At 37.8% G+C, this 288,358-nt stretch overlaps 1 protein-coding gene, 3 non-coding genes and 1 pseudogene across 6 annotated transcripts; 1 reads left to right on the plus strand and 4 right to left on the minus strand.

Moving 5' to 3' along the window:
- Positions 1–10,681: 10,681 nt before the first annotated feature.
- On the minus strand, positions 10,682–217,619 carry PTCHD4 (patched domain containing 4). Of its 3 annotated transcripts, XM_055136099.1 has the most exons (4): positions 217,483–217,619; positions 216,581–217,166; positions 152,506–152,986; positions 10,682–12,894 (listed from the first exon to the last, which is right to left on the minus strand). In XM_055136099.1, exons 2-4 carry the CDS (start codon positions 217,127–217,129, stop codon positions 11,261–11,263), a joined length of 2,664 nt encoding a protein of 887 aa, XP_054992074.1. In that variant the 5' UTR covers positions 217,130–217,166; positions 217,483–217,619; the 3' UTR covers positions 10,682–11,260. The 3 variants fall into 3 exon arrangements, with proteins under 3 accessions (XP_054992074.1, XP_004605902.1, XP_054992073.1); XM_004605845.2 differs by lacking the exon at positions 217,483–217,619 and having other exon boundaries at positions 216,755–217,183; XM_055136098.1 differs by lacking the exon at positions 217,483–217,619 and having other exon boundaries at positions 216,581–217,183.
- On the plus strand, positions 44,812–44,918 carry LOC129404517 (U6 spliceosomal RNA). Its single transcript, XR_008629915.1, has one exon. It is a non-coding gene; the product is annotated as a U6 spliceosomal RNA (small nuclear RNA).
- Positions 77,410–77,548, minus strand: LOC129404681 (small nucleolar RNA SNORA7). The gene has a single exon (XR_008630050.1). It is a non-coding gene; the product is annotated as a small nucleolar RNA SNORA7 (small nucleolar RNA).
- An 11,090-nt stretch (positions 217,620–228,709) lies between the features above and the next one.
- On the minus strand, positions 228,710–229,100 carry LOC129404335 (ATP synthase F(0) complex subunit C2, mitochondrial-like; annotated as a pseudogene).
- Positions 229,101–270,793: 41,693 nt separating this feature from the next.
- LOC129404735 (small nucleolar RNA U13) lies at positions 270,794–270,893 on the minus strand. The gene has a single exon (XR_008630092.1). It is a non-coding gene; the product is annotated as a small nucleolar RNA U13 (small nucleolar RNA).
- Between the last annotated feature and the right edge of the window lie 17,465 nt (positions 270,894–288,358).

Below are 288,358 nucleotides of genomic sequence, written 5' to 3' on the forward strand. Positions count from 1 at the left end.
CTGACTCTGTAATTCTTCACCTGTAGCAATTTTCCTTTGGGTTCCAGTGGTCTCATTTGTACCAACCCTCATCTTGGACAACCTTTTAGTCTGCCTGGATTTCACTGCTATTCCATAATGTTGAGTATTCTAGCCTCCACACCCCACCCCATCTCTTTTATATAGTATCCAAGCTTCAGTGTGAATCAATTCACGATAATTACTTTTCCTTGTTTAAGCATCCCAACCAGAGATTTCATCAGTAGCTCATACTCACATCAAAGGAAAGGGCTATGAATATCCATATCTTTCTCTGCATTTTGTATAGGACCATTATGAGTGCTCTAAACATTTGCTAATTTAATTGATGCAACCCCAAGCAATTTACAGGTATATAGAGATCCACAGCAAATATCTTTTTTTTTGTGTGTGTGCAGAGGGGAAGAGACTTTAGCTGTGCTCAGGGGAACTGGGGACTACTCTACTTGATACCCCACTTGGCAGTGTGGACCGAGAGAGCTACCTTAACAGTGTTCCAAAGGCCACTCAGTGCCAGACATCAAACCTGGGATCTCTGCCCACCAGACATCTGCTTTAGATTTTGAAGCTGTCTGTCTCCCTACCTCTCTATAGTAAATTTTGACCCTCTTCTCTATAGTAACTTTGACCCTACTAGGCAACAAAGTATTAGAGATATAGCCATGTAAACGTTTTTTTCACTCCTTCAATTATGTTTATTCCAACAGAAACTACATGACTATCATACAAAGATACTAAACAAAAAAATCGGTTCAGCGATTTTCTTCTTCAGAGTTTTGATTTTTTTCATTTTTCTAACCCATTTTGTTTATTGCCTCTGTCCTTTGATATTTTTCTTTATGCCAAATTACATTCCTTTTCATTTCATTATAAGATTATTCTAGGCTCTTGAACTTAATCTCATTATGAAAGACAGTTTCAATAAATCTAAAGTTCTTCCTTTGTGAGGGGATTTCTTCCTCTGTAATTGGCTGAAAAGGACAATTCCAGAAAATAAAACTAACAAAAATATTCACTTATGCCCTTCACAGATTAAGATAATTAATTCACTTCATTATGCCAAGTGCCAACAAGTTGAAATCATCTACCTAGTTGAAATCATCTAAGCAGATGATTTAACTTATTTCTTCCTTGAATAGTTAACTAGTAAGTATCTGCTAAGCTAAAAGATATTGTGTCAGGTGAGTGACTATTGTTAAAATCAGTGTGGAATTTCAGCTTGATATACATATAAGTAGCACTGAATAGTTAATATTTCTTCCAAATTTTAGGGTTTGCTGGTACAATCATCTGCATATTCATTTACAAATTTTACTATTTGCTATTTACTACAGATAAATTTTACTATTTCTTATTTTATCCTTTTATAGTAATGCTCATTCTTTCCTAAAGTAAATATATTTTAATTTCTCTAAGAAAAATTATTTTGTAATAAAATTGAACATATTTAAACAAAAAAGCAAACTAAAGTAATAAACATGAAAAGAGCAATGCCTTCGAATAAACTGAACCATTTCCATACAAATTTTGGATATCTTTGCATAAGAAAACGTGAAAAACTACCTAAGATTAAATATTATTAGGATACTCGATTAGTCTATTCAAAGAAATGAGAAACGCTTCTATAGTGTATTGTCAATTATTAAATAGTTCTAACATAATTTTGACATTGGGTATATTCAAATCCTGGTCACTTACATATTCCATATAAAGTCATCACATTACTCATCAGATAGTGATGGGCTTGGATAGTCAGAGATTTAACATCTTTGGTTTAAAGACATAGAAATGGTGCTAATAGTTCTTGAATAACACTGTCCAGAAATAGTACTACCATATGCAGCCTGAAGGATGTGCTATGTGAGGAAGTATCCTGCACAAAAGCCACCAATTCAGTTTTCACCTGATAAGAAAATCTTGATTCAAGTACTTTTGTGCCCAGGGACCACCCCCTTCAGTCTGGGAAACATTCAGTGCTGGATTTGCCCCATGAATACTGCTTAAATTAAACCCTGTACTATCTCTCCAGCCCTAACTAAAGTATTTTTGCAGTTTTTTTTCCTGTATTAAACAGTGTAATACAGTGAAGAATTTTGAGCAGATTCTTTTTGAATTGATGAAAATTATCTTAGATTTGAAATTAACATGATTAATGGTGATCTTAAAGAACAATCTCAATATTTCAATAATTGTAGAGATATTTGTGATTTTATGAAACATTAAGATTTTTAAGAAACATTAAGAATTTTAGTATTTGCTTCAGAATGCCTTATCCTAACCATGCAACAATAATTGATATATGTATATATGTAATATGGCATTATTTTATAATAATATAATAATTTGTGAATTACTGAAAAGATTTAAGGCTAACCATAATTTTGGGAACTGTGATTCACTAAATAATGAATAAGTATAAATTTACATTGTTATTTCACAAAATGATTATTTAGGTGATTTGTTTTTTAGCATAGAGAAAAACCTTTTCCTACCAGATTGGAAGACAAAGATCCTATTAAAATGAGAAGAGGAAGTCAGGCATTATGACTTTCTGTGGGTATTTAATATTAGCAATAGAAACTGAAAAAATTGTAGTGAATCTAAGAATTTCTTAGCTTGCAGAATTTGAGATTATAACCATGAAATAACTGGGGAAATCAATTGACCCTAGGGGCTAAAGAACAAATATCTATTTATTGTCTCTCTATTTTAGCATGATAGCTGTATGTCACAATGATTAAGAAACTAGAGTTTTGTTATTGTTAAAATAAAAAAGTCAATATAATCATAAACACTACTAGTAACTTTTACAGAAATCTTGAATTACTTAGGTATTGTAGTAAATATAGCTGAGATTGCATTTTTTCAAGTAATTAAGAATTTATCATTATCTAAAATAATTTTTATCTTTCAACTTTAGACAATAGTTTTTATTAAAAATTGAGGTAACATTTTTTATGAGTGTAAATATTGGTATGAAAAGGGGTACAATGTTACAACAGTATACCTGTCATCAAAGTGCTAATTCTTAGAGTAGTTATGAGAAATTACCTAAAATTATATCTTTATAGTCAAAGTATGAAAATATTAATAATACAAACATAGTTATAACACAATTTTGAATTTAAATTATTAAGTACATGTGTACATACCTATGATAAATTTATTATTAAGTTATTTTTATTATGGCTATAAAACCTGCTTTATAAAATTTTTTCACTTGTGGATAAATTCAGTCAATTAAGAGCCTTGTAAAGTACTCATGTGAGGGCACTTATTTTCTAGCAAGACCTAAACTAAGAACTCAGCAGTTTGTTACATCAAGGCTATTTTGAGATAGAACTATTACCTAAGTGATATTTTGTGATTTGGCATTTTGTTTAAATTTCTTTTTTAAGGATTCCTCAAATGGTATCTTTAGTTTTAGAGTCTAAGGTATAGAATTACAGAACAGAGAGCTTTTCAGAGCTTCCTGATATATTTCTACTGTTTTAGGAGTAATAAATGATGCTGCTTCCATGAATGAACTATACTAATAAGCCCAATGCTATAGAACATTAAAAACAAATGTTCTTTCATAATTTTGGACATAAAGAAACATAGTAAGGGGATAACAAATGCCCAAAGGTAACAGTCACTGAGAACTGGTCTTTAGTAGCAAGTTGGGTACTGGGAGGGAACAGTAAAGAGATATAGAGTTAGGAGAGCAAGGAACAATGCTGGAAAGAGCAAATACTGGTGAAAGGGGTGTTTCTGAAACGTTTTATCAAATCCTATAATTAATAGTATTATAATTTATGGTGCCTCAAATAAAATATAAAAATATTAATTCAGAGTAGGAAAAGCTGCTCCAAAAATTGGGGCACATGCCTTGTGTGCAACCATAAGACCCCAAGTTCAAACTCACATGACCTCTTGATTATCACTAGGAGTAATTCTAGGCCCTAATACGATTAGCAAGATCTCCCCCAAATTAAAAAATATTAATGCAATACCAAATTAAATTTTGATAATGTTAATAATAATGATACAAAAAGAATGTCCTCATAGGGTTGGCCATCTGCAAATAGCAGTTTCCTATGAAAAATGTATTGATAAGATAATGGAAGCTGATAGTTGAACATTTTATCATTTGTTGAAGTATCCTTTTGCTTAGCTAAGATTAAGAGCATTGAGGCTTTTGTTTTGGGGAAGAAAAGAAAATTTTCATGGTAGAGGGAAATAGAGAAGGACTTGGTGTTGGAATATCGGAATCTCGTATGCATAGAAATTTACCATTGACAGTACTATAAAATCATAAAGCATTAAAGCTCAGGGATTACTCCTGACTCTGTGCTCAAGCGTCTCTCCTGGCAGGGCTCAGGAAACCATACTGGGTGTTGACTCACTGTCACTGTCACTGTCATCCCGTTGCTCATTGATTTGCTCAAGCGGGCAGCAGTAATGTCTCCATTGCGAGACTTGTTACTGTTTTTGGCATATAGAAAACACCACGGGGAGCTTACCAGGCTCTGCCATGTGAGCGAGATACTCTCGGTAGCTTGCCAGGCTCTCCGAGAGGGGCGGAGGAATCGGACCTGGGTCCGCCGTGTGCAAGATGAGCGCCCTACCCGCTGTGCTATCGTTCCTGCCCAAAGCATTAAAGCGAAAATAATTTTTTTTAAAAGGTAAGTACTCAACTTTTACTTGCATGTCAACAATATACTTATGTGTGGGCTGAAGAATATTTCTTTCTAGTGACTTTCTTCACATTGATTCTAATGTTTCCAAATGGTCTTGTTTCAAAACCTGATTAAAAGCAAACAATCTAGTTTAAAAGAAAATTGAAGTGTTTAATACTAGTAACTTTAGTAAGTAGTAAGTAAAGTGTTCCTTTAATATGTAACATAGTCTAAATTCACAAAGTGAAAGGGCATCAAGGGGAGGTGATAAATAATATTGCTTTGTGGCTTTTTGATATATTGCCATTTGATCAAAGGTTGCATGACATTTTGAATTTTAATACTTTATGAGGTAGCTTGGAAAGATCTCTGCCTTTGACAAGCTGTGACAGATTTCTTATTTAAGAGCAAAAAGTCTGTTGTTGAAAAATATGCACAATTAACAGGAAAATACAATAAAATTGTTGCTCAGACTCTACTAAACCTTGGAATATTTGCATTAGTTGTTTTTAAGGTTAATTATCAGTACCTAGCACTTTCACTTTTGTGAAGAACAGATAGTGGTGTTTCTTTATTTTGTTTCAAATAGATAATTATTTTACTGTACCTGAAAATGCGTGGAAATAATAGTTGGCTCATTTGTCAACCCTCTTAATGTGAGTACTGATAATCAGTGAATTTACCAAATAGAATGACGGTGGATAAGTTCTGTTGACCACCTAACATTAGATAACTTAGATACTTCCCTCAATATTCTTCAGGCTGCCTTTGAAAAAAATCCAAGTTAATAAATTTATACAGGGTTGTAAAATAACTGTATGCCATTAATTCCACTTGCATTTCGTTCAGAACAGTCTGTCATCGTAGCCCTCAGAAAATTCTTCAATGTACTCTCCAAAAAGTCCTCTTTCTTCATTGGCTTGACAGAGCCTCAGGGGTAATATTGTTATTCTAATAACTATGATAATAGACAGGAATTAACCATACTATTCTACCTGGCCACACCTTTAGTTGTGTGGAAAACTCAATGCAGTTAACAACTGATTTCCCAAAACTCAATCTCGGATCAGCAAAGATATGTTACAGAGTGAGAATCAAAAACAACTGTAGGTTTTTTTCCCTTCAAACTTCTGTTTCTGAAGTTTCCTTCTGATTTTGAATACTTCATAATTAGCATGCTTTATGAGGACTTTCTTAGGAAAAACTTAAAAAAATAGTAGGAACTGATTTTCTATGATTTATGAAAGTGCAAAATTGGAAATGATTTTATATATACATAACTATATTAAAATATAAATCTTGTAGAGGTTTTAACTTTAGTCTATAACTATTGAATTTTGACAACATCATCGGAGGTGCAGAGAGATGTTATGTTACCCAGTCTAGCCATTTGTAGTATTCTGGCATATGATTTTTGAGCTTATCTATTTTTTCTCTTTGAATTGTTTTATATTTCATAAGAAAATCAAGTCATTTCCTACCAGCAACACAAAGATTTCCTTCGGTCAGAGAAGGGATGTCAAAAAAGTATTACTTAATACATCTCAAAGACATGTAAAATCTTAGCAATGCCAATAGCCTTCCTTAGGAATGAATAATTTACATCTGGGCATTTAATTGACTTACTTGAGTTTCTTGTCAAGGAGTCTTCCTACCTTACTCTTCTATGAACAAAATCATCTATGGCTCTGGTTCATATTTGGAAATTCAGGAATGAGATCCCTGTGAAGGCTAGGTCATGAATTTGACAAACAAGAAGACAATAATCAAGTAGGCTATATTTGCACATGGAGAATTTTACTAGGAATTAAGAATCTATAGTTCTCAAATACTATGCAGTGTCCTAAACTGTGTATGATGGTCGAATTTTTTTAACTGTCCTATCACCTACAAACTATGACTTATTTCTCAATATCCTTCAAAATCTTTCCCAAATCTTATCCAATCTAACTCGACAACATTTAGAGCACAGAATACTATATCAGCTCTTGTCCTTCTAGTATATGATGGTGGATCAAACCATGATGATTTAGATTAGAAAACAGAAACATTTTACTGTTTTTATTTTTCATATAGGCCCACCCATGCTTTGTTTCTTTAATTTATGATTTTAATACTTTCTTTTTGGGTCATTACATTTTCAATTATGATTCTGAAAATAAATCAGTGAATACAAAATCTAGCTCAATTTTCCCCTACACAATATATTGGGAGAACATTGCTTAGAGTGATGTGAATGCTTGCACCATAATGATTAAGCTGAAATTTATATTTACATTTAAGATGGGGAGTTTTCAAAGCATAAAAATTTAGCTATCGATATGGTTAGAATAAATGCCAAAATTTGTCACAAAATTTTTTTGTGACACAAAAAGAGCAAGGAGGTTTTCTGATTTTGATTTTATAGGGAATAAAAGTGTTCCAAATCTCTTTTTGAATAAATGCAGGTTTTCAGGTTTATATTTGAAAAGCACTATCAAAGCCATTTGTAAACATAAAAAAAGTCTGAATAGAGAAAGATTCCTGTGATGGGGGGTTAAAATAACGAGTCCTCCTATGTCCAGGAGACAATAGCTAAGTTTCAACTCATGCCATCAAATGTCTGACTCACCATAAGATTCTAAATACCGAATTAAGTACACGATAACGAAGAATCTGTTTTATCCTTAATTTGGAAGGCAGATCTGCATCTAAAATTGTCCAGAGGATGTCGTAGATGTTGCTGCCATTGGCATTAAGGAAAATAATTTTAAAATAGTTTCCCCTGGGATGGAACTTTCTGTGTATGTTAGGTTCCGGTGACCAAAAACCTACAAGGCATTTATGGGTAGGTGATTGAGAATTTAATAAAAGGTGCAATAGCCATGAAAATAGCATTTTTAAAAATCTATGTATTATAATAACAGTGCATGCATAGTGCTGGGCATTCATAACTATTTGGTCATAAAAATACGTGACTGTAATTATAATATTTACAGTCAACTTATAAAAATACATGTAATTCTGAATGGTAATAGTTAATCCTTAGCTCTAACCACAAGCCCAGAAGGATTAGCATATAATGGGAAAGTGCAATGGGTAATTACAAAATGGGCAAAGCTCTCAACCCTCCTGAATTCAATATTCAAAAAATGGCTATTATAGCAATATTGGCGCTTCACTTGTCATATGTCTTCCAACCTCACAAGTTAAAACCCAAATGCTGTTGAAATAAATAGGAGTCCAATGCAAAAGGAACACTCACACAAAACACCTGTGGTGGAGAGTGATTCTTTTGTAGAATATTTATGCACAGTCTTCAAAGAAATCATAAGATGGCATTTAAACACACTTTTAGTTAAAAATGTTAGGAATATTTAAGTTAGGATATGATTACCTTTTACCAAGAGAAGTGAAGAAATAACTTTCAGCTAAATCTCTTTCTGAAATTTATGTAACTTTTTGAAGCTTTATTAACCATCATAGAGAGTGGAGTTTTTATGTACTTTTAAATTCAAATGGGAAGAAACAAATCCATATTCCACTTTGAATTCATAAAAGATGATACTTTTGGCAAATTTGAGATCTCTCTTTCCAAGAAAACTGCAACTCAAATAGATACAAAATTTTGTGTATTTGAGTTGTTTTCCACAAGTTTCTTCACCTTTAGAAGTTGGTTCTTCATCTTCTAGCAATAGATGAGTTGCCAATTCAAACACCATCAGCATTTCACAAATGGACCAAATGATGGGAGTAACTTTGAAAAGCAATGAAGAATTGCACAGAAGATACCAAAAAGGCAGAGGTTGGGCGTTACCTGCAAATCATGATGTCATACTGTAGAATATATCCTGGCATTCAGTATATGAAATTCTTGAAAATGTCTGTTTCACAGTGAGGTTGGGAGGTCAGATGGTGTTCAGATTCTTCTTAGATTTAAATTACATCCCAGGATTGAGTTAGGGCATTTTGGGGTGGCTTTTTAACTATTCCAGAACAAAGAAAAGAATTCCAGTTCAATGAATTATTGCTACAGTTCACTAAAGAGTTACATGGTGTCCTGGAAAATATAATGTCCCTTCCAAAATCCTACCCCTCCAGTCACTTAAGAAGTAAAAAAATAACATTTATCTTAGTTTCTTTACTCCTGAAAGATATAACCTAAGAATATTTTCTCCATCCAAATAGAAATGGTGTATATGGAAGCATGACATTCAAACACTATCCTTATATGTATTTGGCAATTGATGGCATGCTTGTTTCTTCTTTATAAATCAGCCTGCCAATCTTTGCATGCAGAATTGTCCATGATAACTCTCTTATCAAGAAAAAAACCCCATATAGACAAGCCATTTCAAAATTGGTAAATGAATGGAGTATGGCACATCATGGAAGAATGGAATGACAATAAAATCTCATCTCTTTTCTTCTCATCTTTGCAAGAGAAATATAAAAATATTCACAAATAATCAGTAAAACATAAAAGAAATATCCCCCTCCTCTACAAAAATCAGATCCTCAATATATTTAGATATGAGATCATGGTCTGGAGGTTTGCTAGTGCCAAACACCAATTCAACCAAAAAGAGCCATCCAGGAGGCAAAATGCTAGGACAAAAATATAAAAGGAGTAACTATGATTATAGCAATAACTTTCCACACTCCATTGGTATTATGGACACAATCAAGGGGTTATTTCTACTAAACTCAAGAACCTCAAGGTAGGACAAAATCAATTTCACTCAATAAAATACAATTTGATTGCATGTTTTTCATTTAAAGATAATTATTTTTTCTTATTATTCTTGTAAATTCTATTTGAAAAAGTATACTTGTTTTGTTATTTCTAATAAACTTAATTTCAAGCACTGTAACCAAAATGAATATCTTTTCTGGATTTCAATGATTGTAGTTGCTTTTAGATGTTAATATTTTAATTTGATTAAAATATACTACCAAATTTGCTGGGAAACCATAGCTCTCTTCTAGGTATAGAGATTGCTAGTAGACTTTATAGAACATTGGACATTTGTTGAGCCCTGCCTGATAATTAACTTCTTTTACTGCTTGGTACAGGAAAGAAATTTTCTAGGAGTTTTCAGTGCGGGAAGCAACACAGCATTAATCCAAATAAGTATACACAAAGTTAAGTCTGTTTGTTGGGGAGAAATGTTTAACTCAATGAAAACAATTATTTCAGTACATTTCATTCAAGGGTATTTCAACAGTTAATATACCACCTGTAGAGAGCAGTGAGCACTTTCTAGGTAATAATGTAAAAACAATGGTATTAGCAAGAAGCTACAAAATGATATTGCATTAGTAATAGTGACCATTACTAACTATAGTGGTTGTGGCCTGGATTTATGTTCCAGATATTAATGCAAGGAACATTCTTGATTTTATAGGAATAGAATATTTTTCTTACACTAGGACTCAGTTGATTACACATGATTTCTGGAGATAGCTCATTTGATTCTATTTCACTCTACAACTTTCTAGTTTTGTCTCCTTTCTCCTATATCTACAGTCCATGGCAGTATGTTTTTATCACCTAAGATGACAATACTGTGATTATTGAATATCTCAATACACATACACACACAAACACACTAGCATTGCATACTAGTGTAACCCAGTACACGTATGTATGAGTGATATGTGCAAAGGACTTATTCGTGGTGGGTAAACTCTCTGAAAGCAGTAAAATCAGCCTTCCAAAAGATAGAAGACTATTAAAAGCCAATTAAAAGCCGTATCAACTATTTAGCTTTAATGTGAGATTTATAAACTTGTACATATGGTTATTAATTCAAAAGCTATGGTGATTTTTGGTAAGCTATTCAAAGCAAGAATCTCATAGATATACAACATAATATATAGAACTGAATGGGCTCACAGCTAAATTCTGCTTTTTAGGTAATTGACTAATGTTCCTGCTACTGAAACAAATGAATTTTGAATGGGTTTTAATATATCTATATTTGACTAAGGCTGATTTGACTTTCTGGGAAAAAAACTTCCTTCACACAAATGCCAATGTACACTAAAGACAATTCTAGGTATATGTATATATTGATATATACATATATGTATGCATCAAGTGGATTGGGAAGTCCTTTGGTTTGGACAGAAATAAATACATACTTCCCAAGTGCATAGCTTTTCCTTGACCAGCCCGTTCAAAAGCAAATATGAAAAGTGCCACAGCAGTTTTGACATTTCTTATGTCTTTATTTTTTTCTTATTTGGAGGTCCCCTTTCCTATCTTCTCCATCTCTCTCGAGCATTTTCTTTCTAAATGCAGTTGCTCCTTTTTGACTTCCAGCATTCTATTGATTGACCCGTCCCATAGAACAGCTCTAAGGTTTTATCCCAAAACTTATCTTTAGTGGAGAACACGGTTACAAATAACTTTCCCCCTTCTTTGATTCCTTCTTTCCCCACTGGAAGTGGATACCTTGTGTGTGATGGATAATTCACTCTTGATCTGGCTTGCCTTATTATCCCTGGCCAGCCCAAGCCTCTGAGGTCTGAGCTTTACTTGCCCTGCATCATTGTGCAATACTGGTAAAGAAAAATAATTCATTAGTCTACACCCTTCAGACTGTGGTGACGTGATCAGGATTCTCTTGAATTTCTATGCATTCAATTTCCTCTCTCTCCTTTCGTTTGGCGCGTTTCTTTTTCTTGTGGTGCTTTTTGGAAGGGGGGAAGAAAGTTAGGAACACAGGTAAAATAACAAAACAGTGCAGAAGTGTGCAGCCCCCAGTGAGCAGCAAGCATTTGAACAGTGTGAAGGTCAAGTTCGAAGGCACAAATAGGAGGGGGACCAACCCAATAAGAAAAGAAGTAACATTTTGCAAAATGGCTGTCCCATGCTCTTGCAGGGAACTTTTTATACATTGTGTTCGGGTGTGCTCAGTTGCTAATACAAATGTGTAAAGCAGTGGTGCACAGTGGTCAATGGCAAAATTTAAAGTGTAGATAAGGCACAAAATAGATATGCAGTCCATGTCGACGTTCCATAATGTCATTAAACCCAGAACACCCAGCTCAATTGAGGTGACGCTAAGAATTAGCCAGAAGTTTCCCAGAGGGTGAATCACAAGGAAAAATGTCAGGATTAACACCAGGAGGACACCAAAGCCTGCAATCAGCACAGGCACGGTGACAGACAAACCATAATGGTCCATGAACACGAAGGAAGGGTTGAACACGATGAATCGAATGCTCTTGGAGAGGGACAGGGGTCTCAATTTTTCCAACACTTCAATGACTTCCTTCTGTTTATCTTTGTTAGTCCTAGCCACCAGGTACAAACGAGATGCTATGATGTTGCTCTCATCCCCTGCCTTTGAGAAGATGATATCATTTCGAAAATGTTGAAATTCCGGCTTTTTCAAAAAGGAACTCTGTAAAACACTGATAAAGTCGCTCTTGTTGCTGGCACTGATATTGCTAACTTTCAGGAACTGGTAATACTGCTCCACCCAGGAGACTGCTGTGAACCCACTGCAGAGTCTTCGGAGGTCTTCCTGAACACTGCTGTTCCAATACTCAAGGGGCTCATAGATGTAGAATCCTATCACAGGACTATAGTTGCTAAAATATTTCTGCTGAACGGAGGCATAGGAAACACTTGGGGAATCACTGGCTAGCAGATTGATGATATTCGCTCTGTCGCTGATCTGCAAGCACCCCATGAAGGAGAAGGAAGCGTAAATGAGATAGAGAATGACCACAAACGGCTTCACATAGATATTGGTAATCCATTCATTGTAGTGCTCACGGAGGAAGTGCTGGATAAAATGGTGCTGGTAAGGATTCGTCTCGTGATGGGATGTCTGCTGATGCCCGTCACTCATCACTGTCTGGAACCACACAGGTTTGCGGTCCAGGTATTCAGCAGAAGGGATCTTACAGCAAAATATACTGTGGTAGCGGTTCTGCTCTAGTTGGCCAGCGAAAACTAGGCAGGAGCCAAAGAAGGAGAAAATGTAGAAGTAGTTCAATAGGATGGAGACACACATGTTCTGACAGAAAATCTTCACAGCTTCGATGTTTGTAAATGGGCTGGCTCCCATGCCGAAGGTAATGAAGTACAGGGAGCTGGTCATGGTGTAGGTGACCATCACATCAGAATAGGCATCAGCCACCCTGTCTTTGAAGGGTAAATTCTCTCTAGTTCTCCGCCATCCAGATAGCAGCTCAAATACTCCTTTAGTTCCATGACCTATTTTTTAAAAAGAAGAAAAAAAATAATCATCTTTATTTCTTGTTATGTTCAAGCGAGTTCCTTTTATATTGTCTCTACCTAAGAGTGGTCCATATCTTGACTTTATCAAAACCAAAATGAACTGGTATTCTGGGCAAAGCAAATTTTATTAATTTAATAATTTAAATATGTTAATTATGTGATTCCCTCCTCCCAATATAGTGTCTCCCCAAATGGTTCATTAGTTGGCAAAGGGTTGGGATTATTATTATTCATGCATCTTTGAGTGTCCCTGAACATCATTTCAGTTCTTGACCGGTTGACTGATAATTCACAACTTCCTCTTCAAACAGCCTTGCATGCAGATTAGGAAACTCTAAGATGACTTTAAATACTTAAACATTTTTTCAAGTAGATCTTACAATGGCAGTAATTTGCTTATTGTACAAATGACTTAGAAACCAATTCTATAGATATGATAAAGAAGCATCAAATATGAGTCAAAAATCAGATGGGGACAAGTTCTTCAGAATGAAAGATCTAAGCAAGCATTTTCTCTCATAAGCAAGCTTCTACAGACAAGATGGTGGTTAAATACTGCTTTCTAAACTCTATGGAGATTGCTCCTTTTTTTTTCTTTTTGGGTCACACCTGGAGATGCACAGGGGTTACTTCTGGCTCATACACTCAGGAATTACTCCTGGCGGTGCTTGGGGGACAATATGGAATGATGGAAATCAAACCTGGGTCACCGTGTATAAGGCAAATGCCCTACCCATTGAACTATAGCTCCAGCCCCAGATTATTCCTTCTTAACCAACTTTGGCATACACTTTGATAAGAGTAAATAGGTAAAAAGTTTATTCAACAAGTATTTTTTTTTAACACAGTGATTACCAGATACCATCAGACATGAAGCTGCTTTTACATGCTCTGCCCCCAAACAGAAATGTTATTAAGATGCTACGACTTGATCTTTTGCTGAAAGCAGAAACCAGAAAGCAACTGGAAAAGTAGAAGTATTATACCATATCTGACATTTTTCCTTTTTTAAATTAGCTGTCAGTTACCATATTATACAAAGATAAATTAGTGTCTTTCTGTAATAGAAAAGCATAGATCACTTTTGGCCTTGTAAAAAATGTAATACTACACACAGACTTTTTTTTAAATAAATGAATAAAAGGTATACTTGAATTTTTCTCCAATTAGTCCATTAGATAAAAAGAAAGTGTGAAATGATCATCTCCAAGAAAATCTGAAAAATTTACTTTATGGGGAAACTAAATACCGAGGTAATATGTTATAGATGTGTTATCTGATTCACACCTAATTCTTAGTCCTTTAACAAACATTTAATACTCTAGGGTCTTACTATCAACACTACCTATTATTGATAAAATTAAAAATGCCTGCATAATAATTCCCTTTCTCCTACTTTTATTCATATGTATAAATAAATAATTCAGAACTTTATTTCTTAGCCTACCTAAGGAGGGTTAGTTCACGTGATAATTTTTTTTCATAGTGCAGTAAAGGACTGGAGTGATAGCACAGCAGGTAGGGCATTTGCCTTGCATGCAGCTGACCCAAGTGACTTGGGTTCGATTCCTCCATCCCTCTCTGAGAGCCTGACAAGCTACAGAGAGTATCCCGCCCACACGGCAGAGCCTGGCAAGCTACCCATGGCATATTCGATATGCCAAAACAGTATCAAGTCTCACAATGGAGACGTTACTGGTGCCCACTTGAGCAAATAGATGAACAACAGGACGACAGTGCTACAGTGATACTGAGCAGTATATCTGGATGCCTTTAAGGGTATCTTTTAGGAAGCCAGAAAAAACTTTCCTAAATGACTTCATGGAGTCACTAATAACAACCCTGGTTTACAGTATTCTTAAAATCTCTTACAAAAAAACAAATCACTTTAGCTATGCCACTGTAGATAAGATCATATCTATTCCCAGCTAACAAAGTTTTGTATGTGAGTTGCAATTTATCAAAATATATTTTATGGAGATTTAAGAGTTACTGCCTTATAATTAATTTGACTATACTATTTATAGCTTTATATATATAACACTAATATATTATTGTGAAGAAACAATGATCTCTCCATTTTGTGCATTTTATTAATTATTGTTATTGCTTTATTGTTCTTATGCCAGATATAAATCCTATCTATACTCTGAATTTCTCCTTTCTAGGACTTTAGACAGGTAAGTTCAGATTATCCTAACAAATACACAGGGATATAAACATTGATTTTAGATATAAAGTTTTTCTTTATTGAGGCAAGGTCTTTCATTTCTTCTTGCATTTAATTACTAGTTCAACATATAAATATATAGAATATATATACATATAGACAGATGAGGAGAGAGAGAGAAAGTGAAAAAGAGAGAGGATATTTTGCCTCGTGAGTCTTAACATCATTTGTTCATTTCTATCGTTCGCAAAATTCCTTGACCAAACAGAATGCTTGCATTATCTTATTCCCTTGGCAAAAACATAATATTAGGACATTAGTTAAGGTAATTAAAATAATTCTTTAACTAGAGCACCTCTCTACTGAAATGAGGGCTCTTGCTATCTTTGTAATCACAAGAGGGGGGAAAACCTGCGGCTAAATTTGGCTTGACTTTGCTAATGGTCACTTTTATGTAATGGTAGATATACTATGTAGGTCAGATTGCCACTGTATACAGAATAAAGATATGTACATATGAAAAGATGATATTAAATAACAATAGATTAAGTAGTCAGTTCAAGTGTGCTAAATACTGAACAGAAATATGAGGTGTTTTTTTTTCCTTTACAAACATAAGGTGGCTTTTTTTTTTTTTTTTGCTTGTTTATTTGGGTTTGGTGGCCATACTCAGCACAGTTCAGGGCTTACTACTGGCTGCTCAGGGATTTATTCCTGGTGGTGCTAGAGGGGACCATATGGTGTATTAGAGCTCAAACCAGGTTTGGTTACGTGCAAGGCAACCACTTTAACTTCTGTACTGTCTCACCTACCCACAAAGCGCGTGGATGGTATAATTTATCTCATTTACATTATTTTCAGGGTATTCCTATGGATACACTTTATTCTCACCATATTTGACTGATTTTTTTTTTTTTTTACTTTTTTGTGTCACACCCAGCAATGCATAGGGGTCACTCCTGGCTCTGCACTCAGGAATTACCCCTGGCAGTGCTCAGGGGACCATATGGGATGCTTGGAATCGAACCCGGGTCGGCCGAGTGCAAGGCAAACGCCCTACCGCTGTGCTATCGCTCCAGCCCCATTTGACTGATTCTTAGTAGTTGAAATCAACTACTTGTTTTATCCAGATTATTTTTTCTATCTTCCTCCATAAACTGCCTAGGATCAGTCTTATCTTATTTTATTTTTTCCATGGTGCCTTTCTGTCTTTCATTACTTTTACTTTCATTGCTGGTCATATAGAAATTCTATTTGTTCTGTTAATTATTAGGCCAATTATCGTCTTCTACAATACCATCTCTGTAATGCCAGACAGAATAAACTTTGCTTTTCTTTAGTTTCTAAGTGTATGAATACTTATTTTGGCATTTATCCATCCAAATGCTATTTTTGCTTAAAAATCAAAAAGTTTTTTTCAGTGTATATTCAATGACTTTGGTTTAACTGGAAACTCTTCAAGGTGATGGGATGCATTTCACAGTACTTTTTATACTATGCAGAACATCTGGCAAAATGATAGTCGCCCAGAAGATTCCACTAAACTCTGTTTTTTTTTTTTACATTTTTTAAAAAAAATTTTGGGTCACATCCAGCAATGCACAGGGGTTACTCCTGGCTCTGCACTCAGGAATTACTCCTGGCGGTGTGCTTAGGGGACTATATGGGATGCTGGGAATTGAATCTGGGTCGGCTGCGTGCAAGGCAAATGCCCTACCCCTGTGCTATCACTCCAGCCCCAGATTCCACTAAACTCTGACTGAATTAATTCAGCTGCAATTCTTGATCTAAGATGGTTCCATAAGATGTATCTTTTAATTAGTTACTAAAAATTGTATTGTTCCCCCCACTTTTTTTTTTTTTTTTTTTGCTTTTTGGATCACACCTGACGATGTACAGCAGTTACTCCTGGCTCTGCACTCAGAAATTACTCCTGGTGGTGCTCAAGGGACCATATGGGTTACTAGGGATCGAACCGGGGTCAGTTGCATTCAAGGTTAATGCCCTCCCCACTATATTATTGTTCCAGCCCCTTATTGTCATCTTTACAATTGTATTAGTTGTGTTCAGGGAACTATAGACTTCAAATTCAATCACTGTATCACTGTCATTCCGTTCTTCGTTGATTTATTTGAGTAGGCACCAGTAACATCTCTATTACACTAAGCCCTGAGATTTTAGCAGCCTCTCCTTACTCATCTTTTCCAACAATTGGAGTGTCTTTCAGGGTCAGGGGAATGAGACCTATTGTTACTGTTTTTGGCATATTGGAAATATTGCAGGTAGCTTGCCAGGCTCTGCTTCATCTGATTCTAGTCTCATCTTTTATAATAAACTAATAATATAGTAAATAAAACACTTCTCTGAGTTCTAAGAGCTACTATAGCAAATTAATTGAACCCAAAGAGGAAGTGGCTGTAACCTTTGATTTATAGCCAGTAGGTCAGAAGGACAGATGGCAGTTGGACTCACCACTGGTACAGGGAGTGGTGGTGCATGTTTTGGGGGGAGTCTTTTAGAACTGAACTCTCAGCTTCTGAGAGTCAATGATACTCTGGGCAAGTAGTGGCAGGACTGAGTGGAATTATAGGGCACTGATCTGGTTGTGTGAGAATGTCCGGCGATAGAGTAACTTCACCCAAGCCCCCAACCCCCAGTCACTCATAATGGAATTTGGATCAGAACTCGTTTTTGCAACACTTTTTTTCCCCTGTGTGAGTTTTCAGTACTATTCTATATCTTATTCATATCCTGATTCTGTGTTTTTTACAAAGCATACAGGGGTCAGAGAGATAGTTCAATAGGCTGAATGCATGCTTTCATTCAGGAGGCCTTGGTTTGATATCTGGCATTGTACATGGCCCCCTGAGTACCACTGGGAGCAACCTCTAGAACAGAACTGAGAGTAGCTCCTGTGTACCATTGAGTATGGCCCCTAATAAACAGCAATAACAAAATAAACAGAAAACCCAAAACCATACAGACTTATCCCAAGGTTTGTACTGTCATTTTAAGGACTTTATAGCTATATATATATAAAATTTTTAAAAAATCATTTATATACATACACATGATATATACCCATATTTATGCATAAATGCACATATTACAGATATGCATATAAGAGAGGTGAGAGAGACAGCAGTAGAGAAAGGAGAAGGGGTGGTTTAAACCTCTATGCTTACTGTTACAGTCAAGGTGATGCACAGTGACCAAAACTAAATAATTTTGCTCATGTTTAAGTTTCAGATCTCCTACCTCCTCACACTATGATTATGCTCAGGGTTTTTAGAAGTTTTATTTCAACTTGTCATTCACTTTTTTTGTAATGTGGTTTCTTCTCTGTAAAATCCCACGGCTCGGAACCACCTTTCTGGATGCTTAGGAGGTTTTGGTGTGTTCACAGGCTCTTGCTGCACTGCAAGTCCCATACTGCGGGCAACTGCATGGTTTATCACGGAGAATGTTTGAAATGATTTGAATTGTGATGCCAGTTTTGAAATCTTTTTTGGGGGAGGTGGGCTAGGGAGCACATCCGGTGCTGCTTGGAGCTTATTCCTGGCTCTGCGCTCAAGGATCACTCCTGGTGTGCTCGGGGGACCAGATGAGGTGCAGCGGATGGACATGCAAGGCAAATACCCTATCCGCGGTATTGTTGCTTTGGCCCTAGCGTTGCTGACTTTTTTGATACTGGGGGTGGAGGCGGGGGTGGGGTGAGGGAACCCCAGTGCTTTGTTTTCAGCTTCTGTAGCTGCAGAACCTTGATGCTGCCAAGAACTAAAGCACCACAGGGGTCCGCACATCTCCATGACCTGTGGTCCCCTTTTCTCCCTCTCCTTGCCATTCCCAGTCAGAAGATCAAAGACTGCCATAAAGCTTCAAGTTTTTCTTCAGTGCTTTCTCTGTCTTTTAAGTTATATGAAATAAAATTTCTATGAAACAGTACATTGCTCTCTCTTTCTCTCTCCGAGCTGCCCTCTCAAAGCGGTGCTCAGGAGGCCCCAGGGGCCCCACCAGTCATCTCAGCCAGCCAGAAGAGCGAGCTGCCTGCAGTGTTTTGCATCCCTGAGCTCTCCCAGGGGTGCGGGCTCTCCAGGGCCACTCCCTATAGTGCTTGGAGGCCTCTAGGGCTGTACTCAGCAATGTTCAGGAGATTGTGAGGTGTTGGAGACGGAATGGGTAAAATACATGCAAAACTTTACTGCTATACCCTCCACCTAAATGATACATTTCTTTCTGAGAAAAAAAAATGTCTGGATGTTGTCACATAGATTTGGATGTTGCCAGAGGCTGGTCTGACACCCAGAGTGGTTTGGAACTATGATAAGAGTCCAGGAGAATAGCATCAAGCAAGATCTCTATGAAATGCATCCAACAGGATGGATTGAAACAAAATAAGCTCTCCACTATCACAAATAAGCCCCAAAGAAAAATATGAACAAAAATAGAAATAGAACAACATCCTCAATCCAAGACTCGTGTTAGGAATGGTTGATTCTTTTCCTGCCAATTTAGCAAGGTTTTGGTTTTTCTCACCTAATTAAAACAATTATTGAGAGAGTTTAATCAATCTTTCCTCCTGACATGAACCACCCGTGTCTTTCTGAATATTCTTCCAATTCATCTGATATTGCAAAAATCCCAATGAATAAGTGAATTCAATAAACTCATCCTTAAGTGCTCCATGGTGTTTATTGGTATGCATCTCTATTAGTGAGCTATCACTCACTGCAAGTTCATTCAATTATAATAGTAAAACCTTCATTTTTTAAAGACATTGGCATTCTATAATGAGCATTTTTGGAAATTAAAATAAATATATATATTTCTGCTGTTATTGCTTTGGTAGAGAGCTATAAAGTACAGGAGAAATGATGTACCTCATGTTGGGATGATACTCTGATGACTCCAGAGTACTGGCTTCTTTCCTTCCTTCCTTCCTTCCTTCCTTCCTTCCTTCCTTCCTTCCTTCCTTCCTTCCTTCCTTCCTTCCTTCCTTCCTTCCTTCCTTCCTTCCTTCCTTCCTTCCTTCCTTCCTTCTTTCCTTCCTTCCTTCCTTCCCTTCTTTCTCTTTCTTTCTTTCCATCTGCATGTTTCGGCCATGCCTGGAGGTGCTCAGGGCTTATTCCTGGCTCTGTGCTCAGGAATCACCTTGGCAGTGATCAGGGGACCATATGCAAAGCCAGGGATTGAATTCAGTCAGTCACATGCAGGGCAAGAGCTTTACCTTCTGTGATATATCTTTGACTCCTAAAAGATAGTGCTCCAGTTAGGAAAGAACAAAGATATACGAATGGGTGGTGAAAAGCTTATGATTTTTACAATTGTAGAAACTGAAAATCTTACAATTGGCAAGAGAATTTGATTGGATTGGATTTAGGGGGCACGATGGGTTGCGTTTAGGGCTTACTGCAGGTTTTACGCTTAGAGATCACTCTTGGGTGTGCTAGAGAGACCATCAATGGAGTGGGTCAAATGAGGATTAGCTATATGCAAGGCAAGCATCTGATTAATTGCTCTCTCTCTCTCTCCCTGGGTTTTTAAATATTTTAAAAGGATTTTATCTTTGAAATAGAACAAAACACCTAAAAAGGATGATACAAAAGAATGAAAAATGAAATACAGACACTTTGAAGAAAAGACTATTAAGATAATATTTTTGAATCCAAGCTATTTAGTGAAAAAAATTTTTTTAAATTAATTGACTTGAAAAATATTTTCAAGTACTTCTTTCTAGGAAGATATGGTAAAATATCACCACTTTGAAGTCTAATAACTTCCATTTACACCACTTAAGAATCACATTGTATTCATATGTATATATTTAACGGTTCAGTAATTATAAGCTTTGGGATTCTTCTATAAAAGTAAAGTGTAGACTTAGGATTCTGTGCCTCCAAGAATTAGAGAATGCTCTTAAATTGTCTATCTCCATCATTAGAAAACATTTCAAAAGGAAGGAATCTTACTTAGAAAATGTAAAATAGGTGTTATTTTAATTTTAATAAATATAATTTAAGGAACTATCTTCATGTTCTGGGACAGATACTAGATAAAAACATAATGCCTCAAAGGCAAGTTTTCAGAAATCTCTTTGATTGTTTTGTTGCCTTTCTCGCTAATGAGGATGGATTAAAAACATTTCATGGCCTGAATGGAGTTCTCTCTAGAGAGAAACAGAGAGAACACAGAGAAATCTCAAGAAAAAGGATCATCTGATTGTTTGAATAGTCATCAAATTAATCAGCCAGAACTTCCTTTTTGATTACAATTTTATTGGTTGATTAACTTTATTGTATGTAGAAGGTCTTTCTGAAATGCTTTAGACCTATTTCTCTTTTATATACAGTCCTTAGAAAAGACAAGGAGAAAAAGGCAATGTGCAGAGCAATTAAATGGATGTGCTCCGGAGAACACATTCTGGTCTCAGTTCTGACTCCATCACTATGTGGTATGATGATGGGAAAATCTGTTAATTTTTTATGTGCATCATGCTTCCACCTGGAAACTGGGGATAAAACCAAAGTCTATTATAAACAGTTAATAATGGAGATGAATAAGATAGCAGTTGCCATGTGCTCAGAGAATTACTTGATACACAATGAAATAATTTTTGAATATGAATTATTCCATATTATTTATGGAATCATATACTTAACACTGCACTGTAGCACTGTTATCCCATTGTTCATCGATTTGCTCGAGCAGGCACCAGTAACGTCTCCATTGTGAAACTTGTTGTTACTGTTTTCGGCACATCAAATACACCACGTGTAGCTTGCTAGGCTTTGCCGTGCAGGAGGGATACACTTGGTAGATTGCCAAGCTCTCGGAGAGGGACAGAGGAAAGAACCCAGGTCTGCCGCCTACAAGGCAAATGCCCTACCCGCTGTGCTATCAAGCCAGTCCTCATTTTATCCTGAGTCAGTGTCTAAGGAAGCTTTGAGGTGGAGAGGTGGGCACTGATCTCTTTGAACACTAGAAAGACTTTTTTAAAATAGTTTTTATTGAAACTTATTTAGAAAGATTTGGAGGGAAAGAGAGAGAAGTACAAGGTCCAAAAGAACACAGGCTTCTCCAGAGTGGCAGCAGGCAAACAAAGCAACACAGAGTCAAGCAAGTGAACTGTATGTTCAAGGGACAACATGGACTGGAAGAGCAAGCCCAGTTTTTGACATATTGGAAAAACCAAGTTCTTCGGGCTTAAGCTTCCTGATGACCATCTAGTCAATATGCAACTTTGAACTAACAACTCTATGACTGCATATGGCAATCTGTAAAATGGAGAAAATAATAACAACAACCTCAAAGATTTCTTGCATTAGAAGAAGCACAGTCACGAGCTGCTAAGAACAAATATTTGACACACAATTTAGCACTCTTATAAATATAGTGTATAGTTTTAGAAATATGGAGGTTTGGGTTAAAGATGACCCAGATCTAGAGCAAAAGTTGAAAGTTAAAACTTGCCTATTCTGATTATTATTTTAAAAAGGTGTTTTTCTGTAGAATTTTATTGTGGAAAAAAAAATGCTACTATTGCAGAGTTTTAGCTAACTGGATTCAACTAATTGAGATATTCCTCATAAGTGTCATTCCTATTCTGAATAAGCTACTAGAACTGCCTAAATTAAGCTGGAAAGAAGCTGAAAGAAAGCTTTTCTGTCACTAATTTATTCAACAATTCATGAAACAAGCCAGTTATTTTCAGGGGCAGACATAGCAGAGTTGCTGGCTGAGTTTCTTTAACCCTGAGGAGACTCGCAAGCAGATCTTTTCTTATAGGGTCAGTCTCAAGCAATTGAACTATTTTATTAGAATGCTCCCTAACGAATACTTCCTTTCCAGTCAAAAAGAGCATCTTTTGGTATCACCTTTTACCCTTCCGCAGCCCATAAATTAGTTTGATCTTCCAATATTAATTGATAAACGGGCACTATGTCAGAAGAGATAACTGAAAGCCGGGGCTAGTAGACAATGGGTGTGGCAGAGGGGGGGCTCTTGTATCCACTTATTCATGTTCTTATATTCAGACTCTTGTATTCACATTCAGGTTCAAACCCCAGTCCGTGAGTTTCTAACTGAATAACTTCAACATGAAACCTCCTAGAATCACATTCCTCACATGTGGCACAAAAAATGCAAGCAACCATAGGGCTGAGAATATTCGAGATAATCCGCAGGAAGTGTTTTCTGTAACAATAAATGCTCAATATGTTAGCTTTTTCTTTTTAATTTGTGAGTGAACTTTCATTCGGGAGGTTGGCTATTGGCACAAAATACACTATGGCCAAATCTGTGTTTTGTACTTGAAGTTATGAAGAGAAATGACAGACAATCATGATATTGATAGGGTCCAAAGGGAAGCAGCCAGGGGGAGATTAGGAACATGGTCCTAAGGAAAGGAAGCATTGGCATTGACTGTCACAAGGGTGGGCTTAGGGGTTATTTAATAACATGGATAACCTGAGCTCTGCCTAAATACCTAGCTTGCCAAATAATCTGGATAACAGGACACTGTGATAATCATCTTACCATCCTCACTCTTATTTTGCCAGCCCATTTCCTTTAAAGCGGGCACCAGTAACGTCTCTCATTGAGAGACTTATTGTTACTGTTTTTGGCATATCCAATATGCACGGGTAGCTTGCCAGGCTCTGCCGCGAGGGCTCAATTCTCTCGGTAGCTTGCCGGGCTCTCTGAGAGGGGCAGAGGAATCGAATTCCGGTCAGCCGTGTGAAAGGCGAACGCCTACCGCTGTGCTATTGCTCCAGCCCTTCCTTTAAACTAGATAAAGAAATACTCACTCAGCCCTCTTTGTAGAAAAAGGTATAAAAAGAGAAAGCGTTCTTCATATTTTTTTTTTAATTCTTCTCAGGAGAATTCTCTCATAATCTGGGAATTTCTTGGGTTCCTTTCCCTTTTCTTTTTCTTTTCTTAAATAAAGACTTTTCTAAATTTGGCCATATACTCTCAAGTCCTTTGCTTTCTGTTCTTGACTGCTTGACTGTCAAGAACCCAAGCCCATCTGGCCATTATAACAATATTACACTAGAGCAGTGTTTCCCGACATGCATGATATTGAACCTCTGCTGGAACAACTGAGGGAAGTGGTAGTAACCTCAGGTGCAGTGAGAGGGCAGTTTCTGTTCATTTAAAAAGGTAGATTCCACAGAGACACCAAATGATTTTTTTTTCCCCTGGAATTGTGGGAGTAGGCCAAACAAGCTTTGGGATCCTCAGTGTTACAGCATGAAATGTAGCTTCAATGAATGGAAATTGTCAGAAATTCTGATCGTCCTTTTAGGATAAATATTATTCTGTCAGATTTCTTCCAAGGATTTCCATGTGATAAACCTCGTGGTCTTTGTCTTGCCCATTTCTATCATACAATAATTAATCAAGAAACAAAGGTCAGTTATCATTAGAGAATTCCAAATAAAACTTGCTATGTATATTACTTCTCACTTGGAATGACTATTGTCATAGAAATGTAAAATATTCATTGGTGAGTATGAGGAGAAACGGGAATTCTTGTGAACTATTGGTGGGAACATACACTGGTGTGGCAATAGCAGAAAATGAAAGGAAGTTCATCATAAAACTTAAACTAGAATTACCATCTGATTCAGAAGTGTCACTTTTAGGATATTTTTCCAAAGAAAACAAATAGACTAATTAAAAAGGATACCCAAACTCTGGATTTTTGTGTCATTTACAGTAGTTCATAACACAGAGACAACTTGCTTCTCCTTAATGAATAAATTAATGTTTAAAAAACCATGAAATGTCTTTGTACATATATGCACACACAGTGAAATTATTTTCAGTCATAAAAGATAAGAAAATGCTGCCATTTACAAGAATAAGGTTATTACCTTGAGAGAATAAGAAAAATAAGTAAAATAACTCAGAAAGTTTGTATAGTGGGGTAGAGTACTTGCCTGGGTTTAAACAATTGGTCTGGGTTTAATCCCCAGAATCCCATCTGATACCTGAGCACCACTAGGAGTAATTTCTGAGCACAGAACTGAGAGTATCCACTGGCTATTACTGGTTGTGGTCCCCAAACAAACAAAAAGATCTTTAAATACCATATGATAGTGCTGATATGTAAAATGTAAAATCAAACCAAACCAAACCTTGAATTTAAAAGCTGAGCTCATAGATAAATAGATTCACTGGTTGCAGAGATGGATGGGGGCCAGGCAAAAAGAATGACTAAAGGAGGTCAAAAGGCACAAATTGCCAGTGAGGAAATGTTATGGGATAAAACATACAGAATTGGACTACTATTAATAACAGTATTGTATATTTGAAAGCTCTGAAAAAAGATTTAAAAAATTTTCATAATTAGAAAAATAGTATTTATGTGTCGTAATAGATAAGTAGACTTGTAATCATTTCACAGTACACATGTATCTTGAATTATCATGTGTATATCTGAAATTAATAGAATGCTGTCAATTATATTTCAAAGATTTTAAAGAAATAATTAAGACAAAATATTTTATATAAAAATCTAAATTATAGATGAAAATTTCTACCTCACTCACTCCCCAATCTCATCCTTCACATCCCTGGAGCTATGACTATTAAAAAAAAAGTTGACTGAAGAAGGAAAAGTTTTGGTTACATAACTACTAATATTTCAGGTAAATAGCTGAAAAGTTACTAACCCTTAAATATATAAAAATTCTGAGTCTATTTCAGCAATCACAAAAAACCAAAAACAGCTAATGTAGATCTATATTTTTTTAGGACATTTTTTTACCTTTAATTAGTTGAGAATAATCTGGGCCCATAATAGTTCAGTAAAGAGCTGTAAAGGGCTAGAAAGACAATACAGCATCTAGGGCATTTGTATTGCACATTGCATGGAAAAAAACAAGGTTTGATCCCCAGCACCCCATACGGTTCCCCAAGCCTTCCGGGAGTGATGTCTGAGCACAGAGCCAGGAGTGAGCACTGAGCACCACTGGATGTGTCCTGGGGGGGGTGAGGGAGAGAGAGAGAGAGAGAGAGAGAGAGAGAGAGAGAGAGAGAGAGAGAGAGAGAGAGAGAGAGAGAGAGAGAGAGAGAGAGAGAGAGAGAGAGAGAGAGAGGATAAAAATTCTCTTGGCAGTTTATAACATTTATTATCTCTTTGGCACCTTCTGATAATTCTCAAAGGGTACATTAACACTGGCATGAAAATATTCAGTACAATATCATGCATTTCAAATAAATTATTCCCAGTTATCAGGTCCTGTGATCATTTCTTAATTACAGTTAGGTATCTAGCAAATATATTAATATTTACATGTTAAGAACTATACCTATACTCCTCCCTGTTGTATACCACTCTTCTAACTTGATGGCTGGGAATGGATAACTAGATGTAGTCAAATCAGTAATTTGTACTCTTTCCTCATCAACAGTGGAAGCCCTAAAAGACAGATTTATTTCTCATGAGGAGAGTCTCCTAGGACTATTTCTTGGGGTGGTTCATACAGTCTGTGAATGAACATGTAAAAATAAAAGCTGTAAAGACTTTTTCATCCTGATTCCCCATGCAGCAAAGCTGCCCTGATTCGTCAACGGTGTTGCCTGCCACTTTAGAATAACACTAGGAAAATGTCATTCCATGCGATCTACAATGATCTCAGTTAGTATCTAACTTAGGAAATGAAGGTAGAAAATAGAAATAGTCTGGTGAAGAGCCAGTGTATGAGACCAGTTTTTCATTCACTGGATGAGTGAGTTTTTTGTATCCTTTCGTAAATGGTCATCTGTTGGGGACAAATTAGACCCAATTTAGACGTTGACAAATTAGACCCAAATTAGACGTTGACCGGCATGGGCATGAAATATGCTTATAAATGGATAGACATGGAGAGTATCATGCTAAGTGAAATGAGTCAGAAAGAGAGAAACAGACATAGAAGTGAACTCATTTGTGGAGTATAGAAGAACATCACATGAGGCTGACACCCAAGGACAGTAGATACAAGGGCCAGGGGGATTGCCCCATAAATGGAAGACTGCTTCATGAGTGGAGGGGAGAAGGCAGATGGAATAGAGATGGGATCACTAAGAAAATGATGGCTGGAGGAACCAGTTGGGATGGGAGATGTGTGCCGAAAGTAGATAATGGACCAAACATGATGACCTCTCAGTGTCTGTGTTGCAAGCCATAATGCCCAAAAGTAAAGAGAGAGAGTATGGGGAATATTGTCTGCCATGGAGGCAGGGGGAGGGTGGGAAAGGGGAGTTATACCTGGGATATTGGTGATGGGGAATGTGCACTGGTGGAGGCATGGGTGTTTGATCATTGTGTGATTGTAACCTAAACATGAAAGCTTGTAACTATCTCACAGTGATTCAATAAAATTTTTAAAAAATTGACTAAAAATTCATAGTATCTGAATCCCATGAACTCTTATGAAGTAGAACTTTGCACCCTCTCCACACACTTCATTAGGTGGACATTGCAGGGATAGGAAGAGTTCAGAGTTATAAAGGACCAAATCTCCTGGGTCTAACCAGGGTGCTTGACTCCACTCTCATGTAAAAGAGTGCTAAAGAACATACTTGCATGCTTTCCTTTTCCTTTGTATGCACTGTTAGAATACTGGGGAAAGATAACTCACGGTAACAGTTTAAGACCTATGACATACTATCATTGAGTTTGTTATTATTCCTCTAAAATAATAAAAAAAAACCTGGACCCTATTTCTAGCTCCCACACTGCTTACATAATGGATGAATAAGAAGGGTCAGTGCTTGCCCTCCACTTTCTCCTTCCCAGCGGGAAGCACTTTGAGCTCAGTTCCCTAAAAGGAGGCAAGTCTCTTAATACTGGTCACAGGTATTTTCTCTCCTTACAGCAACTGGATATTTTAGGAAAACCATTTTTCCATGTGGTTGGCGGCCAAGGACACTTTAAGGGGTTTTCTTTGGAGATAACTTTCCCCAGAGGTGAAAGCAGGAGGCAAATGATCTGTCTGAGGATTTGCTAGGTAGAGATCCCCCACAATTGATTTGAATTTGGCTCTCTTTAGCTTCTCAAATATATTTTTTCTCAGGCATAGAACACAGAAAGGCTAAGTTTCTATTGATTGCAATGACTGATTTCCACACTTTCTCTGAGCTTGTAATTAAAAGAATACATATCTGATTTTATAGCTAAATATATAGATAGCATGTTATAAGGGCATCATTAAAATTATGTTTTTTTTCTGCCTATTTGTTATTACTTTACCCTTCCAAAATAACATGTTTAATTGCACATAGCCATTATACCCCTGTATCTATTTAGGTATCTTTCAGGATCTTTTTGATGACTGTTAATATTAAATATCTTAATAAATAAAATTTTCATTACCATACCTGACTTAATGCAATAATTAGACAAAGCACAAAAAAACCTACAAAGCATATATCTGTGCAATTCTTTTTCAGTTATTGGTCAAAAATAGAAGTGTAGGGTCATCTGGAGAACTGCTTGTGTGGAATACCACTGTTGAAGATCTGGGGTCAGTTAGTGCATACATATGCTACCACTTACGTTTCTTTTCAAGCATTTGCAAATATAGTAATCATCAAATATCCAAACTCAGCAGTGATAGATCTATCAGTTTGTTTGTGGTGAAACAAGATGTGAGTGAGGAGAGAGTCTTCACCCTTTCAAGCTGCTGTGTTTTAAAGGCAAAGTCACTTCAGAGAGACGTGAGTCCCTTGCAAAGGGGAGCAGGGTTGTGCTTGTGTAGGAAAATACAGATGAGTGAGAACAGGGAGAAAAGCAACGAAGAAAGAGGAAGAAGACATGTCTTGTTTGCTTTTGTTGGGTCTCTGCTGCTCTTGAGGGCACTCAATATCATCTTTATCCACAGTGGTCACTCATCTTGGAGGAGAATACAGTGAGGAGAGGCATGAACAAATAGTCACAAGTGTCTACTTTCCTTCAGGAAGAAGACTAGAACTATCTATAAGTGGAATATTACATACTCCTGCAAGAGAAAAAAGGGCCTGGGAAATGGCGCAATGGGTTATTTGCTTAAAACAAATAAAATAAATAGCAAATAAAATACATTTTCTCCCGCTCTCAAATGGTGCAAAGCCCATTCTGTGTATGCCAGAACTTTAAGTTTATCCCCAGCACTAGAGTGCTTTGGGGACCCTCAGAGCACAAAGGGGCAGCTCTTCAGTATCCCTGCGTATGTCCCCATGTTTCCCCCCCCCCCAAAGTAAAGTATTAAAACAGAATATCTAAAACATAGATCTCTAGGAGAAACTCTTCCCCTTTTCCTGGGGCTATAAAATACTATATATGCCATGAAAATCCAGGTTTTTCCATAAGAATTCCTTCCACACATTAACTTTAAAAAATATGCCTCTCTTGATCTTATCATTTCACATATTTTGCCAACTTGTAAATGCTTTTTTTTTAAATCAGAGTAAGTTTCCTTCTATCCCTATGATGTAGGCAGGTAGATAGGGAAAGACCCTTGGCAATGAAAATTTAGATTTAACAGAGTCTCTGGGAAGGAGACTCTTAAGACTTGCAGATTCAAGAAAACAAAAGACCCGGAGGGAGGAAACCATCAGCAGACCTGAGGATAATGGACCCCTTCCCAGGAGGTTTCCCAAAGAAGGCCATTACCACTCCCAACCTCCCTGGTAACCTTAGCAATGAACTTTTACCTGGAAAGAAACCCCAGGTGGGGGCAGCTTGAAGAAACCCTATAAAAGTCACCTTGAACAAAGGAAGGCGCACATATGCTGCCTGAGCCCATGTGCTGCTTGTGCCCACGTGGCCGAGAAGATGTGTCGCCCGCATCTCTCCTCTTGAGATGTGTACTTTCATGCTTTCATACTTTTGTGTCTAAAGCTCGGTTATGTGTAGGGGCTTCCTCCAACCTTGGAGAAGCCCATGTTCTCTCTTGAGCGTGTTATTCTTACTATTCTCTCTCCCACTTATCTCCTCCTCCTTCCCTCAGAAACCTCTGAATAAAATCTATTTACTTCACTGCTTGTCTACTCTTGAAATTCTTTTCCTCGAGCAAGACAAGAACCCAGTAACTCTGGGTCCCAGGTGGTAGAGGCAGTTGGGGAGAAAGTGACTGTCTTTCTCCTCCCTGCTTCACGCAAGTCACCCATGGTACCCACGACATCACCTAGTTTGATTAGAGCTTTTATCATATTATGAAATAGGAGTTTGTCAAGTGCCCTTTTGAGACTATTGAGAGGATCATGTAGTTTTTGACTTTTATTCTACTGATATAACAATTATATTAATTTTATTTTTAGATATTAAACTCCCCTTGTGCTTAGTGGGTAAATTCTACTTCATCTTGTTATATGTTCCTGAGTTTGCTTTAGCAATATTCTGTTGAGAATTTTTGCATTTCTTTTCATGAGATACTGCAGTTTTGTTTCCATGTTATACTTTTGATTGGGCTAGGAATTAGTATAAGTGGGCCTTATAGATAATTTTGGGGAATGTTTTATTCTCTTTCCTTTGTATCTCTTGTGGTCCTATTGCTCATCGATTTGCTCCAATGGGCGGCAGTAACGTCTCCATTCATCCTTGTCACGTGCTAGTGTAGCCCGATGGTGTCAGCTCACTTCATTTCATTTCTCTTTCCTTTAGATTTTAAAATTTAATTTAAGGGGGCCTGGCTCCCAAGCAACCTTAAAAAGGTCCAGCGACCACTCCAGTCTATACTTGGTTAACAGAGTCAGGTGGTTCAATATTTGGGTCTGACAAAGCAGTATTACTGAGGCTCAGCCGTACTTGAAGCCACCAGAGCCATCCCAGCAAAGCCAAGGTGGTGTGCATGTGATGTCTGAGACTGAATTTGGGGCATGTGCCTAGCAAGGCATGCCCTCCAGTGCTTTGAGCCATCTGCAGTCTCTCTTTTAGACTTTTTAATACAACATTTTATCCTAGCTCTCAGAATTTGTGAGGTAACCTTCATTCTGTTTATAAATTACAGTGAATCTAAACTTCTTCATCAGCTGGTACTTAGAAAAGTACCTAGGTGATTTGCACCAATTTATTCTCATCACAAACAGTATTTATAATGTTCCCACATGATTTAAGTCAATTTAGCTTTCCACTGAGAGAAGTCAGGTGGGCGACAGAGTGGTGTGTTTTGCAGATGCACAGTCCTTAAGCCCCAAAAGGAAATGCCAGAAGCCACCTCCCCTCCCAGGAGCAGAGAGAGGGCTGTGTTCCAAGATTTGGATAAAATACCAGCATTTCAGTGATCACTTTGCTCTTTAATTAATTTGCCCCTATCTTTGATAGTTATGTTTGCCCCTATCTCTGAGAGTCTAGATAAAGAATCATGTTCAGTGTTTCAAATCTTGCTTCCTTGATTCCTTTCTCAACAGAGCCTGCATCTGTCCCTCCCTCCCTCCCTCTCTCCTTTCCTCCCTCCCTCCCTCTCTTCCTTCCTTCCTTCCTTCCTTCCTTCCTTCCTTCCTTCCTTCCTTCCTTCCTTCCTTCCTTCCTTCCTTCCTTCCTTCCTTCCTTCCTCCTTCCCCCTTCCTTTCTTCCTTCCCACTTCCCTTCTTCCTTCCCCCTTCCTTCCTTCCTTCCTTCCTTCCTTCCTTCCTTCCTTCCTTCCTTCCTTCCTTCCTTCCTTCCTTCCTTCCTTCCTTCCTTCCTTCCTTCCCTCCTTCCCTCCTTCCTTCCTTCCCCCTTCCTTCCTTCCTTACTTCCCCCTTCCTTCCTTCCTTCCTTCCTTCCTTCCTTCCTTCCTTCCTTCCTTCCTTCCTTCCTTCCTTCCTTCCTTCCTTCCTTCCTTCCTTCCTTCCTTCCTTCCTTCCTTTTCTCTCTTCTTTCCTTCCTTCCTTCCTTCCTTCCTTCTCTCCCCCCCCTTTTTGTCTTAAAAAGAGTTAAATTTGCAGACCAGAGAAACAATATGAAGGTTAAGAAGCTTGCTTAGTATGCTACAGCTAAGACATTGGTTCAAATCCTAGCACTGCATATTATACCCCAAGCACAGCCAGACGTGGCCCCTGAGAAGAGAGATATGTGTGGTCCCCAAACAAAGTAAGAATTAGGTTTGTTACTAACTTGAAAGAAACTGAGCAGAGACCACTCCTCAGTATCTTAAAGATAATTTGAACAAGCCTGTAACAAAAGTTAGAGTACTTTTTCCCAGTCATTGTGAAAATTCTTGGCAATTAGATATTTTAAAAACAATAATGGCAATAGCACATTAACCTGTCCAATATTAGGAGAATGAATGTCTTCTGGCTTCTCTTACAACACTTGGCTTTATTGAATATTTTATTTGAAAAATTGGATAACTGTTCACTTTAATTTCTAATTGTGTTCTGTACATTAATGTTTCTTTCTCCCTTCCCGTACTCTTTTTGCTTGTTTGTGTCTGCAATGACTGAATAACCAAGAGTTGCACAGACTTGGTTTTGGTGACCAATAGGCATGCGGACTTTTGGTGAAGAGGTTCACTGGGGGTTATGCCCCTGCTTGTGAAACACCAGATGGAACACTGCAGTGGAATAGGGAGAGGGGACTTCAGTCAGTGCAGGGGGTAACTTGAGGCCACACAGGCTCCACCCTTTGAAGGAAGGTGTCCTTGGACTTCAAGGTTTCTTTGTTTTTGTTTTTTATTCCTTTTAATTTTTCTTTTCTTATTTTTTTAAATGCAAGTTTGTTTTCCAGTGTTCCTGAGAGGAAGGGGACATAAGAATCTTTTAATGCTGAGAGGTCTCCAGTCTTATGGGGGAAAGGCATACATTGAAATAAAAATTAAGCATTCAAAGAACTTCAATCTAGAAAATGGGCAAATGTTTACCTACTGTGTCCAAGGAACTGCATGTATAGTCAATAGGGGAAACTATCACTGATCAGGAGAACAAAGAAATGGGAAAGCTGAAAAGAAGAAAATTATTCTCTAAATCAGACAGACGGTGAGGCTAGAAATCACAGAGATGGGAGACATGTGACTTCAGCCTGAAGATTAATTAGCAGTTTCTTTATCTTTTGTTTAAAACAAAGGAGCCACATTAAAAAAAAAAACAAAAAATGAAGTCAGCTTATTTTCTTGTTTTGGTTTTCTTTTAAGCAGACACAAATTCAAACTCTTATCTTTTCACAATTATTGTCTTACCTTGAAACAGTTTCAGATGCTTCTTTTTAATCTAAAGAGCAAACTTCATGTTTTTCTTTGTTTCAATGTATAAAGAAAAACATTCCCATATAGTGTTTTCCATTTAAAGTTGTGAAAATGAATTGCTGTTCTTGGAACTCTCTAAAAAGAGCTTTTCTAGTCTTATTGGGACTTAGGAACTAAAGGTCCAGTCAGAACACCCATAAACACTACAGAACATAAGCAAAATTCTCAGTAGCCAATTTCTGTGCATTCATTTAATCAAGTCACAAGGTTTAGTTTGTTTGAATTTTGCAACATGCTTTCTCTCTCTCTAGTTAGATTCTGACAGCAGAGAGATAGAAGTGCTAAGGATATGCTATTAAACATTCTCAATTTGAGCACACAGTGAACACATTGTGCATAAACTTTTCTATTAGAATTTTTACTAGTTTACTTGAATGAGGAAAAATTAATTGTGAGTATGTCTTGGTTCAGGTACAAAAGTACCTAAAAAGAATTCATTCATTCTTTTCGTTCCATATAGACAGTCTCTACTATGTACTAAATGTACTAAATATGAACATTTGGGATCTGATAGGGGAAGTCCCTATTCTCACAGGGTCTATCTCCTGGTGAAAAAGATAAATAGTAAGACAAATAAGCACTATATAAAAACAATGCACCGGCCATCTTGCCACAATCAACAGAGAAGCGGCAGGCATTCTGGTGAGCAACGCGGCCTGGAAAATGCTCCGGACCCGAATTGGGGCCAACAACACTAGGGAGCTGGAAGGAGGAGGTGCAGCTAGCACACCTTCTCCAGATGGAGCCCTGGCGACACTGAGCAGCAACTAACACGGCTCCGGGATTCGGGACTGGGACACATCCGAGCCGCGCGGCCTTTTCTAAAACCTGAAAACATACAATATTTTAATGGAAAACTAATTATCAAATGCTTCCTTAATAGGGTTATCTTGTTTGGGGGTATAACTCCCACAACAATAGTGAGTTTTGTGTTGAAATATGGAACATAATCAAGGTGAAGAGAAAATGAAGTGAAATTCATCAGTTATACAGTTGGGGTGGGGGGCGGAGGGTATACCAGGGATTTTGGTGGTGGAATATGGGCACTGGTGAAGGGATGGTGTTTGAATACGGTATAACTGAGACATAAACCTGAGAACTCTGTAACTTTCCACACGGTGATAAAATTTAAAAAAAATTAAAAAAAATAAAAAATAAATAAAATCTACAATATCAGTGTAATACATAAAAAAAATGATGCACCTTGCATGGGTGAATTGAAAAATACTAATAAAAATGGATTATGAAAGTTTGAGGTAAGAGTGGGAAATTTGAGAGAAAAGTCATTAAGGAAATTTTACAATAGATAAACTTTTAATATGTCCAGAAAGAAGTGAAGATGGTGGTTGTGATGTCTTTTTTTTTCTTTTGGTTTTGTAAGATGGCTCCCTACAACAGCCAGTGTTCCACAGGGGATACTCCTGGCTCATGCACTCAGGAATTACTCCTGGCAGTGCTTGGGGGACCATATGGGATGCTGGGAATCAAACCCAGGTAGGCTGCGTGCAAGGCAAATGCCCTAACCAACTGTGTTATAGCTCCAGCCCTGAAATGTATTGTGATTGAGATTTTTTTTTTCTTTTTGGGTCACAGCCGGCGATGCTCAGGTGCTACTCCTGGCTCTGCACTCAGGAATTAGTCCTAGTGGTGCTCAGGGGACCATATGGGATGCTGGAAATCAAATCTGGGTGGGCCGCATGCAAGGCAGCCACCCTACCCACTTTACTATCGCTTCAACCCCCCGGGGTTGTGATGTCTTGGGCAGAGCAATTAGGTAGTGGAAACATTGAGAGAAATGGCATTGTAGTAAGTTTGAAAACTGACACATTCAAGGAGCACTCAAGGCCAGAGTGAGTGCCTGTGTGTGGATTGAAGGAAAAGAAGGAGAGGAGATGACTCATGTTGAGGGACAGACAAGAGCTTTCCACATCACAGAGGGACTTTCATGCTCAGATCACTTTGACGTTCATGTTCCATTAGGTGGAGGCCACCAGACAGGAATGCTTTTATTTATTTATTATTATTATTTTTTTGTTAGGAGAATGGAAGCAAGGTGCAAATGAAAAAAAGATGAGTGCTAGTCAGGAGATTTTGTAATACCTCAGGTAATGTCAGTGTATTACATAAAACCCTGTCTCTGGTCACTTAGAATAGAGGTTGGCAAACTGCTGTCCTCGAGCCCAAATGAACATTCTCTCTGTTTTGGAAATAATATTGTTCAGCACATGTTCAATCACATACTATCTTCTTTCATTTACATCTTGCCAATGATCTGTTCTTCCTCTGCAATGGTAAAGTTGAGTGGTTTTGACAGAGACCATATGTCTAGCAAGGAAAAAAAAGACAGTATAGAAGCAGTTTGTTTCTAACTTGCACAGAGTATTGTAGAAGTGAAATTGTGTCTTGGATATACACAGCAGCATAGGCACAAATCATTGTTTCTCTTATTTATAGTACTGTTTTGTGTGTGCACTTTGAAGAAGGTAGAATTATTTCTGTTCTAGTGAATGAGATTATAGGGAAATAATTTTAGTCTCCCAGTAAAAAATAATGAAAACATTCATCCATTCACTGAAGAGATACTCTTTGAGAACTACATTTATGAATTACAAATTTAAGGTGTTAGAGACCCATCAAATAAATAAAGTTATGCAAGTAGATGCTTAATCACAAAACATTGATGCTATAAAGAAGGATACAGATTTCATCAGAAAGAAAACCAAAAAGTATAGTAGGATTGAACAAAAATGCCATTTGAATTGAAACCTGAAGGATAAGAGGAAGAAAGAGGAAGAATTTGACATGGAAGTAGAGGATACACAAAGGTGGTGCAGTTTGCAGAGAATTAACAGAAGTAGGAAGAAAACAAAGACACAGAGACACAGGTATACTGACACCTCAAAGACACACATAGACACATGACTGGTTAAATTTTTGACAGTCACAAGGAAAGAATCATGCAATGTATTAGAGAAAAAAAGGATGGAAAATACTGAAATTAACAGATTATGTAAAAGGCCTATAACTTCATTCAAAGTCTAATAGGGTAATATTGAATTGAATAACATAAAGGACAAAACCATGAAAAGTGTTCCTTTTTAAAAATTTAATATTCTTCCTCCTCAGGGGGCCAAGAATTAAAGTGTATGAACCAATCAGGAGCTAATTTCCTGGTTCAAGAAATGATGAGAATGGCTTTGACTAAGATGGTGTTTATATCTTAATTAAACAAATTGTCTATATATTTTAATTGAACAAATGCTTCTTTTGATTTTATTATGACTAATAGTTGGTTCTCTGTTGAGTTCTCTGTTGAGAGAATAAAGATAAAAATGAGAGCCTTTGCCTTCAATATAACTCTGAAGACTAAGATAAGAATACAAACATTTGTTATAAAGTGATAGATTCTCAATTATATATGATAACACAAAGTAGTACTTTTGGATTTCAAGGGGAGAAAAACTTCCATTGACTTGGTTAGTGAAATCTTAGCCATCAACACTGTATTGCCAGCACTAATAATATTATCCAAGACCTCTCAACTAACGGAGACCTGAAAACTCTTGAAATGTTTCCCAGATTGAATTTTGTTTCTGAACTCATGCTATTGTTTCCTAACACATCAAGTTATTCTTATTGACTTATTATTGATTTACAATATTATGAAATCTCAAAGGTTTGGCTTTGCGCTTCTACATGTGTATAATACTCACCACAGCCCATCACTGAAGCAACAGTGCATCCCACCCCATCCCTGTCCCTCTGGTGACGAACATCGCTTTCAACAAGGTTAGGGGTTTGCTTTGCAGGGTGCTATTTTGCCAGCTTGTTTGCTTTGGTTGTTCATATGTCACACATAAGCAAAACCATCTGGTAATTTTCTTTTACTTATTTCATTTAGCAGAATCCCTTCAAGGATCCATTTAGTCACCAAAGAAACACTTTCAGTTTTTTAATGACAAAGTAGTATCCTATTAAGCACACATGCCATATCTTTTTTATCAAGTCACTTATTAACACTAATTTCTGTAATTGTGTCTTAATATCCTCTTCTTTCTACATTGCTCTCTTTCTACCAGTCAGTTGATTCTTTTTCAGTCCTTCCTTATGCCATGATCAGACAATTAGACACACACAAAGAAATCTGTGTGTATCCCTCTAAGCAGTTATCTTGCGTTTTCTCTGCGGATAACCAGGTAGTGCTCTCAGAGAAGAAGAAGGGAACCAAGGAAAAAGAGATTTTGGGCAGAAAGATAACATAGCCAGAAAGGAGCTTGTCTTGCTTACAACCAACCTCATTAGATCCCATGATCCCCCAAGTACTGCAGGAGTAGTCTCTGAGCACAGAGCCAGGAGTAAGCCCTAAGTATAGCCAGGTGTGGTCCAAAGTCGATAAGAAAAAAGAAAAGAATGAATTTGTGAAATAAAATTAGTTTGTAAGAGTCCAGGATCTAACCAGTCTATCTTATATTGTGGCAGTTCTCTATGAAAATTTTAAGATCTTACCCTTTTTAGAGTGCCCTGCCATAATGGATGTTTAATGAACATTAACTAAATACAACAAAAATTAAGTGGTGATGAAATTTCAGAAATGTTGTTTTACAGAACAATCATACTACACAGTGTAAAAGATTCCAGAAGATTTTCCAGCTGGTAGTAAAAGAGTCTTCCAAGACTTAGTCTTGCCCTTGGTTTTCTTTCTTTTTTTAAAAAAAAATGATCTTTTAATTTTTATTTATTGAGAAATTAATTGAATATCCATGAATAGACCACTACAAAGCTTCTCATGATTGGGTTTCAGTCATACAATAATCAAACACCCATCCCTTCACCAGTGTATATTTCCCATCAACAATATCCACTGCCTCCCTTCCACCATGCCACAACCCCCAGCCTGTCTCTATGGCAGGCACTTTTCATCTTTCTTTCCTTTTGTATGTTACGTTGCAATACTAAGGTACTAAGAAGTCATTGTGTTTGCTCAGGGTGTTCAGTATTTTAATTGGGAAGGTAAGAATGGAGTAGCTGTTTTAACTGGATCACAGCTTTGGGGTGTGTACATGACTGCCAAAGCTTCTGGAAGTACAGGGAGGTGAGGGGAAGTAGTCTGTTCCGACCCCTGAGAAAGCCTGGATAATATGTTCGCATATCTGAATTTTCAGCAGATTATATCCGGGTGAGGTCTGTCCTGAGATAGTGGGGTCTGTCTGAGGGCATGGTGGAGATTTTGGATTGTGGAAGCAAGTGGTTGCCAGGTTATCCTTGACTTTCAAGGTGGAATTACTTCTACTTTAAAACTCAAATTCATCCATCATGAGCCAATTCAGGCAGAAATTCTACCACAAGTCTTAAGGGCATCAAGAAGGAGAACCTGGTGTCTGGAATAACAGACTATAGTTTGGGGTAAATAGGATATAGTAGTGATTAAAATCAAGTTTTGGAGACCACATTCTCTCTCTCTTTCTATCTATCTATCTATCTATCTATCTATCTATCTATCTATCTATCTATCTATCTATCTCCTCTTCATACCATATTCCAGCTATGTGACGTTGGGCAAATTCCTTTTCTTTCTTTTTTTTGAATATTAATTTATTTTTATTTTTATTTTTGGCTTACAATATTGAGCAGAACTAGGTCCAAACCTCCTGGCAATCCTTATTTGTGCTTAGAGGCCACCAAAGATTACTTGGGTGCGTGGGCGGGGGAGGGGGCGGGCAATGCAGTACCAGGAATAGAACACAGCACTTTGCACATGCTAGATATGCATTCTACCACTTGAACAATCTCTCTACCCCTGGATAAATTTGTTGAGTTCTCTGAATGTAAATTTCTTTACTGATAAGTGAGAAATAATGACATTGTCCACACAGGCTAATGCTTTAAATGTTAATCTTGATATGAGGTCGTGTTGGATAAATGATAGCCGTGGTGTTGTTCCTGTGGTGATATGGCTCAGTTTCCAACTTTTCTAAGGAGATGGCAGTTTCCCACAGTGGCTCATTCACCTCATCCTTTATTAACTCTACAATGGGATGATCTTGACTTTTTGACTCCATGTAAAGAATTACCGTGTTCACTGTATTTGTTTCTTTTGAGCTATGATATCTTTCTTATAAAATCCTGATATTGAACACAAGCTGGTTTCAGACCAGAAAGATAGCTCAAAGGATGTGGTGCATACTTAGCATGCAGAAACCCTGGCTTCCATCCCTGGGACCACATGATGTTCTGAGAACTGTCCATTGTGGTCCAAGAAAAAAGAGAAAAACAGAACACAACAAAAAACTAGTCTGGGAGAGATGGATTATACAGTCCTTAAATGTTCCTCATCTTTTCCAAAACAGAAACATTTTGAATAGCATGGAACAAAATAATGTCCGCCACCCCCCTGCCACACACACTCACTCACTCACTCACTCACTCACTCACTCACTCACTCACTCACTCACTCACTCACTCACTCACGTACAGAACATTCTTCAAAACAAAGATGCCTTCACAGTTTGGAATTGTCCTGAGGAATGCAGAAAACTTTTCTCAGTAGAAGACTACCTCCCCATGGCAGCAATAAAATCTCCTAAGATCATCCAGCTAAATGAGCTTGGTTTTTATTTTACTTATGTTTATGTTCTCAGGAACAAAGCCAGGGGTAAGAATGTGTTAGTTCTTATTTATAAGTAGGCAATGTCATTCATTAGTGGTGTTGACATGAGTTTTCTTGATTTGGATAGGATGGGGGAAGATACCTTTCTTGCTCTGTTTTGAACTGTGTGTGATTATAAAATTTGTGGCCATAAAACAATGAATGGACATAAGTAAATGATAAAAGGTAGAATTAAGAGTGTCTAATCAGGAACCTTGGAATCTTAACAAGTCACTCCTGGTGGGCTCCAGGGACAATACGGGATGCCAGGCATTGAACCTGGGTGGGTCTGCCACCTGCAAGGCAAGTGCCTTGTCTGCTGTGCTCTTTCCAGTCCCACACACAATACTATTTTTAAGAATCCAAAATGCATTCTAATAGATTTTCTTTAAAGATATCAATCACGCACTTAAAACTTATTGACACGAAATAAAACTTTGAAACTTTTTTCCTCAAGGGGCCACACCTGACAGAGTTTACTCTTACTCTTGGCTCTGTACTCCAATATCAGCCCTAGAGAGGCTTCGGGGGACTATACTTAGTGCAAGGGATCAAACCTGGGTTGCTGACAAGCAAGGCAATTGTCCTACCTACTCTACTATCACTCCCTACCTTTGAAACCCTTTCATATTTACTAGTTTAAAAATAAGGTGCTCTTTATAATGGAGTCAGGATTTTTAAAACCAAGGAAAATGTTAATAAAAGCTGAAAGACAACTATTTTTGTTACCCTCCATTTTCTTTCTTTTTCTTTTTATTTTAATTATTATTATTATTTTTTTTTTGCCTTTTGGGTCACACCTGGCGATGCACAGGGGTTGCTCCTGGCTCTGCACTCAGGAATCACTCCTGGTGGTGCTCAGGGGACCATATGGGATGCTGGGAATCGAACCCGGGTTGACCACGTGCAAGGCAAACACCCTACCCGCTGTGCTATTGCTCCAGCCCTAACCCTCCATTTTCTAATGGTGATTTATTAGATCATTGTGCAAACCCAATTACGATGCCATTTTTACTCTTCATGATTTCATCTCTAGAATCCTTTGAAGTGAGTCAGTATTATCATTCTCCCTTGTTACAGATGAATAAACAAGCACTAACAATTAACAAACTGGGTCAAGAGGTTAACACTGGAGGTGGTGATGAGTAATTGGGCTCTGAAAATCATACCCGTCCTAGGCCTGCAGCTTTAAAACTGGCAGGCCTTGCACCTTGGTCACATCAAAACAAAAAATAGAAACTGCTCCTCAGAATCTAAGGAGTGAGCTATCTCGCCCCAGGGGAGCCATGGATACTGCCGAGAGGGAGGACCTGGTTCGACATCACACTTGGTTAGCAGAAATTCCTTGGGTCTTTCTGGCCAACTGAGACTTGAAATATTCACTTAGCTTCTTGGACCTTCAGTTTTTGCATCTAGATTTTTGCCCTGGGTGGTTCGCAGATTGCCTCTGATCTAGCACCGAAGGAAAATAGTTTTTTGTTTGGATGGTCTCTTTTTTATTGGTTCATAATTGTTTATATATTCTGAACCAATAATCTTTATGAACCAACCTCTTCTGTTGTTGTTGCTTAAAATTTGTAGGGATCCAGAGAAATTGTACAGTGTGTAAAGCCCTTGGACCTAGCCAACCTATTTTAACCCTTGGCACCCTGTACGATCCTCCAAGCCCTCCAGGAGTGATCTCTGAGCTCAGGCAGAGCCAGGAGCAAGCCGTGAGCACTGCCAGGAATAGTCCCCAAACTCAATATTTTTAAAAAATGTATTTAAGTCACAATGGTTTAAAATGTAATACAAATTTCAGGTGTATAACATCTTAATTTGACATCTATCAATACTATACCTACAACCTGATTGCCATTGAAATTCTAGTTTTTATCCATCATCATGCAATCCAGTCTCCTTATCAAATTTACCAACTCTTTCTCTTTTTGACTCTCATAACTGCCATTTAGTTATGGCAATGTAAAGAGTTATAATAATAAAAAGGTTTTTCAGTATGAGTTTGTTTTGTTTTTTTTTCACTTTGTACATATGAATGAAACCCTATGGTATTTGTTTTTCTCCACCTGAACTATCAGAAAGTATCTGATACTTTCTGCAATCCAGTTTAGATTTCTATCTCTTCCATTTTTTTATTGCTGTTGATTTTGAAAAATGATTTTCGTATTTTTATGGCAAAGTTTGTCCTTTCTTTTTAGCTTCCTCTTTCTCTTCAGTTGTTCGATCTCTTCTAATTCATGACATGAGGACATTATCTTTTATGATACCTAATTTCATGTATTGACTTGACTGGGTTAAATGATGTCCAGAGAGCTGGTAAAATAATATTTCCATCAAGTCCGTGAAGGTGCCTCTGAAAGAAATTAGCATTTGAAGTTGGAGATTTCAATTCACCAGCACAGGTGAGCATCAGCAAATCTGCTAAGGACTTAAAGAGAGCAAAAAGGCAGAGGAAGGGCAAATCCAGTCTCTGTTTATGCTAAGATATACATCTTCTGCTGCTCTCAGATATCAGTGCTCCTGCTTATCAGGCCTTCAGATTTCAATGAACATTTATATCTACCATTGGCATCATAGTTACTGGGTCTTTGCACTTATACTAAGCCATGTGCTAATTTTCCTGGTTCTTCTCTGCAGATAGTAGATTATAGAACACACACTCCTTTTTTCTTCCTTCCTTCTCTCTTTCCTTCTTCCCTCCCTCCCTCCCTCCCTCCCTCCCTCCCTCCCTTCCTCCCTCCCTCCCTCCCTCCCTCCCTCCCTCCCTCCCTCCCTCCCTCCCTCCCTCCTTCCTTCCTTCCTTCCTTCCTTCCTTCCTTCCTTCCTTCCTTCCTTCCTTCCTTCCTTCCTTCCTTCCTTCCTTCCTTCCTTCCTTCCTTCCGTCCTCTTTCCCGTCCTCCCTTCATATCTCTGTCTCAGAGCTCATACCTGATGGTGCTTGAGGGAACAAATGCAGTACCAGGAATTGAACTGGTATCAGCCACATGCAAGATAAATGTCTTACCCATGTGTTATCTCTCCAGTGCAGATTATGGGATTTCTTAACCTCCATCATTACAAAAGTCAAATTGCTAGAATAAAAACAAAATCTCTTGGTTTTACTCACCACTTTCTCCCAACTACTAGCAACTCTTTCATAAATATTTTTCATTCTAAGAGACATTTCATCTCTTCTTTTTGTCTGAGATAATCTTATACTTCATGATGTTAGAAAGAAAGGTGACTTACACCAAGACTTTGAATAAGACATGAAATATCTATTTATCTATATATCTCTCTTACTGATTTTGGTTCTGATTAATACAAAGATAGAGCTTCTGGCTCTTCGAGTTTGCTTCGTAAATGTCAATTTTTAATATTTATTAAAATATTTTATCAAAATTTTTGGAGGGTGTGCTTTGGGCCACATCTTCTTCAGGTGGTACTTTGGAACCATATGTAGTGCTGGATTTTGTTCATGGTCCTGGCCTCAACCACATGCAAGGCAAGTGCCTTAAGAGTCTGTGCTATTTGTTTATCATTTTTGAAAATAAATTTTATTTCAAGCACCATAGTTTGCCATACTATTATCGTTAGGGTTTTGTGCATTACACAATCCAGCACCACTACCCGTGGAGTGTCTACTTCCCTTTACCATTGTTCCAAAGTCTCTCATATTTCTCTCACTTCCCTTGCTTGTGGTAAGCTTCCTATTGAAAAACAGCTCTTGGCTTCTCTTGCCTTAGGACTTGTTATAGCCTTACTTTGTTTCTTTATATTTCACATATGAGAGAGATCACTATGTTTCCCTTTCCTTCTGACTAACTTTGCTTAGGATGGTACTGTTTAGATCCTTTGTTTTTATAGGGATTACACCCTACAGTCTGGGAGTAGAACATCTCTGGATGTTCCTCCAGGCAATGTGGGTCTGAAAGGCTTCATTCTGTTGGTATTTGGGGTCCAATAGGGCCACTCCATTGCTCTGAGGCCACGTGGTACCTGTGGTGCTGGTGATAGGACCCAGGGCGTGTGCTCTACCACTTGAGCTGTCTCCCTGGTCTAAATTTAGATCTCAAGTTTATGTCTCTGATATTTTTTGAGATGCTCTGAAGTCAGTTGCTATTAAAATTTAAATAACTGCTTTTGCTTTTGGCTGATCATTAATAACTATTCAATATTCATGAAATCTGACCCGAGTGAGTCCTGAGTGAGGAGTAATTAAATACCACAGATCCTGCCATTATTCTTTACTGCAAGGACAGTCAGAGAACTTCTGTCCTTGTTAAGATTTTCTTGGTTGCAGACATTGGAACTATTTCCTTTTGATCATTAATTAGCTAATATTTGGGGCTATGTACTTAGCACTTTTTCACTTTATGATATTAAAAGCAGGCAGTGGAGATACTGTTTACTGTGTATCTCACCTGTCCAGGAAATCTTTTGCCATCTAGAACTACTCAGAGCACCCTCCACTGGACAGTGAAGCTCAGTTCCAACCAGTGTTTGCCTGACTTCGGGAATGTGGATGACTATGGCACAAACACAAGACTTACTTGCTTATACCCTAAGTGTATATCATCTAATGAATGAATGGAAAGAAAAGTCTGAGTTATACAAGTACAAATGCTACCTTATTCAAATATAAGAGAAAAATTTACTCTTCACAAACATTTATATTCTTGAGAGGGGTCATTTACCATTTGATGGAGAGTGCAATTTTTTCTCTATTCCCCCCTATGGTTTTTACTTGATAAAACCTTTTAGAAAAAAAAATCTCATCAATCTCAATTCATTTTCTCTTCCTCCATGTTTCCTTGCAAAAGGATAAAGAAAAAGGGATATTGAAAAATACACGCATTCCACATTGCTAGAAATGCTCCTGATTCTTAAAATAGTGCTCACTTGTGCTCACTTCGGCAGCACATATACTAAGATTGGAACAATACAGAGAAGATTAGCATGGCCCCTGCGCAAGGATGACACAGAAATTCATGAAGCATTCATATTTTTTAAAAAAAGAGAGAAAAAAAGTGATCACTTATGAAATTAAAATTCATTTCCAATCTTCTCTTTTTCTACTTTCTGGTTTGGCTTATGGCATAACTTTCCCTTCACATCCTTAGCTTTTCTTCCCTTCATATATCTAATATAAGAGACACGAAGTCTTCTAAGTGAGGTAAGCATATCCTTCAAGATTTTAAGAAGTTTGAAGAAATATTACTCCCTCATGGAAGGGTTTATCTGTTTTGAATTAAAAGTGAATGTCCTACTTATCTAGGGCCTGCAGATAAATAATAGCTCAAAGTTGACAAACTATACTGCCTTTTGAGACTTAAGTTCCATACAGGACAGATGAGTATGATTGAATGTAAAGCCAATCATCTTTTCTGACTCATTGGTTGTGAGTTGTGAAAAAAAGAACTGAAGAAGGACTCCAAGGTCCTGAGCCTTATCAACCACATGTATAGATAATGGTATCAACCTCACAAGAAAGGTTTCATGGGAGTTTTCTTGGTGGAGGTAATGTGGGTGGGAAAAAGTTGAGTCTGATTTAAAATTTTAAAAAATTATTTCATTTTATGCACCCTGATTTATAATCTGTTAATGATATGGTTTCATGCACACAGTGTTCAAATACCACACCCTCTTCCAGAATGTCTACTTCCCTCCACAAATGTCTCACTATTTCCTGAGAGTTTGATTTTGGACATGGTAAATTTGAAATGATTAAAGGCATATAAATTTTAGGTGCCAAGTAAGCATTTAAATATGAAAGTCCAGACAGTAGAGAAGACTGGGTTAGAGATAAATTCTATAAAAATCATGAATTTATAGATGGTCAAGAAATTGGAAAAGATCTGGGAATTAAATGTAAAGAGATATCAAAGCAATTCTTGAATTGAAAGGCAATCCAGTATTATCAGCAAAGTGGATGAGAACTCACTCACTGAATAGTTCATGCCCATGAACTAAGCACTCATCATCATATGGAGGAATGAACAATAAATGTGAGTGATACCTATGCACACAGAAATAAAATGGAATATTATTAAATGATCTGAAAATGAAATTCTGCTACTTGTGATTATTTGGATGAAACTGCAGGGTATTATGCTAAATGAAATGTCAGACAAGGATAAATACTGCATCATGTAATTATATGAGGAATTTTTTAAAAAAAATCATAGGAACAGAATAAAGATTGTTGGTTGTTAAAGTGGGTGGAAATAGGAGGTGAAGAATACATGAATGTGGTCAAAAGGTACAAATTTTAGTTGCAAGTTCTGGGATGTCATGAATAGCAATGTTACTATGAGTTAAAAATACCACGTTGTATATTTGAAAGTTTCTAGGATAGTAAATCTTAAAAGTTCTCATCATAAGAAAAACATGTTTTCTAACTATGAATAGTGGTGGATGATAACTGAATTTAATGTGGTAACCACTTTAAATTAATGTTCTCTACACATTCAACTTATGTAATGCTATATGTCAATTATATCTCAATAAAACTGAAAAAGAAAACTACAGTTGAGAAGCACCCAATAAAATATATTGTGAATAAGCAACAGGCAAGTAGGGGGGAAATAAGAAGAGTATGGCGTTCAAAAAAGCCAGGGCAAGTAAGTGTTTCAGAGGTTCAGTAATCTGTAAACTCTATTTTCCAGGCCCTCTTGTCAAATGACATCAGGTAATATTCTACAACAGAGAGGACCAACTGGAGTGAGAGACAAGAAAAGATGGGAAGTGTCATTTTTCTTCTTTCTGATTTCTGGCTGGGTTTTTGCCAGTGGTCAGGGTGCCATACAATGGTGGCTACAGAAACGATAATTCTAAGAGCACCTTCAGGCGATAGTTTCAGTCTTGATCAAGATAGCAAATATGGTGGACCCAGAGCCAACTATGATAGCACTCAGTCAACTTGGAATCACCTTCCTAGCTTTCTGTTTATCCATAAATTCCCTTTCTCCTGCTTGTATTCGAGTTCCTCCAGCATCTCTGTACTTAGTCCCCATTGGCCCTATTTATATAGACGGGCTTGGAGGCAACAGGAGGATGGAATGCCGCAAATGCAATTACGTGTGTCTATTCAAGGACTCTTGCACATTATTTGCTGATTTTCCAGAAATTTCCAGGGATGGCTTTTGATTATATTCAAATTCTTATATTTTATTATCAGTTGCTTTGAGCGGACTTTTCCTGTATTTTCAAAAACAAATAGTTTTTGCTCAGTAGTGAAAGTCAGACTCAGCAAGCATAGGTTTTAAAAACAATGACTTTCCCATTAAGCAGTAATTAAGTCAGCTCCTGTCTCTTTCAAGGAGCTTCCTTTCTTCTAGTGGGCACAAATAGGTTTTTATTATTAGTGGAAAATCCTGTTGGGAGATGCTCTGTGAATTTCATTTTATGGTGTTCCCCACTGGGACACTGTTTCTTACGACGTTCTCCACTAAGAAAAGTCTTGCTCATTCTTTTACTGAAGACAAGTGTTCACTCTATTTATCAGTCTTGGTGACCTATAATCCCAATTCCCGTTTTCCAAACTAGAGGCAATGTTCTCTTTTGTTGCAACATTTGAAAATTTGATTCAATCTAGTGAAACATCAGATAAAGAGGAGACTTGATAGGAAAAAAAATTCCACTTTAATGGCAAACTGGTGTGTGATGGAACAAAAACTTTGACTTACTGTGAGGGGAAAATGCTGTAATTTCTGAAGCAGATTGGTAAAGATTAAGAAAAGAAACCCCTTTAGAAAGCATTTTTTCCCATCAGTAATGGGTCCAGAATTCACAAACAATATTTCTACACCTCTTCTCATTATTCAGTTAGTTATTTCAGATTATTTAAAATAAAAGTAATCTGTGTACAGAGGTTTAACTGTAGCATACTTGAAGAATATGATGCTGCAGTAATTATTATTATTTTTTTTGCTTTTTGGGTCACACCCACCGATGCTCAGGGGTTACTCCTGGCTCTGCACTCAGGAATTACTCCTGGCGGTGCTTGGGGGACCATATGGGATGCCGGGGATCGAACCCGGGTCGGCCACGTGCAAGGCAAACGCCCTACCCGCTGTGCTATCGCTCTGGCCCCATGCTGCAGTAATTATTAAAAGGGGCCTGGAAGATTGATCAAAGGGCTGGGCATGTTCACTTGTGTACTGGCAGGGACAACTGATTGCACCAGGAATAACCCCTTGAGTACTGCTGGAGGTTATTCCCAAACACAGAAAGGAAAAAAAAAGGCCAAACAAGAAAAATTTAGGTTATAAAACTCTGATTGTTTCAGAAACCCCTAAATTGTAAGTGTTGACAAGTTACAACAATGATGTTGACTTTTTTTCATTCTAGTTTATAGTTTTGGCTATAGCCTACCTAAATCACAAAAAAGGTTTCATTTTAATTAAAATATTTAAATACATTGGGATAACTGAATGTTTGTATTATAATGTAATAGTGTGAATGACATATTATTTTGTTTTTCTATAGTAGTATGTTTTATTTCAGAAGCCAATCAAGTATTTCCTGAGTTTCAACATGATGGTTAATTTTACGTATATTTGACTGAACCGTGGAATACCAGGATATTTGGTTAAATACAGGGTATGTGTGTGAGAGTTTTTGTATGAGGCTAACAGTTAAGTCATAGGGAGAAAGCAGAGTCTTCTTCCCAGTGTTTATGGGCCTCATGCAATCCATGGTATGCCATTCTTCAAGATAGTCCACATGTTGGGTCACAAAACATACCTCCATAAAATTAGGAGGATATAAATTGTATCAATTATCTTTTCAGACCACGAGGCACTGAAAATAGAGGTGAATCAGACCCTGAAATGAAGAGTCAAATCAAATAACTGGAAATTAAACAACTCACTACTGAAAAAGCAGTGACTTAGAGAGGAAGTCAAAGAGGAAATAAAAAAAAAATTCCTGGAAACAAATGAGAGTAAAGACACAAACTACCAGAACTTGTGGGATATGGCAAAAGTAGTGTTAAGAGGAAAGTTTATTGCCCTGTAAGCATTCATCAGGAAGGAAGAGCCTACATAAATAATTTAACAAGACAGTTTAAGAACTTGGAAAGTGACCAACAAAAGGAGCCTAAACCAGACAGGAAGAAGGAAATAATAACACATAGAGCAGAAATTAATGAGATGGAAGCCCAAAAAACAATCCAAAGGATCAATGAAACCAAGAGGTCGTTCTTTGAGAAAATTAACAAGATTGATAAACTACTAGCAGGACTCACAAAGAAAGTGAGAGAGAGAACCCTAATAAACATAATCAGAAATGAAAAGGGGGACATCATAACAGAAACTACCAAAATTTAAAGGATCATCAAAGATTACTCTGAGAATCTTTATGCTATGAAACAAGAAAACCCTGAAGAAACCTTGAAATTCCTGCATTCCAATAGCCTCCCAAGACTGAACCAAGAAGACTTGAAATACCTGAACAAACTGTCAGTATCAAGAAAATTGAAACAGCAATCAAGAGTCTCACCCCCCAAAAAAGACAAGTGAATTTTCACAAGTGAATTTTTCCAAACCTTTAAAGAGGACATATTGCCAAACCTTTTGAATCTTTTCCAGGAAACTGAAGAATCAGAAAACATTCCCAAACAGTTTCAATGAGGCAAATATGACCGTGATACCAAAACTAGACAGAAACACAACTAAGAAGAGAACTACAGGCCTATATCCTTGATGAACACTGATGCAAAGATTTTCAACAAAATCCTAGCAAACAGAATACAGTGACTCATCAAAAAGATCATATACCCTGACCAAGTAGAATTCATCTCAGGGATGCAAAGGTGGTTTAACACTTGCGAGTCAACTAACATAATACAATATATCAATAAGAGAAAAGATAAAACCATATAATCATATTAATAAATGGAGAGAAAGCATTTGACAAGATCTAGCACCCATTCATTAAAAAAAAAAATGAAGGAACTTTCCTCAGCATAAGTCATCTACAAAAAGCCCTCAGCAAGCATTATTCTGAGTGGGGAAAAACTAAAAGCCTTCCCTCTAAGATCAAGACAAAGTTGCCCACTTTCACCACTTTCACCACTCCTATTCAATATAGTACTGGAAGTATTTGCCATAGCAGTTAGGCAAGGAAAAGATATCAAGGGCATTCAAATAGGAAAGGAAGAGGTTAAGCTATCACTATTTGCAGATGACATGATACTACACTTAGAAAATCCTAAAGACTACAGAAAAGCTCCTAGAAATAATATTTGTGTAGTAAAGTGGCAGGCTACAAAATCAACACCCAAAAGTCCATGTCTTTCCTATGTACAAATAATAAATGAGGAGACATTAAAAAAACAATCCCCTTCTCACTATAGTGCCTCAGAAAAATCAAGTACCTCGGAAACAGCTTAACTAAAGAGGTGAAGGACCTATACAAAGAAAACTACAAAACTCTACTTCAGGAAATAAAAGAGGACTAGGAAACAGGGAGATATCCCCTGCCCATGAATCAGGAGCATTAATATTGTCAAAATGGCAATACTCCCCATATCATTATACAGATTCAATGCGGTCCCTATATAGATACTGACGAAATTTTCCAAAGAAGTAAACAAAACACTCCTGAAATTCATATGGAGTAATAAACCCCCACAAATAGCTAAAGCAATCTTTGGGGAGAAAAAGATAGGTGGCATCACGTTCCCCAACTTCAAACTGTACTATAAAGAAGTGATAATACAGCATGGTATTGGAATAGAAACAGATTCTGAGACCAATGGAATAGAGTTGAATACCCTAACACAGATGCTCAAATAGATGATCGCTTAATTTTTGATAAAGGAGCACGAAATATGAAGTGGAGCAAGGAAAGCATCTTTAGCAAGTGGTGCTGGGGAAACTGGACAGCTATCTGCAAAAATCATGAACTCAGACCTTTGTCTAATGCCAGGCACAAAAGTCAGATCAAAATGGATTAAAGACCTCAATATCAGACCTAAGTCTATAAAGCACATGGAGGAAATATAGGCAGAACCCTCCATGACATTGAAGCCAAAGGCATCTTCAGGATGAAACACTACTGTCCAAGCAATTAGAAACAAACATAAGCAAATGGTACTACATTAAACTAAGAAGCTTTTGTACCTCAAAAGAAATGGTGACCAAAATACAGAGAGAACCTATGGAATGAGAAAGAATATTTACCCAATACACATCTAATAAGGGATTGATATCTAGGATATATAAGACTGGTACAGGGAAAAAACCTCCAACCCCACAAAAAATGTGGAAAGAAAATGAAAAGAAACTTCCACAAAAACAAATACAAATGGCCAAAAGGCACATGAGAAAATGCTGCACTCACTAATCATGAGAGAGATGCAAATAATCAAAATAACAATAAGATATCATCTTACACTACAGAGACTGGCACACATCAAAATGAACAAGAACAACCAATTCTGGTGCAGATGCAGGGAGAAAGGAACTCTCATTCATTGTTGGTGTGAATGCTGACTGGACCAGTCATTTTGGAGAATTTGGGCATTCCTCAATATACTAGGTATTGAGCTTCCATATGACCCAGCAATACCACTACTGAGAATATATCCCAGGAGTATAAAAAGACACAGTAGAAATGTCATCTGCACTTATATGTTCATTGTTCACAATGACCAGGACCTGGAAACAATATGAATGCTTGAGAACAAACGACTGGTTAAGCAGACTTTGGTACAACTACACAATGGAATACTATGCAGCTGTTAGAAAAGATGAAGTCATGCAATTTGCTTATTAGTGGATAGACATGGAGAGTATCATGCTAAGTGAAATGAGTCAGAAAGAGAGGGACAGACATAGAATGACTGAACTCATTTTTGGAATATAAAGTAACATAGTATGAGGCTAACACACAAGAACAGTAGAGACAAGAGACAGGAGTATTGCTCCAGGGTTGGAAGCTTGCCTCATGTGCTGGGGACAAGGTAGTGGGAAAGAGAAGGGACCACTAAGTTAATGATGATTGGTGGGATTACTTGGGATGGAGATGTGTGCTGAAAGTAGAAAAAGGACCAAATATGATGGCCTCTCAGTATCTGTATTACAAAACATAATGTTCAAAAGTAGAGAGAGAGTAAAAATGAAAGATTTTTATGCTTGCTATAAGGGCAATGATGGGGTGGGGTTGGTGGGAGAGATACTGGGGACATTGTTCGTGGGAAATGTACACTGGTGGAGGGATGGATGTTCAATCATTGTATGACTAAAACTCAATCATGAAAGCTTTGTAACTGTATTTCACATGATTTGATAAAAATATAACAAAGGAGAAGGTGAAAATAGATAGCTTTCACTAGACCATTTACAAGTTGAAACACAGGTTCTTCAGCATTGAACAGAAACTTACACTATTGATTCTTCACACCGTTAGGTTTAGTCATAGACTAAACTGTATGACCAGTACTTTTGACTTGGAACAATTTCCTTTCTATCTATGCCTGTCTATCTATTGCTTTCTATCTTTATCCCTCTCTTTCTCTCTTTCTTTTCTCTTTCTTTATTTCCTTTCTTTCTTTCTTTCTTTCTTTCTTTCTTTCTTTCTTTCTTTCTTTCTTTCTTTCTTTCTTTCTTTCTTTCTTTCTTTCTTCCTACCATCATTTGATTTAACTCATATTATATCTGTTTTTCTGGAAAGCCCTTATTAGTATAATCATGTGAATCGACAAAGTAAACCAGAAAAGAATAAATTCTGTACTCTATAAGCCTATAGAGAACCTATAAATGATACATGATTTATAAGGAGGTAATTTTTGCCCCCCTCCTCCTCTTCACCAGCTTTCTCAAAAGTCCTTCAAGCTATTTCTTGAACTCTTATTAGAATTCATTTCATACTTGGGGCGATAAAATATGTCTGCCTAAGGTAGTGATTAACCATCCATACTGAAAGGTCTACAAAGGTATTTCCATAGAAAAGAAACCTAATTAAATGCCACAGCCTTTTTACTACCTCTATGCTTAAAAGGAAAATTCAGGGAGAAGTTTGCCTCAGGCTTTTCAGAAATACTTGTCAATATGGATTGTAAAAGCAGTTAAATCTTTAGGCTCTTATTTATTTAAAAATGAAACATTTCATCTGTCAGCATTTCTTACACTGCTGGCATATTGATTCCTGTATTAGGTTTATAATGTTAATTTACTATTATGAGGCATACTCAGAGTTCCAGTATATGTCAAAATAGAGACAAGTTCTTCATGGAGCTCACTTCAAGACCAAGACATGGCCTAGTTTCAGCTGAGATAGAGAAAGGACCACCAAGTAAAGGATGCTTAGAGGCCTTGCTTGGGATGGGAGATGTGTGCTGAAAGCAGACTATAAACTGAGCATGATGGCCATTTAATACCAGTATTGCAAACCATAACACCCCAAAGGAGAAAGAGCATGAAAGGGACTGTGCCTGCCACAGAGGCGAGGGGTGGGTGGAGAATGGGGCAGGGGAGGTGGGAGGGATATTGGGAACACTGAGTGGTGGAGAATGGGCACTGGTGGAAGGATGGGTACTCAATTATTATATGACTGAAATGTAAATACAAAAGTTTGTTAGTTTGTAACTGTACCTCATGGTGATTCATTAAAAAATTTTAAAATAAGTAAATAAAAATTGAAAGTAAACACCAAAAAAAAAAAGAGACTTGGCCTAGTTGGTGAAGAAAAAGACACTGACATTAAAAGTCCCAAACAGTCTTTGTAAGAGAATGAGAAGAAAATGAGAAGAATGGCTTCAGTTCTGAATTGAAGTTGCGGGACATTTCCAAAGGCTCAAAATTGGTGGAATAGACTCCAGTGGCATAGAAGGGCTTAAGGGCTTTGTTTTTCTTTTTTTCCTGTGTAAAAGGAAACAGAAGCTGAAGGAAGAGTAGCAATTAAAAGGGACACACTGGAAGTTGGGCTACTAAAAATAACATTCTTTATGTAATAAATTTGATAATTAACCATTATGCTTGGATTTTATAATTAATGTGTGTTTTTAAACATACCCAGTGGTGCTCAGAGATTACTCCTGGCTCTGTGCTCAGGGAGTACTGCTGGTGGTGCTTGGGAGACAATCTGTTGTGTTGTGCATGGACTCTGGGTAGGCTGTGTGCTGGGCAAGCAGCCTTACCTGCTGTACTATTGTTCTGGCTGATAACTACCATGTTTACTAGATACCAAGCCTGGCACATATTTTCTCTATACAGAGATAAAGAAACCTAAGTGCCCTTTCAGAGTATCCCTAACACACATGCTCATATGAAATCTCTAATCAGTTTGGAAGAAAGCATCAAGAATCTAACTTGAACTAAGAAAGTGAGAAAATTTGTGTGTGTGTGTGTGTGTGTGTGTGTGTGTGTGTGTAGGCGTGTGTGTGCACACACGAGTTCACATGCCCATGGTGTTCTGAGAGATCCTTTACCAAGATAGAATACTTCTAAGTATAAAATCTGAAGTTTATCCCGGTATGATCATTTTCAATGAGAAGCTTCTTGGGAGAGCATAATATATGTACATGCCTTGAAGGTGTGAATGCATATAATGATGGGTGATTGCTTTTGTTCTGCCAATTGTGGAAAGCTCTGGAAGTTTGCTGGAATAGCTGACATCAGCAAAATGACAAAGGATTGTAATGTAGGAAATGCAGCATTTCTTAGAAGAAAAGAGTAGTAACATCCCCCTCTGTGTTTTTTCTTTTTTTGGATCTGAGTGGGTTAAAGAGAACATTAGTAGTTCTAGCTCCACTGAAAGAACAGGCACTCGATAAAGATGGTGGGACGTACATGATCACAGCTGAAACTGACCAAGGGAGGTTATTTTCCACCTAGGAATCTTAATGCTTTAGGACTCAATGGAGATACTGTTCCGCCTCATCAAGTGATCTTCAGCAAATCACCTGCTTATCCATGTGAAAACTACAATTGTGGATAAGATTAGGATCAAGTGAGGCTATTTTGCGGAAGAAAGAATTTTTCCTCCTATCATCTATACATAATCAGTTATTTTAGAAAATCGACCCCTCTAAAATCCTATTCTCTGGCTCAGAGGCACATGAGAAAATGTTCCACATCACTAATTGTCAGGGAAATGCAGATCAAAACAACCATGAGATATCATCTCACACCACAGAGACTGGCCCACATCCCCAAAACAAAAGCAACCGGTGTTGGCGTGGATGCGGGGAGAAAGGGACTCTTCTTCACTGCTGGTGGGAATGCCGACTGGTTCAGCCCTTTTGGAAAACAATATGGACGATTCTCAAAAAATTAGAAATTGAGCTTCCATTTGACCCAGCAATACCACTCCTGGGAATATATCCCAGAGAGGCAAAACGGTATAGTAGAGATGGCATCTGTATTTCTATGTTCATTGCAGCACTGTTTACAATAGCCAGAATCTGGAAAAAACCAGAGTGCCCCAAAACAGATGACTGGTTAAAGAAACTCTGGTACATCTACACAATGGAATACTATGTAGCTGTCAGAAAACATGAAGTCATGAAATTTGCATATAAATGGATCAACATGGAAAGTATCATGTTGAGTGAAATGAGTCAGAAAGAAAGAGACAGACATAGAAAGATTGCACTCATATGTGGAATATAATGTAACTGAGAAGTACAAGTTGGCAACGATGCAACTTCTGGCAGATATCCCTCTGGACTTAGTTACTAAAATACTAAATTACAGAAACCCAAAACTGAGAGGCCGCTAAGTGTGGTCACTCGACCTCATACCTCTTCATCCTCAGCAATGGAAAACAAATTATCTAATGCTTCCTTTTCAGCAGGTCTGACTTTAGGGGAGAGACTCTCCAAACAATAATAGTGAGTTTTGTTGAAATATTGTATGCAATCAAAGTGAAAGTAAAGTGAAATTTATTAGTTACACAGGCGAGGGGGGGCTAAGGGTGGGGGGGCTAGGGGTGTGGGGGGTTAGGGGTGTGGGGGGGAGGGGTGGAGCTATACTGGGATTCTTGGTGGTGGAATATGAGCACTGGTGAAGGGATGGGTATTCGAGCATTGTATAACTGAGATTTAAACCTGAAAACTTTGTAACTTTCCACATGGTGACTCAATAAAAAATTTAAAAAAAAACCTAAAAAAAAATAAAAAAAGTAAAATCCTATTCTCTGTTCCAATTTACCAGCAAGCTGGACCTAGAAGAGGGAGCATAAGCAAGTATCTTGAATCAAATCTTCTGACCCCTTCTCCTCTCCATATATACACATACCCTCAAGGGACGAAGAAAGAAAAGTAGGGGTACTCTTGAGTTGGAAACTCAACAAATCATTCAAAGAGACTGTCTCATTAAAGAAGTTTAAATAGATTTTTGGTTCAATTAGATTCTTTTTTCTGAACTAAAATTACAAAGTTATGCAGAATTACTAAGTCTAAACTGAACACAAGATTAAATTTTTAACATTTCACTTTATGCCAATCATTTTCAATCAGACTACTTTTCGTAAAAACAAACAGTTTTCAAAGAATACAAAAAAGAATTAGTCATTCCTTACAAAATCCTATGCTGCAAAGAAGTAAATTGCTCAAGGTTGTGTTTTAGCCTGGTTGCTTTAGAATTAAGTGCATCAACAATCTGCCTACGCAGACCACATAAGAAAATCCAGACTGAGGAAATTGCATTAGTGAAGTGGGCACAGACTCTGATACACACAAAGAATGTGTGTCATCAAATGGGCAGATGCAAGAAAACACGTGATTTGTCTAAATGGCAGCTAGTCAGCCTTGAAGAGTTCTTTTTAACTTCCAAGGATGCCAAAACCTTTTAAGATCATCAGTTGGTATATAACAAAACACTTCGTGCTACTACACTTAAAAAAAATTTCCCAAGAATTTTTCATGGAGATATTTGCTCTTGAGAGAAATTTGGAGGCTTCAAGTGCCAAATTGATCCATGTGTCGGTGCTTTGAATGTAGAATCATCTGAAGTTTAAAAGTTTATCGCCAGGGCACCTCACCTTACATTTTTGAAGATAAGCATGCTTGAAATTCGATTTCTATCCTGGCACTAATGAGGATACTTACAGGGAGGGGTGAGAAGAGAATCAAGTAGTAAGATGGCAATATAGGTGCAACCATTAACAATATGCATGAAAGAGAAAAATTGAAACTGAAGTTGAGCAGAACTAAAATTTCTTAAGCAGTAATGTTTAATGATGTTCTGGGAGGTATGGTGGTGGATAGTATGGAAGTGATCTGCTAGCAGAAGGCAGAGAAATTACAGGAAAAAAAACATCACAATATACTATTTTTCTCTTTGGTTTGGGGACCACAATCTGCTGTGCTCAGGGCTTACTCCTGTCTCTACACTCAGGGATTACTCCAGGCAGGAACCATAAGGGGATTCAATGCAGGTCAGCCATGTACAAGGCACGTGACCTATCCACTCTACTATTTCTCTAGCCTCTGGAGCAGTTTTTTTTTTTCTTTCCCAATGGAGTATTTGCTTCTATAAATTCTAAATGGAAAAACATTAAGTATCATGGCAGAGAATGTTAGCTTCCTGGTAGTATATTTTCCTTCTATATGAGAAGATGGATGTTAGTTAAGCTTAATGTGATCAATTCATCCTATATGGATCAAATTATCATGCTGCACAATACAAGTTTTTTCACAGTGTATTTCAATGTCAATTATTTCTCAATAAAACTGGAAAAAATTATGACAAGTGGAATTATGACAAGTTATACCAAAGAAAGATAAAATTACTCTTGGGAAGAAAAAAATTGTACAAGAAAATATATGTGATGTACTGTATAAATATCTCAGTTATTATAATCATGTAATATAAAATGTCCTTAAAATAAAGATATAATTTGACTATCTATAATCATCAATATAAATATGTTCCTAACATAAAACACGATTATTAGTGAAATCAAGAAAAGGGAAAAAAAACTAAATAAATCAGTCAAAAATATGTTTTCTAACTTTTTTGCTGCTTTAACCATTAAATTATGTGTATGCTTCTAATTATTTTCTCTGAGCAGGTTAAAAATTTCCTCTGCATGGTTTCAGTCATATTAATAACAAGCTTTTTTTGTGTGTGCAAGCAAACCATGTTAATAATCTGTTTTTTCTTGAAAAATGTAGTCTTGAAGCTTAGCTCATACTAAGTGATAATAAATGATTAACAACTAAGTATATGCTTATTGGGTCATATTGATGTCATGATGGTAGATATTTTATGAAACACCTAGAAAATTTACTATGTTATAAAAATAATAGGTACTGGAAATGCAAGTGTATAATATAATTACTCTATTAACCTTAAAAGCGATAATAGGACTGGGAACTTCTTAAGTACAGTTACACCTAATTTATTATTGTTAAGATTACTAGGAAACAAGAAAAATTGACCACAAAGTATATCTTCACTTAATTCATTATTGGATTGGGTAACTGAGACACAGACTAAAAGCGAAAGTTTAAAACAAAAAATATAGAATTAAAAATAAAGAAAACTGGCTACTTCTTCAAGGTTATTTTCACCCTAGGTACACTACTATAAAGTGATTATTCTTAGTGATATACACTTTTCAATGGAAATAATATATTTTTTTTTGGGTGGGAGGATAATTTGATAGAAAGAAGAGCTACTCTATTTATTTATTTATTTATTATTTATTTATTTTTTTTGCTCTTTGGGTCACACCCAGCGATGCTCAGGGGTTACTCCTGGCTTTGCACTCAGGAATTACTCCTGGCAGTGCTTGGGGGACCATATGGGATGCCGGGGATTGAACCCGGGTCGGCCGCGTGTAAGGCAAACGCCCTACCCGCTGTGCTATCGCTCCGGCCCAGAGCTACTCTATTTAAAAAGACGATATTACATGTTCATTCTCCCATTTGTTCCCCAATTATAATTATCTTTTGTTATTTAACCAGCCATATTCTAAGTCTTGCTTTCAAATCTCAACTTTTGTCTCTGTGCTAGAAAGTACTATTTTCCTAACAAAATATCGATTTCCTCCCTTTGGGTTAGCTGTGTTTAAGGTCACTTGAAATGAGACACTACCCCACCTCCCTTGCAAATAGATGTGCCCATTTGACTAAATTTCAGTCAGTGGCATACTAGAGGATATGGAGAAGAGTAGAATATAGAGAATTCAAGGGCCAATGGTAGTCCTTTACCCACTTCTATCTCAACATATAAAGCTTTGGTTATGATGTTCGAGCTCTGTTTCGAGAATATGAACAGAGGCACCCACTACTGCCAACTCTCTGGAAGCACATTTGGTTGTCCAGATTGCAGGGCAGTCAATGGACCAGCCCTGAGCTTTCACCACAGACTTCTATTGGATAGAAGAATGGGTTTTGGTTGAAAGTGGATATTTTACAGATATCTTTATTTAGATTTAAGCTTGCAAATTGATGGGATGACAGTGATACAGTGATACAGATTTAAGTTTAACTTTAACAAAGATATGAAATTCAACTTCTCATTTTCAAATGAACCTAGTTTTGTACAAAATAATTTACATGAAGGAATTACGCCATAAACATAATCTAAAGATTTCCTGATTGAATGCTTTAACTTACTCCTTTTGTTTCAATTTTTTCCCCTTTTACCTTTCCCCAGGCCCCTCTTTTATCCTCATGCTTTTCCAGTCCGAATGGATGTGCCTGACTTCCCTCACTCCTGCTGGTCCAGTTGGCCCATTAGTAGGACTTAGGAAGAGTCAGACTTCCAGGTAGTTGCCAATTTCCATAGGTCCACGACTTGGCAAGACAGGTGCTTGTGAGAATCAAGAAAAGGTTCCCCTACCTCTAGGTGGATCCAACTCTACACGGAGCATATGGTTTGGCAGGCAGAGTCTAGGCTGAATTTCAACCCCAGCTTATTTCCTTGGCTGGATGCCTTCATGCAATGAACTATATGCCTGTGATTGTAGCTAGCCAGACATTCACCAGCAGGCTCAGTTTAATTACAACAGAACTCTGATTTAAAAAGTTTTTAAGGACTCCCATTTGAGAGCAGTTACTTGGACTAAGTAACAAGTGTCATTACTTGTTTTATCATCTAAAATGGATTATCCTGGTCAGGAAGAGAACTATCCAAGCCAAGGACTGTAATCCCTTAAAGTTCTCTGATTTCTCGGTAACATATAACATATAATAGTGTTGGGTTGCTTGTTGACATCAGAATATAGTGAGACTAGAGAGCAAACATCGCTTTATGGTTGATCAGAGTTCTCCATTGATCAAGCTCTTATTGGTTATGGCCTAAATATTTCTACCTGCCCGGGTTCTGATGTCTCCTGCTAAATCTTTATTCACTGACTAAGTTCTGCATGAAAGCTAATCTCTTGGTTGTTACCACAAAACTGTTCTGTGTCCTGTTTCTTTCTGAACAGCTATTTCATCTGCTTAGCCAGATACTTGTTCCGGAACATTCTTGACTAGTACTATCTTCTAGTTGCCAGATACAAAGGAGTCCCAAATATGTGGGAAATCCAAGGTAGAGGAGATTCACTTCATTTTTTGTTACTATTATTATTATTATTAGAATCTCCGGGTTGCGTGTTACATTACAATTATTATTTCTTTTTGGGGTCATATCTGATGATGCACAGGGGTTACTCCTAGCTCTGCACTCAGGAATTACCCCTGGCAGTACTCAGGGAACCCTATGGATGCTGGGAATCATACCCAATTGCCTAGGTGCAAGGCAAATGCCCTACCCGCTGCTTCAGCCCCAAAGAGATTCACTTTAGAGTTAACATAAGAGGGACTAAGGGAAGGAGAAAGACAAGGAAGTTTAACAAGATATGAAAGCTGTTACCAAAAATTAGATGGCTTCAAAAAATCAGCTCTACAAGGCATTTGAAATGAATAAGAGGTGGAGGTTAAGTGGAATGGACAGACTTAGAAATGAATCTTAGCCATGACTTTTTTTTTTTTTTTTGCTTTTTGGGTCATACCCGGCAATGCACAGGGGTTACTCCTGGCTTTGCACTCAGGAATTACTCCTGGTAGTGCTCAGGGGACCATATGGGATGCTGGGAATCGAACCCGGGTTGGCCACGTGCAAGGCAAATGCCCTACTCGCTGTGCTATCACTCCAGCCCCTAGCCATGACTTTTTATTGAGGACCTATGGCTGGTTCTGAACACTATACATTTTGATCTCATTACAAAACAAATCATATCATTTTATAGACTCAGAGGCTTATAGGAGATAAAGAGTGAGCTCTTGACACAATGGCTAGAGCATAGCACACATTCTGTAACTGGTAGCTCTAAAGAAGAGGTTCAAGAATTCTGATACTGGAATTAATCAAGTTTTATTTTACTTTGGGGATAACATTCAAAGATGCTCAGAGGATACAGTCTGTACTTGAGGATCACTTCTAGAAGGAATTGGGGGACCATGTGAAAGCAGGGATTGAACCCAGGTCTCTTGCATACAAAGTGTACACTGTCTATTGAGCTATCTCTCCAGACTTCATCAGGAATTTTCACTGAGGTTTTTATTCAAAAACTCAGTGGAAATTCAATAGGGTCAGGAGGTAAGACCATATGTATCACATATATAATTCTTAGCCTTTACTTTTTTATTTCTTTCTTTTTGTTCAATTTAAATCGGTGCTTGGATGTCATCCTTTATCTTGACTGTTCTTTATTCTGGTAGGGGATTCACCCCAGGTGCTCAGGGGCAATTCCTGGCTCAGTACTAGGTGGTCATACCAGGAGTTCTTGATGGACCATGAAGTTCTGGAAATTGAAGATAGGGTTCTGGCTTGTAAAACAGACTCCAGTTCTTTCAGTTATCTCCCTGTCCCTTGTCATGAAATATAGATTATTACTGGTGGTGATAATTTATTGAACAGTATCTAAGTTTTATAAAGGAAGATTCATAAAGGAAGTATAGTGTAGCATCCTTAGTAACAAGAAAAATGTCTGGGACAAAGAATTCAAACATTTATTGAATATTTGTTGGGTGAGCTAAAATGAATATGTTAGTTACTATTTCATGTTTATTAATATATTGCTGTGTTAGTTGCAGTCACATATGGGCAGAGGATTAGATGGGATTGGCAAAGCATTTTTCCTAATACTTCTTAACATAAAGTTTTCTTGACTAAGGTGAGCAAAGCAATGAATTTGCTTCCCAGAGGATCTGACTGATCCTTTTGAGATTGATTGCAATCCTAAAAGGTTAGAAGCATCAGAGAGGCTGAATATTTTTTGGTACAGTTTTTCCTCTCAGTCTGTATTATGTGCTGAAATCCATAAAGTTGGAACTCATAAAAGTTTGTGTGACACTCTTGGCTTGATTTTCATCACTCTTCTTTCCCAAAATATTTGGACAGATTTCTCTTCCTGTCAGCCCCAGCACTGCTGTATACTCTGTTCCCGGGTGCAGGAGCTATTTATCAGGATTTGATTCCCAACTTTCTTTTAGTTGCTTCATGACTTGTTTATTTTGTTGTTCTTCAACTGAGCAAAAAACAGGTTCTTGGGATTGATTTCTGAGCTTCTTATCCTAATAAATAATTTGTTGTACTGAGATTGCCTGCCGCAGTACCTTGGGTTTTGAGTTCCAGGAGTTAAACATATGCGATCTCTGTTCATTTCCCTCCTTTTGTCAGAACCACTGAATGTCAAATGCCACAGAGCATCAGAGATGCAAGGGCTCAGCACATCTGCATGATGAAGGGACATGTGAAGGACAGGCTTCTCTTACCACTGAAACTATAGTTGTGCTGAATCCTCGAAAGAGCCTTGAACTGAAAGATACTTTCTGGGGTGAGGAAGGAAAAAGTGTGGTCTTGATTGACAGTGGCCAGTGGGGAGGAAACTCTTGACAACAGGAGATTCCACTTTAAAAGAAGGACTATGGGGCCAAAGACATGGTACAGCGGGTAACGCGCTTGCTTTGCACGCATGCAACCTGGGTTCCATCCATGACACCACATAAGGTCCCTCAAGCACTGTCAGGAGTGATTCCTGAGGGCAGGGCCAGGAGGAAACCTTGAGCATCACCCAGTGTGACTCAAAACCAAAACAAAACAAAACAAAATTAAAAGTGGAGTATAAGTTTGTGTGTTTGTGAGGGAGTGTTTGTGTTTATCTGTGTTTATATATATGAATACATATATGCATAAAATTGTGCATACATGTACAGTCAAATAAAATACATATTTTATGTATATTTTCCAAATACATATAATAACATTTTATCCATTAGAGCTTCATGGACTGGAGCGATAGCACAGTGGGTAGGGCACTTGCCTTACATGCAGCCTACCTGGGTTCGATTCCTCTGTTCCTCTCAGAGAGCCTGGCAAGCTACCGAGAGTATCCTGCCCACACAGCAGAACCTGGTATGGGAAGCTACCGTGGCATATTGGATATGCCAAAAACAGTAACAACAAGTCTCACAATGGAGACGTTACTGGTGCCTGCTCGAGTATATCAATAAACAACAAGAGAGGAGTGCAGTGCTACAGAGCTTAATGGTCTATAAATATATTATTCTATGACTCCTATATAAAAATGATATTTCAAAACAGAAATGTAACTTTTCATTTTATAACGATCATAGCTCTGTTTTTCTGTAACTTAACTTCCGTAGAATAAGGGACTTCCAGGAGTCCTTCATAACTGATCTGATGCTTTAATTATTTTGGCTGTAAGTGTAATAGTTGAACAAACTTCATGAGCCTCACCTGGGAGCTCATTGCTAGATTTGCAGACCCATCGAAGATCTACTGATATCGCACACAACTGCATATTATCCTGCTCTGAGATGGTTCATGTGCATGCTTCCTGTTGTGAAACAAGACCTTCAGGTCTAGTATTTTGAGATTACATTTCCTAGACTAAATAATGATTCTTAGAAAACCGACTGGCTCAGAGGAAGGTCCCAAGGATGTGATGCTGCGCATGCCCTGAAGTGCCGGGGAAACCCAGGCCGCACAAGCAGTGCTGGGAGCTTCCAGAGTCACGTGTGGCTGTGCAAGGCTGTGCAAGGGCATCTCCAGAGCTGCCACCAGGCAATGCTCATGAGATCATTTGGGCTCCAGGGATTGAACCTGGCTCACTAACCATTATAGTAACTCTGGCCTCTATTTCTTCTCTTTAATATGTTTTATTAATGTATCTCTGGGCAGAGAGTCTCTTGCCCACGCACCTGCCTGACTTCCCCGGGGATTCTCAGAGGGGGTAGGCTCCAGCTTCCTTCCCTGCCCCAAGCAGAGTTCCTGTGGCCAAAAGCCTCTGGAGCCTAGCCACAGCCATGCTCAAGGCCCCTCTCCACATGTTTGGACGAGCCTCACACATGAAGGTACCGGCAGAAGAACCCAGGTGTGTGGGATACGGGGCTGAGACCTCCAAGCCTGCTTGGATCGGAATTGGGCCTCTTCCACCCAGATTTCCCATTTCCCAGTAGCTAGGCGGTCACATCCAGGGACTGCCCCTGGCAGTGTGTAATCCCACCAATGGCTAACATCCAGAGACTTAAAACCAAACTCCTGGAAGTGCGCGGCTGCTCTGTGGCCGTGTGACATCCTATAACGTACTTATAAGATGATGATGAATGTATCACAAAATTGCATAACATTTTATAATCCTGATTTTGGATTTTACATCTTAAAAATCAGATTACTCAAGTAAGTGATATTTTCACTTTCTATGTTGATCATTTCCTTTTAAAATATTTGGTCTCATATATAGTAAGTTGATAAATTACAAAGATTTTCCTTAAAACTGGTAGTTTTTGTCATTCTTTATATCATAACATCTTAAACTACTTAGATTCCAAGTTAGTTATTTTATCTGTCATCCCTTGAACAATTTGTCATCCTTATGAGGTTTGAAGTAAGCAATTCCCTCACTCAGTAATTCTGCTTTTGTAGGATATCACCTTTTCAGGCACACTCAGATCTCTAGATAACTGAGTTTTAAAGAACTACACCTATAACTGTGCTAACAATCCTTCCTGAGTATTTTGTTTTGTTTTGTTTTGTTTGGGGAGACATGTCATGATGCTCAGGGGTTACTCCTGGATCTGCACTCAGGAATTACTCGTGGCTGTACTTGGGGAACCATATGGGATGCTGGGGATTATACTTGGGTTGCCCTATTGCAAGGCAAATGCCCTACCTACTGTACTATTGCTCCAGCCCCTCTAAAATTTTTTTAAAAGAGAATTTCTTATCTAAGATGAGTGCAAGATTTCTATTCCCAGTCTATCAAATAATTTCTATAGACAATTATTTAACTAAAGAAAGAAAAAGTCAATGAGGATGAAACAAATCTAATGGAATGGTGAATTTAAGTTGATCTGAAGACACGCATCTATTTAGAAAACTAGGGATGAAATTTATAAACTAGTGAGTAAAAAATAGGATTAGGTACTTTTTTAGTTTGCACTAATTGGAATGAAATCAAACCAATGTGTAACAGGTTTTGCATTTAATCCCTATTTGTTCCTCACTTTGAGCAATATTCTTCAGGTCTATTTCCATTCATGAAGTAGAGACCCTTTCCATCTCAGTTATAGCACTATGCTTTGTATATAACTAAATTATAGAATCACATTATATTGCATTATATAAAGTTACATATTGAAGCATGCTGTTTATCTTCTTACATAACTTCCTAATTACATTTCCACATACTCTCCTTGATTGTGAGTTCCTTAAGGACAACCATACCATTAATCATCTAATCTAATCTATGTTTTGTCCTCCAAAAGGAAAGCAATACTTGGTTCTGTTGATATTAAGTAAATATGTTTTTAATGTTGAGTTAATTAATGTGCAATATACTAACAAAAGAAACTTAATCTAAAGATACTTGAGAAAAGAAATCTTAAGTCATGGGTCTTCTACTTTAGAGTGAAAATTTTTAAACAAAATTGATTTGAATTTAATCTAGACACATCTTGAGTATGAAGAATGCTTTTAAAATAGTTTAGCTTTAAATGGACCTGCATTTAGAGCGAGGCTATTATTAAAAATATGAACTCATACTTTATTTTAATAGCTAGACCATTTGAAGAAAGATCTTTATCAAATGCACTACAAGTACCTTGATATGAAACATTCACCTTATAAAGAATACAAAATTAAAAAAAAACTGGTGAAACATATAAAGTAAAAGTAACTCACATAAAGTAAAAGAGAAGATAATTCACATCTCAAAATGAAACTGTGGGCCTTTCCGGCCCCGCGCGAGATCGACCCCAGAGGCAACTGAACCACTTTGGACACGAGCAGTGCCCCCAAAATGCCTCCAAACTGTGTGCTCGGAGCTTCTGGCCCAGGCGCTGCCGGCGGGGTATGGTCTTTTCTCTCTCAACTCTTTCTTTTTGAATGCAGCGAGGCTATAGCCGGTTTTTAGACTATGCAGGAAGCCCGGGAAAGCCGATGGGCGGGACTTCCGGATCCGCCCTGTGCCGGCCGACATTTAAGCGCAGAGCCATGTGGGGACGCTCCTTTCCGGCCCCGCGCGAGATCGACCCCAGAGGCAACTGAACCACTTTGGACACGAGTGGCGCCCCCAAAATGCCTCCAAACTGTGTGCTGGGAGCTTCTGGCCCAGGCGCTGCCAGCGAGTGATGCAATTACCAAAAGAATTTTCCCTGGACTTCATATAGAAATCCAAAACCGCGTGGCAGCCGCGCGACCTAATATCTCTTGATTGTCAGCAACGTGTAAATGTTCCTTTTTGGCAGGGCTTACCGTGGGGGGAAACTCCAAACAATAGTACTGAGTTTTTTGTTGAAGGGTAAAAGATTGTAGCGATAGAATTTTAGGCAGAATTTTCCCTGGACTTTATATAGAAACCCAAAACCGCGCGGCCGCGGCAGCCTAATGTCATCTAATCATCAGCAATATGAAATGGTTCCTTTGTAATGGGTTGGACTTTGGGGGGACCATAATAGGGTTAAAGTTTGTATCGACGTGTAATTTCTGGCTGTACTTTCCCTGGACTTTATACAGAAATTCAAAGCCGCGAGGCCGCTGCCATGGCCGCGCAACCTATTGTCATTTAATCATCACCAATATGAAATGGTTCCTTTGTAACGGGTCGGACTTTGGTGGGAAATCCTAACAAGAATAGTAAATCTTGTGCTGAAACATTGAAGGCCACCAAAGTGGTAGCCATCTCTATAGAATGAACTAAGCCATATCCCCACGCCGGCTGAGAAGAAATATCCTTCTTTCTCGGGAAGAAACGCGGCGTGGTGTTAACCATAGTATGATGTCCATTAAGCTGACACGGACCCGGTGGCATGGGAATGGGATACAAGGGAATAAATTATTATGTACTTGGAACAGCGGGATGCTGGTGGAATCCTGAGCCGGGGCCTACCAGCGTATTACTTTTGGTTCCAGAAACTGCTTGCAGACATTCTACCAGACTATCAACTAAGCCAGAGCCCCACGCCGGCTGATGACGGGAAATAACCATCTTTTTTGGTTTGTTTTCCCTTTGTCAGGCAGCGTGGTGATTACTAAACAGGCGTGATCTTGGTGGCGCGGGACGAGGGGGGAAAAAATAGAAAAGTTATGTAACAAACAGCGGGACTTAATATCTCTACATTCTCAGCAATGGAGAGCCATCAAATGCTTCCTTGACAGTGGGACTGTCTTCTCTTTTTTGGGGGGAAACCCTAGCAACAATAGTGAGTTATGTGTTGAAACATGGACTGTAACCAAGATAAAGCGTAAACGAAGTGAAACTTATCACTTACAAGGGCGGGGACTGGGGGGGCGGGAGGTATAATGGGGTGGGTGGTGATGGAATATGGGCACGGGTGAAGGGAAGGGTGTTTAAGTATTGTATAACTGACATAATCCTGAGAACTATGTAACCCTCCACATGGTGATTCAATAAAATTTAAATTAAAAAAAAATGAAACTGTGGGCCAGAGAGAAAGGGCACTTGTCTTGCACGCATGGTCTATGTTCCTCTGAACACCACCAGAAGTCATTCCTGAGTCAGGAGCTAGGAATAACCCCTGAGCATCACTGGGTGGAACTCCCAAACAAAAATATAAACAAAAATAAAACTGCATTTAAGTTAAATGTTTGAACTCAGGGAAAACTTAGTAGGAGTAACAAGATATTATTAAATATTAAGAACCTAACTATGGGGGCTGGAGCGATAGCACAGTGGGTAGGGTATTTGCCTTGCAAGCAGCTGGCCCGGGTTCGATTCCCAGCATCCCATATGGTTCCCTGAGCACTGCCAGGAGTAATTCCTGAGCACAGAGCCAGGAGTAACTCCTGTGCATCGCCAGGTGTGACCCAAAAAGCAAAAAAAAAAAAACCTACCTAAGCAGCATTATAATTTTTGAATATTTACACTTATGTTTAATAAAACCATAACAGGGAAGAGTTCTGATTGAGATTTTTTTTTCTTCCTGAAATTTGAAGGTGCTTGAGTTCCTACCTGTTTTGAAGAACTATAACCCATTCCTTGTTGCAGTAGGCAAAAACTCTGACAAATTACCATTGCATTTTGATTTATGGTTTTCTGGGGCTATATATGTGCATATGTGTAAAATTGTGAGTTTTCAGAGAACTGTGGACTGTTATAAATAGTTTGAATCATTGCCTAAGAAGTGGGATCTTGCACAGCAGGTGCTGTTTTGCAGATGATTTATAGACATGCAGAGTATACAGCAACTATACACTGACATGAGCCACCCAGTGCTATATCTGCTCATTCCTGCTGGGTGTCTGTGGTCCTGTAGCTCCTTTCAGGTTCCTTTCCTATTTCATTTCAGATAAACTAAGCACCCTGACTCCCTAGGGATGGAGGAGTCTGGCACCACACCCACAGAAGCCAAGCTCCTGTTCTTTGTTCTGCACTTCTTCCACACTCTCTCATATTTTTTTCTCTTTTGTTGGATTCAGAGATGCTCAAGGTCTCAGGCATGCAAGCCATGTGTTTTCTTGCTGAGTCACATACTTCCACACCTTCTTAGAGTCACTATTTCTAAGATAAAAATTCATTTTGGGCTTTATTTTCTATTTTTATTTTTTGTTTTTTTTTGCTTTTTGGGCCACACCCGGCAATGCACAGGGGTTACTCCTGGCTCTGCACTCAGGAATTTCTCCTGGTGGTGCTCAGGAGACCATATGGGATGCTGGGAATCAAACCCAGGTCGGCTGCGTGCAAGGTAAATGCCCTACCCACTGTGCTATCGCTTCAACCCAAAAAATGCATTTGGGTTTTAAAAAAATAAACACAAAGTTTTGTTTTGACTAGTTCCATCAATTTCTACACTCTGTTTAAAGCTGGGTCAGTGTCCTTAACCCAGCTGGCAGAAAATAATGTGATTTTCCTGGAGTGTGTAGGAAAGAAGGAAAAGTGGGAGAATAAGTGAGTGGGAGGAGAAGGAGCATGTTAAAATTAGTGCAAAGAAACACTTTTTGAAAATGTGAAAAAAAGCAAATTTTTTTCAAACAAAGAACAATACTCAATTGTATAAAGTAATTCTAAAGTTTCATTTCAAGGATATACAGGAAATTGGATAAAATTCTGCTTGTCACATAGATGTTTAGAATCTGCTAGAAAGACTGAAATAGGGACACATTTTTAAAACTAGAAATTCTCCTAATAAGTTTTCTATTTAGTCTTTGCAATCTCATTTCTCATAGAAAATCCTTATCAGCATTTATTAGTCTATCATATTTCTACGTATTTCCAGGGATCTATGGCAGGCAGTAAAGAAAATATTTTTAGGAGATTTCCTCTGCAGTAAACTTAAAATAAAACACTCATGAGAGTTATGTTTGCTTAAGAGAAGCACAAAATACTATTAAACTTACATTCCATATAAAATAACAGAGTGGGAGACTAACACCCAAGAGTAGTAGCGATAAAGACCAGGAGGTCTGCCCCACAGCTTGGAAACTGGCCTTACATGCTGGGGGAAAAGGCAGCTCAGATAGAGAAGGGAACACCAAGTAGATGATGCTGGGAGGACCCAATCAGTTGGAAGATGTGAACTGAAAATAGACTATAGACCAAACATGATGGCCACTCGATACATCTATTGCAAACTACAACATCCAACAGGAGAGAGAAAAAAAGGGAATGCCCTGTTGCAGAGGCAGGGTGGGGTGGTGGGGGATGGGGTGGGGGTGGTGAGAGGGATACTGGGATCATTGGTGGAGGTGAATGAACACTGGTGGAGGGATGGGTAAATGATCACTGTATGAGTGAAATGTAAACACAAAAGTTCATAAGTTTCTAATTGTACATCACAGTGATTCTCTAAAAAAATTAAAAAAAAAACCCTTATATTCCAAGTGACATTTCTAAACCAGCTCAGAATTAGAGAGCATTAGCAACTTCACTTTACACAGGTGAAGTCCTGGAACTAGTTCTGTTTCTATTTTGCATGTGTTAATATTATAAAGAAGTTGGTATGCAAAAGTGCATATTATACTCTGACTTGTCTTTGAGCCATCTGTGACCTAGTGCAGTATACAGGTTCTAATAACTTATTTCCTATGGTAAACAAATAAACAAACAAAAACCCCACCATTAAATTGTATCTGAATATATATTTCTATATATTTTTACCCTGATGGGTAAACATTCAGACAGTGGTAATTCCTTGCATAACTCAGGACAAATTGCTTTAGTTTGCATTATTACCAGAGATTAGGCAAAAGCAATGTACTCTGACTTGCGTGTGTGTGTGTGTGTGTGTGTGCGTGTGTGTGTGAACTTCTAAGTATATAACACTGGGCTTTCTCTTGAATGAAGTATGACAATGAAATAATTCTTCAATATTATTCATTAACTGTATGTCATGCTTGGTGGGATTAGCTCTCAAAAGTGTAATTTTCATGGACCAGAGAGATAGTTTAAGGATTAAGGTGCTTGTCTTGCATATGACCAACCAAGGTTAGGACCTTGAGCACAGAACTGTGAGCATCCGTGAGTACTCATGGGTGTGAGCCAAAGCCTTCCACACCCTCCATTCCCCAAAACCAAAGAACTATGTAAATTCCTTATAGAAATGAATCTTATCTTTTATCTCTCTTAGGGTTCATCACCTCAGAGGGAGACACAACCTCCCTATAAATGTAATATGAAGATATTATTTTAATACTCCTCTATGGCAAGGAAAGAATTGCTTCTGAACACTCTAGTCATAAACTTCCTTAAGAGCATGGATCTGAAATGTGGATGTAATTAGGATATATATTTTTTATTGTTGGAGAAAGGGAGTTTGACTGAAATAAAAACCCCAGAAATATGTCCAATATGCAAGATTAAAAGCACTCGTGTCCATGATGAGGTAAGCTGACAGATAAGGGCAGAATCCGAATTGGTGGATTGGAAGATGGGGACAAAATTCTGTATAAAGGAAGGACTCCAGGGAAGCGTGTTGCCAGCACTGTGGATCTCCTAGGATGTGTTCTCTGAGGGTGAGTGATTCTTGACACACATCATCCTTCGCAGGAAGAGTTTGGACAGATCTGTCTCCTCCAGATACAGGTAGAACAGAGCATAAACTCCAACACCCACCTCTGGTAACTGATGCTATTTGGTCTCTTGATAGGAAGCCTTCAGGTAGGTCTCTCAAAATTATAGCCTGGGTTCCATCCCTAGCACAGTATTTGCCCGTGTTCCCACAAAAAAAAAGAAAGAAAAAAAGATTCTGTGCATTCTGTGCATTCTGTGCATGTGTGTGTGTGTGTGTGTGTGTGTGTGTGTGTGTGTGTGTGTGTGTGTGAGTGTGTAGGGGTGTGTGCAGAGAGAGATTTTGAAATAGGGCTTAAATTGAAGCTAAGATAACATTGTGGTGGGAACTGATTTCAGTCCAAATTTAATCGGTTCTGTCTATCTATCAATGCCAGGTGTTCAGACCGTTTACAATGTGGCCACTAAAAGAAGTAAGGCCTAGAAATTTCTTTCAAGGAGAGATGCCAAATGAGTCAGAAAGAAGAGACTAGGGAAAGAATCAAAAAGAGAGACAGTTTTGAATAGCTGCTATTTTCACCCTGAAGAGTCCTGGCTGCTTTTTTGATGGAGCAGGGCAGACCGTTGATACTTGGTAGTAGGTTTTTGTCAGGTTAATGGAAATGGTAACATCCTTACTCTGCAAGATTTATGATGAATGTTCTGGTTTATTTGACATGGATTTTGTAGGAGACGGCCTCTCTCCCAGGAAGTTCATAAATCAACTCCCTGAGTCTGATCAGACTCAGTGTCCAGCCCATGACTCCCTCTTCGAGTCTAAACAATCACTGGTCTCATTCCAGTCAGCCCTCCTGTTCCTAATCAATCATTAATTTTGGGTTTTCCCATTATCTGGGAAAACATCACTAGGATCTGGTGAAAGTTACATATCTTCATTTGACACTTTCTCTTTGAAAGGGAATTTTTCCATATTCGAGAAGAAATGGAAATAGAAGAACACAGCATTGAAAGTGCATGACTAAAGTCAGTGTTGGGGAATGGCAAGCAAAAGACTATCACCATTTGGGGCTGGAGCAATAGCACAGCGGGTAGGGCGTTTGCCTTGCTCTTGGCCGGCCCGGGTTCAATTCTCAGCATCCAATATGATCCCCTGAGCACTGCCAGGAGTAATTCCTGAGTGCATGAGCCAGGAGTAACCCCTGTACATCTCCGGGTGTGACCCCCCCAAGAAAAAAGACTATCACCAGTTATGTGAAAAAATATAGAGCACTTTTGTGAAACCATAACAATATTACAGCAAATAGGGCATTTGCCTTGCAGTAAGTCAACCAGTTGGATGCCCTGCATCTCATAGGGCCCCCAAGCCCACTAGGGGTGATTTCTGAGTGCAGAGCCAGGAGGAAGCCCTGAGCACCATTGGTGTGGCCAAAATAAAAAAAAAAAAGAGCACTTTTGGGATAGTATTTGCAGATGGGGAAATACAGGACATTATATAATTATTAGTGTTTGATGAGCAATGACTATTTCATATTCTTTGGTTCTCAGGCATAGTCTCCAACTATGATGTAAACTCTGAATAAATATACAGATTACTCTTTTGGCAAGAAGCTGAGGAAAGGCACCACTAGAATAATAATAGCATAACATTAGCAGAAATAAAAATAGTAATAGTAACACTGTAGCACTGTTGTTCATCATTCTGTTGTTCGTCGATTTGCTCGAGCAGGCACCAGTAACATCTCCATTGTGAGACTTGTTGTTACTGTTTTTGGCATATCGAATATGCCATGGGTAACTTGTTGGGCTCTGCCATGTAGGTGGGATACTCTTGGTAGCTTTCCGGGCTCTCCGAGAGGGACAGAGGAATCGAACCTGGGTCGGCTGCATGCAAGACAAATGCCCTACCCGCTGTGCTATCGTTCCAGTCCAAAAATTGTAATAGTAGGAATAATAAATAATAATAATAATGGCCTCAAGGAGGTCAGGAAACTTTCCCAAATCGAGGCCCTGACTACTCCTGAGGGCCCACGGTTCTTGTGGAAGAGAGAATGTGAACTGTCAGTGTTTTCACTGGTGAGGAAACCTAAGTTCAAAGGCAAAAAAAAAAAAAGAGAGAGAGAGAACAAAAGGCTTTTCAGAGACACACGGAACATTACAGATGTCCATTTTTAAGGGATGGAGTTTCTGGGGTTAAGGCCCTTGCATTGCATGCAACCAATATGGGTTTGATATACAGAACTTCATACGGTCCCCTCAGCAGCATTACCAGATGCGGCCCAAGCACTTCTCCCCACTGCTGCTGCCCCAGGCCACAGTACAATGTGATGGTCTATAAACTACAAGGTCTAGTGGTGAACACTGACCGGGGACCCCAAAAATCAATGGTAGAGAGTACATCTCTGGTTTGATCCAGAGTACCCACGCTTCCTCGCCTGTCAAGATAAACAAATTCTGGAACTAAGTTTGGTGGGTGTAAAGGGCCATTCTGCCTCCAGGCACTTAACACAAGAAACCTTGCCTCTCTTCAACTCCATTTCTTATCTAAAAAAGGGGATTATAGTTACTCTAGGGACCCCTGAGAGGATTCTCTGTTGTTTTGTGGAAAGTACTTCAAACAATACATTCAGGCCTAAGCCAAGATTTATGTAAGTGTTAAGGGAAAAAAATCACTCAGTATTTTCTGCATCCCTTCACATTTTAATCTCCCCCGAAAGGCAAACTGTGTACTTCTATAAACTTACCATGCAGTGAGTTTATGCACATGTTGTTGCTTGGTATTTTCCTTTCTGGAAGTCTATTCTGACTCAAACTGTCTTTCTTGCTGGGATCCCACAGCTAAATCAGGGAGCCTCGCAGGACCTTAGGCTGTGGTGCAGGTCCCCTCAGAATGCAGCCAGGTTACTGCTGATACACGCTCTTCTGTCCTTCCCTCTTCCCTTCCTCCAGCCTCCTCCCATCTTTCTGGAAACAGAAAGTTCCAGTGTCTGAAAACACTGACAGTTCCTCTTAGCTACCCTCTTGCATGTTTCTCTTCTCTCCTGCAAAACTTTGTTTTTGACCAGTCATCTGTTCTCGGGCACTCAGGTTTTTCCAGAATCTGGCTATTGTAAACAGTGCTGCAATGAACATACGAGTGCAGATGTCATTTTGACTATACTTTTTTGCATCTCTGGGATATATGCCCAGAAGTAGCATTGCTGGGTCAAATGGGAGCTCAATTTCTAATTTTTTGAGAATTGTCCATACTGTTTTCCAAAAGGGCTGAACCAGTCAGTCTGAACCAGCTGTGAAGGAGAGTCCCATTCTCCCCACATGTGCGCCAACACTGGTTGCTTTTTTTCTTTCAGATATGGGCCAGAACACGGCAAGTATCATGTTTAAGTGAAATGAGTCAGAAAGAGAAGGATAGACATAGAAAGATTGCACTCATCTGTGGAAGGAAAAGTAACAGAATGGGAAACTAACACCAAGAATAGTAGAAATTAGTACCAGCAGGATTACTCCGCAGCTTAGAAGCCGGCCTCACATGCTGGGGGAAAAGGCAGCTCAGATAGAGAAGGGTCCACCAAGTAAAGGGTGCTAGGAGGGTCTGTTCGGGATGGGAGATGTGGGCTGAAAGTAGACTTATAGACCGAACACGATGGCCAATTAATACCTCTACTGCAAACCACAACACCCAAAAGGAAAGAGAGAGCAAAGGGGAATGCCCTGCCTTAGAGGCGGGGTGGGGTGGGGGGAGGATGGGGTGGGGGTGGTGGGAGGAATGCTGGAACCATTGGTGGTTGAAAATGGGCACTGATGGAGGGATGGGCACTCGACCACTGCACGACTGAAATGTAAGCACGAAAATTTGTAAGTCTATAACTATACCTCAGGGTGATTCACTAATAAAAAAAAAATTAAAAAAACAACTATTTTTGATTCCTTTCTCTCTCTTTTCGATTCCTTTCTCTCTCTTTTCACTAAATGCACTTCATTCTTTGATGCTTTCTTCCACTCTCTTGACTATAAACCCTGACAGTGACAATTTCTCAACCTATGTCTAGATCTTTTTTAGAGTTTCTGTGCCATATAATTAAATGGTTACCACGGTTTCTTCACTAAAAATTGCAGTGTGTTCAGTATTTTTCTCCCGTATCAAGTCTTCCCTCTACAGTTGTCATTCACCGTATTATTTCTCTGAAGTACCACACACCAAAAATTTACTCTTTCCTCCCCCTTCCTTCCTTTGTTCCTTTCCCCTTTCTTCATTCCCTCCTTCCTTCCCTCCTTCCTTCCCTCCCTCCCTTCTTCTCTTTATTTCCCTCCTCCCTCCCTCCATCCATCCCTCCCTCCCTCTCTCCCTTCTTTCCTTCCTTCCTTCCTTCCTTCCTTCCTTCCTTCCTTCCTTCCTTCCTTCCTTCCTTCCTTCCTTCCTTCCTTCCTTCCTTCCTTCCTTCCTTCCTTCCTTCCTTCCTTCCTTCCTTGCTTTCTCACCTGGTTGTACTCAATATTCATTCTTGACTCTACACTTAGGGGTCACTTCTCAGGTGATGTTTGGGAAACTGCATGTGATGCCAGGGATTTGAAATTTGAAACTGGGTCTGCTTCATGCAAGACAAGAGCCTTCCCTGCTCTACCATTACTTCCGTTTATTTTTCATCAAAATGCTGATCCCCTCAGTCAGTGCTAGTAAGGTAACAGAAAGTTTACTGACTATCTTAGCTGACAGGATTGTGTAGTAGGGACCCCTTTCTCACTTTCTTAGTGTGTTTTCTTATTTGTTCAAATGAATCTCCAATATAGAAATTCCAAGTACTGGAAAATGCATTTTGGAAGCATTTTTTTTATATTATCTAATTCACTGGATTCCAGAAAAGGTTAGACTGATAATGATAATTATCATTATCATCATCATACCGTTGATTGTCAAATATCTTGAGCAGTCTCAGTTACTGTCTCCATTCGTCCTAGCCCTGAGATTTTAGAAGCCTCTCTTTACTCGTCCTTTCCAATGGTGTCACATTGGAAGCTCTTTAAGGGTCAGGGGAATGAGACCCATTATTGTTACTGGTTTTGGCATATGAATATGACATGGGGAGTTTTCAAGGCTCTCCCATGCGGGCAGGAAACTCTCAGTAGCTCACCAGGTTCTCCCAGAGGGAGAAGTAGGCTATAAGATGTCTAGGGTTCCAGGAGCTTGTTTCTATAGTCTCTGGATGTTGGCTTTTGGTGGGATTAAATGGCGCTGGGGGCAGTCTCTATGTGTGACGGCCTAGCTACTAAAAAATTGGGGATCTGGGTGGGAGAGGCTCCGAGCAGGCTTTGAGGTCTCAGCCCTGGGTCCCACACATATGGGTTCCTCTGCCCGTTCCTTCATGTGTGAGGCTTGTCTGAACATGTGGAGAGGGGCCTCAAGTACGGCTGTGGCTAGGGTCCGGAGGTATTCTGGTGCGGGTGTTCTGCTCGGGATGGGGATTGAAACTGAAACCCACCTCCTCCAAGGGGCTCCAGTGAAGACAGCCAGGCTCGGGGGCAAGAGACTCTCTGTGTCGCTCTCTTCTGAGAGCTTGGTTTTATAGTCTCTGGATGTTGGCTGTTGGTTGGTTGGTTTGTTGGAGAATTTCTCTATTATTAATTATAGGTTGGAAACCAGAATTCCAGCATTTTCTTTTCTCTCTGATTCTAGAATTTCTTCTGTTCTTTTGAATGAGAGCATGGAGTCCCCCAAAAACTTGTACTTAAGGAAAGAAAATCTGGATGTCTGAATTTGGAGGTGAAAACTTTTGTGTGGTCAATTGTATCTTGTTCACTCTCACATGCTTGCTGATCAAACACAAATCTTGAAAACTCACTGGAATGGTACATCTCTATATAGAGAACCTAAATGGTGTTCATTCAAATAAATTAGAGTATCCAGTCTTAATGACCCATTTATAATAATCATAACTTGTTTTCATACCATTGTTAAAAATGCACTTAAACTCATTTAAAGAATAATAAATAGGAGAGTTAGGAGCTATTCACTTATTAAAATTTTTTTCTTAATCTATGAGATTGGTAGTTTGTCGGCTGGATTCACAGAGCACTGTTGCAGAGAGTCCTCCAATCACAGCTACAGAGCAAGCTGGGAACAGAATGGGCACCTCTGCCAGGCTTGTTTTCTCTCCTGTCTCCGAAGCTGGCAGAAGACAAGCCATTCTCCAGACGCGGTCCTGGGAGGTTACAAGGAGCTACTTAAATAGGAGAATAAGGATGAATAAATAATATATAGGGGTCAGTGCATAAATACTAAGAAGGGAAATATAGAGATGGAATGGAAAGTAGGTCCGGAATGTGACAGTGGATGGGATAAAAGAGTAAATTGTGCAAAATGACACTAAGATTAGTGATACTCATGTGACAAAAGTAAAACATTCAAATATTTTGTCTTACACCTGAGTGATTTCACTTCATAAAGGAACTCTCAAGCACAGCTGTTGGAAAGTTGCCTGATTCAACTCCTATGGAAGACAGCATAGAAGTTTCTTATGAAAGTAGGAAAAGAACTGCCATATGACCCAGCAGTGCAACGTCTTTCTATCCATCTCTAGATACAAAAAATATTGATTCAACCATGTCCAGTTTGGGATTGAAATGGGGGTAAGACAAAACAGCAAACCTCTGAGGACATTGCTGAGGTTCACCGTGACCAAGGAGTCCTCCCTTCCTTAGAGAAAAGTCAAGAACAGGCCTTCTGGGAGGACTTTGCCAGGTGATGGTGCAGACCCTGGAGGATGGCCTGGCCATGTCACAAGGAACAAAGCATCCTCCTCCAAGGAGCCATGAACCACTGATGCAGCCTGAACACTCAGGACAGAACTTCTCTTTCTCAGCCTGCAACCATTTATTTATTCTAAGCTATTATCCCAATCAGCCATCATATGAATCTCTATCCCTGAACTTAAAGTACAACTGAGGGAGGGATGGGTTGGGGGTGGACATGAGTCCACCATCTTCTCACATTGCTGGGTCCTGAATAAACTTTTGTTTCTCATATCAAAAAAAAATTCATTCAAAAGGACATACATATACATTATTTGTTGCAGCACTTAGCACAGTAGCTGATATATGAAATAACCTTAGGTATCCAACAACTGATGAATAGATAAAAAAGAGTGTAGTACCTACATAATTGAAAATGTTTGTAACAGCAAAGAACAACCAAATCATGGAATTTGCTGCAACTTGGATGGAACTGTAGAATACCATGCTAAGTGAAGTGAGCAAGAAGAAGAAATATTGGATGATCTCATTTATTTGTGGTATATTGAATATAATAGGAGGAAGAGATAGAAGGTATCAAGGGGGATGACTATATTACCTTTAACCCTAGATTATAGACATAAAATGACAGGTAAATTGAAGGGGTAGTGAGCAGTTAGTAGAGATACATAGGAGGTCACAAAAGTTAGGGTCCAGGCCCTCAGGAACCTGGTGGTACAGAGGTGTGGTATATGTGTATATCCAAATTACAGAGTGAACAATATTGTAAGCATGAAATCAAAATTACAAAACCAAGACTTAAAAATATACCAGTTAAAAAATATATACCAGTCAAAGAAGCTGGCTTGGGGGTGAAAAGGAACCTGAACATTGGTAGACATTGGTGATGGGACCGGTTTTGAAACATTGTGTGTCTGAAACTTAATTACAAATAACTATGAGTATGCAAATCGTGGTGCTTTAATATTTTAATAGGTCTTTGAAATGTTAAAACATACAAAAGTTTAAAAGAGTCTTGCATTTTATATATTTTGTTGTTGTTTCTAACATCTGAGAGAAATTCCATTCCATAAAGGGCACATTGGTCTAAAGTAGTGAACTATGTCCTCAGCAATATTTTTCATTAAATCCAGTGTTTCATAAGACTACTTTTTATGATGGCCTGCATGTAATAGATGGTTCAGTGTCAAACTGAAACTAAAGAAAGACATATTGGAAGAATCATTTTGGTTCTGTCTAGTCTTCTATAAAGTAGGATAAACAATATTATTGACCTCATTGGTTTGTTTTGAGGATAAAAATAGCTTATATATGTGACTAGCACATATCATATACATATATAAATTATATATATAACATATGTTAGAGTAGCACTCTAGCACTCATTTTTAAGTTATTAATAATCAAAGGGACATTTGATTACTTGTAGGACATTTAAAGACTTCACAAATTTAAGCCGTACATGTAAGAAATATATTTTCTTGTTGCTGCACTTTTGGTCATAGTTAAGAAGTGATAGTTTGAAGGCTGAAAAGAAAGCCCAAAGGGATGAGTTCATGCTTTGCATTAAATCCCCTTCATGCTTTGCTTTAAAGGCTACATGGTCTTTGAGCACCTCCAGGAACACCCCTAAGCACCAATATAGAAGTAGAACAGAATGCTGATGGGGTGTGGTCTCAAAGCAAACAAAGAAGTGAGAATTTAAGATTATTCTTTCTGGCAAGAAGCTTACCAACACAGACTGGAGAGACAGTACAGGGAGTAAGGTATATGTCTTGCATGTGGTCAACTTTGGTTCAATCCCTGGCAGCACACCTGATCCCCAAGAACTGCCAGGAATCACTACTGGAAGAGAGCCAAGAACAACCACTAAGTACTCAGCATGGCCCCCAAAGAAATAACCTTACACCCAGAAATCATATATGGAAAATAAAAGGAAGAGTTATGTGCCTTGATAATCAACCAAATAGAGCAGTTGTTGAGTTCTTTAATGAAAGATTGGAACCACATCTGAACACAAGGTGAATGCAAAATCAGTTCTCTACTATGAACATTGATGATCTACCTATTGAGGAATTTAAATGTTTCTCTGGGAAGAATGATGTTATTTTGGGACTGGAGCATTAAATATAGATCAATGTTAGAAATTTTAGTATATGAGTAGTTAACCTAAATTCCTTCTCTTGTGGGATCCCAGGTGGTTTTCAAGGGCTCAAGGTCACTCTGGTGGTGACCAGCTAACCAATCAGTGGAGCTCAGTGGTCTATAGGGTCACAATCTGTATTGCTTGGAAGGCCATGCAGTGCCATTGGTGAAATCTAATCCCTGTACCATATTTCCAGGTATAAAATTAATTCTTTTGAAGTCATATATACCAGCTATTTATTGAGACATTTATGATGGACTGAAGCAATAGCACAGAGGGTTGGGCGTTTGCCTTGCATGTGGCCGACCCGGGTTCTATTCCTCCGTCCTTCTCAGAGAACATGGCAAGCTACCAAGAGTATATAGCCTGCATGGCAGAGCATGACAAGCTACCTGTGGCATATTCAACATGCCAAAACCAGTAACAAGTCTTACAATGGAGATGTAAATGGTGCTCGCTCAAGCAAATTGAAGAACAATGGTATGCCAGCGCTATAGTGCTACATGATAGAAAAGTTTAACTACAAATACAAGAATGAGGATATTAGTTCCCCCTCCACTATGAACAAGAGATTCTGACCTGATTATGATGATGATGTTATTTTCCCAGAAAGTTAGCCATTTATTTTGATGACCATGAATTACAAAGCAAACAATGATCTTTATAAATTTATTGTCTCAGTTATGTTTTGTGTGATTATTATGTAAAATATTCAGGTTGTTGGCTTTCTTTCCTGGGACTCTTCTGAGTGACATGAGTTCCTGGGCCCCATCCTTTATATTGATTTATTAGGGACTCTTGGATCCCCCACTCTGTAAGGAACCCTAGAATATGTATGTATTCATGGAAGCAGAGGGAAGAAGGCAGAAGATGTTGCCTTTATAGATTCTGGATCATCTGCCTAGTCTTTTGGTGAGTGGTGTCATTTGTATTTGAATATAAAACCCGTATCAAGTAAGTTTTTGTAAAGTAATAAAAATTATTGGACATAATTATGCCTTTAAGTAGTTTATTCAACCTATACTTAAAAATAGAGTGATGTTCACACACCAAAGTACAACAGTTGACACAAGATATCATCTTCCTCCAACTGAGACCTGAGTACTGCCTGTCACCCTCCATAAGTGACTTCTGCCGTCTCAGCATGCTCTCCTTCACACCAAAACCCCTATGCTTGCTCCTCCCATTTGACATTTCAGAGGCCTTTGGAACGGAAAGCATATCTCCCTCTCTTCTAGCTCAGTCCAGGCAGAGTCTGTACCCAACCTCTACTATCTCAGCAGATCTACCTTCACAACTCATGAGCTCTACTCTTAACACCTACAACTTCTCACACTTGTCACATTTATACCTCTTGTTACTGAGTAAGCATAGGCAGTGAAGGAAAAGAGAAACACTCAATCTAATCCTGCAGAGATTCTCAGAGGGCTAACTATAAAGATTCACCCTCAGCACAGCAGAAACATAGCAAACACAGCAAACATGTTGAAGCCCAGTAAGCTCAATGAGTTAAAATAATAACACATAAAGTTCTACCAGTACCAACCAACTCTGTAAACTCTCAGAGTGATTTTAGTGACACAATGTTGAAGAAGTTTAATGAACTCAAAGAAATGATGGCACAAGGTAGTCAGCAAAACACAAGAAGGTGTAAGAGCCAAAATGAGAAAACTACATCAGAAATGATAGACATGAAGAGCATAGAGCATACTATGATTATATTTAAAAACTCAATAGGAGGTCTAAAAGCAATAAAACAACCTGGCTAAAAGATCGAGGCGCTCCAAGACATGGTTCAGGAAGCCTCTGGAAAAAACAGAAGTTGGAAAAATGTCTAAAGAAAAATGAATAACACACCAGTGAACTATGGGGTGAGTTTAAGAGGAACAATATAATAATTACCAGAGTCCCTGAAGAACAGGAAGGCATATTTAATGAAGAACTACCAGTTAATAAAATCATAGATAAGAGTTGCTCAGATTTTCAGATTACAGGCACCCGGATACAAGAGGTTCAAAGGATGCTAATGAAAATAGACTCAAATTGAAAAACTTCAAGACATGTTATGATCAGAAAGACAAAAGCCAAGATAGAGACAGAATATTGAAAGCAGCAAGATCACATAAGGAACTTACTTAAAAGGAAAGCCCATAGATTTGTAGCATATCTTTTAAAGGGGATTTTATGAACCAGAAGAGATTGGTGAGCTTTGGTTAAAAAAAAAAACACCTCAATAAAATGAACATCTCACCAAGAATACTCTATCCAGCTAGATTATCATTCAGAACTGAAGGAGTGACACAGAGCTTCATGGATAGGCAAGAACTTAGGGAAATCAGAATCTTGAAGACAGTTCTGTAAGAGCTGTGAATGGAGCTTCAAAAAACAAGACAAACTTTTCAGCACCTTTCCATTACGTATTCACTCACTCATGGCATTTTGGGTTGCTCTCTACTATATGAATAAAGCTTATGACAATTTTCACATAAAAATTAATTTTTATACTTATTGATTTTAATATTGAAGCTTTGTTATCTAATAAATTTCAATTCTAGAATTAAATCAACAGTTGTGGCTTTTGTCAACATTAAACTGTAGCATTATAGCACTGTCATCCTAAATATAAATATAAAAGATAAATATAAAAGATAAATTAATTAAAAAGAAATATAAAAAGAAAGCTCGGTTTACTTTTAGCTTGCTAAGAAATTTATACTTTTTTCAATAATGAATCAATGTTTCATTTATAGTAAATCTTCTTTGTTCAGTACATTTTTTTACATCTACAGATTTTTATTATAATCTTTTACTTATTAAAGAATTGCTTAATAATTATCTATATAAATATTTTCTAGCATAAAGCCAAAGTTCTTTTTTTAGAATAAACATATTTTTACACTTATAAACCTTTTCAGATTTTCCCCTTAAATTTTTAATTCTTCTCTTAATAAATTGCATGTTCTTCAGATTTATATAGCTCATCTAAATTTTAAAATGCATTAGCATAGGCTTATTCATACTATTAATTTTTAAAATGCATATAATTGTAAAAAAGAAAGATATGCAGTTTTTGACAAACTTATCATTAATTTACAATTTTGAGGAATTTCTGGAGTCTTGTTTTATTAGTCTACATGTGTGCAGATATCACCACCTCTACAATAATCTCCCTCATTTTGGGATAAAAAAAACATAGTAAGGAAGAAGAAATTACCAAAGTCATTGGTACTGAAGCTCTAGTTTACAGAACAAGGCTTACACAGGAGGGGTCTGGTGACTGGGAATGGCTCTTGGGAAACTGAAGGAGGGAAGGAGGCACTCTGGTGATGACTTCGGGGTTGTAATGATGCATGTGTGAAAAATACAATTACAGTACGTTAAATCCAAGTACCTCAATAAGAATGGTCAAAATATGTATATGTAATTGTTTATTTAGTATGGCTTCTAGTGAGTATTTTCTTTTTTTACAAAACGTTTTGCATGATAAAGTTACTGTCACTGTCACTGTCACCCCGTTGCTCATCGATTTGCTCAAGTGGGCACCAGTAATGTCTCCATTGTAAGACTTGTTGTTACTGTTTTTGGCATATCGAATATGCCACGGGGAGCTTGCCAGGCTCTGCCGTGCAGGCGAGATACTCTCAGTAGCTTGCCAGGCTTTCCGAGAGGGGCAGTGGAATCAAACCCAGGTCGACTGTGTGCAAGGCAAACGGCCTACCCGCACAGAGTCACAGATTTAGAAATCAGATTTGTCTAAGAGATCTCTTAATGATAAAATTAAAACCACTCTTCTTTATATTGTTCTTCTATAGCACACATAGCCTCACTGTGTAATGCTGTTCTCAGGTTAAAGGCATAAGTTATGACATTATATATAAAAGATATGACATTCCTATGCTACCTCTCATTGTGGCTTTCAATTGGACTTTGAGATTTGTTCTGATGGTGAGCCTGCCTTAGGGAAGGAATTAATATGGTGAATTTTTTAAAAAAAAAATATGCTGTGGGCACTAGGCATTATTCTGATGTCTGGATGAACTCAAGTGGAGTAACACCAACTGGCACACCCTGTGCTTCCTGCCATCTCTCATTTCCATCACAACCAAGGCTGTCTTAATACTCTCTTTCTCACCTACCAAACCACATCAAAGGAGGCCTTAAGTCTTGTGAAAGGACTTTGGGAAGAGTTCATAGGAAGCAATGCACATCTAAGTCCTAGTTGTTATTGCTTTAAATAAGTTGACAAATCTGTCTTATATTGAATCACATCTTTAATATTTCATTCATTTATTTATCAAGTAAACATACAAACACAGAAACACACACACATACACACTCATACATACATATAGCCAGATAGGTGTTAGTCATTATTATAGGTGTTCAATCTTTTTTTTTTTTTTTGCTTTTTGGGTCACACCTGGCGATGCTCAGGGGTTACTCCTGGCTCTGCACTCAGGAATTACCCCTGGCCATGCTCAGGGGACCATATGGGATGCTGGGATTTGAACCCGGGTCGGCCTCGTGCAAGGCAAACGCCCCACCCGCTGTGCTATCTCTCCAGCCCCAATATAGGTGTTCAATCTTTTGATATTGCATTCCAAATCTGGACACACTTCAGGATCAGGATAGATGGATGAATGCCTGGGATGGAGATAAATTCTTAGAAGTTGTCTCAAATAATTGGTATTTGAGATCAATGGTTGAAATCACTGATGAAGTGAATGCACATGAAAATATGACCAGGAATAAGGGCCTTGGTGCTTCAACTGTAACTGAGTAGGAAGAAGACAAGCAACTAACAACTGAGGTAGAGAAAGAGCAAGTAACAATATGGGAATCAGGAGCAAAATGATAGTATAGTGGGTAGGGCACTTGTCTTGAATGCAGTCAACCCAGGATCTATCCCTAGGACCCTTATGGTCCACCAAGCCCTCTAGGAGTGATTTCTAAATGCAAAGCCTAGAGTAAGCCCTGAGCACCCTGGATGTGACCAAAAATGAACAACAAAAACAAAAAAAAAACACAGAAAAAACCAATACTGGAATAAAACCAAGAAAGACAATTGCCAAATGAGAAAAATACAATCAGAAGAAACTGATCAATTGCAAAATACTGCAGTGAACTGGGAATTAATCAATGGATTCTGACAGTGGGGAGTTATTGAAGACTAGACAAGAATTTTTTGGTGGAATTATGGGAGTTGAAATTCTGTACACATAACAAACTTTCAGTGATGCTAATGCCTTTGGTCTGGGAATTATAGTTTGAGTAGTAATAGTCTAGTGCAGAAGCTAAGATGTTCATTTTAATAATAATTCTCCCCCTTTCCTTTCTTTAGTTGTGTTGTTGCCCTTGCCCGCCTGTGGCACTCCATCACTAGCAGGGATGCTCTCTTGGGATTACATCTTTAGTTGTGGGGTTTGCATGCAAATATCAAGAGTCATACTCCATGGTGGTTGTACTCACATATCTTCTTGTTGAAGTGCTCACCAAGAATTATGGTGATGCACATACCAGGATTTGTTGGGAGTTGAACTATTGGTGTGGAGGAGTTGCGTTTGGGGCCACACCCAATGATACTCAGGCTTACATCTGACTCTTCGCTCAAGACTCACTTCTGCAAGGCTTGGGAAACCATATTCCATATTAGTGCTGGGAATTGAATCCAGGGGGTTGCATGAAAGATTGGCAACTTGATCGCTGGACTTTTTCTCTTTTGACATGCATTTAATATGCTTTTGCCATAGCATCCATATATCTTTTGACTGCAGTGTTTTCTGGGGACAGCACATTTCAGTTGTACTGTTTGCATGCAGTCAGCTGTGCATCACACATGATCCACTCTGTTGTTACACTAGGGGTCCCAGACAGCAGTCACTGGGGCCATACCAAGAGCATATGTGACATTGGCAATCACGCTCATAATCTCATGCTTTAGTCACTGAGCCATTACTTGCTGTCCATACTCCAAGGCTTTAATTTTTTTAAAAATAAGGGAGGGAAGGGAGAGCACGTGGTTATTACAGATTATAAAAGTTATAAAAGGATGATTATATGTCTGATGAAGTTCCAGCCTCTACATAGTTATTTTCTCAGTGAAATGTGAAATAAGGTCATCAGCTGATAGTAAAGATGGGAGAGAAGAGTTTGGCAGGCAGGTTCAGGATCAATTATGGCATGTAGTGATAAATTTAATGTGAGGATTATTAGTAGGCCTTTTCCTCTGAATATGTTTTGCTAAGCAATTATTGGTGCAAAGTATGCAGGTGGTCAGGTTTAAGCACCATTACTGGGAGAAGAGAGAAAGGGCCAGAGAGTGAAGAATTTTCACAAGAGAGATATTATAATGATCAATGACAGATTTTTGGTTAAATAAGGAAAGAGGAGGAACCATAGAATGAGAAATTACTCAAGCAGGCTGAGCGGGTGACATGATGGGTATAGTGGGTAAAAAGGTAGCCCAAAGTATAAGAAGCAATGAGTTGCGGAAATAAAGGTAGTCAGAAAGCAAAATGCCTTTCTGAGATCAATAAGCACATTCACCCTACAGGGCAGCATTTCGATGAGGGGTGTTGGAGCAGGCTTCCAGTACTGGATCGGGGAAGCTCCTTGGAGAATAGTCAGGGAACAAAGGGGTGAAGGAGGTGGAACACTTACTGCAGTATTTCTCAAGTTTGGGCTGTGATTTCATGAAGGGGTTATTAACACCCAGAGAGCTGGGACTCATTTCTAGAATTTCTAATTCACTGGTTGGGAATTAGGTGGATTAGGTGATATTGACATCACAGGTTGCAGAACTATGTTTGGAAGCTCAGGTTTCCAAATGATCAACAAGTTAGATAGAATCAAGAATTAGGAGGATTTTTTTTTTTAGTAGAGAAAGTTACATCCATCTGGAGCTAAAATTGTTAAAACAGAGGGGAGATGATTCAGAAACTGGTCATAAACAGCTCAGTGAACTATAGTGGAGAAAATCCAAAAAAATACCATTCAATATTTGGCTTGGTCTCATTCTGTTCTTTTGTTTCATTTCCTTTTATTTCAATTTTGCTTGGCTTGGCTATAACTGGTAGTGCTGAGAGTTGCTACTGATGAGGTATTTGGAGGACCATGAGGTGTTAGGAATCAAATCTGGGTCTCCAGCTCTGTGAGTTATCTCCTCTGCCCTCATTGTCAGCAACTAAAACAGGCTTCTGGAGCCTGACTGATGTTATGAGATATATGATCTCAGAGCCTTTGTTCTTTTCTCTTCTCATACGTAGGGCAGTGCAAATATAATTACTTTATTATATTTGAAACTATAGAGTTGAAACTATAAAGTATGTAATAAATGCTTAAGTACTTAAGGAAGTATTGACATGGAGTACACAGTAAACCAACAGCTACCGGTTATTTGTTCTTTTGCTTGTATTCTTTGTGTAAATGAACTCTGAAATCCTCTATCTTGCTTTGCTCTCTTCCTCTAGCTTGATGTGAATTTCTTGAACGATTTTCTCTCACCACCCCTTTTTACCCAAGAAATGCAATACCGGAGAGGCTGCCAAAAGTATCTTGGATTCATTATGTATTTGATTTTGATGAAGATTTTTCACCACTGTGTGTTTAAAAACCTTTTACTATTGCCAAATCCTTTGTGACCCCTACATTCAATGACACAACTCCATACAGAGTCCATCAGCTTAAGAAGCTAGACTCTGTACTTAATATTGTTTGGAATTAGAAGCTTTGCCTCTCTCTAACAAAATGCATTTTAGGTAACCTAAATATTCATTCCTTTAAGCAAAAATGTTGTAAATGACTTTGGCCTAATAGGAAAACACAGTCGTCATACAGATGGCAACTATAATTACAGAAATGATAATTGTTTTCTTCTCTGAAAAGGTCTCTCAGCCATTAAAGAAATGCATTTGCCCACAACTCTTTTGCACTCCGTTTTCTCTAGATCTCATGTACAAGGAAAATCTAAGTAAAACTACATTCAAAACAAAAGAAACCATCTCAACTCTTCTTTAATGTCATTAAATAATCCCATGGACAACATATTCACTGTAACAAGGCTATACTTGAGTTTCAGTCACTCACATCATACTCCCTGCATTAGGTCCGTATGATTCAGCTAGCAAAAAGTATTAGGTGACTGTTCAGGAAAACTTGGGGTCCATGTAATGTATGTATTTTTCTCCTAGTTGATGAATTTCCATATAAAATAAAAAAATAAGAGAGAGGAAAAAAGAGAATTGAGGAGAGGTAAGTTGAGTCAGTAGAGGAGAACGGAGGGAAAAAGAGAGAGAGGAGGGAAAGGCAGAAGAGGAGGTGAGAGGAAACAGAGTAGAGGAGAAAAGGGAGGGAGCGGAAGGGAGGCGAGAAACACGCAGTTTAACAAATACTTTTTTTTTCATTTTCCAAAGGGTTTTCCCAGAGTCATCCTGCTGAATATTTTCAAACTTTATCTCACAAATGTTAGCCTTTCTAGGTCACTGTTTAGCATCTGAGTCTAAACTTAAAGTCATAAATACTTAAAACTTTAACTTTCATACTTTTTAAAAGCTGGTATACAGTATGCTGATTTCCCTTTGCCACTTTACTATGCTGATTAGTTTGAAAAACAATACTAAAAAACATGGCTTAAAAGCTGAGTCATATAGCGAACATGGAAAAAGAAAAATCAATTTACGTGTTTCTATTTTTTCACACTCTTTCTCGTCTCCTCCTTAGTATCAGAATTGATAACACTTTCTATCTAATTCAAAGAAGGAGAAATTGAACATTCCAGGCTAACAGTTAAATCAATATTAGAATATGGAAGGTGGCTGTAAGTTTAATGTCTTTCAGAGTACCTGTTCTACTGTTGGTCCACAACAAAAAACTAATAAATATTGATCATCTGACATAGTGTGCAATTTATAAACCTTTCATTGTCTGTTCTTCCAGTGAGTCATAATATCAACTGCTTTGAAATAAACCTTCCCAGACTGCCACAGAGCCTGTCTGTTGGCAACTGAGCATTATTGCTTCCTTCTCTGCTTTCCCTTGTAAAGCAGGATCTATCCATATGGGCACTGCATTTTCCAGAAATTTACCAGCAGGGTTGCTGCTGATTAGAGGCATTTGGAAGATGGAAGAAAAGCAGAGGACCTACTTGTGACCTTCTAGCAGAAGCAAAAGACACATATGCTTGGTAGCTGTGAAATTCACAGAGCTTAAAGGCAGCTGTGACTGCTGTTCTGATGCTGGTCTATCCTATAGGTAGGCAACTCCCGACTTCTTGAAATCTGTGGAGACCTTTCCATTGTTCCTGATAAAACCTGTCTGATATATCCAAGCAGAGGAAGAAGATAAATTCAGAAACAGAGATTCACAGCAGGAATCTTTGATGTGTAGGTGGGTCTCCTAAAGGGGCATAGCCATAAACGACAAAACCAATGCCACCTAAAAACACACTAAGTGCTTTGGAGCTGAAAAGAGTGGGAGGTAATTCCAGTACAACACTCACCAGCTGTTTGAATAAGTAAAGTGAAAGTAGTTGACTTCTCTGTAAAGTGGAATTAGTGATAATCCTTTCCTCATAGATCTGTTATATGTTGAGCAAATTACTATTTGAAAAATTTGCAAGGTAAGAAATGGCAATTGAATGGTTAACTTGAAATGATTTTTGCTTAAGAAAGAGTTGATTTAAAAACACAATATTTCTTGGGCCCCAAAGATAGTATTGTGGAATAGGTACTTGCCTTACATGTGGTGGCTGATCCACGTTTGATCCCTGGCACCACATATGGTTCTCGGAGGAGCCCTAAGCACAGAGTGATCCCTGAGCACAGAGCCAGGATTAAGCCCTAAACACCATCCACAGTAGCACAAAAATAAAAGAACGCGCTGCTTCCTTAAAGCTACTGACTTAGAAAATGAGAAATTCATTCCTATGCTCAAGACAGTCTTGAGGTTGTACCAACACCCCAGGCAGCACATTAGAAAAGAGTAATTTCCATTCAAAAGAACAAAAGCAACCAGTGCTGGCATGGATGTGGGGGGAAAAGGGATGATCTTTCACTGTTGGTGGGAATGTCAACTGGTCCAGCCTTTCTGGAAAACAATATGGAGATTCCTTCAAAAGCTAAAAATTGAGCTTCCACATTGACCCTGCAATACAACTTCTGGGAATATATTGTTGCGTGAACGTTCGTATGGTCGGAGGCGCTGAGATAAGGAACGCGGAAGAAATGTGTTTCATGGAGGTCCAAGGCTCTCTCTGGCTCTTAGCAAAGGTAGAGAGCCCCGTGATCTCCTTTTATTGATCATGGTACCTTTAAAGGGCGCAATACAGTGACATCACCAAAGGCATCAAAAGAAGTTACAGGAAGAACATTGAGGCAGTAGAATATGCATTATTTCCTTGCATCTGCAGGCCAGTAATCTTGGCCTCTGGAAAGAAGATACAAAACCAAAACTGAAACCTTTCTTGGACTAAAAGCACTTGCATTTACATCCCAAAGACAAGGCTGGGATGCCACATGAAATCTACATGTCAATTACAAAACTAGGCAGGCACCTGAAATCTACTTCCCAAAGACTAGGCTGGGCCAGAGTCTGCATTTTGCAATCTCAAAGGTCAGGCCTGGCTAACACCAGAGATCTGCCTGTCAAAGACCAACCAGGCTTCTATGAGAGAAGGAAAACTGCTCTTTTCAATATACTGAAATTATTTTCTGAAGGCAACTTGAAGGGGGAAAATGTTCCTGCCTGTAGTACAGTCTATGTGGGCTCACCCTGATAGCTCAGTCCATCCCCAACATCTGAGGATGCAAAAAAGCACAGTAGAAATGACATTTGTACCTTATTGTTCATTGCAGCACTGTTCACAGTAGCCAGAATCTGGAAACAACCCAAGTGCCCGAGAACAGATGACTGGTTAATGAAACTTTGGTACATCTACACAATGGAATACTATGAATACTATGCAGCCGTGAGAAGAGATGAAGTCATGAAATTTGCTTATAAGTGGATAGACATGGAGAGTATCATGCTAAGTGAAATGAGTCAGAAAGAGAGGGAATATATAGAAGGACTGCATTCATTTGTGGAGTATAAAATAATATAACATGAGGAGTATAAAATAATAACATCACACCCAGGACAGTAGACACAAGGGCCAGGAAAATTGCTCCATAGTTGGAAGCCTGCCTCATGAATGAGGGGAGAAGGCAGCTGGAATTAAAGAAGGGATCACTAAGAAAATGATGGATGGAGGGATCAGTCAGGAGGGAGAAGTGTGTTGAAAGCAGATAAAGGATCAAATGTGATGGCCTCTCAGTATCTTATTGCAGACCATAATGCCCAAAAGTAGGAAGAGAGTATGAGGGAAATTGCCTGTCATGGAGGCATGGGGAGGGTGGGAAAGTGGGGTGTATACTGGGGAGATTGGTGGTGGGTAAGGTGCACTGGTGGAGGAATGGGTATTTGAACATTGTATGATTGTAACTCAAACATGAAAGTTTGTAACTGTATCTCACAGTGATTCATTTTTTTTTTTTTAAAAAGAAGAAAATAGTAATTTCCAAGCCCAATGTCCTGAGTTTCCCAGTGGATGAAGCTTCCCAGCTCCAGTGTCCTTCTCAGCCTTGGATGAAAATAACTATATTTGCAACTTGGCCATTCACTTGTGCACAAGCTTTAGCACTGAATGATTTAAGACTATTTAAACAGAATGAAACACACTTCTCAAAACATGAAAGCACTGCTACCCTCAAAAATGTTTAAAATAGTTTTGTGGAAAACCCAAAGAGATTCCAACTGAGCCACTATAAATGCATCCTAGACAATGGCCCTATCACTGGCACAGTTCAGAGCCACTCAGAATAACTCTTTTGAACATGACAGCACTTTTTTGTTGTTATACTTAGAGAAAGAGAATTTATTTTTTTAACCTTAGAAGAACCCATAAGGATATGGGTTTTGTCCTTCATAAATTCACTCAAGAACTGCAGTCTGATTAGAAAATGAAAACACACAACATAATTTAAAAAATACACCCCCCCCACCCAATAGTGTCAAGCAGCTCCCAAAACAGAAAAGGTAGAATGCAGGGTCAGACAAGCTAACTCTGCTGCTCTCATCACAGCTGGTAAATGAGCAAAGGTTGACTGATCCAGAGGCAGATTTCTATTTGAAAGCTCCCGTTGGGGAATGCAGTTTCAAAATGCAGGGTTCCTTCTATTTTAGCAAACCCATTTTTTTCCCCTTCTCTGCTTTCCCTCCCAAACGTTGCTCAGTTTTACAACATAAGACATACCATTGTTACTGGCAGATGCTACCCAGAGGAGTAAGAAATCTATGTCTTGTTTTTCTCTCAGGTGCAAAAATGTTCCCACTGGTTCCTTAGTGTGTGAGTAATTAGATGAGAAATTCAGCAAGAACGTGTCAGAGAAGCTGAAGAATATTTTTTAGGTGTTTATATTAATAAAAAATGAAAGGATTCTGTGGCAATCCTGAAGTCTTTAAAAGAAGTTTGGCATTTACTTGAGAATTCATCTTTTTTAGGCAGAATTTCCTGAGAGAAATGATCCAGTTAATTAGTCCATTTCAATTCAGCTGAACACAGATATCAGTAATTTATCACGATGAGTCTTTAGCTATGCCTAATTTCCTAATCTTACTGTACATTCAGGGAAAAATCAGATGATGGCAGGCAAAAACTTCAGATTTTGAGTATATTTAAAAAAAGACCTTTCAGATGCAAATGTTTAAACCCAGTGTTGTGAAAGTTTGACAAGAAGCTTGTAAGTTTATAAGGAAAGTGAAACTCTGGAGATGTTTTTACTCTTTGATGACTGTGTACACAATTTACTTATTTCTGTGATTTTTTTATTTTTCATTAAAGTATATCTTTACCTTATCACTTTTTTTTAGCCAAGATTTGATGAAGGCTTATTGCCCTGCTATGTACCAGGGAGGGATATGTTGTTCAAAATCTTGAATAAAATCATAATCCATGGTTAAAAGGGAGTAAAGCAATTAAATGTATCAATCAAATTATTATTGGCTAATCACACACATGTTATCTATTAATAGATATTTTAATTTTTTTTGATATTGAATGAAAAGTCTCCAACCCCCAAAGAATTAATCAGGCCAGAAAATAAATGCAAGAATTTCTTTTTTATATAAGAGAGTAGGTCTAGATGATAACAAAAGAATCTTCTAAGTCAATGCACCATATTTCTGTTTCTATAATAACTGTATGGATTAGATTAAATATTTTAATTTTACTGTAACTGTCATAAACAGAGCCCAATGGTTTATGGAAGTCAATTATGAATAGAGACAAACCTGACTGTAATTGCACCATTAAAAAATCCAAGTCTCCCAAATTTTATTTTGCAAAAATAAGGATAAACTGTAATCAATACCACATTATTCAAAGAACTTTCAAAACACCATCAATGCAAATAATTTGGCAGCGTTCCCAGCCCATCTCCTTGACATACACTGGATGCCTGAAGGTGAAAAAAATATGAGAAAATGTCCTTGAAATAAAGAGGACACACACACACACACACACACACGCTCACACTCACACCCCCCCACACACACACAAACAAATATACAGTCAACAGCAAGCTGATGGCAATTATTACTTCCTTAAATTATCTAGTCTTAGTAACACATTAAGATGCATGGTGAAAGCTTTAAAGTGAATTTTTGATCTGAAAAACTGGCCCGCATATTATTGCAAATCCTTTTCATTCATTAAGAACTCTTTTGGGGGACCCTCTGCTCCTAAAGACTATGATCCGAGAGGTCTTCTAACCCATTTTGGCACCCAGAGCGGCTTCTTACAGAAATGCATCTAGACTGTGAACTGAGCTAAAATATCAGAAATCCAAAACCGCGTGGCCGCTGTCAAGGCCACGAGAGCTCATAGAGTCTTCATTCTCAGCAATGAAAGGAAATTTTTAAATGATGCCTTTTCAGTAGGCCTGATTGTTGGGGGGAAATTCCAGACATAATAGTGAGTTCTCTATTGAAATATTGAATGTATTCACAGTATAGAGAGAATAAAGTGAAGATCATTAGCTACTTAGGTGGGGGATGGGTGGGAGGGGAGTATATCGGGTTCTTGGTGGTGGAACATGTGCACTGGTGAAGGGATGGGAGTTTAATCATTATATGACTAAGACTTAAACCTGAAAGCTTTGTATTTTTTTCACGGTGATTCAATAAAATAAAAATTAAAAAAAAAACCTCTTTTGGAAGATCTTCATTTAATGAATGAGTACGGTGCTTAGTACAGTGCTTACAGCAAAAGAGAAGGAAAGGAAGCAAAGAACAGCTATCTTTTTTTTTTTTCCAGGTTTCTCTAATAACATTTGGGTATTCAATACTTGGGAGTCTCTGTCTTGTTAATTTGTCCATTCAACAAACCTTCACTGAAGACCTACTGTGTGACAAGCACTGAGTGAGGTGCCAGAAGTAAGTGGAGAGCAAGGCAAACTTTATTCTTGCTTCACAGTTCTTGAATAAATGAAGAGCGTCAACTGAGTGGTGGCGCCAGTGGGTAAGAGGGGGGTGTAGAAGTCACAAGAATGTCCCAGACAGACTTGAGGTGACCCAACACTTGGATGTCAGTCTGTCCTGACAGGACACCACAATTGAGAATTTGTCCCATCTTTTCTTCTTACCTTTCCTTTCTTCAGTTCCCTCTTCTCACCCATGCTTGCTTCTGTCTTTCAAAGTTCCCCAAAATGAAACTGAGCCAGGCCAATTCGTGGAGAATTTAGAAAAAAGTAGTATCATACAACTGATGAAATCATCAAGATATGATTTCATACACTATGCAGATAATATTAGTAAAATACAAATTCTGATGGTGACAGAATTCATCAAGGAAATGGTATAAAATGGCTACAGGCAAAGCAGAAAGTGATTTTCCTGGAAACTGAGTTGCAGTCTTTTAACTGCAATCATCAGATGCAAGTCTAATTAACTACATTGTGGAAAATATCTTTAAGTAAAATTAATTTTCTGAGAATTTATCATGTTTACGTCCTCTGAGAATCTAATCTCCCAAGAAAGGACAGGGGTCAGCTACCCAATTTTCAAGCATAATTTTTAAAAATGTAGTTATGCATGTCTTATTGATTATTAATAAATGTATAATTATGCATATTTTACCTGTGCATTGTAAAGACATTAATAAAACATGTCACTTGTATATACTTTATGCATATACATATACTTTACTCATATACGTAGGAACCACAAGATCATAAAAACTATTTTTTTAAGTTTTATAACCTTCCTTCTATAATTTCTCTCTCAACATATTCATCACTTCTTTTTGCAACATGTTACCTAATAAGTATACCTAAGTCAGTTTTCTTTCTTGCTATTTTTATAAGAAGAGTTTTGTCCTCTTGTAAGGGGTGCTTCTTTTAAATCAATGTTATTATTCTGAATCTTTTTCTCTTTTTTCTAAGACTAGTTTTTTTTAGCACATTTTTTTTTTTTTTAGATTCAGTCAGGTTGATTCATAAAAGGGACTGGGCACTGATGGAGGGATGTAAACAAAATGCAATCATGAAAGCTCATAAGTTTGTAACTGTAACTCATGGTGATTCACTAATAAAAAAAATCAGTGAAAACTAAAAAAAAAAGGAGACATTGAATCTTACGTAGTAGTTTGCACTGATGAAAGTGATGGTAGCACTGATGGTAGATATGATGTTGATTCTTTTATATTTGTTTCATCTATATGTTTCAAACATTGGTCAAATTCATCAATATTCATTTTTTTTCTTACAAAGAATGCACATGTGCCATGGCTGTGGCTCAGTGATTGATTGCCTGCCTTGTAGGTGTGAGGTCCTGGTTTGGATGCCAGGCACTGGAAAAACAAAACAAAGCAAAAATCAAGTATGTTCATGTTCTCACATATTTTTTCAGTAGAATATTAGAAAATCACTACTCATTAAAAATTTTTCATTGTTATTAAGCTATTATTTTTTGTCACACTTATTATTGAGAAAATATGCTTAATTATTTCTCTGTAATAGTCAGCTTTCAATTTACTTTGTACTTCTGCTAACATTTGCTTGATATATTTTGAAATTATGTCATTAAGAATATACTAGTTTACAACGTAGATCTTCCTAATAGTGTGTTTTTCTGTCTATGAATCTCTTTAGCCCTCCTAAGGCCCTCGTAAAGACTTTTTACTTTGATATATTTCCCCCTGATATTCATATAATTTTACTTGTTTTTAATTGTTAGTCACTGGCTGGTGTTTGCTTTTCTGCTACATTACACTCTTCTATTTTATTATATTTAAACACATATTTTGTAAATAGAATAGAGCTGCATTACAGAAACAAGGAATGTGACCATTTTGGTTTTTGGGTTTTGGCCACACCCAGGGGTGCTCAGGACTTAAACCTGGCTCTGTGTTCAGGAATTACTCTTGGCAGGGTAGGGACCATATGGGTATATGGAGTGTTGGGAATTGAACCCATGTAGGTTGAGCTGAAAGCAAGCTCCCTGCTTGCTGTACTATCACTCTGGCCCCAATATGACCAATTTAAAGTGGGCAGTTTTCTGATCCGTAGTCAGACGTGTTATCCATTGCGCCACCCCGAACTTTGTATGAGGGAAGTATAAGCACAAAAGTGTATAAATCTGTAACTGTACCCTCACGGTGATTCTCTAATTAAAAATAAATAAATTATTTAAAAAAAAATAAAAATAAAGTGGGCAGTTTTGTTCATAAACGCTGACTATGTAAATAATATATTTGGATTATCTTTGTTCTCTTATTTTACATTTTTGTGTGTTCTTGTTTCACATAGTTTTTTCCAAGTACCTTCTTATTTTCTCTGTTAATTTTGTAACTAAATTGCACACAATTTCTATTCACTTATTTTTTTCTGCATACTAATGTCCACATTTGTGTTTAAATCCCCAAAGTATTAATTTTATTAATGTCGTTACCTTTTTACCAAAATTCAAGGATATTTTATTTCGATACCAAAATTACTTCAGATGTAATTTTTCTATCTTACTATCCACACACCTCTACTAAAGAATTGGAAAAAATAAATAATTAAAAAGTGCTTTTGGCATAATTAATTTGCTTTTTATTAGATACTGTTGTCAAAACCGTATATTTACTTTTTCACATATCTTTTTGATTTCACATTGTACATTTATTTTTCCTCTTCCTGAATTATATATTCATTATTTTAGAATCAATTTGTTTTAAATTAGAATCAATTCATTTCAAATTATACATGCTTCTTTTGTGCTGTTAAAAATGTCATTGTTGGACTGAATCCATAGCACAGTGGGTAGGGAGTCTGTCTTTCACACGGTCCACCCAGGTTAGATTCCCAGCATCTCATATGGTCCCCCAGCACCACCAGAAGTAATTCCTGAGTGCATGAGCTAGGAATAACCCCTGTGCATTGCCGAGTGTGACCCAAAAAGAAAAAAAAAGATCATTATTTAATCTGTCACTGTCACTGTCATCCCATTGCTCATCGATTTGTTCGAGTGGGCACCAGTAACGTCTCTCATTGTGAAACTTATTGTTACTGCTTTTGACATATCCAATATGCCACAGGTAGCTTGCCGGGCTCTTAATCTATCCATAGGAAATACTTATTGAGGTACATATTATTCTGTATTGATAATTACATTTTTTGTGTTTGAGTGATGATAATGTTCATCATCTCATAGTTGTTAATGTCAATTTAAATTTTGTCCCATTGTGTATTCTTTTTCTTCTGATTTATTTTTGTTTTAAAATATTTTTTCTTTGGTATTTTAGTGCTGCAATATAATGTATTTATGCTTTTTGAATTCTTTTGAACAAAATTAAAATTGACATTAACACCTATGAGAAGACAAACATCATTATCATTCAAACACAAAAAATATAATTATCAATACAGAATTCTATGTAACTCAATAAGTATATCCTATGCATAGGTTAAATAATGATTTTTTTTGTGAAAAAAAAATCCTAAATCCTCTCTGAATAATGAAAGCTGAACAAAAAAAGGATAATGGTAGTTAATGCAAGAGAAGCCACCTCCATGTGCTTGGCAAAATCCTCTTTGGGTGATGTTAATTTATAGTAATTTATAGTTTGTGTTTACTGATAACCAAGCACAAAACCTGTGATGTCTTGGGTTAATAAATAATCATTTCTAAATGAAGAATTGATAGATTCAAGGAAATATCCAGAAAAATCTAGAACCATAGATCCATGGCTGTCTTACACATTTAAAGAAAATTGCGTATTTTTACACGGTTATAAAATTATAATTCAATCCAGAAAGATATGAAACAGCTTAAATTTTCTTTTTAAATAGTAGGTCCTTATCTCAAAGTCAGTAGAGTATTTTCTAAAGAATTTGTTCATTTGCACGATTGGTAATTCTCAAGAAAGAAAAAATTTGAAGAAGTCACCATTAATAAAATAAATTAATAAAACAAATGCAAATATGTTCACAAAACATGTATTTTGGCAAGGGTAGGGGGTTGGGGAGGGCACCTGGAAGGCTCAGGGTTTACCTCTGATTCTGACTTTAGGGGTCTCTCGACGGCATTCAGGGAACCATATGCAATGTGGGGGATTGAATCCAGGCTGGCTGCATGCAAAGCAAGTGCTCTACCCACTCTACTGCCTCTCTGTCCCCTCAAAAACATGATTTATAACCTCCTGCAAAAGGAATTTGATCAGGAGGCAAGAAAAACAGTGTGGGGTGGGATCGGAAGATAACACCTCGGCCGTTAGGAAAGGCAACGTCTGGTGTTGGCTTCCTGGCACCACCTGATCCTATGGGCACTGCTGGATGCAGCTCTTGACACTTCTAGAACCCAGCACTCATGCCCGAGCAGTACCACATCTTTATCTTGGAGCCTTGCTTTGAACCCAGGGCACTGGTTCAAGGTTTTCTGAACTCTGCTGTAGAAGCACCTTACTCCCACCCCCTCCGTTCCCACCAACAACAGCAACAAGAGGACTGGGATATACAGAAAACAGCAATAAACATTTGAACTGTAAAACTAATTAGTGGTTTCCACAGTGGAGAAGTAGAAAGGGTCAGGGAGAGCTGAGGAGAAGATGCACGTCAGGACAGAGAGCACACAGTTTGATTTTCACTGAAATTCTTTCACATAGGAAACCTGTTTTGTGCAATAATGCAGTAATGCTTCCATAGAAAAACAAAGGGCAGATTGTTGTGACATTACAAACGTGAACAACTATAGATTCAAACTTTGCAACTTAATTTACTAGATCACATTTATTCCTAGGAGTAATAAGTATTTATTAAAAAACAACAAATAAAATTCTGTTTGTATACAGTTTCCAGATGTCAAAAATATGGCTGGAAAGACTTTACATGGATTAGCATTTTATTGCATGACATATACAATGAGTATTTAGAGAGAAATAAAGCTAAGTAATATAGTTCCTCCCAAGGGAAGTTCTGATTAATTTCTGATGGAAGGTATAATCAGTTTACTGATAATTGTAGCAAAGGATAATAGGATTTAAATGCATCTATGCTTACTATCTACTAGATGTATAGATAAAATCTATTATATATATTAGAATTATATATTATAAAATAGTGATAAACTAAGTACTCCATTATATATGGTTTTTAGAATCAAAAACCATACAATGGCAAGTTACCTCTGCTTATACTAATTTAAATAAATCAATAAGCCAGTTCTTCATTGCTGTGAAAAAATGCTGTTGGTTAACTTGTCTAATGCATTACTAGGAAAATTATCCATAAAACATTTTTCAAATTGTAAGACAGTAATTATTTTGGCAAATATTGATCAAAAATAATATCCACAGTTGTTACATAGCACAGTGGGTAGGGCATTTGCACAGGTTCGATTCCTCTGCCCCTCTCGGAGAGCTCAGCAAGCTACCGAGAGTATTCTGCCCGCATGGCAGAGCCTGGCAAGCTTTCTGTGGCATATTCCATATGCCAAAAACAGTAACAAGTCTCACAATGGAGACATTACTGGTGCCTGCTCGAGCAAATCGATGAACAACGGGAGGACAGTGCTACAGTCCTACAGTGCTTTGAACTTTCTGCCTGAAAAAATCATTATTTATTTGGATATAACTTTTCTATTATTCTCTCTGTTCTTTTCCCTAGGATATCAATAAAACGCTCCTTAGAAATTTTCATTCTATCCTATATGTTTCTTTTGCGGGTGGGTCTCAATCCACATTTGGCTGTTAGTGCTCTGGCTTACTCTGGCTTACTCCCAATTCTATGCTCCTCTGAGGGTGCATAGAACTCTTTCAACACATTCAGGAAACCACATGTGGTATCGGGGAATGAATATTGAACTGAGGTGTATCTTGTGAAAGGCCTGCGATATAGACTCTATATTAACTCTTCAACCCACTATAAATTTAAGTTTTATTTAATCATTTATCTTCATGTTTTAACGCAGTATTCTCTAATTATTTTCAGATCAATTATCCAGTTTGCCATCTCTCTAGTACCCATGAAGTTTTAGATTGTTTTACATTTTTCTAGAAGAACTTTTCTTTTCAAATCTGTCCTATTGACTACAAGTCTTAATCCCTTTATTATCCTTTTAACTTTCTGTTTTATTTTTATAAGCAGTCATCATGTTTGAACAATTTTAAGACCTTGAGTTGTGTTTAGAGGTATAAAAGCTAATAGTAATGTTTATTCTCTTTCAAGTCACACCCAAAAACTGCCCTCAACGCCATGTAATCCCACCAATGGCCAAGATCTAGAGACTATATAAAACAAAGCTCCTGGAAGCGCATGGTCGCAAGACCTCTTATAGTCCAGCCCACTGATATACCTAAAGCAGCACACATGTGTTTGATTTTAACATACTTGCATGTATTCTCCTATATATATTCTTTGTCCCTCTCGGAGAGCCCAGCAAGCTATCTAGAGTATCCTGCCTGCATGGCAAAACCTGGCAAGCTCCCCATGGCATATCTGATATGCCAAATACAGTAACAATAATGGGTCTCATTCCCCTGACCCTGAAAGAGCCTCCAATATGGCACCATTTAGAAAGACAAGTAAGGAGAGGCTGCTAAAATCTCACGGCTGGGACGAATGAAGAGGTTACTGACACCGCTAGAGCAAATCGATGAGCAATGGGATGACAGTGACAGAGATACAGTGATGTAACATCAATGCAGCTATGTATTATATTCTCTGATTCTGATTCTGTAGTTTGTTCTTTCTGTTGCACCCATGCTCATTGTAGAGGTAAGCATATGTTCTGATTTGAAACCATATTTTCTGGAATTATTTAAAGATGACACAGTATGTCTTTTGAAAGAACATCTATGCTTACTTTGAAGAATACAATTATAGAATAAGAAATCTCTTCTTTTTAAATCCCTCTCTCTTTTTCATATTGACAAAAGAACAGGAACTCCCCGTAATCTTCCTCTGTAGAATTCTATCTTTTCCCTTCTTCAACTACAAAAGCTGTCACCTTTTGAGCCTCCTACATCATGTGAGATCTCCATAGTCCTCCCATTCTGTTTCCTTCTTTTTCACTCAAGTAAGTCCCACTGAAACCAAAGCAGTAGGCCATGGGTCAGCAAGTACCCTCAGGGTAATCTTTGGCTTCAAGGCCTACTTGCATTTGTCCTTGTCATTTGTAACCTCTATTTCTTTTTCTTATTGTCCAGTCAGCTTTGCTATTGAAAAAAGAAAGGATCTTTACAAAACTTTCTATCTAGCATTTTTATATGCTGTTTTGGGGGATTTTCCTAAACATCTATAGTGCCATATTTCAGGGGAGAAAAAAATGTATTAGACAGTATTCTTTCTTATCATAGAACAATATCTGATAAAAATTATTATGCAAAATGTTATCACAGTTTTTGATTCTAAATTTAGTCTGAATTTTTGAATAACAGTTATAGAAAATAAACTCCAAACTTAGCTATACATGTTATCACTGGCAATAAAAAAAATCAAACCAAAAATGTGGATAGATAAGGGAGATAGAATGATGATAAACAGAAATAGAAAAAAATGGCAAAGGAAAACAAGTATTAGAATGGTACAAGTGGATTGCTGAAGAATGAGAAATCTTCTAATATGCTGCTCTTGGAGAGAAAATAGTGCAAAACATTAGCATTTGGAGATTAGAAATGAACAAAAGAAAAGGCTTACTCAACAGATCGGATGCCAAATTTCTTAAGCTTTGATGAAGAAACCTGGACATGCTCAGAGGGCAGAGTCGCATCTGCCGCCCAGAGGACTAGGAAGGAGCGATGATTAATGAGGGATTGTTCTAAAGCTTAATATTTTTCTTTACAACATTTTGAAGACAAAATAGTATTCCCTGGAGAAATGCATTTTTGGTGGAATACAGGTAGAAGAGGCTAGAAAAGGATTTCCAACTGAGAAAGTGGAAAAGCCTAAAGAGGGACAAAGGAAAAGAAAAGAAATCCTCACAGGGGGCAATGTCTTTGATTTGTGACTGATTGAAGTTCCGCAGAACGGACCCTGGCTTGATAGAAACGGTTCCTCTCTAGGAAATAATTGTGCGTGTCTCTACACAGAGCCAGATTCTCAGGGCTTCCAGCCAAATGTCTCCAAAACACAACCTTGGGTCAATAACCTCATGTCCCAGGAAATCATGGCAGCTTGTCTATTTCTTCTCCAAATATTTGAAATTGATGTATATTTTTAAATGATTATGCTTTGCCAAACTGGACTGGGCTTGGAAAGATAGTGCTTCCACTATCCTAGGACACTTAAAGCCTATTTTGGGGAAATACAAAAATAAGTATATACTGGAAATGTATTTTATTGCAAATATTAGAAAGTATATATCTCAGACCTCTTTCAGTCATTTGCATTTCATCTTAATTTATTTTTTAGCATTTAATGCACATTGAGAGAGTTTTCATGTTTAGGCTCTATACTCTTCTTATTTTTAAAAATTTTAATCACTTGTCACTTGTCATCCCGTTGATCTTCGATTTGCTTGAGCAGGTGCCAGTAATGTTTCCATTTGTCCCTGTCACGTGCTAGTGTAGCTCAATGGTATCTGCTTGCTCCAGGAACACGATGAGCCTCAAACCATTTGTTCAGGGTTTTGACGAAGTCTGACCATCTCATACGTGGGTAACCACTTAGTCTTTTGATATCCCGTGGAATCCAGTTGGTAACAGCTTTAGTCCAGTGGTCATCTCTAAATTGCATTACATGTCCGGCCTTTCTGATTTTCGATGTCTTGGCAATTTTAATAATTTTAAATATTACTATTTCAAAATTAACAAATAATACTAATTTTAATAAAATTTAAAATAAATTTTAATATGCCTCGTTATTTATTGTTGCATAACCATAGCAATGTAGATATCTCATTTTAAAATTTATTTTGAACTTTTTGGTTTTGTTTATATCCTACAGTGCTCTGGGATTTCTTCTAGCTCTGTGTTTGGTTGTTCCTGGTAGCCCTTGGAGTGCCAAGAACTGAACCAGGTTTGTTTGAATGCAAGGGAAGAACTGGACTATTTTTCTAGATCTCCAATGAGTAATTTTAAGCAACTACATTAACTGCATCATGGATTCTGTTGGCTTTGAGTCTGGGTTCTGTATAACTGTGTCTGCTGAGTCGGCCTCCAGGGGATGCACTCAAGGTGTTGGCTGGGGCTGGATAACACGTCAAGTCTCAACTGAGGAAGAATCAACTTCCCAATTCACAGGTTGTTGGTCAGATTCAGTTGCGTGTGGTAGATTCTGCACTCTGATTGAGAGTAGTCATGGTAGAGAGTCTTTGCAAGACCGAGTTTACAGTCTTAGATGACATAATCAGGGCAATCCCTTTGCTAATTGTTATTGGTTTAAAGCAAAGTACAAGTTTGGATTCTTCCCTTACGGAGCAGGGGTCACAAGGATATATTATAGATATTTAATTTCATTCTTCATTAATTTTTTTTGGCAATGCTCAGGGTTTACTCCTGGCTTTGTGCTCAGGGATTATTCCTAGCAGGGCTCTGGGGACCATAAAGGGTACACACAATGCAAGTGCCAAACTGTGTTACCTCTCTGGCCCCTTAATTTAATTTTTTAACACAGAAATAATGCATTGTTTCTCACTGAGCAACAAAAGTAGGCAAGTCACATTTCTAAAGAAGAGAAAAGGGAAAAAAAAACACAGACAAATCTAATTCTTTTCTCTCCTGAAGCATGTTATTAGAAGTTTCACATAATTTAAAAATATTACATTTGGAGAGGGTTGAATTTTATGACAGAAACAAAAAGAGATAGAGAAGGAAATAGTGTGTTGTTGGTAATCCACTTGATTTTCAGTCAACAACCTTAATTTAAAATTTAGTCTTTCTAAGATGCACTTGTTCTCTCTTTATTATTAGAGTGAAAAATTGACACTATTCTCACTTGTCATAAATTTTAACTTAAATAAAACAAAATGAAACAAAAAAGCATTAAAATAATAGAAGAGACTTTATTCTCTCTTCCGATTTGGACTTCTAAGATACTCTCCTAACTGGTCTTTTGCTTTCAAACTGACTTCTGTTTAATTACTTCTCTACATAGCAGCCTCCCTGATCTCTCAGCAGGCATATGTACATATTTTATCATTTATGAAACACATAAGGGCTGGAGCGATAGCATAGCAGTAGGGTGTTTGCCTTGCACATGGCTGAACCAGGTTTGATTGCTCCGCCCCTCTCAGAGAGTCTGGCAAGCTACCAAGAGTATCTTGCCCACACAGCAGAGCCTGGCAAGCTACCCGTGGTGTATTCTATATTCCAAAAACAGTAACAAGTCTCAAAAACGGACACATTACTGGTGCCCGCTACAGCAAATCAATGAGCAATGGGATGACAGTGACAGTGACAGTGACACGAAACACATCTTCACGTATCTCCTCAATGACCCACACTGCTTGGATACAGGTTCAAATTCCAGGTGTTGCCTTGCTAACTTCTAGAACTTTCAGAGCTTCGTATTACCCCAGCTGCATTTCACTCCACTTTCTTTATGTGATTCTAAACTGCTCAAAGTGAAGTGATAAGAATAAGAAATTACTGGGCCTGTATGTCAAAGCACCAGGTACCAAAAACCCAAAACCCAAAAACAAAAACAAAAAAGGACCCCGACCAAACCAATGTCTTCATTTCTGAAAATAAAATCTGATCAGAATGACAGACAATAGACAACCCAAGGGTATAGACAAGCAAACAAGTAATTATGTTTCTTAACTCACAAAAAAAGCGTTTAAAAACAATGCAGAAGCCAAGAGAATGAGCTTGAGTGGGTTTGTGTGAGTGGATGTTTGCAGCTCACTGGTTTAAGAAAAGTGATTAGAGTAGGCCTCTGAGGAAACGACGGCTAAAAAAAGAGTGGAATGATGGGATGGAAATATGCAGGTAAAGATTCAAGTTCCAAACAAGAGGACATGCAGATATTGAAATCCCAAAGCAGAAACTAAGTTTGTAGACCGTCTACCAAGCCGCTGTGGTTAAAACAAGTCAAGAGACAGCATTATTAAACTTACTTCTTTGACGGACCAGAAAGGTAAAATTGGGGTTAAAGCATATTCCTGCTTGCCACTGACCTTGTTTCAATCCCTGACACCATATGGTTCCTTGAGCATCTTTTTTTGTAGGCCCGGAGGCTCATGTGATCTCTGGCCCCACAGTTCCCAAGTAGTACATACTCTTGAGCCCTCAAATTGAACCATGGGTATGTTGGTTGAGAGTCAGCAAGAGAGAGCTCCAGACTCATGCCTCCTGACCCATACTTGGGAGACCTCCTCCCCCATATTATTTTATTTTTACTTTCTTGTGAGACTGGGAGTTGAACCCAGGGTTATGCTAGCTATAGATGTGCCCAGCTAGAGAAGGAAAGGCTCTTTTAGCCTTCACTAATACCCTCAATGTTTTCCTTGTGCCTTTAATAGCCTCAATATTCTCCTTTTTTCTCTTTTCTCTCTCTTCAAAGCTGATATATCTGGGTTGCATCTTCTGGTTTCATGTCAGGAAGCACAAAGCCACAAGCAGGAAATGGTGAGGAATCTTTGCAGGTGAAGGTGAGTTTATTGCCCAGCTTCTCTGTTTGAGGTGTGGCTACATGTCTTTGCTTCAAGGTTGTAGTGCCCATCTGTCAGCCCACTCCATGGAACTGTTCTTTCAGATTTCCTATCTCCTGTGTTCTAAAACTCCTGAAGTTTACCAGTGCTACAGTCTCCTATACTTACAAGACTGTGATAATAACCTATTAGCTGTGATTTCTCCACACTTGGCTCGCACATTGTAACTAATCCCTATCTCAAAATTCCTTTCAAAATGGCATTTGGAATATAACATTTATCACCCCCCCACTTCTATTTTATGGAGTAAGGAATTGATATAGCATCTAAGCTTGGCAAGTCAAAAAAGGTCTGAAGACATCAAGTTTGCAGATCTGAATTACATCTTAAAACTACTCTGTCTTTGCTTGGAGAGATATCATAGAAGGTAAATTGCTTGTCTTGCATACTGCCAACCTGGGCTTGATCTCAGCATCCCATATAGTCCCCCTGAGCACCATTAGGAGTAATTCCTGAGTGCAGAGCCAGGAGTAAACCCTGAGCATCACTGAGTGCGGTCCCTAAATCAAAAACAAAACAAAGAAAACCTTTTCCACCTAACACATGGAAAGTAGAAGCTGGAAGAACATGAGCAGGAGATGGCAGGGATTCAGGGGAGCAATGTATGGTATCATTACTACAGAGCAGCAGAGACAGAGGGAAATAATTCAATTTTGATGCATTTTGAAGGTAGAAATAATAGTGTTAACATAGAGGGTGGAGGTGAAGAATGTAATCTCAGGGGCCCACAGGTGACTCATATGCTCTCCAGTTGTCAAACAGTATTGTAAAATTTTCCTTTCTTTCCAAAAACTTTTGCAAGATACCTACTGAAAAACCACTGGTCTGAGACTTCAGTAGCCTTCCTTTAAAAAGAGACTGTTAGTGACCACAACCTGATGAGCATGCTAGGATCTTCCTTTCAGTGAGGAATGTTCCACCACTTTCCAAACATGTGATGTATGAGCTAGAATATTTGTGACATACATGGGCACAGGAACACTTGTCCAAAGAGAGAATCCAAAGGATAATTAAAGCGAGGCATCACCAATTGATCAGTGCTTCTCTGCACTTAGACCTCTTAGGGGCCCACAAATGCTCCCTGAGAACATAGCCTTGTGGAAGCATGACTTCGAAACACACATTTCTCTGTCTTTTAGGAGATGAAAGGTTTAGCATGGATGAGTTCTGATAACCTGTTTAGAAGACTTCTGAGGTTCTTGAGTTCTGAGACTTTGTGAGAATTAAACTGACAAGTCGAAGGCGGTATCTAAGTTCATTCTGGTTATCGTAACAAAATTTCATAGGTGAGGCTTGTATAAAGAGAGGAAATGTCCTCCTCAGACTTCTGGAGACAGTGTGCAAGTCTGACATGAGGATGCTGACCTGGACTATGTCTGGAACAGACCTTTTCCAGGTTGTAGGAAATTCCATTTAAGAGGGTTTAGTCTTCCTGACCACTTCTTGTCTAAATTATCTCCAAAGACCCCACCTCCAAATGAAATCATAGTGAGAAAGCATTTAAACAAATACATTTTTCAAAAGGAAGGGGGGGTACAAACATTTGGTCCCTAACAGTTAGAAATCATTTCACTTAAAACACTGCAAGCAGAATGAAACAAAGACAATTAACATTTATTTTCTGTTTCTTTTCCCTTTGGCACATTCCTGAGATATTTAAGTACACATGCAAATTGCTTTTGAATGCTTTTTAGTAACAAAATAGTGGTGTGTTAACTGAGATGTTATTCTGTCTGGATTTATTTATTTTAAACTTTTAATGCAATTGTCTGCTTATATTCTGGTTTCCTTCATATATCAGAAATCTCTTCTAATTTTATTTTGGCAGTCTGGACTCTGGATATTTACTATACTTGGTCCAAAGTCACATGTGACCTGATGATAACCCTGGACTCCTCATTGAGAAGAGTTCAATTGATAAAATTAGTTCTTCCAAGGAAATTTCCTTGTCTCCTATCCTACACGACTATAGGCTGTACTGAACTAGCTATACCTTTCTTGGTTTCTACTATACGTTTCTTGGTCTTACTATGACTTTATAGTTATTTATTGTCACCTAATTAACACAAGAGATATGAGATTTTCCAGGGAACACTTTACTTTTTATTCTTAGCTTCTAAAAGAGTAACTGGCACAAAGTATATAAAGTCAGTGAATATCAGTTAAGCTAACTATATATATATGTATATATATATATATGTACACACAAGTTAGTATTGGAAATCAATATAGATTTATGAACTGAAATTCTAAATAATTAGAAAAACTAAATATAATGATGTGGTAGTGATGAGAAAGATAATAAGAAGAATGATGATGATGAGGGTCTATGATGAGATACACCTTCCAGAACAAAGGGATCCTTCTCTTCCCTTCTGAATGATGGGTGTTCTCTTGGGAGTTACTGACAGTTTTGACAATTATGTGCAAAAATGCATAAGTGTATGACTATTGTGATTTTATTTGTTCGGTTTTGTTTTCTCTGAGGGTGATCATGATACCTCATTCACTTTCTTTTAATTTATTTTTATTTTTAGTTATTTATTTATTTTATCATTCACATTTTTAATAGAAAAAGAAATGAGAATTCTTCTCTGTAGGAAAAGAATATCGAAAAATCTACCTGTAAGCAAGTAAAATCTTTATCTCTGGGACAGAATGAAATTTTAATCAAGAAGCAATCTTTGTACCCTGCACTATCCCACTGAAAACATAAACAAAATTCCTTCAGCACTATACATTTTAAAAAGAATTCCTTTAGTTTAAATGCTCTGAGGTATCCCTACAAGAATGATTCTAGTATAAAAGACAATGATATTATATTGATTTATATTAGCATCTGGGTAGTCATTAAACTTTGGAATTAGAGTGTGAAGCATTGAAAAACATATGGAGAAGTTGAATGGGACTAAGTGTATCTTATCGAAAGTATTTCACATGTAAACATATTCCATTAAGAAAAAGAGCACTTGGGTGATATATTGATGTGACTATAGACATGAAATAATTTTACAGGAAAACACTGAGTACTTAAATGATAACATTACACAAAACACTATTTGGTTTAAATTGAAAACGTCCTTCAATTTTGAATGTTGTCTGCCAAGAACAATTGCTGGAGCAGAAGCTAAACATCATATCATCTTATAAATGTATGTTTCCCTTCCCACTACTTCATCTCGGGAAAGCTCTACATCTAAGTTTAATAGCAAACATTAGTTCAAGTTTAAGTCCTTAAATAGTTTATATTTGACATAGAAACTGTTGCTATTTGGGAACTACTTGTTAGGAGTTTATTAATAAATTAGAGTAATTTTAAGGGACATTGACTATAATGTGTTGGTTTTGTGTTGTTGTTGTAATGATTCAAACATTCAATTAATATGACAAACATATATATTCAGTGCCCGTACTGAAACTTGTGCTGTGTTATGAAATAAAATACATCATAGATAGCAATCCTGCACTGAGGGAACCTGTGCCCAGTGAAAGAGGCAGGCGTGAAAATCAGGAAAGGCACTAAAGGGAGGTGAACACCACCAGTGGCAACTTCTTGCTTCTGTGTAAAGTGATTATTTCCTTGGGAATAAAGGTTTAATATTTTGTAGCCAGTTGAGGGCCCAGAGGAGTCCTTGACTCAAAATTTGCTATTTAAGGGTAAAGTCAAGGGCAGGATATTTAATACCACCCTCATTCTCTTATCTAGTGCTCACCACCTTTAAGGGAAGAACAAAGCTATACATGCTTTGAGTAGTATTGTATATAGAGGGATAGAATCTGGGAGTTGCTATGAGCAGCACAAACACACATATACAGAGAGAGAGAGAGAGAGAGAGAGAGACAGACAGACAGACAGACAGACAGACAGACAGACAGACAGACAGATAGATAAACAGGAGATTGAGAGACTGAGAGACACAGACACAGACACCACAGTGTAGCCTGTCTTCTCATTTTAATGTTGAAAATCATGCCCAGGGGATGCTTAAAATGGTAATGAAGCACACAATACATGTCAAGCATGATTTTATGACTGGGTATGAATCAAAGAAAACCCCACTCTTTTGTGCCATGAAGGACTTGGGGACGGAGATCTTGTTTGCTGTACTTAAACACGAGATCCCTGTAGAAGTAGGTACCAACTCTCTTGGTTTTCCCCATATTTGCTTCAGAGTAAATAACAAAGCCTTGTTTGAAGCAACATTTTCCTTTTGACTATGTCCTTCCCAATTTTCATTTGACAGGGGAAGTGGTTGGGCTCACCAATATCACAGTATGTCAGCATTGTAAATGCCATACTTCGTGTAATAGTCTATGTGCTTACACAAGTCCTGCCAATAATTTTGCAATAATTAGCAGCAGATATTCTATTCCTTCCCACACTAAACTTTAATTTAAAGTAGCAGGGTTGTTTTTTAACTACTGCAGATTTGGAGAGCATGTTGAAGATTAAATTAACATTCATGAGTGACTTTTTTTTGCAATAATTTTTTTTTCTGTGGTTTGACTGTACAATTCTGGTAACATTATCCATTCTTATTTCTGATAGAGTTCATATCAGTTGTTAGTTGGATTTCATTATAATTCATATCTCACAAGCTGTATTTACTTATCATTATTCATTCTACTATTTTGTACCTCTTTCTGGGGTCCTAATGAGAAAAAATGTTTTTAACTATTGTCCCTTACTATAACTTTATCACTCTGTGAACTCCAATAAGCTCCAATAACTGTGATATTTAATGCCCTAAACATCTGTAAAATTAGGTTGATTTTAAGTGAGATCTCCTGGAATATATCTGAATATAGATCATTTTTCATCAAACCATTATAAAGGTAAGATGTCACATGTAGGTGTTATACTATATTTGAAGAGAGAATTTTTTTCATGAAAATTAATTAGAAAAGTAAGATATCATTTGTAGGTGTACAGGCTTGAAATTGTAATTCTTAGCTCTGCTATTCTTAAAATCTTAAAAGCAACTTTGTACTTTTAAAATTTTCTGGAGAAAAAATTATTTGCATATGGCTTTCCATAAAATATCTCAGAATCATCAGCCATGGGGCCGGAGCGATAGCACAGTGGGTAGGGCGTTTGCCTTGCACGCGGCTGACCTGGGTTCGATCCCCGGCATCCCATATGGTCCCCCAAGCACCGCCAGGAGTAATTCCTGAGTGTAAAGCCAGGAGTAACCCCTGAGCATCGCTGGGTTGTGACCCCCCCCCCAAAAAAAAAGAATCAACAGCCAAAATCCAGAGGGTATAAACTAAAGCTCCCGGAAGAGAGCAATGCAGAATTTCCTGACTCCACACCAGGCTGTCTTCACCGGGGCACCTCGGAGGGGGGACATGTTGAATTTCCCTCCCTGCTCCAAGCAGAACCCTGGCAAATGAAAACCTCCATAACCCAACTGCTGCCATGCTTAAGGACACTCTCCATATGCTTGGACGAGCCTCACCCAAATGGTAACCGGCAGAAAAACCCAGGTATGAGGGGCCCCATGGCTGAGACCTCTAAGTCCCCTCTAATCAGGACTGGGCCTCCTACCCCCAGCTCCTCATTTTTCCAGTAGCTTCGCAGTTACACCCACAAACTACCACCAGTGCCATGTAATCTTATCAACGACCAAGACCCAGACACTATAAACTAAAGCTCCCGGGAGAGAATGATGCAGAATTTCCTGGTGCATACAGCCTCGAATGCATGACCTCTTATACTCTAGCCCACTTATGTACCAAAAGTAGTATACCTTTGTTTGGTTTTGACATACTTGCTTGTATTCTCTTATATACGGGTTTTAATGGCTCTAGAATGAAATGTAACAAACTTCACGCACTTCCCTCTTATTCCCTTGCCCCAGAAGGTACTCAGTGGTGGGGAATTGGTGTTTGACTATTATCTGCAATGAACTATTGTGAATTACTTTATGAAAATAAAAAGTATACAAAATAAAATAAAATATCTCAGAATATTGAAAATGTTACAAACAGTAAAGTTCTGGTTTCATTGGGAGTGAATCAATTTCAATTAATGATTAATAAATTAAAAACAAATGAACATTTAGTCAAAACCTGATAACTATAAACCATGGTGATGATGGTGCTGACTATATATATATATATGTCTGTGTGCATATTTTAAAGTCAAGTCTATTATTTCGTAGAAAAATTAGGAACTTTGTGTCTGAAGGAACTCAGAGCTACACAAGAAGTTCCCATTTTGCAGTTAAATGCTCTACCATTGACTTATACCCCTTTGGTTGAAAGTTCCTATTTTGAAGCCTTTTGCAGAATTAAAAAAAATGGAAAAACAAAATTATATGTGACATAGTTTAGAATGAACAGTAATATTACTCTTGGTCCAAAGACCAGTCAGAAATCAGAATGTAGTAATAAGAAATCAACTTTTTATACACAAAGGAATGTAGAAGATTCAGCTGGTGTTATTTATAGACCTGTGTCTGTTGTTCTGTATGTGGTGAAAGAAGGCCTCTCCTGATTCTTTCCCTTCTCAACAGCAGCTTTAATCACTGTCACTGTCATCCCTGTGGTTCATCGATTTGCTCGAGTGGGCACCAGTAACATCTCCATTGTGAGACTTGTTCTTACTGATTTTGGCATATCCAATAAACCATGCGGAGCTTGCCAGGCTCTACTGTACAGGTGGGATACTCTTGGGAGCTTTCTGGGGTCTGCAAGAGGGATGAGGAATTGACCCAGGTCGGCCTCGTGCAAGGCAAATGCCCTACCCGCTATGCTATCGCTCTAGCCTTTAATACCAGATGGAAATATTACCAACCAGTATCTTTTTGGTATGTTTGAGGTGGTAGGAATTAGACAGAAAACACTTTGGATACCTGAAGGAAGGGTCAAAAACACTTCTATAAATACAAAGTAGACTCTAAAATATAAGCAGAGAAGATACTAGAATGAGGATGTACATACTTGAGAGAAATGGAGATAAGGGAGGGAGATAGATTTGGGACAGTGAGAGGGTGAAGAGAAGAGAAAGAAAAGAGAAAAATATATGAAGATATTTTTAATGATGTTGTGGACACCTCACTAGTCCTTATTTAGTGCTTTAAACTTCTAATGATGCAATATATTTCTTTGTGATGCAATATATTTCTTTGTTAGATTTCCTTATCTGATTAGGTGCAGTTATGATGGGTATTAGGACAAATCTATTGCCTGCTATATTAACCAAACTTTTAAAATAGCCATAGCTGCTTCTTTTATGGTTTGAATTCTATTTGATATCATATTGTTCTCTCTTCCTTTCTTTTCCTTTTATGTAGTGCTAAGGATCAAACTCAGAGCTCACTCATGGAAAACATGAGGTTTACCACTGAGCCACATCGCTATGTGATATTGGTAAAGTCTTCTTGCTTCAGAAAGCTTTTCCGAATCTTGAGGAAAGTGTAACAAACCAAAGGTAAGACTACATGTTAAATTTAGACAAAATAAAATAAATTAGAGCTATAGATCATTGATCTAATAAGATAGTCAACTACAGGATTTCAGAATACAGAAGAAACCTGTTTTGTTTTCACGTATGTGTATTTTCTTCTTGATTATTCCTACAACCAATCTACTGATGGTGACTGAATCAAAGCAGGGACCAAATCTGACAAGTGAGCATGAATTTATATATATGTATATATATATGTATATATGTGTATATATATATCGGTTTGCCTTTGCTGGTTTGGATAAAATCTGTGAGCATCTAAAGCTATTAGACATAGTACCAGGAAGATTGGAAAATAGTTGTTATTATTATCGTGTCCTCCTTTAAAAGATTTTGAATGATGAATACTCATCCCTGGTCTATATTTATGTAAGTCTGGGAAGTTCTATTTAAACTATAGAATTAATAGAGCTTAAAAAATATGGAAGTTACACATTAAATGGTTTATACTAAACTCACAAGGAGTGATTTTTTTGTTTGTTTTGCTTTTTGGGTCACACTTGGCAATGCTCAGGGGTTACTCCTGGCTCTGCACTCAGAAATCACTCCTGGTGGTGCTTGGGTGACCATATGGGATTCTGGGAATCGAACCTGGGTTGGCCATGTGCAAGGTAAATGCCCTACCTGCTGTGCTATTGCTCCAGTTCTAGGAGTGATATTGTTTAAAACCAATAATGAACCAAACCAAACATGCATAGCTGTCACATGAAAATTTGGTTGCATAAAAAGAAAAGTTTGAAGAATCTCCTACCACAAAATTTCCATTATGTCGCAAGCATGTAAACATAAAAATTCAGGGTATTTACAATTCTTCAACATGGGAATTTTAATTGAAGATGGCATAATACAAGCATTCAAAAATGTATACCAAAACAATAACCCATAGATAGAATATTGTTAAGTATCACACCTTGCCACCCAAATGAAGTAGTTGTTAAATCCTTTCAAAACCTTGAGTTGGTTGCATTGATCCCTAAAAATAAGAACACAATCTAAGTACGTGTATTTAATATGCAATAAGAGGCAATTGTTCTAATTAAATGTCAGGATCAAAGGTGAAGTTAGTACAAAGAGTATCAAAGAGATAGTACAAAGGTGAAGGTGCTTGCCTTTCCAGTCATCTGTAGCATGACAGATGGCCCACCAAGTATATCAGGAGGAACTGCTCCCCCAAAAGAAAAAACATTCCAGGGTAATGTGCACTAGTGGAGGGATGGGTGTTTGATAATTGTGAGATTGTAACTGAAACATGAAAGCTTGTAACTATCTCACGGTGATTCAATAAAATTTAAAAAAAAATTCCAATGTCTATGTCCATTGTCTATGACTCAGTGTTATTTGAGGTCAAGAAAATAATTTTGTATTTATCTATTTATTTTTGAAGCCTAAGCAAATCAATCAGTAGATGAGGAGGATGGAGAGAAATGTAAAGAAAAGAAAGATTTCTAATAAAACATAGAAGCTAGATCATAGGTGTTTTCATTTGTTCCCATCAGAATTTCACTAAATTACATTTGAAAAAGACATATAGGTTCTCTAAAAACAAAAAATGGAAATAGAGACAATAATAAATAAAATGCTACCAAATAGACAGAAATGGGGAAAACAGGTGGAAGATGCAACTAAGTGTGACAAAAAGGGATGAGCTCTGTTAGCCTTATCAAAAAGATGCCAGCAGAGTTAAGCTGCAGAACATTAGAAAAACTTAGGAATTAGAAATCAGCAGCACCTGAACAGGTGAGAGGGGAAGCTTTGGATAAAGCATATTGGTTGTAATGTTTATAAGGAATGGTTTAGATCCCTGAGGTAGGGTGAGGCTTATTCTTTGATGAAATTAATATGGATTTTGGAATTGAAAGACACAATTGACAATGGAGGTTTGGAGAGAGAACTAGTCTAAAACTGAAGGTATTCCACACTGAAGAGGGACCTTTCCAGTGTGACTTCCTGATTCTGCTTCTGATAACAGATGAATCCTCTGAAATACGGAAGCTGGATATTTTTCCTCCCCCAAGACTATGGTACTTAAATTTCTGCTCCAGAAACAGCAACACCAGTATCATTTACCTGATAAACATGCATCTATATCTACATATAGATATAAAAACATAGTTTGTATATATGTGTGTATATACACATACATAAATATATATAGTAATTTAGAATACTGCTAATGATGATTTCATCTGTATGTCATTACAATACCACACCTATCTGTAGAGTACCTACTCCTCCCCTGGACACATTTTATAGATGCAACTTGTTAGACTCGAATAAAAAATACCAGGTGAGGCCTCACAACTTGTGTTTAAAGAAGCCTTCCATGTAATTTCTGAGAAACTGAAATTTGGATCTCAAACTCAGATTTGATAAACACTGCATTTGAATTTTTGGGTGCCAAGTAGATGACTCTATCATGAAGCATGCTGTTAGCTATACCCAAACCATGCCCAGAGTGTCCAACATGCCTCTTAAATGCTTAACATACAAGAGATCATGAAAAAGCCTTGATCAATAAACTCAAATGAATAGGAAAAAAAGATATGAAGAGAAGTGTGATGTTGAAGAGAACAAAGACCATTCAAACACATGGGCCAGAGATAAAGTACAGCAGATAAAGCACTTGCCTTTGCATGTGGCAGACCCCAGTTTCATCCTTGGAACTGCATATTGTCCCTGGAGCAGTACCAAGAGTGATTACTAAGCACAGAGTCAGGCGTATGTCCTGAGTAATTTCTGGGTGACCCCAAAATAAAAAACAAAAGAAACCTCCAAAAGCTTAGGGTCAAAAGGGTACTACAGGAGTTAAGACATTTGCCTTGCATTCAGCCTACCCTGGCTCAATCTCCAACATCATTTTGTCTACTTCTAGGGGCTACCCCTGCCCCCTCCCCCCAGCACAGAGATTGGACTAGTTCCTGACTATACCATCTGTTGTCCCTGCCTCCCCTCAAAAAAAAAAAAAAGCTTCAAAAACAAAAACTGATTCTTCAGCAAGTTAAGAAAAGAGGTGGAATTAATAAAATCACACAAGATGACAAAAAAAGAACAATATAAAAGTAAGAAAGTGCTCTCTGGTTATTGAAAGCATGATTGCTGAGATCGAAGAAGAAGAAAACTTTCTGGCAGAGTCATACTTGAAGGTCACTCAAACGGAAATGACCCACTGTGTTTCCAGCACAAGAATAAAAATAATACTGTATTAATTCAAAGCATGAGGCATCAGAACAATAGGGCTTAAGAGAGGTGGAAAAATTACATCTAAAGCCAGGGACTTCAGAATGACATCTAGAAACTGCAGCAGCCACACTGCCAAACCCTGGGGACAATGGGAAAAAGCCTCAGAATTTCAGGAAGAAATGTCTAATTCCAGCCTAACTATCTATGAGACAACATCTCAAAAACACTCCAGTATCCAGGATTGTGTCTAGCAAGTAAATATTTGTTGAAGGAAAGTGAGTGAGTGATATTATCCCTACTTGATTATAAAAATTTAGCTTAGGAGCCAGAGAGATAATAAGGCACACTGACCAGAGTTCTATATGCAGCACCCCATAAGGCTCCCTGTGCCCTGAGAGCAGAGCCAAAAGTGATCCCTGAGAACAGACACATGTGACCTAGAAGGTAAATGTCATCACTGTCATCCCGTTGCTCACTGATTTGCTCAAGTGGGCACCAGTAACGTCCCCATTGTGAGACTTCTTGTTACTGTTTTTGGCATCTCAAATACGCCACGGGTAGCTTGCCAGTCTCTGCCGTGGGGGCGAGATACTCTCGGTAGCTTGCTGGGCTCTCTGAGAGGGGCGGAGGAATCAAACCCAGGTTGGCTGCATGCAAGGCAAATGCCCTACCTGCTGTGCTATAGCTCCAGCCCAAAGGTAAATATAAGTCAATAAATTGATAAAATTTTGTGATGTTTGATAGAGTGGTTTTAAATTGATTTCATAATATCTTTGTATTTTTATTGGCCCATTTCCCTGCTCACAACCATTAATTTTTATTCAATAAATAAAATTCAATTTTAATACTTGCATCAGTCAACCACAACTAGAAAAATCTGCAAGAAATAAAATCCCAGTATTTTCCAAGATCAAGGTTTCCCCGCCCTGCTCCCTGCTCCCCCTGCCCCCTGCTTATTGCAGTGTCTCATCCAGGGAGAGTATTGTAACCGAGGGACACTCTGCAATATTCAAAGTGACTTTGATTGTCAGAACAGGAGAAATGCTACTGGCACCTGAAGGAGAGACACAACAATCCTGACATACATACTGCAAGGCACAGGATGATGCCACGGCACAGAAACATCCAGTCCAAAAGGTATCCCTTGCTGATGGATTAAAAGAAAATTTAATATCATTAAAATGATTGATTATACTATCTCAACTCCAGTGGCAAGCAAAACAGAAAAAACAAGAAACAAACAAACAAATCTAACGACTTCCAACTAAAATGCTCCTCCACAGTGGAAGAAATGTGCATTAAAATAAAGATGACAGGACAAGATAGCTGTACATTATATGTTCAACAAAATGTTAATACGCAGAATATATAAAGAACTCATAAGAAATCTCAACATTGGACCAGGGAAATAGCTCAAGTAGCAGAGCACAGGTGTTGCATGTACAGGCTCTGAGTTTGATCCCTTGATGTACTGCCTTCTACAGCCCCCTCCCCCAGCCTTATGAAGTGTTGCCTTGCTACAGAACTACTGGTCACCAGTGCCAACATCTGCCAGGAATGGCCTCTATAAAAATAAATTTTCTGGAGCAATAGTACAGCTGACAGGGTTCTTATTTTGCTGAGTGCTATCCTCTGCGTTATATATGTTTCTCAGAACCCCTACCAGGAATGATGCCTGAGAGCAGAGCCACAAGTAAGATCTGAGCACAGCCCGGTATACCCCCAAGGCCCTCCCCCCAAAAAAAATTCCCAAAATAAATTAATTTAAAATTACAATGAAAAGCAAGCAACTTGATTTAAAAAATGAGCAGAGAATTTGAATTACCACTTATTCATATGGATTTCACTTGTTTATAGAGAAAACAAAACATGGACAAATAAAACAAAATCAACTTATGTTTTAAGATCAACTAGCAATGAACAGAAAACAAGGGTGAAACAGCGTAAATAAATAGGTACTAAATAGACAATTACTTGATAAAAGGATACTGCTGGACTTTTCGTGGTGGACTTAATGTAGGGTTTTCTACGATTTTCAGGCTCATATTGGAAATGTATGTCACTGAGCATTGTTGCCTCAATTAAGATGGTGTTTGGGGGCTGGAGAAATAGCACAGTGGGTAGGGCATTTGCCTTGCACGCGGCTGAACCGGGTTTGATTCCCAGCATCCCATATGGTCCCCTGAGCACTGCCAGGGGGAATTCCTGAGTGCAGAGCCAGGAGTAACCCCTGTGCATTGCTGGGTGTGACCCAAAAAGAAAAAAAAAGATGGTGTTCAATAAATAATAGCAAAAATGGAAGCATCCAACCCAAAATGTCAATAGTATTAAAGTCTAGAAATCCTGAGTTTTTGGAACCAGAGTCTGTTTATTCAGCATGGGGTCATCAAAAGAAGATTTCATTTACTTGTGTGTTTATTTTGGGGGGGCACAGCTGGAGTGCTTAAGGTTTAATTACTAGCTCTGTGCGGTGGTCACTCCTGGCACACTCCAAGTATCCTATGGGATGTTGGGAATTGAACCTGGATCAGCAGCATGCAAGGCAAGTGCACTACCTGCTCTACTATCACTTTGGCCACAAAAGATGATTTTAGGGCTAGGAAAATGGCTCAAGTGATAAGGCATATGTTTCACATATGTGGGGCCTAGGGTGGGTTCCCAAAACTGCATGGTTGTTAGCACTGCTAGGTGAAAGTCCTCCCTCCTGAGTGCCACCCAACTAACCACCAAAACATCAAATCAATAGCTTTCTGTGAGACTTTTTTTTGCTCTGGAGTATCTCCTCAGTATCTATCGGTTTGAAGTATCTTTAAGTTTGACCATTTGAAAAGAGATGCATTTACTTTAAACTCTTCTGACTTCCTTAACTCTCAAAGCATGTTTGAGACACACTGGAGACACTTGACTCCTTAATAAGAAAAAACTCCAGAGGACGCATGAACAAAACAGTGAAATTTGGCTCTTGAACGAAGTATGCACTGAGAATGAGCCAATTGCCTGTTGATAAAATGATACAACTGACTGGAGCAAACATTTTTCCTGTTTTCTTTCCCAGATGAAGTCTAGTGAAGAACAAGGATGAAATGGTTGCTTCTGGTATTTCTTATAATTATTGCACCACTGGCATTTCCTTCACCCAACTTATTCATATCTTCTGGTGTGTCTCCAGCTCACTCATAAAAAAGTATCATTACTTGTATTATCCTTCTTGTGATACATATATATATATATATATATATATATATATACAAACCACTTGAAAGAGCCCCGCATAAGTTTTAATGATTCACATGTTTTATGGTTTGGGGGCAACATCTGGCAGTGCTCAGAACTTATTCCTGGCTTTGCTCTCAAAATTCTGTCCTGATGGAACCGGGGGTAACATATGAGGGACCAGGGATAGAAAGTAGGGATGCAAGGCTAACAATCTACTTGACATACTACTGCTCTGGCCCCTGACAATATTTTTAATGTTACCACCTGATAACTGCATTTCTTTTTTTTTAATTTTTAAGATGGCAACCCAAAGTTATTGACTGATATTGACATTTCAAACAGTATGTTCCTAGAGCTCTTTGAAGTCTGATTTTAATGTTTTCTTTGTTCTTTAGTATTTAATTTATGCACACAAATTAATATATTAAGATTAATTATTAATTTTAATATAATTATTATATCTATATTCAAAATCAAAATATAAGTATCTATAACCGAGTTTGGGTTTCATTCTTGGCTAGAATGCTAGCTATAATTATCCACTGATAGTGTTTAGACTGATGGAACATTTTATTTCATAAATTATAAATTATAGATTTATAGCTGTTTCTTTAAGCTTCCTGACTGACGACTGTTTTTCAGGTGATCTAGCCACACCATAAACCTTTTTTCATTTTTCCACATTCTAGCAAGAGGTTTAATACCTGACTTGTATGTGCCTTCCATAGTAATTTTTAAAGTTCCAAGAAACATATTTTATCTTTATTTTAAAAAATAGTTATAATTTTAAAAATATGGCAGAAAAAGGTTTCAGGAGTAAACCTGAACACAGATTTTTTAAAATTCATTTTTCAATTATTTATTTATTTATTTATTTATTTATTAATGTTTTAGTTTTCTATTTTTTAAATTAGTGAATCACCGTGAGGTACAGTTACAAACATAAACTTCCGTGCTTGCATTTCAGTCATTCAATGGTCAAGTATCCATCCCTCTACCAGTGCCCATTTTCCACCACCAATGGTCCCAACATCCCTCCCATCATCCCACCTCATCCCCCCACCCCCACCCCACCTTTGTGGCAGGGCATTCCCTTTTGCTCTCTCTCTCTCTCTCTCTCTCTCTCTCTCTCTCCTTTTGGGTGTTGTGGTTTGCAATAGAGGTACTAAGTGGCCATCATGTTCTGTCTATAGTCTGCTTTCAGGGTGCGTCTCCCATCCTGAGTGGATCCTCCTAGCACCATTTACTTGGTGATCCCTTCTCTAACTGAACTGCCTTTCCCCCAGTATGTGAGGCCAGCTTCTAAGCTGCTGAACTTAGAGTAAGCCCTGAACATCACCTGATGTAACCCAAAACCAAAAACACCCAATGCCATTCTATTTGTGTCCATTTTAAAATATGCAGAGGATTATTAATACTGGCATGAGTAATATAATTTTCATGAAATGTATAGCAACAATAATGTTTACATGGATCAAAAATAGCACATGAGGAAATGGACAGCATGAAACAGGTGGTTTCATTATGAGTCCCAAAAGTATTTAATGAGGGATTATACTTAGTAGCTCACTGAAAAAGGGAATGACATCATTCAATTTTCAAGCAATTAAACTCATTAAATGATATTCTTTCCCTTACAAAACCAAATATATTCGAATACTGTTTTGTAAAAGTTCAATCAATGCAAAAAAGTCCAGAGTGAAAAACAACTTCAAGTCTTTTTTAATTGTCATGATTAACAATAGGTGAGCCTTTTTTTCTGTAGTGAAAAGGTCAGCTAACATCTCATGGATCCTACATTTCTGTATCTGAGTACAAATATCCCAATAAGTTGCAAAAATTTCCAGTATGTTCCAACTGTTCTTTTATATTATTGACAGCACTCATTATTCCAGTTTGTGCCATTAAGCAAATAATTGTTGGTTGGTGGGCAGAATGTTAAAATAAAGTTAATTATATGATTATTTTCATTGTAGATTTTGGATTGTATTCACATCAAAATACTTGCAGTTCCCTGAGTGTGCCACATTGTTTCTCAACCCCACAATTTCCAACTCCCCTCGATCCAACTAGTGAATTCCTTTCACTCATCGTAATTCCCATATCTTATATCTTCTGGATGGACTTTACTCACTCAAGAATGACTTTCTCCACAGAAATTCTTTTAAAATACTCAAAGACCTCACTGAAGGCCTTCACAGTCTGTTAAAATGGTAGTTTCTTGAAGTTATAGGATTTATAATGTTCAATATCAGGTATACAATGAATAGTCAATTCTGTCACATATTGGCTGGTCAATGTAAAATATTGAATAAATTAATAAGCAATTGACTTTTTGCAGTAGATTCTAACATATATGACTTGTTCTAGCTGAGGTTAGTACTTACACTATGAAGGTATCTTTTACTTTTTCCCCTTGGGTTTTTGAGTGTGCACCAGTAATGCTCAGGGGTTATATCTGGCTGTGTAGGGGTCTATCCTGGTGGTTTTGGGGAACGCATGCTGTAAGCTGGATCAGACCAGAACAACCACATGCAAGAATTCCTTAAACTCTGTGCTATCTCTTTGACCCTCAAGGTATTTCTTAACTATTTCCCAACTTCTCTCTTCCAGCCTTCTTGGTTTCCATCAATTCCTCAAATTCCTAAAAGTTTTCCTAGATACAAATCTTGACTTGCATGTGGTATATCTTTCTGATGTTATTGTTGTGAGACTAAACCTGATAACCACATCCCACTCCCAATTACTGTTCTCCATATATTGTTTTCTCTAAGCATTCATGCATCATTGTTTCACCTACCGAAAACTTTTCTCTAGCTGTGCAACTATATTAAATTAAATCAGTAATATCCCTGGAGCTGGAGTGATAGCACAGTGGGTAGGGAGTTTGCTTTGCACGTGGCCAACCCGGATTCAATTCCTCCACCCCTCTTGGAGAGCCTGGCAAGTTACCGAGAGAATCTCGCCCCCATGACAAAACCTGGCAAGCTACCTGTGGTGTATTCAATATGCCAAAAACAGTAACAACAAGTCTCACATGGAGACGTTACTGGGGCCCACTCAAGCAAATTGATGAGCAACAGGATGACAGTGACAGTGACAGTAATATCCCTAAGCACCTAGTAGGAGTTTGGCATTGGGCTTAACACTGTATACAAAAATAGGATGGAAAACCCATGCTCATAGAAAGTTCATTATTTGACAGACATATGCTTAAAACTCAAGATTTTTATAAACAAGATTGGAGAGAAGGGGGTGCAGAGTAATAGCCATAATTTTGAAATGGATGTCTAAGCAACTCTTCTACTCCTTGAAAATCTGCTTTCATGTCTTCCTCCTTTCATCACTTCATTTCTCAGATGCCTTGTATGACCTGCCCTTCCAGGTTGGCAATGCCACTGTGTTGTGGATTTTACAGACCACATTACTCTTCAATCTTATGTTCTTTTTTTTTTTGATAAAACACTTCGTGAGACTGCCATTTCATTTGCTACACCTTTCCTGGTACTGGAGCTCCTAAAATCTTTAAAGCTTTTATTATGGCTCAGCACTCAGGGAACCAGAACTTTTATGTCTATATTTCAAGAGTGAGGTCAAATGCACAATTCTAAGTTCCCAGAGAAAAAGGATGACTTATTCAGAGACTTCTCAGCTCTCTGCTACCAGGAAAGACAAGAATTCCGTTTGTTGGAAGGAAGGCTAGCTACAATATCAAACAATTAATGTTACCAGAGCATTTACCTGATAAGAGCAGCTAATATAAATTAGTAATTTAAATAATTTAGCCACTTTAAAACTGGACAAAGAATGGGAAAGGTAAATCACAAAAGAAGAAATATATCTTGCCAATAATAGCATTTTAAAACTTTGGTCTTAATAACAGGGCTATACAAATTAAAATGAAAATGCTACCACATTTCTTTGCAAGTTTCTATCAGTTATGAAGACGGAATTATCCAGAACCAGTGCAAGTTTGAGGAAACAGACACTGTCATGCTCTGCTGAGAAGCTAAATTAACATAACCCCACTGGAAAGTAATTTGACAATGTTATTAAAAGTGCTTGTATCCTTTGACCTAGCAATTTTGCTTTGAGAATTTTATCATAAGGAAATAATTAGGGAAGTGAAAGGATTGCATGTCTAAGGATGGTCAAGCCAGCCTTTAAATAATTTAAATAAAAATGATTATGGTGATGATAATAATATTTATTCAGTGCTACGTGTCAGGTGCAGTTCTCGACTATGCAGTAGGTATTATTATTAATTTCATTTTAACAATGAAGTTAGAGTTTAATACTAGATTTTTCCATGTTTTTTCAAACATGGATGTACATCACAGGTGACATGATTTTAGGAAGCACAAAATTCATCTGTGTCTTGTACCAAGATTGTAATAAAATTAGAAGAAACATTCAGAATACTCTTTATTTTTTAGGTTATAATTTAAAAATGAAATTGTTTTTGACAGACAAAAATTAACTCTTAAATGTATGACAGTTCTAAACATTGTCACCCAGAAAAGGAATCCTTCTACCAAAAGACATAATGAGCCTAGTGTTCTAAAGTCAAAAATGGCAAAACAAATCAATCTCCAGTTAAACAACAGCTGCCTTTAGGTAAAGCTGGGATTAGGGATTAATAAGCAAAGAAACTAAGAAATTTCCTCAGGGAAATGGGGTGTTTTACATTTTGATGTTGGGTTGATGATAGGACTATTCCAATATTAAACATTGGTTCCGAAGAGCTGCCTTACTAAAACCCTATAGGAATCTATAATCCTCCAAGCTTATACTTAAAGTTTATATAATCAGTCACTGTCATTCATATAATTTCTACTATATTTTTTCCATGCAAAGTCATGAAAGCTTTGGTTCTATATTTAAGTATCTTTAACATGCTTTGTTTTGATATATAAGGGTTTGTTATTATTTGTGAAGGGAGGGAGGATTGGGTCATACACTGGGGTAACAGAGATTATTCTTGTGGTGTGGAGGACTCTAACTGGGATTGGTGGCAGGATGCAAGCAAATGCCTTAACTCTTGGGCTATCACCAGCCCTTATTTCTGAATTTAAATTCAGATTGCTTTATGACAATTTATAATGAATCTATTTTTTTTTTCTCAAGAAGGGATCATGTGTACTATATTCCCTGCTATTACAAATATATCACCTATGTTAAATCTTGATGTGTGGAGCACAATTGGGATAATTATGAATATTTTAGTTTTGTTCCATACTTATATATTTCTCCTTAGCCTCACAGCTTGTCATTATGCTGATGCCTTTGTCTCCATCTCAATCATCTTCTCTCTAATTGCTTTCCTATTTTTGTTCTTTTTTATCTCATTTTGTATGATCTTTTCAAGGCCTCCTCTGTGTTTCAAAATGTGCTTCATTCTTGTTTATTTTACACTTTGTTGTTTCCAAAGTAGCTCATGTCTCTAATAATGGCTTTATTTTTCCCCTTTCATATCCACCCTGTGCCCTGTCAGCTTGTTTTTCTTCTTTTTGCTGTCTCTCCAACTTTTTCTGCCTTATTCTGTGTCTATTTTTTTCAGGAATTTTGTTATCCCCACCAAGGTCATGGTGTTTTTATCTTTTATGGAGCATGCTTTGAAGTTTTTCTCATGAGTCAAAAAAATTGTTTTTCTGGTCAAGTTTTATGAGAGGCATTATGCTTATACATAGCCTTTTTCTCTTTATCCCCTGTGTCCTGACACATCTCTCATTCATTGAGGCGATTATCTGTAGCTGTTACAGAGAGAGCCTGGAGGGATGGTAGCAGAAGCTAGATGGGTGCACTCAAGATTCACTCTGGGCAGCCATTTTAGACTTTCTCATTAAATCTTCTATTTACCTGTTGTAAGTAGTACAACAGGTAGGGTGTTTGCCTTGCATGTGGCTGACCTGAGTTCAATCCCCGGCATCCCATATGTTGCCCCAAGAACCGCTAGGAGTGATTCCTGAGTGCAGAGCCAGGAATAAACCCTGAGCATCGCTGAGTGTGACCCAAAAAGCAAATAAATAAATAAATAAATAAATGAATGAATGAATGAATAAATAAATAAATAAATAAATAAGATAAAGTATGTTTAGTATTAGTTGGACTGGAGCAATAGCACAGTGGTTAGGGCATTTGCCTTGCATGTGGTAGACCCAGGTTTGATTCCTTTGTCCTTCACGGAGAGCCCAGCAAGCAACCAAGAGTATGGCAGAGCCTGGCAAGCTACCCATGGCGTATTCAATATGCCAAAAACAGTAACAAGAAGTCTCACAATGGAGATGTTACTGGTGTCTACTCAAGCAAATCGAAGATCAAAGGGATGAAAACTGACAAGTGACAAGTGATTCAAATACACTAATTTTTTTAGCTCTATCAATGATATCAGTACTGTGAGAAAAGTTTGTAGTCCTGTTATTTTATGTTGAGGTGGGTTTTACATATTAAATTTTGTTTACTTTTTTCTGGTTTGGTTTTTCAATATTTAAATACCTTTAATAGAGCTATTCAACATCTGAAATGAGAAATTCCATATATACATAGTTATATAAATTGTTTTATAAAATATATACATACATATTTTTTATCAAATGGGAAGTTCTAAGTTTGACAAAGTCTGCTAGATATTATTTTTCTGTTTCAGACTTTTGTGTAAATCATGCTTATAGAGAAATAGAGAAATTGTGTGATTAGTGACACTTGGGGAATCTAAGTTCCAGTGTTGGCACCCTAGTTTTATCATATATCTTTGATAGGATCATAAGCAAATTGTTTAATTTTTCTTAGTTTCACTGCTATTATTTATAACAAAGGTTTATATATAGTAATTTGCCACATTTCACAGCATATCTGTTGCAGATTTTATGCCTCTTTTTTTTTTGCCTAAACATGGGGTGTGACTATTGTGTGAAGCTCTTTTAAAAATTGTGCTGGTACTGTTTACAATAGCCAGAATCTGGAAAAAACCCGAATGCCCCAGAACGGATGACTGGTTGAGGAAACTTTGGTACATCTATACAATGGAATACTATGCAGCTGTTAGAAAAAAGGAGGTCAAGAATTTTGTAGTTAAGTGGATGGGCATGAAAAGTTTCATGCTGAGTGAAATGAGTCAGAAAGAGAGAGACAGACATAGAAAGATTGCACTCATCTATGGTATATAGAATAACAGAGTGGGAGACTATCACCCAAGAACTGTAGAAATAAGTACCAGGAGGTTGACTCCATGGCTTCGAGGCTGGCCTCACGTTCCGGGGAAAGGTCAACTCAGAGAAGCGATCACCAACTACATTGTAGTCAAAGGCCATGTGGGGGAAGGGAGTTGCGGGCTGAATGAGGGCTAGAGACTGAGCACAGCGGCCACTCAACACCTTTATTGCAAACCACAACAGCTAATTAGAGAGAGAGAACAGAAGGGAATGCCCTGCCACAGTGGCAGGGTGGGTTGGGGGGGAGATGGGATTGGGGAGGGTGGGAGGGACGCCGGGTTTACGGGTGGTGGAGAATGGGCACTGGTGAAGGGATGGGTTCCCGAACTTTGTATGAGGGAAGTATAAGCACAAAAGTGTATAAATCTGTAACTGTACCCTCACGGCGATTCTCTAATTAAAAATAAATAAATTAAAAAAAAATTGTGCTGGTATTATTTTTAAAAGGAGTACAATGAGTGATTGTGATGTGAAATATGATGTTTTTAGAAAAAATGAAACTAATATCTTCAATGTATTATAACTGGGTCTTGTAAGTTCTGAATATATCATGGTTATAATTAAATCTTTAAAGAGAAAAGACAAGAATTATTTGACTAACAGTGATCACTAAATTCAACTATTTACAATTTACAAGACACATATAGAACAGTCGAGAAAAAAAAATGTTGACATTAAAATTAAAAAAGAGTACTTATTAAATATATAGAAAAGATTCTGGTAAAGCTATGCTAACATAAAAAGTAGACTAAAAGTGTTAAGAAGATGTCCCAGGGGCTGGCCTCCTATGCTGTGCATTCCAAAAGCTCTAGGTTAGAGTCCCAGCATCATATGGTCCCCTGAAAACTACTGACACAAGGTCAGGGTGGATCAAAAAAGCAGAAAAAAAAGCCCACCTTAAATAAAAACTATTTATAGGTATGGAAAATCCATCTATAAAGATGAACAATCTAGTTCTTCAGAAGTGACATATTTATTTTTTATGCGCATTATAATACTGGTGGTGAAATTAAGAAAAAGCCAAGAGCTAGTAACCTTTAGAATCAGGATAATGATGGGGGGTAGGCTTATGCAAAGAAACTAGAGAAACTTTAGTGACATAAATGATGTTCTTTTTTGGTTTGCTATTTGATTCCTTTTTAAAAAAATATTGAATCACCGTGAGATAGTTACAAGCTTTCATGTCTGGGTTACAATCACACAATGATCAAACACCCATCCCTCTACCAGGGCACATCCCCCACCACCAATATTCCGGGTATACTCCCCCTTTCCCACCCTCCCCCTGCCTCCATGGCAGACAATATTCCCCATACTCTCTCTCTACTTTTGGGCATTATGTTTGGAATATAGATTCTGAGAGGTTATCATGTTTGTCCTTTATCTACTTTAAGCACACATCTCCCATCCTGACAGATTCCTCATATTCTTAGTGATCCCTTCTCTATTCCAGCTGCCTTCTCCCCTCCACTCCTGAGGCAGGCTTCCAGCTATGATTCCTTGTTTTTGGCCACACCCAGGTGTGTTCACAGTTTACTCCTGTCTCTATACCCTAGGGAAACCTAGGGTGTCTTCAGTGATGATTTGGAGTGCCAGGAAATGAACCCAGGTTGACTGCTTGCAAGACAGGCATCCTAGTCGCTGTACTCTCTCTTCAGCCCCTTTAAATGATGTTCTATTTCTTCATAAAAACACTATCTCCACATATATTAACATATAGCCATCAGTAAAAATTGTATGTGCTCCTTGGCTTTTTTATAATGAGTGAAAAGCAGACTGAGAAAGACAAACACAGGATGATGTCACTTATCTGTGGTACATTAAGTAACTGGAGGAAGAAATATCTTGTAGTAAGGGGGGAATGCTTAGATCACCTTTCACCACAGAGCTTAGAGAGGGGAAGGACAGAGAAGGAGAGAAATCTGAGGGGGAAGGAGAAGAGTGATAGAAACACAGGAGTTCGGGCTCTAGTTCTACTAGGGATGAAGGAGAATGGTGTAGCTCTATACCCAAAACAACTAAACAACTAAACAATGCTGAAAACAAAAGATCTAAGCTGCAACCACCAGAACTTTGTAATGTGCTTATCAAGGTGACAGGCAGGGAATGTGGTGAGAGGGAGGGAATATAGGAACACTGGTGGGGGGAAGTTGACACTAGTGGTGGGATTTGTACTGAAATATTAGATGCCTAAAACTTAACTATCAATAACTTTGCAGATCACGGTTCTTAAGTTAAATTTTTTAATTATAAAAATTAAAAGCAGGCTGCATGTGAGTATATATAGTCATGTTTTGTTTTATATTCTTACATAGTTATATACCTAACTGTTTCATCATGGATCACACCTACATTTTAACCCACATGTATCTCAGGATGGTGAGTTTATGCTTTTTAAAAATTTCTATGTATTTTAGAATAACATGCTTTGTTTTTATAATGGCACATTACATAAATTTTATAAACATAATAATATGAATGCTTTTATAATACAGAAAAGGTAAATTTTTAAAAATATATCTTAAGGCAGAGAGGTAATGTGAGCAGCAAGGCACTTCCCTTTCATGCAGCTACATTGGCAGTGACCTTGATTCTAATCCCTGGCATCACACTGAGCATTGCCAAGGGCATTGAAAAGGATAAGGAAGAGCTTCTTTTTCCTATTTTCCTCTTCTTGGGTCACATCTGGCAATGCACAGGGGTTACTCCTGGCTCTGCACTCAGGAATTACCCCTGGCAGTGCTCAGGGACTGTATGGGATGCTGGGAATTGAACCCAGGTCAGCCACGTGCGCCCTACCTGCTGTACTATCACTCCAGCCCCCGGGAAGAGCTTCTGAGTGCAGGCCAGTGTGGCCCAACACCTCTCTCCCAAATAATAGTAAGAAAGCCAAACTCAAAAAAGGTTCCTGCTCTGGAGAGAAAAGAGGTTGGTAGAAGGACATGTATCAACTTAGAAAATGGAAAATGAGTCGTTTGGCAGGAAATAATATGTAGATAGATACTTAGTGAGAAGGATATACTTGGAAAGAAGCAGTGCCGAAACGAACTTCAGGGCGAGTATGGACAGCAAGAGCCATAGAAGCATGCATGGTAATGTGCCAGAAGTGCATGCCAATGCTATTTTCAGCTGTAAAAGCACAGGCATTATGGCACTGAACAAGGACAAGCAGCCTCATTTTAAAAATTGTATGTATATATAGTCAGAATATATATATATATATTTGGAGATTCTGACTCTAAGGCAACTTTATATCCAACTACTTTTAGCTTAAACTAGGTATAAGGAAGAAAATAGCCACTGTGACCTAAAAATTATTTTAGTGATATGGAATTCTCCGGAGTTCATATTTGTGCCCCATAGAGTGTATAGCCTTTTAATGCCAGCCCCAGGCTATACCAAAGGGGAAGAAAATAACATATATGTTTGATGCTTGAAAGTGTTCCTTTTCTGGAGGAAGGAAGTGGAAAAACATAAGAACCATTTCAGATAATCAGGGCTATTCCTGGCTGTTATCTCAAGAGTGACCCCTGACCATGTAGCAGTGTCAGGGGTTCCAACTGGGGTTGGCGAAAATGCACGGCAAGTGCCTTAACCTGTGTACTATCTCTCTGACTTGAAAGCGTTTTTCTATTGGAGCACTCTCATAACAGTCATGTCTCAACAGCCGTGAAGCATACAAAGTCTTCACAAGCAGCTTGCGACTTCAACTTGTGGTGAAGGAAGAAAATAGAAAGAGAGAGGAACAAAGTTTGACAGAAAACCAGCCACTAAAGGGAGATACACAAACTTAAGCTGCCTAAAGTGGCAAGTTGACTGTGTCATGTTGCATCTGAACATGACCTACATACTGTTGTTTTTTTTTTTACTTATAGGACTTACCTACCTTTTTCCTTACAGTCTGAATCAGAATTTCTGACTTGGTGTTGCCTGCAGGAAGATAGGGACGCTGGGAACATGTACTGCAGAGTACGGCAGCAGATGTCCAGGGGTGAGCTGATAATCAAAGACAGGTGGCTAATGCAGACTCACTGTGGATGTGGTGATGGCTAGGGAATGGGGTGGGGGAGAGAAGAATCCAGTGCCCTTGTAATAGGTTGCTTGGAAAGAGTGAGACAGTAAGTTCAGATAAGGAGAATGGATTTCAGGGCAGAGCTTCAGGTCCAGTAGGTTGCTGGGGTGCTGTATCATTACCAGAAGGAGACCGACAGGCTTGGCAGGACATTTCAATCCCTCAGATGATCATAAGACAGATACTTCAATTGAGAGGCGACTTGTGAAAACATATATGCAGAGTCGATGTGGCGGGGCATCGGGAGTGGGGGTGGGATCAGGGAATGGCAATTTGGAGCAACCCAGATAATTTCAAGAGCAGGAAGTCACTCCTGCTTTCAAAACAAAATTAAAAGAAGGGCTAGGCGGAGCAATGTTACTCCTGCAAGAGTTGTAAATACGGAGGAGTGTCTGAGTGTCAGAGGATGAAATTGTTGTCAGAGTAATACAATAGGGATCACCCCTTTCTCTTTTTCCTCACAGGTTCCTGGTGATGCTTCTTATTCAAATTTAAACCAAGTGATCCTCAGTGATGACAGCCATAGGAATCAGCTTCACAGAGCAAAGGTGAGGGAAGAGAATGGTGGGGAAATAAAACTCATGATAAGAGGGAGTACAAAGTGTGAGGAACCAGCACAAAACCTACAAGGAAGTCAGGGAGGGGGTGTTATACAGAATAGCCAATATGGCAGTGCTGTCTTTCATTCATTTAGTCCAAAAATAATTTCCAGTGATTTCTATATTATGCTCCATCCACTCTTGGTTCCTGAGGATACAATAATAACAAATGAATTTTTTTCTGGAAAATTTGTGACCAATTATGGACATGAAACAAAGATACAGAGCGGGCAAAAAAAGAATCCATCTTAGTCACTAAAATACTAAAATACAGAAATCTAGAATCTCACAGCCGCTACTGTGGCCACATGACCTCATATCTCCTCAATTGCAGCAGTGGAAAACAAATTATCAAATGCTTCCTTTCCAGCAGGTCCGACTCTGGGGGGGAAACTCCAAACAATAATAGTGAGGTTTTTGTTGTTGTTTTTGTATGTAATCAAGGTAAAGAGAAAGTAAAGTGTAACTTACCAACTACACAGATGGGGTGGGGGACCGGGGGGCAGGGCGGGGTGGGGTGGGAGGTTTACTGTGGTTCTTGGTGGTGGAATACAAGCACTGGTGGAGGGAATGGGTGTTCGAGCATTATGTAACTGAGACTTAAGCCTTAAAGCTTTGTAACTTTTAACATGGTGATTCAACAAAAATAAATTAAAAAAAAAGAAAGTAAAAAAAAAGAATCCATCTTGAGTGTGGATTTCAGTAAACAAAATGCTATAGAGCAAAAGACATTTAAGATTTAAAAATCAGAGACAAAGAGGGATAGTAGAGAATATCTGGAAAAGGAAATGAGTCAAACAGTCTCGTGCATTTCAATCAGTTTGGTTTGGGTTGGAAAAAGAAAGTGAAGCAGATTGCTACTAAATCTTACATAGGGGCTGGAAAATAGTTCAAAGGGATGGAGGATATGGCCCTGACCTCCTCAGCATTGTCAGGGTGGCATTAGTGACCTCTCCAGCATCACCAGTTTGAGCAGTGCAGCATCAACATGCCCAAGGAGTGGTCCTTGATTTCCAACCTTAGCCTCTCTCCAAAATAAGCTGGCATAGAGATTTAATAATGAAGAGTTAATAGAGTGGGCAAAGGGGTAAATGGATTGGAACAAAAGAATATGACCAAACAGGAAAACTATCAAAAATTGACAGGAGGGACATTAAGGAGAAATATCAAATATTTGGAAATCATACAGAGATGGTTGTTTTCTGAAGATTTAATTCATTTCTTTGATAGATTATCAATGGAGAACAAATTCTCCTAGTCTCAGTAGAGATATTACTTAGTTCATTGTCTAACAATGAGTGGCATTTATTCATTTGAGGATTTTATAGACAAAGGAGTTAGCCAATAGAGAAAGGTAGGACTCAGGAATTGAAGCTCTATTAGACATACAGAAATTTCTAGTGATGAATGAGACTGAAGCTAAGAGAAATGGACATTTTTTGAGCAATCCTGTAAGGAGTTAGGAAACTTATAAGACATCGTGTGTTTTGTGTTTTTGAAATTATACATATTTAAATTATATAAATATGTATGTATATATATATATATAGTTTGTTTGTTTGTTTGTTTGGGGGCCACACCCAGTGGTGCTCAGAGAAATCACTCCTGGCAGGCTTGCATGACCATATGAGATACCAAGGATTGAGCCCAGGTCAGTTTCTTGCAAGGCAAATGCCCAACCTGCTGTACTATCCCTTAGACCCCCTGAAATCATTGTGTTTTAAATTTTACTTATAATAAACCTAATAAAAGGCTTGCATAAACCTTTTAACATATCTTTAGAGAGGGCAGCATAGTTGGGGACTGCCTATATATTACATTTTAAATAGGTTTTAAGAACACCACAGATTTGACTGATGCTTTTTGTTTTTTATTTTTTTGTCAACTTAGTTAACAGGAGTCTTTGATTGATAGCCTAGTTTTGCCACTGTGTCTTTTCAATATGCTTTCTTGCTCTACACAAAGACATTCTAACCCCAGAATACAGAGGAATAACAAATAATTCTATCTTTGATTCCTTGGAAGTCTCACTCATTTCCCTTTGGCAACCATATACTCTCATTGCTTCCATCTCTTGAGATTTCCTGCATCTTAAAAATAAATTAACTCAAGTCTACAGGTGAGAAATTTAAAATCAAGTAAAAATCACACCTCTAGAAACATTTCAATAAAATGTCTACAAGGAAGATTGTGGTGGATGTATAAAAAATGTTGATGAAAGCACAGCTACTCAGGCTCTAAAATAAACGTACTTTATCTCAATTTAGTTTCTACCTTCATTATGTTATGATGTAGATAGAATGGTAGAGGACTGGAAATTTTCAAACTTAGAAAAATCCATATGCATTTTCCCTTAAACTAAATCTTTATAGAAATACATCATGTAAAAAAATAAATCAAGAAGTCCTGTTGAGGCAATTCTTTCCAAGCTTAATACCCTAGCACACCCTTACAACCACAATGACACAGTTTGGAAAACTTCTAGCTGTCATGGAAATGGAAACAGAAATCAAGAAACATCTTGGCTCAACATCAGCTTTCAGAATAGTTCTGTTGACTCTTTTTGTTTAATAGAAATGGCTGCCCTACTTAAATCTGAATGACAAGAAACCATTTCCATCATAAACTGGACATGGGGATGCTTTAAAGTTGTATAAAGTACCAAACAGAAGATACAACTTTTAGATCAAAGTCTTAATTGGAAATCCAAAGTTCCTGCATTACTTTCCATGGTTTTGTTTAAAGTTATGTTCTAAATTTTAAAAAAGAACACATATAATTTCATGCCATCTTGTATTTATTTCTAAATATTCATCTCATATTTCTTTGCTTTGAAATAATGAAATTGCAATTTATTCATTCAAAAAAATTACTCAGGTCTGAGAGGAAGGATAGCTCAGGGGTCAGGGACTAAGTTTTGCATACTCAAGGCCTGTGTTTAATGCATATGGTCCCTTAAGAAATACGGGGTATAGCCCTGGAGGCTCGAGAACACTACCGGGATTATTATGTTTTCCAGTGCTGCTGGTTCCTGTATCACTGAGAATGGCCTCAAAGGCATTGGTTAGGAATTTCCTTTCCCTAAATAGAGAAATAGTTATTTAACACTTATTTACAAAACTAACTGGAATAATAGCACAGCGGGGCGGGTGGGGCATTTACCTTGCACTCAGCCGACCCTGATTCAATTCCTCCGTCTCTCTCAGAGAGGCTGGCAAGCTACCGAGAGTATCCCACATGCACGGCAGAGCCTGGCAAGCTACCCGTGGCATACTCAATATGCCAAAAAACAGTAACAAGTCTCACTGTGGAGATGTTACTGGTGCCCGCTTGAGCAAATCAATAAACAAGAGAATGACAGTGCTACAGTGCAGTGCTATTTACAAAACATGGCAAAGTAATAGATTATATGAACTTTCCTCACCAACTTTCTTGACCACTGGGTATCACAGAAGAAGGAAGAGGAAGGTAAGGATTAGAACAGAAACCCAAACACTCAATGTTAACTATTAGAATGTCATTGTCATTGTCATCCCGTTGCTCATCGATTTGTTTGAGCGGGCACCAGTAACGTCTCTCATTGTGAGACCTATTGTTCCTGTTTTTGACATATCAAATATAGCACGGGTAGCTTGCCAGACTCTGCCATGCGAGCGAGATACTCTTGGTAGCTTGCCGGGCTCTCTGAGAGGGGCAGAGGAATCGAACACGGGTCGGCCGCATGAAAGCAAACGCCCTACCGCTGTGCTATCACTCCAGCCCACTGTTAGAATGAGTCTCATGTTATTCATTGCAACCTCACTCCAAACTCTGCAAGTTGAAGGAAGTATGGGGAGATAGTATCGTGGGTAAGGTGCTTGCTTTGCATGAGGCTGACCTGGGTTTTCTCCCCAGCAGCCCATATGTTCCTTTAAGCACCTTCCGGAGTAATTCCTGAGCATAGAGCCAGGAGTAACCCCTGAGTCAGGAGTAACCTCTGAGCATTGCTGGGTGTGGCTTTCCAAAACAAAAATAAAAGTAAAAATCTGCAAGTTAGGTTACTTTTTAGCATCTCTTTATTGTTTTATGTGATTTCATCTGATAATCAATCTGTCTAACCAATTTACCATTTTATTTTCTTTTTTGCACTAAAAAGTAGTTCAATCTTTTATTAAGTCATTTAAGATATTGTTATTATTAAAAATGATATATTCCTAAGACTTTACTGATTTACATTTTTTAAATAGAATATTTAGTTTATATTGTCTAACTTAGAAATCAGCTCTGTAGAAGTTATGGATGGACCAGCATATAAGAGGCCATTTAGGCTAAGACAATGTAGCGATGCAGAGACTCCCAGGAGACTCAAAATACCAGCATTCTTTAAATATCAAATTCAAATTTAGGATTGCAAATGATATATGACCTAGCTTTTAATCAACTGGTCACAATCCCATATAGTGTCAGTTAACTGAATGTAGGGGTGTGAAAAATTTCTTTTAGAATAGTTTATAAGTTATTGTCAACAAATATTTTACTTACATGCCTATTTTAATTAGCTGGGATCACATACAAATTTCTCAAATATAAAGAAGTTCGAGTGGAAAAACTTTAAGAGGTTCTGGTCTAAGTGTGTATAACACTATCTGTAAATTTTTGTCTTGGTCTGGATGAAGGCATAGCTCAATCATTTCCAAAGAAATCCATTATGACACACAGGTAGCCAATGCAAATACAAAATGTTCTTCCGTGTTCTAGAAAGGCAGGTGGGGATCAATGCACAGGAGTCTCCTCAGTTTAACCTCTAAGACTTTCAAATCATTATTGGGTTCATTCCACTTTCCTCTGCTAATTTTCTTGTTTGTTAGGTGAGAGGATATGAAAAAATGGCCGAAGCTCAGACATGAGTCTCTAGTTTTTTTAATGATTTTCTTCTGCATGGGTCTTATTTTTCTTTCAAGAATATGGTATAAATCATTTTCATCCTTCACGTTTTGAGTTTGAGTTGCAAGCACTTTTTTACTTTTATACAGCATTGCAGAATATCCTATTATGGTTAGCTGTTGTAGCTCTCTTACATCTGGCTCTTTGTTTTCCCTTGGAACAATTTGACATGACAGTCATGTCAATTTCAGTTAATAAGAATAATTAAGATTGCTTGTGGTCAATATGTAGGTGGCACTGCACTGTAGCACTGTCATCCCATTGTTCATTGATTTGCTCGAGTGGGCATTAATAACGTTTCCATCATGAGACTTGTTGTTACTATTTTTGGCGTATTGAATATGTCACAGGTAGCATTCCAGGCTCTGTGGTGCGGGCAAGATACTCTAGGTGTTTGCCCGGCTCTTCAAGAGGGACGGAGGCACTGAACCCGGGTCAGTCACATGCAAGGCAAATGCCCTGCTCGCTGTGCTATTGCTGCAGCCCAGATATGTAAGAAAGAAAGATAAAGAAGTCTATGGAGGAAGGAGCCTAAGTATATGACTCAAGGAAGAGTACAAGGTGAGTTTGATCATGAGCATATATAACCCCCACAACATCTCCAGAAATTGCCCCAGTATTCCAAAGATCCACAGGGTATCCCCTAAAAAATCTTGAGGAGAAGTAGTGGTATCTGGAATAGCACTATTCTACCATATGCTTGATGTCACTAATTTTTCTGTCTCTTTACATATTCAAGATTAAATTACTATCTCAAGTAAGGGAGAAGGGGGTCAGGACAGGGCATATGTGGCATTGAGAGTTAATTAAAAAGTTTTTCATTCTAAAGTGCTAAACTAACACACCCACTGTTCTTAGATAAGCTCATCAAAACAGGTCCATATACTTCTTACTCTGAGTAAAATGGTTTTAAACAGAATACAGAAATATTCTTCCTTATTCCAAAATTTCGAGTGCTACTAAGAATCTCAGTAGCAGTAAAAAGTGCAAGGCAGGGAGGGTGAAGGGGGAGGGGAGAGACAGAGACAGAGACAGAGACAGAGACAGAGAGACAGAGAGAGAAAAAGAGAAAGAGAGAGAAAGACAGTCTGTGTGTATATATGGTGCATGTGTTAAGTTGCTTGTTTTGATCGCTGTTGACCCCAATTCAATTCACGCACCATATGGAGCCCCCCAGCTCATCAGAGGAATGATCCATAAGCACAAAGCCAGATGGAAGGTCTGAACACTACTGGCTGTGCCCCCTCCTCACCCTCAGCCCCCCAATGTAAAAGATGGAGTAAATTTCAAAGAAAATGCAGAATATTAATGAGCTACAGTATAATTAATTACCACTAAGGAGCTCACCACTGCTTCTCCCAGAAGGGAGCATAAAATGAGGCCCCCATAACCGTGCCACCGGACTCCGCACCAGGGGTGCTCCAGGGTGGGCAGGTAAGAGCCCTCCCCATCCCAAGGGACCCAGCCCTGGCAGCCAACCTCCACTACTCCACCACTGCCATGCTCCAGGCCACTTTCCACATACTCGGGCCGTGCATGAGTGAACATATTCCTGTACCAAGTGTGCCTGATTTTCGGCCATGTGACACAATCATGAAGGAATATATATATGCCTCTCAGAGAGCCGGGCAAGCCACCGAGAGTATCCCGCCTGCACAGAAGGGCCTTGCAAGCTCCCTGTGGCATATTTAATATGACAAATATAGTAACAACAGGTCTCATTTTCCTGACCTTGAAAAGAACCTCCAGTCGTTGGGAAAAATGAGTAAGAAGAGGCTGCTAAAATCTCAGGGCTGGGACGAATGGAGACATTACTGGCGCCTGCTTGAGTAAATCAATGAACAATGGAATGACAGTGATGACAGTGAAGGTATGACAGTGATGCACAATAAAACAGTACATACTATCTAACACTACCTCAAATACTAAACAAAAATATTTCACTTAGCACTGGTGCCAAGATTAATGTTCCCTTCCCGTGTTCTTTGAAAGGTTTATAAAACTAGTTAATAACATAAGGACTTAACATTTTAAAAATAGCTGTCTTAGAAAGTCCATTTAGAAGCTACTAAAGAAGAGAAATCAATATAAGGATATTAAAACTAAAGAATAACACATAAGAATAGGGATAATAATATAATATTATAAAGTTTAAAACCGCTAAGAGTTAAAGACTTTTCTTATTCTGATAATTCTAATAGTCATAAAATCCATCAGTGAGTTAGTGTTTGTGAAATGCCAACTTTGGACACTTTGGACTAGACACTGAGAAAAACAATAATTGTAGTCAGTTCTAGGACCTAGAATCAAGAATCTAGATGACACGATATATAGATATATAGCCTGAGTGTTCAATGAAAGTTTCACTGTTGAATGAGTGAAGTTGAAAGGCAATTTAAGATGTGTCACTCAAACGTCATCATTTTATGAAAGAGAAAGACTGAGAGACCCAGACGGAAGTTCCCTGGCACATAAGAGGCAGACACTGAACTGGACTGCATTTGTTCTTAGGTCAAACAAGTAAGCATAGAGACATTTTCATATCATTGTTTAACCTTTTCCCCCAAAGCAAGGTAGCTGTAATTAATGTGGCCAAAGAATAGCTAAAATTAAACATTCTTAATATCCTTTTCCATCCCAAGTGGGATTATTTTGGGAAGGTTTTTAATGGGTTTAATGATCCCAAAGAATAACAGCCCTTTAGCAAAACCAATTTAATAAGAAACATTTCCGATACTATAATATAATCATTAAAATGTCTTAGGCTAACGAGAGTCTTAGAGGGTCCATTAAGTACTAAAACTATGCTGACTTGTCTAGGAAAATAAAAATGCCCAAGATGAAGCATCATATGCCCCCAGAAAATCTACTCCTTCCTCAATATAGATACTGTATCCACCAGAACTAGGAGTTCTGGTTGACATGGTTGACATGACAAAGTACTCAGACGAGTACTTCTGGTAAGTTTTCCCAGCTATCTTCCTATCACCAAATCATCACGTATCCCATCACCATGACATACATGAGACATTAGTCCAAAGAATTTTCTAAAAATTCTAACTGTGGTCCATGTTAGAAAGTGTACTTTAAAGACTAAGATATGGCTTAGGTAACAGATCACATGTTTTGAATATACAAATCTTATAATTAGAGTAATTGTACCAAAACACCAAACTCTCCCAGTATCACCAGGGGTGGTCATAGCTGGTGATACTGTGACCATCATACACAGTACATGTATGTGTACATACAAAGGCTGACTAGATATCAGTGTAGTACTGGAGCATCTGCACCTCACTAACACCAGTGTAATCACCACAGACCCAGCTGACCAGTGCTGAACCAAGTGGTGGAGACCACTGAGTACTACTTAGTGTGATCCATATTATAGCACTGTTGTCCTGTTGTTCGTTGATTTGCTTGAGTGGGCACCAGTCATGTCTCCATTGTGAGACTTGTTGTTACTGGTTTTGGCATATTGAATATGGTCACAGGTCGCTTTCCAGGCTCTGCCGTGTGAGCGGGATACTCTCGGTAGCTTGCCAGGCTTTCCGAGAGGGATGGAGGAATCAAATCCAGGTGGGCCGCGTGCAAGGCAAATGCCTTGCCCGCTGTTCTATCGCCCCAGTCCATATTAAGGGAATAAAAGAAAATATACTTTGCATCCCTCTCAGAGAGGCTGGCAAGCTATCGAGAGTACAGTGATACAGGGATACTTTGCATCATAATCTAATGTGTGTGTATGAATATATATAAATGAAACAAAAGCATGACAGTAATAACACTCTGATAAGAATAATACCTAAAATTTTCTATTCCTTTCTGTTCTACTCAGAGAAATATAAATGTGGATCATGATATATTAAATTAATACAGTTGAGAAACACTAAAAGACTTTTACAGGCAGTCATGCAGGAGACCCCTGTGCAGTAAATTTCAGGAAGCTATTAAGCCAAAAATGTTTGGAGAGATAAGCTGTAATCGGACAAAGAGCCCTCCTGCTGCCAGCTCAGGATGAAGGACATCTTTGGAGAGAATTAAAAGACAGGAACAAAGACCTCGATAAAATGGAGAGAGAGTAGAGACCACCCGTTCGAACTCTTTTTTTAAAAAACATCCTGGCAAAGACAATTTTCTGCACAAAAAGCCCAAGCTTAGGCAACTTGAAAAGACCATCATGTAAGATAAGCGCCTTACCCCCTGTACTATCTTTCTGGCCCCCTGACTTAAATTTTAACAGAATCCCTATTGCACAGGGCTGTAAAATCACACATGTTCTCTCATAAAACAAACACAAAGGTCCAAGATCCACAGGTCTTTGCTCAGATCTCTCATTCCCATACAGTTTTGTGCATTCCCTGGTATTATATATAATCCCTCCTTCCTCACCTGCTCTCTGGAACTCCGTTTACAAAGATTTTTGCCTCTCCTTCCTCCTCAACACTGGAGGATTATTAAATGTATTATCAATGTTATTGCATATCTTATATAATACATACATACCTCTCAGAGAGCCCAGCAAGCTACCGAGTGTATCCTGCCCGCACGGCAGAGCCTGGCAAGCCAGCCATGGCGTATTCGATATGCCAAAAACAGTAATGATAGGTCTCATTCCCCTGAACCTGAAAGAGTCTCCAATCATTGGGAAAAATGAGTAAGGAGAGGCTGCTAAAATCTCAGGACTGAGTGTAATAGAGATGTTACTGGTGCCCGCTCTAGTATATATCCCATGGGAACAGATACTGTTCCTCTTTTGTTTTCTTTATATTTTTATTTGGTTTGTTTTTTGTTTTGTTTCATTGGGGCCACTCCACGCAGTGCTCAGGGATTACTCCTGGCTCTGTGCCAGAGATCAATTCTGGCAGGGCTCAGGGGACTATATGGGACAGCAGGGAGAGAACTTGGGTCAAATGCATGCTAGGCAAGAGCCTACCTGCTGTTCTACCTCTCCAGCCCATGATTACTTCTTTGTTTTTCTTAAAAATGTCTACTTATTTGAAGTGTTTGTCGAATATTATGCAAATTTCAAGTTTAATTTTTGTTGCACTAATTTACATATTATAGATTTAGAGTCTTAATTTTGTTAAAGATTTAATATGGAATTTAAGATATCTGTGATCAGCATAGCTCTTGTCATAATATTTGCTTATTTCAAATTTCACAGAAAAATTCAGTCTGCATTCAAACTTATTGACCCTTTGGATAGCTAATGTTCTTAATACTACATTTTTCTCTCAACTCCACATGAACCAATCCCAGTTGTTTTCATCATTAATAATATCTTCCCCAAATCTTTATATTAAATAGCTCCAGATTTAAAAATAATTTTGTAACTCACTTATACTTTGTGTGGCTGGCTTCATTTTTCAGATGCCAAAAAAGTGTTTCCATTCACATGCTCCTGTTATTCTCTCAAGAGGCTGAGTTTCCTACTTTTTTCTTGAAACTGGAATGAACTAATCAACTGGTACTCAGCCAACGGAATACGATGATGTGATGCTATATGACTTCAGTTTCTTGGCTTGCCTTGCTTCTTCTGCCAATCTCTCTTGCAACATCATTTCTTCGAACTCCGAGTTACCATTTAGTAAGTCTTACTTCCAGAAAAAATCTTGTTGTAGAGGACACATTTAGAAACATGTTAAGCAGTCCAATTTGAGATTGTTTTCAGAATTTCAGAAACCCCATATTTAGTATCAGTCACGTGAATAAAGAATCAATTTGGAAATGGTTATTTCCATCCTCACTATTCCACACTTGGATATGTAAGTCATCCTCAGCTATCATATAAGTTTTATGATGTTTGTTACACAGCAAGAGATGATCAGAATGAAATCCTATTTGCAACAATTTTCTGTTCTTACAATAAAAAAATAGAACAGCGGGTAGGGTGTTTGCCTTGCATGCAGCTGACCCAGATTCGATTCCTCCGCCCCTCTCGGAGAGCCCGGCAAGCTACCGAGAGTATCTCGCCTGCACAGCAGAGTTTGGCAAGCCACCTGTGGCATATTTGATATGCCAAAAACAGTAACAAGAAGTCTCACTATGGAGACATTACTGGTGCCAGCTTGAGCAAATCGATGAACAATAAAAAATAATAATTCATTCCCATCCATTTTTTATTATGATGACAATGGGAAATAAACCCTCATTACCTCTACTGTTGGGAAATTATTAATGTTTATTATAAAAACCATTTGTTCTGCATTTTTCCAGGCTCTGACCATTAGCTTATGGTCATATGTGTGGTTAATAGGATATGAGGAGAAGTAATTGTAGCACTTTGGTACTCGAAGTTACAAATAGGTGTGATTTCTTTAATTTCCCTTTTGTGGACTTGGTGTGGAGTACAAACTGAAAAGACAGCATCTTTCAAACAAGCTATATATAGCTTAGGGAGGAATTGTTGACTGAATTACTATTTAAAAAAATACAGGCATGTCCATCAGTGCTCCAGAAGCTGTGCTATGCCTGAGATAGAACTCAGGGTCTTATACAGGCCACCCATTTGTGTTTCACTCTTTGAACAATATCCTGGGCCTGGTTCTTCTTCAGTGAAAGAGCCTTCAAGTGAACCCTTAGAATTTTTAAATTCATTCTCCAGTTTTCCAAAATGAGTGTTTTAATTTTTCTTCACTTTTTTCAAGTAAATAACCCTTCTCCAAATTTATGCTCAGTTTATGGTTTGCTTCATATTTTATGTGGAAACTTGAAGCCAAAGAAATTCCCCAAGCTCTTTAGTCAGCATGAAACAATCTATCTGGATCCATCCATATATTTCATCTGCTCACTTTCTAACCGTAGATGAGTCACTACCTGCGCTCTTATATAAAACCAATGTCTCTCAATGTGCTTTGAATCCACTCTCATCTCTCCCACTCAATGATATTGCTTCTATAGTTTCCTCCTCTCTGTTTAACCTTGAAGCTATCCTCCACTACTGCACATTTCCATTAGCACTATCCTCTTAATGCATTATTTCTTATTAATGCAAAACTTCTAAAAGAATAGTCTTTTCAGAGGCCAGGAGGTAGTTTAAAAACTTGGTGCACTTTTCATACAGGAGACCAAGATTCAATCCCCAGCAACACATGGTCTCCTGAGCATCAACAGAGTGATCCCTGAGCATCACAGAGTGAGAGCAAGACCTCCCCACATGAAAGGATTATCATACTACTTTCATATCCTCTATTTTCTATTGATTTTTTAAAAAATTATCCTTCCACCTTTAGTGGTCTTCCAAGTAAGCATTTCTTTCTTTTTTCTTTTTTTTAAAATTTTATTGATTTATGGTGAGATATAGTTATAAGCTTTTGTGTTTGAGTTACAGTCACACAATGATCAAACACCCATCCCTCCACCATGCACATTCCCCACCATGAATATCCCCTGTATACTTCCACTTTTCCCACTCTCCCACTGCCTCCATGACAGACAATATTCCCCATACTCTCTCTCTACTTTTGGAATTATGGTTTGCAATGCAGATATTGAGAGGTTTTCATGTTTGGTCCTTTATCTACTTTCAGCATATTTCTCCCATCCTGACCTATTCCTCCAGCGAAGGAAGCTTTTGTCAAAGCCAGTGATGATCTTTAAATTTTTGAATGAAACAATCCATTCTCAATTCTCATTGGGTACCATTTTCTTAGCAACTTTCAGAACATTGATTTGTTCTTTCATGAAATTCCTTTAACTGACTTCTGCATTATTACTTTCTTTTGGTTCTCCTGCTATCTCACCACCTGATCCTTCTTGGCATCTACACTGTTCTTTTCTTATCAAATTCTAAGTATGGGCATTCTCCCTGGATTAGAACTCTGATTTCTAATTTTCATCTGTACTTATCTTAAGCTTTATTTGATCAAAACCCATAGTATTGACTATTAACTATGTTAAGATAGACCTAAAATTTATATTTGCAGGGGCTGGAGCAATAGCACAGCAGGTAGGGAGTTTGCCTTGACGCAGCCAACCAGGGTTCAATTCCCAGCATCCCATATGGTCCCCTGAGCACTGCCAGGAGTAATTCCTGAGTGCAGAGCCAGAAGTAACCCCTCTGCATTATCGAGTGTGACTAAAAAAATTTACATTTGCAGCTTCAATTTATAGGTTTTTACATCTGAATATGACCTTCATACCACTTGCTGTGGCTTACTTCATCTTTTCCTTCTTGTGGGCTTGGTATTTCCAAGTATTTTCAACTTAGTGTTGCAAGCTGGAAAGCAGAGCTGCCTGATGATGTGTGTTACAGAAAACATTGTGTGTAACCATGTAGGCCTTTGACACAAAAGACTCTTCTCAGGAGCGAGGAAGTCTGAAAACCATTGAGATGCAGAATTCCACACCAAGTGCAAAGATGGTTTCCAGAAAGGAAGTTGAGCCCCATTGGAGGAAAGCTACAATGTTGGAATAAGTGCAATGAGAAAAATATCAAAAGAAGACCATCAAGTGTTCTAAGTTCTCCCCCTTTGCATCCACCTTAGCAATGGGCTCTTTGGGGCGATAGGAGGAGGGGTTGCAGTTTGGAAAAACTGTATATAAATGAATTTGGCAGAGAAAGACGCTTAGGCTTACCTGCATTTCTGCTTTAGGTATGTGCCTTCTTAACCTTGTCTCAACTCTGGCCCACATATGCCTGAGTTGCATAATCTTTTTTTTTTTTAAACTTTTTATTTGTGTCCTTGTTTGGGGGGCACACCTGGCAGTGCTCAGGGCTCTCTTGGTACTCAGTTAGGGGTCACTCCTGGAGGGTCTCTAGAGACCATGTAAGGTTCCAGGGATTAAATCCCAGGTTGTTCTAGGACAAGTCAAGTGCCCTAACCACTACACTATAGTTAGGTCCTGTTCACTTTCTTGCCTACACATCCCAACTTGGGATGTACACTTGTTTTTTTTTCCACTTTGGAGAAGATTGTGTTCTCTCTTGAGCATTCATCTTCACCTATCAGTCTTCTTCCTTCCCAGTATTTCTCAGATGAATTTCTTTCTTTTTTTTTTGCACTATTTTGTCCTCATCCTGAAATTCTTTTCTGTGTGGGAAACACAACAGGCCTGAAAGTCCTGGGTAAGGTTTGGGAATGACTTTACTGAAAAGAACAATTCCTCACTCCAGCTTCTGTACCAGAGCTCCTGGAGAAATCAGGTGGCAGGAATCATTTCTCACTCTAGGCTGAACAAGTGGAACCTTGGTACAGTTTGACAACTGTCTCAATGGGCTAGTGAGACATAATGCAAATGCTTACTAGGTTTCCTAGTCACTTCCTTAAGTGAATCAAGGTGGGCAGAGTGGGAAACAGTAGATTCCTTTCCCAAGTCCTTGCTCTTTTCATCTTTTCATAAATCACCCAGGGGAACCTTCTCCTTCACTTGAATAGGCAACATTAGTACTGTAGCACTGTCGTCCCATTGCTCATCGATTTGTTCGAGCGGGCACCAGTAGCACCTCCATTGTGAGACTTTTTGTTACTGTTTTTGGCATATTAGATATGCCAAACAGAGCTTGCCAGGCTCTGCCATGCGGGCAGAATACTTTCAGTAGCTTGCCGGGCTCTCCAAGAGGGATGGAGGAATTGAAACTGGGTCAGCTGAGTGGAAAGCAAACCTCCTACCCACTGTACTATCGCTCCATTAGTATATACAAAGCTAAACTCTTGAATAGTTTCCACCACAACTAATTCCTCTCCTATGATATTCCTCTGACAGTAAACAGCAACTTCTTTCTACCTAGCTATTCTACCCACAAGCCTTTGAGTCACCCTTGAGTCCTTTCTTTTAAAAGGACTATGTCCAGTTCTTTATCAATTCCATTAATTTCATTTTCAACTCTATCCTGAGTCTAATCTCTCTTATGTACTATCATGAATTCCATGCCATCGCAAACCATAATTGCATATCTAGATTTTGCAAAACCTTTTATTATTATTTTTTATTTTTTTTCTTTTTTTGCTTTTTGGGTCACACCTGGCAATGCAAAGGGGTCATTCCTGGCTCTGCACTCAGGAATTATCCCTGGCGGTGCTCAGGGGACCATATGGGATACTAGGAATCAAACCCGGGTCGGCTGTGTGCAAGGCAAAGCCCTACCCACTGTGCTATCACTTCAGTCCCTGCAATACCTTTTAGTCTTCCTACAGTCATTTTTGAAACATCACAAAATAATTTCCCTCAAGTAGATAAATTTGTTTTTAATACGTGAGTTGGATGACATCCAACTGTCTCAAAATATCTAAGATAGCTTTACATTTAAAGTATTAACTACTCAGTGCCCACCTCCCTAGACATATATTACCTCCCTGCCACGTTTCATTTATTTCGTGGGAGACACTGACATAAAACAAGGGAGAATTCAATGCCTGAAATGGTATCTTTGGCTTCTGCAAATAAAGCACATGCTCCAGCTTCTTGAGTCTCTGACCTCATTTTTATTTTATTTTTTCTTTGGGTGCCATACCTGCTGTGCTCCTGACCTTGCATAAAAACATCACTCCTGGCAAGACTTGCAAGACCTTATGGGATACCAGGGATTGAATCCAGGTCAGTCACATGTAAGGTAATGCATATTTTATCCACAGTACTATATGTCTTGCCCCTCCGATCTAATTTTATAGTAGATGCCTACTCTTCTCATGCTGCACTCCCTTTTCTGTTCTTTCTTACTTCTCTGTCTCAAAGCCTTTCCATGCATGATTATGTTTACTAGAAAACTCCTTTTCAGTTTTGGTACCATACCTGAAAGTGTTTGTGGGGGATCATGGGATTCTGGGGATTGAACTCAGAATTCCTACATGCAAAGCACACACCCTAAACCTTTGCGCCACTTTCCAGATTGAAAACCTTTCTGTTTGTATGTTTTAGGCTATGACATGGCAACACCTTCACTTCATTTAGCTCTGCTTCAATTATTTTGATTAGAAAGTTTTTTTTTTCAACCTGGTCACCTATGTGCTTTCCCCTGTAGCTTGATTTTTGGGCTATGAAATGCACCAATAATATAACAGTTTATATTTAATTTTAGATGCTTTTCCTTTATGATTTTATGATATAAGATCCATGAGAGCAACACCTTGATTAGGTCTGTTCAATACCATTTAATTCAGAACTCCAAATATCCAAAATGTAGCAGGTACTCAATCAATCTTTGAATAAATTAATAAATAAGTGAACATAGGATTTTGTTAAAAATATGAGTGAAAAATTTCATATCCCCAAACTTTGGATCAGCCTGAAAAAAAGCAAATTACCTGCATCTGTTCTACAGTGCTAAGCTAAAAGAAGACTCAACACATAAATACATTAAGATGGACAGCAAAAATACCAGTGAACCAAGGCTACAAATGTTCCTGGCACCTATCCACAGCAGACTAGCAAGGTAAGTGTAAAAGAGTTTAGCATCTGTATGCAATATTAGCCTGTATTTCTCCTTCCAGAAACAGCACATCCACAGAAAGCAAATAACCTTTCATTTTTTAAAAACTCAGAATAAATTATGAATGGAATAAGTGGCATTTTTCTTGGTGTATGCTTATAAAAAATCTGTGAAATTAAATGAGATCATTTCAGGTATTCTCTGAACTATTATTGGATTTTTATCATTAAAATATTTTCTCGGGTAATTACCTGTATCTTGAATTATTCTTTTCTAAACTTGAATCTGAACCATGCAATTTGACAAATAAAAGTTTACTTTTGGAGGCATTAATAACAAAGAATGAAATTTGATATATGCCCTACAAATGCTGAATGTATAGGTATGGAATCTGGGCCTCTAAAATGTTAATGGTTAATTAAGTGGATTAATGTTCAGAGGAAAAAGAAGAAACTGAAGTAGCAGAGATGAAAGATGGGTGGTAAAAAATAGAGAGCAGAGCATCATATATGACATACCTAACTGTAGGGATAAGTTCTAATGAGGATGAACGATTTGAAACATGGAACATATTGGGGTAAATATTTACTACCTAAAATAAAATCTTTGTAGAATCATAGGAATAGGAAGAGGTTTACAACAAGAAGTAAGCTTCTTTTTTTTAGATATACTCAACTAACTCTGCATTATGAGCTATATATCAGCAATGTTAATTCTTGCCAATGCTAAATGTACCACCTATGTATTATTTGCCAAACTCATCTAACTTATGCTCAAAATTCTATGTCTTCTCACCACTCTATCAGCAATGCTTTTTCTCACTCTATCTAATACTAGAAATTAAAAAAGGAGAGTGGTGATGAGAAGTTTCAGAATTATTACTTAGAAGGTTTTATATAAAGAAATGATTAAATTCAAATTTGAGTTGACCAATAGAACATATATCATAGAATCATAGACCTTAAGACTACTGTCCAAAATCCATCATTAAATATAGAAAAAGTTGGTAAAAAGCACAAAACATAATTTGTTGAAAAAGCAGGTAGTAGAAAAAATGGGGTGAGAAAAGATTTGTGAATAACCGTCTGGAATGTTCTTTTGTGTGTCTTTAAGAAATGGAGCAATAGCACAGTGGATAGGGAGTTTGCATTGAACGCAGCCCACGCGGGTTCAATTCCTCTGTCCCTTTCAGAGAGCCCAGCAAGCTACTGAGAGTATCCCACCCACACGGTAGAGCCTGGAAAGCTACCCCTGACGTATTTGATATGCCAGAAACAGCAACAAGTCATCTCACAATGGAGACGTTACTGGTGTCCGCTCGAGCAAATCGATGAACAATGGGACGACAGTGCTAGAGTGCTATTAAGCATTCAGAACACTGAGGAAAATTTCTCTTCAGAATACTTTAAGGAGTTGAAGAGGTAATGAAAACTCACTGTTAACCAAGCTTCCTTAAATGTACACTTACACAGAACAGAGATGTTTCAATTTTAAGTAAAAAGTGAATGGAAAAGTTTTTGAAAAATCTGTATTGTAGTGTCTCAACTTTTCCTTCATTGTGGCTTTCAGCATTTTTGCTCTATTTTTGAGGAATGAAAACAACTCTCTCCAAGAGCCTGGAAGATGGTTGGAAGCTGGCCTCATGAGCTGGGGGATAAGGCAGCTTGGATAGAGAAGGGATCACTAAGTCAATGATGATTGGAAGGACCGCTCAGGATGCTGAAAGTAGATAAAGGACCAAACATATATAGCTTATCATTATCTGTATTGCAAACCATAATGCCCACAAATAGAGGGAGAGTAAGAGGGAAATTGTCTGCCATAGACAGGGGGAGGGGTGGGATGAGGATGAGGGATACTGGGTAGATCGGTGGTGGAAAATATGCACTGGTGGAGGATGGGTGTTCCATCACTGTGTGACTGAAACTCAAACATGAAAGTTTTGTAACTATATCTCACAGTGATTCAATAAAAGAAATTAACTAATAAAAACAGCAACAACAACAATAAAAGTTCTCTCATTTTGTGGAGTCTATGTGGTAACAGTATAGTAGGGACAATTTCTAAAATATAGATTTTACCTATTCTTATTAAATATTATTTATACATATCATTTTACATATTAAAATCATCATAGTTATATATTCAGATTTAGAAAGTCTCTGAAGACTCTCAGGTAACAAAGTGACCGATCAATTTTGAATGAGCTATTTTTATTTGTGAATCATTCTGTATGATTTTTATGAACCTTTCATTGTTATTTTAAGTCATCTGACAACTCAAAAAAATAAGTTTAAACATGTCAAATCTAGACTTATCCTTGTCACTTGTTATATAAAATTTTCAAATAGTGAAAGTACTTTTTATTTACACCGTGACCATACCTTATGAGAACAAAATAGAAAATCCAGGAAGACTTTCAATTTCTTGTTGCCTGTTATCATTGAACCTACAACTATCAACACCAAATTAACTATTAAACTTGATACTGAACATTTACTATGTGCCAGCTATAGTTCTATTGCATTTAATTCTAAACACAGTTCTTTAAAAATGATGTAATTATTGTTCTCATGTTATAAAAAAAGGAGAAAGAAACTGAGGCATAATGACATGATGGTATTTAACAGCGTGGTGTTGAAGCTGGGTTTCTGGTTAAAGTTTAATTTCAGTATACAAGCCGCTGAAGCGAGCACAAAGTTTAATTTCAGTACCCTCAGTATAAATCTGCATTGCAGTGCTGTTCTTAAAAAAAATGTTTAAGACAAAATAACAGAGTAGCTGATTCATCTGGAAGAAAGATTTTCTGAGTTCATGCTTGTTTCTTATTGTTTAATAAAATTGTAATTTAGAGCTGATTTTAATCTAGGAGTAAAAAATATTTTATTTTGGCTTTAGGCCAAACCAGTGGTGAATCCTACAAAAGTTACTATTGATTCAGTAGTTAGCAGTTGCTAATGGAGGTGGAGAGAGGTAAGCTGGGGTGGCAGCACTATTTGGTATCTTGCTCTTTCAGTTATCTCCCCATCCTTAAAAACAGTTATTTTGTTTTGTTTGGAGGCCCCACCTAGCAGTGTTCAAGACTTACTCCTGACTTTGTGCTCAGGGATCACTCCGGTGGTATCCAGTGATTATATGGGGTGCCAGGAATTGAACCTGGGTCAGCCATATTCAAGGCAAATGTCCTACCAACTGTACTATGTTTCTGACCCCCCAAAGTAGTTATTTAAAATTTAAAACATTCCTACTATGTCAATCCATCACCCGGAAGCCATTTCCACAGCTGCTAAATTATATCACATTTGATCGACTTTTGTATTATCATAGGTATCTCATTTATCATCTCTTTCCTAAAAATATTTGACAGTCTTGTTGCTAGGCCATCACAAGATTTTCTTTCCAGACCTGACTTTCCCTTCTAAGAACACACACATATGCATATGCACATGTACATGTACACACACTTTTATATATCATGTGCTGGACTATTTATGCAGCTCTGGAAGAAAACTTGCCTCTAGATACTTATTAGTTACTTTCACCAGAGCTGAGAAATATTCGAGAATATATTTTTAAGTGGCAGCAGGAAGTCTCTAGCGTACAAAGAGGTGGACAAGAGAGCACGTTCTCTGCAAAAGCCTTGAAACAAATTAATAAACAAAATCTAATGAAAGTTTGTTATGATCAATACACATAGATAGTTCTCAGAATTTTCTACAGTTACAATTCACTACCATCACCTTGAGAATGCCACGCGTTTCATTTGAAATATCTCCTTAACTCTGTTATCCCTGACCTGTAATGTCTGAAGAAACTGCATGATGATATTGAATAAAACGTTTTGACTGCATTAAACTCCCTGTAATAAATAAGAAGATGACCTGGACTGCCTGTAACTTCCCGAAATATCCAGTGAGATGAAACAGATACCCCCAATAAAATATCACATCATGACACAAACACATGACTGAAAGATAAAAACAGAGTTCCTCCTGAGAATTCAAGAAATATACTACCTTGCCCTAATCGTTAAGAAGCCCGTTTACCGCAAGGATGGATAGTTACCCATGGCGAAGAACGGGATTCCCAGCAGGGTTGAGTTGTACTTTCCATCCGTGATGAAGAAGATCCCTGCTGCGGTGATAATGGAGATGCACACTGTGAGCACCCCCAGGAGGCCCAGGAAGGGCTTGCTGCGCAAACAGTCCTTCATGGAGCTGGAGAGGGTGGCTGTGGTCAGGATCAGTACTAGGCTCACCAGGACCTTACTCCTGGCCAAGAGGCTGGTCTTATGAAAGTCTCTCCAGAGGCTAAAGGATGCTAAAGAGTAGAGCTGAAGGTCCTGGTGCTCCTCCTGGAGCTTCCTCATAAGCTTACAGAACTCATTCTCCCACTTCTCCCCTATGAGGTCTTGGGTGGCCGAGCCATAGGTCTGGAGGTAGTAGGTGATTTGAATGGCTCTGGCTGACTTGACCCGCTGGTCCTTGCTGTTTGGCACTTCTACTACCCCGCCCAGTTGGTGTCCAATAAAACTGTTCCTCCCATCCTTGAAAACAGAAAAAGGGGAGACTCGAGTTACCAGATGGAGGCATATTCCAGAGAGTGACTCTTACTCTAAGCAAAGGAACACAGGAAAGCAGAGATACACTCTAGCAATTGTGGAACTGATGTGGGTGGGGTGATGTGTTAGGGTTTTCTATGCAATTTTTTCGGAGCTAACATGGAGTTCCATGCAAAATGATCAGGATTAGAAAAGATGCAAGCGTATTATGAAGTGGTACAGGTCTTGCCGCATGCATTGCAAAACATAAATATGTGACATTTTGATCTCATCCATACCCACATTCCCACTATTGTTTTCTGTGACAATCTGTTAAATTATAACTCCTTTACATAGGATACAGACTTATGATTAAATTTCAGCCAAAAGTGAAGCATCGGATGAGTTAACATTTCCAAAAAAAATATTCAAAAATATGTGCTAAAGTTTCTAGGGTAACACACTCCTCTGTACCAACACACATACAAACAGAGACAAGCATCACAAACAACCATACTCATTCTTCATATTCTAGGGTAAAATTGCATATTGCAGAAAAATTGAAAGACAAGACACTTTATACAATTAATTTTGTTGGATTAAATATTTTATGATGGGAGGAATTTTTTTTAATTAAAATGCTCTCTTAAAACATCTGCCTCAGTATTAACTTGACCTCTCCAACCCTCTACTCTATTCCCCAGAGATAAAGGATGAATTCTCCAAATGAGACGGTAGGATTTCAGGCCAAAAGTCACTTCACTTTCACAGTTCCACATGAAGAAAACAAGATTATAATTGAAAGACAAGATTATAAGAGTTGAATATTTGCAAGAGAAGTAATGATTCTACCTTAATACATGTATAAGCTGGATAGTAAGTTTCCTAAAAAGATCCAATGCAATAATTCTCAGTGTGCCTTGACACTCAGAAAGAAATTTTGATAATCAACAGCAAAGTTGGAACAAAATTGGATATTTTCTTTTTTGCCACAGCAATCATTTCCTTAAATGGCACAGGTTGCCAGAAAAAAAAGCAATGAGCCTAATGCAGCTGGCAAGATGATAGCACAGAACGTGTTCTATAGGTACTGCGTGAGATGCAGGCCACATACATTTTATTCCATAAATAAATTGTGTGTTTTGCAGATTAGTAAGGTATTTAACTCAAGACAATGAGAGTAGAGTCAGAGCAGCACAGAGTACTTTCTAGAAGGAGAGTATGGAAAGGCAACAGCTAGATAAACAAGGTAGTTTTCAGAGAACTCTCAATCATATACTCTAGTAGACATATAGAACAATTACTGTGAACTTCTTTAGTCCAGATACCTACATTGTAAGTGCTAATTTGTACTTTAATCAATGCATATCAAAGCACTGTACATAATAATATATACTACTAATATTTAAGATTGGGTTGTTAAATGCAAAAAATTTGAGACTGTACAGAGTAGAAATGCAGTTTGTTAGTTGGAATACCCAAAATCTTGAGAAATAAATGTTATTAGTCACCCATATACCCATTTCCCTGTAAGTAAAAACTATCATTCCATTAAGCTTATCCTAAGTAATTCTAAATAAACAATACATTTCTGGATAAAAATTTTATTTTTACATCCTGGCCCTCTTTGGTTAAGGTATCATTTTCCCACTTCCATTGCATCTTTCAATTATTTTTTTCTATTTTTTTCCTTATAAATGACAAATTAAAAGTTTAAACATAAGTTACCAAGCTCTTTCTAGTTTAAGGTCTTCGATTTATTGTCCCTGTCCTGTCATCCTATTACTCATTGATTTGGTTGAGTGGGCACCAGTAACATTTCCACTGTGAGACTTGTTACTGTTTTTGGCATATCGAATATGCCACGGGTAGCTTGCCAGGCTCTGCCGTGTGGGTGGGATACTCTCGAGAGCGTTCCAGGCTCTCTGAGAGGGACGGAGGAATCAAATCTGGGTCGGCCACTTGCAAGGCAAACGCCCTACCCACTGTGCTATCGCTCCAGCCCAATAGAAAGATAGTGAAGCTTCTGGAGAACCCACTCAGGATGGGAGATGCGAGCTGAAAGTAGACTATAGACTGAACACGATGGCCACTCAATACCTCTATTGCAAACCACAACACCCAAAAGGAGAGAGAGAATGAAAGGAAATGCCCTGCCACAGAGGTTGTAGGGGGGACATCGGGGATGGGGTGAGGTGGTGGGAGGGATACTGGGATCAGTGGTGGTGGAGAATGGGCACTGGTGGGTGCCCATTCTGGTGAATGGAGATAGGTACTTAATCATTGTGTGACTGAAATGCAAGCACAAAAGTTTATAACTCTGTAACTGTACCCCATGGTGATTGAATAATAAAAAAATTAAAAAATATTTTAAGTTAAATTATGTTTTAAAACAATCACCTTATGATAAAAAACATTCAATACAGTTATGTAAAATGGTGGGTTTCTCTAATTGTACATGAACATTTGCATGTAGTAAGTGTAATAAAAAATCCATAAAGTATCACCAAAAAAAAAAGAAAAAAAGAAAGAAAGATAGTAAAGCTTCCAGGAAGGGAAAGAGAATCTTATCTGGCTCTGAGATATTGTGGAATATTATTTTCCTTCTTTTTCACTACAATCAAATTTCTTCTTATGAAGTCTATTTACTTTTTCTCTATGCTTGATTTTTTTTAATCTACCTTTCCCTTTGTCTCTTTTTTTGAAATCCTATCTATGATGTTAACTTGCACTTCTGATTACTTGAAAGAAAAAGTATTTTAAAAGCTTTGTTTGGTGACTTAATAATGTGCAGTTCCATCTGTCTTTAATCATTTCTGTCATCAAAAAAATTTCTCAGGAATCTTCAGTAGTACAACAGAGATTTATACCTCCCTCAGGACACATTTGGAAATTATAGTGGATCAAAGAGCACACTGATAATGTATCTGGACAAAAGTCAAATTTTAAAGAAGGCAAATACAGAGTTTTAAATAACTGATCTTCATTGGCTTCAGCTAGCTGCTCACCCTCTTTTGAAGGTAATTTCCATATTTTATAAAAATTAATTCATAAAATATATGCTTTCATCCCTTTGCATTTGAGTGAATGTAACAAACAGAATACATTTTTATGTATCCATTCTATTTTATGCAGGAGAAAAAAATAAGCAAGGTCTTTGGGTGTCCTTGAATGCAAACCTCTAAGCAGAGCTCCAAAGACTGGCCCAATTGCTCTCATCAATATAGTCCTGAAAAATACTCCTTTAAAAAATTATTTGTAAGAGAAAATTCAACTCTTTTGTAAAGGGTGAGAGAATATTTAAGTTTTCCAAATAAATGAATCTATAGCTTCTTCTATGTAGAGAAACAAAAGTAAATTACCAAAGCATGGTCTGCTAAGAGTCAGATGGGATTAATGTTTAATTAGGGGTCATGAGGCCTGAGATTCAGCATTCATTTAACACTAATTGAATAAAAATAAATTTGGCTGATTCATTTCCCCTTCTAGTTTTCAGTTTTTTATTTATAAAATAAGAAGTTTTGAATACACAAGTAGATGCTTACAAGATACTGAGGGAGATTCTCACCTATAATATTATCTAAGAAAACTATGGATATACTTAGAAGAGATCTAAATGTCTGAAATCATATATATTCGTAACTAATGCAACCATGAATTTTATTTTAAAATCTAGACAAAATTTTCCCGTCATTTGATAGAACTGTTTTTGCTCAATAAATGAGAAAACATACAGGTTTAGAAAAGGCAAACGTTCTCCCCTAAAATAGTTTCTCTTCTATTTTCATTGCACATTGAACATAAATAAAATAACAGTAGTCAACCAACAGAGGGATTTGGGTTGTGGGCAGGGGTGAGTATGTAGAAAAAAGATTTATTATAATCTGACAGCAAAGCATAGCCCAAGATATATAAGAACTGAAAAAAGAAAAAGGATTAGAAGCTCAAGACTTTTCTGTAATGGGTTTGGAAGTCTTAAAGAGTGTGATTTAAATGCTCCCAGTAGGAAACTACCATGAGTTTTAAGCAAAAGGTGCCATGATTTACTTTTAAAACACTAATTCTAATTGCACTGTGAAACATGATTTAGGGATGAGGTATGTCTCTAAAGAAAAGAGCTCACTTAGAAAGTCCTTGCAGTGCATCAGATTCTGATTGCAGTGTGAAAAGATGCCAGCTAAAACAGTGTCTAGTAGGTAAATTGTTCCAAGGTGAATAAACAGAATTAAGGGTCATGTCACTATCTCAAGATCATGAGGTGTCTCATCACATGAACTCTCCAGAAGCACTGATGTCCAAAAAAAAAAAAAAGAAAAGTAAAGTAAATTTTAGATTCTTTAGATAATTTTCTTTACTTTGTAACTATCACTTTGTGAATCTTAAATTTGATCTCATCCAAGACACATCTACAGTGGAGGAGAATTTTATCTCTCAGAAATAAGATTAAAGACTAAACTCGTGAAGAGCAAGGAGATACTAGAGACATTAATATTATAAACAATTACACAATGAGAAGAAATATTCAATGATGCTGTGAACTAACAGAGGATGATGTATAAATATCAAGGTAGCTGATCAATATATGTGCTACCTTGGCATTAAGATATTTGCTGTAACTACAAGATAATTTGGCAGTACAGCTTTTGCCCCACACAATTGTAATTTAGATTTCATTGATTTTTGATGAGCATACATGTGCAAAGATACTGGAAACTTTAAGATGGTCATCTGTCTTTTTTTCTGAAAAAGATCTTCCTATGGCTAACAGTAACTTTTTTTTCTCAAATCAAGAACTTTTTATTTAAATTTTTTGGTGGGAGGAAACACATATACTGGTGTTCAAGAGGCCACTCCTGGATCTATGCTCAGGGAGTCACACCTACAGGTGTTTGGGGAAATATATGTAGCGGCCAGAATTTGAACTAGATTCTCATTTGGTTCAAATCCTCCAAGTTGGTCTACAAATATACCTTAAACCCTAGATAATACACCATTTTTTATTCATTAAAAATTGATGAGCCCAGTTGTGTACAATACAGAGCCTTAACCTCTGTACCATATTTCCAGTCCAATAGAGACATTTTTAAAAGAAACACAAAATTTATTGTTTGTTTATACACATTTCTTTTCATATTAATGTCCTAACTTTTATCTCTGCTTTAGTCTCAATATTAAGTTTACATACAAACTAGTACTAAATGATATCACCAGCTACCTTGAATTTCCTCTCTAAAGTTTCAAGTAGGGAAAAGGAAGTAGCAAATCCTTCAAAGTATTTAGTTATCATAAGAATAAAAAGTCATTTTCAAAGTGAACTTTAAATCCCCAAAATGTCTTAATAAAGAGTAAATTAAAATTTTATGACACATTTCTAAGCTAGGAGAATTCAAAGGTGTAGTATTAATGTTTTTTTCATAGAAAATTACAAAAAGGTTTTTGTGTTCTTAAAATGAAGAGCTTAAGCCAAACAGAATATAAAATAATTTTTAAAAAGCACTTCAGCATATCACTAAACTGAGCTTGGATGGACATTTTTAACACATGGGGAAGTCTTAGTTCCAAGACTTAAAGACTTTATTTGCATTATTCATGGTAACTCCAGGTCACTCTATAGAGAAAAATGAAACTTGTATAAATCTATACCAGGTTGTACTGAAGACACTTCCAGCCACTATTGAGAACAAAGAGGAGAGTGAGAGGTAACTAATGAAAGTAAAGATATAGAGCTACTAAGTCAAGCACTCGATTCTTGTTTCTGATTCCTGCTCATCCTCTCAATATGTATATGTACTCGAAAAGAAGGTAACACAAGATAGCAGGTTTGGACAGATACTCAAGAGTTCAAATGTCTTGCTTAGACTAAGCACAGATGAGCTGTATAAGTCTCTTAAATTCTCTAGCTGTCAGCTTTGTTACTGGTTAGAAGAGGAGTCAGCATTATGAAGAACATTTGTATTAACACCTCCAAAATACTTAGAATTTAGAATTGTGCTCAGAAAGTATTGGCTATCGTTCTTATAAAAACATGTCACAGGGGGCTCGAGCAATAGCACAGTGGGTAGGGCATTTGACTTGCACGCGGCCGACCTGGGTTTGATTCCCAGCATCCCATATGGTCCCCTGAGCACCGCCAAGAGTAATTCCTGAGTGCAAAGCCAGAAGTAACCCCTGTGCATCGCCGGGTGTGATCCAAAAAGCAAAAAAAAAACACATATTACAGATTGTACAGTTGATTGGTGGTGTTCAATTCGTAACAAAGATTATTGTGCATTTCAGAAAGAAATAAAATAACTGTGATGAGAGGGAAAGAACAAAGTGTGCAAGGTCCAGACACCGGAAGTAAATTCTAGTTCCTCTGCCAGGCAGCAGGGTGAAAAAGGACAGACTTCTAGATGTCTTTGAATGCCAAGTCCCTCATATCCAAAATAAAAGAGTTGGCATATATTATCTTTAAGGGCTTCTCATTAGCTCTGTATTTAATGATTCTTCTGTGGTAGTCTTTAGACATTACAAAATAGGCTAGTGAAGCTTGCCCTAAAGGCAAAAAATAAATTCCAAGGAATAGAAAGACAAGTGGACCCAAGTTCATTTTCATAGAAATAAGAAGCTTTTATCTTCTTGTTTCCTGGACTCAGGGTCTTTTTTTCCCCTTCTTTGAGTAATTCCACAGAGAATTCTTCCCAAATAGAAAAAGATCAAGAATTTCCTCCATTTTCACTCAGGAGTAAATCATTTCTCAGCAGCCCAAATAAATTATTTCTTAGAAAGTAAAATTTATTTTATCTTCAGATCTCTATATCATACTACACTGCTGACTGCATTGGTTTATTTTATAACAGGAAAAATGCAACTCATCTCTCCCATATGCCTGCAAAATATTTATACCACATTTATAAATGCCATAAAGAAGTGAATGCGTTAAAAATAGATATGTAAAACTACCTTTTTAAGTTTTTCTATAACTTATACTAGTGAATTATTGTTCCAATCCCTAATATTTTCATAAACTACAATATGACTCTCTAAAGGGAGTCTTTCACAAACGGATCATGATAATAGCTCATAGGGAAGTGTTTTGTATCAAAGGATATTTTGCTGTGGTGTTCTATGCAAAGGAAGTTGGTCATCACTCATGGGGAACATGATGAACGCAGAAAGGCCCAATGCACAGTGTGTATTCATTAGAAGGATTGAAAACCTTGTCATTATAACCTTTCCTTTGGGCTATGTAACTCTCCAAAAAAGACTCTTGTTTATAAGCAAATGTTACATAAGGAGTGTGACACCTGGGCCATTAGCACCTCTGAGTGAAAAAGTAGACCAGGCTGACAGTCTACAGAGGCAAATCTCAGAGTGGAGCTTAAAATATCTTTGTAGAATGGGAAAGTTACCTTAGATCAAAAGTGTAGATACTGCAAGCACTTACACGGGGAGGCATGGTGAATCCATGGGGCTCCCAAGGTCACAATATAGATGAAACCATAGAAAAATAGTACAGTCATTTATTCATTTAGTCATTCATTCAAGATATATTGACTGTGCATGTGCTCTGTACCTGCCCAGATATTAAGGATAGAATGGCGACCAGCTATAGTTTTCGTCTTCATAGAACATTTTGCTTTAAGGTGGAGTGGGAGACAGAGAATAGGTAAGATAGAGTGAGAGAGGATAGGCAAACATATATAATGTATAATATACATACAATAAGGAGAACCTGGCAAGCTACCAGGAGTTTCCTGCCTACATGGGAGAGTCTTGCAAACTCCCCATGGTGTATTCATATGCCAAAACCAGTAGCAAGCTGGGTCTCATTCTCCTGACCCTGAAAGAGCCTCCAATGCAGCATTGTTGGGAAGGCTGAGTAGAGAGAGGCTTCTAAAATGTCAGGGCTAGGATGAATGGAGACATTACTGAGACTGCTCGAGAAATTTGATGATCAACAGGACAACGACGACGACGACGATGATGATGATGATGATGATGATGATGATGAATATACATACAAAGCAACTCTGAGAAGGAATCATTTTGAAGATGATGATGATGATGATGATGATGATGATGATGATGATGATGAATATACATACAAAGCAACTCTGAGAAGGAATCATTTTGAATAACCAAAAAGAATTTTTAAAGAAGGCGGAATTTTAGCTGAGATGAAAAGCACATGCAACAGTTAGCTAAGTACAGATGGGGCTTTGCTTGGTGGTCACAAGGAAGATATCCAGGCAAGAAAATGGCATGCACAAAGGCCTACAAGGAAGTGTTACCATGTTGTTCTCCAGCTACACTGAAAATAGATAGTATAATACAGTGGGGGCAAGGGGATTGGTGCCTATGGTGAAAATGAAGATTCACTTATTCAAAAGTTCTCTTTGCCTGCAATGTGAAATATGACTTTAGATGTGTCTTGGGAATGAAACCAGACTCTAGGGAGGGGAAAGAAAATGTGTGTGCGTGTGTGTGTATGTGTGTGTTTGTGTGTCAATAGTGTTAACTATTGATTTATTTAATCTAAGATTAACCTGATTATATAAGCATCAAAAAGGGTTTTAAAAATTTTATGGGATATACATTACTCTGGGGCTGGAACGATAGCACAACGGGTAGGGTGTTTGCTTTGCACGTAGCCGACCTGGGTTCCATTCCTCCACCCCTCTCGGAGAGCTTGGAAAGCTACCAAGAGTATTTTTCCTGCACAGTGGAGCCCGGCAAGCTATCCGTGGTATATTCAATATGCCAAAAAGAGTGACAACAAGTCTCACGATGGAGACGTTACTGGTGCCCGCTCGAGCAAATCAATGAGCAACAGATGACAGTGACAGTAACAGAGACAGTGACAATTATACACTATTCTGAAAATAAATGTTCCCCACAACTGGACCTTTTTACAACAAATGTGGCAGGCAGGCAGGTAGTTGGGCAAGGGGCTGGGGGTTGGGGGCTGGCAAAGAGTTTTGGGGACACAATAAAACCTGTATTTGGGGAATTTGTAGATGTTACTCTGTCAAGAGAATTGTTGCCAGGACCCACTTTGTGGAGACAGAAAAGTAAAGCCTGAGAAGATGAACTAGTGACCAGAGATGGCTTGAGAGAAGCCTCCGCCCAGAGCCCCTGCAGAAGACAAACCTCAGCAGAGACCAAAAGCTGTGATAAGGATAAAAAGGAGTATCATCAACAGTACAAAGATCTTCTCTTATGAAAGGAAAAAAAAAACCCAGAGAACTCTCATATTCACAGAATGTTCCAGGATGAGGCAAGCTGAAGAATATCCATATACAAGCCATTCCTAAAGCTATTCAAGAGTCTTTGCACCTCTGGGAAGCCCATGTTCTCTCTTGAACATATTCTTCTCCCTCCCTTCCTCTCTCTTTCTCTCTCCTGAGCCTTCAAAATTTCCAAATAAATGCTGTTTTTATTTCACTGTTTAGTCTCCTCCTAGGCTGGAGTGATAGCACAGTGGTAGGGCATTTGCCTTGCACACGGCCGACCTGGGTTCGATTCCTCCGCCCCTCTCAGAGAGCCCAGCAAACTACCAGAGTATCCCACCCGCATGGCAGAGTCTGCCAAGCTACCTGTGCGTATTGAATATGCCAAAAACAGTAACAAGTCTCACAATGGAGACATTACTGGTGCCCGCTCGAGCAAATCTATGAGCGATGGGATGACAGTGACAGTAACAGTCTCCTGAAATTCCTTTCTGTGAGGGAAAGCTGATTCATCCAAAAAGCCTGGGTGAGGTCTAGAACTTTTCTTTTCTGCAAACAGCAATTCCTCACTCCAGGGTGACTCCAAGGCTCCCAGAGAAATCAGGTGTTGAGGATCATCTCCCATGAGGCAAAATAAGTGGATTCAGACGCAGTGTGGCAACCGCCGCAGAGGGCTGGCAGGATGTGAAGTCTACACTACGCAGGAGCTCACAGCAAACTTGTGACAAACTTGTAATCGTCCTAGATCTCCCAGGCATTTCGGGGTGACAGAGGTACATAGGGAGAAAGTAGTAGATTTTTTTCTTGAAACTCCCATTTCCCTCTCCTTTCCATTTCCCATTAAGTCACCCAGGAACCTTTTACCAGCAAAACAAAGAACCACTTCTGAAGTTCTGTTGGATTCGTGAAGAAAAGCTTTCATTCTCCACATTGAAAAGACTCAAGGGATCTGAAAGTGATTTACTCGTATTAATGATCCCTATAAATCTAAGAAATTAAAATATTACCTGTGATGAGTGAATAGGAAGGTAAATTGATAGTCTATGTATCAAAAAGACAATAGACAAATAGAAGATAAAGTCTTTTTCTTGGAAGAATTTGCTTTGTTGCTATAGAAACAAAATACATCAATAAGAGGGCATGAAAATAAAATAAAGAGCATCGGAACACTGAAGACATTGCTGAGGAGTCAAGATAACTGCTGAGAGCTGCAAAATTAAATACATAGTCTGATCTCAACCATGTAAAAATAAATCTGCACTTATAAATATTCAAAGGCAGTTCATCAAAATGATAACATTGGTTTTTATTTGGTGTGACAGGTCCTTTTTGCTTTCTTGGTTAGTTAGGTTATTTCTATTATCTTTGTAAAAACCTACTGACTCAACAACAAATGCAATATAAATAAGTGTACTAAGGGAACTGAGTTAAGGTAGACAAGAATGGGGGCTCCAATTAGATATGACTGCTATTCAAATTCTATTTAGAGTAGCAGTAAGAAAAGAGGGAGGCCCAAGAATCAGGCGACCCTTAACTTCAGGTTCTAAGAAATCTGCTTTACGGTTTCCTAAGTCTGTTTGAATCCTTTATTTCATGAAGGACCGAGGGCATGTACCTTGTGACATAATGAAGAATAGATTTTTTTTTAATCAAGTTGCAGATAAGTTACAGCAGCTTCTGCTTGCTAAGGGTAGGATAAGGGTTAACACACACTTAACTCTAGAGATGATAGTATTTTGCACTGAAATAAATGGTATTTACTTTTCAAAGGAAAGAGCAAGAGGAACTTTGGTGTCTTAGTGATTTTTCCCCACCTTGTTTTGAATTTTGTTGGGGACACTGTACAGCAGACAGGAATATTTTCCCCTTTTTGGCTGCCTTCTGGAAATAATTTCAGAGGCAGTTTTGACATGCAGATCTTAGAGGTGCTAGCCAGACCTGACTTGACATTGTAGATTCCAGTCTCTGGCCTAGCCTAGTCTTTGGGATGTAAATTTCAGGTGCTGCCTAGCTTGTAATTGACATGTAGATTTCCTGTGGCAGCCAAGCCTGGTCTTTGGGATGTAAATCTGAGTGCTTTCAGCCCAAGGAAGGTTTCTGTTTTGGTTTTGTATTTTCTTTCTGGAGGCCTAGATTACTGGCCTATACATACAATAGAATAATGCCTCAATGTTCTCCCTGTAACATCTTCTGGTGCCATTTGATTACGTCAATGTATTGTGCCCTTTGGAGGTACCATGATCAATAAAAGGAGGTCCACGAGGCCCTATGCCTTTGTTAAGAGCCAGAGCGAGCCTTAGTCCTCCAATCAATGCATTTCTTCCGCGTTCCTATCTCAGCGCCTCCTATTGCACGAACGTTCATGCAACAGAATTTAGTTCTTAACTGGATATTATGAGGTTCTTTATAATGTTTACACCTCTAGATTGTTCCTTTCCATTTAAATATAAATTTGAAAACAGAACCCAAATTATTTGATCAATCACATTTAAAAAATTATTTTTGGTTTTTGAACTATACCAGGCTATGCTCAGGGCTTACTCCTGACTCTGTGCTCACAGGTTACATCAGGCTATGCTAAGGGGACCATATCTGGGGAAGGAATCAAACCCAGGTCACCTCCATGCAAGGCAAGTGCCTTAGCCCAGATACTATTACTCTACTCATTTAGTTATACTTCAAAAACCATGCCAAGGGAAAGTTGGCTTCTATCTTTCTCGAATGTTCCAGACAATTGTAGTCGCAAGAATTTCGGATTTAAAGGTTGATTGTAACTTCTAGGAAATACACCATTTGTTTGTGCACTTTGAGTCAGCGTGGTCATTTTATGCTTCTATCTAATTCCTCATTTCTCTTTCCCTTCAAAATTGTATCAAGTTTGGGGCTCGGGAGACTGCTCATTGAGCTGGAGTGTATGCTTTGCATGTGTTCTATCCCAAGCACTGCTTGATCCTCAAGAGCACCGCTAGATATGATTCCAAAACACAACAAACAAAAAGTATCCAATTTTCTATTAAAGGAACCTATTCTGGTAACAATCCAGACTGCCCCTTACTGTTTCCATCAATGCACCTGTTTGATCTTGTTCACTAGACTTCTAAGATCATTTGAGACAGAAAATGAAGGTAGCTCTTTCCTAGAGCAAAAACAAACCAATCTGGGGCACATCTCAAAAAAAAAATGCTAGAGGGCTGAACATGCTCTGAATGGATTGGAAATTGAAAACAGCATATTTCCTCTTTATTTCCTCTTCTGGGAGTGCTGCCAGTCTTAATTCTTTTATAAAACCTAAGTGTCACCCTTCAACTATGTTTCAGATGATTTAGATCTTAAAATTTCATTTTCTTATATGAATGTCCTCCTTACCTCCTCATTGTTCCATCTCCTTCCTCTTCTACCCCTCCTGCCCGTCTTTTTCTTCTTTACTCTCCCTCATTGGACTGGAGCAATAGCACAGTGGGTAGGACGTTTGCCTTGCACGTGGCCAACCTAGGTTAGATTCCTCTGTCCCTCTCGGAGAGCCCGGCAAGCTACCAAGAATATCCCGCCTGCACGGCAGAGCTTGGCAAGCTACCTGTGGTGTATTCAATATGCCAAAAACAGTAACATCAAGTCTCACAATGGAGATGTCACTGGTGCCCACTTGAGCAAATCCATGAACAACGGGACAATGCAGCGCTACTCTTTCCTCATACAATTCCCCCATTTTTTCCTCCCCCTATCTCTGTCACTTATTTGAAAGACAACCACCTCAAAGCCACAGTGACGGAAAATTATTGAACTCTGTCAGTAAAATGCTAGATAAAGAATACAGCACTTACTTAAGTCTGTTTTATCTCCACTCAATTACCTTTTCTCTTTAAGCCCCCAAAAGACAGACATGCTTTGAAAACATTGTGTGTGATATACATTCTAATGAGACTAATGCAATTGTTCTTTACTACTACACAGATATTCAGCCTTAAAGATATTTCAAAAATGGAATGCCTTTTGATAAGGCAAAGAAAGTCAGTACTCTCCTATCTCACAGTTCATGTGGGAGTTAAATATTACTTCTCTCTCAGTATAAGAGATGAGGGTGTAATGGCTAACTAGTGCAGTGCTTTCCTGTATTCCAGGTTAGAGTGACATATTTTGGTCAAGTTCACCGTTTAATATTTGTATTGAATTCTATATTCTTGAATGCCAAATTATTGCACCTAGTGAGCCTTGGAAGAAAAAAAAATCAATTCAAAAATTACCCACATAAAATTTCAAAAGCAAAGATATGTTGTTTGTTTGATATTTAACTTACTGTAATCACTGTCATTGTCATCCCGTTGCTCATCGATTTGTTCGAGCGGGCACCAGTAACATCTCTCATCGAGAGACTTATTGTTACTGTTTTTGGCATATCCAATATGCACGGGTAGCTTGCCAGGCTCTGCTGCACAGGCTCGAAACTCTTGGTAGCTTGCTGGGCTCTCTGAGAGGGGCGGAGGAATCGAACTCTGGTCAGCCACATGAAAGTCGAATGCCCAACCGCTGTGCTATCACTCCAGCCCAACTTACTGTAATAAATTACTCAAAAACACTTAAAGATCTAGAAAATAGGTTTTTATTTATGTTTCTGAAAAAAATTCTTTCTCATTGTCTCTGTTTTAAGGTTCAAATTATTTTGCGCTGCATTTATAAACATGTATTTCACATAGAAAAGAGTTGACCAACTAGAGTAGAATAAACAAGGAAAAACTTGGGAGAGCATTTTTATGCACAATAATTGTGGCCTTAGATCTATTATGGCAGGTAAAAGTTGATACAATACTGTCATTTAAATGTGATCAATTTGTGGGCTTATTGCATGTATGCATTTTTAGTTTTGAGCTTATGTGAGATTTCTAATTTTGAAAATTCACAAATTAAAATGTTTTATTTAATCGCATGTGCCATTTTGGTTTGGAATATATTATAACTTTAATAAATTAGAAGGTTCTAAATTACAGTGAATAAATCCATTGGTTGTCTTTGATGATAGATAATCCCAAGAGGTTTTGACAATTGATTTACCTAGATACTTTATGTAGTGTGGGAAAATATTAAAGCAGGCAGTTTCATTATAATGTATGTAATAATCAGAGTGAATTTACCATTCAAAATTATAACAATTTTAGGAGTCAGAAAAATTACACAAATTACACAGGTGCTTTACTTGCATACTATTGACCCAGCCCCCAACTCCTTATGACACCTTAAGCATTGCTGGATATGGTTTACAAGGTCCCTCAGCCTTATTACATGGTCCTGGAGGCTCCCTAAAGAATTTCTGGGAGGGCCTGGGGACTTCTGAGCACTTCTTGGGAAATTTCCTTCATTACATAAGCATAATTGCTGCCTCTTCCAGCCATACATAACTATCTCCCTTAGCAGTGTCAGTTCTGTTATTACTTTGTCTTATGTAGCTTAGAGAACAGGCTTCTACTCATAACTACATTTCTCTCTTAGATTGGCTTCAAATCACTTCTGAATCTTTCAAAATTGTACCAAGTTTCAGCCATTAGATTTCTCATAATTTGATAATCAATATAACTTGCTTCAATAAATCATTTTCTGCTCAGAGGACCAAATGTAGGCATAAAGAATTTTTCCTGAAACCTATTCTAGCATTAAAAAATAGACTGGGCTCTCCATGTTCTTCAGAAGAGAGACTCATAGTCCATGTTAGAAGCCACATGATCCAATCAATTTTCAAGAAGATGGCAAAGATACTCTGGCATCACAGACTACATGTCTGGGTATAGTCTTTTGTGTTTGGTTGTTTGATTTTAGGTCACACTCAACTCAGTGCTCAGTGCTTGTTCTTGACAGCACTCAGGTATCACTCCAGGTAGGGTTCAGTGGTCCACATGGGATGCCAGTCAGAACAGCCTCATGCAAGGCAAGAACTTTACCTTTGGTACCATTTCCCCATGCCCAGCCATTTTTTTTTTTGGAAGAGGAGAGGGTGGCATTTGGGTACACTCAATGGTGTTCAGCAATATCTCCTAAGTCTGTGGTCAAGGGTTTCTCTGTGCAGTGCTCACGGGACTATATGGTGATGACTTGAACTGGGGTCAGCTGCATGCGATGCAAATACCTTAACCCCAGTACTATATTTCTGGCCTTCAGTTTGGTTTTAAAAGTTTGGAGAACTTGGTCTTGAGTTATAACACTCTGAGTCTGGAAAGTTACTTAGAGATGCTGTCCCTTTTGTCAAGTATACAATGAAACTGTCTAGCTCATAAGTTTTATTATGAGATATAAGTTTGAGAGTTGGCATTCTGTGTGCTTTTGTAAGAGATTAATCAACAGTTATCATCCAATTATGATATGAAGCTTGAGTTACTTAGTGATCTGAAAGTGAAATAAAAACAGACCATGACCCTTGGCACAAAAATCATTCCATCAACCATCAACTTACACTACAAAGACAGAAAGTTTCCAGAGCTCCCAAAGTAAGGTAGTCTAAAGGAAGAACAAAATATTCGAACTGTCTGTTCCAGTCCTGGACACTTTATATGAACTAGAGTTTATTCCCAGCTCAGTGTGTGTTTAGGAGACAGATTATGCCTACTCCCTTTTGGGAGAATATAAAGCACTGGTTCACATTCCTCTCCAATATACTTCAATTACTCTACTAAACACTTTAATTTATATACTTCAGTATATACCTGGAGATAAATTTTGCCGAATCTGGTAAATAATTCAATATCAAAGCAAATTTACTGGGTCAACTCAGCTCATGGCATTCTCCTGACCTTTCTAGTAAGCACTGCAGAATCACAAGGCTCTAGAATTGAGTCAGGTCTGCAGGTCAGCACTGTCATCAGCCTTTATCTTAGGCACCAAATAGGTGGGACATCAAATGAGACACATTCCATGTTGAGAAGAGTTTCTGCTGCTTTGTGGGACTCTCTGCAGCTAAGACTATACTGTACATAGTCAATATTCCTTGTAAAAAACACCACCACACCGAGGGCTCTCTCTATCTCTGAAAGTTCCTAGAACAAAAAGGTTACAGTAATTTCCCTACTTTATCGACTATCTTTAACTTCATAATCCAAAATGCCAGCACACAAAATTCAGAAGAGGCGATTCTATAAACACATGGTTTCGGTGGGTGCTACCCCATGGCCTGAATATACTACTGGATTATTCAGAGGCATGTAAATCCCTCAAAAATTTCTCAGAAACTTGCAGTAAGCTTGATTGTAACATGAAATTGTGCCATGGAATATTTCGTGCATGCTCTAGATATTAGATGTTTTCTCTGATACATGGTAACATGTCACAAGCATCACTGGTATTTGTTTGAGAGCAAAAAACACTATGTCTAACACAATGTTAATATAAATCCAGTGTGTTTTATCTTTCCTCTTGAAAGTCCATGCCTACATTCAAATGATACAATCAGATTGAAGTAAGAGCGGGAAAAACTCACAGAACAAGAAATGGAAATACAAAAAAGGAATGCACAGTCACTGCTTCCAACTTAACATATTCAACAAAGAGCTAGATGCTTGCAGCACCTGCTGCAAACAAAGCTTTTTTACAGGCATAAAAATATAAAAGGCTGGTCCATTGTCCTTAAGAACAGTCACTGTCACTCTCCCTGATTGCAACACAGATTAATGCCCTATAATTTTGCAAGTGCTCAGAGAACCGGAGGTGACTCTGTCAGCCTTTCCTTATAAATAAGGTAAGAGGCTCCCTTCCTTACAAAGCCAATGTAAAGAAAACAATCTAACATTGTTCATTTGCATAGAGTTGCTTTATGGAAGAAAGATGAACTTGGTAAGTGGGTGTCTGCTTTGACTGAAAGATCAGGGTTATTTGAAGCCTCTGCAATCAGTTACATAAGCAGGTATTTAGGGGAGGCTTTTCAAATGCATATTGCTATATCAATGCACTGTTTAAAAACACCAATAATAACACACACACACACACACACACACACACACCCCAAAAACAACACCCCCATGTAACTGAGGCTGACAACTGCCAGGACCACTTTGGAGCTTTTTATTCAAGGAAAATGCAGAGTGAGTTCTAGAGTAGAGGTCCTCAAACTTATCTGGCTTAGTATCCCAGTCCCATCCCTTTTTTTAGAAAAAAACAAAACAAGATATTCGTCTTCTCCCTATTCTGCACCCAAGGTTATTTATTACTGACTGCACTCCTGAACTGGTGGTGGAAGAGGATGTGGTATCATATGCTACGCTGGTGTTCTAAAGGAACAGAAGGAAAATGAACACTGAGCTACCCAACTGGAATAACAAAGAACTTCCTATACAGGAGGACAGAGAGACCCCTTACTCCCTCCAATGGTAGTATGTACAATAATTTTTGCTATTGTAAACCTAGAATAAGAAAGAAAGGTAAACCCGCGGGGGTTATCAGAAAGCTCTTATGCAATGTACCAACGATGTCTGAAATAATTTCCTAGATGAGACCTGACACGATATATATGCTGGAAGTTCCTTCTGAGGGTACCAGGAAAAATGAATTGCAAGAGTGTGCATGTTCAGATTTTATGACAATATTGGAAAGGTGAAAGATGTTGGTTCCAACACATGAAAAAAATAAATCCCTCCATGAAGCAAGTGAAAAGAGGGAAAAATCAAATACGGGAGTATTTGAAAAGTACAATGGCCAGAGAGATAATATAGTGGGTAGGGCACTTGACTGGCATGTGGCCAGCCTAGGTTCCTCTGTCCCTAGCACCCCAACATGGCATGTGGTTCCAAGCATCCCTCAAGGAGTGATCCCTGAGATCACAGAACCAGGACTAAGCCCTGAGAACCATGGGGTATGCCTCCCCCAAACAGGAAAAATACAATAACAGAGTATAGTGAGAGAAATGAAAAGACAGGAGTAGACGGTTAACCTTATAGTTGTGTTTTAAGATCCTGGTGGGCAACAGAAACATTCTTCCAGCTGAAAACCACTTTTTTTGTGGGATTAGGGGAACTGAAGTGGAATTGAGCTCCATAGATTGATTTTAGGTACTTAAAAAACATTAAGGTAGAGATGTAAATGAGAAAAGTTATGAGTCCTAATCTGAAGGCGGGGACTGGAGATGAACAACTCAGAGATATTTCACAGATAACAGAATATGGCAAAAGACCATAATGAAATTGTCCCAAAGATAAAGACCTGGGTTCAGAAATTAAACAAACAAAAACCAGCAAACTTCTGGGACGGGACCTTTGAGAAAGACAATTTCCCTTATACTGTCCTTCACACAAAAGCCTGGTACAAGGAAGATAATGCACAGGCTGAACCTTAATCAGAATCTTTATTTAGTTTCACAGATGCCCCAGAGCAGAGCTTCTGTGTATCCCAGGATATTCCAATGGAGCAACACATGAAAATTGGAGGAGGCCTGATATGAGACTAGAAGGACCACAGGTAGGAGTAGGGGAAACAAAATCAAAAGAGATACATGATCAGAAAAATAGTTGAGAAATACCACCACTGAAGAGCATGAAGAGAAATCATTGACTATCCTGACATTCAATGGTTTGCAACTAACTCCTAAAAATTAGAGCCTCTGGGCCAGAGCTATAGTATAGCAATCCCCAGCATCTCATATGATCCACTGAGCAACGCCAGGAGTGATTCCTGGTTGTAGAGATGGAACAACCCCTGAGAATTTCCAGGCATGGCCCCCAAACTAAATTCAATAAAAATTAGATTTCCCTATTCATCTCCTCTCTCTACTGCTTATTGTGACCGAGCAGGCAAGATGATTCTCCAGAACATTGCCCACCACTTTCCTTCCTTCCTGCTAATTGTTGACAATGCCCTCTCTCCATCTGTCACCTTGTTCTTCTATTGGTTTTCCCCCTCTGAATAACTGTGGAATCAGGAATCAGACCTCAAGTTTACAATGTCTCTTAGAGAGAGAGAGAGAGGGAGGGTGGGAGAGAGAGAGAGAGAGAAAGAGAGAGAGAGAGAGAGAGAATAATGTGAGAGGAGTAAAGCTATGGTGTGGCAGCAAATTCATAGGAAAAAAGGAAAATGAAGTTGGGAAGATTAATAAGGAGACAATATAAAGGCTAGGGAGATAGTTCAGGATTAGGGGCACGTGCTTTGCATTCGGGAGGTGCTAGCACAATGTGCCCCAACATCATCACCGGCATTCCTTGCTGGCCCCCAGCATCATTGGCCCTCGGAATCCCATACTGGTAGGCTAGAGCATTGAGACATCCGACCTGGTGGGTCAAGTATGAATAAGAGTGACCTCAAGAACACCTGGGCACTTGCTTGGAGCCTTGCCACTCAAAGACAAAATAAGACAGAAAAGTAACAACACATTTTGCAGTCTATATTAATGAAATATTTACACTATCCCTGATGGGAACCTTAATTAAAGGAAGTATTATAAGGCATGACAACTTACTGGCTGGCATTTCTTTAATAATCTCAGAAAGAATTTTTGTAGGACATGGGCTTACAATACACTCAAATGTTCCAATTTGTGGAAATGAAATGGGTCAGATTAAAAGAATAATCTTCAGTTGAAATAATGTTTCAATTCCTTAATAGGAAATCCCCACTAGTCAAGTGAAGTTGCATCCTGTTCAACCTTTTGAAATGAAGGATTTGCTTTTTAATGAGAAATTTACATTTCATTATAATGATGCACCCTCTGTCCTTGACTTGGCTATTCCTCACAGAGCTAGGGACTTCTCTAGGCCATGTGTCTAGCATACATTATCAAAGATTCCAGAAAAGTGAACACAATCTTTAAAGACGTGTAGACTAAAAGAAGACAGATGCAGGAACATCACACTTCTCTAGTAATAATAACTAAAGAAAAATCTGAGAAGTGACCACAGGAGTTTTCTCTTTTACAATAGAAGTAATCAGGAAAAGAGTGGTATTTGATGAGGCCACTGCTAAGAGATATTCATAAAAGGGAGCTTGATCATTCAAGACCACATGAGTCAGTAGCATATTTTAACCATGAAAATGTGTGTATGTGTGTGTGTCTGTGTGTGCATGTGTTGTGAAAGAGAGAGAGAGAAAGAGATAGATACATAGACAGGCAGGTGACAGAGACAGAGAGACAGAAACTGACAGACTGACAGAGATAAAGACAGCATGGGTGGGGAAGGCATAAAATTCTAACAAACTGGAATAACAGAAAATTTAGTGGTAGAAATTAAATTCATAATAAAGAAATAACAAAATGAGCTATTTGTGAAGTGGTAGCATGCTATATTAAGAGTAATTTTATTCTGTCTATTAAAAATAACTTTAAGGGACTAGAGTGATAGTACAGCAGGTAGGGCATTAGCTTTGCACATGGCAGACCCAGGTTCGATCCCAGACATCCCATATGGTTCCCCCAGCACTGCCAGAAGTAATTTCTGAGTGCAGAGCTAGAAGTAACCCCTGAGCATTGCTGGGTGTGACCCCAAAACAAAACAAAACAAAAAACTTAACTAAAAATAACTTTTACAAAAATATTTCCTGATTAATCAAATAATAAAGTAAATAGGCTTTTAAGTTGGAGTACTATGGCCATAAAAATCACAAAATTTCTATGGACTATCTGATAGAAGTCAACAAATTTGCAAAAGAGAATTTCTTATCTGTGGCAAACAAAAATTTAGAACTGATAAATAAAAACTTTTAAAAGACAAGCTATAAGAAAATTTTTCCCTCCGAAATCTTGTGATATGTTCTGAATTGCTCTCATGACATTTACACTTATTTCATGATATTTTTATTAAGTTTGTTTCTCTCCACTGGGCAGAATAAATGGTTGTTCTGCTTTGTAATTTCCTACCATAAAGAATTTTCCAAAATACCATTTATTAATCGATAAAAGCTAGTTGCCTTGTCAGCTAAAAACATTTCTTTTGCCATTGTGTGGTGACTTGCAATACCAGATTCCAATTCTAGGACAGGCAAGACATCAAGATGTAGGCAGATGAATGAATCCAGGTAATTCATGGTGTGCTCTTTATATCAAAATGATAGCCAGACTGGCCCCAAGTGTATTCACCAGGTACCAGTTTTCTCAATTTTCTATTGATTTTCATAACTTTGCCTTCATCTACTATTTGGGTCTGAAATTGTTACTCTGATTTGTTATTATCATGTATCAAACAACAGAAAGAATGGAGGTAACACCCACCCCCATCCAAATCAACCTTCAACATATTGAGTCCAGGGGAATTCTTACTTTAAATGCTGTTTGTTTCTTACAGAAGGCTAACCCAGAACAGCAATCTCTTTGTGAAACTGAAAAGCATGGAACAAAGACAGACCCTTAAATAAACAGGTCTTGAAGTGTCAAATGGTAGTCAGTCCTTGAAGAACTGAGGGTTTGTGGATACTAACATTTTATGGCAAGTCCTGAGTTACTGGATATTGAGAAAACGAGGTAGTCTGAACACACAACACAGTTTTGACTAAAATTAATTAAGGTATACTTGGGTGATATACAGACATACTAGCCATTTTAATTTTATTTGAAAAATTTAATTACATATTCCAGAGGTGCAAAATGTAAAGTAACAGGTCACGGTAGTAAGTTGAGACCTCAGTAAGGGCACATTTAGATGAGAGAGGTCATTGCTAGGTGACTAGGTATAGTTGTCAAAAAAGAGCCTGGCAGATGGAACTTCAGGGTATGGTCTCACCAATTAAGTCTTACATGCTAAATAACAATTGACTATGCCATAGTCCTTTCATTTGTTTAAAAAAAAATATGACCCAGTTCTCGTTTGAATATCTAATAGAATAGCATCAAGGTGTAAAATATCAACATATGTATATTGTATAGTCTATTTAAAATCCAAATCAATGAACTACTAATATTTGTATTTTTAAAATATAAATACATGCAAAGTATAATTGGGCAAGACTGGAGATAAGGTATCCCCAGACTTACTGCTTCCTTTTCCTTTGCTACTTCTGGGACTTTGTGTCTTAGCCCCATGACTTTTCTGAATTTGTCAGCAGTCCTTCACTCAAGGCTTCACTGTTACAGGCACCACCATCTTTATCAAATAATCATCCTTTATGGTCAAGAAAAAGTGTGCCTTTAATACCTAATCTTCTTGCTCCCCAAACAATACTATGGCAGAAAGTGTCTTGAAGAAGTGAATAATAATGAAATAGTAGTTGCAGGTATTTGGGGAGTAAGCACTTCCTTTGGAGAACATTCTGCATTTACCCCATTCTCCAAAAATGGGAACATATTTCTAAGAGCTGAACTTCATGATACTCTATTATTCGTATATATTGAAATGTGTGTTAAATGTAAAACTGTGAATAAATTTCCTTTATCTTATTTATATTTGTTTTGTTTGAGGGGCCACATCCAACAATGTTCAGGGTTCATTTCTGTCTCTGTACTTGGAAATCATGCCTGACAGTTCTCAGGAGACCATGGGGTACTGGAGTTCAAATTTGGGTCAGAAGCAAACAGGTCAAGTACCCTGCATGTTATACCATCACTCTGGTTAATTTTTCCTTAATAGGAATCTTTTCGTTTTGCAGAAACATGTACTAAAAAAGCATGGTTCATTCAACTATTTCATTAAAACACATGGGAGATGGCAACACATAAATCTGTACTAACAACTCAAACTATCACCTCTGAAAACAGTACAATGAGGATTTGAATAAGTCAATTAGGAATATCAATTCTTCAGGATATCCTAATACTTTCTTACAATGTACTGATAATCCGGCCTTCTAAATGTATTACCTGGACTAGCAGCATCAGCATCACCTAAGAGCTTGGTACAAATGCAAATTCCCTGAATCTGAGTCTCTGAAAAATCAGGACCCAGTCATCACTGTATCACTGTATCACTGTCATCCTATTGTTCATCAATTTGCTCAAGCAGGCACCAGTAACATTTCCATTTTGAGACTTGTTGTTACTGTTTTTGGCATATCCAATATGCCACAGGTAGCTTGCCAGACTCTGGCGTGCAGGCGGGATCCTCTCGGTAGTTTGCAAGGCAAACGGCCTACCCGCTGTGCCCAGTCATGTGTGCTTTTAGTAAGCCCTTAGGTGAGTTCAAGCACTAGGTGAAAATTTAGTCCAACCACCATGGCCCTTGAAGAATTTTCTCTTTACTTGCAATGTCAAGTTATGGGTAATGAATTGAAATTCATACTAGAAATATGTAAGATGGTCTATTTCTTTCTATTCTTGAGAAATTAAGTACTCATTTAATGGCAAGGAGACATTTTTTGGAGGGGGAGGGAGAGGGTTAAAGTCACACTCAGTGATGCTCAAGGGTCATTGCTGGCTCTGTGCGCAGGGATCATTCCTTATGAGCTTGGGCACCATATTGGATGCCCGGAATCAAACCCAAGACAATCCCGCATAAGCCCTACCCACTGTACTGATGCTCCGACCTTCAAGAGATTTTTTTTAAGAAACAAAAGAAATTCAAGAAACAAAAGAAATTCAAACTAAGGAATATGTAATGCCAAAAAGACAGAATGGAGCTCTTGGGTAGCCAAAACATGTAGTGAAAGCTCTATTTGAGGAAGTAGAAAAGTGCTTGTCAAAACAATGATACTGTAAGGATCATGACAGATCAAAATGTTATCTGCACTGAGATTGTAATGACCTAAACTGATAAATGGTGGGGAGCACGGAGACAGAGAAGTACCTCACTAATGCAAAGGTGGGAGCAAGAGAGAGACGAACTTACCAATTGAAAGCAACTACATTTTTAGGACGATGCTGAGAAGGAGACTTCAGGGGCATAGGGAAGGGAAAGGCCTATCAGTGCCAGATGTCCAGCCTATTTTAAGTCCACAGTAGTCTCGACTACACACCTCTGAAGCACAGTAGAAAATGGGTCACCAAAAATCTTCTAAGGTGAGATCGCTTTTGGACTCCACACTCATGGTGGTCAAACCCTTCCTTAGCGATGAGTTAAGAAGACCCAGAAGTCTGCTCCATTCCCACAAAAGGTGGCTGAACTTGAACCACCTGCCTCCCTTATAGTGGGAAATGGCCCTCTTAAGCATGCCTCCTTAACTAATAAATGAGTTCTTTGTGTTTAATAGTACTCCTCTTATTATTATTATTCTTAATAAACACAAAGAACTCATTTATTAGTTAAGGGGGCATGCTTAAGAGGGTTAGGGCTGGAGCGATAACACAGTGGTTGGGCTTCTGCCTTTCATGAGGCCAACCAGAGTTTGATCCCTCCGCCCCTCTCAGAGAGCCCAGCAAGCTACTGAGAGTATCGAGCCCGTGTGGCAGAGCCTGGCAAGCTACCCGTGCGTATTGGATATGGCAAAAACAGTAACAATAAGTCTCTCAATGAGAGACATTACTGGTGCCCGCTCGAACAAATCGACAAGCAACGGGATGACAGTGACAGTGATTTCAGTACTTCTCTTATCAACTTCCCCCAAAATATTGTATTGGCATTATATATAATCACCTCGAATCCTAAAGTGAAAGCTTAGGTATAAAGGCAGAAGTCATTCTCTCTCTCTCTCTCTCTCTCTCAATTTCTCTCTGTCTGTCTCTCTCTCCTTCTGGGTTTGCAGTATAGGTATTTACTAGTTTTTCTGTACATCCCTTTGCTTTCAGCACTCAGTTCTTGTCCAGAGTGATCATTTCCAACTATCAATGTCAAGTGAGAGAAAGAAGAAAAGTGCCTGCTATAAATACAGGCTGGAGTGATGTGTTGGGGTTGGGGCTGGGGGGCTGGGGGAGAAGATGTGGAGAGCGGGTGGTAGGAGGAAAACTGTGGACATTGGTGGTGGGAAACAAACACTGGTGAAGTGATGGGTATTATAATACAGTATGACTTAAATCCAGTTATGAACAACCTTGTAAGTGTGTATCTCACAGTGATTCAATAACAAAATAATAAAGATGGAAGTCAGCACTTTGGAATCAAGGCTTCTCTTGCCTTGCTTTAAGATGATATTATACTGGATAAATGTAAAGCAACATGAATTCTAAACCTTAAGGATCCTTCTATCACAAAGAAAATATAAAGATGGTGTCATTTTTTTCTGCTTATTGAAACAGTTCCTGGCTTAGTTTAACTCGCACCATGATTTCACAGAAGAAGACATTAAGGGTTTTAAAGAAAAAAAAATAATGTATATATGGCAGGTAACTCCCCCAAAAGAAAACTCAATGGTTGGAAAAATACCAAAAATTCATCTGGATTATGCAAATAAAAATAAGTTGAGATTGGACAGGTGGAAAAAACCTATGGAAATATGAAGTGTAAGGAACATTCTCCAGTGAGCTTGACTTTGAAAAGGAAAAGTAATACATGTGATGAATAAAATAAAGGAATAAATTTAAATATCATGGATAATGATCATGCTGGACAAGATCTGAGGGTTAAAAGTAGGTAAAGGGATATTCTTGGTAAGCTTTCAGCATCACTATTGCAAACCACAATACTCAAAAGGAGGTGGGGAGAGAGAGAGACAGACAGACAGACAGAGAGGCAGAGACAGAGAGACAGAGACAGAGAGAGAGAAAGAGAGAGAGAGAGGTGGGTGGGGGGAAAGCCCCTGCCATAGAGGCAGGCAAGGGGTGGGGTGGGAGGTGATAGGAGGGAATCTGGGGACACTGGTGCTGGGAAATGTACACTGGTGGAGGGATGGGTGTTGGAATATTTTATGATTAAAATCCAATCATGAGCAGCTTTGTAATTGTCTATCTCACAGTGATTCAATAAAAATGTAAAGAAATAAAATATACATCATGGATGTTTAAAATAAAATATAAGTGTTCAGAAGACTCATTTAAATAATGAGCCATCAAGGGCCAAAGAGATAGGACGCTTGCCTTGCACGTAGGTGCACTGACCTGGGTTGACTCTCTGCACCTCCTATGATACTCTGAGCACTGCCATAAGTGAATCCTGAGCACAGAGCCCGGAGTAAGCCCAGAGAACCAACAGGTGTGGGTCAAGAAACAACAACAAAACATTATTTTAATAATAAATGAGCCATCAAATTCCAAATGATTAGCAAAAAGTTATGTTGATATTGTAGATATATTTGATTTATTTTCCTTTGAGTGTATCAAGAATAGAGAAGGAACTAAAGTTCAGTGCCTTCTATTGGTAATGTAACATTTTAAAAATGACAGATTATGGGACTAGGGTGATATGGTTTTTGTCTTGCATGCGGCCGAACCGGGTTTAATTCCCAGCATCCCATATAGTCCCCTGAGCACTGCCAGGAGTGATTCCTGAGTGCAAAGCCAGGAGTAACCCCTGAACATCGCCGGGTGTGACCCAAAAAGAAAAAAAATAGAATAATAACAGATTAAAAGAGAATACAAATTGTTATTTATTTCCTATGTTCTCTTTGAATGAGAATTATGAGGGAGAAAGACTATAGGGAAAAAAAATTGAAGCTGAGGAAGGAATGGCAGATGATATAAAAATAGTCAAACGATGTCTTTAGATGACATACTCTTTTATTCAAAGGAAAACAATTATTTATTTGGTAAGTTCTTTATTTTAGGCTGGAGCCATATTACAGCAGATAGGGCGTTTGCCTTGCACCTGGACGACTGGGGTTAGATTCCTCCGCCCCTCTCAGAGAGCCAGGCAAGCTACCGAGAGTTATTCCTCCTGCATGGCAGAGCCTGGCAAGCTACCTGTGGCGTATCCTATATGCCAAAAACAGTAACAACAAGTCTCGCAATGGAGGCATTACTGGTGCCCGCTCGAGCAAATTGATGAGCAACGGGATGACAGTGATACTATACACATAGAAGTTCTTATTTCAAAAACTAAAATTGTCCTAAGGACATACATGTCACAAATTGACACTCTAAAATATCTGGGTCAGTCTGTGAGAGTAGAGCCATAATTGACTTCTCCACTTTCCCAGCTTCCTTTAGGTACTTGTGTTAAGTACCACTGTTCTAAGAGGACATGAGGAAGACTGAGGTGTGGTGGTGAAAGTGACCCAGCCACAGCAAATTGAAGACACATGCACCAGAATCCTGGGGATAGGCAAGTGTGATTTGGGTTTAAAAATTGGGAAAAATGTGACTTTCTCACTTACCTCACCTATAGTGACAGGTATTGCTTGAAATTTAGCCTCTCAGGAAACGATGAGTGAGAAATCAAGATAAGAAATAGGGATAGTGCAGAGCCAGGAGTAACCCCTGAACATTACTGGGTGTGAACCAAAACAAACAAAAAGCAAAGCGCTGCCATTCCATTGCTCATTGATTTGCTTGAGCGGGCAACAGTAGCGTCTCCATTGTGAGACTTGTTACTGTTTTTGGCATATCGAATACGCCACGAGTAGCTTGCCACCTCTGCCATGTGGGCAGATACTCTCGGTAGCTTTCTGGGCTCTCCGAGAGGGATGAAGGAATCAAACCCAGGTTGGCCGCGTGCAAGACATATGCTCTAGCCTCTTTGCTATCACTCCAGCCCCCAAAACAAAAAACAAACACACAGAAAATAGAACAGAAAAAAAATAGGGATAACAAGATGCTGTTGGAGAAGTTTTTTTAAAGCAGTGATGAAGAATCACAGAGGACTCAATGCCTCTGGACCCCATAAAGTCACCACTAGAGAATGTCTCTTACAGGAAGGAACAGGCTTCCTGCTGACGCTGCTGGTCAGGGTGTACAGAGATGGGTACTTTAGAAAGCTGGGCAATATTGAGTTGAGTTGAAGATGCAGAGACTCCGTGACTCTGGACTAGGCATTTTAGTGAGGTGACCTAGAAAAACACTGGGCACAGACCAGGAGATGTGCATACCTCGTGTCCCTGGCGACATCGTCTCTAATGATCCCAAATGAGAAAACAACACAGGTATTTACAAGCATTAGAATAAATGGTGAAACAGCGCTTAGAAAAATCTATAAACAATGAGAAACAACAAAAACTAAACAAAAAACATGAATAGGTCAGATAAATGCAAGTTGAATGAGATCATCAAGAAACATATGCTACAGAATTTTATTTATATAAATGTCAATAACAGATAAAGCGGTATTATTTAACAAAGAATTAATTTAAGGTAAAAAAAAAAGTATTGGCAAAATAGTTCTCTATGAAGGCATGCTTTTTATGGTTATTAATGTGATTTCTGAAAATGCAGATTCTGATTAAGTAAATGTGGCCCTGGATCTGAGATAACATATTCCTAACAAGTTCCTCGTGATGAGGATTCTGTGGATCAGATGGTGTCATTTGAGCAACAAGAGAATAAGAAATCATTAACACTCTTCCCTGTTAAATCATTAACTTCTTGAAATTTAACAATACCATGAAACCTAATTTTATTGGTGAATTTTCCAAGGATTAAACCCAGGTCCTTGAACCTAGGAACTCACACAGCAAGAATGCACTTGGCTACTGAGCTACATTCCTGGTTCCTGATTCTAATTCTCTTCTGGGGGCCTGGGGGAGTGAACCACGCCTGGAGGTGTTAGGGGATAACTGCCAGCTTTGTGCTTGAGGAATGCTCACCTGTGGTGCTCAGGACAGAAAGTGTTGGAGAGAATCAGGGATTGAACCCAAGTCTTCTGTATATAACACTTTGAGTCTCCCTCTGATCCCCCTTTCATTCTAATACTTAATTGCTATCACAAAGGAGGAAATTAGGGTCAGCTTGGGACTACACATCAGTGCAATGCTCAGCCACTAACAGAAATTTATGTTCTAATACTGAGAATGTTTACATAAAACTAGCTCTTGATGATTGTTTTCTAACCCACACATATATCTTTGTATTTTTCTGTATGCATGATACATTACACAACTAAAATGCCAAAGAAAATGACGCTCATGAAATTATTACCAAAAAAATGAAGCAAAGAAAAATATTTGGCTGATGATATTTAATGATAAGAATTTGAATAACTGAGCAAACTGCTAATCTAAAGATATGAAATTAGGGTTGAGTTGTTGTTTATGTGTTCATATGTTTAATTGGAGTCACGCTCAGCCCTAAGCAGGGTCTGGGGTCTGGTACTCAGATGACACCAGGGCTGTACCCAGTGGTACTTGGAGCGTTATGCAGTGCTAAGGATTGAACTCTGGGGGCTTTACACGTTAAACATGTACTCCGCCACAGAGTCATATTATGTCCCTATGCTTAAGGTTTCCAGAGGTATATTGAAGGGTTTTGTTTTCCATCTTTTGTATTGTTTAAACAAACATCTTTACCAGAGACTCTAAGAAAACTTCAGATATACAAAATGAATTTGAAACTTATTTTAAAATAAGATCCAGAATGAACCTGGAGAGAGTTTTTTCAAACTTTGGTGTACAAGAAATTCTCTAGGATTTTGCAGAAATGCAGCTCCTGCCACTTAGGAGAATGTGACATTCATAAGCTGAGACACTGCACTTCTAGCATCCTATAGTTGGTGATGATTCTGAACAGACAGACGATCTCCCCAATCCTAACATCTAGTGACGCTATAATCTAATTCTTAATTTAGGGCATGGTGTGAGTCACTTTCATATCACTGAGATAGAGCCCTTCACAGGGAAATAAGAATAGTCTATAGTTCCAATCTGATTTTCTTTTCTCCCACACTTTTTCTTTCACATTTTATTTATGTTCTTCTATCTTTATTTACAAAGATTCCATTGTCATTCATTTGTAAATGCACTAATGGATTCCTGGTTAGTATTTATTCTAACTTTTCTCTGATAGCAGATAGAGTAGCAGAAATCATAGTCACCATGATCCAGAGGCAATTTTCTTCCTCCCTCTGTGGTGCCCCTATTGTGAGTCAGTCTTTGTCACAGATGAGTCAATAAAGGAAAAAATATTATGTGTCTTGCTCCTTCTCATAATGAATGAGTAATAATGATGTTATGAATTTGAGGGCCCACAGGTAGTTCTAAATTATTAATCAGTGTTTTATGAACAATTTCAGTACATGAAAAAAGTAAGTTTAGAGTAAGAAAGAAAAAATGAAGCTACTGTCTTAGTTTGTACTATATGTCAGGCATGCTGGTAGGTAATTTTCCCCAGTGCTTTAATTCCCTCTGGAACTTTGTGAAATGGATATTGTTATTAACTTTAGGTTTACAGAAAATCTTTGCCTGTCAAAAATAACACATCTCACAATAGACGTAGTTAACATTAGAATCTGGTGTTCTAACATCTGGGGACAAATCAAACTGCCTCACTCTGCAGTGCTATGAAATAGGAAAAAAAACCAAACAAATCAAAACTCATTCTGGCAAAGCATAAATGAGAAATATCAGATACTTTAGGTTATTTAAAAATAATTTACAAATTATACACTGTGTGTGTGTGTGTGTGTGTGTGTGTGTTGGCTTTCCCACTAGCTTTGCTCTACCAATCTCCAACTAAATCTCTGAGGAGACACACTCTAAGGAACAAAAATTCATGGAAACACCAGTCCCCTTCAGGGGATCCCTAGGAGATGTGCAAGCTGAGTACCCACCCTGCAGAAGTCTTGGCATTGCACCCACACCCCACTGCTGCATCCACACCACCAAGAGCTCAACTCAACCACTTGATCAACATTCTCTGCAGAGATGCTGAACTGCAAATAATTTCAGGTACCATCGTGCCCGGGCTAGATGTACAGAATCGGGGTGGGGAGCCTCCTTCTGCGCTCCGTCTATACTGAGGGAAGCCCTGACAGCCACATTCACTGTCCACAGCCACTACCATGTCAACTTATTGGCCCAGACCATAAATCCTGAAATCTCTAGACCACATGACAGACCCTAATTCCTCAATATTGAAATTCTAGTAGGAGCACATAAAATTAGATATGAAAATAACCATAAACTCAACAAACAAAAGCAAGGTAGAGGCTCAACTAACAACACACAGCTTAACAAATTCTTAGATTAGTACTTAACAATCCTGTGATCAGATGTAGCATTTTTCACATAAAAATTGATTGTTCTATACTTATTGATTTTGATATTGGATCTTCATTATCTAAATAAATTTTAACTTAAGAATTATACCAATAGTTGTGGCTTTTGTTTACATTCAATTAAAATTTATTCATTATAATGATACTGTGATTATAGCAGGCATGTATCTTCATTATCATGTTTTGACTAAAATCTAAATATCAAACCATTCATTAGATATGAGCTATAAGGTTTTTTTTGGAATTACAATGATATAGTGAGATGACTTTGTTTTATAAACTAATTCTTAGGAAACCAAGAATTAACCAGCTCAATTTGGTCTATATATATGTATATATATTTTGGCTCTTTGGATCACACCCGGCAATGCTCAGGATTTATTCCTGGCGTTGCACTCAGGATTTACTCCTGGCAGTGCTGAGGGAATCATATGGGAAGCTGAGGATCAAACACAGGTCGGGCATGTGCAAGGCAAATGCCCTCCCCACATGCTATCACTCTGCCTGGAGTAAACTGATTTCTACTACAGAGTATGAATCTTTTGGGATGCATATATCTATTCACCTATCCGCTCTGCTACTGCTTTTATAGTCCTTTCCAAAGCATGAAATTTTAAATTCACTAATGTCTAACTCTTACCAAATGTTTAGTTAAATAGGGTACTCTTGATAAAGACAACATGTTAACTGTTTGACCGTGAGATTTGTTCAAACGTATTATTTGGACCATAATTGTTCTATACACCTAATTCTATCTTTTCAGTTCTCCTGTAGAATTTCCACAATAAAATGTCTTAATGCTATGATCTTAATAGTATAGTAGGTTATCAATAGCCACTGATAAATACAATTTGTTTTTCTGCTTGCCAAAAAAAGTCACTGGGATTTTTGTTTAGTACCTCTTTTCTTTAATATTCAGTGTTAAGAAAAAATTCTTTCAGATCCTTCCTCTTGAAAGGGTCGTAATTTTTTTTAAAATATATATCTAGTTTCTAGAAAACAATTCTGAATTTGAAATTGAAGCTTGATAACTATTTGACCACAATTTTTAGTATCTATATAGTAACATCTTCTTTCTCTTCCTTCTCTTTTTATTCCTTATAAAGCCATTTGAAGCTATTGTAAATGTTTATCTACGTAGCAAAAATTTTCAAAATGTTTGTATTATTGGGAGAGAGGAGACACACTGTAAAATTCCTCTCTTGGCTGGTATGATTGAAAACAAGGACAGAAATATACCAGCAGGTTGATTAGAATCTTATGATCAAGGTCATAACTGTAGAAATAAACCAAGTGTTCTCTTAAAGACCAAGTCTGTAAATTGTTAATAAGATAAAATTCAAACTTGGGGGAGGCTGGAGAGATAGCATAGCAGAAAGGTGCTTGCTTTGCACAAAGCTAACATGGAATCAGTTCTCTGAGCACTGCCTGGAGTGAATCCTGAGTGCAGAGCCAGGAGTTAGACCTGAGCGTTATCAGATGTGGCCTAAAAAACAACAAAAAACAAAACAAACCACAATTTTGTTAGGTATAAGCATTTTCTTTTCCTTCATTTTTCCATGAAAAGAAAAGGAACATTTTCTACTTCGCACTCTTCATTTAATCATTTTACTTACTTTATTTAAATGTTGTATAATTTGTAACTTAAATATTGGTTTGAATATAGGAGCTGGGGCCTGGAACATAACCCAGAGGGTGTTTGCCTTGCATGTAGGACCTGGGTTAAATCCACGGCACCTTATATGGTCTTCTTTGAGCCCTGCCAGGATTGATCTCTGACTGCAGAGACAGAAGTAAGCCCTGAGCACCACCTGGTGTGGCCCCAAACAAACAAAATATAGGAGCTACCTCCGTGAGTAAGAATGGCTCCACAGTTTCTTATCAGACCATGTGCAGAAAGAAAAACTCCATGCTGTTGAAGTCAAAAGACTTGTATTTGTGTTTACCCTAGTCTTTGGAAAACTACTTCCTTCCAGAAATCATAATCTTTTTATCTTTACTGAAGATGCATGTGCAAATGCCTTTCAATTGATAGGCTCTCAAAATATAAGCTCTGATTTTCATCAAGGGGAGTAGACCCCTTACTCCATATAAACTAAGTCCTTCTCAGAGGCTATAGTTGTTGCAGCCATATCAGCTCCACAAGCTGGACAGAGGAATGGAAATCGACTAGAACCAAACAACTACTCTTTCCAACAGACTGGCCTACCTGATCTTGATTTTTTCCTGGACACAATTCACTTGACTGCTCTTCAAGCAACTTCCCCTGGTCACTGCACTGCAGTTTCCTTCCTCCTCTCTTTCTACCAGGCAGTTTAATTCTGCAGCTTAAGGTTTTGCATTTGTCTAATTCTAGACAGACATCTGACACAGCAGACAATTTATAGCTATGATATAAATCAATAAAATAATTAATCAGGAACAAAGGGCCACAGAGTTGCTTGTACTTTGCCATTTGCTTGATTTTTACTCAAGGATTGTTCAAGAACTGTCCTTAAAAATTACTTCTGGGGGGCTGGAGTGATAACACAGTGGGTAGGGCATTTGCCTTGCACGCGGCCAACCCGGGTTCGATTCCCAGCATCCCATATGATCCCCCAAGCACCACCAGGCATAATTCCTGAGTGCATGAACCAGGACTAACCCCTGTGCATCGCCAGGTGTGACCCAAAAAGAAAAAAAATTACTTTAGATTATGGGGGCTAGAGCAATAGTACAGTGGGTAGGGTACTTGCCTTGCTACCAGCCAACTGGGATTCAGTCCCCTGCACTCTATGTGGTCCAGAATGATCCCAGAGTGCAGAGCCATGAGGAAGCCCTGAGCACTGCCAGGTCTGGTATCCAGACCAAAATAAATTAATTAATTAAATACTTATCTATACTCGTTTCTGACAAATAGCATTGGTCTTGTGTCTAGTTCTTTCGTTTAATTCTTTAGCTAATTTAGTAATGTTACATTTTGAGTTTCTACTTGATACCAAACAGAAGTTAACTATTAGTGACTAAATTAAAAATATGAGAGATCAAATATTATACTTGGAATATATTAGAGAAACAGACCTTGTTTTTAAAAGCCTGACAAGCAGAACAAAATCCATAAAAGTACTAACTTCAAGGGAAGAATGAACATCATTTTAATATAAATAATATAAGCACTTTTTATTCATTAAATTGTCTTTCATTTCAATAATATTCCATGTCCTTCCTATCCTTTCCAGAGTAATTTTTTCCAACAATTATACATATTTATTCAAACTGGGTTTTTTCCTGTCTAGAACAAGTAAAGCTGAGGGCCCAATCTGAGACATAAACTTTATAGAACTTCTAAGGAAATATATTTTATTCCCTATTAAAGAAATTGTAATTATTCTTTTTATGCTGAAAGGAAGCATTTTCTGATGTCCAAAAACCAAGATTACAACTCTGAATGTCAAGATTCTATTTTCTCGTTTCTTCATTTGATTTCAAAAGTTTTGCCTTAACATACTCACATGGTATGTATATTTCTTCTCATTTAATTTGTCATTAGAGTGATGACTGAGAGTCCAGGCTTTCTGCAAAGCATCCATTCAGATGGCATGGCACAGAATGATCTCAAGCCTCAAATATCATCACTCCTAAAATCAAATGTCCGTGCTTGCTATTTTGCACTACAGACACTGAGTTTTAAGGAATTCCAGCAAAAATCAGTGCCAAGCTCATAAAAATATTAAAAATAAAAACGTGCTTTCAGATGCCAAGTATTTATATAAGTGAGGCTGCTGCCTCCTTCAGGGGATAAAATTTATCAGATGCACCCGAACAGCTAGTCTGAACTCTTGCAGTTCTAAAGAAGAGAAGCTATTAGCCTACACAGAAGTGGAAAGCATGTAGGTTTAGACTTGATGCAAGACCTAAAGTAAAATTGTCTTTAATCTATGTGAATAGGAATATTAAAGATGTCAGGGGGTTAAGGAGAGGGGATAGGAAGGGGAACTACTTTTCCACAATGATCTGAGTTCACATCTGGGTGTTTAAGTGTGATTATTTCACAAAACTTTACTCAATGGAAGTTTAATGCGCATGTTTTCTATATAAAACCTCTGGCAGAATAGTTGGTACAGCAGGTGATGACCTACTTTGCATACATTAACCTGGGTTCAATACAGATACCCCATATGGTTCCCTGAACCTCATCAGGAGTGATCTCTGAGTGAAGAGTCACAAGGAAGTCCTGGGAACAAGCAGGTGTGACCCCCAACCTGTCAAAAAGAACCCCTCAAAAAAAAGTAACTTCAATATATAAAATAGAAGTTAGCAAACTATATAGCCATTGACCAAATCTGACCCTCAACTGTTTTTTTAAATAATGTTTTTCTGGTTCACAGTTATGCAAATTTGTTCATGCATTACCCAGGACTTTTATAGAAGTTTATTGAGACTTGGTTTAGAATGTGCAAAACAGGAGTCTTAATTTTCTGATTTTATTTACTCCCATGTTTAATTGTGCTTAAAACCCTTTTTCACTAGAATGAATGACTCTGGAATTTCAAAAAGGTATGTAAAATTCTGAGGTCTAAGTTTTCATATTTTTATCATGCATACCAAATGACAAAGTGCTCAGAGTCCTGTCAAATAGCATCTTATTAACTGAAATGCTGTTAGGCTTAAAAGCAGTAGCACCATAAAATTGGAGGCTGCAATTCTAAGCAGAATTGCGAGAAGAATTTAGATGTTGGTATTTTGTAGCAAACCTCCAAAAGGTTATGCAATTCTGCATACTTGCCCTGTTTCTTATTAAAAATCTAACTTCTACCTATTTCCTCTGACCTTTTACTATAGCCTTTCCATCTCTGCCACAATGGTTTATTATATGTTGTCAACTCTGCATATCATCCATATATCAATCACAGGAGGAGCTGAAGTGTCTAAAGATTTCACTTTTTTGGCTCTAGTCAGCCCCGTATCCAAATCATCAGTGAAGACACTGCATGTCATATTTCTTAAAATATATTTTTGGAGGGAATACATTTTACTAAAAACCTTTAGAATTTGAAAGTTTTACTCATTCCTAAACGTTGACTATATTTTAATTGTATTCCCTCCTCTAACACACCTGCTAGAAGAAATAGAGTAATCCCTTGATCTCATTAGAATTGTTTAAGTTGCACTGTTTACAAAACTACGAAATGTGGGCTATTCCAGCAATTCCTCCACCCACATCAGATGGTTCGTTTTCTTTATTCTTCTCATTGAGATGTCAAGAGATTCTTAATGTTCCTACTTTAGGGAACTCTGTAATTGAATGCATTTGTTTATTCTTTAAAATGTCTTTCTTCAATTTAGAGTATCAACACTAGCACTTACTAATTGCCAGTTTTGTAGAGTTGCTGAAGAGTGTACATCATTTCTATCTTTCCAGAAACCTATAGCCTCACTCCTATCTTTAACCCCATATGAAATTGAAGAAGCCAAGATTTAGAGAGATAATGCCATTTATCCAGTATTACAAGTGGCAAGGTCAGGATGCCATCTAAGCTCTGTCTGATTCCAGACATGGAACTTTGGTCCACTGAGTTATACATCCTAAAGGCAGCAATTGGGTTTGATGCACCTTTATTTCTCCAGTATTATGCATAGGATCATGTTCTATCCAAGGCTCATTAAAATAATGTGGCCAATGAATAAATGGCTAAGCAAATTCTAAAGAAGTTAAAGTCTGTATGTTAGTGATATTCTTAGAAGTTGCCACATCTTGGTCTAGCTAGTCTGACAACATCACAATTTATTCAAAATCATGAAATTTCACTTCCAGAGAAAATGGAAAATTAGAGTGAATACTCAGGTTTATCAATAATATTTTATCAGGGAACAGATGACTGTAATTGACTTAGGAGAACAAATCATCAGATAACTCTAAAACTTACCGTTTCTGAACTTGTTTACTTCAACTAATTTCCATATATATTTTTTCATGAATGATAGTACAGCAGGTGGGCGTTTGCCTTGCATGTGGCAGACCGGGTTAGATTCTTTCATCCCTCTTGGAGAGTCTGGCCAGCTACCGAGAGTATCTTGCCTGCATGGCAGAGCCTGACAAGCTACCCATGGCATACACGAAAAAACAGTAACAAGTCATCTCACAATGGAGACGTTACTGGTGAGCAAATCGATGAAAAACGGGACAACAGTGCTATGACAGTGCTACAGTGCATTGTTGGGTCATTGTTCTCAGATATTCAACTACATTTAAATCTGTTTATCTCACGCATTCCTACAGGAATTTGTCCTTAAAAATGATAGGCAGGAATTCAAGAAACAAACAGCTCTATTGAGAAGCTCTATTGCTACAACATGTATTAAGTAGTCTCTCCTACTTTCCTTTAAATAGAATTTAGTAAATTTGAAAGTTATTTTACACCTAGTATGAATTTATTTTAAGCTGAATAAATGGACTTCTGATAATATGGGTTGATATTTTTCCTACCTTATAAAATTACTTGTGGACTAGCTTTTTAGTTATATTCAACTATATTATCTTAAGGACTCCTTTACTTGAAACTTTTTTCACTATTTTTAATTTTTTTCCATTGTATGCTTCTAGACTTACTAATAGTATATTGGAACAAATTTCTGAAAGGTTTTGTCACATGCCTTAATTGTTTATTTACTTGGTTTGGACACCATACCCAGCAGTGTTCAGGAGTTACTTCTGGATCTGGAGTTACTTCTGGATCTGTGGTAAGAATTCACTCTGGTGGGCCTTGGAGGACTATATTCAGTGCTGGGGCAGAAATGGGAAAGGCCACAAGGTAAGTGCCATTATCCCCTATATACTCTCTCTCTGACCTAACATGTTGTAATTATGCAACCATACAGATTATGTAGTATAACATTTGCTATACGACTTGCTAATTTTTAAATCAAACAAAATACACATAAAGTGCAGTTTCCCCAAAGAGGACCTCTTTGAAATAATAAAATGAAGGCTTATTGGAATTAAATTGTCCCCTTTGGGGTATGTTAAATCAAGTCTATTGTTAAGAAGCAAAGCATTTTTTTTTTTTTTTTTGCTTTTTGGGTCAACACATGGCTCTGCACAGGGGTTACTCCTGGCTCTGCACTCAGGAATTATCCCTGGCGGTGCTCAGGGGACCATATGGGATGCTGGGAATCGAACCCGGGTCGGCCGCATGCAAGGCAAATGCCCTACCCGCTGTGCTATTGCTCCAGCCCCAAGAAGCAAGCATCTTTCAGGCGATATCCCTAACTTCTGAAGTAGGCATCATGAAGGAAAAATTAGGTGGCAGTTCATAAACTCTCCCCTGGCTCCTCTACCATCAGCTGAATATTACTTAGAATGTCTTGGATTCACTTTTTCAGAGCCTGGAAATTGGGTTGCCTTTCCCCTGGGCCTAATCATCAGCAAGTTTTCCCCACTTTGTTCTTAGAAGATGAAGAAAAACTTTAATAAGTAAGCCCAAACAGATTTTGTTTGCTGATTTAATTTCCTCTCCCCTTCTCTCTTGTTCTACTGACTACAACCTTACCCCCACCCACCCAAACAATATCACTGTTACAAATCATATATGGCCAGTTTTCAGTTGGAAATTAATTAATTTTTTCCCCGGTTCTGGAAAATTAATTTTTCCCTACTTATGTGCTCTGAAAAATTCTCATTTTTCATTTCATCAAATGAAGATTAAAATTGCCATTTAAAATTTTATATTGTCAGGGCTGGGAGCGGGAGCAGTAGTATACAGGGTGTGGCATTTGCCTTACCTGCAGCTGTCCCCAATTTAATCCCCAGCATCCCATATAGTCCCTGAACCTCACAGTGTGATACCCGAGCTGAGTAAGGGAGCCAGTAAGTACTCTGAGACCTAGAGTAAGTCCCGAGCGCCACTGAGTGTGACACTGAAACCAAACTAAAAGGAAATTTATCTTGTCTTGAAAGCTATAATGGTTACACATAGACTTATTCTATGAACATTTTCCTAAGTCTACATTCACTTTCAAAGAAGCTAAACTCAAAATCATGGAACCTGATCAGTGAAAAACTTTGAAGTTGGAAGATTTGATTGTTTATATGAATCACTCAATAAGCATAGATTAACTCATGAAAGTTTCTGTAATCACCTACCATTATAAATTCTCCTGGTGGGGGGGTGGGTGACAATGAAAGAGAAGGCCTCAGTTTACCCTTGCCCACTGCTGTGAGTAATCTAGCTTTTGGCTGGCCCATCCTATGTTATTTACTCCGTGCAAATTCCTGGACTTTTTCTGATAAGCAGGAGTTAATGACTGTGTATCACAAAATCTGCCCCAGACTTAGGCTCACAGAGAAATAAAGATAATGGACAATACCTAGGCAGATGGCCAGAAAGACTCAAACAGCCCAACCACCCTGCAGATCCTCTGTATCTTCTATAACACAAACACCAGGTTTTCCTATAAAAATATCACAAAAAGGAGCCATAATTAACTAAGTCCTATTCTAAGTTCCTCCCCACTCAAGTAGCTCCGTCTCTTTTCTCATTGACTTCCCAATAAACTGTTCTGTTTTCTAGCTCTGAGTCTGAGCATCTTGATTATTCAATATTTTCATCCTAGAAACTATTGAAGAACCTGGGATGAATAGAGACCTATGGCCACCGCTTCTGTCTCACCTGTACCAGTAGTACAAGGGGCAATTCCTTGCTTTGTATGCAGCCTATCCCATTTTGATCCTCAGCACAATGTTCTGCCTCGCACCCAAACCATACTGATAGTGACCTTTGAGTCCAGATCCAGGAGTCAACCCTGAGCACCACAGGCTGAGCCCCCAAGCCCTCCTCAGATAATAAATGAATTAATTCTCATTACATTCCTACAGTCACTGAAACTTGGTTGAACCGAGAGCCTAGGTTTAGACCTGTCCTCAAGAAGGTTACTGTCTCAGTAAGAGGTTAAATTAGTCTCTGGGAGAAATCTTATATTTTTCAAAGGACAGAAATAACATTTCTAAGTGTCCTCACTGCCTGAAGAAATCTTAACCAACCTCTGTGGAGTCCTATTGTACATTACGGAGAACCGAATACAACTTTAAAAATAATATCAAGATCTGAGATGAGATTTAAGTACTAGAAAAATATAGACCAACATAGAGGAAACAATATATATATATATTTTAAAACAGTTGCTTAAATGTCATCCATTTTTTATAAGTACAGGTGAGTACATGTTGCCTTATTTTCATAATCACCTGTTGATTTCTGAAGGCAATTTTTAGAGTCAGATATTTCACTTTAAAAAAGGAAAGAACTATATTTATAAGTTTGATCCGGAATGACAAGCTATAAAATGTAGACAGGCTAATTTGCCTGAACCGAGTTTCATGAAATTTCTCCCAGGGCAACCTGTCTTCCCTGTGTTACCGAAATGAGGGCAAATCAAGTTAGCAAATAGCATTCTCCTAAAGCTAGAGAACGGCTTCCGTGATTTAGGAGGCCTTTTTCCTCCTTAGTGTCAGGGACTCAGCTTTGCAATATTACCTTGAGGATTTAGTATCTCAGCTGGGCTGTTTCTGACTCTCCAAAAGGGAAGATGAATTATTTAACATCCAGGAAGCACCAGCTGTGCTCTCTCCTAAATGCTAAGCTTTCCCCACCAATGGAATTTACAATTGAAATAGGTTCCTAATCTAAATAGGACTACAATTTTGACAAGGGAACAAGCCTGAAGAAATTTTCCTCTGTTGAGAGGAGATAGTAAAGAACATTTCTCTGTAGTTTTCCCTGGGTAGCCAAGAAATTCTTTAGAGTTCACAGCCCAGTGTCCTGCCAAGTAGATTAAATATGTTTGATGCAGAAGGCATGGAGTCTGTGGCCATACAGGGAGATGATTTATGACATATAATCGGAGGGATTTGGATTCGGTTCAAAAATCATTTTTTTCTGGGTTGGAGCAATAGTCAAGGCAGGGTGCTTACCTTACATGCAGCTGACCCAGGTTCAATCCCTGGCAACCCATAAAGCCCCCAAGCCCACCAGAAGTGACCACTAGGTGCGGAACCACCTAGAAATAAGCCCTGAACACTGTTGGGTGTGACCCCTCCCCCCAATTAAAAAGAGATAATTTTTCTGATGATCTGTGTTGCAAAGGAAGGAGAGAGAAATTCAAGAGCACTTTTCTTACAGTATTCTTAGAACTAGAGCTGTAGCTTTCAGGGAGTGGGGGACAATTTTGCGTTTTGATAATGACCAGAGACTTTTTATTTTTTTTCAAGTCAAGTCAATTTTGTGTTTTGATAATGACCAGAGACTTTTTATTTTTTTTCAAGTCAGAAGGAAGAACCCTATTAAAATTTAGTAAAGATGCTGCTATGAGAGTGATGTTATTTAAATGTTACTCAAATTTCATACAACAAAGAAATAGTCTAAGATTAAATAACTTAAATAACTTAACCAAGACTTAGCCAATTTAACCAAGAGCCAGAGAGATAGTTCAATGAGATGGAGTGAGCAGGAAGCTTGGTTTCAGTCCCGGTACTGCATGGTCCCTTGATGACTGCCTGGAGTGACTCTGAGGACTGAATAACATGTCCCTGTGTTCCCACATACTCCAAAAATCAAAACACACAAAAAAAAAGTGGGGTGGGAAATGGAGAAGAGAAGAATAGAAAAGAGAGAGGAGGAAAGAGGAGGGAAGGGAAAGGAAGAAAAGGGAGATATAGAGAATTTATAGATTATTTGTATTCTCTTGAATTTAGACATACTCAGGGGCTTATAACTAAGAGCTTTGTATGAGTTAAGCAAGATACTAAGCCAGTTCTAGGAAATACAATCATTCTTCCCATTTTTAAATAATAATTAACATGTCAATTACCATACAAATGGGCACTCTCTGAGGATTAATTCTTTTGTTCCAGGAGTTCTCCCTGCATTTTTCCAGGTGACTTCAGCCTGATTTCTAAAACCAGTTGAAATACCACAACTTCCTTAAAGCCTTAGGGAAAGAAAAGAGTGTTCCATTATTCCTCTGGATTATTTTCTTGGTGAGTAGTGTCTACAACCTTCACTGGATATTTACTCCCTTATTCCTCACTGTATATATGCAACTTGCCAACTAAGTTGTAAATTCCATACTAGTAGGGCTAGTATTTTTATAGTGCTTCAGAAACACAAAATGCATTATTATTTTGCATCTAGTGAGGACTTCAGAAATGTTTATTCATCACACTTTTCTGGGTATTCTAAGAGTGGTGGTGGCAGTTAAATAAAATTGGAAGAACTAAAGATGCCAGTTAGTTTTCTCCTATCTAAATTTGGAGAAGGAAGAGAACACTCTGAAATTATATCAAATGCATTTCTGTTTAAAATGGTTCTTATTCCATGAAGCAAGTATGAGGAGTTTGCTGGTCTTCATAAAAGCTAAATATCACCACGACTTATGAGAAAAAAAAAGTATTTAGCTACTCTATATTGTTAATAGAAAAAGGAATAATGGAATACCATAATAAAGAGAAATAGTTTTATAATAGAGAGGTGTCAGGATATTAATCAGGTTTATTAGGGTTTTAGAGGAGTATTCCAAGAAAAATGGCAGAAATTCAATCAATTAAGTGAGATGCACATAAATTGAACTTAATAAAACTGCCTACATTGCTTCTGAAAAAAATGCTATAGGGAATATACTTTTATTAGCTGTGGATAAGGATGAATTTAATGATACAGTTAGTTCTCTTCCATATTTTATCTTGGTTACTTCTGAAAACCAATACGTGGTCGGAAGACAGGATGAGAATGCTATTCAAGTATCCCAAAGAGGAATTGAAAAATCTATGTTTGGAGTATCACATTTCACTCAAGTGAGAGAAGGAATCTGGAGTTTCAACCTCCGTCAATGGTCAAGAATCAGGCATGCTGTTTCTTTTGCCAAGGCATTGAAAATCAGATGGGCTGGACATGTAATGCAGTTCAGAGACAACCGCTGGACTAGAACTGTTACCGACTGAATTCCACAGGATGTCAAAAGACCACGTGACCGCCCACCAACTAGATGGTCAGACTTCTTTGTCAAAACCCTGAATGCATTATTTTGGGTTTGAGGTTTTTCCTATTCCTGGAGCAAGCAGATATCATTGGGCTATACTAGCACACCACAGGGACAAATGGAGATGTTACTGGCGCCTGCTTGAGCAAATCAAAGATCAACGGGATAACAAGTGACAAGTGACATGTTTTTAACATACTTCGGAAAACCAGTGCTTGGTCAGCTTCTAAAAATGGGCAACAGTGGTGCTGTAGAGAGGGTGCATGAGTTAGGGCAGTTGCCTTGCACACAGCTGGCCTCCCCGTTTAATCCCCAGAGCATCATCTGGCATTGCCATTACCCTTGATCCCTGTGCACAACTGAGGTGGCCTGGACAATCTGTGTATGCAGAATCTGAACAGTACCACATCCTTTGACCCTTGCTCTGAACCTCCAGTTGTGGACTGGGAATTGCTGGAGGGGACCCAGGGACTCCAGGAAACTGCTAGAGAGACTCTCATTTCCTTTCCTCTCCACATTGAGAAACCAAACTAAAGAATGACGGGGAAACTCTATCACCAAAGAGTAGTCAGTTGGTTAGGGAAAGATATGCTCCCTAATAGTGGTCGGGGAGAAAGCATGAGGCCCCAACAGTGAGAATGCCTACCCTCTCCCAATCTGAGAGGGCCAGAACACATTACTTCACAGTGTGTACCATGTTTGCCTCAGTGTAGAAAGCAAAATTAATATAAGGGTTCTTCTCTAGGCTATTGGTGAGCATCCCAGAAATCGCCCAATGTTTTCTGGAGCAGCGCTTGCTCTGCAAGGCAGAGAACAGACATGTGGTCAATGACTGGCTGCACATGAGGTAGGGGGTGCTCTAGAGAGCCTGGGTGTGGAGGTAAGCTATCAGGTAGCTTTGTGCAATATCAATGTGATGTGACTACACGAGATCACACACAACTGTACAGATGTTGTGTACACACAAAAGTCGGCACATCTGACTATCGGGATAGAAGTGCTCTCATGGTCCCATATCAAACCACTATGTGTTATCACTAGCCTCCAACAATATTTGAAGGGAGAGAATTCCCAGCTTGCAGTCTTAGTATATCTGAATTTAAATGAACAAATATCAATACATTTAAATGAACAAATATCAGTAGTAGCAAAACCCCAGAAGAGGGAAATAACTACTGGATAAAGCAAAATGTAAGTGTCTGGCTATGAAACAGCCTGACAATAACATCTAGATTTTCTGTCTGTAATGGCTGAATTTGCTAGGCTCTTAGTTAATTCTGCACCTCACTTTGCTTAGGCAAACAAACCTTTTGATAAAAGAAAAAAAGACACATTTTCATTTTATGTTTATTAGCACAGAGATTAGGTATCCTACAATTTGTATATAAACATTAACTCTCAGAAGCATACATAAAATATCTTTAGATCAGTAAAGATCTGAGCTACCTTTTCTTAATTATATTTCCTCCCCCCCAATTTAACATTATCTTTGGTTAAAAACTAATTTAATGGGAATAAAACTGCTGGTTTACCACCCAAGAGGGCACTAAATTAGAAATGATTATTAAGATAGATAGACTATATAAGCACAAGTTAACTCTGTGTTCTTTGTTCTTATTAAAAACTGCACTTTTCTATAGTCGCTTCACAATTTGTGAGCGATGTCTTGTACTTTGACTGTGTGTCTTATTGTTTCTGGTTAAATAATCCTATGCTTATCTCAAGAGTTAGTACATTCTAGGGAAGAAAGGCCAGAAGGTAGGATGCTTTTTGGAGTCATGGAAAGTTCCATTACCCAACAATCTCCTGGCCAGGTCTTGTGGATGATTAATAACCCTCAAGTTTTTTTTTATCTCGATATTTCTTGGTCTAAACCCATAAAATTTTCTTGCTTTGTATTCATTTTTTATGTCTATAGCATTATTGGGATTTTTATGCTGACTTCATAACCTTCAGAGTAACTGATCATAGCAAAATATTTCCCTGCTCACAGAGAAACACTCTCTGTTGGCCTCAATTTTAATGAATATATTTTGAAAAAGAAAACATTTGTTACCAATTGCAATAATCATCTTGGAAAGACTTCTCCAATCAGTAAAGAGGACTTGTTTCTTATAATGCCCTTGAGGAGGTTCCATATGATATTACACTAAATCTAGAGTTTGTTTCTTTTTTTTCAGAGATCTGATAATTTCAGAATAATATTTAAGATTTAAGTTATCATGATAAAGGCTTTTTTATTCATATTCTTTCCTCACTGGACAGTAGGTTTCTCTAACTTATTCTGTAACCCCAGTGCCTGGCACATGTTCTAAAGCCACATAAGCATTAATATATGCATCTCTCTATTGAGAATAACTAATCCTTGAGATAAAGCAAACAGAGAAAGGAGAAAACTTAGAGCAAGGGGGATACTTGGGAATGTTAATAATGAACATAATACATGTGTTTAAATTCAGAAGACAGTAATTTCTCAAATTTAAAAGCCCCTTGATTTTAGTAAATTCTGTGGTAAAGAATCAGGTCAATGTGGAAAGTATTATTCTGTTATAAAGGAGAAGGCAAAGAGAATAACAGTTATTTCCAAGGTCACATGTAAAAGATGGGTCAGTGATGATAGTGATAATCAGGGTTCTCCTGATTATCAGAATACCTGTTCTAAAATGATATAAGAGAGTAGACTAGTAAGGCAATTTATAATAGGGCTTTCTGAAGAATGTGTGTATTCCAAAATCCCTCTTGACAAAGTTTCATGAAAATAGGTACATGCAACATGATGGTTTATGTCAAATATCTTGAAGGTTTCAGAAACAGTAAAAGCATTTTGCAGAATTGAAATTGTACTTATGTTTTGCAGCAGACATGAGGAATTGAATCCTCTTATTAAAATAGAGAATTGAATCCACTTTATCTACTGTTCTAAAAATAAGTTAAGTAATTATGACATGCTAAAAATAGTAAGAGAAGGAGTATAAGATTTGTGAACCTACTAGGTTGGTAATGGAAAACTTTCACTGACCCAAGAAGTGCACTCAAAGTTTATCATGTCTGTATAGTTGGAGCTACTTTTACTACTTGCTGAAAATTAATAAACTTAATTTTTCCTTTAACTAGACATTGTGTTAGTCTTTTAAGATGAACTATATGGCTATATTGATTTAGAAAGCAGGACTTATTTATGAATGATTTAGAAGTTTTAAGCTGCTAAAAGTAAGACTCAACTCTTCCAAAACTCAAATATCCACAGAAGATATATGATACTATTTTCAGAAGAGAACAGATAGGATTGGTTGGAGATAAAATTTTGATTAAGCTAAAACTGAGAGTATTTTGAAATCCTTAAACATAATTTTTAATACTTAAAAAAATGATAATTAAAAATTAAAGTAATCCACTGAAACTGAAAATAACTCACTGATATTTCATTCATTCAACATATGGGTAGACTAAAATTAATATCACTAACAAACTGGTCCCTAAGTAGCCAATACCAACCACCTCAACATATGAAGGAATTTAGATTGCTTTGATGGAAATTAAGGACTTAATATTTTTTTTTGCATCACACCCAGCAATGCACAGGGGTTACTCCTGGCTCATGAACTCAGGAATTACTCCTGGCAGTGCTCGGAGAACCGGGGGACCATATGGGATGCCGGAAATTGAACTTGGGTCGGCCGTGTGCAAGGCAAACGTCCTACCTGCTGTGCTATCGCTCCAGCCCCAGGACTTAATAATTTTTAAAAAGGAAAATTTACTTCAAATTCTAGTGTTAGACTTTGAGAGATTAAGATTTATTCCCTCTGGCTCCATCAACATGATAATAAATATATACCATGTGCTTAGAGATTTTATTTATTATCTCTTTGCAGAAGCATATTAGATACTGATGACTTTTAAAGTGCCAAGGGATATATTTTCCCCAATGAGGAGCAACTCAGGACATCTTTGGAGCAGAGAAAATTGATTAAGATATGTTTCTAGCCAGTTAATACCAGATCAGGGAAGCATAGGATAGGATAAAGTTATTCACTTAGCAACAGAACTCCTAGGGAGGCAGCTTCCTGGTGATGACATGATAGTGTGATTGTTGGTATCAGGGTAAATGCTATCTCCTTTGGAACCCCAAACAAGTTCTAAAGTTCAGGTTCAAAGGTTATTATATTAGACCCTTAATCTCATTAGACTCTAATCTCTTCATTTTGTACATCTACAAAGTTGCTATACAGTACGGGGAAACTTTTAAAGGCCAAGTTCTTTTAGTATTTGTCCATGTGGTTACCCTCTGAAATCATATACACAGTTTTAAAAATACAAATTCCTTGGCCCTTTCCCCGAGAGAATCTGATGCAATAGGTCTAGGGAAAAGCCCCAAGCATAATATAATTGTAAAGTTTCTGAAGTGTTTCTTCCCAGATTCACTGAGCTCGACCAAGTGGAAACCAGTAACAATTACATTGTGATAGAATAAACCACAAACTCTTAGAAGTTTAATCATGGTTATGGTCCTTAATAAAACAATTTACAGTATTTTGGAGTTGCTCCAATATCTATCCAAGGATTTTCTTGGGACACCTGCTCCCTTGGAACTTGTTGACCTATATTTGTAACATGCTTTCATAAGTGAATAAACTTATGAAAGTGACATTTTGAATCACATAAAAAAAACCTTTCCTACAGCTTCTGTTGATATGCCAGAATATTTTGCTTTCTTCCTATGCCTGTTAAAGACTAAAAATCAGCTCCAAAAACACTATCTCAGAAACACTCTAAAGATAAGATAAATGAACAGTGTAGTAAATATGTCACAGTCACTTGCCAGCCTTTTGAGTAAACCATAACATTATAATTATGAAAATATGTTTAAAATGAAAAGAAACAGGATCCAGAAAAATATACACTCTATATAACAACTGTGCATTTTATGGTAAAGGACTGGAAATAAATTGAATACAGAGTTAGTGAATGGGGTAGGAGGAGTTTTCACTTGGTTTTCTAATCTTTCCTTGGAGTTGTGGTGAGGTTTGATATATATATATATATATATATATATATATATATATATCCAACATATTAAAAACTACTTATCAGGGTAATTATCTCATGAGCTTGCTTTTGTCTAAGAGTTTCAGGATTAGCATTAATTCTTCTTTAAATTAAGAGGTATTTGAAGGAGTGAGGTTATTCTAATTCAGAGGTGAAGTAATCAGATTCTGGACTTCACATTTCTGGGAGAATTTTTGTTAGCAAATCATCTCTCTTTTTTTTTTTTTTTTTTTTTGCTTTTTGGGTTACACCAGGTGATGCTCAGGGTTTACTCCTGGCTCTGCACTCAGGAATCACCCCTGGCAGTGCTCAGGGGACCATATGGGATGCTGGGAACTGAACACGGGTCTGCTGCGTGCAAGGCAATCACCCTACCCGTTGTGCTATCACTCCAGCCCTCATCTCCTTTTTAATTAATTAGTCTGTTCATAATTTTTATTTTTTTCTTGACTCAGTCATGATAAATTGTGTATATCTAATACTTTTTCCACGTTATCCCAAGTACTGTGAATGTAAGACAAAAATAAACAACTAGAAGCTGAAATCAAAAACAAACATATTAAGAACTACCAAGTACCAGGAACTTTGACCACATACAAAGGGGCTATGAATGATACTATTAGTTAAATATTAAACCTAAAGAGCAAAAGCATTAAGTCCACATGTCTATAGCCATAAATGACTAAATGACAATATTGAATTCAAACGGATTTATCTGTTTCTCTTCTGTTACCCTCTTCACAATAGTTGAAAGGGGGATTCACCCAACAAGTGGATCTCCAATCTGATTCCATTAAGAAAGGAATTCATCCAAATAAAACATTTGTTGCTTTAGGCTAAATAGGTCCAATTATGACAGCTACCACATTAGCATCATCAATAAGTTTTCAAGATACAGAACTGAAAGAGTGGAGGTAAAGATTTCTCATCAGTTATCAATTATCAAAATATTCTCCTATCATGAAGATATTAAGAAGAATAATATTAGTTCATAAGCTACTTTTCTAATAAGTTAAATAAAAATATAAACATAAGCATTGTCTAGTAAAGTAGACATTGATAAGACCTGACTAAAATATCTAAAACTTCACTGCTTAGAAAAAATTCAATTCTTTATAGAGACTCCCTAAGGTAAACATGTTGAAAAAGTATGAAATGATAATAAAAGTCAAGTTACTAATCCCAGTTTTATGTGCTATTCCCTTAGAGAGGTTTGCTCTAGCTATGAAAAGGGGTCACTAAACTAGTTCAGACCCTGAGATTCTATCCCCCTGAGAGCTCTGGGTGAGCGTTGGTCTCCAAGGGTACTTACTGCTGTCCCACCATCCCTGTCCTCATGTTCCATTACACAGGCTCTGCATCACCTCTCCAAGAATTTACATTATAGAAATCATCCTCCAAATTGCACTAGGAGGAAGACTTACTTCCTGATATGGGAGAAATTACTAACTATACTTTCCCTGCATTTCTTTCAAAACAGAAATGTGAGCAAGATATGATTCCTGACATCAAAGCTTTAAAATCTTGAAGGAAAAATTAGATGGATTCTAAAAAGCTCATAAATATATTAGTTCTACTGTAGAAATGTCTCATAACAGGTTTTATCCTTAATTTTAGTACAGTAATTAATACACAAAAAGGTTAAAGTATCTGTTCCGGGATCAGGTTTTGGTTAGTTAATAGTTGCAGCCTACAAATGTTCACTAACCTGCATTCATCCTCTCTTTGCTTTGTATTTTTTAAAGGAAAAACAAGGCTTCTGATCATTATTTATTTAACAACTCCCTATATTTTAAGAAACTGATTCTAGACTCCATCATTATGTAAAATTTACAAAGTTATTCACTTTATATCACAAATTAAACATTTTTATTATTCTCAATTATATTTAATGGTTAGAAATGATAAAAGCTGAATAAATACACTTTCTCCAATCTAATGATTCTAAAACTTGAATAACTGATCAACCTTTAAAAGAGGAAAAAAATATTTTCTATAACCACAGTATTGAGTCAAATTATTTTATGTCTAATAAAATTACCATTTTAATGTAGATATGGTTCTAGCTGATATGGGCAGTTTATCTTTTCTTCTTTTGAATTTTATAAAAATTTAGATAGTATGAAGTATGGGGAACTAGAGTAATAGTACAGAGTGTAGGGCGCTTGCTCTACATGCAACCAACTTGAGTTCAATCACTGGCACCCCATATAATCCTTAACTCCACTAGAAGTTATCCCTGAGTGCAGAGCCAGAGGTCAGTCCTACAGACTGTCAGATGTGGCCCCAAAACAAACCCCCCAAATTGAGAAAGTATGGGCAAGGGAGTAAACAGCATCCAACAATAACAAATATTGATCTTGAATTATAAAATTAGTTGCCCGAAGGTGGGGAAAGAGATGGGGGAGACTGAAACTTGGACCAGAGATGACACAGAAATAGTGATTGAGTGTCATAGGCACAGGCAGTGGTGGTGGGGTGTAGTAACTTCATACATCATTACCATAAATTTGAACACAATTATAGTCATGTTACCTAAACTATAATAAATACTAAAATAAAAATTGAGATATTATTAAAACACAACTGCAAAGTTTTTTGCATAGGATATAATAAATTGATATACAAATACATTGCTAAGTACAATGATCCAACAAAACTATTAGTTAATATCCTTCTTGTAGTGAATTTCAATTACAAATGTACTGTTGAAATTCACTCTAGTCAACAGGCTATTTATTACGTCTCCGGGATTTATTTTTCTTATAATTTAATACTTTTAGCTATTTTTGTTTTGTATATACATATTTTTCATATTTTAAAAGTTGAAATAAAACACAGAAGACATTTTATAGTCAAAATATAAAACAAAAGCCAAATGGAATCCTTATCTGTAGTCTTTGGAAAATTTCCATTTATTCATTCAATTTTCATTTTACTAGCAAATAAATACCTGAAACTATTCAAATCATAATAGTTGGGTTTCCTAAGGTCAGAGCTCATAAATGAGGTCCCATTAGGAGGAACTTAAGTTTCAGTGGCTTTCATCACTACTTAAATAAGACACAAGATCTTTGGCCTCTAAAAAGTTGCATCCATGCATTTCTAAATCCTAAAAATAGCTTTATTTTACCCAACAGAACCTTGCTTGGTTTTCTTCTCATCCCCTCTCTGCTTGAAAGCTGCTAATAGTGAGAACTGATACTAGTCTGGGACCCCCGAAGTCTATGCTTTGGTTTCCCCTTCCATTAGATTGTCCATTAAATAGAGAGACACAGTTAAATTTGAATTTCATATCAGCAATATTTAGGGTATATCTGTACTAAAACTTAACTTTGAGTATCTGAATCTGGATTTAACTGAGTGTCCTGTGTTTTATATGCTAAATCTTGTAACTTGATTTGCTGAGCCATAGCAACCCCCAAAACGTGATGTTCCTTATGGTCGCTTCTGAGCTGTTACATATATGAGCTGTTACATAAATGGGAAAAGTGTTGTTTACAGTGGTTTTTAGTTCCAAAAAAAAATCAGTATTACTGCTTGTTCTTCCTGTACTCCAGGAGATCACTCATGAATACAACCTTAGGTAACATTCTCTAGCCAGTTCTCCTTGGAGTTTAAGCACGGCTTTACAATGTCAGGCCGACAGATAATGGTTGTTCTCCCTATACCTTTTCAGTGGTACTCAAGGGCTTGTTTCACAAAACTCCTTTTTGCCTAGTTATATCCAGGCCAACCATTTTATGTATTGAAGGTTACCAGCTCTTTGTTCATTGAGTTCAATTAGTTAATTAAGCAAGTGCAGTAAGATTTAAACAAAGACTTGTAGCAAATGTATTATATATATATATATACATATATATATACACACATACATATATACATACAAAATCTCAAAGGTGATTTCCTTTATTTCAGTCTGATATACTGAAATAAAGGGAATCATCTTTGAACTATCTATAAGGTATATGGAAGTGATTTCTTCCTTTGGATACAAGTTATAGACATTTTATGGAAAGATCACCTTGAAATCTCCATTTTTAAGAGATAGGGTGGGTCTGACCCATATAAAATAAATTTCAGGCAAGGAACAATATGAAGGTAAGGAGAGAAGGTCAGAGCAGGCTTGCCTTGGAGGCTGGTTATAGCCTATGAAACACTGCAACCCAATACTACAGGTGTAGGGCCTGTCCAAAGAAAGTTCCAAATGACCAATTTCCAAATGGTCAAGAGTTCATAATTTCCTTTTAAGGTAAATGGTGATTTTTGCAAGATTTCAGGAGATGAAAAATAATAATAGACTCATATGACTCTTTACCTAGGCTAGTTCCAAGAGTGAGAAATTACATCAAAGAGATGAGATCATCATATAAATGAAATAAGTACAATGTGATGAAGTCTCAAGGCAGTGACACTGAAATAGAGAGAAATGCACTTAAAAAATGGGAAAAGAGACCTTGGGCTTCAACCTTGGTAATCCATTATAATCAACAGAGAAGTTTAAAAAATCCCAACCCATACAATTCCACACCAACTAATTCAGATTCTGGAAATCTTGACACTAGTCAAGCTAGTGAACCACTGAGTCCTGAGAGATAGTGCAGCAAATCAGGGATTTACTTTGTACACAGCTGACCCAGGTTTGCTCCTGGAACCACATAAAGTCCCCTGAGGAAGCAAGCACTACTGGGTCTGGTACAAAAACCAAACGGAAAAGAAACAGTGAACCACTACTGAACACAAGTTCTCACACATCAACATATTTCAGAATCATCCAGAAAAGTCATTTCCAGTTACTGGTCTGCAGATTGGCACTAATCTGCAGAAGTGTTTGCTTCCCATTTCACTACATTCTTCCCATTTAACTAAGAGTAATTTCCAACCTCTGTTTTGTGGTATGGTGCAAGTTTATAGGTATAATGTGAAAGTCATAGATCTAGAGAGCTTATTGGTTCTCCATCCCCAGTTTTAGTAGATCTAGATTAAGATCTGAGACTCTCCATTTTTTCTTAACATTCTGCCAGGTGTAGTCCAAAAACTATACTTCAAGAATTTCTGGTAAAGAATTATCAGGGACTGATGGCTTACTAGGTGTTACTGTGCCTGTGTAGGAAAAGATCATCATGAGTGACTGAGATTCTGAGTAAATGACAGAAAAGAGACTGGAAAGTTAGAGATACAGAAGGAAACAGATGTTTAGCACCAGTGAGAGTTTGGCGAAATCATGAAAAAGATTGCTTTATGGGAGTAATAATAAAGGTGGGAATAAAAGAGGAATGATTCAGTGAGAATTGTAGAACCATCAGAGAGGTATATCAGAATGTCACAGAAGAGGAGAGGAAGTGGTTAAGGTTGGCTTTATTGAGAATAGCAACAACCCAAAAAAATGCAACCTGAGTGAGACCTCTAAACCCACTTAACACCGAAATCAAGGTCCCACACTCTCCTAATCTGCTGGCTTTATCAAAGAAAGGTAGCATTCAGATTGATGACCCTGCAGACAGCTTAAGCTCTTTAGTGCAGAAAGCAGAGAGATCTGCTGTCCCTCACAGCCCACTTCATAAAGAAAATAATGATGGCTACCATAAAGATTTTCAGCCCTGAGAGTTGAAACAAAAAGGATATGTATTTTTTACCTAGTCATAAGTACATTTTAAAAAATCGATTCACTACTTTGGGGTAAGGGCTTTACTAGTGCTCAAGGAATCAAGCTGCTAATATTTGTTAAAAATTTGCAATGTATCATGAGACTCTTGTAACATTGGTTAAGGGTTTGGTGTAGCAGCTCTGCAGCTATAAAATAATAGCCTCAATAATATTTGAAACTAAGATGCCTCAATTAAAAGCCAAAAAATGAAAAGGAATTTACAATGAATCAATTTAAATTTTAAAATTTACAATAAATCAGTTGCTTTATACCCTTTCTTCTCAGAGTTTGATTCATAGATTCATGGACCAGTGGCATTAGTATCAATTGGAAGCTTGCCTGAAATGCAAATTCTTATCCCACATAACAACAAAAACAAAAATCCACATTTTAAACAAGATACCCAGGGGACAACTATAGATTGAGAAGTGCTACTTTCAGGTATCATGAATTCATTCAAAAGTCAGTGTTAAGAGATAATGACTCTGACAAAGAAACTGAGCTACAAAATGATTAAAGCACGTTACAAAGTCATAGAGCTAATGGACAAAGCAAAGACACAAACTGGAGAGTTTAGATACATAGACCACGATGTGATCTGAATTGTCTATTCACAAGAAATCCTTAACATAGCCCTTACACTCTAGCCACTATCATTGGTCTCCTGAGTGACTTTTGTTCAATTTCATGAAGACACTAGTCCTCCCAGTTCCTGCTCTTGATTCCACCATCAAGCTCATGTTTGTGTGTAACCCATTTTTACCTTTGGCTTTCAGCTCAATGTCACCTCTTCAAGAAAACCTAATGCCTAAGACTTAGCATTCTATTTTCACTGCACCATGTATTTTTGGCTCCATAACTTATAATTATAAATTTCTATGTATATGATTTTTCTCTTTTCTTAACTAGGCTCAAGCTGTAAGAAGGCAACATCACAGCTGTTTTGCTTCTTACTCTATCCCAGCGTCTTCTACAATGCCTGGCACAGCAGAACTTAGAGTGTTATCCAAATGAATATGTATATGAATGGGTTTTGAATCTAAAGATTTTTTTGCACTTCTATTTTAAATTTTATTTTCACTGTATCACTGTCACCCCATTGTTCATCAATTTGCTTGAGGAAGCACCAGTAATGTCTCCACCATGAGACTTGTTGTTACGGTTTTTGGCATATTGAATACGCCACGGGTAGTTTGCCAGGTTCTGCCATGTGGGCAGGATACTCTCGGTGCTTACTGGGCTCTCTGAGAGGGACGGAGGAATCGAACCCGGGTTGGCCGCATGCAAGGCAAATGCCCTACCCACTGTGCTACCGCTTCAGCCCTTTGGAGGTTAAAATTTTATTTTAACCACAGTAATTCTTTCATGAATCTCAAAGTTCTAATTTAAAAAATCATTCACACATTAATATAAGCTCATACTGATTACTTTCTATGTATACTTTTAGAATACAGAGATCCTGTACTGTATATCACCATCTCCCTAGTGGTCTTATCCTCATTAGCATGGCCTGCAGTGACAATCAGGGCTTGGCATTCTCTCCCTTCATAACATTCTCTTCCTATGTGTATCCAAAGGCAATGGTTAAGCGCCATTGCCTTTGGTTAAAGGGAAGAGAAAACTTTGAGAAACAAAACCTAAATATCCAGTCAAATCTCCACATGTCACAAATACCTGGAGTAGCTTTCAGGACCTCCTGTTACTGTGAGAACCACTCACACTTGATTCTGCTTCCCAGAACCCAGTACCTTTCCTCTGCTTTGCATCTTTGACAGAGCTGAGGGAAGTTAGAGTAGCCCAGGTGGGGACTTTCCATGTTGGAATGGTGGCTCTGGAGGAAAAACATTGTCTGTTTTAACACAAATCCTATAACTAAACAGTCCATTCATTTTGCAAGCTGCTCATCAGGTACCTTTCAGAGGCCCTGAATTCCTCTAAATGATAGAGAATGGGCCTTGATTTCAGTGAATGCCTTTGCCATAATAATAATGTCTGAGGAAAGTATGGTGTACAATAACACTTTAAAAATATACTACACTGTAATTTAGTTTCATTTTCCCCCAAGTAATCTTGCTCCTATGTATAGTTCCTATACCTTGTGTTCTCAGATAATATTAACATAATTTGGCTAACTAAGGCTTAATGTTGCTACTATTGAGAAATAACTGCAAAGGGACTTGACAAAAAATGCTGCTGATTATTATTTGTCTCAAAGAAATGGTTAGATTTAATTTCAACATTTTGGGAAAATATTGAACGCCAGTAATCAGTCGTAAGCATAATCAGGTGTCATGACAGGGACCTCAACGTGCAAGAGCTGCTTGATAATTGTCTCTGGATTTCTTCAGTGTCTTCATGTCACTTCAAAAAGACAAGGTTACAGGCTAAATGGCTCAGTCTTATGGTGTTTTGATCTGAATGGACACCTATCACTTTCTACTCAAGCAGGGAATATGAATGATGCCAGTCTTATGTCTTAGATCTGAGCTTCTCAAACTTTCAAGTGGATGAGAACCACCTGGAGAGCTTGCTAAAATGCAGATTCTGCTCATGCAGTCAGGTATGTGGAGGAATCTGGAGAGTTTTCATTTCTAACAAGCTTCCAGGTATAGCTGGCCCATGGACACTTTGTGGAGCTAGCTCTTAGAAGACAAAAAAAAATTAAATTGATAGCTTACAATGCAGCTTGAGAGTGTAAAAGGCATTGCCTAGATTTCCTGGGTATCAGAGCTTTTACTAACGTCACCTTGTTCATTAGCACTTTGGCAGAAACAGATAAGAGATATGAGTCACTCCCATGATCCATACCTGGGGAGTGGGGCCCTAGTGATTTTAGTTAGGGATGCACTAGACTTGCTTTCTGTTCTAACACTGTTATGCAGATCTAGAACCACGGAATTTTCCAGATTTCTTCATTTTAAGATGCATATGTCGAGATTATAAATTGTTTGCTTACAACTGGAATTGGTCTGGGCATATGCTACTCAACTCTGAAATAATGAAAAACAGTGAGGCACAAATACGGTGGAAAATAACAAATGAGTTAAATTGCGAAATATTCTCCAAACCTAGTATATTTTGTCAAGGACAGCGTAGTATCTTGTGATAGCTACAATTATGTTTCATAGAGAAAAGATGAAGGAAAAACTGTTGATTTAATTATTATTTAAAGTGGCGATAAAGCAAGAAAGTGATATGGGGTAGGGTGAGGTGTTTCATTCATTTCTTCTACAACTACATGATTTATGTTTGTCTGATTTCTCTCTACTTGTAAGGTATTAGCAGTCCTGAAATAATGAATGAATTATTATCAGATTAGTTGAGGGTCAAAATGAAAAGGAGAAGATGAATGGAGAAAGAAAAATTCCTGTTTTTTGTTTTTAAATATTCCCTTAATCCATGAATTTTCAAAGTGGAAAGACACACTAGTACTTAATAATTCAATTTCATTTGGCTTTTTGGGTACACCTAGTGATACTTGGGGGTTACTTCTGGCTCTGCACTGAGGAATTACTCCTGGTGCTGCTTAGGGGATCATCTGAGATGCTGGGAATCGAACCCGGGTCGTCCACGTGCAAGGCAAACGCCCTACCCGCTGTACTATTGCTCTGGCCCAATTCAATTTCATTTGAGGTTGATCTTTGTTGAAGTCAAAGACCTAAATCTTGGTATCAAACACATGTTTTGCCCACCTATGTTTTCTAAAATTTTTGATGAATAAGCAATAGGGTAGCAAGTAAACTACAAGTACAATTACTTAGAAAACTTTAACTGACACTGTTCAGCAATATAGTTCAAGTCTCACTAAGTAATCTATTTTACTCTAGAGAGAACTTAATCTAGAATATTCCCCAATTCACTGTAATGACACATATCTACTACACAGAGGAAGTTACAGAAAACTCCTAGAACTTCACTAGTTAACAAGAATCCTGGAACCCCAGACGGGTTCTCATTTTATAGATGAATCTGAAGGCCAGTTGCTGATAGGACTTTTCTATTGCTACACAACTAAAATTTAAAGAACTGGAGTTAAGCTTCAGATCTCCTGAATACTTCTCAATTTAGTTCCCATTATATTATACCTTTATATCTCATCAATGTTTTCTTCCTGATGCCACTTTGTGGAGCTAGCTCTTAGAAGACAAAAAAAAATAAATTGATAACTTACAATGAAGCTTGAGGGTGTAAAAAAAATCACCTAGATATTTCTGGGTATCAGGGCTCTTACTAAAGTCACCCTGTTCATTAGCACTGTGGCAGAAACAGATAAGAGACATGAGTCACTCCCATGATCCCTACCTGGGGAGGGCGGCCCTAGTGATTTTAGTTAGGGATGCACTAGACTTGCTTTCTGTTCTAATACTATACAGACCCAGAACCAGGGAATTTCTAGATTTCTTCATTTAAGATGCTTATGTTGAGATTATAGAATTGTTTGGTTACAACGGGAATTGGCCTGGGCATATGCTACTCAACACTGAAATAATGAAAAACAGTGAGGCACAAATGTGGTGTAATAAGAAGTGAGTTAAATTGCAAAATATTCTCCAAACATTTACTTGCACGCAGCTGACCAGGGTTCAATCCCTGGCATCCCATATGGTCCCTCAAACACCACCAGGAGTAATTCCTGTGTGCAAAGCCAGGAGTAACCCCTGAGTATCGCTGGCTGTGACCCAAAAAGAAAAAAAAAATTAGATGGAAAGATCTCTGGCACAGAAGCCCTTGGCTCAGACACTTGTGACGCACCACAGATTTTTCCAGTTCTATCTTCCAATTAGTAGATTCTGGAGCTTCACTACAGTTGTGTCCTAAGTTGAGAAGAAATGGAATTAAAGGTGATATCATGTCATGGAAGAATATTCTAAATTCTATATGATAGGTTCCAATGTAGGCAGGCGGCAGGAATAGGCCTAAATGGAAAGTTTCATTCCTTATAGTGTAGGAAAAAATTCACTTTACTTTATACTGGGAATGAGAAAACAGATGTGAAAAATGTGTAGAGGACTTTTAATGTGAATCTCAGATATCTTGAAAATTATGACCTCCGTCCTCTCATAGTTATTAATTATTAGGGAAATTTTGTAATAGACAATGGTACAGAATGTGTTGGGCCTATAGAATACTATGGGTAAAATGTGAACTTCACTAACAGACCTGGATTTAAATCCAAGATCCAAATATAGTACTGCTTTTTTTTAAGAAAAACAAACTTATAGCATTTTAATTGTGATATAAATTCCTATAATAGCAAGCTTATAGGATAACAAAATTAATATAGATAAGTCAATAGGTTTTCATATATCAGCATTACATAAATGGAGCTTGAAAGTAAAAACATAGTATATTTTATATTACCAAGTCCCAGATGAAATCCTTAGACAGAAATATAACAAAATACATAGAAGATGCACATGAGGAAAAGTACAACAACATGTACTACTGTTAGGACCTCACAGAAGTCATTTAATATCCTTGACATTAGTTTTGATTCCTATAAAATGGTAATAAATATATTCCCTAACACATACATGTATAATGCTGAGTCTGTAAAACACCATTGCTACTTCAACACAAACTGAACATTCAATAGAGTCACAGTGTTTCCTACTATTAAGAGACAGAACCATGAAAATAAGCATAATTCAAAATGTCATAGAATATCCTGGCAAGAATATCTTATGAAATTTTAGGTTAAATTAGGGAAAGCAGGTGGAGTATATATCTCTTGGAAGTAAAAAATTTATGCCAGTTTGCACTTTCTACGTTGACTTAGTTGCCCTTCCACTGAAATAGGAAGTTAAATATCAATTTGGCAACATTGTCCAAATGCAGGAAATAAACCCAAAGAAACAATATCTGTTGTTAAGAATCAGGAAAGTCTTTGTATGTAACATTTCCTAAATTCAATGCCGTCACTTAAAATTATCTGTTCATAGGTACATATTAAGGTAATTTATTCAAAAGAACAAGCTGTAGAATAAAATCTGCTTAATTACTTTTATCCATTTGTCATGAACCACATTTATCATCTTTTCCTTTTTCTTCCTGCTTGTAGCCATATTTGGTGGTGCTCAGGATTTAGTCCTGGCTCAGTGCTCAGGGATCACTTCTGGCGGTGCTCAGGGGACCATATGCAGTGCTTGGGATCAATCTGGATTCAACTGTGTACAAGGCAAGCTGCTTTACCTTTCACTATCTTTCCAGCCATGTTATCTGCTTCCTATTTACCAATGACATTTACTATGATCAAAATAAAGAAACTGGAACATATGGGAACTCTTACTTTCAAGTAGACAAATGGAAAAGGGGATTTATGATGGTCTATCTTGGAAACAGGAGAATATAGTCTATAACTATTACTTGGAATTTGGTTCTCAGAATTCAGAGCAGTTTTATTTTCAGTAGATTCTAATTTCAACAATATTACATACTTGGATTAAAAATTCAATCTTGTTACATTGAAAAAAATTAACAGATATCTATGTTTCAATAGGTGAGAAAATAGTTCCTAAATTGTGAGCTCACAAAACATTATGCAAAAATTTGAAGAATTCAATGAATATCTTTAAAATATATGCTTGCCATATAGGTTGAAAAGGTGATAAAAATACTATAACATTGTAGCACAAATATATTAAATAGTCAACAGGATAATACATGACTTTGTAGAGCGAGATGAGGCGTGGGTATAAGAACATGAATAGTAAAGAGAAATATAATATGACACTGCATAGTTTATGCCAAATCAGGATATGTTAATGTAACGATGATAAAGATAGGTGCAATTATAGAGTCAATACTATATGGGTGTAGAAATTCCAGACTTTGACATCTTTTCCGTGTATCTTTTGCATATCTCATTACTCCTATAGTATTCTAAGCAGTTTGCCTTTTTTTAATACCTTGCTAATCATATTTATCTAAAGTTCTAAATCATTCTGTGCTCAGAGCTACTTGGGTGTCTCAATAATATTTGGAAGACACCCTTCAACTTGTCATAAGGTTTTTGAGTGCTTCATCCGTTCTATCAGTGCTTATACAAATTCAGATTATCCTCTAGAACTCACCTATCACTTCTTTCAAGCCAGGATATTGCCAAATCCTATTCACTTTATCCGCTCAAGGCTATTTATTTTGTATTCTTTCTTCAACTCCCAATTCCCTGCCCATCAAGAGCATCTTCCAGCACTAAAATTTTCCACATTGGCCAGAGTTTGAAAGAGAGGTGAAGAATGATTGAAGAAAACAAAATTAATCAGAAGCCAAAGAATGTACTTAAAATTTCTTTGCTTCAATCTCACACACCAGGAAGAGTTGGACATTAGTATGCATTGACATCATAAACTCACTCTTTGAGAATCACTGTCATACATTAAAAGCGTTGCCAAATAACCTGCAAAGACCATCTCATTTAGCTCTGTATGAGGGAAATATTAACCTGGAAGTTTTTTGAAACCCTTTGAAAGATTCTAAATCTGCAAAGTACACTAAAAATGATAATTTGTATTTCATCAAGATGGGTAAGATTACTGCTGGATGCTTGAGATAGTCCACTACTTAGAAGATTCAGAAAGGACCAAAATACCTAAATGTAGCTTAAAAACTTTCTACTGATGCTGTGAAAGAGAGTCAAGTCCATATATGTAGACACTCTGGAATTAGAATGCAATATATTAATGACTTTATAAAATAGAGTCAATATGTAATGCCTTTGGTCTTTTTATGGCTCCAATGAAGTAGAAATCAATGAAAGAAATATCCAGAAAATTCAGGCAGAAGATAGATAATTGGGCTAGTATGGCTCAGTGATGAACATAGGTTTGCCTCCAGATGTGTGAGGACACTGACAGATACTATTCTAAAGCTTCAAGAAAGGAAGACCTTGCTTTTCATAACCCAAATTCTTAAGTACCTAGAAGAGCACCTAGAAAGTCATCAATGCACAGACTGATTATAAAATGAATGGAATAAATACCTCAGGAGGTTGCAGGGGAAATGTCCTAATGATGTTGCCCTGACAAAATGTTCACAGTGGCTGGATGGACAAGAAGTACTTCCATCTGGAGAATACTACCAAATAAAGAAAGTAAGGAGCACAGCTAATACTGATTGTGACCAAACTGCAAACTTGTCTCATTGGGAAAAGCAAAGTAAAATTTAAATAATGACAGAGAAGCAAATCTTTACTTACACGTGGTGTTTGTATAACTGGCAAATAAAAGAATTCAACTGAAGTCAATAAACTGGGAAGATCACCTCACCACCACATTCCTTTCTCTTTAGCAAGTAATAATGTTGCTGGCAACGGCTTTTAAAAAACAAAAGCATGCTTCCCAACTTCATACAGTCTTCATGTTCCCTTCAGTAAGTGTGAATCCAACAAGCCTTTACCTAGACTTCAAGCTGATGCATCATCTGTCTAGTTTCACTAAGCCTTCAGGGGCTGTTCAGCTTTGTAAAGCTAAAACCGTGTCAGCCTCTGAATATACTGAAATATGAACATGTTAAATGGAGCCAGGTTATGAGGTTTCCTAAGGGATCTTAAATTTCCCAATGCATTAAATCCTTCAGTTCAGGAAAATGAATCTTTTTTCTCTCAGAAAGCCTGAGGAAGTTCATTTAAATTGCATAAAGATGCCGATATATCAAATAGAAACATTTCTAGAGTTCTCTACTAGGGGAAACACTTATGAAAACTGGGATCCCCCGGAGTCCATTATCTCCATGAAGCACATGCACACACATGTGCACACACATTCTCATACACATGAGAAAAAAATATTGCTTTTTTTTCTTGGGAAACACCTGTATAGGGACTTTTTGGTTGTACATGTTTGGGCATGCACAGGGTCGAGCATACAAATGGTGCAATGACTCTTTTGGAAAGTCACGTTTGTCCCTGAAACTTCAGTCACCTGGAGACTTCATGCCTCATTGCCCACAGCAGCTCAACCCTGACAGTGTAGAATGAGTTTCAAAATCTCCTTTGAGCAACAACATTTGAATTAAGATTTGAAACAGCACATGTGAGGTACTGCCAAAAGAAACATCCTTTGCAAATTTGCTCACAGTGGAGCAAGATTTTGCTCATGTTTGCTTTGCTCTTGGGATATTATAATCTTGCTTTGATTTGTGGGAGTGTTAGTGTGTGGAATGAAAACAGCCAGATTCACTAAAGGGCCGTCAATGAGCTAGTTGCATCTCCCATTTTCCCATGTAGAACACTACTGCTTCTTTTGCTCTCCAAACATGCATACACACAATTCCTGGAATCCCTACTACAGCCATACCCGCCGCTCAGGCACATACACGCATGGGGCACTCAAACACAAAGTTCCTACATGTCAAAAATGAAGCCAGACTGAAGATGAGAACAGTGGAGATGGCACCAGGTGGAGGTGTAATCAGTAATAAGAAATACATCGAGCCCCTTATGAAAAGAAATTCCCCAAATTGTTCAGGATTCCCCCTCCCCCTTCCATTCACTGATTTATTAACCCTGAACAAAGATGTAATTGCAGGGTCTCAAAAGCAACTTTTTTTTTCATTTTCATTTTTTGGCATTTTGTTTGGTTTGGCTTTGAATTTCTGAATATCTAGTCGCACCATTCATGGTCTGTTTTCTTCGCGTAGTCGCCCCTCTCCCCCCACCACCCCCCAAATGAAAGAAGCATCCGCTTCTGAGTCTGAAGGATGAGACCTCTGCATTTTCTTTGCTTGTTTAGGGCAAGAAATGAAGTGCTGCCTCTTTAATTGGCAGTAGCATGCAGGAGGAGCATACCTTTAATTTAGTGTTGGGATACCTCACTTGCACCCTGGCTGTTGTCTTATTGGAGACGGCAGCCTGCCTGAGATCCTCTAGCACTGAAATAATATCATCCAGCACGCATTTCTTATCCTGATTTCTCAACACACACAGATGGGAAAAAGTATAATTATAGCCCTTGTGGTTCACCTTCATTTCCAGCACGGCACGGTGGGTCTGCAGGATCCCCTCCGCCTGGAGCAAAATATTGTCCCCGGGTGGGGCGAGGAGGATCACCCTGCCATACCTCCCAGGGGTGTGTAAGTCCGAATAGAGCTGGCTTTTGGACTGGTCCAAGGGGAAAAGGCTGCTAGCCAGGCTGCGCTCGATCTTGGCCAGGCTGTGGCTGGGAGCGACCAGGCGCTCCAGGTCGCCCTCGGGCTGGAAGCGGTTGAGCGCGCTGAGGCCGAAGGTGATGGTCAGGACTGCGGGCACGGTGAGGAAAAAGACCGGGTGCCGGCTCACGCACAAGCCCAGCCTGTGGCAGAACGACTGGAGCCCTCTGCGAAGCACCTGCCGCAGCATCCTCCACCCGATCCAGCTCGCAGGCGCTCCGGGCCGTCTTAAAAAGCACATGTGACAGGTGTAAGCGCCGGGCTAGCCCCTTCTCCCGCTCCCCACCCACAATCCCCGCCCCCCCTTTCCCAGGCCCGCCCCCCCGTGCCCCCCCCCCCCAGCCCGCCCCGCCGCGCTCCGCCGGGTCTTTCCCCGGCCCCACCTCCCCGCGCTCCGAGGACTCTTTCAAACACTGCAGCAAGTTGCAGCAGGGCGGGCGGGCGTCGCGGCGCGCGTGGGGCGCTGCGGGGACCCCCCCCGGCCCGGCCCAGCCCCCACGACCCGGCCTGCCCGAGCCCCGCCGCTCCCCGCGCCCCTCTCACCGCGCGAGCTGCGCCGCCCGGCTCTAGCCCTGCATCCCGCGCTGCAGGAGGCGGCTGCGTGCCCAGCGTTCCCCCTGGCCGGGGTTCGGGACCATGTGCCCCGCCGGTGCAAGAAGTCCACATGTGCCCCAGGAGGCGGGGGAGGGAGGGGCGGGCTCGGGAGGGGGTGGACGCGCGCGGGGGAGGCTGAGCTTCGGCTCCGGGGGAAGAGGCTCCCAGTTATTTTTAGAGTTTGGTTTGCCCCCCTTCCCTACCCGCCGGGGGTGAATTCGGGAGGAGATGGGTGAGGGCGCCGCGGGCGCAGCCGGGCCCGGAGCTGGGAGTGGAGAGTTGGGGGGCCGAGGCGCCTGCAGACTCGCAGCCTTTTGGGCCCCTTCGGTTCCGCGTGCCCTGGAATCCTGCTTTTCGGCCGAAGGAAGGCAGCCGAGAGGATGATGCTGCATTTTTAACATGCCACAAAGCACGCAAGGGATTTCCTTGCAACACTTTCCACGCTGCCATTCTAACAGGCCAGTCCGCTGCAGCCCGGGCTGTGCTTGAGACCCCCCGACCCCCATGTATATGGGCGGTGCGTTGGGGCTTTGGGGGATCCCTGGTGATTGGAGAGAAGTCGTTGGTCCAGAGCACTGGGCGCGTGGTTTGATAGGGTGATGGTGGTGATGGTAGTGATGTTAATGGTTAGTAAGTGTGTGTGTGTGTGTGTGTGTGTGTGTGTGTGTGTGTGTGTGTGTGTGTGTGTGTGTACTGAAGCTACACAGGCATTATGTGATTACTCATAAAGCATTACATTTGCTATCTGTACTTTTGAAGTTCAGGGGGAAAAATGAGTGACTGAGTAACTGTCTTCATTCTCTCTGTGTTTGGGCGGGGGGGGGGCGCGAAGATCTACAGGCAGTAGTATGTGGTTTCTCGTAAAATATCACACTTGCTTTCCGCACTTTTGAAGTTCAAAACAAGAAAGTTTAAGACAAAAAAAAATCACTTTCAATCTCCTCACATTTTCCTTTCCATTGTCATACCATAAGCATATAAAGCACGCTGGAGAGGCTCTCTGACTTACTCCTGTGAGTGGAGTTTGATCAACACTTTGGGAAATCCATCCTGTTGTTTTTACCCGAATAAAGAGGCTAAATGGATGGATGAAATTCCTCGGACTCCCCTGAAAGAGTGAGGCACCGCTCTTCAGGAAAAAAAAAAATGTTTTAAATTCTACCACGTTCAATCTACCAGGTACAGTTTCCTCTTCTTCAGTACCCAAAGGAACAGACTAACTTCACTTTAGTATTAAAGTATTTGTGCACATTTATGTATATTTTGTTTCATTTTTCACTAAGAATCTTTTTTTTTAATTTATTTTATTGAATCACCAAGTGGAAAGTTACAAAGTTGAGTTCATGTCCTGGTAAGAATTTGAAAAATCATGCAGGCAGATTCTGAAGTTTGATTGGCAACTAGAAACATGCTCCCCAAAGTTTCTGTTCTTCTTTCACTGGCTTCAGAGATGGAATTTCAAGAGTTGTTTCCTTCCTTCCTTCTTAATAATAGTGAAAGGAACATTCTTCATTAGAGATGTAGAGATGTACCCATCTATGCATTCAAACAAGCCAAGGACTCATTCTCTTAATAGATGCCTTTGATTTCTGGCTAATTTAATTCTTCATTGAAGAAACAGAAGAGATAGCAGACAGTTTAGAAACAGAGGGAATGCTTAAGGGCAATAGGCTGATGTTGTATATAAAATTAAAAAAAGATTCTCCAAATAACTGAAAGTGACACTGGTGGTCATTCAGTTTTGACTTCCTACTGAGAGCAGGGATGGCTACTATAACATCCCTGATGGTTCTTTTTCCAACCTCTGTGCAAAATTCTCAACATTTAAGTATCACTCAATTTTCAAGGAAACTGATTTCATTTCTAAGTAACCTATGCTCATGTTCACAGGAACTCAAATCTTCTTGCAATTTTAATGAACTAGTTGTCCCTTGTAAACCAAAAGCTTTGTCCCTCTTCTTTTGTATTCAACTGCCCTAACTTCATGTCATTTCATATAATGTATTTCATTAGTACCATGTGATAGGATAGTGTTTTTTTTTCTTTTGCTATGCACCAAAGAGGAAATATGTGTTATCAATAATTCTGTATACTCTCTTTATGAGAGCAAGTATATTAAGACATATTCTCTGCATGATATTTTCATAAATGATTTTATTTTTCAAGATAGAGAATGAAGGATTTTAGGCATAGACAGTGTGTAGGGAGCTCTAGTTCATTTAGGACACTTGTCATTGTTGAGATTGAGTGGTTTGAGGGATAAACAGGTGGTCATTTGTAAATCAACTTAGATTGTATACAGGAAACATGTTTCTTGCTTTTTCCCTTGGCAGCATAGGAAAAGGACTACCCATCTTTTTCAGTGAACAAATATATTATAATTGGGTTAAAAATAGTATAAGCATTAAAGTACTTGACTTGCATGGAACTGGTTGCCATTATATTTCTGGCATGCATAATACCCCAAATATCACCAGGAGTAACCCCTTCAGCACAGAATTGGGAATGCCCTGGGTACTGTCAGGTGTGACCCCTACACAAATAATTAGAATTATTTCCTCTGTTATGCTCTTTCCATTTCCAACATCTTTTTTCCCAATAAAATCAATGAAATTAGAGAAGAATAAACTGTCAACGGTCATGGCCTAAATAATGAATGGTATAACCCTAAAATGACCTACTCTGATGATAGTATAAATCACATCCCATTGAAAAAACATTCAACAAATGTTATTGAGAAAAATAAGACATTTAGAAATGAGATTGGAATTTAATTGTTACTCCTGGAATTTAATTGTGTTGTTACTAGATGATGAGATTATGAAAGTTATGCACATGTGCAAACATAGTAGGTTAAAGAATCACAGTATGTAAATTGATTATGTAAATTGTACATGTTATTTGAAATATTATGTTTTGTAAGTTTTTTTTCTTAGTATTTTGTAGTACTGGTACTTGTGCTCAGAGAAGTTCTATAAGTTTAAAAATAGCACACAAGAGTGTCTTTCTACCCCATAATTAGTCTCTGAGTATCACTGTATCTCTGTCATTCTATTGCCCATTGATTTGCTTGAGTGGGTGCCAGTAGTGTCTCCATTTGTCCCTGTCGCATTCAGGGTCAGGGGAATGAGGCCCATTATTATTACTGTTTTTGGCGTATCGAATACACCACTGGTAGCTTGCCGGGCTCTGCCATGCGAGATTCTGCATTGCTCTCTTCTGGGAGCTTTGTTTTATAGTCTCCGTATGTTGGCCATTGATGAGATTACATGGCGCTGGGGGCAGTTTGTGGATGGACTGCCAAGCTACTGGAAAACTAGGAATCTGGGTGGAGGAGGCCCAGTCCCAATCAGAGCATGCTTGGAGATCTCAGCCATAGGTCCTGCATACCTGAGTTCCTTTGTCAGTTCCTTCATGGGTGAGGCTCATCTGAGCATGTGGAGAGTGGCCTTGAGCATGACTGTGGCTGAGTTCTGGAGGTTTTCGGCAGCTGGGGCTCTGCTTGTGGCAGGGAGGGAAACTCAACCCGTCCCCCTCCAAGGAGGCCCTGGTGAAGACACCTGGCACGGGGGCAGGAGATTCTGTCAAGTCTCTGAGTATTAATAAATTTGTGACTAGTGAACTAAAATTGATTAATCATTAGTAAAGTCCCTATTTCATTCCAATTTCCTCTCTTTTTGAATTCTTGCTACTCCACACCTAATCTTTGACTTATTAATGCAGTTGTTGCAACTAGTGAACCAATATTGATAGGTTACTAATAAAGACCTGACCTCATTTAAATTTCCTCTATTTCTGAAATACCCCTTTTTAATTCCAGGATCCCTTGCCAGATACCACAGTCCCTTAAGTTGCCATGTTTTCTAATTTTTTTTAATGTCTTCTTGAATATTACTAGGTTTATTCTTAGTTTTGATGAACTTGATCTATGGAGATATACTTGTTATGCATTTTTTAGATGTTCTTTCACTGGAAATTTTTTATAATAAATTTATTTATTTTTAATTAATGAATCACCATGAGGGTACAGTTATGGATTTATACACATTTGTGCTTATGCTTCCCTCATACAAAGTTCGGGAACCCATCCCTTCATCAGTGCCCATTCTCCACCACCAGTAAACCCAGCATCCCTCCCACCCTCCCCAATCCCATCTCCCCCCACCCCACCCTGTCACTGTGGCAGGGCATTCCCTTCTGTTCTCTCCCTCTAATTAGCTGTTGTGGTTTGCAATAAAGGTGTTGAGTGGCCACTGTGCTCAGTCTCTAGCCCTCATTCAGCCCACAACTCCCTTCTCCCGAATGGCCTTCGACTACATTATAGTTGGTGATCCCTTCTCTGAGTTGCCCTTTCCCCAGAATGTGAGGCCAGCCTCCAGCCATGGAGTCAACCTCTTGGTACTTGTTTCTATAATTCTTGGGTGTTAGTCTCCCACTCTGTTATTCTATATACCATAGATGAGTGCAATCTTTCTATGTCTGTCTCTCTCTTTCTGACTCATTTCACTCAGCATGAAACTTTTCATGCCGATCCACTTATATAAAAAATTCATGACCTCCTTTTTTCTAACAACTGCATAGTATTCCATTGTATAGATGTACCAAAGTTTCCTCAACCAGTCATCCGTTCTAGGGCATTCGGGTTTTTTCCAGATTCTGGCTATTGTAAATAGTGTTGCGATGAACATATAAGTGCAGATGTCGTTTCGATTATACTTTTTTGCCTCTCTGGGATATATTCCCAGCAGTGGTATTGCTGGGTCAAATGGGAGCTCAATATCTAATTTTTTGAGAATCGTCCATATTGTTTTCCAGAAGGGCTGAACCAGTTGGCATTCCCACCAGCAGTGTAGAAGGGTCCCTTTCTCCCCACATCCTCTCCAACAGCGGTTGCTTTTGTTCTTTTGGATGTGCGCTAGTCTCTGTGGTGTGAGATGGTATCTCGTGGTTGTTTTGATCTGCATCTCTCTGATGATTAGTGATGTACAGCACTTTTTCATGTGCCTTTTGGCCATTCGTATTTCTTCCTTGGTAGAGTTTCTGTTCATTTCTTCGCCCCATTTTTTGATGGGGTTGGATGTTTTCTTCTTGTAGAGTTCAACCAGTGATTTATATACCATTGATATCAACCCCTTATCTGATGGGTATTGTGTAAATATCCTTTCCCATTCTGTAGATAGTCTTTGTATTGTGGTCACTGTATCTTTTGCGGTGCAGAAGCTTTTTAGTTTAATGTAGTCCCATTTGTTGATCTCTGTTTTTACTAGATTGCTTAGTTCCGTGTCGCCTTTGAAGATACCTTTATCTTCAATATCGTTTCACTGGAAATTTTGATTTTTTTTCATTATTAGACTGGGGTGCGGAATTTGGGCCAGGAAAAATATAGTGGTAAAGTACCATTTAATTCTATCAAATCAAGAGTAGTTTTATCAGTGCAACTCATTCTTGATACAACCCTTCATTTACTACCTCAGTACTGCTTGCCAGGTTTCTCCAATTTAGAATTACTCTTCTCCCATTCTCATTGGACTGAAGAAGTTACCATGTACCACCTGCACCAAAGGTGTGGAAATGAAGCTCAATTTCCATTTCAAGGATGAAATCCACACAGGTATTTGGTATTCTTTTTCATGGATAATTGTCTACTTCATTCTATTCTCCCTGATTCTATCCTTTATTTATAGTCTATGTACTTAGGTTATTTCTAGGTATTTGTTTTATATTTTTGAGTCACAGTACAATTTCACTATGTTTACTCGCTCACATTATTCTACCTTTGGCCATTGGGAATCATTTACAATGACTTCTAAACCCTTTTGCTTCATTCCATTATTGCTTTATAAGCATATTTTATTTCCTGTTACAGAAAGTAAATATATATATAAGAATTTATATAGGAATATAAAATAAGAATTCATATAAGAATTGCAGTGAGACAGAGCCATAGTACAGCAAGTAGGGCCATTGACTTGTACTTGCTTACCTGGGTTCAATGACACTTTTGGTTCCTTAAAACTTCCAGGATTTATCCCTGTGCAGATCCAGGAGTACAATCTGAATACCACCACCAGGTATGTCCCCCAAAACAAACAACAAAAAGATAATTCCAGGAGAACATATAAAATATTCTGTTCTCATCTTTTCTCTCTTGTCCCAGTCCTAGAGCCAGCTATTTTTTCTGGGAGCCTTGTTGCACTTTATGAGATAACAGGACTAGAAATAAAGATCTAGACATGCTATGCATTTCTGGTTGACTGATTGCTTCTACCTCCTCTTTGAGTGACAGCAAGCAAATACATAGGTGTATACCGATCTTGGTAAATAGATTTCTATAAATCATTTTTAATGAGCTTGTTACTATATAAAGTTAAACAGGCATTAGTATGTATATCCGCAAGTTTATTCTATTGCTACATTGTAGCTTCTTCTTCCTCCTTGTTCACCATTAGCCTTCCAGTCCAACTGGAGGAACCTGGTTTTGTCTGTGATTTTTTTTTTTTTTTAAAGAAATATTTTATTGAACCACCGTGAAAACAAAAAAAAAATACAAAGCTTTCAGGTTTAAGTCACAGTCAAATACTGATTAAACCACCATCCCTTCACCAGTGCACCCGTTCCACCACCAAGAACCCCAATACACCCCCCTCCCACCCCACCCCCATCTAAGTAGTTGATGATATTCCCATTATTCTCTCTATATATTGAGTACATTTCATATTTCCATACAGAACTCACTATTGTTGATTGGAAATTTTCCCCAACAATCAGGCCTGCTGAATAAGCATCATCTAATAATTTCTCTTCCTTGGTAAAAGTGAAGACTTTGAGCCCGCGCGGCCGCGATAGCGGCCGCGCGGTTTTGGGTTTCTAATACTTTAGCTCAGTTCACAGTCAAAATGGATGGCTGCAAGAATCTGCTCTGGTGCCAAAATGGGTTAGGAGACCTCAGGATCACAGTCAGTAGGCGGGAGGCTCTGCTTCTCGTGCCGCGGCTCTTGGTTCATCTCTGGGCGGAAGGCGCGCCGGGAACACCTCCCCTCCCAGGATCACCTACAGGCTACGTCACTAAAGAAAGTCCTACCTCCTGGTGTAGGGGTCTTAGAGGGTGGCTCTCACCGCGTGGCTGCTGCCGCTGCCGCCATTTTCGCTCAGAAAAATGGGGTGGAGAGGGAAAAAAATCCCTCCCCGGGCTGCACGAGGTTGTAGTTCAGTTCGCAGTCAAAATGCATGGCTGCAAGAATCTGCTCTGGTGCCAAAATGGGTTAGGAGACCTCAGGATCACAGTCAGTAGGCGGGAGGCTCTGCTTCTCGTGCCGCGGCTCTTGGTTCATCCTTGTCTGTGATTTTTAAATGACTTTTTTTCCAGTAAAATATTATTTTTTTTAGGAATCACCCGGGTTCAATTCCTCCCTCCCTCTCGGAGAGCCTGACAAGCTACTGAGTGTATCCTGCCCATATGGTAGAGCCTGACAAGCTACCCGTGGCATATTCAATATGCCAAAAACAGTAACAAGTCTCACAACGGAGATGTTACTGCTGCCCACTCGAGCAAATCAATGAACAACGGGACAACAGTGCTACAGTGCTACTATTAATGATAGGTTTCAATGCATACAGTGTTCCAACACCACATTCTCTGCCAGAATGTCTTTCCCACCACATTACCCCTCCCCTCATCTCCCACCAGGGCAAGTTCAGTTCTGTAGACCAGATATCAGGATCTACTTACTGCCTTTCACCTTTTGTTAATTTCTTACTATATTCTCTTTTTCTTGGTACCCCAATTATGAGAGAGATTATTCTGTATCTGTTCCTCTCCTCTGACTTACTTCATTCAGCATGATGCTCTCCAGATTTGTCCACATAACAGAAAATTGGATGATGTTGTTTTTTCTTATGGACAAGTAGTATTCTATTGTGTATATATATCAGGTTTCTGTATCCAGTCATCTGTTTTTGAGCACTGGAGTTGTTTCCATATTTTGGCTAAAAGGTACAGTGCTACAATGAGCATAAGAGTACAGTTTTTTTATGAATAATTTTTGGACCCTTGGGGTAGATGCCAAGAAGTGGAATTTCTGAATATTTCATTTTTTGAAAAGTGTTCATATTGTTTTCCAAAGCTGTTGAGCCAGTTGGCATTCCTATCATTGAATAAGTGTTCTTGTCCCCCCACATTCACACCAACACTGGATTAAAAACATATTACTTTTTATTCAAAAGATTTTTTTTAAACAGAGGAAAAACATTGTGCCTTAATTTTGACACTGTAAAAACTAATGCTACGTGTTCATTAGTAAGATAAATTGTATTCTAAAAGGGAAGGGAACTATTAAGCACTATTCCATAACAACCTACAGGAATTTAATTTGCACTAGAACATTAGTAGGTATTAGTCAATGATAATTCTGGTAAATCTGATTTAAAATAAAGCTTAATATAATGCTAAAAGCAGTGCACTTAGAGGCCAATCAGTAACTATCTGTACTCTTTAGTTCATACAGGATTTGTCTTTTATGATATATTGATCAATATCAATTTTGGAGGCTTGGAACCGAGTTGAAATTTATCTACATGTCCTCTTACAAAAAAAGGACTCTAAAAGAACACAAAGTTGGACCCAGTGCAGCTGAGTTCTAGGTCAACTACAGAACTTATTTTCTGAGCAGTTTGGGCAAGACACTTAGCTCTTTGATCCTCAATTTCCTTAAAAATAAACTTTGTATATAGTAACCTTCCTGTTATTTTACTCATATTATTATTCGCCAAAAATACTGTATTAATTACTGCTGTCATGCCAATAATGTCTCCCCCACTCAAATCCCTTAATAGCACTGTAGCACTGTCGTCTAGCTGTTCATCAATTTGCTCCAGTGGGCACCAGTGACATCTCCATTGTGAGACTTGTTACTGTTTTTGCCATATCAAATACGCCACAGGTAGCTTGCCAGGCTCTGCTGTGCGGGCGGGACACTCTTAGCAGCTTGTCGGGGTCTCCGAGAGGGACGAAGGAATCAAACCTAGCTCAGCCCCGTGCAAGGCAAACGCACTACCCTCTGTGCTATTGCTCCAGTCCAAATCCTCTAATAGCAGTACCAAATAGTAAAAGTTTTATTTTCATGGTTAGCAATCTATTCTGGGTTTTCCTATTTGGCAGAAAATGGTAGAGTACAAAGTTTGGTTTCCCAAAACATTTATTTACCTTTGATTCTCAACTTGAAGGCCATTCCCCAGTGTTGATTTCTATCCTATTTCTTCCCAAGTATCCTTGTCATATCTGGGAAATGTAAAGGCTCAGTCTGGAAGGTGCCATGTTCCTCTGATTACAACTTAGTGGCAGAGAATGAAGTGTCACCTGTGCTTGGAGAGGAGGACATGAGTTGCATGATCTGTTCGAAAACTCCCTTACCTTCTTACAGAATTCCCCCTTTTACCCTAAATGGCTATTTTATGTACAAAGTGAACATCCTACCCCTTTATCTCATTTCATATAGAACTTGTTCTGTCACTGGCATCCCAAACAAATGCTTTTAGGCTTTAAGGAAATGCTATTTGAGCTCCTCTTCTGGTGACTTTAAAGAGTTTGCCTTCAATCATCCAGGTCTCTGATGTTTTATCCAGGCAGGGCACTTTATGGTAGTACAGTTTTAGAGTCAATTTTGGTCTTCAGCATTTTGGAGGTTTCCAGTGGCTACTAGTTTAAATAACAAGAGTGTTTTTTTTAAATTTCCTGGACCCATATTTGGCATTGCTTGGGTGGTACTCCAACCTCAGTGAACAGGGGTCAATCTCAGAGGTGCATAGGGGACCATATAGTGCTGAGGATTGAACTTGGGGACTCCTGCATGCAAAACATGCATTCCAAGTCTTCGGAGCATCTCTCTGTTCCAATATGGCTATATTTTATCTTATATAACATAGAGGACAGAAGAATGGCAGGTATAGAACTTGTGAATTTGGAAAGTCCATTCTGTCATTGTGAATCCAAATTCTTTTTTCCATTCTGCTTTGTCCATCCTCAAAGCTGTAACTTGGGGCCTGTAGTTTTCCATGGTTCACATGCTCAGGTGAAAATGGATACTAAGAAAAAAAGGTGTGGCCTACTTCTGTGGGACTCTTCTGAAATGAAAGAAGCCTTTCCTAGAAGACCCCCAGGAGGTTTCCTCTTAAGTCTCATCTCACCTGCCTATGTCTAAATCAATCACTGGTGAGGCAAATGATAATATGGCAATTGGCTTACACCAATCTGGACTCCTGCTGAGACTGGGCATGGAGCCAGCCTCCTCTCTGAGCAAATTGTCATGTGGGAGTTCATTTGGGATTTACTTTTTTCCTTTGTTTTGTTTTGCTTTGTTTCAAATTAACATTTCTTGAGGAAGAGGCAAGGTGGAAGCTGGGCTGAAATCACTATACTAACTCTCTGGCCTCTTAGCCAATGATCTTAAAAAGCTTTATAATGGTATGCCATGAAAGCCTAACAGTACCTGATATTTTTAAATTGCCTTTATTTTTACGGGATAAAAATATTTTGGTATAACTTTTCTGGAAAACCCTCCATCTTTTTATCACCATTGTTATCTATACTTTTTGGATACGGAATGACCTGAGAATCCATACAGACTGTGGTAAGGAATTAGAGTTTGTACCGATTAGTGGCCGATTGGTGGATTGGAGCGATAGCACAGCAAGTAGGGCATTTGCCTTGCACACAGCCAACCTGGGTTTGATTCCTCCATCCCTCTCGGAGAGCCTGGCAAGCTACCAAGAGTATCTTGTCCACACGGCAGAGCCTGACAAGCTACCCGTGGCATATTTGATATGCCAAAAACAGTAACAACAAGTCTCACAATGGAGATGTTACTGGTGCCTGCTCAAGCAAATCAATGAACAATGGGACGACAGTGTTACTGATTCATAACGTAAAATTTATTATGTCTAAGACTGTGGCTGCAACTTTAGTCTCATTGCCATGTTGTTGCTTTCCTTTATGCTTAAATTCTAAAATAAGCACCATTGTCATGCTAAAATTTAACTACATATTCAAAAAAGTAGGGCAAAGTGTGCAGATGTCCACTTTTATATTATTTTAAACAAATATCAGTACTGAACTCTTGTCAAACCAAGTATTTCATTTATTTATTTACTTACTTACTTATCTATTTCCCCCCAGTCAGGTCTTATTTCAACCATTTTCTTCAATCTGCCTGGGAAAATTCAGGAAACAGGAATATATGGATCAGATGAGACAGCAGAAATGACTGGGAGTTGAAGGCTGCTCTTCACCTAGCAAAGAGGAGGAGAAAAGCCACCATCAAGCAAAAGAGCTCCAAGGTCTCCGAGGGCAAAGCTCAGAATGGAATAGAGGAACTGCTGCTTCAGAGAAGGGTGCCTGGCATAATCAGGAACACAGTCCCAATTCTAGCTTCAGAGCCAACCAACCCTACTGTGGTAGCCCTAGCCTCCATTAATTTATTTGCTGTGTCAATGAACCTAGAAATGGTACTGGTTTGGTAACTTCTGTGAGGACCTAGGGAGGTGAGTGAACATGGAACTGTCAAGCTGTTGAATTTTCATCGATTAGCTTGTTGAGGAAGAAAGTGATTTCTCATGTTGGCTGGAGGAAGAAGTCCGGGTAATCAGACAAAGTCGAGGCAAAGACTCCATTGTCCCCCTTGAAGTGTGAAGGACTAAGGTCCAGAGGGATGTGTCTGGGGATGCATGCAATTAGTAGCTGGCATAGTGGCCCCTTGGAGATATGGCAGAGCTTGTGATTGTTGCCTCTGCTTTATACAGGCTGAAGCAGGAGCATGGGATGTGTGCCTTATTTGCACCTTGAGTCCACCTTTTAATAACATATTTGGTATTGTGTATTAAATAATACAGACTGGAGCAATAGCTGAGTGTAGAACATTTACCTTGCATATAGTCAGCCGGGGTTCGATTCCTCCATCCCTCTTGGAGATCCCGGCAAGCTACTGAGAGTATTCCACCCGCACGGCAGAGCCTGGCAAGCTACCCATGGTGTATGACAAATACAGTAACAAATATCACAATGGAGACATAACTGGTGCCTGTTTGAGTCAATCGATGAACAACCGGATGACAGTTGCAGTGCTATAATATCAAAAACAGTCTCTGAAGGTTGGGAGTGGCCTCCACAGAAGAGGAATACAAGTTTTGGTTTTGGTTTAGAAAAACATAGAGTAGAAAAATACTTGGAATATTAGAAGCACAGGGAATAGCTGGACTATAGATTAAGTATTTCCTGCCAAAATGCAGTATGGTGCAGAGACTTACTGGATAAACACACAGGTACACACTTGTCTTTTAAGTCACTTAACAATGATTTGTAACTTGGCCAAAAGTAGACCATACTTTAAAGTATTTTTGATTGAATTATATGTTTTCTTCTTAAATTCAAATATAGTGAAGGTCAATATGTTTCAAAAATAACAAATTTACTATACTTTTTCTTTCCTCATTTCTTCTCTTTCTCCCTTTCATTCCATAGAAAAAATTTACTGAAACATTTCCAGCAAAGCCTTTTTTAAATTATCCTAAAAGTATATTTTCTTCTTTTAGGTCAACTCAATAATATATTTTGTTCATAATGGTTGTTATGAAGTTACATATTTTCTAAAAACTATACTAAATAGGATCATTGGCATATGCATCAGAATTTTGGTGGTGTTTATGCACCCAAAGAGAAACCTGCTTTGAAAAGACAAATGCTCTTTAATTACTGGGCTCATTAATTTCAGGCCTGACCATGATGATGCATCTTATTCCTTGACAAGGCTCTTTTCCATTAGGTTTCCGATAAAAATAAGAATTTTATAAGGTATTTTGTGGAGTGGAAATGAAGAACAGATTCATTATGAAAGAGACACTCTAATGGGGCCACAGCAGAGAGACTATTCCTTCATAGAGCTTCACATTTATTTTTGCATCATCAGATATCAAAATTATAAACAGCAATGGAAAATAATCATGCACTCTAATTCCAGTCATAGCAACCTTTGATCAGTAGGGTGAAGGGAGAGAGGTGTAAGGAGGGAGAAGAGGGTTTTCAGGGGATGCTGGCAGAGAGGGTGTGATCTAATCAGCGGGAATATATTGCTTAGATACGATTGAGAAGGACAATACATGGTGATAATAATGCAGACCAGATATTTGTACATTTTGATTATGCCTATTTTTTCTTTCTTTCTACATTTTATTAAGGGCTGGGGGCTTGCTCCTGGCTCCATATTTAGGGATCACTCCTGGAGTGGCTCAGGGGACCTATGTGTAGTGTTCGGGATCAAACCCCTGGTGGCTGCATGCTTTACCTGCTATATTATTGCTCTGGACCCTACTTTGAAATTTTCTGCAGCCAAGCTTGTTTTGGATGTAGCTAAGATGGAGTGTACCTACTATGATTTCTTTTACAGGTGGTATATGAATTGCAACTGTGATTTCTGAATTAAGTTGTTCCCTACTCTATATATCCAATGCTGTCCATTGCCTAAAGGTTTGGGGTAAGTTGTATAGCCAAGACTCATGAAAAGTCCAGGTGTTCTCCTTATATGATTGCAGTCCTTGAACCTCATGATGCTTTGCTCCCTCTGAATGGTGCGAAAATTGAGAGGAAAGAAATGGAGAATTTGAATCCTGGTTCAGCAGAACCTGCTTATGACTTAAATTTAAATAGAGTTTTCTTGCTGGGGTAAATATATTTCTTCAGAAAAACTGTAAGTGAAATGCAATCAGACAAAAAAGTCAGACAATGGAATAAGTGTTTTTGACATTCACAAATTTGGTCTTGAGCCCGTCAAACAAGTTGAGGAATTCCACTATGACCTTTCAGAAATTTCTGGCAATTTTTCTGTAGGAAAAGCAGTGTAAACAGAGCAAGTTAATATTTCTGTGGAAAAATGAAAAAAAAGTCATATGAATGTCTATATGTCAGATATAAACTATGTGTCCCCAGAAAATGTAGATTAAATATCTGGAGATTTAGTTATCTTATTGACATAGACAAAACAGACATCCACAGAAATTGTTACGAATCTTTTTTTCTTGCCAAATTACTCCTCCTTTGCCATGGAGCAGACAAAACACAATGAGTGTAGTATTTATTCTACCTCATTGAAGTCATCTGTCTCTCTCACACATAGACTGCAGTGTTAAGGGCAATGCCTATTACCATTTGGACTTGCACCCTCAGTTTATAGTAAGATGCCTGGCATTAAACAACTTAACACTATAACAATCACTTAGCTCATTCCAGATTGTTCTTCCCTATGTAAGGCAAATTCAAAAGAAACTAGTGAACATAAGAGAAGAATCAATGTCAAACATATTACAATAATTTTAGAGGTTCAATCCTTGTGGCTAATGACATGGGACCAAAATACTGTGTCACTGATCATTGTCCATCTTTCTGCTGTTTGCAGATCTCTCTTTGGCTTTACTTACAAACCATCTCATAAACCTCTACCATTGTGAAGTTATCAGACTATCTGGGTATTGGGCTTACCCTTCTTGTTTTGATTACTCTGTTTCTGATAATTATTTCTCACTATATTTTTTTCCCAAAAGAAACTGAAGGCATAGCAAAAAAAAAAAAAGAAAGAAAAGAAGGGGGCTGGAGTGATAGCACAGCGGGTAGGGCGTTTGCCTTGCACACGGCCGACCCGGGTTCGAATCCCAGCATCCCATATGGTCCCCTGAGCACCGCCAGGGGTGGTTCCTGAGTGCATGAGCCAGGAATGACCCCTGTGCATTGCCAAGTGTGACCCAAAAAGCAAAAAAAAAAAAAAAAAAAGAAACTGAAGGCATGACCTGGTGCAAAAATAGAAAGAAGCTTAGAAAGCAGGTTAGTTCAACACACTTATAGTAGACTGGAATAAATAAAACCTCCTATAAAAGCTGGACAGGGTTCTTTTATTTGGAGTTTACTTACTGGGAGAATGAAAGGGGTTTCTTAAAACAGTGTGGAGTTAAGTGAAGTATCATAAGGACAGACTGGATTTCAGGAGACAACTTGCTATAATGTAGAGGATGAAATGGAGGTCACCAGATTGGAGATCTGTAGCTGTAGGAACTGTTTGAACCAATGACAAGAGCACACTTGTCAAGGAAAATAAGGATATATGCTGAGAAGTTACTTACAATATATAATTTGGTGGAGGATTAAAAGTGGATGTATGTACTAAACATATATTATCATTGTAATTGCAACAACAATAACATTTATGATCTGTTTTAAGGTTAAGGGCAATGCACCATAAGACTTTTCTGGGCCCTGGACACATACCCAAATTCCTCCAAACATTCTGCTTTCTCTTCCTAGTGGTTTTAATTGGGTCAACTTATTTGCTTGACAATGGTAAGCTTTGGCCTTCTCATCTATACCAGTGGATAATCAAAATTCATACCTCAAAGCTATTGTGTAGATTAAGTAAAATAAACATAAATATTCAATTATATTAACAGAGGGAGGATGCATATTTTATTGAGTTGAACAAGAATGTTTAGATGTGCTACTTGCCTTCAAAATAGTCATCTAATATGAAAGGAAGCACATAATTACTTGAAAGTAAAACACAGATGATTAGATTATGTTAATTTGCATATGTTTAATAGCTGTACCTTAGTATATCTAGACACTAAGAAATAAAGTACAGGAGGAGAAATTTATAATAATGGGCAGAGCTGTACGATAAATATTATGAATTGTGTCATAGTCATCTAATTAATTACTAAGGCATGCTGTAATGTAGAGACTACTTACTCACTATTGCAGTTACAGGAACTGAGGTTGAAAGGCTTAGAAATTACTGGAATTTGGAATGAGGCCTGTCTACGCCAAAGCACCTGGTCATTCTGATATTCACATAATGGAGTGAAAGTATTTACTTTATTTTTAGCATATTTTTAGTAGTTATATGTTAATAAATATGTTTATTGTCATTTTTTCCTAACCTATTCATGTGTGCAGTGAAAATGTAGCACTGACTATGTAAGAGTTGACCTAGAAATAAAGATAGTTGCTCAAAGATTTCCTTCTGTTGGTAGAATGGTAGCCCTTTCTATAACCCACAGAATTCAGGAGTCTTTCCTAGAGAAAATGAATGTAGAGGAAAGAATAGAATATGAAAGTCAAAAATAAAAATAAAAATACTATTTGCGGGTCCTATGAGACTTCATTTGCTTTAGTTCTGGTGTACTTGGTCAATAGGAGTAAGCTTATTAATTACTTCTACACTCAGTTCCTCAGTAATGTCATTTTGGCAGAGTTAAATGACTTCCTAATGAAAGAACAGTCTACACCATACATTTTTTTTCCAAAAAATAAATCACACAGAATGTATGATTATATATATTTTACACTTTGATCAAAGTCAAGTCATACAGTACATAAACCTTATAATGAAAGCAAGAATCCCTGCCTAACATTTCTCACTGTCAAATCCTACTCCTAAAAGCCAGTCTTCCCAAATCTTTTGAACATTTTTTTTAGTATATATACATACCTGTGCATATACATGTATAATATTTGTGTATTTTATATATATGTATATTAGCGCTGGGCATAGCTCTGAATTTATAGAGCTCTGTTTTGGGATTAATCACTTTATTCCAAGTTTTTCTATATTGCTTCTTTAATATTCCCACAAACTTAAGTCAAATAATTAGTTTTCTAAAATTAAGCTTATAGTTATCTCCTTAAAATGCATTATTAAAGGCATTAAAATGCATGCAGTAGTGATGAAAATAGCTATTTATATAATATTCATATATAATTATTATTACATAATTTTAGTGTGAAATTGGTTTATTCAAGCTTATTTTGTGATTCCCCTATTGATACTTACTTGGACAAGCTGAAAATTTCTGCTTTATAAATGAAGCTGAATAAACAAAAATTGTTGCTATGTTTGAGTACATATCTACTTAATTTCTATAGAAAAATCTCTTGTAACATAATTACCAAAAAGGTTTCTTTAGATTATTTTTTGCTTCATTTTTGAAAAATATTGTTAAATTCTTTCAGAATTTGCCACCATTAATTTTTCCACTGAAACAGAGATCACCAAATTTTTTCTATAATAAATCTGGTAGTAAATATCCTAGACTCCTGGACCAAAGAGACAAAATTAAGAATATTTCACAGATACTTATATGAAAAAAGAAACAGAATTTTTCATAATAATTTTAATTAAAATTTCAAAATATAATAGTGGTAACAACAATAGTATAGTAAGAACAAAATTGAGTACATTTTTTCTTATCACAGCCTACCTAATAATCAGAATAGAATTAACATACTATAATTAGTCTACCTACTAGTAAGAATAGAATGAACATTTTTTTTAATGGAATATGGTAGGCAGAGTATTGGCCCTACAAATATCCCCATGATGTTTTAAGTCCTGAATCCTTTACAAAACAATACATATCAAAAGAGAAGTTGCTTATAAAAAGGAGGTTCACTGTCACTGTCTTTTCATCCCATTGCTCATTGATTTGATAGAGTGGGCGCCAGTAACGTCTCCATTGTGAGACTTGTTACTGTTTTTAGCATATTGGATGCATCACAGGTAGCTTGCCAGGCTCTGCCATGAAGGCTAGATACTCTCTCCGAGAGGGGTGGAGGAATTGAATCTGGGTCCACCTTGTGCAAGGCAAATGCCCTACCCGCTGTCCAGGCATACCTAATTATTCAAATGAAATCTTAATAGAGACGAAAAACTACTACCTGGTTAAAGTTTGAGGGATGCAGTGTGAGAAGTTGGAAAGCTCAGAAGCATGAGAGGGACTTGGCCAGATATTAGAGGTGGGACTCATGGAAAACAAAAGAAATAGAAAGTATCTAACAACACTTGACCCTGTTGTCTGCAAGGAAATGCAGGTCTCAATTGTGCAGCCAGAAGGAACTGAGTTGTGCCACAACCTAAATGATTATAGAAGTGGAATAATCCCCAGAACTTCCAGAGCAGAACATGGTTTTGCTTAGACCTTGGTTTTGGTCTTTGGAGATTTTCAGCTAAACTCTGTGTAACCTGGACTTCTGACTTACAAACTGTGAGCCACCTATAGGTATTTTTCAACCACTAAATTGTGCTAATTTTTTTATCTAGAATAGAATACACACATATTGAGGCTTTACATTTAATATTTTCTATTATTAAATTTTATTAAAATGCTCTAGCTAGGCGGTCACACCCAGGGACTGCCCCTGGCATCGTGTGATCCCATCAACGGCCAACATCCAGAGACTTAAAAGCAAGCTCCTGGAAGCACGTCCACTTTGTGGCTGCGCAATATCTTATAGCCTACTCCTCCCTCTGGGAGAAACTGGCAACCTACTGAGAGTTTCCTGCCCACATGGGAGAGCTCGCAAACTCCCCATGGTGTATTCATATGCCAAAACCAGTAACAAGCTGGATCTCATTCCCCTGACCCTGAAAGAGCCTCCAATGCGCCATCATTGGGAAGGACGAGTAGAGAGAGCATTCTAAAATCTCAGGGCTAGGACGAATGGAGACATTACTGAGACTGCTCAAGAAATTCGATGATCAACAGGATGATGATGATGATGATGATGATGATGATGATGATGATGATTAAAATGTCCATCTGTTAACACTGGTCTGAAGTGAGATTTTGTACAATTCATTTATGAAATACATTTTCCTACACCTAGTATTGACATTTACTAATAACAATCTATAAGCATTTGATTTTAATGGGAGATTTTCTTTTCTTAGGAGAAATTTATAAATTATATTAAATTATCATCTTGAAGCTTGTCTTTTAAGAAATCATTGCTCTGAGGAGTAATTACTTCTAAGGTTAGATGGAAGCTCTCAGTGCCAAGTTAAGTACATTTTAAAATATGAAAATTTTCTTTGCACTTTTATCAAGGTTGGAAAAATGTGTTGAAACTGTAGTTTGAATTAAAGTTTAGTACACTACTAACTTGCATATGAGTGGAGATCTAACTAATGGTTTTTACTTTTAAGTACAGGACTTATAAAATGTTTGGTATTACTTGTGATTCAAATGATATCAATTGGTAGAAATGACTATCCTGAAATATAAATTTCATATTTAAACACTTTGCCTTAATGTTTACTAAAAAATTTATCACATCCATAGCAAAACTACTTTCAAAGTTGCTTCATGGCTCAGAGTAGTTTTTCTCATTTAGAAAAAAAAAATTATTCTAGGTCTAGGTTAAGATCTCCCAACTGAATATGGCTAAATCCACAGCAAATGAAGAGTGAAGAAAGTTCACTGTTGGTTCTATTGGTTCAATAACACAAGATAGATTAAAATAATTTCTGTGAACTGTTTGCTGATCAACAAAGCAACAAAGAACCTAAGCTGTTTAGGACTCTACCTCTTCGCACGCTTTGTGAATTTGTAAATGAATAAGCTTTTTCTGCTCCACACAGATTTTTATAGCCATAACTCTGCAAATAACACTACAACTTGTCTTGAATTATTGTTTTCCCAACTTTGAAAATGTTCTCACCTGTATTTTATCTACGTGGGTTACTCATCCAAGGTAATTCTGTATACTCACTTCAAAGTTATCACTGACTTCTCTAAAAAGCAGCAACTGATTGATACTGGCAACACATTAGGACTTATAAAGAACCAGGAACTGACACTCAAGATAATTTACCTTATTTTTTTCATATAACTATTGATGGCTGGAGCAATAGCACAGCGAGTAGGGCATTTGCCTTGCACACAGATGACCCGGGTTCGATTCCTCTGTCCCTCTTGGAGAGCCAGGCAAGCTACTGAGAGTATCCTGCCTGCATGGAAGTGTCTGGCAAGCTACCCGTGGCATATTTGATATGCCAAAAAACAGTAACAACAAGTCTCACAATGGAGACGTTACTGGTGCCTGCTCTAGCAAATCGATGAGCAAGGGGATACTACAGTGATTGATGGCTATATGTTTTCTTTCTGTTTCTTTTTCTTTGGGGGACAGGGGAGAGCTGCAGGCAGAGGTGGTGCATACTCGGTGGTTCTCAGGTCTTACTCCTGAATCTGTGCCCATAGATTACCACTGGAGGTGCTCAGAGGAGCATATATGGTGCTGGGATCCAGCTCCATTTGGTCGCTTATAAGCCAAGAGTCTTTCCTGCTGTGCTCTTCATCCCCATATGTATAAAGTTTTTCACTCTTTAAAAAACAGCTTTTATTTTCTTTAACTATATTTCTTCAATTGCTAGGTTAACTTTGATCACTATCACTGTCACTGTCGTCTCATTGTTCATCGATTTGCTCGAGTGGGCACCAGTAATGTCTCCATTGTGAGACTCGTTGCTACTGTTTTTGGCTTATCGAATACGCCATGGGTAGCTTGCCAGGCTCTGCTGTGCGGGCGGGATACTCTCAGTAGCTTGCCGGGCTCTCCGAGAGGGGTGGAGGAATCAATCCAGGTCAGCCGCATGCAAGTCAAACACCCTACCACTGTGCTCTAAGGGAAGTTTCTTGCTTGGCTACGACTTCTGGGAAGTTTATTTGTAGCCCCATTTTAAATTTTTATATTTATGGAGAAATTCTGTTATACATAGGTATCTCATCAATAAGTTTCTTCTTTTTCTTATTTTTGTTTTCCTTTGAGCTGAAGATGTGTTGAGTGCACTCCAGACATTCCAACACTGAGTTAGCCATATAGTGTCAGTACTCAGTCAAGACATATTTTGTCATTTTAAATGATAATGAATTTATCTATACCCTGTTGTCTCTTGAAAGTGCAATATTCTAAGTTTGCCATTTTTTTCTTGTGTTATTTTGACATATGGCAATACAAATATACAAAGACTGTATTATAGCTACATGCATGGCTTCAGATATGTTATAGAATTTTGACTGTCACTATGATTTGTAGTGAGCCAGTTGCAGAACAAAGCAATGAGAGAAGAACATATGGTCTATGCCACTTCTACTCAACTCTGCTAAAAGTAACCATTGACAATGTGTAAATGAATGAATATGGCTCTGAAGAAGTTTGGGACACTTAACATTTGAGTTTCATATAATTTTGCATGCTACAGCTTATGATGTATAGTTTGATTTGTCAATTAAAAATATTTAGCTTACAATCCTTACAAAAGCAGAAATACGGATTTGGGTTTTGGATTATAGTTTACAAGTCCTTCTATTAGAAGAACTACCTTTATTTATTTATTTTTTAAGAAGGAGTGTCTTCTTTTTAGGTTTTTAAAGACTTTATTACAAAATGGAAATGGAGCGATAGCACAGCAGATAGGGCATTTGCCTTGCACGAGGCCGAACCGGGTTCAATTCCTCCATCCCTCTTGGAGAGCATCCCACCCATGTGGCGGAGCCTGGCAAGCTACCCGTGGCCTATTCGATATGCCAAAAACAGTAACAATAGGTCTCATTCCCCTGACCCTGAAAGAGCCACCAATCGTTGGGAAAGATGAGTAAGGAGAGGCTGCTAAAATCTCAGGCTGAGTGTAATAGAGATGTTACTGGTGCCCGCTCCAGTAAATCTATGAACAACATGATGAAAGTGATACAGTGATATTCCACAAATGAGTGCAGTCCTTCTGTATCTGTCCCTCTCTTTCTGACTCATTTCACTTAGCATGATACTCTCCATGACCATCCACTTATAAGCAAATTTCTTGACTTCATCTTGAAGGAGTGTCTTTTAAAACAATTGTTGAACCACTAAATATTCTTTGCTTTTGCTTTCTATAATATACTTCAGTAGGAATTAATTGGGGATAATGGATATTATGAAAAGGAAGGAAAAAGAACATTGACTTACTTCTCAGGGCAAGTCTGCATACACATGAACTAAGAATTTTTGTGTTTACCATGAGTTGGGGGAACTATAGTGATGTAATGCAAAGTAACATCTGGACTCCCCCCCACTATCTCTTCTTACTTTGAGGGGGATCTAAAGCATCTGATAAGAACGTGAAAATATGTATGGAGAAAAACATTGTACATTCAGCCAAAAATGAAACATTCCGACGATGACATTTTATGATAACTGCTTTATCTTTACTTGCTCAAATCACAAAATCTGTCCCAGTATATTTGCTACGTTGGTCTTTATTTCTGCTTTTACTGTATCCTTTCTTTATCTTCCAGGTTACATCACAAGTGCAAAGAGCTGTTGATATAAAGTAGAATTTAAGCAGAGATAGAGCAGTCTACTGAAATAGAAGGCATCGAGACTGCTATTAGGCTCACTCTCATCACCTCCCACCCTACGCAGACGCCCACTCTGCTCTAGGCCTGCCTGTATCTATGTCGATGATGATGTGATGGAGCGTTATTTCAGGACAGGAGTAACCATGGTGTAGAATTGTTGAATCTAATTTGAAGCCAGTTCCTTATGATCTTCCTGCAGTGTGCCTCTCCTCTTCAGTAACTTCACCAACCCCAATACCTACTGCCTGAAACTGTTTCCAGCTTCTCTAACATATAATAAAACGAATCCCTTGATACTTTTAAGTGATGAAATGACAAACTCAGCCATGCTATTATAATGCTGTTTATTATTTAATCAATTAAAAGATAAATGATGGGGGTGGGAGCGATAGTACAGTAGGTAGGGCATTTGCCTTGCACGCAGCCGACCTGGGTTCGATTCCTAGCATCCCATATGGTTCCCCCGAGCATCGCCAGGAATGATTCCTGAATGCAGAGCCAGGAGTCAGCCCTGAGCATCGCCAGGTGTGACCCAAAAGGCCAAAAAAAAAAAAGATAAATGATGTTAGCCATAGTTATGAACAGGCATGAAACCTATACCAAAGCTAGGGACTTTGTTTCAAGATTGATAGAACAGCCACTAAGGTGCTTGCCCTGAACATGGTCAACCAAAGTTTGATCTCTGTTTCCCCCCATTTGGTCCTAGTGTAATCCCTTAGCATAGAGCCAGGAGTAAGCCCTGAGTACCACCAGGTGTGGCCCCAAACAAACAAACATCAGAAAGAAAAGAAAAAGGAAAATAAAGGTCTAGAAACTTTGTGTACACTGTGTTTTTAAATTCTCACAAAAATTCTAGTGGACAGTATTAGTTAGTAGAGTTCTAGGTGAATTATCACTCTAAGAAAACAGTTTTTGAAGTTCTCATAACCACTAGGTGGCATAACCTGGATTCAAATCTAGAATATTTCAAAGTCTGTTTTTAAAGAGACGGGCAATAAGACGAAAAAAGTCATAACTATCTAAAAAGAACTAGCTTATTATTAACTTACCTAAAATTTCCCTTTTATGTCAATTATTAGTGTGTTAGCATTATCAGGGATCAATTAGGATGTTTATGAATCCCTATTCTCAGTAAAAGCATTTTATGGTGAACTGTTAAGTAAATTTTCAGATAAGGTGTATAATAAGCAGAACATAATGATGTAGAAACAACTTACTGGTTACACTATAGTGCTATTCTATAATATATAATAACCGTTTGGCCTCAATCAGTTGGTTTTAGCTTCTTATATCTATTTCAAAATAAAAATATTTTTTGAGTGAACATATTGTTACAACATTATCAAGATTAAATTCAGAGTCAAAGATTTCTTTTCATTTATTGCAAGGAATTTTATAGGAAAGCATTCAGTGTTCAGTTTATCTGATAAAATATAAAATAATACTATGTATTTTCAAGAAGTCACCATTGATAATATTTTGTGCACCTCATTCTGAATGGTCTTTCTTTCAGTACTGATTGATTTGCTTCATTTAGTTGCTCATCAAACGTCTTAAAAATATGTATACAAATATATATATATTGTTTTGTGGGGAGGGCTAGGGGCTCTTAGGGTTGGTTGTGTGATGAATTAGTGCCAAAAATCAATCAGGAGATACCACATGCATAGCATACACCTTCTATTAAACCCTGTACTTTCTATCCAATTCTGAAAAAAAAAAGATATTTTTATTAAATTTCAAGTTCTAAAATGGGTCAATGATGTATAATTTATACTATTTCCTTTCTCCATAACAAATAAATGAGTCTTTGGCCTCTTTGTAAAACATTGTGTTAAAGATGATCACAGAATATATATTATATATATATATTATATATATTCTGTGATATATATATTCTTTTTGGGTATATATATATACCCAAATATATATATAAAAAGAATATATATATATATATATATATTCTTTTTGGGTCACACCTGGTGATGCACAGGGGTTACTCCTGGCTCATGAACTCAGGAATCACTCCTGGCGGTGCTCAGGGGACCATATGGGATGCTGGGAATTAAACCCGGGTTGACCGTGTGCAAGGCAAATGCCCTACCCGCTGTGCTATCACTCTAGCCCCCAGAATATATATTTTAAAAAATTATTTGAAGTATCACTCTTAGAAGTATCACTCAGAGAGTCTCTTGCCTGCATACCTGGCTGTCTTCCCCGGGGCCCTTTGGAGGGGATGGGCTCCAGCTTCCCTCCCCACCCCGACCAGAGCTCCCCGTAGCCGAAGACCACCAGAACCTAGCCACAGCCATGCTCAAGGCCCCTCTCCACACGTTCAGACAAGCCTCACACATGAAGGTACCGGCAGAGGAACCCAGGTGTGTGTAATCCCATCAATGGCCAACATCCAGAGACTTGAAAGCAAGCTCCCAGAAGTGATATCTTACAACCTAGCTTTCCCTCTGGGAGAAATTAGTAAGCTACCGAGAGCTTCCTGCCCTGCCCACATGGGACAGCCTCGCAAGCTTCCCATGGTGTATCTATACGCCAAAGCCAGTAACCAGCTGAATCTCATTCCCCTGGCCCTGAAAGAGCTTCTAATGCGGCATCGTTGGGAAGGCTGAGAAGAGAGAGGCTTCTAGAATCTCAGGGATAGAACGAATGTAGAGGTTAATGAGACCGCTTGAGCCACTCGACGATCAATGGGATTTCGTGATCATGATCATGATTGTGATCACTCTTAGTGTGGTAATGTAAAAGTGCATGTGAGTTGTGGAAGATGACTTATTTTTGAAAGCTGCTATATATCAATGATATGCAACAGTTTTGTGTAGGATATTAGTGGATATTACAGCTACTAAAATTTTCCTTGGCTTTGCTGCAGTGAGATGTATATATCTCACAGAGCATTTGCTTCTTTTCACTCCTCAACATTTTTGCCTCAAATATGGTTCAAATGTGCATACTCTCACTCATGAAAACCTGTCTATATTTTTTTCATTTATTTCCTAACTTTTACTGATGCTGTAATGATGTTAACTCAGTGGTTAGCACTGTTAGCACTGTCCTCCGTTCTTCATCAATTTGCTCAAGTAGGCACCACTAACATCTCCATTGTGAGACTTGTTACTATTTTTGGCATATAGAATACGCCACGGGTAGCTTGCCAGACTCTGCCGTGTGGGCAACATACTCTTGGTAGCTTGCCGGGCTCTCCGAGAGGGACAGAGGAATTGAACCTGGGTTGGCTAGGTGCAAGGCAAGCACCCTACCCGCTGTGCTAACTCAGTGGTAGCAAGGCAAAATATTTAGGTAAAAATTGCCCAAATATTCTATTATTATTATTTATAATAATAATAATAGAATATGCACATGGTCCATAAGAAAAATTATTTTAAAGATTCTCCAAATATTATTTATTTGATATTTTCCATAATATCAAACTCTGGGAACTTATAGACATGAATTAAATGGTGGAAAGTGTTACTCATCAATACAGCTACTGCCTTACATATATGAGAACACAAGTTTGATCCCCAGCACAGTCCCAAATCTCTGCATGTCATCCCCAGCACTTCTATTGTGAGGTCAGGCACCACAAGTTTGTGACACCCATAGCACTGCAACAACAATGAAAGGAAAAAGTGCAAAGGGTTCCACAATCTGTCTACATAAGACAAAGCGAAACCACCGCTAGTTACTACCTCCTCATAGAACTTACTGTTTCAACAGACTTTACTGACAGGTTATGAAATATGAACGTATTTAATTATATAGTCACTGTAAGGACAACTAATAATCACATTCCTATAACTTATACTTGGAGTTCATTCTTAGAAGAATGAGCATATGTTGTTTTGACACTATCCTAATTCCCATTGTTAAAGTGATCTCATGAGATCTTTGAATTCTTTTCATCAGCTTTTTAAATAGAGTAGACACCTCCTTTGGCAGACTGAGAACAACCCTTTCTATCATAATAGAATTCAAGACATTTATCAGCTGTGTTAGAAATTCTTATCCCCAGTTTCATAAATGGCAATTTATGACTCATGTGCTTTGCATGTGTGCTTCCTCTGTTAATTGTAGTTTGTCAGTTGTTCATTTATGTATTAATCACACAATTATTTTCCTTTCCTTTGTTTCAAGTTATTCTTTCTTTAACATTACCCATTTCTGTTTTTTGATAAAGAACTCATGGAAAAGTCATTTTGACTTAACTATTTCATCAATATTTTTTGTTTGTTAGTGCTACGTCAGTCCACTTTAGAAATATTCAGAATTAAAACAATTCTAAAAATCATTATTGTCTATTTAAATTTTAAATAAGTAGTTGTTTAAAGTAAGTTAAATTTCCAAATTTCATTATGAATAATTTGCATTCAGAAATACACAGTACTTCAAATAGTCACTACCCACCCACTCTCTTATGTGTCAGTATTTAAAAATTAACAAGTATCTTTTTTTTTCACCTGATCACTGGATATTTAACTGGAGGATAAAATAATTCTCAGGAAAGCTTATGAAAACATTGCTTCATCATAGAAATTAGCCGCTGTTTGCTGGGCACTTTATTAACTACTTCATTTATGTTTCTAATCCTCTCAGCAACCCTTCCAGGACAGATTTTTCAGTGACTTTTTGCAGTAAGGTCTTAGAAATTATCCTGTTACTAATGATCTATGACAGAATTTAAACTGAGATTTACTTGATTCAAATGCATATGATCTGTCTATATTAAGAAAAGGAGAAGGAAGGAAGAAACAAAGAAGGAAGGAAGGAAGGAAGGAAGGAAGGAAGGAAGGAAGGAAGGAAGGAAGGAAGGAAGGAAGGAAGGAAGGAAGGAAGGAAGCTTTATTAAAGTAAAAAAGAATTATCCCATAAGAAAATTAGGCTGCCAACAGCTGTAGAATGCTTATTTGTTGCCATTGCTCTGAGTAAAAAACTGAGCAATTCGATAGTGTAGACAATGTAGTATAATGCGGAATGGGATTCATAAATGCTCAAATAGCTATAAAAAAGTTGTGTGTGTTATTCATCAAGTGAACCATTTAGATTTTGGCTTGATTGCTTGATTGCTTCAATTTTTACAGAAGTAAAGTAACATCAGCATGTTCAGCTCAGCCTGTATTTATTATTTATTTTTTATTATTTTATTTTTTTATTGAATCACAGTTATACACACATTTGCAAAATTGTTCATGATTGGCTTTCAGTCATACAATGTTTTGACACCTGTTCCTTCACCAGTGTACCACCAATAGCCCCAGTTTTCCTCCTACCCTCCCACCCCGTCCTACTGCCTGCCACTATGGCCATTACAGCATTCACTTCCCACCCACCTCTCTCACTCTCTCTCTCTCTTTTATTTTGGGTTTTATGGTTTGCAGTACAGATAATAAAAGTTTGTCAGTATATCCCTTTACCTGTTCCCTTCACACACACACCCCCCCACACTCCTGTGGCAAGTTTCAAACAGTTGACCTGACCTCCTGCCTCCTGGCTCCTGTTGACCCTCACCCCCTCACCTTGGATATTAGAATCATACTACACACACACACACACATAAAATATTGCACAGATGAATACCCTCATTCTATACTTGTCGCTCTTCTTCTGACACACTTCATTCAAGATGATACTCTCCAGGTTAATCCATTTATAAGCAAATTTCATGACTTCATTCTTTCTAACAGCTGCATAGTATTCCATTGTCTAGATGTCCAGTTATCTGTTTTTGGGCACTCGGGTTGTTTCCAAATTCTGGCTAATGTTCATTGTACAGATGATGTTTCTGTTGTGTGTTTTTAGGCTCCCAGGAAATATTCCCAGAAGTGGTATTGCTGGGTCAAATGGAATCTCAATGTCTAGTTTTTTGAGCAATGTCCATGTTGTATTCCAAAAAAACTTGACAAATTGGCTTTCCCAACAACAATGAAGGGGAGTATCTTTCTCCGTGCATCTGCACCAGCATTGGTTGCTCATATTCTTTTGGATGTGTGCCAATCTCTGTGATGTAAAATGATATCTCATTGTTGTTTTGATGTGCATCTCCATGATAATTAGTGATGTAGAGCATTTTTTCAAGAGCATTTTGAATTTCTTCTTTGAGGAAGTTTCTATTCAATTCCTCTCCCTATTTTTTAATGAGGTTGGATATTTTTTCTTGTAAAGGTCTACCACTGTCCTATATCCTTGATAGTAACTTCATTAGATGGGTTTTGGGTAAATAATTTTTCCCATTGCATGGGATGTCTTTGTATCTTAGACACCATTTCTTTTAAGGTGCAGAAGCTTCTTGGTTTCATGTAATCCCTTATGTTTATCTTTGCTTCTACTTGGTTGGTCAGTGGTGTTTCATCTTTGAAGATACCATGAGCTTCAATGTTATGGAGGGTTTCACCTACGTTTTCTTCCATGTACTTTATGGATTCAGTTCTAATATTGAGGTCTTTAATCCATTTTGATCTGACTTTTGTGCATGGTGTTAGAAAAGCGTCTGAGTTTATTTTTTTTACATGTAGCTCTCCAGTTTTTCCAGCACTATTTGTTGAAGAGTCTTTCCTTGTCCCACTTCATGCTTCTTTCTCTTTTATCAAAGATGAAATGTTCCTATATCCTATATTTGAGGGTCTGTGTCAGGTTATTCAACTCTGTAGGTCTGTTTTAAATTTCAGATGTGTTTGGTCTATTTCTTCAAAAAAAGGCACGGATATCCTTATAGGGAACCCCACTTTTAAACATAATTTATTATTATTTGAATCACCATGAGATACAGTTACAAAGCTATTCATGATTGGGTTTCAGTAATACAATGATCCAACACCCATCCTTTCACCAGTATATATTTTTACCACCAATCTCCAGTTACACTCCTGACACCACCAGTAAACACTTTTATTATTTCTGTCTCTGTGTCTCTGTGTCTGCCTCTGTGTCTCTGTCTCTGTCTCTCTCTGTCTCTCTGTCTCTGTCTTTGTCTCTCTCTCCTCTTGGGCATTATGGTTTGTAATACATATACTGTGATGTATGTACTTACTTGGGCCCTGTACTATGGTAGGAATTATTTAGCTTATCCTGGTGGTACTCAGGGGACTCAGGGTCATATCTAGTGATGTACTGGGAGTTATATGGTACCCAAGATGGAACCAGGCATGCATCTTAACCCTGCACTCTCTGTCTGATCCTCACTTACTAAGTTTTTTGAATTAAATTATTGCAGTCTTTAGGGCCAGAGTGCTAGTACAGCAGGAAAGGCACTTGCCTTGCATGTGACTGATTCAGATACCATCTTCAACATTCCACATTGTCTCTTTTGTCAGGAGTGACCCCTGTGTTCAGAGCAAAGAGTGACTCTTAAGCACTGCCAACTGTGGGCCAATAAACAAACAAAAAAGTTGATATCTTTTGTCAGCATGAAACTAATGGGTCCATTACATCTCGGGCAGTCAGAATCTAGAATTAATTTAGAAGAAAATAAGCTTTAGTTAAAGACTTGATTACATATGACAGGATAGGCCTACTATCCTGTCTTATGATAAGTATGCATTAATTATGAATTCAATATCCACTGATTGCTCTGAGGTTTAATTTATTTTATATAACCTTAATATAAAATATTTAGAACAATTCAACTCATAAGTTTAAGTTGTTTTAGATTCTATCTCAGTGATTTCGCACTCATTCCAGTCCTTTATGTTATGGAAGTGGAGTCATGCAACAGGTTCCTCTGGTTGGCATGGCAGAAGGAGTCAGGAAAAAATAAAAGCTTGAGCATGATGGGGAAATCACTTGGGACATGCTTGGAAAGATGCAGTGACCACTGTTTCCTGTTTCCTGGCACATAAAGGAGCTTTAACAGGTCTTCCACGTAAGATCTTTGCATGAATGGAGTTGGGGAGAGAAAGTACAGCACTTGCCTTTCATGTGCCACTTGAACATGCCTGGTTTATCCCCTACACCACATTTGGTCCCCTTAGCACCACCGCCAGGATTTTCTCCTGAGCACAGAGCCAGGAATAACTCCTGAGAACCACTAGATATGACTCACAAATCAAATCAAGCAAATAACAGCAACAACGAGCATTTGTGTTTATTTGGACATGTTGCTACATTCATGCTTCAATGTTAGTCTTTGTGCTCTTCACTCAACGTGATCACTGGCACTATTAGTAAATTTCTTGTTCCTGTTTCCCCTTTCTGGGATAATGTGGGACACAAGCAGTGCTGGGGAGGCTGGCAACAGTTCTCTCCAGGCACAATATTTCCCTTCATGCTCCATTTAATAAAATCGTTTTTTGGCACTAGCATAAAATCTTTCATCCTTGAGCCTTAAATTATTTCAGAAACATTAATTCTTGCCGAATTCCTGCAAGGCACATTTTAGAGAGTCACAGTTTCATGGAGACTTGAAGATAAAAGGAACTGCAAAGATAAGCCACATCAAATCCATTCATTTCCCAGTTGAAAAAAATGAAATCGCCGAAACTGAGGAAGTGAGCTGTCCTTGCAGTTCTTTAAAATAAAAAAAGGATGAAGAAGGAAGGAAGGAAGGAAGGAAGGAAGGAAGGAAGGAAGGAAGGAAGGAAGGAAGGAAGGAAGGAAGGAAGGAAGGGGAGGAAGGAAGGAAGGAAGGAAGGAAGGAAGGAAGGAAGGAAGGAAGGGGAGGAAGGAAGGAAGGAAGGAAAGAGGGAAGGAAGGAGGGAAGGAGAGAGAGAGAAGAAATTCAAGACAGGTTTATTATTCTTGGAAGGAAATTTTTAATTTTGAAAAAAATTCTAAGACATAGAGGAATATGAAAAGATGGGTTAATAATAAGATATGCAAATAATGAGTGATAATTATAGTAAAATAGTAGTGTACTAGAAGAAACAATCTTCTTATGTATTTATGAACAGAAAACACTATGTGATTTTTATTTTCTTTTTTTGTGCCAAACCTATTGGTGCTCAGGGCTTACTTCTGGCACTGCACTCAGGGATCACTTCTGGAATGATAGGTTCCAGGGATCCAATGGAGGTTGGCTACTTGCTGTCTACATGTCAGGTATCACACTGTTATTTTTAATCAGTTGATTTGAAGATATGGATGGAAGACAAAGTGTCTAAATAAAGTCTTTATCAAGTCTAACAACTTCACCAATTTTTTAAATCCTAAATTGAGTGAATAGTCTCTTATTCCTATTACTTAATAACCCTCATTTAAAATATCCACATATTACTCAATTTGTTATTTAAAAGAAAGAAGTTTGTATAGAGAAGAAAGAAATCAACCATGAAGAGAACTACTGGTCTGACAAAGATAGTTGGAAATCATTGTTTTGTATAAGAACTGCATGCTGAAAGTAGGTAAAGGAACAAAAATGATAAATTTTCAGTATCTGTATGGCAAAGCATAATGTCCAAAAAGGAGAGAGAGAGACAGAGACAGAGAGATAGAGAGAGACAGACAGAGAGAGAGACAGAGAGAGAAAAGTGCCTGAGTGCTTGCCGTAAAGCCAGGCTGGGGGAGAGTGGGTGGTGGGAGAAAGGGAAAGCTAGTGTTATTGGTGGTGGTAAATGTGCACTGGTGAAGGAATGAGTGTTGGATCATTGATGACTGAAATACAATCATGAACAGCTTTGTAACTTGTATTTCACAATGACCCAATAATAATAGCACTGTAGCAGTAACGTCTCCATTGTGAAACTTGTTACTGTTTTTGGCATATCAAATACTCCAGGGGTAGCTTGCCCCACTATGCTGTGCAGGCGAGATACTCTCGGTAGCTTGCTGGGATCTCTGAGAGCGACGGAGGGATCAAACCTGGGTTGGCTGCGTGCAGTGCAAACACCCTACCCTACCCACTGTGCTATCGCTCCAGTCCAGTAATAATACTAATGAAAGTTATGAAATTAGAAAAAAAAGGTTACTGGTCCCTGAGGAAAGATGGTACCCAATAAAATAATTTTTATCTCATGGATGCAAGGAACTTCCAAAGATTCAAGGCTGCCGTGTCATTTCATAAATAACCCAACCACAAAGTTAATGGAGTAAATGTCCAGTGTGGTACAAAGGAAACAATATGGGATCACATAAAGAGCATTTATGAGTTCAAGATGGATGGACCTGGAAAGATGGAGGAGGGGTTAAAAATATGACTTGGGAAATAATGGTTGTCATAATAAGTGAATGGGATACAGCATTTTGAATATATTTTATTGAAAACATGTTCTTTTTTTCCTGTAGAAACAAAGACAACTAGAAGCAAGTTCTAAGAGTAAATAGCAGTATTATGATGTAGCCAATGAACTAATTTATGTAAAAATCAAGAAAAAATGAAGATAATGAATCATTATTTGTATTAATGAGAAAATGTCTGTTGAAATAGCATAGTTGAAAGGTTTGGAGATATTTTTCTTTAAGGTTGATAGACAAAAGGAAGAAATAGAATAGAGAGTAACATTCGAGAGAAATGAAGAAATATTGAGATCACTTGGATGACAAGGAAGTCTGCAAAGGGCCCACTGAGTACTACATAATGCAATAAAGTAAGAACAACATTGACAGAATATTAGATGATGGATGGATTTGATAAAATCAGAAGATGACTTTTCTCTCTAAATTTTTTGGCAAACTTTTAAAAATCTTACCTCCCTACCCCCCTGTCCCATGAGATATAATCAAATCTAGATGTTTATATATCTGAAGGAAACTCAAAGGAAGATTTGTGACTGCTAGCCTAAGAAAGTGAAGAAAAGTTAGAGTAATATGGTAACTGTGAGTGGATGATGGTAATATCTTAAGGTAACAGATAAATGTGATATCATGTCCTTAAACTCATTGAAGGTTAAAGCAAATAGTAATTTCAGGGATTATTAACATTATCCATAACACTACAAGTATTTCTAAAATGCATAGTGAAATAAACCAATTCCTCATCCTTCATGAGTGAACCTTGAATAATTTAATTATTTATGCATTTATTTATTCCTCTACTCATGTGTGGAGGCCACACCTGATTATGCTCAGGGCACGTGTCTGGCTCTGGGTTTAGAATCTCACTGGTGGTGCTCAAGAGATCATTTGTGGTGCTAATGATCAAACTGGGAATGACACATTCAAGATAAGTGTCCTTAACATCTGTACTTTATCTCTGGTTATGTATGATCCAAGTTATTCAAAACTATAGAAAGACGTAATTAGATTATAAGGAAAAAATGGGCATTAGAAAGATGCAGGAGGGAAATTCATGGGATTATATATATGGGTGCTGGTGCGATAGCACAGCAGGTAAGGCGTTTGCCTTGCACGAGACTGACCTGGGTTGGATTCCTCCGCCCTTCTTGGAGAGCCCGGCAAGCTACTGAGAGTATCTCACCCACACAGCAGAGCCTGGCAAGCTACCCGGGGCGTATTCCATATGCCAAGAACAGTAACAAGTCTCTCAATGGAGATGTTACTGGTGCCCGATAGTGAACATATATATGTTCACTATGTTGTTGCATAGTTCTCATAGGGTACAGAAGACAAATTTTATAAATTCTATATTTATACATATAAATTTAAATGTATGCCAATTATAGCTCAAATTATGTAGCTTTAAAGAAAGATAAGATGAGTGACAGAAAATCTATTTATACTCAGAATGTTTCATTTTTTTTGAAAATCCTGTGTAAGAATATTTGCCTACGTAACACATGTCTATTTTCCTGGTGGAATAGGATATTGATAGTGATTATTATTCTGGGGAGAGAGCTACACCCAGCTGTGCTCAGGGCACAGCAGGACTCCTGGTAGTGCTTCAGGGGACCATGTGGGATGCTGAGATTAAACTCAGGTCATTCATGTGCAAGGAAAGTGCCTTATCCACCACTCCACTGCTTCCATTGTGATTACCTTTATTTAAATTAGCGGCCTAGACCAGTTGTCAACATGCCCGTTCTCTGATACTAGCTACTGCTTGGATTTGCTCTATGATTTGAGACTTAACCATAACACCTTCAAAACTGAAAATAAAATGTCCATACCAAACTTCACATACTTAGAAAGGCAACATTATTTAGATACATTTAGAATAGTAAGGTTGGTACAATGTAAAGTAATAGAGATAAAAATATGAATAGGAGAGAAATATGAATAGGATATACTCCTTTCTCTTCAGAAGCAGATATTTTCTTTCTTTAACTTACAGATACACAGAGAAATGGATAAACATGTACATGTAGTCAATGAATAGTTGAGATTTTTATAATGCTATGAATGAAAATTTAATATAAATATAAGAGGAAGAAATTGAGGGTGGATAAGTATTTCAATTGTTTTTGATGAAGCAGTTCAGTGGAGAAATGCATATGAAGATTTAATATTGAAGAAATATGTGGAAAATTAAGTATTTATAATGTGCTATGGTGGTTAGGAGATGACTAAGGTTAATTGTTCTTGAAGAAGCATGCAAACATGGGAGAATGTTGAGTAATGACTATGAGGAAAATATATTTGGAACAATATAGTAATGGACCACTTAGGATATCCTGATACTTTAACATAAGAAATAAAGTTATAAGTATGAAATAATATAACAAATATAAAATTGCACAATATAGTAAGCAAAAATAAAAGAATACACTAAAATAATTTATAAATTTAATAACAACACATTAAAATAATTTATAAATGTTCAATATAAATATTAAGTTATTAAATATTTTATTTATAGTTATAATTCACCAAATATTGATTTATAACATATTATTGATTTATAATATATAATTATAATTATAATCAAATTCATTTAACTCTATTTATACTTTTGGAGTTATATGAACAAAAATTGATAAAATAGTACAACCAAAATGTCAAAAATTGTGTATCCTACTAAAATGTCTTACAGAGGATAGAGAGATAGTAAACAGGTTAAGATGCGTGCCTTGCACACTACTGATGTTGCTGATGCTGGTTCAAGTCCCTGGCACCACTTATTGTCCTCCTACTTACTGCCAGGAGTGACCCCTGAGCACTGCCAGATGTGTTCTCCAGAAAAGATTTATTTTAAAACATAAATTTAGATGAAATCATCACATCTAGTTGCATTTTTGTTATTTAATTTCAGTTCAATATTAGGATATGACTATAGGTCAAATACTATTTTCTTAAAATATTATTGATTAAGGGCTGGAGCGGTAGTACAGCAGTAGGGTGTTCATCTTTCATGTGGCTGACCCGTGTTTGATTCCTCCACCCCTCTCAGAGAGCCCGGCAAACTACTGAGAGTACAGCACCCGCACGGCAGAGCCTGGCAAGCTATCCGTGGCATGTTGGATATGCCAAAAACAGTAACAATAAATCTCACAATGAGAGATGTTACTGGTGCCCGCTGGAATAAATCAATGAGCAACGGGATGACAGTGACTGTGACAGTGATATTTATTTATTTATTTATTTTTATTATTTATTTATTTTTTAATTGGTGAGTCACAGTGAGGGTACAGTTACAGATTCAAACATTTTCGTGCTTGTTTTTCACTCATGCAATGTTCGAGAGCCCAATCCTCCGCCAGTGTCCATTCTCCACCACTTATGAACCCAATATCCTTCCCACCTCCCCTATGTCATCCCCCCCACCAATTTGTTCTCTCTCTCTCTCCTTTTGGGTGTTGTGGTTTGCAATAGGGGTATTGAGTGGCCATCATGTTCAGTCTCTAGTCTACGTTCAGCATGCATCTCCCTCCCCGCTCGGGATTTCCAATCACATTTTACTTGGTGCTTCCTCTCTTTCTGGGATGACTTTCCCCAGCGTGTGAGGCTAGCTTCCAAGCCATGGAACCAACCTCCTGGTATTATATAATACTATTCTTGGGTATTAGTCTCCTACTCTGCCATTTTATACTCCACAGATGAGTGCAAACTTTCTATATATGTCCCTCTATTTCTGACTCTTTTCACTTAGCATGATACTTTCCATGTTGATCCACTTATATGCAAAGTTCATGACTTATTCTTTTCTAACAGCTGCATTGTATAGATATACCAAAGTTTCTTTAACCAGTCATCTGTTCTCGGGCACTTGGGTTTTTTCCAGATTCTGGCTATTGTAAATAGTGCTGCGATGAACATATAAGTGCAGATGTCAATTCCACTATACTTTTTTGTTTCTCCAGGATATATTCCCAGAAGTGGTATTGCTGGATTAAATGGAAGCTCAATTTCTAATTTTTTGAGTAGTGTCCATATTGTTTTCCAAAGGGGCTGGACCAGTTGGCATTCCCACCAGCAGTGTAGAAGGGTCCCTTTCTCTCCACATCCTCTCCAACAGCGGTTGCTTTTGTTCTTTTGGATGTGTGCCATTCTCTGTGGTGTCAGGTGGTATCTCATAGTTGTTTTGATCTGCATCTCCCTGATGATTAGTGATACAGAGCACTTTTTCATGTACCTTTTAGCCATTCATATCTCTTTCTTGGAAAAGTTTCTGTTCATTTCTTCGCCCCATTTTCTGATGGGGTTGGATGTTTTCTTCTTGTAGAGTTCAACTAGTGCTTTGTATACCCTTGATATCAATCCTTTATTGGGTGAGTATCCTTTCCCACTCTGTAGATTGCCTTTGTATTCTGATCCCTGTGTCTTTTGCGGTGCAGAAACTTCTTAGTTTAATGTAGTCCCATTTGTTTCTCTCCTTTTTTACTTGATTGCTTAGTTCCGTGTCATCTTTGAAGATACCTTTAGCTTCAATATCGTGAAGGGTTTTGCCGACCTTGTCTTCGATGTACCTTTTGGATTGTGGTCTGATGTTGAGGTCTTTAATCCATTTTGATCTGATTTTTGTGCATGGTGATAGTGACAGTGATTATTGACTAAAGTTGGCTTCCTTTGGGAAAATGTCATAAAATTCAAATGAGCTTTAGAAATGCAAGGACAGTTTAAAAAGTAATGGTTATTAATGACTTGTAATTAAGAAAACGACTTGTAAAAGAAAAATAACAGATTCTTTTAGAATGCATGAAGTGAAAATTTTGTCTCTGAATGAAGTTAGTATGTTTAACTTTATCACAATCACACAACAATCACAATATCCCGTTAATCACCGATTTCTCGGGTTGGTTCAGTTACATCTCATTTCTTCCTTTCCCTGAGATCTTAGAAGTCTATTTTGACTTGGCCCTCCTAAGGATGTTGCACTGGGGGCTCTTCAGGGTCAGGGGAATGAGATCCAGCTTATTACTGGATTTTGCATATGAATACACCATGGGGAGCTTGCAAGGCTGTCCCATGGGGGCAGGAAACTCTCAGAAGATTGCCAGCATGACAGAGGTACACAGTACAGTCTAGGTTTGCTGGAGAAAAAATAATAAATCATAAATATGGAAGGCATGTTTAATTTGGATTGCTCATTTAAATAAAATTCAAGCTATTTATTTTAATGTGACTTGTGATGTGTTTTACTTAATGACCCAAATAATTATATCTACTTATTGATTTGAATTATCTGACTTTCACCTTCTAAGTTTCATTTTATTTATTTATTGGTTTGAAGCACACTCAGTGGTGCTCAGGGTCTATCCTGGCTCTGTGCTCAAAAACACTATGGCAGGGCCTAGGAGACCATATGTGGTGCCAGTTATTAAACTCGGGTTGACAGCATGCAATACTGGCTGTACTACCACACCAGTCCTGCCCTAATTTTTGAGACACCATGGTACTTATAATACTGTTAACAATAAAGTTTTATGTATCCAGTGTTCTAAGACCACACCCAGACTATCAGCTTCCTTCCTCCTTCCACCAATGTCCCAATGTTCACACCCACAGACTCCACATTCCTAAGAATTTACTTTCTTTTTTTTTTTTTTTGGTTTTTGGGTCACACCTGGCAATGCACAGGGGTTACTCCTGGCTCTGCACTCAGGAATCACCCCCGGCGGTGCTCAGGGGACCATATGGGATGCTGGGATTTGAACCCGGGTCGGCCGCGTGCAAGGCAAATGCCCTACCCGCTATGCTATCACTCCAGCCCCAAGAATTTACTTTCTTTATCTATGTGTGAAATAGGGTGAGTTTGGTCAAGTCTCAAAGGAGAAAGAAGGTATATGTATCCTTTTTATGCATATCAGAAGGAGAAGGCAATGGTGAGAAGAAGTGAAATTATACTAGTTGTTTTATTTCTTGATTAGAAGCTTTTAAATACATTTTCCAGGCACACCGGACAGTCAAAACTTATGACCTCAGCAAACGTGGCCTTAGGGGCTGGAGAGGTAGTACAGCAGGTAGGAAGTTTTGCCTTGCATGTGACCAACCTGAGTTTGATTCCCAGCATCCCATATGGTTACCTGAGCACCACCAGGAATAATTCTTGTAGTGCATGAGCCAAGAGTAACCCTAGTGCATCGCCAGGTATGACCCAACAAAAAGAAAAAAAAAACGACAACGTGGTCTTGATTCATTCTTTCTAACACTTTGTTCTATTTATTTATTTTTGGTTTATAATACTATTACTACTGGTTTCTTGTGAACATAATTCTAGCACTACACCTATCATCAGTGTCTTCATCTTCCTCACACATACTCCAAACCCCCTTCCTTTCATCTTTCTCCAACTCAATTGTATGAATTAGTCCCCTCATTCTGATGCCTTTGGATATTTCTTTTTTTATCTCCCACATATAAGGCTGCCAGTCAGAACCACACCAATAGCAACTGACTTACTTAGATATTAGGAAAAGCATAGAGGATGGGGATAAATACTAAAGGCAATCTTTATGATATAAGTTATGATACCATTTTGTAAAAAATACAAAATGAAAAAAATCAATGCGAGGAGTTATGAAGTTGCAAACAGGGAATAACTTTAGCTTAAATGGGGGAAAAGTGAAATAAACACAGGGTAAGTGGATAGCAGGAAGTTAACGAGAATTCCTTGATTTTGATGTTTCCCTTGGTTAAATGAAACATATTTGCCATCTGGTGCTTGCACCAAAAAATGTAATCCTGTCAGTAAAAATTCTTTCTGGGTTTTGCAAAATCTAGAGTATCCTGATTCTACTTGAGGTACTGTAAGTAAAAGAAAATTCAAATAACAACAGGAAGAAGGATTGTTGTCAACTTGAAGATAAAACTAAACCTAGGGAAGTAAAATGAAACATTACACCATAAAATAGAACCATTGGATATGCGCAATAAAATTCATATTGTATCATATGTTCTGTTTGATGACTTAAGTATCTAGATACCAATTTCTTCAAATGAAACAAGTTCTTTAATTCTGTAGAAATTTGATTCATATTAAATGGCATTACAGTTATTTTTGTCTGGAATTAATATGACAGAGAAGCTTATTTATCTTCGTGTAAGAAGCGGCTTCCTTCCTGGCAGTAATTAAGTTGGCATAACCATTGCTGACTTGAGCCAGATTCCTAATGAGTAATTGGAGAGGTCTTTCCAAACCACAGAATCTTTGATTGTGGCACATGGAGAGATTTTTCCAAACCGCAGGATCTTAGATTGGTGGTTCTTATCTGCTATCCTCTGTCCCTTGATGTTTCTAGCCATCATTAGTAGAAAGCATATTTTCTAAGGGGATTCCAACAGAAGCAGGGCTTCTAGATACCTAAGAAATGTCTCTGAACTCTTGTGGAATTTGGTATCACAACTGTATTTCCTGCTTTATAGAGATAACCCAGATTTGCTTTTTGCCTCTTGCTCCTTGCCTGAGTTCCAAGCCACTAATTCCACAGGAGATCTATGACATGGATATATCGGAAAGTCAAGTGAGATGAAAAGGAAAACCATTAGTGTTGAGGTGTTAAAAATGAATAGTAAACACAGTTCATCATTTATCTCCAAATTCACAGTAAACCACTGACTCTTAGCTTTGTCCCTCACTGCAATTCAGAGATTCACAACAAAGGAAAAATGATGAAATGAAACAGGGCGCTGGACATGTAGCCCCTGAGCTATCTTGTATCTCTGCTGCAAACACCTAGGTTATCTCTGTGATTCATTCTTCTTCAAGGCAGAATACGGGCCTGTGGTTGCCCAAGATTATTTCTTCTGCTAAAGTTCTGGGTTTGCTCAGATTCGCTGTTAATTATTTTAAAAACATTTTAACTATCATAGAAAAAAATTGTATGGAAGAGTTCATTCCTCAGAAAGATATTTTAAGACCAGAGAGATAGTGTAAGAGGTAAGGAGCTTGCCTTGCTTTCTGCTAATCTTGGTTTGCGTCTCCAGTACCACATGTGCTACCCCAGCAATCTTCAGGGGTTGCAACTGACTGAGTAGTCAGGAATCATACCTGAACACTGCTGTGTGTGCCTCTTCCACACCCCAAAAATAATAGCACTGTAGCACTGTCATGAGTAAAGAGAGAGGGAGGAAGAAAAAAGTATAGCCTTAACTGAATTTACTTAGAAAATAAGTATAAATATTTTAAGCCTTTAATTTGAGATATTAGAAAGCAATTGCATGATGAACATAGAGAGATACAGTAAATAATGATAAATTAAGGTTTCATAAGGAGAAATATTTTAAAGTCAAAAATTGAGTTTAAAAATATAGTTTAAACTTATCATAAAATTTTAAAGTATAAATAATATATTAAAATTATAACTGATTTATAAAGAAAAAACGCAATATACTAGTAATTTTATATTAAACAAAAAAGATATGATTACTTATGCTGGGTAGAAAATAAGAAAGTAAGTATATAACTACACAAATTTAATTGAAAATATAAATGAAATTATATTTTAGAGAAAAATATTTAATAATAAGCAATCATTAAATAAATAAACTATATATATTATGTATATGTTATATCTAATCATAATATATATCTATATACTCAAAGAAGCACACTTTAGATATCTGCTTCAGTTCTGAATTTAAGTAAGAATTAATATTAGGTCCTTAAGTAAATTCTGATAATTTATGTTAAACTTCTCAAATAAAGAATGCTGCTACAAGCCATTATACCATCAATCCAACTATCAGGAAAAAAATCTAAAAATAACCCAATGTTTTTATGTAATAAAATTTGTCACATATAAAAAGAATTTTAATCATCAAATTAAATGCTTAGCTGTATTGAAAGACTAATATAACCTTACTAAGAAGTAATACTAATAATTGGGGAGGAAATACTTGGTAATTAGTAAGTAGTGTGAGCCATTGTCTTCTTATACAGGGAAATTTAGTTTAATACCTCAACAATTTATCATATAAAAAAGAAGTTCCATATAAATTAAATGTTTCTTTTTAGAAGTTCACATAATTGCTAGAGGTAAAAAAGAGAGGACCTTTATTCCTTTGAAATAGTAAAATACCTCAATATGCTGTAAGTCCAAAGGCCATAAAAAAATGATTGAAAAATGTGATCCAATGGATGCTAAGCATGATATGTAAAATACTGGGTGTTGTAAGGTAAAAAGACTGGCATTATACTTTGAGAATAAGAGGGAAGTTGTCTGTCATAGAGGCAGGGGGAGGGAAGGGATGGAGTGGGAGGAGGAATACTAGGGCCATTGGTGGTGGAAAATGTGCACTGGTGGAGGAATGGATGTTCAATCATTATATGACTGAAACTCAAACAAGAAAGCTTTGCAACTGTAGCTCACAATGATTCAGTAAAAAAACTAAAAAAGAAATATTAAAGAAAAAAAAAGACTGATAATTATTTGCCTTTAGGAGATACAGAACATTTGAAAAGAAAAATGACAACATAAAAAAGATGACTAAATTTAGCATTTTACTTTAAAATTTGCTATTTTTAAAGTTACTTTAAAATTTTCTATTTTTAAAATTTTCTATTTTAAATTTGCTATTTTACTTTAAAAATAGCAACAATTTTAAAAAGCAAACTATCCAATAAAATGGAACAAATTCTATGACATTCAACTCACAAGCAGAAATTGCTAATAATTACTAATAAATATCAAAGGATATGCTTAATCTCACAAATAATTAGGAGAAAGCATATGAAAATGATGGTGTGCCATTTCCTTCCTGAAATACTGGGTGGAAAATAAGATAATAGTGAGATTTTTGCAAAGGGCTGGAGACGCTGGAATTTTCATTAGTTGAGTATAAGAATTGGTGCAATTCTGTGGGGATTATTTGGCTGAAAATATTGTTTAAAAATTGGTCTTGGGCCAGAGCTATATAGTACAGAGGGTAAGGTGCTTACTTTGCCAGCCTGGGTTCTATCACATATAGTCCCCTTGACCACTGCCAGGAGTGATCTCTGAGTGCAGAGACAGGAGTAAGCCCTGAGCACTGCTGGGTTGTAAATCCCAAACCAAAACAAGATATGCTTAAAAAATTTTAAAAGTGTTTATTTATCTTTTCCAGATAATTTTATGAGCTGAAAAGTAGTATTTTGCATTGCCAGTAATAGCAGGAAAAAAAGAAAGAAGAAAAGTGGCATTCAATTTATAACATTCTGTCATTAAAAAGTAGTTTAAATTTTTATGTTATTTAGTTATACAAAATACAGACAGTATTTAAAATAGTGTCTCGTTGGGTCAGAGTGATAGTGTAGTGGGTAGGGTTCTTGCTTTGCATGTGGCTGACCCAGGTTCAATTCCAGGCATCCCATATGATCTCCTGAGCCTGCCAAGAGTTATTCCTGAGCATAGAATCAGAAATAATCCTTGAGCATTGTTGGGTGAGGCTCCCAAACAAAGAAGCAAACCAAAGAAATAGTGCCTTGCTCTTGATAAGCATTTTATATCAGTTTGCTTTCACTTCCCTTTCCCTTTTGGAAAAGTCTGCGTGTGTCTATTTGATTTTCTGGTCGATCCACTGGGCTAGAAATAATGGCTGGTTCACAGTAAATCTTTATGAATATTTTATTCATTTTATATTTCCTTTGTGTTGGGGGAGACAGGCATCCCAATCAATGCTCAAGAAGGCCACTTCCTGCTCTACTTAGTCAACCCAACTGGATGGCATGATGCTTGAGTCCTTGACGTGGTGCTGTTCAGTCCTACCAGGATTGAGGCTTAGCATGGGCCACCATGGCAGGGCTCAGAGACCATCTGGGCCATACCAACTTGCCTGGATGGCTTTCCAGGACTATACTCAGGGTACTCAGGGGGCAACGAGGTGCCAGGGATAGAACTCAGGCCCTTTCATGTGCAAGACATGAGGTCCAACCATTTGAGTTCACTCTTCTACCCTTCAATGATTATTTTAGGATGACTTAGATGCAATGCTCTTTTTTTCACAAACGTTCTCTGCCTTACTCTTATTCTCCAACCTGGTATTCCCTTATGCTCTGGCTTTTGGTTATTTTGGCAACAGCCCACGGTGACAAAAACAGGATTGGAAACTTAGAGAGCATTTTGTGTATTTCTCTGTGCTGCCTCTCCAACATTCTGTATTCTCTTGCCTGTTCTTCTCCATCTATGGCCAGACTTCCCACTGATACATCTGGGAAGAACAGCCATGCTCATTGTTCTCACTGGGTTTCAGTCACAAAGAACATTTTCTTGCTGTTTTCTTAGACCTGAAGGTGTTAATTGCTTTATTATATTGCTAAAATCAGGTGTCTTACCATCAAGTAGGATTTATCCCGGGGATGCAAAGACGGTTTAACACTCACAAGTCAATCAACTTAATGTATCATATTAGTAAAAGAAAAGATAAAACAATATGATCATAGTAATAGATGCAGATAAAGCATTTGACAAGATCCAGCACCTGTATAATGAAAACTCTCAGCAAAATAGTAATTGAAGGAACTTTCCTCAATATAGTCAAAGCCATCTACCACAAACCCACAGCAAGAATTATTTTCAATGGGAAGAAACTAAAAGTTTCCCTCTAAGATATAGGACAAGACAAGGTTGCCCACTCTTGCCATTTCTATTCAATATAGCACTGGAAATTCTTGCCATGGCAGTTAGGCAAGAAAAAGATACCAAGGGCATCCAGATAGGAAAGGAAGAGGTCAAGCTATCACTATATGCAAATGACATGATATAATACTTAGAAAATCATAAAGACTCTACAAGAAAGCTCCTAGAAACGATAGGGTTGTATAGTAAAGTGGCAGTCTATAAAATCAACACCCCAAATTCTATGGATTTTCTATATACAAATAATGAAAGAGAATAAAGAGATATTTAAAGAACCATCCTGGGGTTGGAGCGATAGCACAGCGGGTAGGGCATTTGCCTTGCACGCGGCTGACCCAGGTTTGATCCCCAGCATCCCATATGATCCAAGCACCACCAGGAGTAATTACTGAGTGCATGAGCCAGGAGTAACCCCTGTACATCGCTGGGTGTGACCAAAAAAAGCAAAAAAATAATTTAAAGAGCAATCCTGTTCACATAGTGCCTCAGACAATCAAGTACCTTGGTATCAGATTAACTAAAGAGGCAAGGGACCTATACAAAGAAAATTATGAAACAGTACTTCAAGGAAGAAAAAAAGATAATAAGAAATGCAGACACATCCACTGCAGATCGGGGATGATTAACATTGTTAAAATGGGAGTAATCCCCCAAAGAACTATACAGATTTAATGTGGTCCCTATAAGGATACCCATGAAATTCTTCAAAAAATAGATAAAACACTCCTGAAATTCATATGGAACAACAAACTCCCAAAAATAGCAAAAGCAATCCTTGGGAAAAAAGAAGATGGGTGGCATCACCTTCCCCAACATCAAACTGTACTACAAAGCAATAGTGATTGAAACAGCATGGTATTGGAATAGGAACAGAGTTGAATATTATGTCACAGATGCTCAAATATATAATCATGTAATCTGTAGTAAAGGAGCAGGAAATGTGAAGGAGAACAAGGAAAACCTCTTCAACAAGTTGTGGTTGGAAAACTGGACAGCTACCTGCAAAAAAAATAAGATCTCAGACCTCTGTCTAACACCAGGCACACAAGTGAGATCAAAATGGATTAAGACCTCAATATCAGGCCTGAATCCATAATGTAAATGCAGGAAAATGTAGGCAGAATCTTCCATGGCATTGAAACTAAAAGCATCTTTAAGGATAAAACACCACTGACCAAGCAAATGTAAACAAACATAAGCAAATGGGACTACATTAAACTAAGAAGCTTCTGTACCTCCAAAGAAGGAGTGACCGAAGTTTAGAGAACCCATGGAATGGGAAAAATTATTTACCCAATATCCATAGGTAAGGGTTTAATATCCAGAATATACAAGACATTAGTAGAATTGTATAAGATAAAAATCTTCAACCCCATCCTAAAATGGGGAGAAGAAATGAACAGAAACTTCCTCAAAAAGAAATACAAATGGCCAAAAGGCACATAAAAAAATGGCCTCCATCACTAATAATCAGGGAGATGCAAATAAAAACAACAATGAGATATAATCTCACACCACAGAGATTGGCACACATCTAAAAGAGCAAGGGCAATCAGTTCTGGCACGGATATGAGACAAAAGGGACTCTCATTCTTTTTGTTGAGAATGCCAAATGGTCCAGCGTTTCTGGAAAACAATATGGACATTCCTTCAAAAGCTAGACATTGAGTTGCTATTTGACCCAGCAATACATCTGAGAATATATCTCAAGGGTGCAATAAAAGCACAGTATAAATGACATCTGCACCTGTATGTTCATTGCAGCACTATTCACAATAGCCAGAATCTGGAAATAACCCAAGTGCCTGAGAACAGATGTCTGGTTAATGAAACTTTGGTATATAAACACATTGGAATACTATGCAGCTGTTAGAAAAGATAAAGTATTGAAATCTGCTTATTAGTGGATAGAAATGGAGAGTATCATGCTAAGTGAAATGATCAGAAAGAGAGGGACAGACATAGAATAATTGCACTCATTTGTAGAATATATAATAACATAATATGAGACTAATACCCAAGGACAGTAGAGACAAGGGCCAAGAATATTACTCCATGGTTGGAAGCCTGCTTCATGAGCTGCGGGAGAAGGCAGCTGGGATAGAGAAGGGAATTCTATGTCAATGATTGTTGGAGGGATTTCTCGATATGGAAGATGTGTGCTGAAAGCAGATAAAAGATCAAACATGATGGCCTCTCAGTATCTGTATTGTAAACCATAATACCCAAAGGTAGAGAGAGAGTAAGAGAAAAATTGTCTTCCATAGAGGCAGGAGGAGGGGTGGGATGGGGGGTGGATACTGGGGACATTGGTGGTGAAAAATGTGCACTGGTGGAGGGATGGGTGCTAGATCATTTTATGACTAAAACTCAAACATGAAAGCTTTGTAACTGTATCTCATGGTGATTTAATTAAAAAAAAGAAAAGAAAATTTTAATAATTTCTTGATCATCCATACTGGGTATCCCATACTCTACAGCACTGATGTACCAAGAGTAGCACACCACACTTGATGGGGTGTAAAATAGTAGAAAACCAATCTTAGGGTGATAATGTATATTATATTTTACATTATATGTATTTCTATATGCATTTATATATACATATATATGTATATATACATATATATGTATACATATATGTATACATGCATATATACAAATATATAAAAATAAATTTATATATATACATAAATAAATATATACATATATATATACATATATATGTAAGCACACAAGGCTCAACTTCTAATAGCTTATTAGTAATCTGTCATACATAGCTTACTGGCTCCAAGGTGAAATACAATATTCACACACTTTCCTCTGAGGATACTCTTTTGGATCATTTTTAGTGGGTTATTCATAATAAGTAATACAAAATAAATTATTTAGGTCTTTTTTGGGGAGCAGGGTTTGGGTGTTGGGGTGGGAACATTTGAAATATGGTGGTGAGTTGGTGTAATGGTGGCACTATTGGTGTTGGAATAGTAAATGTAACAAATTATTGTGAACAACTTTATAAAAGTAAAATAAAATTTAAAAAATGTAAAGAAATAAAATAAAATAAAATAAAAGTTATTCTGAAAACTTACTTAGCTTTAGTGTATATATATGTGTATGTGAAATAATTTTTAATTGTCTTTTTGACAGTATCTTATTGGTGCAGAAATACTGTACTGATTTGCTAGAGTTGCCATATGAGGTACCATCATCAGGGCAGTATAAACAACAGAGATTTATTTTCTTAGAGTTACAGAAGACAGAAGTAAAAGATTGAGGTCTCAGCAGGGTTGATTTCTTCTAACGTTCTCTCCCCTACTTTTGAGAACGTCATTATCTTCTAGCATCTTTACATGACCTACTCTCTGTATTTTCTGTCCTAGACATGAGTCATAATAGATTAGGTCAACTGTAGTGACTTTTTTTCACTTTTGTAACAGTCCTGTTTAAAAAATATACTACATCTCCAAATATATGCCATTCTGGTGTTAAGGCTTCAACATAAATAGTTAGGAGAGACAAAAATTCAGCTCCCAACAGATGTGTATCCTCTAAAATTTAATTAGTTTGGTATATGTCTTATTAATTATATATATACATATATATGTATATATAGCTTTCTTAAATTTAGAAAGACAATTGTTTATATAGTCCATAGCATCTTTAGCCTTTTAAGTAGTCATTTGTAAAGCAGGTAGGGCATTTGCCTTGCATGTATCTGACTTGGATTCAATTCCTTGAACCCCTCCAATTCCCTGGAGTCCCACTAGGAGTGATCTTTAAGCACAGAGCTGGGAGTAAGTCCTGACCATCACTATATGTGCTCCCTCTGAAAAATAAATAAATGAATAAATAAATAAATAAATAAATGTTACCATTTTTGGACCAAACATTTCTCCTCCCTTATCTCTGGTCTCTGGGGCCCAGATCTGGAAATGATTATTGTTTTTTTTTCTATTTATATATTTTTTATTTTCATAAAGTAGTTCAAAATAGTTTATTGTAGCTAATATTCAAACACTATTTCCACCACTGAGCACCTTCCCACCAAAATAAGAGGGAAGTCTGTGAAGGTTTTTGTATTTCATTCTGGAGCCATTTAAGCCTGTATATAAGACCATGGTGAGATGCTGGTGGTGAATCTGTAATATAGCTCATTGAGGATCCTGATGTACTGAGTTTGAACATCCTGTTTGGCTAGGGATTCAATGACTGCTTCAGTCTCAACAGAATCAAAGATCTTTAAATCGATGACGTTAGACAGAGCAGCATCTTGAACTCTTGCAAAACCTCAATGAACTTGGTCACTGTGTGGATATGGTTGATCGTGCTGAATCCTTTTCAGAACCCGACTTGTTCGTATGGTTGTCCTCTGTCTAGTGTTCTGCCAATCCTATTCAGGATGACTGGAGTGAACAACTTGGAGACGACGGACAACAGGCAGATTGGGCTATAGTTGCCAATGTTCTGGATATATCCCTTCTTGTACAACAGAATGGTCCTGCTCGTTTTCCATGTGGACAGAACCTTGCATTTTGACAGGTAGCATGTGAAGAGCTGAGCCAGGGATTCAGCAGGGGGATACCATTTCACCAAAACTCTTCAGTGCCAGCTTGAGAACATTGTGCAATGACTAGAACGGGAAAGAATGGGAGTGAAGATAGATGGTCAGCAACTGCACCACCTCCGCTTCACTGATGACATCAACCTAATAACACCAAACATCAGCAAAGAGGCACAAATGCTGGCCGACTTCAACCATGAGTGTGGAAAGGTCAGACTGCAGCTGAATCTCATGAAGACAATGTTCACGAGAAACAGAGTAGTCCCTGGCGAGATCGTCAGACTTCTTCAGGACCCTGAATGAGCGGTATAATGCTCTTCATTTTTCTGGAGTGAGCAGACACCATTAGGCTACACTAGCACGTGACAAGGATGAATGGAGACATTATTGGTGCCCGCTCGAAAAAAATTGATGAGCAGTGGAATGACAAGTAATACAAGTGAAGTGATATAAGAGAATACAAGCAAGTATGTTAAAACCAAATAAATGTGTGCTACTTTTGGTACGTAAGTGGTCTAGGGTATAAGAGGTTGTGTATTTGCGCTGCATGCTCCAGAAAATTATGTGCTTTCTTCCGGGAACTTTAGTTTGTAGTCTCTGGATCTTGGCCATTGATGAGATTACATGGCACTGGGGCAGTTTGTGGGTGTGATTCCAACCTACTGGAAAACTGAGGAGCTCAGGGGAGGAGGCCCAGTCCCGATCCAAGTGGGCTTGGTGGTCTCAGTCACAGGGCCTGCATACCTGGGTTTTTCTGCCTGTTCCCACTTGGGTGAGGCTCATTTGAGCATGTGGAGGTGGCCTTGAGCATGGCATTGGTTGGATTCTGGAGGTTTTTGGCTGCAGGGTTCTGCTTGGGGTGGGGAGAGAAACTCAACCTGCCCCCTCCCTCCGAGGTGTTCCCCTGAAGACAGCCTGGTGTGAGGTCAGGACATTCTGCATTGCACTCTTCCGGGAACTTTAGTTTATAGACTCTGGATGTTGGCTGTTGATGAGATTACATGGCACTGCGGAAGTTTGTGGGTGTGACTGCCAAGTTACTGGAAAACTGGGGAGCTGGGGGCAGGAGGCCCACTCTAGTGGGCTTGGAGGTCTCAGTCACAGGGCCCACATCTCTGGATTGGAAATGATTATTGTTGAAGAGAGAAAGGTAAGTAAACAAAATTTCTGTTTTTGGCTCCTGTGATTGAAGAGGATGAAGACTTGAAAGATATTTTCCACCAGGTGTTAAACCCACTTCTATTGGTCCAATCTCCACTTGAGAACTCAAGTAAAGAAAACAGAAAAGAATGTTCATTGCAGCACAATAGCAAGAATCTGGAAACAACCCAAGGGCACAAGGACAGACAACTGGATAAAGAAACTATGATACACCTAAACAATGTATCACAAGGAAAACTGAAGTCATGAAATTTGCTTATAAATAGATGGACATGGAGAATATTATGCTGAGTGAAATGTGTTAGAAGGAGAAGGACAGACTGTGCTAATTTTGAGATATAAAAAAACAAAGTATGAGACTAATATCCAAGGACAGAAAAAACAGGGGCCATGAGAAATGTTTCACAGTTGGAGGATTGCCACAAGTATTTCTGGGGTCCAAGGGGAGTTAGGATAGAGAAGAGTCTTTTATGACAATGATAGATGGAAATGTTCACTATGGAAAAAACTGAGTGCTGAAAATAGGTAAAGGGATATGCATGATAGCCTTTCAGCATCTGTATTGCAAATCATAAGCCCGAAAGGAAAGAGAGAGAGATAGAGACAGAGAGATAGACAGAGACAGAGACAGACAGAGACAAAGAGACAAAGACTGAGAGAGACAGAGAAAGAAAGAGAGAAACGGGGGGGGGAGGAAAAGTGCCTTCTATATAGGCAGGCTGGCTTAGGGGTGGGTAACTGGGGACATTGGTGATGGGAAATGTAAATTATAAATGGGGTGGGTGTTGGAACATTGTTGTATGACTGAAATACAATCATGAACAACTTTGTAACTCTGTATCTCATGATGATTCAATTAAAGAAATGAATTAACAACTGAAGAAAGAAAACAGAAAAGACTGGTTCAGCAAGTTCAGAAGACTGGCTCTTAGGCACAAGAGGCTGGACCACAGCACAGCTTTAATTCTTTGAAAATGGTGAGTCCTTGGAAAAGTAAGTTTGTTAATTGGAAATCTGGAGAGATATTGTGATTGGCATTCCTATACTTGCATTTTATTATCACCATCATTTATTTATAAAAAGGATTCCAAACGTCAGATTTGTCCCAAAAGAGAGAAAAAATATATATTATATGTATATTATATACTTGGGAAAATCCGGAGAAGTTGGAGCAAAGGAAATCACTTCTCTCCTTCATCTCTCGTTTGCTTCCTATTTATGTAAAAAAATATATGAGTTTATTTGATAAATTATATTTAATTAACTTGTGAGAAGTTGGAAGAGACTACTCTGCCAACAATTTTCATTTGAAATAAAGTTTATAAAACTAATTTAGAATTAGGTATTTGGACCATTGAGCAAAAGAAGGTCATTTATTGTTCAATAATCCAAATACCATTGAGCAACTCTCTAGAACAACTCTTGATCTAAGTTTAAGCCACTCCTGTTGAACTTAATGGTATATAGTTTGTGTTACAATTTCAAAATCATCCAACTGCCATATTTATGGAAAAACACTCCAAGTCTGATATATATTGAGATCTCAGAAGGTCAAAATGCACAAAAGTAAATGGGCAGAATTTGAGATTGCTTTAAAGGCTACTTTCCCTAGAGAGGGTCTTGATACCATCACTACGAAATGTGGAATACATATTGGTGAGAAATTGGGTTATATTTGACATGATTTATAAATTTTCATAATTTTGGTAATTTCTCCAGTGGGAATGATGAGATACTGAGAGTATCTCGCCCACATACCAGAGCCAGGCAAGCTACCTGTGGCACATTCTATATGCCAGAAACAGTAACAAGTCTCACAATGGAGATGTTACTGTTGCTTACTTGAGCAAATCAATGAGCAATGGGATTACAGTGACAGTGACAGTTGCTTAGAAAAAGACTTTCCCTTTCTATTAATGGTCAGCTACAAAGCAATTGCTGTACCCCTACTGATGTTTGTTATCTTTGTCATAATCTTTTCAGAATACTGACTTCTGAACATGCCTGAAGTCTCCATACCTCCCCTCTCCTCTTTTATGCTAATTAAATTTATGCTTATACTTGGACTCCCCCAAGTAAAATCACGTTGTAATTATTAAAGGAAACCCTTCCATTAACTAGTAGAAGTTAGCACTTTTTGAGCTCTGAACCTATTACATTTTTAATAAGAATACTTGTGAAACAATAATTTCTATTAAAATGTAATAAGCATAAACTTGCATAAATTTTAAAATGTTTAACTTGATGTTAAAATGACATCAACGGATAAGAATTTAATTAGGCCTTTTTTGATAAGGTAGGGTAACAAACAGAAATAGCTCACTGCTCAATGAATATGAATATTATTGTACTATATTTTCCCTTTTCTACTCTATCACTTATAGTTTGTTCTAACATGAAGGAACAAATTTAAAACAAGATCATATCATTACTATGTGATCTTAAGTAGTCAGACTAGGATCTTAATCCCTATTCCATTACTAACTGGAAGTGTGAACATCAGGCTTAATTTTCTTATATTTATTGAGGTTTATGAAATTAAATTTATTGAAATTTAATGCCTCATTTAAAAACTTTGTTCACTTTTTGTTTGGGGATGCACTGAGAAGTCCTAGAAATCACTCCTGGCAGTGCACAGGGGACCATATGCAGTGCTGGTCCCAAACTGGGGTGAACAACAAGTAAGGCAACTGCCTTAATTCCTGCACTTTCTCTGGTTTGTAAAAGTCCCTTTTAAGTGGAACTGCTATTTTGTAACTTTGTATGCATTTTAATTCATATTTTATGTATACAAAATAGTACATACATTTTGAGTGTATGATTAGGCACATAAAAAAGTAATTGAAATACATATAGTATGGCTTTCTGACTCATGTTTTCTTAGTATATGTTACCTTCCTTTATCTAATTCTGTATCCTCTTCCTTTCCATGGAGTGTGTTGATGAGTGAGAGCTTTTGGTAAAACAAGTTTTTATCAATTAAAATAAATTAAAGACAACAGTAAAAATTAACTTTATAATTCATGAATAAACTATACTTTGAGAAATCCTTTTATCAAAAAGCTCTTTGAAGCAAACAATTATTAAGTGGAAAAATAACATGCTGTCACTATTATTCCTCTTTCCTCATTCTGATTACTGTCATTGTTGAGAGTAAGAATTTTATAAGAAGCAACAGCATGTATCCTATGCTCCCTTTTATAGGGTTTTCATAAAGACTGACTAGAAGCTTTTGATTATCAAAGCAATAATCAATTTTAACTGCTTATACCAGATTTATGAACAAATTAAAAGAAAAAGGGAAATAAAATGGAGTTGCAAACTAAATAAAAAAGAAGATAACTGTTCTATTAACTTGCTTAAAATAATGTAATTATGTTGAAATTAATTTTTGCATTGATTTATTGACTGTTCCAATTCATACACACATATTTGAGTATGTAGAGGATCTAAATCAAATGGCTACGATGACACTGATTTTCATCATTGTATTTTTTTTTCGTGTCAGATACGTTTTGTGCCAAGTAACAAAATTAAAAGGAGACGCATGTCACACACAAGTGTCATCACCTGATCATCATGCTTATGAAATGGAAAAGGATCCTACACCATTGTATTTATTCCTGAAGTTTATCAAGTCTCTCTCCATTTTTCAGTCACTGATACATTTTATACTTTTCTATTTCCATAAATTAAAAAAAATTCATGTTATCACTTTATAATAATTTTTTGGCTGCACTCAGCTCTGCTCAGACCTTGCTCCTGTCTCTATCCTTATGGATCACTTTTGGCTAACCTTGGGGGACCATAGTGAGACCAAGTACCTTCCCATTTGTATTATCTTCCGCTTTGTACTATCTCTGGGAGATGACAAATTTTAGCTACCAAGGGAGCAGGGAATTCTCATTGAACTGAATTAGCAGAATTTTTTCTCTAACTGGGCTAATTAAGACTGGAGATAAAATAAAATGGGATAAAATTGAGGTCTAGTCAAATAGAAATCAAAGAAGCCTTGCTAAAGGCTAGAGGAGAGTCTAAACTTTAGCAAATAGGTAGAGGAGAGTCTTCATCAATAAATATTACAGTTATTTCAGCCTTTTTCTGATTCCAGTCTTTGGAGACACTGCATTTCTGTGCTTAGTCTGTTGCCTTCTCTGATGGACTTGCTTCCTCCATCCTTCTTTCAGAATATTTGGGTCCCTTGAGTTTGAAATCAACCAAGAATAATGTACCATTCTCCAGAGATTTCTGTTAATATCATCCTAGTGTCCCCTTCTCCACTTTGTCTTGAATAAATATGATTTACTAGTCCATTTAGCTAGAAGTTAGTGAAGGCAATGGGGATAGGGTTAGGGAAGAATGCTCTAAGATGGTTCCAGGCCCTAAAGTCATCTTATATTCCAGATGCAAATATATGTGAAAATACAGGGCAACTAAACCTTCTTTCTTGTGTGGGGGCCAGCGGCCAGGGCTGGAGAGTAGGGTTGCAGTAGGAACAGTGAGGGCGCTACCACTGATGTTTGTCAATGTGCTCCAGGGCATAGAGGATCCTTGGTCTTGATTTCTGATCCCTCTGACCTGACTGTGCACCAAAATGAAAATTCAAATCTGAGTGTATTTGCAAATGCCCTCAATGGAAAAGTTACTTTTGAGCTCTTCTATCTCTCTGTTCACTATTATTTGTCTCTGACTTAATTATTCCATATTATTAATACTATTCAGATCATTGCTATCTTTCACTGAAAAACAATTGTGAGTTTTTAGGGTTGTTTTGCTTGAGGCATGATTTGCATTTTTATCTATTTTTGAAACATTTATTTATGTTATTTAAAGATGCATTATGTTTATGTGTGATTGTGCAGGCTTACATCCCAGGTGTGGACCCAAAACAAACAAGCAGATATATATATATATATGTATATATATATATACACACACATATATATGTATAAAGGGTTTAAAATGTTGCTTGCCTTTAGTGGCACAAAGAAAAAAATAAACATTTTTTATTTTTATTTTTTGTCATACCTGGAAGTGCTTAGAATGTAATCCCAGCTCTGCACTCAGTGATCAGTCCTGGCAGACCTCGAGGAGTATATGGGATACTGAGGATGGAAACTAAGCCAGCTTCATGTAAGACAAATATCCTACCAGCTATATTTCTATTTCCTCACTTTTTGTGTACATACAGCAATTCTCCATGCTCACAGATCTCAAGGGATCACTTCTGGCAGTGCTTGGAAGATCATATGTGACGCCAGGATCAACTTGGGTTGGCCAAATGCAAGTCATATGCCTTAACCCCTATACAATCTCTAAAGCAGATCAAAGGGCTGGAGTACATGATCAACATGTGGATAGTCCAGGTTTGATCAAGGCACTGCATAATCTCCAGAGTACCACACAGAACAGAATAACCTCCAAAGACTATGCTGGAAGTAGACCTGAGTGGGATCCTGTGTAATCACAAAATAAATAAGTGATCGCAGTGGCATGTTCTCTCTCCCCTGCCATGTGCATTTGGTGATGATGAGCCACTTCCCCCACCCGGACATGCTGCCACCACCAATGAACACTGAAGAAGGGAACAGGGCCGCCAGGCAGGTTGGTGATCAGTTGCCGTTTATTCCATTCTCCGCATGTGCCTGTTCCAGTCTCACTAAGCTCCCTATTCCAGTCTCACACTGCCCATCATTCTTGTCTCCTTCTGTCCTCCATGCTAATATCACCACACTCCATCTCACAACCTTGGTTTCACCCAACATCTGAGCATTTCAGATAGCAGCTACACACAGGTCTATAGCAAAATCAACATATGAAAGCCCTTCTTCCTTCTTCCTTCTGACCTCCTGCAGCCAGGATATCTGCTCAAGGGTCAAATACCACCAAGGGGTGTGTTTCTCATTTCCTTAATCCTATATTATTATGATAACCATTTAAACATCTATCTTAATTCTACTTCTTAATGTAGTCATTTTGTATAGACTCAGTAGCACTGTAGCACTGTAGCAATATTGTCCTGTTGTTCATTGATTTGCTCTAGCTGACACCAGTAATGTCTCCACTGTAAGACTTCTTGTTACTGTTTTTGGCATATTGAATACGCCATGGGGAGCTTGCCAGGCTCTGCTGTGCGGGCGGGATACTCTTGGTAGCTTGCCAGTTTCTCCAAGAGGGACGGAGGAATTGAACCCGGGTCAGCCGTGTGCAAGGCAAACGCCCTACCCACTGTGCTATTGCTCCAGTCCGTATAGACACAGTAAGAGATACAATAATCTTGTAGGGTGACTCTCCTGAGGACATCTTGCTATAAGAACCCAGACTACAGTGCTCAGGCCAGATTAGTATTTCCTAACACTAGAAGGGTCCTTAATTCAATTGTTACTCTTTAGGTAATGACAGAATTTGTCCATGATCGTGATCTTAACTTATAGTTAAGTATTATAGCTGTTGGCCTGGTCCGTTTCGATGCCAGGGTAGCTCACAGCTTGCCCTGTGTCCATCCAGTCCCTTGTCGGGACCCTGTTTTGGGGGTGCTAGGAAGTAAGGGCAACTGAGGCTTAAATCTGAGAGAACAGATGCCCCAGAGTGAATATTATTCAGAGTCAATTAACTCCCAAGTTGCACAAACATAGCATTAACTGTCTTCCTGTGTCTATACAAAAAGGACATCGCTCTGAAGTAAACTATGCATAAGAACAGAAGGAGAAGAGAAAAACAATATTTCACTTACAAATACAAATCAACAGAGTGTGATTTGGGGATAAAGGTGATTGACTGATTGGGGAAGCAGAGCACAGAGAAGAGGTTAAAGATAAACACACAGAAATGGGAGTGTCTCGGAAGCACTATGATAGGTATAATCCAATAAACCTAAGCTCCCTCCAGCCAGGGATAAATGACAAACCAATGTTATCCTATGGGACCTCAAGAACACAACCAACCACCACCACAACACAATAGCCCCAAATGCCAAGTTATCTCTTATTTTTTTAAAGGAAAGATGATTGTTTTGTACTATTTGTTCAGTTCCATTGTTTCGGTTTTCTCTTTTGGGGACTTCACTTATGTATTCCTTACATCTCTACTGTCTTCTTGACATATCATTTTCTTTAGGATTTATTTACCAACTGTATTTTCATTTTATTTCTGATCACTTGTTTTTGATGCATTTCTCACTGTATTTATACATAGTGTGTGGAATATTTAAGGAGAGTCCTTTAAAACTAAATTTCTGTATGTTGAGTGCTCTTAGAAATTCAGCTTTTGTTATAGTTACTATAAGTGTACGCTGATGAACCAGATATAAAGAAAAAGGCTATATTTTTTAATGATGTAAACAACACTTACTTTATCATGTAACTGTCAAAGCAATACTCTAGATATTGAAAATTGTTAATATAAGAATTGCTTTACTGAATTCAGCTAACTTTCCGGGGGTCAGAAGGTGGAAGATAAAAGAAAGCATAATTTCTTCTCTATAAAGAAACAGAAATTAGTATGCATCTATGTTTAGGTCACTTACTTCCTTTGTCACTAGAACAATAGAACTGGAGGAAACAGATATTTAGATCCCTACCTAGGATTATAGAATCCAAAGCTTAAGCTCAGAAAAATAAATAAGCTTTTGATAATGACTGTGCTAATGAGACACAGACCTGCCTGGCATTAGGAAATATGCAATTCTTACTTTGGAATATCATATTCCTCTGTTACAGGGATATTAACTATATTACCTTAAATTCTTTTCTCTAAGGGGGCTCTTAAATCTTTTCTATTTAAGACTAGGCTGCTCCCACACCTGGAGACCAAGCAGATAAGGTTTTTTAAAGGGGTGAATACAATTTGCTATTCCACTTTATAAAGTCACCTTATAATAAAAGTTAAAAAGATACTTTTTATTCACCTGTAATGAACATGCTAAAACAAAGTTAGATCATTTACTTTAACCTTCTTTTTCTAGCAGTTACCTGGGCAGATCATACTAATTTTGTTTAAGGAAGGCAATTACTGAAATAGTCATTAAGACATGCAAATTTAATTGCCTATTTCTACAGTGTATAAAAGAAAACTTGTAGAAGAACTATTATATTGGTATACTTGATATCATATTTAGGGTTTAAAATCTGCCTTCCCCTTTAATGATATGGAATAAGGTATTTGGGTAAGCTGTTGTTAAAAATAAACAGAACTCCCTACCAACCGCCTCTAATTATTATCACCAATATAATTGCTTTCTTCTATTCCCTACATAAACCTACACAGAACCAAATCTATTTGGTTGTATGCATCAATGCTTTTGTTAAGCAATTGGGAACTAGAAACAATCACATCTTGGTTGAGTTGTACAGGAGTCAAGCACTAAAGGAAGAAGTAAAGAAAGAAGTATGGAGGTGTGGAGTCTCTGCCATATTGGTCCTTTGGTTTTGAACTGACACAGTAGGAATATAATGACAGAGGCAGAAGCTGTCACGAATTTGAAATTTTAAAAGATTTTGAGAATGAGAAATTGTTGCTTTAGGACACAAGAACAAAAGAAATATAAAGTATCTTAGAAATATGGATGCTTATCTTATTTTCTCATGAAACCGAGAATCTAGCATCAGACCTCTGTAGATGTAACCTACATGTCTGGGTTCTACAGCTGACAATGACTGCTATGTTACTACTCTGGTTTCTTAAGTTTATTGCCTACAGGAAACCAAAGCAGAACACTAAAAAAGGACAGAAACTCCTATTTTTTACTGATAGATTTGACTGAATGAAAATTAGAGATGCTATTGGTTACTCTAGATATAACTTGGAGACATTTCTAGAGTGTTATGACTTCGTTCATTTAGAGGTGAGGGTACTTCAAGTAATAATCTTATTACTTACTAATAAATATTTCATATTATCCAAACGCACGGCAGAGACTGGCAAGCTACCCGTGCCGTATTCAATATGCCAAAAACAGTAACAACAAGTCTCACAATGGAGACGTTACTGGTGCCCGCTCGAAGAAAGCGATGAGCAATGGGATGATAGTGATAGTGATAGTGATAGTGATTACCCAAAACATTTCCAATGTGATCTTTATTTTTTTTACAAGTTTCAAAAATCTTTATATCATCTATCATAGAATAATAACAGTCTTATAATTGAAAATTACTTATATTTATATCTATATCATATACAGTATACCTGAAATGAATACTCTTACTTTCAGCTAATGTACTTTCACTCAATTCAGACATATCTACAATATATCTGACAAATTACCTTTAATGTTTTAGTTTTGTCAGTCCTAAATTATTCTTTATATTAAATACAGAGTGCAGCCAACACAATCTGTTAATAACTTCATTCAGAGTTCCTACTTCTACATTTTGAATTAATAGACTTGTTTTTCTGTATGATATCCCTTCAAGTATTTGAAGATAATCTTTATACTCAGTTCCAGCCTGCTCAATTTTCTGCTTTTTGTCACTTTTCAAATACTCTCTTGGATACAGTATTCCCATCTCTCACTTTTGTGAGCCAACCTTTAGTTGTCCCATTGTCATTCACAGTTTTAATATTGCATTTATAGGGAGAATTATAACTTCAAGGTGGGATATATTATGGTTAAGAAGACAATAAAAATTGTGTATCCTATTTTAAAATGTTACTGAATAAAATAGTCATTGAAGCAGGTGGAATTAAGAGTAGATCATTTTATAATCTCAGCTGCTGACTTACATAAAGGAGAATAAAGGGAATTAAATATTAGAAGGCTATGGCTGACAACTTAAAATGGATCATTATACAAAAAAAATCCAAGGGGTGGAATTATCATTTCTGTCATACAAAGGAAAAAGCTGAGGCTGAAAGAAGTTACATAACTTAGCCAAGGCACCCAGCTGGCAGATGACAAGACCTGAAACTATATGTGCATTTGAATTCAAACACAGGGTGTTCTCATTCTATTTGGTATTTATTTTTCTAGTTCTTTCTCTTCAAGCTTAGGTGATATTTTAGGAGAGTAAACCACATCAAGAACAGACTTTTATATGTTTCATTCTAGTGTATAAAATAGAAGTAGAAGCAGTAAAACAGGCTGGAACAAATGACCCCAAAGACAAAAAGTTTTACCAAAATTGTTAAGATGATGTAGACTTCGTTGATGTGTAATAAAAGTCAGGTTTCCATAGAGAGTTTATGATAGAAGCTGTATACACCTTGGTATTTTACATTAATTTATCTCCTCTATCTTTGATGTGTATGGCTCATTTTTCAATTGAGAGCATGTATGAATATTTACCTCAACTACTATTTGCTTCTTTTTAAAAAAATATTGAATCACTATGAGATAGTTACAAGCTTTCATGTTTGGGTTACAATCACACAATTATCAAACACCCATCCTTCCACCAGTGCACATTTCCCACCACCAATATTCCTGGTATATACCCCCTTTCCCATCCTCCCCCTGCTTCCATGGCAGACAGTATTCCCCATAATCTCTCTCTACTTTTGGGCATTATGGCTTTCAACACAGACACTGAGAGATCATCATGTTTGGTCCATTATCTCCTTTTGGCACACATCTCCCATTCTGACTGATTCCTCCAGCCATCATTTTCTTAGTGATCCCTTTTCTATTCCATCTGCCTTCTCGCCTCCACTCATGAAGCAGGATTCTAGCTATGGGGTAATCCTCCTGGTCCTTGTATCTACTGTCCTTGGGTGTCAGCCTCATATGATGTTATTCTATACTCCACAAATGAGTGCAGTACTTCTATGTCTGTCCCTCGCTTTCTGACTCATTTCACTTAGCATGATATGTATTCTCCATGTCTATCTATTTATAAGCAAATTTCATGACTTCATATCTTCTGACAGCTGCATAGTATTCCATAGTGTAGATGTACCAAAGTTTCTTTAACCAGTCATCTGTTCTAGGGCACTCAGGTTGTTTCCAGATTTTGGCTACTGTGAACAGTGCTGCAATAAACATGTAGGTACAGATGTCATTTCTACTGTGCTTTTTTGAATCCTTGGGATATATTCCCAGAAGTGGTATTGCAGGGTCATATGGAAGCTCAATTTCTAGTTTTTGAAGGACCATCCATATTGTCTTCCAAAAAGGCTGGACCAGTCGGCATTCCCACCAACAGTAAAAGAGCGTCCCTTTTCCCCCGCATCCACGCCAGCACTGGTTGCTTTTGTTCTTTTGAATGTGTGCCAGTCTCTGTGGTGTGAAATGATATCTCATTGTTGTTTTGAATTGCATCTCCCTGATGACTAGCTATTTAGAGCATTTTTTCATGTGCCTTTTGGTCATTTGTATTTCTTTTTTGATGAAACTTCTGTTCATTTCTTCTCCCCATTTTTTGATGGGGTCAGAGGTTTTTTTCTTATACAATTCTATTAGTGTCTTGTAAATTACAACAATTATTTTATTTTAATGCTCAATTTTCTGGTCTGTTTGTTCTGCCATCCTGTGTATTTATTACTTATATCAATATCTTGTTAAACACGTACCTAGAACTAAGCATTAGAGGCTTTCACTTAGCTTCTGATAGAAGCTTCTGATCCATTTGAAAATGTAGAGCAGGGAAGATTTACCACTTGCTCTACATTTGTATATGCACAGTTAATGTCACAATTCAAGTAATAAAAAAACTTTCAATCAAAGCAGGTAAAACAATATGCTCAGAAACAATGCCTACAAGGGGGAACAAAGGACAAAGAGAAAGAAAAGAGTGTCTGCCACAGTGATAGACTGGAGGCAGAAGGCAAACTGGGGACACAGGTGGAGGGAATGAACACTGATGAAGGAATTGATTTTGGAACATTGTAGGTCTGCAACTCAATCATGAAAACTTTTATAACTCTCATTCACTGCGATTCAATGAAAACATTTTTAAATATGACCCCTTAAACAAACACTGAATAGAGTTACTAAAAATAATATTTATTTCATTCAAAAGAAATGCAGAATAAATAAAATTTCATGTATTATAATATTACATTTATTATATCTGGCAATAATCTGAAAAGAGAGGCAATATTACTGTTATATTACTGATATTACATTTAATACAACAAACATAAATCCATTATGTAGTAGTAGTTGCTCTAGTGAGTGTGAATACAAGAGTAGTCTCTGATTTGGAAGTTCATGCTATTAACAATTGTACCCTTAAAATCCCACTGCATCACTGTATCACTGTATCACTATCATCCCGTTGTTTATTGACTTACTTGAGCAAATTATTTGAAGATTATTTGGCAATCCCACTAGAGTTTTTCTCAATTGCTGAATCTGCTTGTTTTCACCACATTCACCACAGTCTTTATTGCTTTGTTATTTATTTATTAGGTTTTAAATTTTTTTGGAGGGGGGAGGCATACTCAACATCGCTCAGGGCTTACTCTTGGCTCTGTGCTCAGGAATCACTCCTAGCAGGACTCAGGATCGTAGGGCGTTCCAGGGATTGAATCCTGGAGGGTTGCATGCAAGACAAGTGCTGGACTATCGTTTTAATCCCTCACTTCAGTCTTTTACATACTCTTTTCCTCACTATGGGAAATTAATAATGACGGTAAGCCAAAGTTGCTGTGATTTTCTCAAAAAGACTTGAGCTTCCAACATGGAACCGTGCAGATCTTTAAAATTTCTGCTTCGGAATAACTCCAGTGGAGAAACTCTGTCGCAGCCCTGGATTGGGTTCCTGGACTGCATGGCCCACTGATCCCAACTGAGAGTGGCTCTGGTTGGGGGAACAGCAAGGTGCATAAAGATGTTTGGGTAACCAGACAGCGCTGAGATAAAAACCTGACTCTTATGCTCTGTTTCATTTATTTTTTGAATACTTTTAATTTTTTAATTTTTATTAAGGCACCACCATTTACAAAGTTATTAATCGTGTTTGGTTTTAACATGTGTTTGGTTTTAACATACTTGCTTGTATTCTGTAATATACATTCTCCATCCCTCTTGGAGAGCCCCGCAAGCTACAGGGAGTATCCAGCCCACATGGCAGAGCCTGACAAGCTCCCCATGGCGTATTTGATATGCCAAATACAATTAACAATAGCGGGTTGCATTCCCCTGACCCTAAAATAGCCTCCAAAGGGCACTGTTTGGAAGGACCTGTAAGGAGAGGCTATTAAAATTTCAGGGCTGGGACAAATGGATATGTTATTGGCACCCGCTCAAGCAAATCAATGAACAGGATGACAATGATACAGTGATACTATGATTAATTGTCGAGTTTTAGGCATACAATGCTCCAGCACCAGTTCCACACCCAATGTCAACTTTCTTCCACCAGTGTTCCCAAGTTTCCTTCCATTCTCTACCCCCACTCCCAGCCTGCCTCCTTGATAGGCACATTTTCAAGTTCGGTTGTTGTAGTTTGGATGCCATGCTTCCGGTGTTGTTGGCTCTGTAGTTTGGATATATGACTAGCCCTTCCTCCATAACACATATGTCTCCAACCTCCTTGATCCCTGCTCCTTTTTACCCCTTGTCCACTTCAACCTGTAACCCCATTCTATTGCATTCCCTCTCTGCTCTTCTCTTTCCCATGTGGAATTAAGTGTGATAGAATTGCCATCCCCCCAATTTTTTTAAAGTTAGGAATTAAAGAATATTTATTTTCTAAAAAATATTTTAGGAAATAAATAAAATTAAATAAAAATATTTAATTCCACTGTATATTTGCGATGGCAAATATAGAGGATGTTTTTAGACAAAAATGTAGAATTTCTTAAGGATTTTTTAAAAGTTGTTTTATTTCTTTCAAAAATAAAATATTTTTATTATATTTAATATTGAAAATAGAATAACTTAGCAATTCTCTCAATAATTTATAGCAAACTTAATCTAACACATATTGAAAGGATTCTACATCATGATCCAGTATAATTTCTTCAAGAGATGTGGGATGGTTCAAAATATGCAAATAATTAACATTTAAAAAATTCCACATGAACTAATTTAGTATACTATGTTGACATAAAATAATAAAAATAATGAATATGTACGGATAAAGTTTTGATAAGATTAAACATTGAGTTATGATAAGAATTATCAGTGACATAAGGTGATCAATAGGAGATCCACAGTATCACTCACTGACAATAAATGACTTTCATCTAAAATCCGACATCTAAAATCCAAAGATTATAACCACCTTCAGCATAATTATTCAACATAACATTGGAAAACCATTGCAATAACACACAATATTAAGTAACCCATTGAAAAAAATTAATTACTGTTTTAGATGACATTCTAATATATACAGGAAACTCTAAACACTCTACCAAAAATTTGTTAGAAAATATAAATGATACAGTAAAGTGGTAGGCTATGAAATTCTATGAAATTAATATACACAAACCTGTTGCATATATATGTATATATATATACGTACATAAATCCCCTTTAAGAATATTGTCCTACTCAATACTATGCCTTTTTAATTTAGTGATAGTTTCGTTAGTAGTCCAAAGACTTTTAATTTGATACAATCCTATTTGTTTATTTTGGCTTTTCCTTCCCTCCCAATGGAATCAAATTCCTGAGTACATAATGGAATTGCCAATATTATGGAGTTACTTGCTTACGTTTTTTTCAATATATTTTATGGATTCAAGTCTAACACTGAAATATTTAACTCATTTTGAGTGAACTTTTTTGCATCGTGTGAAATAGAGGTCTAAATTCATTCCTTCATATGTGGCTACTCTATTTTTCCAACACTTTTAAAGGGATTTTTCTTTCTCCATTTAATGTTTTGGGTTCTTTGTCACAAATTTGATGTCAGTATACCTAAGGATTTATTTTTGGGTTCTCAATTCTATCTAATTTGTTTGCATATCTGCTTTGATCCCAATATCACACTGTGTTGACAGCTATAGTTTTATAGTATGGTTTTAAGTCAGAAAATGTGATGCCCCCATCTTCTTTAGTCTCAGATTGGTTTGGCTATTTAGGAAGTTCTGAGGTTCAGTGAAGTTTAGTAATAATGGTTTTTCCATGTTTTTTAAGAATGTTGTTGAGAGTGAATTTAATCTGTATGTTTTGGGTACTATGGTCATTTTAAACACGTTAGCTCTTCTCTTCCATGAAGAGCAAGTATTTTTGTTTATTTCTTTGTGTCTTTTTCTGTTTCCAGTTTCTTTCCTCTGTTTCCTGACTTGCAGATTTTGGACTACCATTGGAGGTATTCAGGGCTTACTCCTTGCTCTGTACTTACTTAGGAATCACACCTAGAAGACTCAGGGATCATACCTGGTAGCACTGTCATCCCATTCATTGTTCATCAATTTGCTCGAATAGATACCAGTAACGTCTCCATTGTAAGACTTGTTACTGTTTTTGGTACATCGAATATGCCACGGGTAGCTTGCCAGGCTCTGTAGTGCAGGTGAGATATTCTCGGTAGCTTTCCAGGCTCTCTGAGAGGGATGAAGGAATCAAACCTGGGTTGGCCACGTGTAGGGCAAATGTCCTATCCGCTGTGCTACCACTCCAGCCCATCATACCTAGTACCAGGAATCAAACCTGCCAAACCTGGTCATCTATGCAAGGCAATGTGCCCTCTCTTCTAACTCCAATCCATGACTTCTAGTTTTTAATGTATGTATTTTACCTTTTGACATGGCAGCCATTCTAGTAGCGCTCTGAAATTTCAAGAATCATCCCTGGTGAGGTTGACTCCATGGCTTCGAGGCTGGCCTCACGTTCCGGGGAAAGGGCAACTCAGAGAAGCGATCACCAACTACATTGTAGTCGAAGGCCATGTGGGGGAAGGGAGTTGCAGGCTGAATGAGGGCTAGAGACTGAGCACAGCGGCCACTCAACACCTTTATTGCAAACCACAACAGCTAATTAGAGAGAGAGAACAGAAGGGAATGCCTTGCCACAGTGGCAGGGTGGGGTGGGGGGGAGATGGGATTGGGGAGGGTGGGAGGGACGCTGGGTTTACGGGTGGTGGAGAATGGGCACTGGTGAAGGGATGGGTTCCCGAACTTTGTATGAGGGAAGTATAAGCACAAAAGTGTATAAATCTGTAACTGTACCCTCACGGTGATTCTCTAATTAAAAATAAATAAATTTAAAAATTAAAAAAAAAAAAGAATCATCCCTGGTAATTCTCAGCTACGTAGACTGAGTAGTTGAATGCAAGAATCTAATAATTTGGAACCACAGAATATTGAGAATCTTAGGACATCCTGGGGGTTTTCACGGACCTCAAGGAATCCACCAGGAGTCTGCATGCGGATTTTAGATGCTATATATAAAGAATTCACAAAATGCAACATCATCAACAAAAGTAAATAACCATATCAAAAATGGGCAAAATATTTGAGTAGACACTTTTTTACAGAAAACATTAGAATGTGCAACTGCCACTTAAAAATTCTAAAAATCAGTGTCATTGGCTATGAAGGAATCACAAATCAAAGTGTCAATGAGATAACATATCATACCTATGGCCTATATGAAAAGGTCACAAACAATTAGTGCTGATGTGGATGTGAAGTAAAAGGAAACTCGTTCATGTTTGTAGGACTGTAGAGCTATCCAGTCTCTGTGGAAAGTAACTTCTCATATAAAGAAAATCCAACCCTGGGTTTCTATCTCAAGAACATAAAAATAATTCAAAACAATATGTGAACACTAATGTTCATTATGGTCTATGTACAATGACCTAGATATAGTATAAAAATGCTATTCATCTCTAAGAAAAGTTGAAATCCTACTTTTTGGTACAACATGAATGAAATTGGCTGGTGTCATACTAAGTGAAATATGTCAGAAGGAGAAGGACAAATACTAGTTTCACTACAGTTTTCATGATCTACTTTTTGTAAGTAGAGGACTGGATGATCAATCTCAGATGTCACCTTTAAATGAATAAATCAATTAGTGTAATTCCCTAGGTCATGAATGTATTTAATAGAAACACTCTAGCACTGTCCTCCCGCTGTTCAACGATTTGCTCCACCAGGCGCCAGTAACGTCTCCATTGTGAAACTCATTGTTACTGTTTTTGGCATATCAAATACACCACAGGGAGCTTGCCAGGCTCTGCCGTGTGCACATGATACTCTTGGTAGCTTGCCAGGCTCTCCGAGTGGGACAGAGGAATCAAACCCGGGTTGGCCTTGTTCAAGCAAATGCCCTACCCCCTGTGCTATCACTCCAGTCCATTTAATAGAAGATAAAGAACTAAATATACATATTGACTGTTAGTATAAAACACTGTAGCATGTAGCACTGCCATCCCTTTGTTCATCAATTTGCTCTGGCGGGTAACATCTCCATTGTGAGACATATTGTTACTGTTTTTGGCATATCGAATACACCATGGGTAGCTTGCCAGGCTCTGCCCTATATGCGGGATACTCTCAGTAGCTTGCAGGGCTCTCCAAGAGGGATGGAGGAATCAAACTTGGGTAGACCGTGTTCAGGCAAACACCGTACCCGCTGTGCTATCGCTCCAATCCAGATTTAAACAAAAACATTTATTTGCATTTGAATATTCTATGCACTTATAGCACTTGTAATTGTAGTTATAAATCTTTAATGTATGAGAGTATTTCTATGACCTCTGCAACTGTGACTATTACTATTACCAGTACTACTACTAGAACTATTACCATTTTATAAATGAAGAGGCTTAGGTAGTTTAACTAATTCATTTATAGATGTAGGTAAAGTATTTAAAATCATATTTCTAAAATCTTTAGCTTTTAATATCATGGTGAAAGAAAGTAGCACAAAATCACTCTCCATACCATAAATCTGTGAGGTTTTATTTCCCATTCAACATTTCTGCAGGTAGAGATTGTCCTCATTTTTATATTCCTGCTTTACCACCCTCCACCTCACGGCAAAACAAACAAACAAACAAACCTATTTTTATTTGTGGTACATCATATAACAAAATTGTATCTCATTTTTATTGCTTATTCAATTGTATTAAATGGTTCCTCCAATAATATCCTCAAATTCTAAGACACTAGATCAGTGTTGTATTTAAGAAGTTCATTTTTTATAATTATCTTCACCAAAATCGTCTTTGTCATTGCAGAACTATGATGTATTAAATTAATTGCTTTGAGGCATATTTCCTCATGGGTGTATTATCTGTGGCAACTTTGTTAGGGTTCCCCATTCATCTTGGTCACCTGACAGATAGTTGTAGCTAATATTTATTGAGCTAATACTGTGGCTGACGTTGTTCAAGGAAACTTCTTTAAAAATAAGTCTTTAAAAGTGTGCTTTTAGAAATGTACAGCCAACTTTTCAGAAAGATCTGCTTATTATTCATAATTTATTGGTGTCAGATTAAGCTACACTTTTTGTAAGGTTAGGTAATTTTGCAATGAAGTCTCAACTACACATCAGTGAAGTGACTATTGAGGCTTGGGATTTTCTGTGTAACTTAATATTCATTGGTTCATAATTTATCTAACTAAAACTTGCTTGTTTACTCCTCAGTGAATATGCTTATATTATATAGATCTTTTATAAGAATAGAAGATCATTTTTCTGTAACTTTTTGTTAGATTTTTATACTAACTCCTTCAAAAATGAAAGGCATGTGTATTAATGAGAAAAAAACAAATTTTATACTATGAATATGTGTCATTGCGAAATGCAGTAGAATTCAAATATGTTTATTGATATTCTAATATCATTGTGTTATTTTTATATTTTCCTTTAATGAATATTTGTTCTTTAAATTGTCCTCTTGATTGTCGGACTTTGCAATTGTAAAGTTATTATTGGAAAAAGAAATCATGGCAATTTACCTTTGGTTCATTAATTTAAGTGATGCTTTGCTGATTGTTTATGGTGCTCATGTGTCATCTTAGAAGCTCTGAAAGCAACAATTAAAACCAAACTTTTAAGCTCAGTTATATTAAAAGTCTCAATTGATACTTTTTTTGGTATTGCATGTTTCATTACTTACTTGATGACTTGTATTTAATAAATCTTATTTTGTTCCAGTGCAATTTGGACTATGAAACTAATAAAATATTTCAGTATGGCACAGAATATTGTAATTGGTAGAATACTTTGCTGAGGACCTTGAATGTATCATACATCTTATAAAATATATTTTATACTTTATAAATTGTATTAAATTGTATTGAACATAAATTGTATTCAAGAAAAATTTTTGAAGATCATTATTTAGATCTTTATTTTGGCTTGCTTTATTTATTTTGACTGAAATTATAACCTTCTGTTCAAAGGCATTGTATTTCACCTCTTCCCTGAAAAGGTAGCACTGTAGCACTGTAGCACTGTCATCCCATTGCTCATCGATTTGCTCAAGTGGGCACCAGCAATGTCCCCATTGTGAGACATATTGTTACTGTTTTTGGCATATTGAATACACCATGGGTAGTTTGCCAGGCTCTGCCATGTGGGCGGGATACTCTTGGTAGCTTGCCAGGCTCTCCAAGTGGGACGGGGGAATCAAACCCGGGTTGGCTGCGTGCAAGGCAAATGCCCTACCCGCTGTGCTATTTCTCCAGCCCTGAAAAGGTATGTAGAGAAATTCATTGCTAGAACTATCTGTTATGGAGAAATATACCTAAGTAGGCCAAGACTTGAAAGAATAAACTCTAAAGGTTGACATGTAAAATTTTATCCCTTGTCTCAGTTTCTCTATCTAAAAAATGAGTTCATAATAGTCCCAAATTTGAGTACTAGTAGTGATACATGAGTCAATAGAAACTTAACTGAATATATTAATCAAATAAATAATAAATTTAAAAGACCATGTGATTTTTTTATTTCATTGTTTTAGTTTTCAAACTTTGTGGTATTTAGGGCTTACTCCTGGCTCTGCATGCAGGGATCACCCTTAGTGGGCTCAGGGGACCTTAACAGTGCTAAGAATTGAACCCAGATCCACCTTGTACTATCACATTGGTCCCAAGACCATGTGATTTTTAAATATGCATTATCACAAAATAAAATATAATGATCTTGATTTCCCATAATATAGTCATATCTTAGGTTCCATATGAAGAATGGGTGCTAAGGTTATTTTATAGCTACTCATTGCAGTGTTTACATAGAAGTTATTTATTTCCATTTGATAAGGCTTAGAATAGAACAATGTACTAGTGCCAAGAAATCTTCCCTGCATGATTAAGGTCAATTTATTTATTTATTATTACTTTTTAAGTAGCAGTGCCTTAAAATTTTTTTTAATTAAGTCACTATGAGATACACAGTTACAAAGTTGCTCATGATAGAGATTCAGTCATAGGATGTTCCAATACACATCCTTTCACCAATATACATTTTCCCCTACCAATGTCTTCAGTTTCTCTTCTGCCACCATCCCCATTCCCCACCCTTACTCCACCCTGCCTCTATGACAGGTACTCTCTCTCTCTCTTCTCTCTCTCTCCCTGCCTCTTTCTCTCTCTCTCTCTCTCTCTCTCTTTCTCTCTCTCCCTGTCCTGGCCAACCCCCCACCTTGCTCTCTCTCCTTCTGGGCATTATGGTTTGCAATACTGGTACTGACAGGTTAATCTTATATATTCCTTTACTTACTCTGAGCATTCAGTTATTGTCCCAGAGTGATTATTTCCAACTATCATTGCCATAGTAGTCCCTTATCTATCCTAGCAGCCCCCCTCTACTTAAGGCAAGCCTCCAATAGTGGACCTGTCCTCCCAAACCTTGTTTATATTGTCCCTGGATATTAGTCTCATACTATTTTTAAAATATACCACAAGTGAGTGCAATCAGTCTATGTCTGATAATTTCTTCTGATAATTTCACTCAGTTGATACTCTCCATGTCCATCCATTTATAAGCAAATTCATCACTTTATTTTTCCTGATGGCTGCAGAATATTTCATTGTGTAAATGTACCATAGTTTCTTTATCCAGTTGTCTGTTCTCTGGTACTCAGATTTTTTCCAGATTCTGGCTATCATGAATTGAATGAATAGTGCTGCAATGAACACAGAAATATGGATGGCATTTCTGCCGTGTGTTTTGGGGTTTCCAGGGTATGATTTAAATCCTAATTCTTCATTACAGCTGTGT

The sequence above is a fragment of the Sorex araneus genome, chromosome 4, assembly GCF_027595985.1.
Source record: "Sorex araneus isolate mSorAra2 chromosome 4, mSorAra2.pri, whole genome shotgun sequence".
Classification (NCBI taxonomy): domain Eukaryota; kingdom Metazoa; phylum Chordata; class Mammalia; order Eulipotyphla; family Soricidae; genus Sorex; species Sorex araneus.

Bases quoted from the DNA above. Each gene is read 5' to 3' on its own strand.
- PTCHD4 (XM_055136098.1), bottom strand. From the start codon at position 217,180: ATGTGCTTTTTAAGACGGCCCGGAGCGCCTGCGAGCTGGATCGGGTGG. The intron at 152,987-216,580 runs GTATGCTCCTCC...TCTGTTTTCAAG, and splicing joins ATCCCAACACTAAATTAAAG to GATGGGAGGAACAGTTTTAT. The intron at 12,895-152,505 runs GTAACTATCCAT...TTTAAAAAATAG, and splicing joins AATCCCGTTCTTCGCCATGG to GTCATGGAACTAAAGGAGTA.